This window comes from Pristis pectinata, chromosome 11, assembly GCF_009764475.1.
Source record: "Pristis pectinata isolate sPriPec2 chromosome 11, sPriPec2.1.pri, whole genome shotgun sequence".
Taxonomy (NCBI): domain Eukaryota; kingdom Metazoa; phylum Chordata; class Chondrichthyes; order Rhinopristiformes; family Pristidae; genus Pristis; species Pristis pectinata.
This window is the reverse complement of record NC_067415.1, coordinates 19,184,782-19,473,139: the sequence shown is the minus strand read 5'-3', so window position 1 is coordinate 19,473,139 and position 288,358 is coordinate 19,184,782. Positions and strand designations below refer to the sequence as shown.

The window sequence follows — 288,358 nt, the reverse complement described above, 5'->3', positions numbered from 1 at the left end:
ATGTGGATAACATGTAACTCACTGCAGCAGACTAATGTCACTTGGGACAAATGTTGAAGGCGTTGGCCTGGGAGGGGGCTCTGACATATCTTGGAGGATTTTGCAGAGAGAGTATTGGTGGTATCTTTCCAATGCCTTGAGGTTCCTGCTGTAGAAACATCTAGGAGAGCAGGGATCATTGCAGCTGGCAGGCTGAATTTTGTGCCAGGTTTAAGGTCTTGTTCTTCAAACAATCTCTCTTCAGTCAGATAAAGGCTGAATTTCATCATTAATGTCTGCCTTTGGTTAGAGATGGCTCTTGAGGGTCCACTTTTTTTTCAGTGGTATATAAAATGCAGAAGCATACAAAATATATAAAATACAAATGCAAAGTGGTAATGATGAATTTGTGCAAAATTTTGATTGGATCCTAGTCATACTGTTTCAAATTACAAAGATGGCTAAATTATAAACCATTACAATAATACTAGGGATGATTCTAAATTTATATTTCTGCTCCTATTTTTATCGTCTTGTTTTCATAACCTTGCCAAATGCTTGGGTCTAAGGATTTCCCAAAAGAGTGGGTGTGATGTGTTAATCAGTAACTAAGGCAACTAATGAATTGTTTATTGTCTTCAGCCTTCAGGGAAAGAGAAGCTTGTTAGTATTTATCACCTTTAACCTCAATGTTTTCTCCCACAGTTGTGTAAGCATACTTTGCTTGCAAATTTAGCGTTTAAACTGAGCACTTCTCCAAATCTCCTTTGTGTCAAGAAAGGATTCAAAAACATGAAACAATTGAAAATAAAATGGGAGACGTCACTAACACCAAAAGAAGAAAATTAAAACATAAGATTGAAAAAGTGAGGTGGAAAAGCTGAAGTAAAAATTATTACAGGGAAATGGGACCAGATTGGAAAGCTTTACTGGGGAGCCACAAAGGCACAGGAATGTTCCCCTTCTCATCCTTAAGCATTCCTGAACAAACCAAAATCCTGCTCAGCTCCAAACCAGAATTCTTGACTTTCTTAAATTAAAGCTGTCATCATAGCAAAGACAAAAAGTTCAAACCTTACATGATTTTATAATGTAGTTATTACCTAAGTGGCCTCTTGCAATTTCTGGGCAAAGTAACTGCCAATAGCAATGTTGCTGACCTGTTCTTGATCACAAGTGAAGCATCAAACTTGTTAGGACATCCCTTCAAGCTATTCTTAAGAGCATAACTGCTCAATTAGACATAAAAGTCTATGCTATGGTTAGAACAGATGACAAGCTGTTCAATGTCAGGTGATTTGGGGTGAACAGTAAGGCCTAACAAGCCCTTAAGATCCATCATCCTTACGCTGGCTGACCTATATTAACTCTAAATGACTCGGAATCATGAGCAAAAATCTACATTGTCTTGTTTTCTCTCTAATCTGTGTAAACAACTCCAGATCAATAACGCTCCCTCAACTCTGACCTAATGACGGCTTTGTCTTCAGCCTTTTTGGTCCCAAACTCTGGAATTCCCTTCCCAAATCTCTCTATCTCTTCACTGAGTAAGGACCACTTCTTTAATTGAACTATCGGTCACTTGTCCTACTGCTTTCTTCTTTTACCTCAGCGTCAACCTATTGCAAACTAATGCAAGGGTATTGCAAGGGTAAATGCAAACTATTGCAAGGGTAAAAGTAGTAAACTTCTTATTGTCAATTGCAGAAGTCTGATCCACCAGAACAAGATCTCCAGGTTGTCCCTTGCCACCTCTGTAAAATGATCTAGCCTGAAGTTTTTTATCAGCCACCTGTAACAGGTCCTGATGATGAAGGTATGGAGATGACACTGTGCACAACTTCAGAAGTCAGGAAATGAAACCAACCAAGAGTAACACCTTGTCTGCATTTAGTAAACTGAGGAAATGCACAATAACATGATAAAGAACAACATTTCTCCTGCTTTTGTGATTACTTTAGTTTTAGATAGATGTAGACAAATGGTTAAGCAACACAAACCTCTTGAAGCATCCTATGAATCAGTAGAGATGATCACTGATGAAGTTGGATTGGGAGTGGCAGCGTGGTGGTTACGTTACTGAGCTATTGAAAATTGAATTCAAAATATTTTAATAGAGGCATAGAGCTGTGGGGTGGTGGTGGCAATGAAATTTTGGTGTTGGTGTATACAAAGCACTAAAAGGCAATGCACAGCCAGAAAAAATAAGTGTAGCGGTTAGCGTAACGCTTTACAGCGCCAGTGACCCGGGTTCAATTCTGGCTGCCCTCTGTAAGGAGTTTGTACGTTTTCCCCGTGTCTGTGTGGGTTTCCTCCGGGTGCTCCAGTTTCCTCCCACATTCCAAAGACGTATAGGTTAGGAAGTTGTGGGCATGCTATGTTGGTGCCGGAAGCGTGGCGACACTTGTGGGCTGCCCAGAACACTCTACGCAAAAGATGCATTTCTCTGTGTGTTTCGATGAACATGTGACTAATAAAGATATTTTATCTTATCTCATCTTATCTTAATGGTTGTTGGCTTTAAACTCAGGGAATTGGAACTCAAACATGAGAAGCTGATGCTTTAGTTGTGCAGAGACTTCGTCAGAACAAATCTAGTGTAATGTGTTACTTCTTACACAGCCAATCTTAGAAAAATACATTGAGTTTGGAAGGGAACGGGCACAAGTAGATTGACCAGAATGATACCATGACTTAAAGGGTTAAATTGTGACAACATGCTGTATTAAGCGTGGTGTATTCCTTTTGATGTGGAAGATTTGGGGGTAATTCAATCCAGAGGGCTAAAAGTATGTAGAGTCCTGAAAGGCACAACAAATTTGTCCAGTGGGGCAATCCCAGACAAGGAAGCAATTTCTTAAAATTATAGCTAGAACACTCAGGATTGAAATCAGGAAATACTTCTTCATACAAAGTGTGTAGAAATCTGCAACTCTCCCAAAAGGCCTTGATCGCTGAGTCTATTGAAATATTCTATATTACTATTGGATAAAGGTATCAAGGAATATTGTTCAAAGGTGGTTAAATGCAGATCAGCCCTAATAGGCTCGAGGGTCTGACAGGCTGACTGAGTTAGTTAGAGTTATTGTACAAAATATTAAACATTTTTGTCAACCATTTAGTTTGTCACCAACTTCCTTTATCTGTTATGGCACATAAAGGGTGAAATAAAAAGCCCTTCAGCTTCACACACAGAATTCTTGTTCTAGCTTAACTCAGTGCAATGTTATGACTATTATTTGGTTGGTTGCCAGGTAGCTGCTTGAAGGATGAGTGACATCACTTCGTTCAAATATAAACATGCTGTGCAACTTGTTCAGATATTTGTTTGTTGCCAGTGTTTGGAATTCAAATTCAGCTTGATTCTGGTTATTGTTATGGGATGATTTATGTTCAAAGAGGGGTTATCTGCTTGGAACCTCAGAAGTGAACAAAATAAACCAGAAAACTTCCAAAATTGAGGGAGAAAAATGAAAAGAAAACTATGTTAAACTGGATTATTTTAAAAAACAATTTTGATTGAAAGTAGTTTACTATTTTCCACAATGTGAGGAACTAGCATATTCTATTACCTACCGTACATGCTTGGCTTATATTTCTGATAATAATAGTTTGTTTTGGTCAATGACTTTGGTGGGTAGTTCAAGTTGAACACAAATTTGGGTGCAGTATTGTTCTACCGCTTTTTAAATCAAGGAAGATGGAACAAGTAACTGAAGTCATCCATAATAAAACAATGCTCTGTTTGTCATCCTGGGTGCGTTGTGATAATTTACTTACACAAGTCTGAAAGTGGGTATGAGGAAATACCGAAAGTGTATTATGAAACCCCAAAACAAAAATATCTGGAGTGACTGAACTCAAAAGCATAGAAGCTGTCTGATCATCTGAAGTGAAATCAAATTCTCAGAGGATAACCAGCATTAATGAGCTGATAACCAATCTAAACATTTGCTTTGTCTTCGTTCAAACCTGGATAACATTGTGAAAGCTACAGTGTTATTGTGGTGTGTCTAGTTGAGGGATGGTTGTGGTATGAATTCTAATCCCATCATAGCAATTTGTGAAATTAAATTCAATTAATTTCACCATTCTTGTGTTAGAGTCAGAAAGAATCAATTGCTGGATTATTACAAACACCCAACTAGGTCATCAGAGTCCTTCAGGACAGACACCTGCCACTCCTTTATAGCCTGTTGCTTGTGACAGATGCCACACTGCATGGGTGAGAACAAATACCCTCTGAAGTGGCTGAGTAAGATATTTGTATCAAGGCAGCTAAGACATTGCCAGAGTCATTCACATCCAAAGGGCAAAGCAAAATCCTGCAATCTTACAGAAAAGAGAGAAAAAATAAAGCACAGATCTATTCCAAAGGCTAGCCTGATCAGGATCTGGTTAGAGTTACTTCGGGTGGAAACATTAAAGAATATGTAAAATAACCTCAAGTCCAGGTCCAACATAACTGACCAGTGGGATCGTTACTGGTCACAATAACTAGAACAAAAATGAAACATCAAACAATTAGGCATGCATTAATATAATATGCAAGACAAAAATCAGATGCTTCTTATGAAAGGTCTGTATTCGAAATGTTAACTCTGTTTCTCTTTCCACAGATACTGTTTGATCTGCTGAGTATTTCCAGCATTTTATGATTTTTTTCCCATGTTTAAGATGTTTACTAAATTTGATAAATAAATTTGTATTGCTTACTATTAATCTAAAACTTATTTTCCGGTTCATTTGAATATTGCTGCATTTAATTTGCATTCTCCTTGGGCTGCAAGAATGTAATGATTGCTCTTACCTGTAGAAATAAATCCACAAGGGTATTTGGCATCTGGTTGATCATAATTTTTAGCTATGAAAGGAACACATATTTTTATAATGTTAACAATGTTAGAGATCTCAGCAATGATTTCAACAATGAAAATATCTCATGGCACATCATGAAATGAGAGACAGGTGATGCCTTGTCAGGTAGGCAATATTTGGAGAGCTGATCACTGGCTTGGTTGGGGAAGTGAGTGAGGAGGGTTATGAAGTGCCTAGGTTTTTGAAGGCGTGGCTGCCAGTATTGGGGTGGGAGGGAAGGCCAGTGTATTCTGGGGATGGATTGGGTGTCGTTAGACTGGAAGAGGTTACAAAGTAGGGGAGAATCATGACGACAAAGGTGAGAATTTAAGATTGGAGGGGTTAGATGTCAGGGAATCAGTGTGGACTACTAAGAGCAAAAATCAAACTGCTGAAGGAACAGTGGGTCAGGCAGCACCTGTGGAGGGAAATGGACAGTCGACGTTTCGGATCAAGACCTTTCATCTGGACCGAAAGACAGAGGGGAGATTGCCAGTATAAAGAGGTGACGGGAAGAGCTGGAAAGTGATAGGTGGATCCACGTGAGGAGGGGTGATAGGCAGATGGAGGAGGGAAGAGTGGAAATCGTGACAGAGACTGGGAGGTGCTGGTGGAGGCAACAGATGATGGAATCTCATAGGAAAGGGAGATGAAGCACGGAACCAAATAAAGGGGGTGTGGGTGATGGGCTGATGGAGTGGGTGGAGGAGGGGAAAGAAACAGGGTAATAGGGGGCTGGGAAGGGGTGGGGCAGGTATAGAAAGAACTGGGTAAATCAGGAAGAGAGAGAAGAGGAGCAGGTTATGTGAAATTGGAAAGTGGACCTGTAGGGGGGCTGACTGGTGAGTGGGGCTTGGTTCAAGTTTATCTACATGTGTTAGAATTTTAGATGAAGTGACATTTCCAAAGATAGAGGATGGGGGCTGTCACAGAAAGCATTTGCGAAGTCAAGGATAGAGGTTTCTGGCAGGAAGTGGGCTTCAGGGTGTGAGATACAACATGATTAGAATTAGTTGGTCTTTCCAATAGAGAGAAAATAGGCCAAAGGCTTGGTTTGTCATCCAATAGGACATCAAGATTGGGACCAGTCTGGCTCAGCCTGAGACAATGTCATGAATGGGGGAGGAACGAGAGATGAAGTAGGTACAAAGTTAGAAAAGTTTGCAGAACTCTATTCTGGTAATACCATTGAGAATTAATGTGGTGGTGAATGGGAAGCTTGAACAGGTCAAGGAGAAAGTGAACAACGATTTGAACAGGACTTAGTATAGGATGAAATTCAGGCTGTGGAGTTTTGGTCAAATCAGGTATAAACTGACAAGGGTCGAGAAGTGACTAAAAACATTAGTGAGGAAGCTGAAAGAGAGGGTCTTTCTCAAATATGGGACTGTTCAAATATAGGTGTTGAAGCACAATAGATAGGTTCCAGAAATGGTTGCAATTGAAATACATGACTTTAAAAGATACAAAGCAAATAGTTAGCAAGAACACTGATGCAATTGTTCTATGAAATATACTGTTGGAATACAGGCCTAACAAATGGCCTGTAGTTTCGTAACCTTATCATACATGGCAAATGTCAACTCCAGATTACTATTACTTAATTGCAGGTACCTACACTTGCACTTCCAATACTAGGAGCCGAAGTACCATTTGTGATACTATTCTAGAAAATCCAGGAGTTAGTTAACTGCACACGTCAGGTGTTCCTGGATTGGAAGCTCCACCATTCCTCAAGGGAAAAGTAACATCTCTAAGGACACCTGAAGTCTGAGGTACAGCAGAAAAGTCCATGACCAAAAGAACGGGTGGAAATCCCACAGGAGGCCCAGTGATTTGCTGACATGTGCAGATTCCTGTAAGCTGCCCGAACAACGAAGGCGTCATCCTGTTGAAAGCCAAGAATGGAGGTGAACATATTGAGAACAGAAAGGCAGTCAACATCAGCTGGAAGGAACACACAAAAGACTCCTCAATTGGGAGTCTGTCCTTGATGTAACCATCCTCAATTCCGTCCCACAGCAGTCGTCTCAGGCCAGCCTTGGTGATACTCCTGACTAACCAGAAGTCAGAAAGGCCATATCCCAACTAAAAACTAACAAGACTTTGGGAGAAGATGTTACCCCTGCTGAGGTTCTAAAACTTGTCAGTAAGGAGCTTCGGTCACGAATCTACAAATTCATATCTGGGAAGTGGAGGATATACTATGGGAGGGGTGTGGGGAGCTTGGGAGATGACATAATCACGATAACCTCCAAGAAAGGAGGTAAATCCAGGAGTGAAAGCAACTTAATTTCCCATCCTTTCAGCATTAACCCTGTCAAGGTCCTGAAGAATCTTATATGTTTCAAAAAGCTCGTCTCTAATTCTCCTCAACTCCATTGAGTACAAACCCAACTTTTTCAACTTTTCCTCACAAGACAATTGCACCTTACCAGGATCATCCTGGTGAACCTTTACTTAGTGGTTAGCGTAACGCTTTACAGCGCCAGCGACCCAGGTTCAATTACCGCTGCAGTCTGTAAGAAGTTTGTATGTTCTCCTCGTGTCTGCATGGGTTTCCTCTGGGTGTTCCAGTTTCCTCCCACATTCCAAAAGACGTATGGTAGTTGTGGGCATGCTATGTTGGCACTGGAAGTGTGGCAACACTTACGGGCTGCCCCCAGAACACTACGCAAAAAAGATGCATTTCAGTGTGTGTTTCGATGTACATGTGACTAATAAAGAAATCTTAAAACCTCCCTATCATAATATATCTTTTCTTAAATAAAGGAAGTGAAGCTCTACCCAGTATTCTAGATATGCCCTCACTTGTGCCGTGTACAGTTAGAGTAAGACGTCCCCACTTTTAAATTCCAACCATTGAAATAAGAGTCACCATTGTGTTGGTCTTCCTGATAACTTGCTGCATCTGTTTGCTAGGTTTCTGCATTTCATGGACAAGCATCCTCAAATCCCATTGTGCTGCATCTTTCTGCAGTCTTTTATTTAAATAGTAATCTGTTTTATTGTTCTTTCTTCCAAAGTGAACAACTTCACATTTTACCACACACTACTCCCTTTGTTTACTCTTTGCCTCTTTGCCCGCTCACTTAACCCACCAATATCTCTCTGTAAGCTATCAGCATCTCCTGCACAGCTTGCCTTCTTTCCCAGTTTGGTATCATCTGTAAGTCTGGCCACAGCACATTTGCTGCCCTCTTCTGGATCATGAATAAACATTGGAACAGCCGAAGGTCCTAGTGCTTACCTGGTGGCACTGCCCCGATTACATGTTGTCAGCCTGAAAATGACGCCCTTATCCCTATTCACTACTTCCTCTATCTATGCTGATCTATTAACTCTAACACCATGAGCTTTCATCTTGCAAAGAAACCTTTAATGTGGCAACTTGTCAAAACCTCCACAACCCTCTTGGGTAATGAATTCCAAAGATTCTCTAATATGTGGATATTGTATATTTGCGCTGAATGGCTTTTGAAAATCTAAATATATTTTCCAAGCATAGGAGGCTAGGGGGTGACCTTATCGAGGTGTATAAAATCAAGATGGGCATAAATAGAATGAATGAACACAGTCTATTTCTCAGGGAAAGGGAATCAGAAACTTAAGGGCAATGGTTTAAGGGGCAAGATTTAAAAGGGACCCTAAGAGCAACTTCTTCAAGCAGAGGGTGGTGTGAAAGCTGCCAGAGGAAGTGGCTGAGGCAGGTACAATTACAACATTTGGACAGGCACATGGATAGAAAAGGTTAAGGGGGTATGGGCCAAACGCGGGCAAATGGGATTAGCTTAGGCGGGCATCTTGGGCGGCATGGAGGAGCTGGGCTGCAGGGCCTGTTTCCGTGCTGTATTACTCTATGACTCAATATTGCATTCATTGGGTCCTTTCCATTTACTCTGGCTGATACTTGCTCAAAGAACTCTAGTAAAATTATCAGACATGATTTCCCCTTCATGAAGCTACACTGACTTTGCTTGCTCAGGTGATGACTTTTAAATTGATTCTCACATTTTTTCAACAATGAACATTAGGCTAACTGGTCTATACGTACCACATTTTGCCTCCCAGCCCTTTTGAAAAGGATATCACATTGGCAGTTTCCTAATCCTTCGGTAAATCTGCAGAATCTAAGGATTTTTGGAAGATTGCGTCCCATGTGTGTGCAGATTACGTGGTGTTGTGATCAAAGTGTGAGGGTTGGGCAGGTGAATGTTTAGATATAAGTCCTGACGCATAGAGGTTGCTGGTAGGAGAGTAATGGGTGATGATCAACTGAATGGCACTTGAAACTAACTGTACAGTTAGCAGGATTTGGCATTTGAAGAAGAATTTGATGATTTTTGTCTACACCAGCAATATTGATCTAAGTAGCATTGCCTCCAGGCCCTGAGTCAATAGCACTGACCATCATAGTAGTCTGTTCCCACTGCCCTTTGATCATGAGAATGGGTAGCCTCCTGATTCCTGAATATTAAGGGCACCTCTCCTCTCCACCTCTTCCACCAAGATCTCCAGGATCTGAAAACTTAGGAGAATGTTCTCTTCCACAGTCAGACACTCTGCTTTGTTGCATAATGCCATTGAGAATGATGTCACCACACCCAGAAGCCACAACACACTCCTCTTTATGTTGCACAGATTACCTTTACGACTTTCTGGCTAGCTTTGAATTATGCAGTCTAGTGTTAAACCATGCTGGCTAGTTCTAAACTGTGCAGTTTAGGTTAGGCTGCCTTTATGAAGTGTGGACTAGATTTAAGCAATGCAGCTGGCTTTAAAACATAGAGGCTGGCTTTAAGCCACATTGCCTGGTTTTAAGTCATGCAGGCTGGCGTTAAGCTGTGCAGGCTGGCGTTAAGCTGTGCAGACTGGCATTAAACTGTGCAGACTGGCGTTAAGCTGTGCGGACTGGCGTTAAGCCATATAATCTACTTTTAAACCATACTGGCTGGCTTTAATAGTTTTATCAAGTTTGTGCATCCTGCTGCTGTGTGGAGCCAATCACCAGCACACAGGAATCATGAATATGACCTGCCACCACCAAGATACAACATGGCCCAGATCACATTGAATGGGCACAGTTTAATTATGCCTCATGCCCTTATTTCTGATCCTATCTACTTTTACTCTCGTAACGTCGTAGAAAGACTATAACAGGAACATTTAAAAATTAAATAATGGACGCAATGAGTAATGGATAAATATAAATAAATGAAGTAAAAAGGAGAGGAAAAAATACAGAAGATGAAGTGGCATAAACGTGAGGCATCATTGCTTAACTGGAAAGGGGTTTTCCCCCAGACCTCCACATGTATCCTTGTAGACAGGCAAGACATAGGATAGTGATACCTTCTTCATCCTCCAAGATATTCACTGCCTGGAGCTCACAAACACATCACAGCCAGCATCAGAGGAACTTGTCTGACCTCAGCTTCAGAGAGGTTTGAGTGCACTCAGTGCCTGTTTCTGTGCTGATGGCTAAACAAAATCCTTGAGAGCTAATTGCTGGATCTTGAGTAACAAACTAGCACCAGCTCAACCCAGGTCAGGCATGGAACATAGCATTTCACACCACTCACTACCCATTAGCGAAACCACAGGAGGCCTAGTATTTACCTTCATCCTTTGTTGCATCATATGACCAGTGTTGGTGGTTTCTAAGTGCCCGGTATATTACTTTTCCCAGTGCTAAAGAGCTAAAGGTAGGATTCTTTGAACAGATGGGAAGATCTCCTGCACTCATTATTTATGAGCCTCTCCCAGTGGTGAAAGGCTAATAATAGGACAGGGACTATGCTCTATCATTACTGTTCAAGTGGGAGAGCAGAAAAGCATACAATTTTTACTCTAACAGGACAAATCTAATGCAGACCACTGCTGACAGGAATTTTTATCTGTGTGTATTCAGCTATCACTCAGGAATAAAAGGAATGGGTGTAGACAGTTATCTTTTCGAATTGCTACTCACCATTCATTTTACAAAAACAGGTAATGATTGGTAGGAATGTTTACTTGTAAGGGTCTGATTTATCCTTCATTCTAATGCCGAAGCTTTTTTTTAAGAGGGGTATCGGGTGACAATCCATCACTATACTTCCATCACTATACTTGAATTTTCTCAACTTTCCGTGCAATTGGAGGTCTTGTCCACTGTTGAGAATGGCAGCCACCCAGTCACATGGATGCACAAGAAACAGAATGCTTCAATGGGTCAAGCAGCATTTGTGGAGACCCGGAATCAGGACTGGGAGGGAAGAGGAAAGATTGCAGGTATACAGCAGTGTGAGGGAGGGCTGACGCTGAGGCTGGCAGGTGATAGGTAGTACAAGATGAAGGGAGGTGGGGGGGACCGGGGGGGGGGTGCAGGGCTGAGGAATGATGAGCAGATGGAACCAGGTAGGGGAGGGGGAGGTGGGAGGGGATGGGAAAGTGAACCAAGGGGGATGAAACCTACGTGGGCAGGTGAGTGTGGGTGTGGGAGGAGAATGCTGGGGACGTGGATTATCTGAAATTGGCAAATTCAGCATTCACACCACTGGGTTGTAAGTTACCCAAGTGGAATATAAGATTTTGTTCTCCTAATTTGCATTTGGCCTCACCATATCAATGGAGAAGACTGAGGACAGACAGGCCAGTGTGAGAGAGCGAAGACGAAGGCTTGCCATCCGAGGCTTGAGATGGCCATTTTGGACAGAGTGCAGGTGCTCTGCAAAATAGCCACGTTGTGTATGCTTGGTCTCTCCATCGTAGAGAGGGCCTCACTGTGAACACTGAATACAATAGACCAGGTTGGAAGAGGTGCAGATAAACCTCTGCCTCACCTGGAAGGGCTGTTTAGGTCCCTGGATGGTGTGAGGGAGGAGGTGAAGGGACAGGTGTTGCTCCTTCTACCACTGCAGGGCAAAGTGTCAGAAGGCAGAGAGCAATGAGAGGACCAGGAAGTCATGAAGAAAGTGGTTTCCATGGAAGGCAGAAAATAGGGGGAGAGGGGAAGATAATGTTGGAGCTAGCGGAAATGTTGGAAGATGATATGTTGGATACGCAGGCTGGTCGAATGATAAGATAGATAAGATAAGATGATACCTTTATTAGTCACATGTACATCGAAACACACAGTGAAATGCATTTTTTGCGTAGAGTGTTCTGGGGGCAGCCCGCAAGTGACGCCATGCTTCTGGCGCCAACATAGCATGCCCACAACTTCCTAACTTGTACATCTTTGGAATGTGGGAGGAAACCGGAGCACCCAGAGGAAACCCACGCAGACAAGGGGAGAACGTATAAAGTCCCTACAGATAGCGGCCGGAATTGAACCCAGGTCGCTGGCACTGTAATAGTGTTACACTAACCATTACACTACCGTGAGGACCAAGGGAACTCCATTGCTGTTCTGTCTGGGGAGAAGGTGGTAAAAGCAGATGTAGGGGAAATGGAAGAAATGCATGTGAGGGCTCAATCAACTGCAGCAGAGGAAAAGTCAGGTTTCCAGAAAAGGGATGGCATTTCAGAAGTGCTAGAGAAGAAGACCTCATATGAGAATAGATGTGGTGGAGATGGAGAAATCGAGGAAAAGTGATAGTGTCCTTACAGGAGGTAGGGTGAGACGAGGTGTAGTTGAGGTAGCAATAGGAGTCAGTGGATTTATAGAAGATGTCAGTGGCAAGTCTGTCTCCTGAGATAGAGGCAGAGAGATGGTTATGGCTTCTGCATGCTCCCAACAAGGAGCCTTGAAGTTCTCAATGCCATTGCAGATCTATTTTTCAATTTTGATTAGGCACCGGCCAGGGATTCCCATGAGTTTGTAAGTATATTTCTTTTCCATATATTTAGTTATGACGTAGAAGACAGCCATTTCGGCCCATTGAGTCTACGTCAGCACATCAGAGAATCCATCTTGTACCCCAACTAATTTTCCTTATGACCTATTCTTCCGACATTCCTGTCAAACCCCCCCCCCCCCACTTTCTAACACTCAACACATTAGGGGCAATTTACAATGGCCAATTAACCTACCAACCTGCACTTATTTGGGGTGTGGAAGGAAGCCCATGTGGTGACAGGAAGAACGTGCAAACTCTACACAGGTAGCACCGGAGGTCAGGATTGAACCCCAACTCTATTGGCTGTGCCATTGCGTCGTCCATGCATCCATTGCTTTAAGGAGACTTTGATCTGTTCCACAAATCTTTTGCTGTGATGGAGCATGGAGAGCCTGTTTGGTGTTGGGCATGTGGATATGTGGCCCACCCATCAGAGTCAGCTGAGAATAATCAGAGCCTTGTTTGTACTCTTCTCAATAGCTGCAAAGTCCCTCTGCACTGTGGCCAGAACTGTACACAGTATTTGAAGTGGTATAACATCATTTACTCTTGAAGTGGTGATCTCAGCTCAGTGCTGACCCATTAATATTACAGCATCTGGTTTGCTTTATCCACTCACACTGAACATGGTGTGATGGCTTCCATTTATAGTCAAGCACAGCGGAGCACACCAGCACAAACCCTGGTCCCATTTAGTCAGTGATGGACAGGAGAATGCGTCTAAGTGTTTCAGACCCAGTATGTCCAAGCACAGCTTGGGACAATTGTAAAGGATGCCATTGTATTTTTATGCCTTTTAGTACTGCTGTTCCAGCTCACGTTTTCAGAAAAGTGAAGGACTTGTTATTGGCCAACACATCAGCTAGAGTGAGATTATTTGTCATTTGCTGGCAAAAGTGGTGGAGAATTTACTTGTATTCGCTGGTGCTGGTGAAATGATAAAAGAGTTGTTTTAAGAGTTAACTACCAGTAGTAATCAGATGCAACTTTCTTTCCATATCAAGGAAATTGCTAAAAAACATTGCAAACAAAAGGACAGAAAATATGTTCTCCCCACAAAGGCTGGCAGAATGGTGTTGCAGGTAGTATAGCTGTCTCACAGCTTCAGTGACCTGGGTTCAATTCTGACCTCCAGTGCCGAGCATGTGTGGCATTTGCAAGTTCTCCTGATTTCCCCTGGGGGCTCCTGTTTCCTCCCATATCGCACAGATAGTGAAGGAGGTGTATAGGATACTAGCCTTTATTAGCTGGGGCATAAAATACAACTGCAGGGAGGTTATGGAACAGCTTTATAAGACAATGAAGGCTACAACTGGAGGCCTTCATTCAGTCTAGATCTATTCTCTGCAAAGTGTTTGCATCTTCTGTGGGGATATAACTCAAGTATTCAAATTTCTCTGCCTTTTCTTAATCCCTCAATGTAATATCTCTTGTCTGTCTGTAAGACTAACATGTTAATCTTTTCTTTTTTACTTTTGACAGAAACGTTTACAGTCTATTTTCATGTTACTTGCCAACCCTCTCTGGTACTCTACTTGTTTAATCATTTTCTTTAGTCCTCTGCTGAATTCTGAAATTTTCCCAACCCTTATGCTTACTTCCTTTTTTTTGATAAATTTATGCCTTTTCCTATGATCTAATACTATCTTTAATTCTTGGAGACCATTTTTCCAATTGGTTCTTGTGCCCCATTAGATATATATATATTTCTTGTAAACGGCACGGTAGCGTAGCGGTTAGCGCGATGCTATTACAGCGCCAGTGATCGGGGTTTGATTCCCGTCGCTGTCTGTAAGGAGTTTGTACGTTCTCCTGTGTCTGCGCGGGTTTCCTCTGGGTGCTCCGGTTTCCTCCCACATTGCAAAGACATACGGGTAGGTTAATTTGGGTTTAAAATGGGCGGCGCTGACTCGTTGGGCCGGAAGGGCCTGTTACCACGCTGTAAATAAAATTTTTTTAAAAATTTAAATTTATATATTAATTTTTAAAATGTTAGCTATTGCTCATTACTATCATAACTTTCAATGTAGTTTCCTAATCTCTCATAGCCAATTTATGCCTTATTCCTACATAATTTAGGTTGAAAACTTTAATAGCAGGGCTGCCTCTCCTCTTTTTCCATATTGTCTATCTCTTCTCAAAGTTATCTATCCTGGAATATTTAATTCCCAACCTTGGTCACTTTGCAAGCATGACTTTGTAATGTCTATGGATTATTTCTATTTGTAGAATTACTTCAACTATCATTTCATGAACCCAATGTGTGTTCAGATAAAAAAACCTTCAATTCTGTCATTTGATAATTGTTTTCCCTGCTCTAATTCTAATTAGAGGTAAATTCTTATGTTGCATGCTCTCTCTCTTCCTGACAGACTGATTATCATTACTCATTTCACACCTTTTAATTACACCTTGCCTTTTCTCTTTAACTTCCTAAATTGAAGGTGCCAATTCTTGTTGGAGTATGGTTTTGTGTACTTTTGCACCTTACCTTCTTCTCTTCTGTGAAGCCAGGAATTTTATGTTCACAGTTTATTCAACTTGCAGACCTAGGCATCTGAGGAACAAAACATCCTTGTCCCTTATCCACATACAAACATGCAATGTGGTAATTGGGTTTAGAGAAAACCCGATCTGACTTTTTTCCTTGCTTCCTAGCGAAGCGTTGGCACGTTGGCCTTCATCGATCAGGGCGTTGAGTATAGGAATTGGGAAGTTAGGTTGCAGTTATATAAGACATTGGTGAAGCCTCACTTGGAGTTTGTGTACAGTTTTGGTCACCCTGTATAGGAAAGATGTTACTAGAAAGAGTGCAGACGAGATTTATCAGGATGTTGCCTCGACTTAGGGACCTGAGTTACAAGGAGAGGTTGCATAGACTAGGCCTTTATTCCATGGAATGTAGGAGATTAAGGGGTGACCTGATATATAAGATCATGAGGGACATACACTGGGTGAAAGCACATAGTTTTTTTCCCAGGGAGAAAGTGCTAAAAACAAGAGGAGATAGATTTAAGTTCAGAGGCGAGAGACTTAAATGGGATGTTAGCGAATCTTAGCAAACTGCTGCTGCAAAACAACACATTTCACAACATATACCAGTGATAATAAATCTGATTCTGATTCTGAGGGGCAGCTTCTTTCATGCAAAGGGTGCTGCGTATTTGGGATGAGCTGCCAGAAATAGTGGTTGAAGCAGGCACATCAGCAATGTTTAAAAGCCACCTAGGTAAGTACATGGATAGGAGAGGTTCAAGGGGATATGGACCAAACGCAGGCAAATGGGACGAGCTCGCTGGGCAACACAGTTGGCATGGATGAGTTGGGCCGAAGGGCCTGTTTCCATGCTGCAAGACTCTATGACTCTATGACAAAGCCATTTTAAAACCATAGAACTAACAACATGAGCATTGTGTGAATACTTTTGACAACATTAAAAAAATGGTTGAACTGGACCGCTATATTTTTTCACATATCCATCCACTGTTATATTTCATTAGAATATTCAAATCAAATTGCAGAATCATAGAACTTTGTGGCACAGAAGGGTTGTTTTTGGCCCATCATGACTGTGACAGACAAAATTGGATTTTATATTAATCCTGCTTCCCAGCTCTTGATCTAGCTTATGGTCCTTCAGGTACTCATCGAGGTACCTTTTAAACGTGCAAGGGTTTCAACATTCCCTACCATTTCAAGCAGTGAGTTCCAGATTCCTACCACTTATTGAGTGAGATAACTTGTCTCAGTTCCCTTATTATCTTCCTCCCAGTTATCTTAAACCTATGCCCACTAATTAATGGTGCTCTGCTGAGGAAAAAAGGTCCATACTGTTGACCCTATCGAGACTCTTCATAATTTTATACATCTCAATGAAATCTCCTTTCAGTCAACTTTTGTTTCAAAGTGAGCATTCCCAGCTGAGACAGTCTCTCCTCATAACTAGAATTTTCCAGCTTTTTTTTTGTTTCAAAAATAAACTTTATTCATAATAAAAAAAATATACAGAAGAATAAACAGTGCAAAACTTTTTACATTCATGGTCAATACATTCAGTAGTGTTAACTTATATTTTTAAAACCATAGCACTCATGTGACCCCTGAAGCGATATCCCATTTCAATGTTTGAGGGCCTTCCGCACTTGACTCAGCCCCTCCACGTGCAGTAGCAGAAGGAGCCTGGAATGTGGTCCTTCCCCACAGATCCTTTGCAATGGCTGCACCAAGTGCATCACACGGCACCTACTCCTGCAGACTGGAATGTGCCAGTCGGCAGCATTCCCTTACAGACATCTCGCCGTGCTGGAAGACCAACAAGTTTTGGGCAAACCAAAGAACGTTTTTCACTGAGTTGATGATCTTCTAGCAGCACTTGATGTCTGTCTCGGTGTGTGTCCCTGGGAACAGCCCATAGATACAGGCCCTTTGGCCCACAATGTGGTGCTGACATCTTACGCTGCTCTAAGATCGATCTAACCCTTCCCTCCCACATAGCTCCCCAAGTCTCTATCATCCATGTGTCTATCTAAGAGTCTCTTAAATGTCCCTAATGTATCTGATAGAACATAGAACAATAATAAGACTTTGTTTGGAAGAGCTCTTCCACAAAGGACAGGGAGTGCAGCAACATCTAGCTGACTGGGACATTGCACAGCAATGGGGCCAGACCTATCCTCCGCAACACCAGGGTCAGGTAGAACCTCAACATGTCGTGACACTTGGTGCCCATGTATTTTGGTTCCACACACAGCCTGATACCCCCACACACGAAGGTGGTCATCAGGATGAGGGCCACGCTGGGTACACTTTAGCCACCATTCTCTGCCCTCATAACTAGAATTTCCCAGCCATGACATCAGCTACATACATCTCCTTTGCTCTTCCGAGCGCTATCAAATCACTCCTCAGCCTGTAGGCCAGAGCTGTACACAATACACTCGTTGTGGCCTAACTTTATACAGTTTTAGCATGACCTCCCCAACCTTGTATGTTATGCCTTGGCCAATGAAGGCAAGTATTCACCTGCCCTACTCCCTTGAGAGGTTTAAATGGTATAGAAAATAAATTATATCAAATACTCTAATATTTTAAACTGTGTACTGAATTCTTTGTTGGTAATATAATCAAGTGATTTTCTCATTTTGATTTCAAAATGTGTTCCAGAGTATACCTGAAATTTTCTTTATCTTTGGTTATTCAAACTCAATAAGTAATTGTTTGCTTGGGTATTTGCTTACCAAGGCAATGCTTTCATTGAACCCAGGGCATTAAGGAGATTTTAAGGGGTTGGGAGTTGTGCTTGGAACAGATGCAGTCCTGATGTTGAAATGTAAACAAGTAAAACAGGTGCCCACCTCCCCTCTCCCCCCTCCTGGTTGGGTATGGGGGTTTGGGCGTGGAGGGTAGGAGGGGGACCCAGGGTTGAGCCACAGCGCTTTTGTTGAAGTCACTCCATTGGTAAGGTACTAACTTCTCACTAAGTTACTCACCTTGAGGGACTTGATGGCTGCCAGGAGACCATTGATACTGGGTCTGTGTTGGGATTCTCCAGAGCCATGTTTAATAGCACTACCTAGGTCTGATGGACACAGTGCACACGCACATTGCTTCTACTTTCTTGATCTGACACAGAGGCTGTGGGTGGGGTGGGATGCAGTTGGGGGCTGGAAAAATCACTTCTCTAAAACATTCCATTATAAAAACACATCAGTTAAATTGCAACTGCCTGGATCTGAGTTGTTAGGCTGTATAAGATTCTTCAATAGTTTTGCAGGTACACCACTGGACTTAAGGTTAAAGCCAGGCCCAAGCCAGTGGCCCCTACATAATGGCTAGGAAATTCCTCAAGGTCACCCCACCGCCGTTACTACACTGGATAATTGGTGGAAGCCCAATTAGTCCAGAAACAGGTTTGCCAAGTAATGTAATTTCTGACTATAGCTTTCAAACAAAAATAGCAACATATGCTGACTGACTCAGAGATTAATACACAGCAACTGGTAATGCCAAAAATATGAGATATATTTTCTGATTATGTATCAGCCATATTCAACATAACACAGACCTGGGTTTTGGGTTCTTCCCCTTTAGGTGTGGCTGTTGTTTGTATCCCTGGGCTTTCATTCATGGTTTGGCCAGCTGTAGAAAACTTGTTCCTGTTAAGAAAATAAATTTTTGGAGACAGGTTATTAAAATAAATTAACATCTAACAGCTGTTTATCTTTAATTGCATTCCTGGCTCATTGCAGGTGCCCACTCCAGGGGCGAGAGCAAGCAATCCAGTTTGGTATTTGTTGCCTCATAGTGTGAGATCGCTGCACTGCTAAAGCTCCTGTCAGGCAGATGCAAAGATTCCATGCCTTTATTTCTCAGGGCAATAAGTTATCTCTGAAGTCCTGACCAATATTTATGCCTCGTTCAACACCAGTCAAAAAAGATGACCCGGTCATTAGAACGTTGTTGGATTTTGACTCTGCTACAGATTAGCTCGCTGTTGCAGAGTCTGTAATTCATAAATTACTTCATTGGCTATAAAGAGCTGTGGGGTGTCCTTAGGTCAAAGCACCTGTTTAAATGCAAGTTCTTTCTGATAGGAAAATGGCTACCTTTCCTGTTTCAATTCACCATTATAACAGTAGCTGCTATATGAGCAACCACAGACTCAGATCCACCTCACCCATTACTCTGTGGGGCAGCATTTGGGGAAGCAGTTCTCAATGTGCCGTTCAGGATGTTGGCTCTGGTAACACAGAAACCTTCAAAAGAGTAGGAGTAGCAGAGTCAAGCTTTTTAGTGGTAATATTTTTAGCTGTCAAATTCTTCAGTGAATTCCTTATTGGGCTACATCTTGCAATGTAGTTGAATTTAACTATTTGCATGCAACCCTGTCAAATTGACAAAATAATCATTTCCAGCAGTTGTGTTTAACTGGGCCACATTGTAAAATGGAAACACTGCCATCTTGTGTTTATGTGAGGAGACAGTCTCTTCAAGTTAAAGACAGTTACTGTATCCTGTTTAGTCATCACCAAGTATTAAATAACAAATTAATTAATAAAGCCAACAAGATGGAGAGCAATGTTGCTAGATCAGTCGAGTGTAAGTTAGAGGATGTGTCGGTGAACTGGACAGTACTTTGGCCTGGTCTCGCTTTGTATTTGAGGTTAGTTCCCATGGTAATTATAAAATGAGCTAAGTGCAGAGAAACTGATTCTCTACTTCCAGAGTTAGAAGATCTCAAACTTTTCAGTATCACAGAAATAGACATGAAATGGAATATAGAAAGTTAATCCGTAGCATAAGTTTAAGGTAAAACATGGTCTTGGGATAAAGGGGCAGGCACGGTAGTGTAGCGGTTAGTGTAATGCAATTACAGTGCCAGCAACCTGGGTTCAATTCTGGCTGCTGTCTGTAAGGAGTTTGTATGTTCTCCCTGTGTGTCTGTGTGGGTTTCCTCTGGGTGCTCCGGTTTCTTCCCACATTCCAAAGACATACAGGTCAAGAAGTTGTGGGCATGCTACGTTGGTGCCAGAAGCGTGGCCCCAGAACACTACAGAAAAGATGCATTTCACTGTGTGTTTCGATGTACATGTGACTAATAAAGATATCTTATACATGGTGGGTACCGACAAGGGCTGCTTCACACAAGGAAGATTTGATACCTGGAATGGCCCCTGCACAAGGCAGCAAGAACAAATTTGGAGACGATTTCTGCAAGTACTTGAATACTGTGGTGGTGGAACCATTGATTACTACTGGAAGAATGAATTGAGGCAATAAGATCTAAAATATAAATTCCTAAACGGGATAGAGGAAGTGCTGAGGTTGTGATCAGCTGTTTTCAGTTGTTTTTCTAATTGTGCTCTGCACGGGATACCTCCTGTGGGCACGAGAGCAAGAAGATGCAGGAGTTGCAGCAACTCCCGGGGCCTTGTGAAAACTGCAGATGCTGGTTGAAGTAAAAGCAGTAAATGCTGGAAACACCCAGCAAGTCAGGCAGCATCTGTCGAAGGAGAAACACAGTTAATGTTTCAGATCAAAGACCCTTCATTAGAACTGGGAAAGAGAGAAACCAAGTGCAGATTGGGTGACCATTTTGATGAGCCCATGTGTTTAGTCCACAGGGCTCACCCTAAGCTTCCTGTTCCCTACCACTTTACTTCTCCATCCCACTCCAACTCTGACCTATCTGTCTGTGGCCTCCTGCACTGTTATAACAAGGTTCAATGCATACAAGGAAGAGCACTTCATCTTCCTCGTGGGCATGCTGAAGCCTTCTGGACTCAATACCAAATTCTGCAACTTCAGCTAAATGGTTTCTCATTTGTATCAGAACTGGCCAGTTCTGCTGTAAATCATCCAGCTGCAATATTTGCTCAGTTTTTCTCTCTCTTCTAGCATGGACTGACATGCTAGGCATTTCCTATAGCTCTGCATTTTGTAGCATTAACATTTCTTTGTGTTTTCTCTCTCTCTCGCCACCAATTCTTATGTTTCTTTGCACATGTTCTCTCCTCCTCTCACTGCTCTCATTAACCTACCACCCAGATGATGTCATCTACAGTTTGCCACCACAGTGACCCTAGCATCAACCCATCAGAGATATTCCCTTTGTCCTATCCATACCCCCCTCACCCCCGCACTTTCTGCAACATAAAACTAATTTGTTTTCTCTCTTTCCCAGTTCTGAGGAAGGACCTTTGACCTGAAACATTAACTTTGTTTCTCCTTCCATAGATGCTGCCTGACCTGCTGAGTATTTCCAGCATTTTCTGTTTCTATCCCCATCATTTTCGTTGGGGAACCCACACAAATGTCCCGTGCCAGATCAGACCTGACACAGGGACTGCTTCTCTATTGATTTCAATGGAAGAGATTGACAGCAAGGAATTAAGTTAACATTGGTTAACTTAGATACTTCAGAAACTTCTGAGAGCAGTTTTTTTAAATCTTTAATGTTCAGGTTGTTTAATTTTTAATTTTTAGATTGTTTCATCCTTAATATTTTAATAAAAGTTTTAATAATTTCTGTATGTCTCTGAATGGGTTTGGATGAATTATTCAAAGTATTAAGCACCTTTGACAGCCAGCTTAGCATAGCCAATGTTATTCGGTTCCTCTGCATGCAATGCCTGCTCTGCTCCCCATTTCCTGCCTCACAAAAAAGACTCCCCTCCCCTCTCTGATCCCATTGCATTGCATGAAGGTCAGTGCTTAGTGACTGAGGCAGCTCTGCACTATACATTCCCAGTGATGTCTACACCAAGTCTGCTCAGTGGTCCAGTGGTCAGTGCAAAGCACAGATGGTTGCAGTTTCTGCATTAATCAGTGCAGAATCAAAGAAGTTTTGCTGACAACCTCAATAAACTTTTGCTGTGGCCACAAGTGGAGTATTGTGTCCAATTCTGGGCCCTTATAGGCAGGATGTGAAAGCCTTAGAGAGGCTGCAGAAACATGCAGAATGGTTCCAGGGATGAGGGCTTTCAGTAACACAGATAGAGAAGTGAAACTGGAATTGTTCTCCTCAGAGTAGAGAAGGTTGAGAGGTGATTCGTTAAAACCATGAACCGTCTAGACAAAGTGAACAAAGAACAACTGTTCCATTGGCAACAGAATAGAGAATTAAAAGACACAAAGTTAAGATGTTCTTGCCAGTTCTGATGAAAAGTCACTGACCTGAAATGGTAGACACAAGAGACTGCAGATACTGGAATTTGAAGGAATGAACAATCTGCTGGAGGAACTCAGCAGTTCAAGCAGCATCTGTGGAAGGAAAAGGATTGTGGACATTCTTATCGAAACCCTGCATCAGGACTGGTTTTCATCCTGAAAATGTTAGCTCTGTTTCTCTTTCCACAGATGATGCCTGACTTGCTTGTGATCTCCAGCACCTTTTATTTTTACTTCAGATTTAAAAATAAATTTGAAATGTAGCTGTATGGCTAACAGCCAAACCTTTCTGAGCATGAAGTCAACTTTACACGGACTCTGAAACCAGAAGTCAACTTTACATGAACTCTCTGGCCTGGTACAAAGAAGAAGTGGAACCTGGCAGCTGCAGCCAATTGTAAGGGTTGTTCAACCCCAACCGGGGCCCAGGTTGCTAAAATTAAGGATGGAAAAGGGTACAGTGGCACAGTGTGTTGCTGCAATGGAACAGATATGGAATGAATGACCTCAAGAGTCATGAGGGTCCTGGGCAGGGGTACATCAACGGACCTTCGAGAAGACGAGTATGTTGATGGGTGGGTTAGTAAGTTTGCAGACGATACCAAGATTGGTGGAGTTGTGAATAGTGTAGAAGACTGGCGACGGATACAGCGTGATTTAGATCAGCTGCAGATTTGGGCAGAGAAATGGCAGATGGAGTTTAACCAGGATAAATATGAGGTGTTGCACCTTGATAGGACAAATGTCAGGAGGTAGTGCACTCTTAAGGGCAAGACCCTTAACAGTGTTGAAGAGCAGAGAGACCTTGGGGTGCAAATCCGTGACTCATTGAAAGTGGCTACACAGGTAGACAGGGTGGTTAAGAAGGCTTATGGAATGCTTGCATTTATTAATTGAGGTATTGAGTAGAGGAGTCAAGAAGTTATGATGCATCTCTATAGAACTCTGGTTAGGCCGCATTTAGAATATTGCGTGCAGTTCTGGTCACCTCACTATAGGAAGGATGTCGAGGTTTTAGAGAGGGTGCAGAGGAGGTTTACCAGGATGCTGCCTGGATTAGAGGGCATGTGCTATCAGGAGAGGCTGGACAAACTTGGTCTCTTCTCTCTGGAGCAGCAGAGGTTGAGGGTTGATGTGTTGGAAGTGTATAAAATTATGAGGGGCATAGATAAGGTGGACAAGCAATATCTTTTTCCCATTATTGAGAGATCCAATACCAGAGGGCACGCATTTAAGGTGAGAGGGGGTAGTTTCAGAACAGACATGAGGGGTAAGTTTTTTACTGAGAGAGTGGTGGACGCCTGGAATGCATTGCCTGATAGGGTGGTGGAGGCAAATTCATTGGGGGCTTTTAAGAGAGGCTTGGATGGGCACATGAATGAGAGGAAAATGGAGGGATATGGGCATTCTGTAGGTTGGAGGGAATAGATATGTCAGCATAACATTGTGGGCTGAAGGGCCTGTTCTGTACTCTACTGTTCTATGTTCTATATAAGACCAGAAGAAACCATATGAATGAGGGGCCATCAAGGACATCGGTAGTGACATCCCTTGGGAACAAACACCGCAGAAGGAAGAACCTGAGTTCAGAACTCAAGGAAGACCTCAACCCCATTGCAGTGAGCCTGGCCAGTTCATCTCACACAGGTAGTTTTTAAGTTCAAGCCATGAGTCTTGTGATATAGCGTAATGAGTGACAAATTAGAACAGCGAATCAATTGAAATGATTGAAAATGAACTGAATGCCGGCAGGTCTAAGTAATTTCAGCACTAATAAAACTAAGTTGTATTCAATCCTCTTTGGTTGACACTTCAGTTGATACCCTATAGAGGTAATAAGGGTCAACAGAAAAGATAAAAAAACCAGGAAGAAAAGTAAAGGTGACAGGAGAAAAAACATCTTTGGGCAATGAGGAATTACGATCTGGGACTGATTGCCTGAAAGAATGATGACAGGAGATTGAATGACGGCTTTCTGAAAGGAATTGGACAAGGATTGAAGAGAATGAAAACTGTACAGCTACAGGGATAAACATGGTGAAAGGAACCAAATGGATTGTTCATACAAAATGCCAGCACAGGGTTGTTGGGATGAATGGCCTCCTTCTGTGCCGTAATGATCCTATGTAGTAATGTCACTTGTGTGTAACGTCATTGGAGATTGTTCTCACCTGAGCTGCTGGTTGGGAATTTGACAGGATCAGACTGCCTGACCTTTCTACTTTCTCTCAAATCAGCTGTAGCCAAATCAACGTGCAGTAAAATCAAAATGAGAAAAATTGCAGATGCTGGAAATCTGAAATAAAAACATCAAATGCTCTCTGCAGGTTGCACTGCATTTGTGAAAATAGACACAAAGTTAATATTTCAGGTTTAAGACCCTACATCAGAAAAGAGTACAGTAAAATAAGGCCAGCTTTTGATCCCATCAAATTCCCTGATGATTGGATAAAATTAGAATGAGCTGAATTTGTGATGAAAATCTCGCTTAGCTTTTCTGGAACTGAGTAACTGGTATTCTCTTTCTAAATACAATTGATTCCTGATCTGGTGAAGAATGATTCTCCTCAGTTCCATGAGGTTCTGATGAATTCACGTGACTAAATTCCATGCAATAGCAGTCACTGCTGCCCCTCTACTAGCTAGCTCAGCTGGTAGGAGAGGGAGAAGAATGGAAGTTTCAGGCAACTTTGCATTGGACAGAGTGTGCACAGTGCATGGTCCACACTTTGGTATTTGCCATTGGGTGATCTTGTATAACAGTCCTTACAGGGCAGCTCCCAAACAAAATTTCACAGGTAAATTACAAAATTATGCTAATGGGATCATGTTAGTCTTTACTTACAGACACTGGCTTAGTTCAATGGAAGTGATACCAGATTTACTTCACCACCCTCCTCCAGATAGGACTAATTGTATTGGCCTTTAAAAGAGCAAGTACTGACAAGTGGCTGAATGGCTTTCTGTGCTGATTAGTACCAGCAACTTCATTATTAAATCTCAATGGGGCACAAAATTTTTGAGCCTATTTCTGAGTACATTAGACATCCACTGGCAGCCTGAGGGAATCAGTTCTACAGATGTCCATCCTAATATTGGTAGCAGGGTAAATCAGTGCAAAAAAAAATTCTATAGTTTCAGGGGAAGCAACAAGACTGGCATTACTTACTCGTTCACTTAGCCACTGAAATCGAATGGCAGGGCATGTCTAAACACTTGTAGCTTATTATTGCTGTCAGCAGGGGGCAGAACAGAGCAGAGTAAGAATGCTGTGAAACCATATTTGCCTGTCAGCACTAGCATGACCGATCATGATGAAATCATATTTATGAACTAGACTCTGTGCCATTTAATACAGCACAGGGAATATTTCAATCTTTGCTCAAGGTTACTTGAACAATGAGTTATAAGCTAAAAACACTATTTAACATTTTACTACAGAATGTGGGATTTTTCTTGCTGTTGCTTTTTATCTTGCCTTCAGGTGAATTATTCAGCAAATTTCTTGTTTTGCAATTCAATTTAAAAAAATAAAACATAAATGAGGTCTACAAAAATGCAAATAAATTCTACAGGCAATGCAGCCAGTTCACTGTGTACTTCTGTGTCCTCAGTTACAAAGATGTCTTCCAGTCACATCTGTGATTGGAATTGTATGGCACAGAGAGTGGTTATTTGACCCCTCCAGAGGTCAGAATTTCCTCAGAGTGATGACCTGGCTATGCTCACTGCTCATCTACCTGCTCTTACCTTCAGCACATCTTCTGGCGAAACCATCTTCACCAAAGCTGGCTCCAAAATGATCAGTGAGACTTGTAGGGTCTTCCCATTGTAAGTCCAATGGAAGGTTTTGACACGCCCCCAAAGTAGTCAAACAACTTGAACATTTCTGAACATCTCTGATCTTCACAATTAAGAATTAAGCATGCTATTAAATTATTTAAATTATTAAAGAAGTAAACGAAAACACTTATAAACAGCAGTCCCTTGATTATTATTCTCTAGCAATTTAGAAAGATCCATAATTACTATTGGCCCATGACAGCTAAAAGTAAAGAAGGAACATTGAGGATTGTATTAAGTCTATGTAATGGACTCATGCCTCCCCACAAACTACCCACCCCCCTGACCAATCAGGCACTTCCTGCCCCATCTGTGGAAGAGCCAATGGTCCCCACATTGGCCTCAACAGTCACCTTAATGCTCACAAAACCAAAGTGGAAGCAAGTCATCCTTAATCCTTAAGAAGGAGGATTTAGAAATAGCTCAGCACAGAATCACACAGGATATTCTGTGCAAAAGAAACTACACAGAAGCTGATTTCTAACTGAAAGCATGGAAGCAGGCAGGTCAATGTTTGGCAGAGAATTCATAGTGCCACAGTAACCTGAGGGAGAAGAAAGACTAAAACATTGGCTGGTACAAGAATTCAGGATCTACATCTCTCACAGTTCTCTGGATCTGCAAGCCTAGAATAATCATTGAATTTACATTTGCTGCACACTTGTTAAACAGCATTTAGCACAAAGAAGAAAGAGCAGAATACAAGGCCATAGCAGAAAGCTGCAAGCAGAGATGACCAACTGCTACAGAACTACTGGTAAAGAAAAAGACTGCCATGAAGAAGGTACAATAATTCCAGCAGATAGTTCCTTTAAGAATCCCCCCAATGTCTTTTCAACCACGTGTTGGGCTACTTCTTCTGGGAATGCTCTTACCTCCTTTGGCATGTGTCATAGTGAAGTTCTCCTTCCTCCTAAAGGACTTTTAACATAAATAATCATTTTCCTTTTAATCTATACCAGTCTGATGAAAGTCTTTGACTCTGACAGATGCTGCCTGACCTGTAAGTATTTTCAGAAATTTTTCTTTTTATTTTATATTATAAAGTAATGTTTCTCTCTTCTGGAGTTCATACTCTGAGGAGAGTTTTAGTTGAAGCCATTGTGGACTGCAACAATATCATTGTATTTAATTACCTTGCCTGAGCAAGAAGCTAATGAGATACTACACGAAGAGAAGGGGTTAGGGTTAGGGAAAGCAATTCTCACATTAAAACTGATTTGTTTAAATGAATGTTGGCTTCAGGATGTTTTCACAACCACAAAAATACAGAAGGTGAGGTATTCGACATGAGCATATTTGACTGGGTGTCAAACTGGGCCTACTGAGAATTCAAATGATAGTCAGCAACCTTGTTAGGAAAGGACAACTGCTCACACAGCATCAGAGCCATGGTAAGATACCACAAAGACTGCTGCCACAGGTTGTGGCAGTTTCCAATGGTACACATTGTGTCATTATCATAAGGAGCCTTTTTATATTGCAGGTAATGAGGAGTTAGAAGATAACCACTGTAGAAACATTACTCCATGGATATACCGAGCAATGAACCTTTGTACTTTGATATCCTAAGTAGGATTCAGCTCCTCTGCAGTGTTGCCTTATTAGCCTGGGTTTCCGGTTTTCCTCCTTTCTTCTCTCTCCTCCGATAAAGGAAGTATAAAGATGGGAATCATCATGCCAGAAAAATATTTGCACCCTTATCCCACTTCTGAGGAAATTTCTGAAACAAGACACTGTTTTGAAGGGAAACTTCCAAATGATACCAGAAGCCTACAAAGCAAAGAGCAAACTTTGATGAAAGATCTGTCCAAAATTAGATTGTGTCTCCATTCAACTGAAAGCGATTCACTGCTAAGATCCTAGCATCAGGTCCCCTTGTCTGCTGTTCTATGTACCTTTGTTTAATAGTGGTACTATCATAAGACTGGAACTTAGAACTTTATTACCTAAACCCCTCACTTACAAGCCAGCTGGGGTAAATGCTTCCCCCAACCACTCTCACCACCAATGGAGCAGAGATGGGCAAGAAAACCTAGCATTCCTCTCTCATTCCCAAATTCATATCTCCCATCAATTCATACCACCACCAGTTCAATCCCACCCAACAACTGCAAATTAATAAACTGGGTTTACGTCCTAACATATTATTAACATTTCAAAATCTTGGAATAGTATCAGTGCATTAGTTGGTCCTAAGCCTGATCTGTGGACACTGGATCAATTGAATTTTCAAAACTGAGTCTAATAGATTTTTGTTAGAAGAAAGTATTAAATGAAGGTTGAGCCACCCATCAGGGCCTGACTGAGTGCATCCTAGGACTTTGTGGGAGGCCCTTGTGGAGATGTTTGCTTCATTATTTGCCACTGGCAAAGTTCCTGAAGACTGGAAGGTGGTTAATGTTGTTCCATTGTTTAAGTAAGGTAGCAAGGACAAGCCAGGCCAGTCAGCCTGATGTCAGCAGTGGGGAAGTTACTGGAGCGAATTCTGAGGGACAGGATCTACCAGCATTTGGTCAGACAGAGTCTGATTAGGAGGAGTCAGCATGGCTTTGTGTGTGGAAAGTCATGTTTGATGAACCTTTTAGAGTTTTTTGAAGAGGTAACCAAGAAGGTAGATGAGGGTAGGGCAGTGGACTTTAGCAAGGCCTTTGACAAGGTCACGCATGGTAGGCTGGACTGAAAGTTTAGGTCCCATGGAATCCAGGGAGAGCTAGTTCGGTGGATTCAAAATTGGCTTGGAGGTAGGAAGCAGAGGGTAGTGGTTGAAGGTTGTTGCTCAGAATGGAGGCCGGTGACTAGTGGTGTGCTGCAGGGGTCGGTGTTGAGACCCTTGTTATTTGTTATTTGTATAAGTGATTTGGATGTGAATGCACGAGGCTTGATTAGTAAGTTTGCGGATGACATGAAATTAGGAGGAGTTGTTGATAGTGAAGAAGGTTATCGTAGATTACGGGGGATCTTGATCAATTAGGGAAGTGGGCTGAGGAGTGGCAAATGGATTTCAATACAGATAAGTGTGAGGTGATGCATTTTGGAAAGTCAAACCAACGTAGGACTTATGCTATGAATGGTAGGGCACTAGGGAGTGTAATGGAACAGAGCAACCACGAAGTACAAGTGCATAGTTCATTGAAAGCTGCGTCACAGGTAGACAGGGTGGTGAAAGAGGTGCTTAGCATGCTGGCCTTCATCAGTCAGGGCACTGAATATAAGAGTTGGGACATTATGTTGCAGTTGTATAAGATGTTGGTGAGGCTGCACTTGGAGTACTGTGTACAGTTTTGGTCACCCTGTTGTAGAAAAGACGTGGTTAAACTGGAAAGAGTGCAGAGAAGATTTACGAGGATGTTGCCAGGACTAGAGGGCCTGAGTTATAGGGAGAGGTTGGCCAGGCTAGGTCTTTATTCCTTGGAGCATAAGAGAATGAGGGGGTGATCTTACAGAGGTTAATAAAATCATGAGTGGCATAGACTAGAATAGGGGCATAGGTGGATGTTTTTACCAGGGTGGGGGAGTCCAAAAGTTGGGGGCATAGATTTAGGGTGAGAGGGGAAAGATTTAAAAGGGACTTGAGGGGCAACCTTTTCACGCAGAGTACATGGAACGAGCTTCCAGAGGAAGTGGGTGAGGCAGGTACAATAGTATCATTTAAGAAGCACTTGGATAGGTACATGCAGGGGCAGGGCTTAGAGGGATATGGGCCGAACACAGGAAATTGGGACTAGATAGGTGGGCACCATGGATGGCATGGACTCGTTGGGCCGAAGGGACTGTATCTGTGCTGTATTGCTCTATGACTTTACATATAATAAAATTAAATTGTAGAGTAAGTGAGAAGACCAGCTCTTATTGCAATATTCATGTGTGCCTCACACTGAAAGTTATGATGAAAGCAAGAGAAGATCTGTCTTCTTTTTCTATGACCTACAAGCTTACAAGGATAGTAAGTGGAGACATCAACAGAGTGACAAATATAATGGATAATAATAGAAGTTCCAATCAGTCATGAAAAGCATGTAATTGAAGCACAACTTCTGACACATTTTGCTTGTGTAATTGCTGGTGGAAGAGTAGCATCCTTGAGAGAGATAATTACCATTTCATTACAGCAGGTTATCTGCTGAGCACCTGCTGTTCTTTCTCATTGTTCAATTTTAAAATCTTATCACATTGAATCAATCGGGCTAAAATAATAACATCTGGACAGCATGGAAATTCAAAAGCCGCAGATTCAATGCAAATTTTAAGTCCTCATGATTGATACAAAAACTGCAATGTCCCCATGTCCATTGATTTCTGCACCGTATATGTAAACTTGGTTTGATTTATAAAATTATGAGAGGCATAGATAGGCTAGATAGTCAGAGGCCCTTTCCCAGGGTAGAAATGTCAAATACTAGAGGGCAAAGCTTTAAGGTGAGAGGGGGAAAGTTTAAGGGAGATGTGCAGGTCAAGTTATTTTTACACAGAGAGTGATAGGTGCTTGGAATGCACTGCCAGGGGTGGTGGTTGAAGCAGACACAATGGTGGCATTTAAGAGGCATTTAGACAGACTCGTGAACAAGAAGGGAATGGAAGGAAATGGATCATATGAAGGCAGATAGGATTAGTTTCATTTGGCAGCGTGGTCAGCACAGATATCATGGGCTGAAGGGCCTGTTCCTGTGCTGTGCTGTTCTATGTTATGTTCTACTTCAAAGAATTGATGAGATAAGATCAATAGGAGTGAATTTCAGAAGAAGAGTGTTCAGAGAATGGCAGATTGCTTAGCACCCAGTTCATGTAGTATCCCAAACCCAAGAGCTGTCACATCAATATTTGTTGTAAGGCATTATTACAGTACCTGTAAAATGATGAGAGGATAAAATACAGTACTTACCTCCTCTCAACACAACCCATGTCATCAACTGAGTGGCACAATGTTAGAATATATCAGTTATAACCCCAGCATGTAAGCTCTATGAGAGATCAAAAAATGTATTGCCCAGAAATTCATGGTCACTCCACTGCTGAAATTCCAGCATACTGTCCCCTGCTTCTGAAATCCATTCTTTCAAAGTCAATTAGCACATTAATTTGCAAATTTTAATGCTGTCTTAAATTAATCTGGAAATACAAAGATGGAAAGGGAACATGACGCTGATAGATTGACATAGAAATCTAACAGGGTCACTGAGAAGGAAGCTTACTGTCCTTATGTAGTTTGGTCTTTTTGTAACTCCTATTCCACATCCTTAACTGCCCTCAGAGGCCAAGTATATCATACAGATGTATAAACTGTTCCAAAGACTGACATTGTGGGAAAACCTCAGTGACACAAACTAGAATGGCTCAAATGCAAGGGCAAAAAAAATCTCAAAGGATGCCAATAAAGGTCAAGTGATGGCCATATCCTGGAAATGGATTAAAATAAATATCACTTTATAACATATATAAGTGTAAGCATATCTTTAAGAACTGAGTGTACCATGTGGTATGACTATGTGGTACCATAGAAGGCATCCTATCTGGATGCATCACGGCTTGGTATAGCAACTACTCTGCCTGTGACCTCAAGAAACTACAGAGAGTTGAGAACACAGCCCAGCACATCACAGAAACCAGCCTCCCCTCCATGGACTCTGTCTATACTTATTACTGCCTTGATAAAGCAGCCAGCATAATCAAAGACCCCACCCACTCCAGACATTGTCTCTTCCCTCTCCCATCGGGCAGAAGATACAAAAGCCTGAAAGCACGTACCACCAGGCTCAAGGACAGCTTCTATCCTGCTGCTATAAGACTATTGAATGGTTCTCCATTACGGTAAAATGGACTCTTGACCTCGCAATCTACCTCGTTATGAACTTGCACCTTATTGTCTACCTGCACTGCACTTTCTCTGTAGCTGTTACACCTTATTCTGCATTCTGTTGTTGTTTTACCTTGTACTATCTTGATGCACTGTGTAGTGAATTGATCTGTATGAACGGTATGCAAGACAAGTTTTTCACTGTACTTCAGTACATGTGACAATAATAAACCAATTCAAATTCCAATTCCAATTCTGATACGCTGGTGCACTAACATTGCTTTTAGTTTAAGAGTTTGCTGCCTACAACAAGGAATGTTCTGTTGATAGGTCTAACTCTGTTATTTGCCTTTGCAAGCAGCAACAGTTATGAGCCTACACGCACTAAACACAAGGCTTTCCTTACACTCCAAATAAATCAAGGTGTTTGGCCAAGCAGGATTTCCTCCTCTGAATCCATGTTGTCAACCTTTTGTCATCCAGATAATTCTCAGGATTCCATTTTTTTTTACATGGAATGCCGATTTAAAGGAAACATTGAATTCTCCAATTTCAGGTAAACTACTCACCCCTCTGTCCCTTTTCTCCCTCCTCCTGATCTACCCATTTCTCCCTACAGTCACCCCAGCCACCGTCACCCTGTTTCTTTCCCCTCCACCACCCACTCCATCTGCCTGTCACCCACAGACTCCTTCCACTGCTTCCCCTCCCCCACTGCTCCCATTCGCCCTCCCCATCTCCCTTACTTGACTCCATGCTCCACCTTCGTCTCCTATCAGATTCCATCATCTTCAGCCCTTTGTTGCCTCCATCTATCACCTCCCAGTTTCTTTTGCTATTTCCACTTTCCTTTCCTCCATCTGCCTGTCACCTTACTCACCTGGATCCACCTATTGCTTGGTAGCTCTTGCTCCATCCCTTCGCTTCGCCTTATTATACTGGTTACTGCCCCTCGATCCTTCAGTCCGGATGAAGGGTCCCGACCCAAAATGTCGACTGTCCATTTCCCTCCATAGATACTGCCTGACCTGTTGAGTTCCTCCTGCATCTTGTGTGTTGCTCCAGATTCCACCATTTGAAGTCTCTTGTGCCTCTGTCTAAGGCTACAGTCTGCTTTGGATCAGATGGAAAGTTGGGCAGAGTGGCAGATGGAATTTAATCCTGACAAGTGCGAAGTGATGCATTTCGGGAAGTCAAATATGGGTAGGACATACAGAGAAAACAGTAGGGTGCCCATGAATAATGGTGAACAGGAGGATCTTGGGGTTCAAGTCCATAGTTCCCTTAAAGTGGCAACACAGTTCGATAGGGTGGTGAAGAAGACAAATGGCAATCTTGCCTTGATAGGTTGGGGCATAGAGTCTAAAAGTTGGGACATTACGTTGCAACTTTAGAAAGTACTGGTAAGATCGAGTATTGTGTGCAGTTCTGGTCGTTGCACGGTAGGAAGGATGTGGCTGTGTTCGAGAGAGTGCAGAGGAGATTTATCAGGATATTTCCTAGACTGGAAGACTTTAGTTAAGAGATGAGATTGGATAGGCTGGGCTTATTTTCCCTGGAGCTGAGTGGTGACCTGAGAGAAGTGTGTAAAAATATAAGAGGCATAGATAGGGTAGAGAGTCAGAATCATTTTTCCCATGGTACGGGTAAAAAAGACACTGTGAGGTGATCTTATAGAGGTGTATACAATAATGAGGGGCATAGAGAGGATGAATACACTCAGTCTTTTGCCCAGGGTTTGGGAATCCAGAACTAGATGGCATAGGTTTAAGGTGAGAGGGGAAAGATTTAATAGGAACTTGAGGGGCAACCTTTTTACACAAATGGTGGTATGTGTGTGGAATGAGCTGCCAGTGAAGAAGTTGAGGCAGGTACAATAACAACTTTTAAAAGACAGTTGGACAGGTACGTGGATAGGAAAGGGTTTGAAGATTATGGGCCAAACGCTGGCAAATGGGGACACAAGGAAGACTACGGATGCTGGAAATCTGGACCAACACACAAGATGCTGGAAGAACTCAGTGGGTCAGGCAGCATCTATGGAGGGAAATGGACAGTCGACGTTTTGGGTTGAGACCCTTCACCAGGACATAGAGTCCTGATGAAGGGTCTCGAACTGAAATGTTGACTGTTCATTTCCCTCCGTAGATGCTGCCTGACCCATTGAGTTCCTGCAGCATCTTCTGTGTTGTGCCAGCAAATGGCACCAGCTTGGATGGGCATCTTGGTCGGCATGGAGCAGTTAGGCTGAAGGGCCAGTTTCCATGCTGTACGAGTCGATGACTCTATGACCCTATGAAGAGGCATAGGTTTAAGGTGAGGGGAAGGAGTTTTAGAGGGGATTTGAGGGGAAAATTTTTTATGCAGCGTGGTTGATATCTGGAACTCGCTACAATCACTATGTGTAAGAGATATTTAGATAGGCACTTGAATAGGCAAAGTATTGAAGGATACAGACTTAATGTGGGCAAATGGGGTTAGTGTAGATGGGCAAAAAGGTCAGCATGGACGTAGTAGGCTGAAGGGCCCTTTTCTGTGCTGTCCTGCTCCATAACTCTATGGTTTCGGTAGAGTTGGAGTGAACGAACTTTAAGAGACGGGTTGCATTAAGGAGGTAAAAAATCCCTTTATTCTCACAGTGATCCTGTTTCACTAAGTACAGCAAAAGGTGCAGTTAGTAGAGCTGATGCCTCACAGCACCAGAGACCCGGCTTCAATCCTGACCTCGGGCACTGTCTCCCTGTGACCATGTGGGTTTCCTCCGGGTGCTCCAGTTTCTTCACACATCCCAAAGACTGTGGATCGGTAGGTAATTTGCCACAGTAGATTGCCCTTAGTCTGTAGGTGAATGGGAGAATCTGGAATGCATTGATGAGAATGTGGGGAGAATGGAAGTAAAGGGACAAATGTAGGATTAGTGTGAATGGGTGGTTGATGGCTGGCATGGACTCAGTGAACCGAACGGCCTGTTTCTATGCCGTGTCTCTCCATATCTCTATATCTTTATCTTTATTTTTATATATATATATATATATATATATATCTGTTTCTATGTTTATATCTACTTCTATCTCTATATCTGTATCTCTATCTATGTCTGCCTATATCTATATCTATATCCATACTCACAAGGAACTTGTGAATGTTATATTTTTTGAATAATGATGTCATTGAAAAGCACTGGAAACATTAGCTTTCTTAGCCAGCAGAATGTGCAACCGCATGGCTTTTATGTATTCAGGTTAGTTTGCAAGATGTAGAATTTGATGCTAGGTGGTATTATGATAAGAAATTTTAACGTTGTTGCACAGTTGCAATATATTGCCATGAGAATTTGTTTGCCTGGTCTCTTGCTTTCCATAAATTACTTAAGATGCTCTCTGGATATTTTGTTTCAAACATAATGCCTAGAAACTGCATTAGAAAAAAAAGAATTAACCCCTGTATTTTTAAGTATAAATTGCATATAAAAAGCAATTTCTGCAGGTTTAAAAGTGAACCAGTTGAACTTCCACCCATTGGGAAATTGGGCTATTGTGATCAACCTTAGCCTGGGGGTTGTTTTCCCCATTGTATTTGGTGTATGTGATGGAATCATTAATTACTTACGAACAGAAATTGAATTAAATGATTATGACCTACAGCTTTCATTTATAACCTTCAATAAAACAGAGTACATCACGCTGAAGGTAGTGAGTCACGTGAGCATCCCCACTGGGATATTTCTTTTACATTTTATAAATCACCAAACTGTCATTTTAATGTATAAAAAACCTCTGTGCTGGCAGTTCTGAGCACAGATTGAAGCAGCTGAGCACCAACAGCGACAGGTCAGGGATACATTGAGCAGTGCAACTGCCCACATGTTGTGGACCACCCACTGCATGATTGGCCTGTTCTATGTGTTAAGGACATGTCTCCATTTGGAGATTTTTGTGCTATTAAACCCTTCTCTGCACTTCCTCTCCCCCCCTCCCCTTCCTTCTCCTGTGATTTTTCCAGCTGTGATTCCCACATTTTTCCTTCCATAAGTCAACACATGACTGACATGGCAGCTGTCAGGTTTGATGACATAGGTGCTTCTTAAAGGGAGGAAACTACAATAAAGGTTCCTTAAAGCAAAGATGTCCCAATATTGCAATTTCTTTTCAACTCCTATTGCTGTTAAAATTGAGCGAAGAGCCATTTCATGCACCAAAAATTGGGTGACTGATTTATTCAGTAACCGTTGAGGCCTGAGTAGGATCACATTGAATGGCAGCGCAGGCTTGAGGGGCCAGGTGGATTACTCCTGATCCTACTTTCTTCCGTTTTTGTATTTTGAAATGTGTAACATGATGAAGTTTACTTGCATATTCTGTGTCAGCTGTGCATGAAATGATGTCTTTCCCCATGCAGTACTCCTCTGTCTCCCAGGAAATTAGATCCAGTGGTCTGAAATGCACGCGTTTATCCCTCTCAGAATAGTAAGGCTCTATACTCCCCTCCCCTCCTACTCCTTCCCCCTCCACCCCCCCGCCCGAGGGGTTCTGGCCCAAGGATGGGAATCCCACTTCGACAGGTTTCCTAACAGACTTCTGCTAACCTTCAAACCCCCCTCCTTGCTGACAACCACTCACCCATCCCTGACTGGTTGATCAACACTCTCCCATCACCCCAATGGACCACACCCACATCCCCACAACTCCCCAGCTGACCATCCATCATCTCCTCAGCTCCTGACATGCGACCTGGAGGCCTCTGTGATCATCAGACTCAGCTCCACTCCTGGACTTATCCAGGACATGTCTTTCTATGTTAAGCAAGAAGTGCAATGGCCACTCCAGGAGCTTCTGAATCTTTGGGCTTTAGATTACTGAAGTTTGCTGTGATGACCAAATGATCATTGGTGTATCATGAAGCTATCCTTTAGCATTAATGGATTTCCAGCCTATTATATCAAATGCGCCATATAAATGCAAGATTTTGTTGTTGCAGTATTACCATGGCAGTTAAAGATTTGAAGACCTTATATAGCTTTACCTACGAACAGAACATATTTATTAAAAATGGGACTAATTAAAAAGTAGAATGTAACTCTTGGATCAAATGAATTAAACATTTTCCAAAAATTTCCTGCTTCCTGAACATTTTTGGTTCTATGTTAATGCAATACAACCCTTGGCTTCTGTTATATTTAGATATACACATGAATGGTTGTGTTAAATAGAAAATAAACAGCTTATGGTAACCTTTATACTTACTACTTCTGACATAATAACCTGTCACAGATGTATATGAATAGTAAGTAATTACCCTACTCCTGATTGCAAACTAATTAGTATTAGAGGTTCCCTAATTTCTGACATGCACCACTTTAAAATCAAAATAGACAGAATGTTTAGCAATGATAACAATCCCTCTTTTACTTATTCACTCACACTTACAAATGTTCTGATTATAATCTGAAATTTGCTCTAAAAGCATAAGATAAGATTTCTTTATTAGTCACATGTACATCGAAACACACAATAAAATGCATCCTTTTGTGTAGTGTTCTGGGGGCAGCCCGCAGGTGTTGCCACGCTTCCGGTGCCAATATAGCGTGCCCACAACTTCCTAACCCGTATGCCTTTGGAATGTGGGAGGAAAGTGGAGCACCCAGAGGAAACCCACGCAGACACAGGGAGAACGTACAAACTCCTTACAGACAGTGGCTGGAATTGAACCTGGGTTGCTGGCGCCGTAAAGTGTTACGCGAACTGCTACACTACAGTGCCTACCCCTGCTTCCAATAAGCTTCCAATAATGTTTCCAATAAAGTAGTGGAGAACAGAATCTACTATGAACACATTAAATGTTTGATTGATTTTTGTTATCAACATATTTCGAGAGATTAAGGGAAGTAAGGGATCTGAGGTTAGTACAGGAAAGTGGTGCTGAGGTAAAAGATCCAAGGCAAATACAAGGGGCCTATTTCTATTTCTATTTCTGTTCTTGTATGGTATCAGTAATTCCCAGGCTCATATGTTGTAATGAAAAAGGACAGGAAAACAATTATTTTAAACTAACTGATTTTTGTAAGTGCACCCAAATTAAATAAAAATAAAAACTTATTAGGGAAAGGAAGCTTTTAGAGACTGTAACACATTTCCTAATTAGCTGTATTCTTAAAATTATACATGAAGTTGTGAATTTTAACACAGAAACACCATTGGAGCCCCTGGAGCATTAACAAGGTATGGGAATGAAATTACCATTCTGGAAATGTACCAAGTTAACAGTTTTTACAAACATGAGCTATACCAAATAACATTAACCATTTCAATGATGTATCTTCCCTGCATTGTGCCTATTCTCCCTAGCATATTATTGTAAATTAAACAGTTTTACAATAATGTTAAAGGCATTGATCAGCAGCAACTGCTGTTATCCCTCTTGGAAGGACCACACCAGCACAGTAACATGCTCTGAATGCTCATGCTTTTCTTTACTTCCCTCCCACCCACAAAATAACTTATATATTCTGTAGAGAATGCTTCATGCAATATTTTTATATGGAGATATTAACCATACATTGGGGTGTTTGTGTAGAAACAACATAACAATTGCCATGGATTTCAGAAGTGCAGTGATAATAATCCCCTTTGAATGTTTCTCTCAAAGGTAACAGTGCAATGCCACAAGTGCTGAGAAAATATGGAGTAGGTTAATTAAAGACATAAATCATGTCTTTCCTTTGTATCATTAAAAGATCCCTGCATTAAGGACGCAGTTTTAGAATGTTGCAAGTCCAAATTGGTTCCTTGGCTGTGTATTGCATTTGACATCACATCAAAGCAGTCATTTTACATAGAATCAATTTAAGAAGATAGATAATAAATATACTGATGTTATTTCTGAACATTCCTTTTCACATCCTTCACCTCTGTAACTATATCTTCTTGAAATAAGGTATGATTATAAACTGCAAGACCCAGGTCCTTGAAGTAAGGATTAATACACACTGATATTAATAGAGTGCAATAAACCCAACCATATAATGAAATCAGACAAGCATTGATTCTCCTTTGCAATGGGAAACAGTAATAGGAATTGATCCAACATGACATGTAGCAAATAACTGATATTTCAAAGGTTTTCAGAAATAAGTGCTTGAAGAAATGTGGTCACATCAACATGTGCAACAGTGACTCCCTTTTTGTTACAAAGCTTGGTTAATTACATTCCTATTAATTTCCGTAACTATGAAACTCTCATTCATCCTTGCCTTTCCCAAAAATGTTGATTCATTCCCCATGATGACAATAATCATTTTGCTTTCTGTCATCTGTCATGTCCACCCTGGGGAAGCTGCTTTCCCAAAGGAGTGGCAATAATGGAAAATGCAGTAAGAAAGAAATGGTTCAGACAAATATCACCTCTGTTTACAGGTAAAGTGGATAAGTACATAATGGAGGGAAAAAATTAAAGGATATTTTGAAAGGGTTAAATAAAGAGGAATGCAGGAGAAGGGTATGAATCATAACTGGTGCCCACAGACCAGTTGGGCCAAGTGCCTTGTTTCTGCACCGTGCACTCGACGTTAACTGGCTGTGTGCATCAGCAGGGCATCCCATATCGTGAGTGCCACCAAGGAGTCCTCGTGATTAGTCAGCATTACTTAAAGCTCTTAAAGGGGAGGTTCAAATCAGTTGCTGGAAGTGTTGTGCTCATTGGGAACACTGTGTTCTGCAGTAAGCAACAACGACTGGCCGCTAAGATTTTCGGGAGCTGCCCTGGTTGTGTTGGTTGAAAGGGTGAAATGGTGGAGAGAAATCTGCTGCCCATTGGGTGGCAGGACGCACCCCAGGCACTTGGTCAGAAGGATTTGACGAGAGATAACCCATGGGTCACTGCTGGGGGCATACCTCCAAAAACATGGATGTGGGGGAGGAAGGTCTAAAACAAGGATTCAAAGGCAATGAATGTATCTTCCAGTGTGAGTCATATCCACTGCAATATTAGACACTGCTCAGTGTAGCACATACCCATCACTCACCTACCAACACTATCAATCAGAACTCATGCCTAATATACATATGCTTCATCCCGCCCTTAAAATAAAGCACTCTTAAAAGTCTCAAACCCATATGTTAGAACTTGTGTACACTTACAGCAAAGAAATCATGGCAGGTACATCACCCACTCATATTGTATGAGCCTTATGACACCATTCCCCCTGTCTTGTAGTAGAAGGTGATGCAGAACTGGACACAGCATTAGCTAACGGTTGTGGGGCTGTGGAATGCACCGGAATGTTCTAATCTCACTGAAGAGATGACGATGACTTCTGAAATCCTTCTAATTGCGCATAATTAATTGCTGTTTTTCCTTGAGTGATGTTCTTGGACCTAAATGTGAAAGAAGTCAAGCTATTAGTTGATTCTAGTCCATGTAAGGGTTTTATTTAACTTGAGCACAGAGTCCACATGCTTGCCTTGGGGCACACATAACTGTGAGACTGTGAATCACAAACACAAAGATACGGACGCATATTTTCTATTTATGTCTTTCTCCTGGATCAAACACCATACTTCTCACTGAATGATTCATTGGCAATGACTGGGCTAACAATCAAAACCTGTAACCACTTACAGAGGTAGCCCTTACGTGTGGGCCTGGAAATTCCATACAGCGCGATACAATGCAATTTTTATTAAGAATTGTTTGTTTTGGCAGATCGGAGAATTGTTGCCTTTTTTTTTGCAGATTTTGTTATTTTCCTTCAGGATCCTTCACGAGACTTGCATCCTAATGCACAGAGGCTCCCACTCTGAGGCTGGTGACTAACAGTGGACAATACATGCCTGGGCATGTGATTGTTGTCCTTGTTTGTGTGAATCCCAGATGACTTGGGGTGTATGTGAGCTGGAGCAGGCCTTCCCAGCACTTGTACAGTACATATTATCATCCGTTAGAGGGTTCATACTAAGGCCATAGAGTCTGTGCTGGGGAATTACCTCCCACACTCCCACAATGGCTCTCCTCTGCCCCTCCATCGTCACAACAATTAACACCCACACACCCTGCCCTGAACAATCAGCTGCTTATCATACCCTCCCCTAATGCCAAAGAGCCTGAGGTTAACATGACAGAAAAAGAAGAGTTTAACACCAGGGTCTTGTGCAGAGTTTGCAGCCTGTGTCTCGAAAAATGGTGGATACATCCAGTCACACACCCGTTGAACCACTTGTGGGTAATCATTGTTTCTGCTCCCATTGAAGCAACAATCTTCCACCCAACAATTACCCAACTGCCTTAGAAGCTCAAACACCCCCCCCACCCCTTCCCCAAGACACTGGAGATACGCAGCAGGTCAGGCAGCATCCGTGGAGAAAGAAAGAATTGTTGTTTCAGGTTGATGACCTTTCAACAGACATTTCCCACTCCACAGACAGTGCCTGAACTGCTAAATATTTCTGGCATTTTCTGTTTTTGTTTCAGATTTCCAGCAGCTGTGGTGATTTGCTTTGTCATGGAAGCTCAGACTTTGCTGCTTGGATGTCTGACAGATGCTATCATGGATCTACAGTGTGCAAACTGTTCTCCAATGAATCTGCTCCCGAAAGACACTCTGTGGATAGAGCCTGTTGCTGAGGGCACTGCTCCCCTCCTCTACTTCCCACTTTGAAACGTTTGCCCTGTACTACTTGACTTCTGCTCATTTTGTGGCAGTCCAGTGGCACAGTTAGTGGAGCTGTCGCCTCACAGCTCCAACAACCCGCTTTTCCCGGGTCCTTCACTTTCCTCCCATATCCCAAAGACACATGGATTGGTAGGTTAGTTGGCAGCTGTAAATTGCCTCGAGTGTGTAGACTAATGGAAGGATTTGGGGGCGGGGAGTTCAGTGGAAAAGTGGGGAAAATAAAAATGCAAATAGTGTAGGATGAGATTAAATAGGTGCTTGATAATTAGTGTGGTCTTGGTGAGCTGAAAATTCTGTTTCTGTGCTACGTGACTTCTATTTTCCCAGTCTTTGTCAATGCCGAGATGAAATCCTACTAGGCCTCCCACATCTATTATCACCTTCCTTACTTATTGGATTCCAGTACGTGAAGCCTTTGTGTCCCCGCTTATCACTCTCCAGCAGCTGTCTCCACCTTCACCGTCTCCTCCCCCCCCACCTGGCTTTATCTGCCTTTGTCTGCTTCCATCTATCACCCCATCTGCCTCTGTCTCCCAACCCCACCCCTCCTCTTCCCCAACCTGGGTCCTTCTGCCCATCATCCTTCACCCCTCCTCTGTCCACCTATCACCTATCGGACCCTGTCTCACCCATCCCCCTCTCCTCTTTAAACTGGCTATCTTTCCTCTCCACTCTCCGTCCTGGTGCAGGGATGCGACCCAAAATGTTGACACCCAGTGGACATGTTTAAGATAGCAAAATTCCCTTCTCCCATAGATGCTGCTTGACCTGCAGAGTTCCTCCTGCAGTCTGTTTTTTTTCCTGCCAATCTGGAAGCAACTGGTTTATGGAATAGCCTTTTAGGAGTACTTTGCCTTTAGCCTGACTCCTACCTGAGGACTATTGGAAGTTAACGTATGGCAATAAATGATGGAAAGCACTCAAAATCCATGCAATCGCTGCTACAACCAGAAGAAGTAATCAACCAATGAACCTGTTGGTAATTCTAAAAAGCTTGGGTGGTGGGGTACTAGTGGCCATCGTGCCACTGGTTAGTTCTAGGTGGTCAATAGAGGTTTAAGGTGGTGTGTACAGCTTTGAGATGTCACTGCTGGCATCGATCGGCATGTAACATAATACTGGCCTGTCCTGCATACTGCTGGCTACCGTTGGGAGCAGTGTACATCAGCACTTGCTGTGGATTCCAGAGCAGTTCACATAGGATGAGTGAGTACGCACAGTGGATGCCTTTCTTGGTCGCTTAAGAGTCCACGTATCAATCAAAAAATGGGTACTGCAGAGTTCAATTTCCTAAAAGTTCTTTGAATAAAATAAACTTCTTCAATGAGATCAGCTATGTTCTTGAGAGCGAACTAAATGCATTTAGTTGAAACACCACACCTGATAGATATTTATTTATTAGTCACATATACATCGAAACACACGGTGAAATGCGTCTTTTGGCACTACTGAGAATGTGCTGGGGGCAGCCCGCAAGTGTTTCCACTCTTCCGGCGCCAACATAGCATGCCCACAGTTCCTAACCCGTATGTCTTTGGAATGTGGTAGGAAACCGGAGCACCAGGAGGAAACCCATGCAGACACACATGGAGATCGTACAAACCCCTTACAGACAGTGGCAGGAATGAACCTGGGTTGCTGGTGCTGTAATAGTGTTACGCTAACCGCTACTGAACAGGGTCATGAACCTTGGACCCTCACATTAAAAGTCTGATGCTCTATTGACCGAGGATTTCCAGCATCTGCAGTTTTTTTGACTTTTCACTGTGTCGTTTTATGATTTTAAAAATGTCCACAGGGTGGCAGGATGGCAGGGTGGCAGGGTGTCAGGGCGGCAAAGCGACCCAGCTTCTATCCTGACATCTTGTACTGTCTGTGCAGAGTTTGCAAAGTTCTCCCCGTGAATGTGTGGGTGTCTCCTGAGTGCTCCGATTTCCTCCCATATCCCAAAAAGTATGCTGAGTTCTTTCAGCAGTTTGTGTTTTGCTCCAGATTCCAGCATCTGCAGTCTCTTGTGTCTCCTTCAGCATTGCCTCGTTGATTTTCTTTTAAACGTTACAAGCCTATTGATAAATCCAGTGTTCCATACAGAAAATATAATCAACGTTTTAATGTACCACTCAATAGCACAATATCCAGCACCATAAACATTAACACACTTCTCCTTCAATAAACCATGACTGCAGTGTGTGCCATCTGCAAAATGCACTGCAGTTTCTGACCTGGGTTTCTCCAGCAGCATCTCTCAAACCTGTGACATCTGCTGCAAGGAAGACGAGGACAAAGGCAAGGTCAACAGGCACATGGAGACACTGCCAGCTGTATGGTCCCCTCCAAGTAACACACCAGACTGATTTGGAAACACATCGCTGTTCCTTCATAGTCACTGTGTCTAAATCCTGGATCTCCAACCCAATAATATAGTGGAAGTATCTTCACCAGAAGGACAGTAGCAATTCAAGAAGGCAACTCGCTGGTATCTTCTCAAGGGGATTTAGGGAATGGTCAACAAATGCTGGTTTTACCAGAAATGCCAGATACTATAAATAAATAAGAAAGCTCCAATCAATAAAAATTTACATATCCATATCCTTTTTTATCTGCCAATTTATTTTAATTCCCCCAATATCTTACTATTTTATGTGTATTTCTACTGAATGTTTCCCGTTTATCCATGTTTAAACCCATAAATTTGCTCTGCGCCGCGATGCCCCATTTATGTTCTGCATAAGTCACATACTGTCCGTAAACGGGGGAAACAAAACGTTAGTACTCCGCTTAAAATACCTTTGAGGGTCCACAAATTGTCCTTGAGTTTACAAATAAAACCGGATTAAAATCACAACACTCACAGATCAAGGTTCAATTGAAACGATTAATACAAACTAGGAAGAAGGGAAAAAAAATGATGAGACAAGTTGAAAAGGTTTCAGTTTCTCTGTTAAGGAAGAATTTAAATGATTTGAATGAAGTTTGTATTCCATCCACAGAACACAACGTTCACCCAAGGTCGAAGCAGAATATTCAGATAGTTTCTTCTTTTCTCCAGGGCGCGGCGCCCTTTTCTGCTGCATTACTTTGTTTTAACCCAGTATCGAGCCAAACACCAGACTGCGGGATTTTTCAACTGAATTTGTTGGGAGGATTGTTGCTATTTTCAGCGTGTATCTCCATAACATCTTGCAGCGCATCCGGGTGAAAAAGAGACTTTCATTACCACGAGGGTCAGTTATCGCCAACTATGCTAATTAAATATGATTAATTCTGGTGTGTCATTCCGTAAATTGTTCTGCGGATCCAACCTTTAATCGGGAAAATACAGTCCTGGCTTGTGACTGTGAAATGCGTTCAGTTAACTAAAACCCCTTTTTGGAATCGGAGGTCAATTTTGATAACATTATTTCATCTGTGGATCTCGATATTTGAAATTGTAGGAACTTTCAGTCATTTGCTTCGTGTGTGTGTGTGAGTGAGAGAGAGAGAGAGAGAGTATGCGTATATGTCTAAGGGAAATGCATACCCGACAGTCTTCGTCTATCGCTTTGTTTTAAACTGGTGTTGAGAAATTAATTGATCCTGCCCTTCTTAGATCATTTAATTTCTGACAATGTCCACTTGTAATTTCCCTTATAATAACAGAACACGCAGAAATACTCAGCAGGCCTGACAGCATCTGCAGAGAGAGAAAAATGAGCCAGAAGATGAGCAGCTGTTCCTTAAACTTGCATTAGAGTTCATTGGAACTGTGTAAGTGGCCAAAGACAGATAGGTCAGAATGGAAATGCGCGGTGGGATTAAAGTGATAGGAAACTGGAAGTTCGTGGTCACCTCCACAAACTGAATTTCTTCAGTGCTTTGCTGTTCACTAACTTTCAAATGCGTGAACATGATAAAAGAGACTTTTTTTTTAGAAAGCAGCCACATCTTAGAGCACATTGGTGTCCGAGAACAGAAGTTAGCTATTAACACTTTGCCACAGTTCTAATTACTGACTGGTGGAGTCAGAATCAGAAGAGGGTTATTGTCGATGATTTATAGGTCATGAAATATGTTGTTTTGAGGCAGCAATATGGTGCAAAGACATGAAATTACTATAGATTACAAAATGAATAAATAAATAATGCAAAAATAAAGGAATAATGAAGTCGTGTTCATGGGTTCATGGGCCATTCAGAAATCTGATGATGGAGGGGAAGAAGCTGTTCCTGAAACATTGAGTGTGGGTCTTCAGGCTCCTGTACCTCCTTCCCAATGGTAGTAACGAGAAGAGGGCATGTCCTGGGTGGTGAGGGTCCTCAATGATGGATGCCACCTTCTTGAGGCACCGCCTCTTGATGATGTCCTCGATGGTGGGGAGAGTTGTGCCCATGATGGAGCTGGCTGAGTCTGTAAACCTCTGCAACGTCTTGCAGTCCTGTGCATTGGCCTCCCTACCGGGCTGTGAGGCAACCAGTCAAAATGCTCTCCACCATACATCTATGGAAATTTGCAAGAGTCTTTGGTGACGTACCAGATCTCCTCAAACTCCTAACAAAGTAGAGCTGCTTGCACCATCTCCTTGTTGCCATCTGAGATTCTTCCAACATCATCTAAACCAGGGATGGTGGTATTCTGTCAGATATGTATGTTTCCAACAATTCAATTATTATTAAAAGGGTTTCACACCAGTGGGCAGATTTTTAGTTGCAGTTTGTTTCATTTGGTACACTATCCACAGACAAAGCATTCTGGTTGGAAAGAGACCATTATTAGGAAGGCATGGTGGTCTGCCAACCTCCTGTTGAACTGAATGTTGAGCGAAATGGTTGGGCAATTTAATATCTCCTCAACCACCCCAAGATCAGGACCAATACCATTGTATTCAGTGGCACAGCAGTGGTATATTGAGATCAAGATGGGAGGGGGATGTCAGCAAACTACTTCAGGAGAGAATTGGTGGGGGTGGGTTGCAGTGTCCACGAGTTCTGCATGCTGATGCAATGGATGTGATGGTAGTGGGTGAGACCATTGCATGGGGATGTTGAAAAACAAGGACCAAGCTTTCTTCCTTGCTTCACACTCCAGGAAGATATCGCCTTTCTTAAATGCAGACAGCAGTTTGCTGGAAAAGTTGCCATGCGATGATACACTATAATTTGGAATTGTTTCATAAATTCAACACCTTGGTGTGGTTTATGAAGCTCACAGCAAGTGTGGAAGTTGTAATGTGCCCTTAATATTTTAAAACCATTTATTCTTCCAATTCTGGCCACTTCACCATCCTCACTTCCCTCCGCAGAGCTACCAATGTGCTGCTCAAAGCACTGGAATTCCTTCCTTAAATCATTCCCCCAGGTTCTTCTCCCTCAAGATACTCCTTCAAACCAACTATTCTGAACAAAAAATTGATCATCTTATGTGGCTCAGTACCAAATTTTATTTAACATTATCCTATGAACTACCTTCGGATATTTTTCTGTAATAAAAACATTATATAAATGCAAGTTGTTGTTATGTTACTTAAAACAAACTCATAATTTACTGATTGAATTAGTGAGCACTTCCATTGAAGTTTCAGCATGAAAGTAATACCTTCTGTTTTGTTTTTGATGTTAATGAAGTTATTCAGGTCACATGAAGATTTTTCAAGCAAATTTGTACTGCAGTAGGAAAAGGGAAGATGCTGTTTTAACTTACCAGTGTCACAAGAGCAGGATTTTTCATGTATGTTTGTTAATGTAGGTCAGGACAACAATATTTTAGCAAAAAATAAATTCTCAGTAGTGGAATAGTAATGCTTTTTTGTAAAATAAGAGCTCACTAATTACTTCTAATCTCCAATCTTCTTTCTCCTGCAGAGTCTGGGATAATGTTGTCTCTATCCGATTCATGCCCACCTCTCCTGCAACTAAGAATCGTGGAAATCATAGAAAATTTATGAGATGGGCCATTAGCTAGGCAACCTAATACCACTTTCCAGCACTAGATCCTTGGCCAGGCAGGTCATGGCTTTTCAAATACACATGCACATAGGGAATCATATCATGTCCCTCCACTACCTTTCCTCTTGCTTGTTTGGTGGGACTGTTTCATTTTAATTACTCTCATCTATTCAATTCTAGCCAAAATGTATGTGGCAAGACTTCTCCTCCTATGCCTAAACTTTTGAGTCTGATGCCCCATAAGATCTCTACTTGGGGTCTTCACTTCCTTATCTGAAGATTGTAATCAATTATAACTGCACTGTAGTCATCAACTTTGAAAGAGCAGAGGTCCTTCCACTTTTGTAGCATTGTCTGCCACTGGTTTTACATCAGCCTATTTAGATTTGAAACCCTTATCCATGTCTCTCAACTTGATTATTCCAATGGTCTTCTGCCCAGCCACACATCCTTTACCATCCTTTGCCCAACTTATCCATAATTTGCTGCTATTTTTGGATCCTGCTACAAACTCCGCTTGTTCTTATCATCCTATATTTCCTCTTGGTCCTCAATACATCAAACTGACACTTCTATGTAATCTCCACTCAATTCAACAACCCAATCCGGCCTTGCAATCACCTGCTCTCCCGAACTCTCACTTTCTCTGACACCTGGCTCTAGTCCTCCTGTTGTCTTGTTCCACCAGTGATGCCCGCGGCTTCAGCTGCCAAGAGACCACACTCTGAAATTCTTTCCTTAAACACCTCAGCCTCTTTATGTCTCCTCCTTTAAGAACTTTTCTTAACCTAACTCTGTGACCACGTTCCTGATCTTCCTCTCTTAATCTCTTCTCTTGCTTGGCATCTGTTTTTCCTTAAACCTTTTTGCGAAGCATCTTGAAGTGTTTTTCTACTTTAAATGCGATATATGGCTAAGTCGTTGTTTGTTGTTGTTACATTGAATTTATATATATAAAAGTGAAATTGAGACATATGGATTGGAAGTTCACTCTGACCTGTGAAGGAAAATGAGTAACACAATATTTATAAGTGTGCACAGGTCAGCTTTAGTTCTGTGTTTTCTATATTTTTTTTAGGTGAGATGACTCGGGGCACAATATGTTAAATGTTAGGGGGTGGGGGAAACAGAACAGAGATAAGACTGCAAAAATTGAAATTGGTTATAAGACATTTCACTTCAAATTGAGCCATCTGAGTCGAGTGTTTGCAGTTGCTGCTAGATTGAAGCATAAATTGGATTCATAGTTGTTTGGTCTGCTTTAAGAAATGAGAAGAAAACCCATCTGAAACCAGCAGAACAGTTGACAGGAAATTGAAGTGAAATGTGTATAAATGAAAATTAACAGATTAACTGCAGTGTTAGTGAGAAATTGAATCATCTTGAAAGAAATGCCAGACCAGAGATTTCATTAGAGAGAGGCTCAACACGATGTATTCATTGTATATTACCACATACTCAATTTTTTCTATCAGACAACGTATGGGACATTTAATCTTCTATTAAAGTTAGGTAAATGAGTTGCCTGCAGACCATTTATTAACTGTGTTGAGTGAATTCAGAGAATGTGGATAGGATGGGGGGTAAAATTGCTCTGGTCACCAGGTGATAACAAAATTATAAAGTTTTAAAATATGTTTAACATATTGCTGCAGATAGCTAACAAGGTAAGCTTAATGAGCTGCACTTAATTTCTCTTCTGTCAGGCTAGATATTCCAAATTCTAGATCAGCTATGGAGTTGAACCAATGGCAAAGTCCTGATCACTTAATGGGAGATTGTGTTCCACTCACAAATCCTATTCAGCTGATAATTGGCCACTATACCACTCAATGACATGCCCTGAAGTATTTGGCTTTTATCTCATGTGGGACCTATTCACCCCAAAGCTACATGAATTGTTTGTTGCGAGGTGGGCAGTAGGCTAATGAAATTCCAGGTTTAAATATAAAGAGAAGATGTGGCTGTGTACGTAAGTGCTATTTTCGTGTTGTTTGGGAAGACATGATTCAGTTTGGGTGACTGCTTTTCTGAAAACTGAGTCAGCCTCTGTGGGATAGCAGTATACTTCCTGGCTCCACCTCCTCTACACCTTGTCTCTCAAAATCACTTATTTATTCTCTGTAGCACTCCCTGGTTGCACTGTTGTCAATGGACTAATCCAACCCTTCCTGCTCAAGTCTCAACCTCTCTAATGCCCTCCTAGCCCCCATCTCTAGCCAAATTGGAATTAATTTGAAATGCCTGCATCTTCCCCGAGACAAAGTGTACTCCCAGTATCTCTGGCTTCTCCAAGTACTTATCTTCCTCGCTCCAATAAAACTGGGTTCAGAATTCTTGTTCTCACTTTAAAACTGGCTCATCGCTCTGCTCCACTCTGTTTTTATAACCTTAGTGCTCTGCCACATTGTCACAGGCGTCACCTTTCAGATAAGTTGGTTAACCTGATCAGGTGAATGTTAAAAACACCGCGTCAGCATTTCTAGCACAGTCAACTGTTCTTCCTGTGTTTCAACAACAAATAGTCCTCAGTGAATCGATCCAGAAACAGATTTACTCGTTGTTTAATAGACTGTTTGTAGTGTTATTTTATATCATTGTAATGCTTATGTTTGTACACTTCCTTTTTAAGAACACTATGTATTTCCTCTTTAAGTGTTTGTATACTCTGATCCTGCACAGTTTCCCAGTTGTGTAATAGAAACAGCTGAAATTGTTTACATTAGGCTCACTGTTGAAGTTTACACTGGTGACAAGGATGAAGGACCTGGGAATGCGGTTGCGATCAGTTTGAACATTTTGTATGTGTGAGCACCACCTGCTGTTGATCATTCGATCAAAATTCCAGTATGTGGGACTTCTTGCTGCTGTGTCTATGTCTGTCTTTTAGCCCCACAGTTGCTAAGCAGACGATAAATTTCTACACCTTATTCTGAATTTGTGCAAGTCGACCATAGTCAAAAACATGTGTTTACCCATGCAGCAATAATTTGTTCATTCGGTTCACTTATGCTGTATTTATATACTGTTAAGATGACGATGTCCATGTGTAACTCATATCATTCAACATATATGTTTAGCCATCCTCAGTCTTATCTGTAAAATGGTTTTATAGTTTTGAAGGAGCAATGAGGAGAGTTGGAATCTTGGATGAAGTTAGAAAACGAACACTGCTCTTACACTATGGTGGTGAAGAATTATAGGATATTTATAATCAATGGCCAGTCTCTACATTAGAGCTAAAACTCCATTGACTGGATATTTTACTCCACAGTAAATCTGGTGATGGGAGAATTATGTTCTGTTGCAGAGAGCACGAAACAAAAGAACAATTGTTCAAATACTTGTTAGGCTGTGCTTGGATTTTTGTCTGCAGTTCTGGTCGCCACACCACAGGAAGGATGTGATTGTGCTGGAGCGAAGGCAGAGAAGGTTCATCTGGATGTCACCTGGCTTAGAGGACTTTAGTTATGGGGAGAGATTGGATAGCCTGGAGCAAAGGATACTGATAGATGTATATAAAATAATGTGAGGGATATATAGCACAGACAGTCATTTTCTCATGGTAGGAGTATCAAAAACAAGAGGGCGTAGGTTTAAGGTGAAAGGAAGGTGTTTAAAAGGGGATCTGAGGGGTAAGATTTTGCACAATGAGTGGTTAATATCTGGAGCGTGCTGCTGGAGAAGATGGTGGAGTCAGTTACTATCACTACTTTTAAGAGGCATTTAGACAAGCACAAATAGGCAAGGCATGGAATGATATGGTCCTAATGAGGGCAAATGGGATTAGTGTAGATGGGTAAAATGGTCCGCATAGACGTGGTGGTCTGAAAGGTTCATTTCTGTGACTTTATGACTCTATGCATGTGTCTGAGAGAACGGCGTAAAATGTGAATTTTCTGATCCAGATCAAGATGTAAAAATGCAGATAATTAAAGGATGCATAGCATAATAACATTGGTGTAAAGTCCTTGAAAAGGATATCAAATATTCCTGGCTGCTTAATTTAGCAAAATTATTGTTACTATCAGAAAACAGAGTGTACAATGTAGAATGACCGCAAGGTACTGTTCGGGATGAAATCAGAGGAGGAAATAAACACCAGGGCAGAACTTCAGATTCAAAACAGTAAACAGAGAACAAACAACAGTATCAGCAAGATAAATAGAGCTCAAAACAGTGCCACTATTTTGGTGGCAGTTACTCCCATGAAGTAAAATGTCTTGCTTGCGGAGGGCAATATAAGTCAATTCAATCATTTTTTAAAACTGTCATTCAACAAACAGTGCATCAGAACTCATCTGTTCACGTAGCCTGGTGAAGGCAATGCTGAGATCACAAACACATCTGACGATTCTGCCTATGCTTTTGTTGTTCCCCACACCCATCAAGAGCACTCAGCCATGGATAGAAAATTTGTGACTCACATCAATGTACAGGTTGATGCAGGAGTATCTGTTACTGTGAATAAACATTCAACAATCTTCACTGTTGTCCTATTTGTAATGAAATAAAGATTAAAAAAAAGAATATGTTTTTTAATTGACTTGATGAGGGATGTAGCCTATTATGTGTTATGCTGTATTAGTACTTTTCCTTTTTAAAGGCACCAGGTACTTTTTCTCTTTAAGACAGTGTATAGTTTGAGCATTCCTGATAGCTCACGTGTGTGCAATAATAGGAGCAGCCGTTGTTTAGATGGTACTCAGCAGTGGTCTGGATAATTAATTATAGATACAAGGATCAAACAGCTGCAATTTACAATGCTGTCTGTAGGATCAACAGCGTGTGCCAGGCATATTGTATTGAACTTTTCTTTACTGGTCATCAGTGACAATAGATATTGTGTATAGTTTATGTACCTGAACGTAAAATTGTATTTTAAAATCACTCTATTTTGTACAAGATGGAAATTAACATTATATAATAATGTATAATTATAAGCATATAGTATATAATAAGCATTATATTAAACATTTAAATCTCTGCATACTGGCCAATCACCTGATAAACACTGCCTAAAAGCAACATGGTTGGAAGTTACTCAATGAATGTAATCACCAGTCTTCGAAAAGAAGTGTTAGCAAAAATAATCAAAAGTACAATAGGATGTTGGCCATTATCATAAGGGGATGGAAGCACAAAAATGAGGAAGTGATTCTTCCATTGTATGGATCTCAGGAAAGACTGCATTTAGATACGCTGTTAAGATGTGGGATTACCTTCAAGAATGCCTTAGAGGGGGTAAGGTGTATATCCACTAGAATCATATCAAGCCTTTAAGGATAAATTATAAGAACAAGTTACATAAATTTAGCTTGTATTCCCTTGAGTTTAAAGAGATAACTTAATCATGGTGTGTAAATCCATACAACAGAAGTCTGTCCCAAACCTGTTGGAAACAAGTATTATCTCCCCAACAGAGGTGGCACAGTTGCAACAAAGAAATTAGGAGAGATCGAAACCACTAGACTTACCTCTCAAACCCATCTCACATTTCCTCAGTAGATGTCTGGCCAGGGAACCCTCCAACCCCTTGTGTTTTGGGGCTGAGGATGAAGTGGTTGCTCTCAGTTCTTTGGCCTCATCAACCACCTCCAGAAGCACTGCCACAGGTGGAGCAGGAGGCATCAACAGGGCAGCTGGTTGGTGCATATGACACATGGTCTGTTCCTTCCACTGTTCTTGCTGGGTTTCTACATATTTCCAATGAAGAGACTCATGCTTCTGAAGTGCCATCATCAAGGCTCCTCCTCCATTTTCAGTGGTCAAGGCCCAGGATGAGTCACTGAGGATGTTACATCACTTCAAGGAACTTTGGGACCATCCTTGTAGCATTTCCTTTGTTCCTCTGGTAATCTCTTGCTGTCATGGAGCACAGAGTAGAATGTCTGTTTTGGACCATGTGAACAATATGACCCACCCATCAAGGCTTCCTGAGTGTAATTAGAGGCTCAGTGTTTGGGATATTAGCCTGGGAGACAACATTAATGTTGGTTTGCTTATCCGGCCTTGCTGATAAGACAATCAGATCTGACACACAACCCTCTTCTCTAAATCAGAATAAAATCGAGCTGGTTTGTCTCAACTATTCCAGCTCATTCACATTCCTTGCCTACTCCCAATAAACACTAAAATCATCCCTGTGAGAGGGTGTAGATGCTCACTCACATCCCCGCTAAGATGTTTTTCCAGTTAAAAATGCCCATCTTTGCTAATTTCCCCTTTCTCTGCTTGCCTGACCACATTTCCCTCCTGTTTACCTCTGTTCTCCATATCTCTTGCTTTCCCTTCTCTTTGTGTCCTGTCTCTGTCCCTCTCACCTCCTTTCACCTCTCTGCCCCTCCTGTATGCTTATTTTTCCTTCATCTTCCTTCTTGTCTGGCTCCAGGCGTAAGGACATTAAGCTAAAACGTCAATTCTGTATCCTTCTCCATACATGCAGCCTGTCTTGCTGTGTATTTCCAGCATTCTGTGTTTTTGTTCCATTAACTCACAAACCACTCGATTTGAATCTTGTTCATTGTCTCAGCTACCTGAGTGCAACACCATAGCTCAATGGTCACAAACTGAAGCAATGCTTTCATAGATGTAATTTCTAATGTTATGAACAATGAAATGCATAGATTATACGTAAAATACTAAATTCAATAGCACAATTTACCTGGTGCAATACTAAATACTATAGCTATTGGAAGCTCATGACCAGCTGGCTAACAGTTGCTTCTATAGGTTTTGTTTAACTGAGAATATTTAGTGAGTGTAATTGACTTAAGCACACAATGACAACAAATCCTTTTACTTGTCGGGCATGACAATCTGCCATCTGTGTACTTTCCATACATAGTTTAGTTATATCATTTATTCACAGTATTGTTGATGTTAGATTATATAGTTAAAATGCATATAATTTGTGCAGGCAGTGCAAAGCGTTGCTAGGAGTAAAATGCTGTTTAAGTACAACATAAGTTGCTGCAGGAAGGATTTGCTACCTGATTGCACTAATCTTTGCTGGAGATAGTGTGATTTACTTAACACAAACCAAGTCTTTCTATTCATAAAATTGGTAAATTGGTAAACTGGTTTATTATTGTCACATGTACTAAGGTACAGTGAAAAAGTTTAAATTGCATGCCATCCATACAGACCATTTCATTACAACAGTGCATTGAGGTAGTACAAGGGAAAACAATAACAGAATGCAGAATAAAGTGTTATAGCTATGGAGAAAGTACAGTGCAGGCAGACAATAAGGTTCAAGGCCATAGTGAGGCAGATTGTGAGGTCAAGAGTCATCTTGTAGTACTAGGGAACCATACAATAGTCTTATAACAGCAGTATCTTCTGCCCAATTTGGGGGGGGGGGGGCAGAGAAGAGAGGATGATGTTAAAGTGAGTTTCCTTTATAATTATTAAAAAAAAATGTGTATCTTGCTTGAAAAGCCAGCATTTGTTACCCAAACTGCCCTGGAGAAAGTAATAATGAGTTGTTGCCTTCAACCACTGTATCTGGTGAAGATACTTTAAATGGGCTGTTGGAAAGGGAGGTCCAGGATTCAGACCCAATGATGAGGAAAGAACAGCCATATATTTCTAAGTTAGGATGAATGGAAACCTACAGGAGGTGTTCCTGTGTACCTGCTGCCCTTGTTTAGATGGTGGTGGTCATTTATTTGAGAGGTGCTATCAAAGAACTCTTAGGAACCAGCTGCAGTCTTTTTTATTCAATGATACACACTGCAGTCACAGTGCAATGGAGATGGAAGAAGTAAATGTTCGAGGTGCTGGATGGTGTGTCAATCAAGAGGGCTGCTTTGTCCCGGACAGTGTTGAGCCATCCTCATCTAGACAAATGGAGAGTATTCCATCACACACTCTTGTGCCAGGCAGAATGGTGGATAGAGTTTAGGGAGTCAGGAAGTAACTCATTCGCCACAGGATACCCAGCCTCTGACTTGCTCTAGTGCCACAGTATTTATGTGACCAGCCTATTTAAATTTTTGGTTAATGATAATCCCCTGGATAATGATGATGGGGATGCAAGTGACTGTAATTCTGTTGAATGTAGGTGATAGACACTCCTTTTTGGAGACGGTCATTGCCTGGTATCTGGGTGGCCCAAATATTGCTTGGCACTTTTCAGTCCATCCTTGAATGTTGTCCATGTCTTGCTGCATGCAGACATGGGATGCAACATGTTCTGAAGAGTTACAAATGGAACACTGGGGAATCATCAGCGAACATTATCACTTCTGGACTAATGGAAAGAAGAGCATTGATGAAGCAGCTAGAGATGGATGAATTTAAGACACTGCCCTGAGGAACTCCAACAGTGACGCCTTCAGGCTGGGATGACTGACCTCCAACAACCATAGCCATCTTCCTATGACTCAGTAGATTGTCTTCCCATTCACTTCAGTTTAATGTGGGGTCTCTGACACTTGGTCAAATGCAGTCTTTATCTCAATATGCCTCTGGAATTCAGCCCTTTTGTCGATGACTTTGTGGACAGGACCCACCTGGGCTGTTTTCTACCAAGCTGTGTAGATGCTAATATTGTAGCTTGTTTTGAGGCCCAGCTTCAGGCGTCAGATGTTGTCTGATCCCATAATCTTTGCAGGTGCTCTCAGTTGTTTCTTGTTATTATTTAGAGTGACACAAATTGGCTGAAGACCGGCTTCTGTGATGCTGGGGCTCCATAGACCCATTTTGAATTGGAGTAATGAAGCTGTTATTGTGTCCTTGACAATACTTATCTCTCAATCATCAGCATGTAAGTGATTTGTCGGGTAATCATGTTGCAGTTGTCCAGTCCCTAAAAACACCCGCTGCAACCTCACCTGACTCTGTCCTCCCTTAGCTTTTCTGCTGCTGAAATGCTGATCCATGCCTTTATCACCAGCAGATTTACCTATTTTAGTGCATCTAGCCTCCCTATAATACTCCTCCGTACACTTCTTGTCCAAAACTGCTTCTCCCTTCCTGGCACAAACCAATCTGTCTTCACCCTTCACTCCTGTGTTTGCTGAACTACATTGGTCCCTGGTTAGGAGATGTCTCTATTTTACAATTCTCATCCCAGTATGGTCTCAATCCTTTTACCTCTGTTTCTTATACCTCTATTTTATCCTCTGAGACATTGAAGTTGTTGCTCATTTCTGAATCTAATTGCTCCACCATAGGTAGTAGTGCCTTCAGTTACAAAGGCCCTAAGGTCTGGAATTCACTACCAGATTTCCTCACCTCTCTATTTCCTTTTTCCTTCTTTAAGATGCTCCTTGATGGCTACCTCTTTAATTAACCTTTTGGTCATCTGTCCTAACAATGAAAAGAGGTCAAAAAGTGTTGGTGTTCATAGGGACCTGGGTGTTCTTGTACACAGTCACTGAAAGTTAAGATGCAAGTAGTACAGCAAATAATTAGAAAGGTTGTAATGAAAGAGAATAGGAGTACAAGAGTAGATATAGAATAACAGAATGGTTGTAGCATGGAAGAAAGCTATTTTGCCTGAGAAGTCGGTACTAGGTCTATGTAAGAGCAATCCAGCTAACACCAGTCCACTTCACTCTCCCCATAGCCCCACATATTCATTCCTTTCAGATACTTACCCAGCTCCCTTTTGAACAGTATAATTGAATCTTCCTCCACTACTATCTCCCATTATACATTCCAGCCCCTCATCACTTGCTGCACAAGGTATTTTTTCCTTATGTTACTTTTGGTTCTTTTGCTAGTCACCTTCATTCTATGTCCCTGGGCTTTCACTTTTCTGCCAATTGAAGCTGTTTCTCTCCATCTACTCTATCTCAACCCTTCTTGATTTTAACCAACTCTTTAAGATCGCCTTGTAACCTCTTCTGTTCCAAGGGAAATAACTCCAGCTTCTCCAGTCTATCCACATAACTAAAGCCCCTCACACCTGGAAACATTTGATAAAGCTCTTATGTATCTCCCAGAACTAGACACAGTTGTTGGTGAACCAGTATTTTTATAAAAGTTCATCATGACTTCCTTGTCCTTATACTCAATCTCTCAGGATCCCTTGTGCTTCTTAACTATTTTCTTAACCCATTCTGCCACTTCCAATGAACAGTGCACAAAACCCCTCTGAGCTATTGTGTTCTCCACTTGCTATTGTCTCTTCCTATTTTCCTAACAAAGTGTAGTTCTGGGCATTCCTTGATGTCGCCTTTTACCTGCCAGCTTTCCACCCATTCCACCAGCCTGTCTATGTCTCCTTGAGGTCTCTCTCTGTCCTCCTCACAGCTCACCATACCTGCAAGTTTTGTATCATCTGAAACCTGGTAACTATACCCTGTACAGCCATCCAGGTTATCAATATATATTAGAAAAAGCAATAGTCCCAGTAGTGATCCCTGGGGAATCCCGCTTCACACATCCCTCTAGTCTGAAAACAACCTTTCATTCCTGCTCTTTTTCCTGTTACTTAGCCAATGTTCTATCCATGCTTCTGCAACCCCTTTTATTCCACGGGCTTTAATCTTAATGACAAGCCTGTTTTCTGGCACTTCAACGAGCATCTTTTGGAAATCATAGAGTCATAGCATGGAAACAGGCCCTTCGGTCCAACTGGTCCATGCCGACTGTGTTGCCTAGCGAGCAAGTCCCATCTGCTTGCATTTGGCCCATAGCCCACTAAACCTCTCCTATCCATGTACTTATCTACATGGCTTTTAAATGTTGCTAATGTGCCCGCCTCAACCACTATTTCTGGCAGCTCATGGCAAGTCTGTATATACCACATCGATCCTCTCTGTCACTTCATCAAAAAACTTTTAACAAATTAGTTACACTTATCAATTTCATGGTGACCTTCTCTAATCAATCAACACTTGTTCAAGTAATTGGTAATTCGTTTCCTGATTATTGTTTCTGGAACTTTTCCCACCACCGAGGTTAAACTGACTGGTTTGTAATTAGTGTTTATTCCTATAACCATTTTGAACAAGTGTGTAGCAATTGCAATTTTCCAGTCTTCAGGCATTGCCCCTGAATCTATTGATGCTTGGAAGATTATGGCCAAGCCTCTGAAGTTTCGCCCCATAGTTCCCTCAGCAATTTGAACCAGCTGTTTTATCTACTTCAACCACCTCGTCTAGTCTGTCTAAATCTCAACTACATTTTCCTTTGCTCACACTACAGCAGCATCTTCTTTGTTTGAAAAGACTGATGTAAAGTATTCATTTAATATCTCATCTAGATCCTCTCCCAGTCTGAGTAGCTTTTCTTTTTGGTATCTGATCAGCTGCATCTTTCTAACAACCTTTTCCGATAGAATATTTTTGGACTCACCTTTATGTTTTCTGCAAGTCTTTTCTTATGATCTTTTGTTTAATTTCTCTATGAACTTTCTGTAATTGGCTTGGCTGTCACTTTTGTTAATATCTATCAACTGCCCTTTTAATTCTCTATTTTAATCATCCAGGGAACCTGGCTTTAACTTCCCTACCCATCTCCCTCATGGGACTGTACCTAAACTCTAGATGAAACTTCTCCACATTAAAGGCCTGCCATTGTTTTATTACAATTTACCCGGGCCAGATCAGTTCTCAACACTTTTGAACTTGTCCCTTCTCCAATTGTCTATTTTTACATTAAATTGTGCTCATTGTTTCCTTGATGCTCCCCCACTCATACTTGCTCCACTAGTCTTGGCTCATTTCCAAGAACCAGTCCAGCAAAGCAATCTGATCAAGAAAATTCTCCCAAAAAGCACTTCTGAAAATCCTCCTTGTCTTTGCTCCTTATGTTATTGTTATCCCAGTCTGTATTTGGATAGACAAAGCCCCCTTTTATAAGAACTCTATGGTTTTTGGAAATCTTTGTACTCTTCCTCCACATTTTCTTTTCAATATTATTCCCACTAGAGAATAGTCCAGTAATGTAATCATGCTGCCTTGTTTCTTGACTCTAACTAGAATACACATAGATCTATCTGGTGAACCTTCTGCTTGGGTTGGGAGACTAAACCGGTATACAATATTCCAGGTGCAGTCTCACTGGGGCTCTGTATAATGGCCATAAGACATCACCCTGCAGCTCATGACACTGCAGGCAGAGAGGCAATGGGTGACAGCTAGACAGGCAAAAACAACAGGCAAGTGGTTCTGGCGATTCTAAAGAGTACAATCTAAATAGAGTCTGTCTTTGTTCATCCCAGGGGATCCTCTCTCTAACTCTCTGGCACTGCAAAATTCTCCCCAATTAAAGTAAAAAAAAATTGCAGATACTGCAAACTGAAATAAAAATGGAAAATGCTGAAAATACTCAACAGGTCAGGCAGCACATCAACTCTGTTCTTTCTTTTTCCAGTTCTGACAAAGGATCTTCAAACTGAAACAGCAGAGTTAATGTTTCAGTTTGAGGATCCTTTGTCAGAACTGGAAAAAGAAAGAACAGAGTTAATGTTTCAGGAAACAACTTTTATGTTTATCCTTCTCCCTAATCAACACTGTCAGGAAACAACTTTTATGTTTATTCTTCTCCTTAATCAACACTGTCATTCCCTCTTGTTCCTTCCCCATCTTTTCTGTACACCATGTATCCAGAAATATTTAGAACTCATTCCTATCCCTTTTTTAACCAAACCTCTGTTATGGCCAAGACATCATGGTTAGTTGCTCCTGTAGTTCACTGACCTTGCTTAACATGTTTCTTGTGTTTACGTGCACTTTAGACCCGTCACAGACCTTCATGTTCTCTCCCTTGGTCTGAGTCTATCTAACAGACTTTCTGTTTCTGGTGATACTTATCTCTCCCAATCACTTTTTTTTACTCCTGTTCAACACAAGCTTCCCAAGACCATTTCTCGGTCACATTCGTTCATATCCAGTAAATATCCACATGAGGATATTGGTCCTGGTTCTATTGAGGTGCCATCCATCCAGCTTGTACAGGTCTCACCAACCCCTGCACTGGTTCCAATACCCCAGGAACTTAAACCCTCCCTCATACCAATTTATTCAACCCGACATTTATCTCTGCTATCCTTCTGTTTTATTTTCACAGTTTTTTGCACAGGGAGCAATCTGGAAATTACTACCTTTTGAGGTCTTGGTTCTTAATCTCTTCCTTAACTTCTTAAGAAGCCTTCATTGCTTTTCCTGTCTATGTCTTTGGGACTGATTTGGACCACAAACTCTAGTTGTTTACTCTCCCTGTCAGAATTTCCTGCACCTGCTCAGTGATATCCTTAACCATGACACCAGGCAGACAACATATCTTCCTGGAATTATTTCTGTAATCAGACAAACTGCACCCCTAACTATAGAATCCCCAAAACTATTGCTCTCTTGCTCTTTCTGTTCCATTCTTGAACAATGGTGGTCTTAGCTTTGGCTTCACTCTCCAGGGGACCCCTCTCCCTCACAAGTTCTCAGAAGTGAATACTGATAAGCCCCTAGAAGCCTCTTGAACAACCCATCTACGCTTTAGATGTGGTGTTTAGAACCAGGGGTCACAGTCTCAAAATAAGGGGTTGGCCATTCAGGACTGAGATGAGGAGAAATTTCTTCACTCATTAGGTGATGAATCTTTGGAATTCTCATAGAGTCATTGAGCCAAAGAGAGAGACTGCACTAAAACAGGTCCTTCAGCCCATCTAGTCCATTCTGATCATCAACCACCCATTTACACTAATCCTTAATCCCATTCTCATTAACTATCTTCAGATTCCACCATTTACCTACACATTAGGGGCAATTTACAGTGGTCAATTAAACACTAACCCACACGTCTTTGGCATGTGGAAGGAAATGGGAGCACCTGGAGGAGACCCACGTGGTCACAGGGAGGATGTACAAGCTCCACACATACAGCATCCATGCCTCTGTGAGGCAGCGGCTATACTTGCTGTGCCATTGTGCCATCCGTTCTCAACCCAGGAAGGGTGTGGAAGCTCACTCATGACATTCAAGAGAGATTCATATATTTTCAGATTTTAAGGAAATCAGGGAATATAGGATTTGTACAGGAATGTGGCACTGAAGTAAATGATCAGCCATTAATTGGTAATTGGTTTATTATTGTCACCTGTACCGAGATACAGTGAAAAGCTTTAGTTTGCATGCCATCCAGACAGATCATTCCATACATCAAGGCACACAAAAGTGAAAATAAAAACAGAATGCAGAATATAGTGTTAAGAATGCAGAATATAAATTCCTGGGGTATTGAAACCAGTGCAGGAGGTGGTGGGGGCCTGCACAAGCTGAATGGATGGCACCTCAACAGAGCTAGGACCAATATCCCCAAGCAGATGTTCGCTGGGTATAAACTAATTTGGCAAAGGGAAGCTTGTACTGAAAAGAAAAGGTGATTGGGAGAGATAATTATCACTAGAAGAAGAAACAGAAAGTTATTTTGGATAGGACCAGAGCAAAGGAAAGAACATGAAGATCTGTGATTGGCCTACAGTGCATGTAAACACAAGAAGCATGTTATCTTATGGAGAGGAAGCATTGAGATAAATGATCAGCCATTATCTTGTGGGGAAAGAGTTGACAGGTTGACCCCTGCTTCTATTCTTAACGTCTGTTTATGTGATAGAGGATCATTTGTGGTTTGATATCATTCTTGCAAAGCATCCTGGGTTGGCTTGTCACATTAAAGGCACCTTATAAATGAAAGTTTTTGTTGCAGGAACTTCCTGTGGAAATGTTGTCTGACTCATTGGATATTTTATCCTGATTCTTGCTGGCTGACATATTTTAACTGAAAAATATTGCCAAATTTTAATTGATGTTCCAGTTCAAGCTGGAACCATAATCTGTCTTGAAGCTTGATAACGTTCCAGGGATGTAATTTAAATTTTAGGACCTCCCCAGCTGGTAAGTAATGGTGGCACACTTAAAACTAGTGGACTTTTCCTTTCTCTTCTTCTCAATATTTTCTGCAGTGCATTCCTTTGGATTGAGAGAGTTAATGATGCTCATGGACTGTGCGTGTGTGTGGAGTTGCAGGGGGCCCTGTCATTCAGGCAGCATTGGGCCAATGGGAACGTGGTTCCGCCTCCGGGAGGCGGTGACAGGAGTTTTGACTCCAGCCTGAGAAAGAGCTGTGAGCCTGGAGACTGAGAACTGCTCGCGTTCAGGACGGGCTCGTCAACCAGCTGCTGAAACATCCAGCCGGAGTGTTGCCCTGGCATTAGATGGCTCGGTGCAGTGCACTGGCTACCCGTGTGGCACTGGCCCTGTGGATTACAGCCGGATGCAGCTGGGCTGGTCGCAAGCAAGAGGAATCGCTCGCCACCGACAGTATCTCCAAAGCTAGATGTACATCGCGTTGTCTGAGCCTGCACATCACTCGTCTCTCAGCTTTGTTCAAGAACTTTCAGGTAGATCAGACAACACGCCTCCTAACCCTCACAGACAGCCACACACACACACACACACACACACACACACACACACACACACACACACACACACACACACACAGCCATTGTTTTGGTTCTTGAGGCTTGAACAGAGCACGAAGTTCTGATGAGCTTTCGTTGTGAATGAGTAGAATTCATTTAGGTGCTGAAGACAGGTTCAGGTAAGATCGGAGATATCCTGCTGGATACAAACACTAACCTGTTGCTTAAAGTGGATTTGAGTGATGCCGTTTCATTTCACCTGCTCTGCTCACAAGAATTATAACTGAACCTAATGAATGGGAACCTTGCGCCGTTCATTTATAAAACACTATCATTACTTTTTGTGCTTGGGAGTTGTGTTACAGTTCGGCGTTCGAAAGGGATGAAAGTTGATGCTCGGTTCTACGTTGTGAGGCGCCTTTTTAAGTTAAATATCGAGTGAAATAGAATTTGTAAAAGAGGGGATTGAAGGTGTTTGTGTCAAACCACGTGAACGGACACAATGTCTGAGTTAGTTCGTTTTTACACATTTTCGAGTCAAATTCAGGGTTTTGAACACTTGTAACTAAGCTGGTGGATGTATTCTGGACATAACTGCTAGGAATTCCATCAAATCTCGTTACTGGATTTTCTTCAATAGAAAATCGTTTAAGTTATTAAAACCACACATCTCTGGAATTGGCACTTAAGTTTTATAATGCTCCGCCGTGATTTTATTTCGCGTCCCAGATCGGATTGGATTCGGAATGATTCCTGTTCCGACGCATGTTGTCCAGCCTTCCCTCGTCTCACCGTCGAGGTGAGTTCCGCTTTCTTGGACACGGCGCTACAGAAAGGACTGTAGGTAGTAGTTGAAGTTACCTGTTTCAGCGACGGAAGTCGCATCTGTCGCCTTGCAACTGCGGTTTAGTGAGAACAAAGTGGTAAACACAATACAGAGGGTGAGGGTGGTGCGCTTTTAACCTAGAATGGTTCCTGTAAGCTGCATCTCCCATAAACCTACAATGGAAATGGAAAAGAGAAACAAAATTGATGCCGGGAAGCATTCAGCAGGTCAGGCAGCATCTGCACAGCTGGGAAAGATTTCAGGTCAATCACCCTTTATAGCGAGGAAGATAATATTGGCCTACAAGGCAACCATTTCACACAATGATGTCACTAATCTACTGCAAAAAAAGAACTCATTTGTACCACTGCATTTGTGATCCCGGTTCTTAAAAGAAACTTCTGACGCAGAAGTTTGGTCATAGAAGGCAGCAAAAAGTAGTCAGTAACGAAAATGGAGCCAGACTTGGACTCTGGCAAGAAGTTAGCAAACTGTAAAGAATCTAGTTTAACATAACATGATCAATGAAAACACTCTGTTTCGTTGAAGGGGGATTCCTTGGAATACTTCCAGTCACGCTGCTGATATTGGGTCGGTCGATGGGGAAAATCACAATTGTAAATCCAGCCCACCAGTAAAACCAGCGTTGTAAATCCTGCCCCGTCCCAACACACACACACACACACACACACACACACACACACACACACACACGTCATGTAAAATCTATGCACAGAAATCTAGGACTAATGAACTGGGCGCCGAAAATCTACAGCAGTGTGCGCCCTGTGGGACCTAAACATTATTCATTCGGTTGTGATAAAGTGAGCATGCTTTGCATTACAGCCCCCAAATGATATTCCGTGGAATGCAGAACATTGCAAGGTAGAAGTGCACGCGCTTCTCCGTTTATAGTTTCACCGGGGAAGAGAGGCCGAAAAGAAGACTCGTCGCGGGCAATGTGCTGCCACCTCTGTGGCGAGCTGCATGGTAATTAACTAATTGCCTTGCTTTTCAAAGGAATAATTCCACAGCGTGGAGAGTGAGATATTCAACGATTCAACGATATACAGCGCAGAAAGGGGCCATGCGGCCCATCCTAACCACAGCTCCTATGTCTGTGCATCACCCTTCTCCTTATCGATGGCCCCCTTATTTATTAAACTTTTGGATTCTGTTGCAATAAAATCGGAAAATGTTGGAAGTACTCAGCAGGTCAGGCAGTGTCTGTGGAAATAGAAACGGAGACGGTGTTTCAGGTCGAAGACCCTTGGTCAGAACTGATGTACTGCGTACTGGTGTCAAATATCAACACTCATGTCCTAGGTACCGAGAGAGGCAAGAAACAGCGTGAGATACATACAAGAGAGGAGGGAGTGGATTTCTTGGGATTTTACTCGATCTTGACCAAGTACAGTGGGAAAAATAATTGGTGTGTTCAGAGGTTCTGACCAACAAAGGTTAAGTTCACCACTGAGCTGCATAGGTATTGATAAGGGCACCCCCAATAAAGTTGAACGTGGGCGCATCATCTCGCAGAGTTGTGTCCTGGTTTCAGACAACCTTCGCTGGGGCGTGATCAAATCAAACACCTTTAAGGCTCTGTGGACCCTGGACGGTTACTGTGGCTGTTCGTGGTTTAACACACTTCTGTTCCCCGCCAGCAGAAGTTTATCCCCCAGCCCACCAAACACCAGCTCGCTGACTGGGCGAACGCGTTCAGCCCACTGAATGCAGCCGCTCCGCTCAGCCATTCCGGGTTCTCCAGTGGAGGGGCCGTCTCCCACACGGAGAGACCGAGCACTTGTATCTCCGCCTTCTCCCCCACCCCCTCCCCTCACTTCCCCATCTACTCGCACCATCAAGCTCCTCGCCCCACTATTTCGCAATTCCTCACCCCATACCTCACCTTCTAATTTTTTTTTAAATCTATGCCATTTTGGACTGACGCTAAAACAGCGAGGGAAAGGTCTGAGAGATGTTCAGGGTTAATGTCATTTCACCTGTAGCATCTGTTCACCCGTACAAACAATACGGGTCTATACCACCGGTTTCTGGCGTAGTCTTATGAGTCGAATTTACCTTGAAAGAAGTATCCTTCCAGGTCAATATGCTGTGTGGGTTTGGACGAATATCAAACGGAGCGCAGGCTGGACGTGACCAGTGTTGCGAAGAGAAGGCATTGGTGGAGATTGAGGAAGGAAGTTCCAAACACCTGTGGAGATTCGGGCATGTGGATGAGTGAGAAGGGCGTCATTTTTGGAGGGATGTGTTGCAATATGCACAATCCAATCAAAAATTCCGGTGCATGCCCAATTTCCGGCCAATACCAGGCAAGGAAAGTGGTCATGATAATAACTGTACAGGGACAATTTGTTCTGTTAGTGAGGACAACCATAAAGGGTGCCCCAATTTATAAGTAATCTGATCTTAATTTAGGAGAGGTGTTTTGGCAGGGTGGCTGTGGAGAAGGTGTTTCCTTTTGTGGCAAAGTCCAGAACTAGGGTTCTCTGTTTGAAAATAAGGGGTCACCATTTAATATGGAGATGAGGTGATTTTTTTTTCCTCAGAGAGTCGTCAGTCTTTAAACTCTTTTCCACAAAGGGCAGTGTTAACAGACCTTTGAACATTTTTAAGGCAGAGCCAGATAGATACTTGACAAGCAAAGGGATGAAAGGTTCTTGGGGTAGATGAGAATACAGAGTTGAAGCTACATCAGATCAGCTATAATTGTAGGGAATGGCAGAGCTCGAGGGGCTGAGTGGCCTATTCCTGCACATAATCCATCCATTTGTACGGTGAACTTAGTCATTTTCATGCAAAGGAACTTCAAATTGAGTTATTAAAAATACAGATGGAGGGGTGAATATACAGCACACAACACACAGGGAATTCTTTTGCGTAGAATTCATCATACACATCTGTTGTGTTGATTACATGCCCTCATATGGTACTTACTGTATTGTACCTGCTGAGTCCAACAGTGGTGAGTCCAACAGTGGTTGGAGTGTATTTGCTTTCTGTGTTTTTTCCTGAAGAGGGAGCTAGACTGTGATTGTAAAGTTCAACAGCTTTTTTAAAAAAAAGACAGACCAACCATTGGATCCAGGATTCTCCCTCAGCTAGTAATTTACTCGTAAAGTTCATGTATAACAACAGCAGGAATGTACGTACGGTACATTGGTTTATTACCGAAAGTGATGGAAGGGAATTCAGTAGGCAAAGCACAGGTTTGTTGGGAACATCACTTATAATACTGGTCAACTGGGGAAAAAGTTATATTCAATTTCAGGATAAAATATATACTAGTTAATGTTATGTTTAAATAATACATTCTGATCTTATAAAAATATAATTTATACTCAAAAACATATACTTGCTTTTTTCCCTCAAATTTATCCTACCATAGTCATCAGACTGATACCACTCCTCAGTCAATGCATTTTACACTTTTATTAATACTCTTTTACTTTCATTTTTTCACGTCCTTTTTTAAGTCTACAATCTATTTCCGTGAGAGGTTGCACTGATAGCCATTTAGGTGCACAGAGAGTGCAGCACTGTCAGAGGTGCTGCTTTTAGATGAGATGACAAATTGAAGCCCTATTGCCCCCTAATTCCCCTTCCACTTTGTGGGTGGATGTAAAGGATCCCATGATGCAGCTTTGAAAAGTAGCGGAAGAGTTATCCCCGGTGTTCTGGGCAATATTTATCATTCAATTAACATTGTTAAAACAGATTAGACATTCGAACATTACTCTTTGTGGGATCTTGTTGCGTAAAAATTGTTTGGTGCATTTCCTCTGTTTACACAGGGACTTGATTTCAAAAAGCTTTTTATTAGTTGTAAATCTCTTTAGGGTGCACTGAAATCATACAAGATGCCACTTCAATGCATATTTTGCTTTTTTTTCCTCCAAAATTAACTAATAAAAAGTGTTCGGTTAAAGCATACCACATTACCATTTTGAACTAAGTGGAAGCTCATCGGGTAAAAGGGTCAGCAATATGAATGCAAAATTAGCTAAAGGGTAGAAAACTATTATATTCAGGTGTTTATGGACAAAAGGTATAACTGGAGATACCCAAGTTTAGATAGCAGGACTATTGTGGCTTTTCATAGACATTGGTCATGGGCAAATGGGCAGAACTTTCAGATGACATAAAACTTAGAACTATTAAGCAGTGAGAATGATAGTAATAGACACAGGCACGCTGAAAGAATGCCAGATACATGGCAGATGAAATTCAGAAAGAAGATTATAAAGTGGAAAGAATGAGGAAGCAAGCTAAATGGTATAATGTTAAATGGGATAGAAAAAAGATTTGGAGATGGTCTGAAGAAATCTTTGAAGGTGGAAGGTATGTTCACAAACCAATTGATAAAGTATTTAATATCATTGGCTTTACACATGGGGATATAGTGTAGCCAGAAAGTAATGATAAACTGAAATAAAATATCGACTGGGCAACACAACTTAGAAATAACATGAAGGCTTTAGATAGTGCTGAGGACTTACTGTATGTGGATAAATTGGAGAATCTTTATTTTTGGATCTGATAAGGTGAACAGGAAGTTTGAAAGAGGTTTAGGAAGAGCAAACAAGGGCTCTTGTGGCTTCCAATGGCTAAGGGTTTGATAGCCAAAGGGTGGAAGATGATTGGCAAAAGAACCAGAGGTGACATAAGGACAAACATCCTTATAGAATGAATTATTAGGATTTGGAATCCATTGGCAATAGGGTATTGGATACAGAGTAAATAGTAGTCTTCAGAGAGAATTGGGTAAATATTTGAAGGAAAATTAAAATGACAGGGATATGGGGAAAAAGAAAGGCAATGGGACTGACTGGATTTCTCCTAAAGAGCTGGTTCAGAATTAATGCACATCTGTCTTTACTTGTACTATTTTATGATTCTATTTCAAAGTCTTTTCCCTGGGCTGCATTAGCTGATGATCTGGCCATTAGTTGTCTCTCAAACAACATTATTCAATGTAATCTGGTCAATATCTCAATACTTCCCACTTCGTGTAATTTGTCTGCAGAGTTTCGTGCATTGCAAAAGTACCTACACTTTAAGAGTGCTTAATTGCCTGCAAAGTACTTTGGGATCCATGTACAAGGACAATTCTTTTGTGCCTAGCCAGATTGAGGCCAGGTGCAGAACATGTATCAGCGTCCCAGATAAAACCAGTTAATACCTCTTAGGTCAAGTCTGGCATCTTTCCAATCCATATACTGTAGTTGGGTTTCTAGCATAAAAGGGCCTAGGATCCATCAACTATTTGATCACTTTGCCTTTTTGCCTTACCAATGCATAATACCAGGGTGGCATAGTTGCATAGCTAGCAGAGCTGCTGCCTCACAGCTCTTGTGACCCAGGTTTGATCCTGACCTCCAGTGTAGGGAGTTTGCATGTCTTGCTGTGACCTCATGGGTTTCCTCCAGGTGGTCCAATTTCCTTCCATATCTCAATGGTGTGGGGGTTGGTAGGTTAAATGGCCACTGTAAAATTGCCCCTAGTGAGTGGTAGAATCTAGAGGGACTTGACAGGGATGTGGGAAAATAAAGTGGATTAGTGTAGGATCAGTGTAAATGGGTGCTTAATGGTCAGTGTGGACTCAGTGCGCAGAAGGCCCTGTTTTTGTATGCCTCAATGACTCTAATATGACTTTAAAATGACTCTCATTTTTGTAACTGTATTAAGATATTGAAATCTATAATGTGGATAACATAACAAAAAATGATTTTGTTATTTCTTCCTCTGAAAACTGAATAACTACATCACAATTGAACATATATTGCAGTGAACCAATGCATTATCATTTGAATTACAACATTGTGTGGTGTCAGTAATGAAGGTAGATCATAAGTGGGGGGCATCCCCATGTGTCAAAGATATGAACTGAACAACTTGTGTTGATTTACAGTGAAATGTTTTCTCATTAGTTCCATTGTTAATGTAACTGGAATATATAATAAAAATCATTTAAGATAAGATAAATAAGATAAGATATCTTTATTAGTCACACATACATCAAAACACACAGTGAAATGCATCTTTTTGTGTAGAGTGTTCTGGGGGGAGTCTGCAAGTGTCACCACACTTCCAGCGCCAACATAGCATGTCCACAACTTCCTAACCCATACGTCTTTGGAATGTGGGAGGAAACTGGAGCACCCGGAGGAAACCCACACAGACACGGGGAGAATGTACAAACTCCTTACAGACAGCGACTGGAATTGAGCCTGGGTCACTGGTGCTGTAAAGCGTTACACTAACCGCTACACTTAGTCATATATTTAATTTAACTTTCAAGAAAGCAATGGTTGTGTAATAATTTGGACTACGGCCCTTCTAGAGGGTGGTATTGATTTATTTTGATAGATGATCTGAACAATAGAATTTATCTTTGAGTGAATTATAGGGTCCTTACCATTCATCAAACAAAAGCCAATATCACACATGTGATGACCTACTGCCCTTCTGTTGTGGTAGGTTGTAATAAGTCTTTAGGTTTTAAGAGGCATTTTTAATTAGAATTTCTTAAGATTACCAATCCCCCTTAATGGCCATTGAACTTATTCACCTCCATTTTGAGAATTGAGTCTTGAGGTCCTCATGTACTGATCCTTAAAGGAATAGCTGTTAACTTACAAGATAGGATAAATAAAACTTGAATTGGAAGCAGTTAATTGAAGACATTTGAAATGTTTCCTAATTCTGTTATGTGTGATTTTCAATAAATAGAACATACCCCTCAACTCATATTGTCTTTTTTTCATGACCTCCAAAATATGTGTACTCCATTTGAATTACAGTATTGGTCTTTGCGCAGAGTGCTAGTTATGATCGCATGCAGCAGGCATATAAATTAATTATTTTATTGGAAAATAAGGATTGATTTTAATGAATAGCAATAGGGAAAGTGACTTGCTTCATTACTTCTGCAGAGAATTCTCCCTTATATTCACATTTTATTGGATCAGAAAGTAAAGAAATGCCTTTGATGCTTTCCTGATTTGTATACACACACACACACACACACACACACACACACACACACACACACACACACACATATATACACACACACACAGAGTGCATCCTTCCCTTTCAAGTTTTCCTCTTTTTTCATTTTCTTCTTCTGCCTTTGTATTTTTCTGTTTTAAAATTTGCTTTTATCTTCTCTTTCTTTCTGCTAGAACCAAGCCACATTTTGAAATTTCTGCCATCAGTTTAGCTTCTCGTGATGCAATTTGAATGCTGTTTCTGTGAGGGAGATCGTGCGCTGTTCCAGATCCTGCACCTACCAATACAAATTTGGGCATGTGACCGGTCTTTTAATGTGCTAAATAAAGTTGGAAGAAAACAACAATTAGAGATTGCAGTCCTTAGATTGGTGTGCATCTTTTCAATAGGAAGTCATTAATGGTAAAGTGGTATTTGTGGTAAGGTCTCTTCCAACTTGTGTGAAAATATTTGTGGTGTAGTGCTCCCTAATTACCAGGGCCCTTTGAGAGACTTTGAATAATGATTCACAGTTCCTTCATAAAATGTTCAGTGCATCCCTGATTTATGAATAATTCAGAACTCTGCTATGAAGCCCTTTTTGTTTAAAAGTGGTAGAGAAGTTGAACCAGGAGACTGTGTCAGCAGTGCTTGGGGCTGGAAGGTGCCATGTAAGCTGTTGTATTCATGCTGCTGCTCTTTAAGTAGTAGATCTGGTGGCTTAATGTAATCTTCTCCAAGGTTCTTCACATTTTATAACAAACGTTTCACCACAGTAAAAGCAACACTACTGAATCATATCTGAGAAATGATTCTATATAATAGTGTGGGAGCTAATTTGTGAATGAATGCCATATAAACACAGGGATGTAAAAAAAGACATGTCTAGTGATTGATAAATGGCTACTTAAATGAGATTACCACTAATTAAATTATGGTCATTTATGTAGCTCTTTCTTGAACATTGGAGTGCCAAGGGTATTCATGTCAATTAATTAATATTGGAAAATGAATTGCTAACACGAGGAGAATGGAACTGACAGCTCACAAAACCTGATGGATTAACAAGATAATCAGAAGATTGTTGGTTAGCTGTACTAAATTGCTTCTCAGATTCTTTTTCTGTTGCCATTCTTTATTTATACAATCTTGCACATTCTTTCACATCTTGGCAATCTCACTGTGTTGAAACCAAGCTGCTTCATACTATTTGTCAATGACCTGTTCTCTCTCAAGAAATTAATGCTGTGGGCCTTTTTCTTCAGATAATCTATTAGCGTATAAAGCCCAAGTTTAGCACCACATAAATTCTATATCTTGGTTCACTCTGTTCTTTTCTGTTGCTCTTTTCAGCTTTGCTGGCATCTAGGAGAATGGAACTCTGCCATAGAGTCATACAGTCTTAGAGTCGTACTGCACAGAAACACGATCTTCGGCCCACTACATCCATTCTGACCGAATCTCATTTGCCCATATTAGATCTGTATTCCTCTATACCTACTTGATGTTCTTTCAAAAGATACTTCTTCTTCCTTCCTTTTATTTTTTTCTCATACTTTTCTTTATGACAGAGACATAAAGGTGAGGCTGTTCAGCTCATCTAGTCTATCCTGGCTCTCAAAGTATACCCATTAGTCCAATTTCCCCACTTATGTCCCTGCAACCCATTTACTCTCACATGCCCATAAACTCCGTCTTGACTCTCCTGTCACCTTCTGAACTTGGAGCAAATCACAGTAGTCAACCAACCCACCAGCATGTTTCTGGGATGCGGGAGGAAACTGGAGCACCCACAGGAAACCCACCCGACCACGAAACATACAAAGTCCACACGGAGAGCGCCCGAGGTCAGGATCGATCTGCTGAAGCAGTGAGGCAGCAGCACCACCCACTGGACCACTGTGCCACCTTCTCCTTTTTCAGCAGACTTTTAGAATCAAGGAAGACTTGCTTCCACACTGGTTCTGTGGATTCTGAGCTGACTGATGAGACCAACACGAAAACCACAAATGGAGACACAGGAGAGTGCAGATGTTGGAATCTGGAGCAACACGTAATGCTGGAGGGACTCAGCGGTTCAGGCAACATCTGTGAAGGGAAATGGACGGTCAACATCAGATCAGATCCTTCATCAGAAAGGTCTTGAAATGGAATGTCGACAGTCCATTTCCCTCCATTGATGCTGCCTGAACTGCTGAGTTCCTTCAGCACCTGTGTGTTGCTTGGGAACCACAAACTTTACCACACAAAGGGCAGAGAAAACCTAACGGGATGGACGGGTGTGTAGCTTGTAAGATGGTGCACTCTTCCGCTGCTTACACTGGGCTTCAATTAGATTTCTCAACTAACCATTTACAAACATGTTTTACCTCTTGTTTTAATTTTAAAGCATGATTCTTTAATTGGTGATGCGTGGAAATGTAAACCTTGTGTTTTCCCTGTTGTGTGCAGTTGCGTTACATTAATGATCTGGTTTGATGAGCATCTGTACATGTGTAAAGTGGAATGTGTGAGCCTGTCATTTGGCACAACAGATTGGATTTCTGTTTTTAGCTAAGTATGCAACACTTTTCCTCCAAAATAGCAGCTCGTTGTCATTATCCCTAGTCACCTCAGGTATGTGTTATGTTTCTTATCTTCAGGAGAGAAGGCAAGGTGATGCCTTCTGTTGCATTCTTGCTCCTGTGGGAAACCTGGGTGTCCAAGTGCCTCATTCCACCCCTTTGAAAGCAGCAGGAAACCAACTGGCTTCTTCATAGTCAGCTGCACAAATACATTGAGCCTTTCAGCAGTAAATGAGATCCTGATGAGAAACCTGGTGTGTGCAGGGGTGAAGTTTATGCTCTGCAACCTATTCAAACTGCGTTCTTGTCATTTTCATGTTGGCAAGTCATGAGATATTCAGATAAAAGCAAATGCTTTTTAAAAATGGAATCACAATAAACATGAAAAAGTAATTCATATAGAATTGTGGTAATGCTACTTTCAATAATCATTTTAATAAAACATAATAAATCCTTACCTTGACATTACATTTTGTTTAAACAAAGAAAATTTGTTCATAATTGGCCAACTTTGTTAATTATGATGTGACCAGCTTAAGGTACAGATTTCAGATTGTTTCTTTACACTTGTGAGGATGATGAGATGCCTCCCAAAATAACAAAAAACTTTCATCACAGAATTGATTTATGACCTTTCTCCCAGATATCAGGGAAAGTCTGTGGGCATGGTAAAGCATTTCCATCCTTGCCACCATCTGTCCTATGACTTTGGGAAGCAAGATTGTCTAATTAACAACAACTTCTAATTTGTGCTTTAGAACAGTATCCATAGGGAATGTAATGAGAGTGTTACAACTAATTTCATTTGGTACCCTTAGGATTCACCCGAAAGAAAAGATGCTTGTCTTGTTTGCTGGATTGGATTTGAACCCAGGTCTCAGGAGGTGAAAAGTACAAGTTTCCTCAGTCCTTTTCATTTTTTTTCATGGGATTCTGCAGAGACACTCAAAGAATCATCTGTCGCCCTCATTGTATTGCTAATGTAGTTTTCACAATCTTCTCACTTTACTGAAGTATCAATTGTGGCAATATGCTTACAAGTATATTTGGAAAAAATACACAACTCTATTACAGTGCTATTGTTATTGATCCATAGATAATTAAAAATAAAAAACACAAAACAATTGCAAATTAACTATATATCAACATCCATTAAGCATTTGTATAATATAAATGATGTAGTTTCTACTAAAAGTCTTAGTTACTTAATACCAAAGATATTATATTGAACTGGAGAAAAAAACTTTTATTCAAGAAAGAGGTGCCAGAAGCCTTTGTGTCTAGAATTTTGATTTGATTTTCTCCTGGCATCAAGGAGGTTGGCATTGTTTAAGCAGTTTAAAATGCAGTAGAGGGGACTTGGTATGGGTATAGTAGACATGGCAAAATCTTGTGGAAATTATATTCACAAGTCTCCAAATTAATAAAGGATCTGTTGAATCCACTCAGTAGTGCACTGTTGTCTAGACAGCCACATATATAAAAAACGTTACTTCCCTAAAAGAATGGAAATTTGAGTCATTGACATGACTAAGGTTAAACAGGAGCTGAGTCATAAAATGTTGAATGCTATCTCTAGTGCTTCCCACTGTTGTGGTGATGCTAATGGAGACCCCATTTCTATTCAAAGCACCTTTTCTTTTCAACATGACAAATATTAGTTTGATGAGAACATCTACTCCAGTAGCTTTTTGTTCTCTGTCCACTCTACAGTGTTTACTAAATACACACGATCAGATAAAGAAGTATTTTGCTTGTTGGAGGATGTTCTAATTGAAAGCTATATGTGTATTTGAAGTAGGTTTACAATTATCTCTTTAAATTTGGCTGATTCATTGCTTAAAATAAAATTAGAATTGTATTAACATTAATTTTATGGAACTACAATTTTGACATTCACTTTTGTAGAGGAGTTTACTTACATGTCCAAGGATCTTGAAACTTACAATTGAAGAATCCTTTAGAAATATTACATTTGGTTTGGCATAGTTTAATTACAGCACTTAAAAAGTGTCATTTTTGAAAATTGCTGAGTCCTGAAGCAAGTAAAGTTTTTCCTGGCTATTAAAACACATTCTATAATTTTTGATTTGTAATGTTAACCTATTTTAAAAATCATTTTGCACAAACACAATTCAGTTTTTTATTGCTTGTTTGTTAACTTAATGAGGAGTTCAAGCCTTATTTGGATTAACAATAATATTAATAAGAATTTAATAGATTTAGTCAACTGAAATATTACTTCCCATATCTCCAATCTAAGAAGTATAGCTGTTCTAATTGTCTAATGTGGTGACGCTACAGAGAACCAAAGTGCTTTCTTCCTACTCTGCTGAATTATGTGACTGTAGCTGGATGTCACATTGATTTCAGTGCCCCTAGGCTAGACAAGGGAACAATTAGCTAGATTCTCACTCTTCTGATTCCCAACCAGTGACCCCTCCTTAAGAGTGTGTGTGAATGTGCATGTGAATGTGAGTGAGGACAAGATCGTGCTTGGCTATGATACTCTCCATAGGCAGCATCACTGCCTAACCTTCTGTGTGACATGTTAGATCCCTGGAACAGTTTCTCAGTAAAAGACAGTACTTTAAGGAGGGGAGAGGAATAATTTTAAAAATTAAATGAGACTATTAATTGTGTACTTTATGTCAACTATAGTCATTCTGCCATGCATTTGAAGGAGAATTGTTTTGTTTATATGCCATATAGGAACCAATATAGACTAGCAACATAATAAAATACTGTATGTAACTAAAGTATGTGTATGAAAATTCGGATATTTCACACTTCTGAACGTACCTTTAACATTGAGAGAACAGAAAATTTGCAATCATTTATAATTGCTAGTCATGATTTCATTGAAATCAATAGCATTCATCAGAAGAGCAGCGCCAATGATTTTGACTTAATATTTGTTACATCTTGAAATATGAATGTACATTTCTCCAACCTAAGTTTAAAGAAATGACATTTTGTTTGTGGGGTTGTCAGTATCAAGGTAATTAGCAATAAATGTCATATTGTATGGTAGGGTATTTAAATCAACATCTATAATGGTCAGAGCTAAATGGAGGTCACACATTGCTCTTGGAATTTACAGGTTGTGGGATGTGTGTGATCTTTCACTGGAAGGCATTCAAGTATGTTTTGAACATTTAAGTCTTTTTAGCTAATGACTTCTATGTAGTTATCTACCAATCTGCCAATAAATGGGTATCTATTGAAGCAAGTTTTCCAAAATAAATTGTAATAAAAAATTAATAATATGTGCCTTTTTCATGGCAAACATATCAAAATACTTCATATTCTAATTGCAGCATCTGTTGTTGTGAAGGAGAGTGAAGTTACCTTCTGCGCTCTTATCTCGGAAGCACTCCCCCTAAACTCCCCACCTCTGTCTTGCTTTAAGATGCTTCTTAAAACCTACCCATTTGTCTAAGGTTTTGGACACTTGCCCTTCTAAGGCTTGGTGTCAAAGTTTGTTTATTACTGCTCCTGTGAAGCCTCTTGAGGCATTTTGCCACATTAAAAAAAGCTGTAAAATGCAAATTGCTGTTTTGTAGCTAGCAGTGTGTTCCACCATCTCCAATAATGTGAATGGCCCATTAATTCATTTATTATTGTCCTAATTCATTGAAAGAGTAATGCTGTCCAAGGTTTTGGATGAAATGCTAGCTCTCCTTTTAGTACTATTGTAAAGCCTTCGGTGTTGATCCGAAGCATGAAACAAGAAGGTGGGATAATTTAAATGTCTCAACAAATATCAAGAATTTCTAAAGATGCAATATATATATCCTCAGCACTGCACTGGCTTTATCAGCATTGAACATTATTTGAAATCTTATATTCCTAGCAGTTAACTCTAATAGGCAGTTCATTTGGTCACTGTTCCACCTAACAACAACAGTGCTTGAAATAGTCAGTAAACGCTCCATCTATGCATCACATTTTGGCAGTCAGACACTTTACACTGCCAGCTGTCACTTGCTTGGGAGCCGCTACTTATGGCTTTTTAATAACTTTTGTCAAGTATTGGCTGCTAGTTCAGTGGAAGTAAAAGCACAAAACTGAACATTTCATCTCTCCACTTGTTTGGAATTATTATCATGTTTATTATTACAACATAAAAGGAGGCTGTTCTGCCCATTGGGTCTATGCCAGCCCTCAGATCATCCCATCGATCCTATTCCCCCATTTATATCCCTGTCACCAATTCTCTTTCACATACCCATCAACTCCACCCTAATTCTCCTGCTACCCTATGACATTAATGGATAATTTACAGTAGCCAACTAACCTACCAACCAGCACGTGTTGGGGATGTGGGAGGAATAGAGTCATAGATAGATATACCATCAAAATAGGCCCTTTGGCCCACTGAGTCCACAATGACCATCAAACATCTATTTTTACACTAGTCCTGCTCCAACCCATTTTATTCTCCCACATTCCCATCAGCTCCCCCTTGATCCTATCTTCCACATATACACCGGGGCCAATTAACCTAACAATCCACCTACTTTTGGGAGGTGGGAAGAAACCAGAGCACCCGTGGGAAGTTCAGCATTCATATGGAGAACATGTAGACTCTGCATAGATAACACTGGAGGTCAAGATTGAATCCAGGCCACTGGTGCTCTGAGGCAGCAACTCTAACTGTGTGTTAGTGTGTTGCTCCCAGCATAACATTACAGTTTGATCAAAGCGAAAATATCTAATTTACGAAGAACCTTCTTAGATACAGCTGGTGTAATTGCAGATGTAACATCTTCAACATTGTTAATTATGGCAGGGATCCCAATGACTCTCAGTTTACAGATGTTCTGTTTGTCCCAACTGCAGCAACAAAAGTTAGAAGTAAACTGCTTGTTGGAGATGGGTTTATTTACTATCTGGGATGGGACCTAATGATAAAGATTATTTATAGTTTCATGAATGGTTGGCCCTTTCTCATTTTTTGTTTATTATTTTTTAGCTTTTTGTGACAGTGCTTTCTGGACTTAATGCACAAGCCCATCAGCAAAGGCAGTGTGAACAATTAATGCAAATTTGTAATTTGCTTTAGTTAAAAACTTTTATTAGATTACATCATTTTCTCTAGATAATTACACATCCCCAAAGAGTGATCAGAGTTTATGCCAGCACTTAAGTAATGCTTCCTGACAAAATTGACTCTTTGCAGTGTAAAACAGCACATGTATGGAAGTAAAGAACCTCTAGAAAAAACCCAGCTAAGACCACACAAAGTACCTCATAAGAAAATATTCACCAGTCTTATGCCTTTTGCGATTTGACTATTATTAAAATGATCTATGGTATGGCTTGCAGAGAATGGAGAGAGTCATACTGTGTCAGAGCTATTGACATGTTGACTTTATCACTTTTGTATCCAAATGTAGGATGTTAATGAGTCTCTGTATTGACACAGTAAAACAAATTTCTGATATTTTAGCTGCGTTGTACATCCAAAGCAAAGTAATTAGAAGTAGAATTTATGTAAAAGATTTGCATCATGAAAACTCTGCATATTCAATGTGTTTTATCATTTAATTAGATAGTGAATAAGAAAATAAAATGTAATATACCATCTTGCAATCTTTTAAATCTTTTAATTTTCCTTCTGAAGGTTCTTTGTCAACTATCATTCCAAGGGTATCTGCAGATGCTTGGAGCCTGTGCATACTTATTTATTAGCTTAATTAGGATACATTCATAGGCTATTCAACACTTGGAGTCATCCAGCCAAGACCAATAGTGTTTTAATCTGATATCTATGTTTGTACACTCAGTCTCCTGAATCACTGAGCAGTAGTAAAGCCTGGTGACTTTTCTCTCTCCACACTGAATGTTGTTGCACTGTTTTTAGATAAACACAATTTTTCCTTCCCTGGTTTCACACAATTGTTCTTTCTGTGTTGGCTGATTTCACAGCTCCCTTCCGAGTTCAGAACTGTCGAGGTTAATTATGTCTCTCTCCCCCTCCCTGCTGCTGCTCTGGCTGAGCACACACAGGCTTCAAACCAGGGATTTTGCTGATCCCTATGTTTCAGTGAGAGCTGCAGGCGAACATTTGTTGAAAAATTACCCTGGACATACGTCATTGCTGAATGACATCAAAATTAAGGGTAACGTCTCACCTCTGTGCTCCTGATATGAAGCCTCACTCACCAGGATCACATAATAAAGCCATTGGAAGGGCACAGGTCTCGATTTACAAGTGACAAAATTATGGGTTCTGCCTGTTCAATGTTTTGATATGCCCTTGAGGCAAGAGCAACACGAGAGAGGAAAATTTACCCTGCAATGTCAATGTTATCTGCAGAACATTTAGCTAGTACCTCCAACCTGCCACTAGTATGCAGAACTGTTACAGGAATCATTACAAGAACTGTACTGAAACAATTGCTTGTCGTCCGTGTAGGACACTGTCAATCTTAGAAACAATTTTCTTGTTTTGCATACATTAAAATAATTACACAAGATATGTCATTGATTTGAGATACAAAGTTGTACAGGATTTAACAGCTTCTCCATTTTTTTTTGCAGAACAATGGATCTTTGAATTGGTGTCAAAATCACAAGCAATGCTCAAAAGTGAGTACACGAGAAACAAGAATTATAAAAGAATGTGTAGTGTAAATATTTTCCACATTAAACTTCACCTAGGTAAATACTAAAAGGAGCACAGCACACAAACTAGGCAGATGTACAGCTGAACCTAAATCGGCTCTCCTCCTCCGTTTCCTCCCCTCTCTTGCTGGACTTTCATCAGCCTTCGTTGGCAGTCAGCTCCTGGACAAACACTTAAGTGTATGAGCTATTGTAATGATTATTGGCAGACTATTTGATTCTAGTAGAAAAGTACAGTCAAGTCCACTGCTGATATCACCCAATGTTTAAGCTGCTGCAAACCAATACCAATACCAATACCAATACCAATACCAATACCAATACCAATTTCTCAGCAGAAGTCAATGGTTTATGTCCATGAGTGAGAACCATTGTGAATTGCAAACCCAGCTTTACAGCAAAATAAAACAAACTTCTGGAGGAACTCAGTGGGTCAGGCAGAATCTGTGTCCAGATTAAGGGTCTTAACCAGAGCTGCTGACTATCTGTTTCCCTCCACAGCTGCTGCCTGACCTGTTGAGTTCCTCCAGCAGTGTTTTTTGCTCCAGGTTCTAGCATCTGCCATCTTTTGTGTCTCCAGCTTTACAGCAAGTGAAGATAATGGTTGTTGGTCAGTCTGGGCAGCTAACAACATATCGACTCAACGGGTCAAGCAGCATCTGTGGAGGGAAATGCTGAAGGGTCGCGACCCAAAATGATGTGAAGAAGGGTCTCAACCGGAAACGTCGACTGTCTATTTCCCTTCATAGATGCCGCCCGACCTGCTGAGTTCCTCCAGCATTTTATGTGTGTTGTTCCAGATTTCCAGCATCTGCAGTCTCTCCTGTGTAGCAACATATTGATTTCAACATAATGTGAAACCTTGCAGGTCTGCATAATCTGCCGCCACATCCTCTTGACCCATAGCATTTTGGTATTATTTTAAACCAATGATATATGTTACAAGGTTACTCAATGGTATTTTCTGGAACTATAAGGTATTGGTGGAAAAAAGGGCTTTTCAAATCAAATGATTGGAATTGTTTTGCACAGCACAGCAGCAGAGACCGACATCAGTTATTCTGTGTCTGGCACTTCCTCAGTAAAGTGTTTACCACCTTTTGTCCCGATCCTTGCTGACTCTTTGACCCCAATAGATCACACAGTTACAAAGCACGTATCTTCCTGGTCAGGTTGTGTTCAAGACTCCTGGTGAGAAGGGACAATGTGCCGGCAGTGCCCAAGGTCAGAATAACACTAGCAACTGCAGGCCTGGATTGTTCCTTTCACACCAGCACAAAGGGGGAGCGATCACCCTTCTCCAGCACGAGAAGATTATTTCACTCAAAGCTATGAAGACTAAGTGAAGACAAGCTGTCAGCTTTGTCTTCATGTCAGTTGTGGAGCACAGTACATCAGTGACAACCATTGCAGGAGCAGTGATTGAATAATTCACCTCTTCACTTTGAGGAGTTCTGGTGCTCAGGTGTAAAGAATTTATTACTTCATTTAGCTTTCTGTCCTATATATTTGGATTATATCTTTAATGGATCTCTGCCTAGAAACTAGATCACGGAATGTTGTTAAGTTCAGCATTACATGACTGAATGTGGATGTGGAGCAGAGTGAAGTGTGACCGTAATTCAGTTTTGCATCACTCTGGTACATCAGGATGTGTGCCATACTTGTGGTGTTAGGGAAGCACTAAGTTTCCAGTGCAATGCTCCTTTTGGAGTACTGCTGGGAAATGACAGAACTTGCCTTGGGAGTACACTAGGGTGAGTCCCATACTTATTTACTATACATTGTGCCCTCATTCCCCCTGTACCAACTCCTTCCATCCCCCCAACCCCCATCCACTGCTTTCCCTCTTAATCCCCTGAGTTCCTGACCCAGATATTCCTAAGGTCTGAAGCCGTTGCTTTCCCTTGCCGAATCTCTAATCTTTCCCTTGACTCCTAGCGGCACTCCAGTCCCCCAAGACCCCATTTGGAGACCCCAGTCTCCAGCACCACCACTCCCATCTGGGCCACTTCTCTGAGTACCAACCCTACCCTGGGTCCATGGCGTTGGGCCTTGACTGGACCATAGTTTTGCCTGGTCTTGGTCCCAGGTGTCTCATTTTCATCCCCAGAAATGTGCAGTACTCATTCATAGCAAGGCCTTGGAGGCTCTTGAAGTTTGCATTGGTGGACCCCTGACTAAAAGAGCTGAAGGAGCTCTTCTGCTTCAACCATCTAATACACCCATTCAGGTGCAGTTAAATTTGTTCCTTTGAAAATTAACATTTCAAATATACATATATATAGTCTATGTACTATAATTTAATAATGTATGAATACCATAACAAACTGTGGGAATGAAGTTCAAAAACACTTAGAGGTAAATAGAGAAATAATTTGCTACCTGTCAGAAACTGAGCTTAACAGTTTGCCTATGTTATGATACAAACAGACAATTTGGAGCAATAGATACTTATTTCACTTTTTCAATGGGCGTTCTCCTGTTTAAATATTTTAATGTTTTTGTATGACACCCTCTTTAAGTATAACAGCGTGGAATTAAATTCCATTTGTTGAAAATTGTGCTGAAACTATTGAGAGAACAGAAGGGCACTCCGGCTTTGTGTTTTTGACAATCTTTTAGCGTAGTTTTTAATGAAAATATTTTAACTCCCTCATTCCTAATCTGTGATAATGATCACAGTAGAAAGTTAATTGTTGTAAGTTTATTCAGAAATAAGTGTGCGGTTTACTCATTTCTTATACATCTGAACAATTTATTTTATGCAGCACTTTGGGGTTTTGGTGTGTTTTCAAACATTTGGAATTTTATAGCTTGAATAAGTTCCCCTAATGGATTTTATTAAAAAATGATGTATATGTGAATTTATTTTCACAATGCTGTTTCGTGTTGAATCTGTACTTTAGCAAGAAGCTGAAGCAATCTGTCTATATCAGCTGCATCTCTGGAAACAACGTCTGTTCATCTATAGCAACCACTCTGCTCGTTGAGCACTGTGGGGCTTGGGCAACAGAGCAGTTCACAGCAAGCACCATATGTTCCTGAAGCGTGGATGAATTAAGGCTGGTGTGGGGTTTGAAGGCAGAGAAAAGGTGGCAAAGATCTGGCCTTGGGGCAGTGGCTGTAGAGATTTGAGTGGAAGAATACTAAAGCCACAAACTGTGCCCACAGGAGACTGAGCAATCCAATTTAAAAGAGTTGAAAGAAGACCTTATCTTGTAGAATGGCAGAGCAGACTCAAGGGTTTACATGCCTACTCCTGCTCTTCTTGGATTCTCTTGTTCTTAAGAAATAGGATTCTTTGTAGGTTCAGAGTATTAGAACTCCAGGAATCCCAGTTGTTGATTGAGATGATGTTGGTGTGCAATTTCCTCATTTATTTGTCATATTGATGGACACATTTATTTCATGCTTTGTCATACATGTAGTCAGAGAGGCGATTGAAAATGTAACATCTGAGGTAGTAGGTTATTGTTGAGGAAGGGGTCTGTTGTAGTGAAGAACATTATGATATATTTGAGATGTCTTTGATTAGGACTGTGTCCCGTATTATTACTCACACTATATTCAACCTAATAGTAAATTTTGATCCAAAACTAAAGATCAGAAGTCCTGAATTCAGAGATACATCTTAAAAAATCCCTGAAGTGGATCATTGTTCAGTCTTTGACTAAACTACAAACAATACCCTGACCTCAGTGGGTCAGAGGTTGGCCAGCCATTCTGAAATTATCATTTATAGATTGTTGTCAACGTAAACTGCAATTCTGGTAAAGCGGGGAAAAGAACAAAGGTTTAATTTTGATTAGCTGAATAATTCCACTGGAAGTGAGATTACATGGTTATTTACAGAGTGAAGTTTGATGTTATATTAAATATGGGATTGGATTCAAATATGACGAGTAAGGTAGATTCAAAAGATTGTTAGTCACATAAATCTATGTTTTGAAGGCAGATGTGTCACACAGTCTGTTCTTTATATTTCCTCAAGTCACCTGTTTTCTTTTGGCCACCAGTCGCTTTGCTGTGTTGATTTTTCTGGAATTCCTGATGAGAAAACTTCACTTTGATGTACAAAGACAGCTGAAAAGTGAAGTAGTTAAAATGTCAGTCATCAAAAAATGGGACAGCTCTCAAATTGTACTTGCCTCAGCATTTGTGGAGAGGTGTTTTCCAACTGTGGTGGCACTTTTAATAAAGGACTGACAAAGTACTCAGCAAGCAATTTAACACAGGGAACCTAGGACTGTTATCTATAACAACTAAATCATTGCATCATTTTAATAAGAGCTACAAATTGGATACGTTCTCTATCAAAAACGGATATGACATAATGTTTTTCACTTGTTTGTATTTCATTGTGATGAAATGATAGATATGCTTTAAGTATTTGCAGCCAGGAATGTGTTGATTGATATTTACTGAGCGTTGTACACAGAGAGTCATTATTTAATTCTGTAAACTGAGTACAGGTTGCCGAAGGATCACACAGTTAGACTGAACCTTATGGCTGAGATTTCCACATGAAGGGATCTTGTATTAAATACCTCCTGAGAGCATCTTGAAGCATCACTGACTCTTCTAATTAGTTGAAAACAAAATGATTAACCAGACATATAATGTGCTCTTGTATTTTTTTGAAAAATATTCTGGCATCAATATGTATTTTAATAATCTTCTGAACTAATTTATCACAGGTTATAATAATTATCTGCTCAGCTTCCCAGTCCAATTTCTGTATTGGGATCACACATTGCAGTTTAGTTGAGAAAACAGGATTTCAAAGCTTTAAGTCTTCAATTTTTTCATTCTTTTGGATATTGTTAACCAAATAATTTGACAATACTCACTTCTACTTTTCCAGCTTGACCAAATGGGTCTAAACTTATATGCAGGATATAGTTTCGCTTGCCCTGGCCATGAACTATGACTTTGACCCTCTGGTAATCACCACCACCCCTTCCCTAATCACCTTTAATCAAAACGCTTACCAATTTTAAGTGTTGCAGCTGCACTCAAAGAAAGACCCACAAGATTTTACAATATTTATTGTGTTTCGTTGATCATTATGTTTTAAACTTGTTTGAAGAGGGTGAGTTATGTCTCAGGATTATGTATTGTTCTTGCAGTTTATGAGAGGTATTAAATAGCCATCATTACAGCACTAATTTTTGAAATCCCACCAAATGCCTTGAGTCTTACATATTAGCAACAGCTGGTAGGGAGCAAATTATTGAAGCACCAACAATTCCTTTTATCTTTTATCAAGGCATTGGCATCACCTGCAAGTTAACTTGGTCCAGACAAGCTTTTCCATACATCAGACAAGTCATTTTTCTTTAAATATGCCTTAGAAACTTTACACTTTAACTGGGCAGATGGATCGTTATGCTGAGAAACTGTTGGTAGTGTGAAATAAACAAAAGTATATTTGGTAAAAGGGCTACTGTTAGTCAACTGCAAGGTCTCCAATTTGTTTGGAATACAGAGAAGCAAAAACACTGCCAAGCGAATCCATCAGTTATGGCTGTGAAAGTCTGTCAGTGTTAATCCAGTCAAGGGGAGAATTTTGAACGACAGCTGCCTGCTTGGAGTAACAAATGGGCAAATCACTGTCCATCTCTGTCTGTTATTTCTAGGGCAGAGGTGATTAACTGGCTTTCCATCACTGTCACATTCAAAAAATAATTCATTTTGCAGTGAGAATTTGTAATGCACAATCCATCTGCCCAGATTTATTGACTAGATGAAATGTTTCTTATTGTTATGTTAAACATACTGACACTGAATAATTTAGAATATTGTTAAAATGGAGAACGAATACAAGCAATTTGAAAATCATTGCTAGGCAACAACATGCAACATAAATTTTAGACGAATAACAGAGGATCATTGTTTATAATGATTAAGTGGTATTTTTGCAAAATAGTTTATATGCAGATGATATAAAGTTTAAATTTTGACAGTCATTGACATACATGTTTACTTATGCATATGTTTATGAATAAAAGATATGTTATACACATGCTGATTTCTGCTATTATGGCCAAGACAGCCTCTTGTCATTACATAGAATAATGATGGATGCTTTCACTCATTGACACAAAGGCACATTACCAGATAGAGAAAGTGTGGTTGGAATATCTGTGTCTTCTCTGTGTCCCTTAAATGAAGCTCGTTTTTATTTAATGATGACCTTTTAAGACTCTTAAAAACGTACACTGTTAAGTTTTTCACTTTTTGCATATTGGTCTTTTGTATATTTTCAGTGTCAAAGAGCTCAAATTGAATTATTTCCAAATCATACTACTTAACTTGATCTTCTACAGACTTTTAATTCCCTTCTTTAAATTTGCATACACGTTTCCTGGTCACATGCTTAGCCTGCTGACCTTGTCTAATCATCTGGGCTGATTCAATCATTACATTTTAAACCTTTGGGTTCAAAAACATAAGAAATATGAACAGAAATATCTATTTACTTTGCCATTCAATATAATCACAACATCCTCTAACTGAAGGCTGCTTTCCAACTTGATTCCCTATATTGCCTTGATTCCTTTATTGTCCAAAACTTTATTACTCTCATCCATAAACATACTGAGTGACTAATCACCAATGCCCTTCAGGGGCAGAGAATTATAAAGATTCACAACTCTCTGAGTAAAGAAATTTCTCTTCATCTCAGCCCTAAATGGCTGACCACTTTTCCCACGCAACTAGTCCCACATATTCCAGCCGGAGGAAACACCCTATCAACATTAGATCCATCAATCACTCTCATCCTTCAGTGCGATCATCTCTCATTTTTTCTAGACTCCAGTGACTGCAGACCCCACTCAAATTAATTTCTAATCAGAGGACAGCTCTGTCGTTTAAATCTAGTGAACATACACCAACTGAATTCAAAGGCAAGTGTGTGAGCCCTCAGACAGCATAACTGCACTCCACCTTCTTAGGTGGTCCCATGGGCTTGAGAATGACTTGCTGCCATTGTAGTTCCGAGATGACTAACATGCAATATTTCAGGCATGCTCTCACCAAAATTCTTACAATTTCAGTAACTTCATTCCAATTATATAAAGGCCAAGATATCTTTCTAATTGTTTCCTATAATGGTAGGTTATTTTCCTGTATTTTGTCCATCTGCCCTTACAGATTACACTGTTCACTCACCACTTAAATGAGACTCTATTTTTCTTTCCTTTCTACCAAAATTAATAACTTTGAATTTCTCCACAATAACCATCATCTTCTTGCTAATTACTTCACCTGTCTATACCCCTTTGCTGACATTTAACAACTTCCTTCCAGCAACCCTCCCACCAGGTTTGTATCATTCTACAACTTAGATGCAAATACTTGCAAATACTTGGGTGGCACGGTAGCGTAGCGGTTAGTGTAACGTTATTGCAGCGCCAGTGACCTGGGTTTAATTCCGGCCGCTGTCTGTAAGGAGTTTGTACGTTCTTCCTGTGTCTGCGTGGGTTTCCTCCGGGTGCTCCGGTTTCCTCCCATATTCCAAAGACGTATGGGTTAGGAAGTTGTCAGCATGCTACGTTGGTGCCGGAAGCGTGGTGACAATTGCGGGCTGCCCCCAGAACACTCTACGCAAAAGATGCATTTCACTGTGTGTTTTGACGTCCATGTGACGAATAAAGAAATCTTACAAACTAAAAAAAACAGAAGTATTCAACAGGTCAGGCCGCATCTGTGGGCAGAGAAACAGAGTTAATACTTCAGGTCAGAACAAATGTGGTTAACTGTTGAAAATAAGTTAACAACTTCAACTAGTTTGATTTGCCTAGTGCACATGGAGATTGCAGTCCCCATAATTATTGTGGGCAGATGGGATCAGGTGGGGGAGGGCATGGGGTGGAGTTGGGAGACAGCAGCTGGTGAATGATAGGTAGAGACAGAATAAGGAAAGAGAATAAAAGGGCAGATGGAGCCAATTGGGGGCGGCGGGGCGGGAGAAGGTAGAGATCGAGGCTGGTAGGTGATAAGTGGAGACAGAAGGGGCTGCAGATCTACCTCACTGCTTTTCCATTTGTATGTCTCCTCTAAATGTCAGGTGCCTTAAAATATTTAGTTCCCAGTCTTGGTCACCATGCAACCAGATTTATGTAATAACCAATACATTAAACCCATTTATGCATTATTTCATTTATCTCGTAACTTTTTGTGCTATCAGATACCGGACCTTTAATTTTAACATCTCATTTTTCTCTGAATTGACAATATTCATCCTTGCAATATTTCCATTAAACTTAACTGTTCCTTTTGCACATTGCTTTTCATTTTCCAAATTGCCATTTTGCTCCATGACTTTGACATTTTTCTGGAACAATTTTGTCTTTGTTAAGTCTGAAACATAGGCGCTTCACCAGGCCACTGATCCTAGCTTGGTTTAAATGAATTGATCCCAACAGAATAACACCTACTTGTCACAATACTGATGCCAGTGTCCCTTGAATTAAAAGCTCTGGCTCCCTCAGCACTTTTTAAACTCTCAACTCTCTTATCTCCATAACCTTCTGCAAATTTGAGTATGTCTATGGTAACAACTCAAAGACAATTACCCTTAAGGTACATTTAATTTTGACCCTGTCTTCATAAGAACATTAAAATTAGGAACCGGAGTAGGTCATTTGGCCTTTTGAACCTGCTCTGCTATTCATCGAGATCATGGCTGATCTTCCCTCTCAACACTTTTTCCTGCACTATCCTGATATCCCTTGATTCCCTTAATATTCAGAATTCTATTAATCTCTGTTATTAATGAACTCGGTGACTGAGTGTCCGGAGCCCCCTGAGAGAGAGAGCAATCCAGACATTTCACTATCCTCTGCATGAAGAAACTTCTCCTCACCTCAGTCCTAAAAGGTCTACCCTTCATTGTGTGACTGTGACCTCTGGTTCTAGACCCCTCAGTTAGCAGAAGCGTTCTTCCTGCATTGAGCCTGTTGAGCCCTGTAAGAATGAGACCTTGTCCTTTTCTTCTAATCTCTAGAGAATTCAGAATTAATCTACCCAATCTTTCCTCATATGGCAAACCCATCATCCCTGGAATCAGTCTAGTACATCTTCCCTGCACTTGGGGAAGGAAACAAAAACTATATAATACAACAGGGTGGTGACATTAAGGCCCTATATAATTGAAGTAAGACATCTTTACTCCTGTATTCAAATCCTCTTGTAACAAAGGCACTATACCAATTGCCTTTCTAATGACTTGCTGCTACCTGCACATTGGCTCTCTGTGACTTGTGTACCAAGGTCCCCCTCAACATCACCATTTAAAAAATATCTGTTTCCCTGGTTTGTGTACCACACAGTTAATTTCACATTTTCCACATCATATTGCATCTGTCATGTTCTTGCCCACACACTCAGCATGTACATATCCCTTGAACCCTCTTTACATCCTCCTTCCTACTCACACTCCCACTAGTTTTATATCATCAGCAAACTTAGAAATATTGCACCTTGCATAAATAAGAGAAGGCAAGTCTGTTTAATTGTCTGTTGAAATAACAGCAACTGTTGCTAAGCTGTAAGCAGAGGCACCTAATATTATATCTGAACTTTATTGTTCATGTAAAAACTAGGGCAAACACATTTGTTTTTTAATTGACTGATTATTGATATACCCTTTTAAAATTTTACACTAATTTTAAGGATTACTCCAAATACAATAAAGTGGAATCAAACCAAAACTGTTGTTTGTATAGCCTCCAAATATTTGCACAGAAGTTACTGATCGCATGGAATTCCTTGAGGAGGAAGGAAAGATCTAAGGGATTTAAAAAAATGAAATAGCAGTTATTAAAATATTTTTCCAGATATTATTATTTGGGGTCTCTGGCAGTATGTGCATGGAAGAGTTGGATTGATTGCAATGGGAACCATTCTGATTTTGAACTGCCTTGGTTCTTGATCTTGAGCTGTTTGACTCTGGAAAAGCAGATGATTTCCAGGCAATTCAAGGATCCAGTCATGATATCTCTCTGTCACTGGAGTGACCCAGATGCAAAGGGATTGAACATGATGAACCTGTATTGAGGTTCAAATGGATAGCAAGGACTGCATAGGATGAGTTCCTTGATGATCAGAAATTGAGGTCATTTTATTCTTTGTGGAGGAGTTGGTGATTCCTGACACAGTCTTCCAGACTGCTTTTGATAACTTTCCAGTTAGCATGGTACTTGGTGGTACCTGGAGGGGAAATCTCTTCCACCTGTCACTTGGTCTCAAGTAGCTGGAACCTAATGTAGTTCAGTTCTCTGCCCTTATGCCCAGTCCTGGATCACTGAGCTTATACGTGCTCTGTGCCTGCGATCTATGTGGTACTAATTTGATAAACTCCAGAAATAACACTATGAATAAGCAGGAGATCCCAACTATTGGTTCTTACGAATTTGCACATAAGTGGTCTGAATCTGGGCAAACTTCCCAAAGAAACAAGCAGCTGGATATTATTTGGGTCAATTTTTAAATAGTTTGGCTTGGGTAAATTGTGGTAAACATGGTACATTAGACAAAATTCATTAAGATCATTGGCCTGGAGGATCTTCTAAAAATGAACCTTTCTGACAGAGACTCTGGCGATTTATATTTTCTCTGCAGCTGACTGTTAAGCTTTGCATTTGGGGAGGCAAGCAACATGAACATGAACTTCAGCATTATAATGAGTTCCCCTTTTAAAAATGCCCATGTTTAGTTTCAAAGGCATCTTTTTTCAGATAGACAACCAAACCAAAGTTAATCCCTCCCAACTAGCCTTCCCCTTTAATTATTTTAAGTGTTTGCACATTTTCCATCCTGTTAGCATAAGAGAATGATTGCCCCGCAACATCAATAAAATCAGCGTGATTAGAATTGCCCATTGTCATCCTTTCATTGAGTTTAATATATTACCTCTAGTGGCCTCTAAAGGACTGCTACAATCAAGGTTTTTATTTAGATTAGACTGGAGAGTGATTCATTTAATCGCAGGTGGCCAAGTCAATGGCAAAGATTAAGGCTGTAGCACCATTAATGTCCTTTTAATATCTCTTCAGACATCACCTTAAACAGTCAAGGGATCTGTGAGCAAATTAGTTTACTGAGCAGCTGTTTCTGGATCACTTTGTGTTTACAGTCCTCCAGGGACGTATCTTTACCCTCTGACCTGAAAGGAAAGCAGAGAACTTGAGGCATCCATTAGTGAGTGCTTTGGCAAGAGTGTAGGTGGTGCTGGCTGATTTAAAATTCCCATTGATTCCCCAGGGATTAAGTACAGAAATTGGCATGACTTTTTATAATTGAACCTGCTAAATGTGAGTCCCTTTCCCCCAGTCAGTGTTGATCAAATTTGGATCTTTTGTTTCCCTTTTTTTTATGACCATTGCTGGAAAGGTGACCGTAGTATTTTAAGGGAGTAGTAGTCTCGGACATCTTTGGGAATGTTTGCACTTCATGTTTAGTGTTCATGTGATGCAGTTTTGATTTTGCACTGTCATGAAACTTACAAGATTCTGGTGTTGAACAACAAAGTAAAACTCCCTCCTCTGGGCTATCATTTGCTTTGGTGTCAGATCAAAAGCCCTGACATCAAATTCAAACTGCGCTTACATTCTGACTGCATCTTTGGCATGCTTTTGCTTCAGTTGTACTGTATATGTACCCTGGAAAATGCTATAGATTCAAAGCTAGCACTATGTTGGCAAGGGTTTGCTGCACTAGCAGTGAGCTCATGTTTTCAGCTCTTTCATTAGTGTTATTTAGATGTTTAAACCCTGAGCCAGAGAGTAATACCAGCATTGCAAATTGAAAATTAACCTAGCAGTTGAGGATAAGCTTCATGGGGAGAAATTTAGTATTTTTCCAACCACCCTTCAAATGTCTTGCAAAAAAATGACTATGGTCGAATTTAGTCCTGTGAAAAAAATTGCAAATCAGAGGGGCAGTTAACAATACTTGAGACGCTCCGATTTGTCCTCAACAGTTTGGTTTTAAAGTGAGTTGTGAGATCCCCTTTCCAGCCATTGGAGATAATAGTTGGTAACAAATGCAGCATTGAATCCCTTTTCTCTTATTTAAATAAAAGTTTGTTTATCTGTCTTGGAAGTATCCAGTGGAGGGGTATATTGCTGATGGTTCAGCCCCAGCATCTGTGAAACATTAGACAATTGTTCCCATTATCTCACATGATGGGTCTTTGGACTTCCTCTCCAACAGCCCTGACCAACTCATCTAGAAGAAGGAGGATGTCTTGCCTAACAGGTACCTTGGCAAGTTGGCTCATACACCCTTAGAAGCTGAGTAAGAATTGTTAATAACAATACCTTCTCATTTGAGTACATAACATGAATCAGTAGATAGAAGAACAGGAACAGTGTGATAATTTGGGACACAGAAGATGTCAAGGGAAATGAGCACGTTTAAGTAGAATGATCCAACACACAAAGAGTCTATTCAACCCATGGATATATATTCCTATTACTTCTTTAGGATATTTACTTCAGATGTTTTCTGTAATTTAGATCAAACAGTAATAGAAAGCTTGCCACAGTTTTTACAGCATTTATGTAGAGTTTCTCCCTATTAATCCATTTCTTATACTTTTGTTGTCATTACAATTTCATGTTTAAAATGGTCATTGTTTCTGTTTGTGCTGGATTTATTTTGAAACTGTTGGCAGAAATTATTCGCCTCTGCAATAACTCAAAGCAATTGGGAACATATGGCATAAGACTTGCAGTCAGTGGTCAGGATCACAGTATTTGTTGACACTAAGCATGGACAGTAATGTTGTGATAGTCTGCAGATAGCAATTAGAACCACTTCCCTTGCTGATTAAAAAGAAAGAGGGTGCGAAAGAAGAGATAAACAGGATTACAATGCCTTTAGCTCAGGAAATCTACACAGCATGGACTTGCTTTGGTGGTTGCACAGTAATGTGGTCAGTTTTCTGCAGTCCGTTTCACAAGTTGTTATATGCTGTGTGTTTTGCTAATCATTGGCACAAGTATAAATTTTCGACATTGTGCCATCTGTCATTTTGATGTGTAAGTGTTTCCACATTTGATGTGAAGTTTGAGCTGCACACCCACCGTGAATGGTGATAATGGTCTGACTTGCCTACACTTTGACAATCAATGGAGTAATTGTTAAGATGCTCTCATACTATGGGGCCTGTGTAAAGAAACGGCACATACTTGTTCTCTTCTGTGCAGTACCTTCTAGTCTTTTTTGTAAGGAAAAGTATTTTACTGTATTACTTTTATATTGTCCTGATATGCTGTTGGTTCCTGTTGAAGGTGAGCTTTGTTTACAGGTGTTTGGAAGTGGCTGTATTGTAATGAATTGGAATTGGAATTGGTTTATTATTGCCACATGTACTGAGATACAGTGAAAAACTTTTGCAGCCATCCATACAGATCATTTCAAAACATAAGTACATTGAGGTAGTAACAAGGGAAAAGCAATAACAGAACGCAGTGCTACAGTTACAGAGAAAGTGCAGTGCAGGTAGAAAATAAGTTACAAGGGCCATGATGAGGTGAGGTCAAGAGTTCATCATTAATGTACAAGGGGTACGTTCAAGAGTTTTATAACAGCAGGGTAGAGCTGTCCTTGAGCCTGATGGTGTGTGTTTTCAAGGTTTTGTATCTTTAGCCCAATGGACGAGCAGGGAAGAGAGAATGTCTGGGGTGGGAGGGGTCTTTGACTATCTTGACTGCTTTTCTGAGGCAGCGAGAAGTGTAGACAGAGTCCATGGAGAGGAGGCTGGTTTTCGTGATGGACTGAGCTGTGACACTGACTGACTCTCACTATGTCATCTGTTCCACTTCATAGTTGTGGAATCATAGTTATAGAATCACATAGTACAGAAACAGAGCCTTTGGCCAACTAAGTCTGTATCGACTATCAAGCAACAACTTTACACTAATCCTACACTAATCCCATTTTATTCTCCCCACATTCCCATCAACTCTCCCCAGATTCTACCACTCACCTACACACTAGGGTCAATTTGCTGTGGCCAATTAACCTTCCATCCCCAGACATGTTATGGGATAAAACCAGAGCATCCGGAGGAAACCCATGCACTCAAAGGGAGAACATGCAAACTCCACACAGACAGCATTGGAGGTCAAGATTGAAACCAAACTCTACATGGACAGCGTTGGAGGTCAGGTCACTGGAGCTGTACTTGTCAAGTATACTTGTGAACTTAAACAGCACCCAAGGAGCTGACAGGGCATGTTGCTGTATTTTCATTGAGTGGGTGAAATCAAGTTTGTATTCTTTCGTGAAGTTGGAACTGAATGTGGAGCTGTTTAGGAAACTTTTCTCTTAGGAGTAGCAGTAAGGCAACTTCCATTTTCACCAATGCTGAATAGGCAGTATCAATCTGGAACTGGGCTTTGGTGTGGAGTAAAATACAGTATATGTCTCTGGGTAATCTCACACAGCTTTGGCCTGACACCGGCCGCAAATCTTTAAAGAGCAGGGATTTTCCCCTCCTCACTTTACAAGCACTAAAATGTCAAACATTTGGTTGACGGCTCAGCCTGAGTATCAAAACTTCCTCTTCTAAATAAAATAGCTCAGGCTCCTGCCAGGTAAGATCCAGGTGATGCTATGCCCAAATTGCAGCAACTCTTCATAAGATTGGTGGCTGCAGGGAAGTTTTCCCAAGGTAATCACATAACACTTGACAAAATCTTTCGAGGGTGCCTTGCATCTTTCTGCACAGGGAAGTAAAGATAAACTTGCTTTTATATCACCCTTCCCATGTTCTTGGTATGTCCAAAACTGTTTACAATAAATTAATGATTTATTAGTCTACTTACTGTTGTAATATAAGAAGCACAGCAAGTAAACTACACAAAAAATCTCATAAACAAACTATTTTGATATTAATTAAGGGATTGAATTATGCTATTACAGCGCCAGCGACCTGGGTTCAATTCCAGCGTCCGTCCATAAGGAGTTTGTACATTCTCCCCGTGTCTGCGTGAGTTTCCTCTGGGTGCTCCGGTTTCCTCCCACATTCCAGAGACGTGCAGGTTAGGAAGCTGTGGGCATGCTATTGTTGGCGCTGGAAGAGTGGCGACACTTGTGGGCTGCCCCCAGAACACTCTACACAAAAAGATGCATTTCACTGTGCATTTCGATGTACATGTGACTAATAAAGATATCTTAAGATATTTTAAATAATACAATTCTTTTATGCATTCTTGATAAGGAACCTTGGTTTAGCATTTCCACACTTTCGGTAGTACAGCATTCACTCAATATTACACTGGAAAAGTCTTTGGAATGGAACAAGGACCCATAGACTTTGATTCAGAAGTATGAATACTTTCTCTAAACCATACAAACTCCAGCATAAATATCTCATAGTATTGCCATGAGATAGTTAGAAGACAATAGCTGTAATTGATGATGTAGCTTAGCTGTTAAAATGACATGTGTAATGAGGCTTTCTACGATGGATTAACATTATTGCATCACCTGGTACATATAGTTTGTTAAAATTTAGAAGTATTTGGATTTAAACCAGGTGAGCTCTTTCCAAAGTGCTTATGAAAGCTCAAACCTTCTGGCTTCAGATTCAAAGTGCAAACTATTTTTTAAAAATCTGGAGTTCATCAGCCATTAGCATGCAGCTGCCTTACATGGGCATGTTTCATTGAAACTATCACATCATAAATTAGCTGCACTAAGTAACCTATTAAAATGACACCGCCTTCATAACGTGCAAGCCGTGTATTTATATCAGAAAACTACTGTAACTGATTTAGTTGCAACTGAGTTATTGTGAGCACAGGTTTAAATGGGACTGTAAATCAACCTGAATACAGCTGGGATTGGACACAAATCTGAACAGTGCTTGGCCAGCAGCAGTTTATGTAGACATTAATGCACGTCTGAAGGCAAGTGACCAACTTGTTTCTCATTGTTAGAGGTTTGATGATCTCTCCTCTCTCACCACTTCCAGAATCACTTATTATAATTAATGAACTCCTGAATAGCTCCTTTTTCACCATGTTTTACTGATCCTAATTAAACTCATCCAAACATCTGGCAACTCTTTTGTAGCCTGTACCAAGTCCACCTACCCATCATTACTGTTGTCACAAACCTAAACTGGCACCTGGACCCTCAGATGCTTAAGGTTTAAAATACTTTTCCTTGCTCACTTGCTTTCTCTGTGATCTTTCCATGTCTTTACATTCCTTGTAATCATCTTTAAATCTTCCAGCTCTTCAGACTCAAGCTATTGGTATTGGTATTGGTTTATTATTGTCACTTGTACTGAGGTACAGTGGAAAACTTGTCTTGCATACCGATTGTACAGGTCAATTCATTACACAGTGCAGTTACATTGGGTTAGTACAGAGTGCATTGATGTAGTACGGGTAAAAACAATAACAGTACAGAGTAAAGTATCACAGCTACAGAGAAAGTGCAGTGCAATAAGGTGCAAGGTCACAACAAGGTAGATTGTGAGGTCAGAGTCCATCTCATCGTATAAGGGAACCATTCAATCTTATCACAGTGGGGTAGAAGCTGTCCTTAAGCCTGGTGATACATGCCATCAGGCTCCTGTATCTTCTACCCGATGGAAGAGGAGAGAAGAGAGAATGACCCGGGTGGGTGGGGTCTTTGATTATGCCGGCTGCTTCATCAAGACAGCGAGAGGTAAAGACAGAATCCAAGGAGGGGAGGTTGGTATCCATGATGCCTGTGTGTCCCATCTCTCAGTGGGCCATCTTTGGTTATTGTATCTTCAGCTATTGGTCCTCTACTCTAGAACTTACTGTGACACAGAAGGAGGCCACTTAGCCCATCAAGTCCACATCACCTCCCAGAAGAACAATCCCATCTGTCCCATTCCTCTCCCTTATTTCCTTATAGCCCTACAACTTATTCTTTCTCACATGCCTATCAATTCCCCTTTGATATTTTTGCCACTCTTTTAGATCAGGAGTAATTTAAATTAGCTAATTAACCTACCAGCAAGTCTTTGGGATGGGGAAGGAAACCAGAACACCAGAGGAAACCCACATAGCAACAGGGAGAACATACGAAATCCAGACAGAGAGAACCTGAGGTCAGGATTGAACCCTGTCCATTGGAGCTATGAGGTGGTAGCACTCTCTGCTGCACCACACTGCTGCCCCCTTACTCACCTTAACACTAACCCTACTGCTTCCACACTACCTTACAAATGCCTTTAAAGCTCATTTCTAGAGGCAGGCACAGTAGTGTAGTGGTTAGCATAACGCTTTACAGCGCCAGTGATCCAGGTTCAAATCCAGCCACTGTCTCAAAGGAGTTTGTATGTTCTCCCCGTGTCTGCGTGGGTTTCCTCTGAGTGCTCCGGTTTCCTCCCACATTCCAAAGACGTACAGGTTAGGAAGTTGTGGGAATGCTATGTTGGCGCCGGAAGCGTGGCGACACTTGCGGGCTGCCCCCAGAATACTATGCAAAAAGATGTATTTCACTGTGTGTTTCGATATACATGTGACTAATAAAGAAATCTTATCTTATCTAGTTTTAATCTGGTTGCGTTCTATGAAACTTCTGTAAGCAAGTTGGGATGTGCTTTAATATTAGAATACAATACATTAGCAAGTTGTTTTTACAAATTGCATTTCTCCTAATAAAACAAAAGTACTCTTCTCTGATGAAGCCAATTACAGAAAGAACCAGGGTTACATGATTTGACCAGCATCACCATTGCTTAAAACATTAAATCAACTGAGTTCCCTGCTTCAGATTTGATGTCAGCTTCATTCCTTCTGTGAAAGATTTATGTAGTTAAGGGGAGAGGATTTGTCATAAGAAGAATTAAGAGGTGTGGTGGGAGGTAAATGGGTTGTTTGCTTTTACATGCACTCACCTAAATGTGATGCTTGTTAAGACTGAATTTAAAATTTAAATTGAATCTCAGAATTTCTGCAGTAGTCAATATATCTGAACTGACTTCAAAGGGAGATATCAAATTATAAGGTCTATTAGTATGTTTGTTGATGGTACATCAACAACTTGAAAGGCTCTTTGGCACTTATTTTAAATTGAAAGCAGTGAGAGCTTTGCCTCTCATAACTTTAACCCTTTGACGATCTGGAGATCATCTCATTAATAATAAAAGAAAATACAATTTGTAAACCATGTGGGAAAGTAGTTTACTGAGACCTGTGCACTTGCCCATTGACAGAAGGTTCTGAAATCAGAGGGCAGATTTGAGGTAAATGAAAAAAAACAAATAATATAAGAGAAAGAAAAACAAACGCAGAATGCTGGAAATCAGAAATAGGAGGAGAAAACACTTGAAATACTCAGTGGGTCAGGCAGCACCACTGGAGAGGGAAACAATGTTAAGTGTTTCTGATCAAAGGTTGGTCAGTGAAAACAGATTCAGTTAAAAAAAACTTGCAAAAGGGAGTTGGGTAAGGGGAGAAATTTATGGGGCAATGAGGAAAGAGCAGAGAGTGCGACTCATTGGATGACTTTTTTAAAGTGTAGTCAAGAGCACAATGGCCTAAAGACCTCCTACTCTGTTCTGCAATTCTATAATTTGCAACTCCATGTGGGATAGAGCCTATGATATTGTCCAAATTTACAGTGTAGTGGAATTTGTTAGCAATATGTGACTACATTGCTCACATTCTTTGCAAGCAATAACCTGGATGTTATTTGATGGGCTAAACTTGTGAGGAGAAAATGTCAGCCATTGTCATACAAGCACAGGGAAGGTGCATTATTTTTATTATTTGTTCAAGGGATGTGAGCTTCACAGCCTTAGCCTATTTAATTGCTCATCCCTAATTGCCCTTGAGAAGGTGTTGATCTCCTTGAACCTCTTCAGTCCTTGAAATGCTGTTAGGGAGGAGTTCCAGGATTTTGACCCAGCAACAGTGAAGGAACAGCGATGTATTTCCAAGACAAGATGGAATGGCTTGAAGGGCAACTTCCAGGTGGTGGTGCTCCCATGCATTTGCTGTCTTTGTCCTTCTACCTGGTAGAGGTTGTGGGTTTGGAAGGCGCTGTCTAAGGAGCCTTGGTGAGTTGCTGCAGTGCATCCTGTAGATGGTAAAACTGTTGCTACGATGTGTTGGTGATGGAATAAATGAATGGTTGTAGACGAGGTGCCTATCAAGCAGGCTGCTATGTCCTATATAGTGTAGAACATTTTGAGTGTTATTGAATCTGTATTCATCCAGGCAAGTGGAGAGTATTCTGTCACAATATAATCTAATAATATAAACTTCAATATAATCTATAGCTTTTTGGTCATGGCTGGAATCATATTGTAAGTTGATTTGTTCAGGTAGGCATATCACCTAAGTATACTTGAAGACACTGAATGATCTAATTACTATCTGTGGGAGGTACAGATATTTCTCACATTGTTTAAGAAAACATGTCCTGAATGTTTTCCTTCTAAGTTGAGTTTATGACTTCTATATCTGATCTATCAACAGATCACTTTTTCTTTTGTTGTAACCACCCACCTCCACCCCTCTGTTAAAACCCTCCTCCACGCCTTTCTCACCTCCAGACTCGACGATGCCAGTGCTTCCCTGGCCAGTGTCTCAGCCCCTTGTTACATCAATATCAGACACTGCACCAATGTCCATCATCCCGGTCATCGCTGTCTTACATTGTCTGCTGGTTCTTAAACACCAGACATTTAACTTTGCATCCTTGTGTTTAAATCGGTTAATCATCTAGCCCTTCCCTGTCCCTGTAACCTTGTCCAGGTCTACAACTCTCCTGCACATTCTACATTTGTTGAAGTCCCAGCCTCTTATATATATATTCCTTGTAAAACATTCTCAAAACCTCCTTTGATCTTTGTTACAACTACGTTAATCCCATCACTGCTTAGTGTTTGGTTGTTTTACCATATTAAAATGCTATGCAAATACAAGATGTTACAACCTGGTTCGTTTACTCAAACTATACTTGTCCTCATTGCATAATCTCCTAAAATTCTGTCATCAGCTCATGTATTTGAATCACATCTCTTGGCAATTACACAGAGTCTCACTGGGGAATTAGAAACATGTCTGTCTGCCTTTAGTTTTAGTGAGTTTTCAGCATTGTTAATCCAACAGATCTCTTGGGGAGACTCGTCTGTGCAGTCGTGCAGGAGAACGTTCAAAGGCGCCCTTAAGACTAGCACATTGAGGCATTAATTGTTCCTTTAAATTCATTTTATCTGCATCAGTGAGTACAATGTGTGGAGTCAGGGAAATACATGGAGTAACTTTTTTATACAGCTCTTCCATTGACTTTTCATTTATCCAGTCAGAAGTCATTTCTTGAAAGCAGTCTATAATCATGGACCTGAGCAAGTTAATCGACTGTAAATTCTAGTCAAATGGCATAAAGCTGTTGATTAGCCAGTTCTGAAGTACCTGCCAAAACTTTTTATTTCTTTCTCCCTGTATTACCACCCAAGAGAAAGCATGACTGTGAGTCTTGACAAAGAAAGCTCATTTAATAGATACTTACAAAAATAATTATGATATGTCTTAAAGTTCCTTTTATATTCTTTTCAAAAGCTAGTCAAAGAAAGAAAACTCTTTTCTCCAGAATTATCAGAGACTTCAAGGTTAGTCTAAGCCGAAAATATTTGTACAATTAGTGATCACATTTTTCTGGAAACCATTGTTCTTACAATCTCACAACAAAGCAGAAGATTTCTTTCCCAGTTATCTCCACAAACACATCTTTCAACTAGAATGATGCCTGAGGGAGGGGGAAGGCCAAACATGGCATGAACACCCATGGCCTCAGAGAGCGACAAAGCATCAGCCAGGGTTTCTGCATCTTTCATTGTCTCCTGCTGGAAGAAGTATTAAAAATGAGGTCAAATTCAGCAATAAAATTGTCTGCCTAATATTCACTGTCTGCACTCATTTCTGCATGATGCTCCCTGTGCAAGGTATCAAAAGACTGTTGGCATGAATCAGGATTGGAGAGAAGAGAAATAAATATCTCACTTTGCCTTGTGAACATTTTGTTTTTATCATAAGCATCCCAAGGGTCATTTTGTCTCAGTGTGCTTTCGTTTCTTCCATCCAATTCTTATCTGGTAAATAGTTGACCTATTTTTCAATCCTTTAATTTTAAAAGGCGGCAGCAATTAAACAAAACAAATGAGAACGAGCATACCAGAGGGAAGGTTTACATAGAAATAATTGCTGCTGTAGGAATATTCTGAGACATTTGGAAAGTGGAATTGCAGCACCTTCTGGGTTGAAATGGTGCTGTCTAATATTAATAAAAAAGATTCATTTTTTAATGAAATTTCTTTGATGCTTTAATGAGAATTTTAAATGACTCAACTCCTGTTAAAATAACAGAAACGGAATTTCATATAAACATGTTAACATTTATGAAATTGGATTACATTTTGAACTCTGTAATCTTATTTATAATTGAAATAATGTCAGTCATGATTGCGCTACTATGTGAACTTTATTGAAAATGGCAGAATATTTTAAAGAATTCCTTATACCTCCCTGACTCACCTCTGCTTCTTTCTCAAAGCCTAATTCTTTGACAAATCATCCTGTTCACCCATTTTCGTTCAGCATCTTTTTCCTCATGTCTGTTTCGAAGCCTTGTAATGTTCCCCATGTTCAAGGCACTCTAAGAATAAAAAGTGATGCCATTGATTGTGTAGAGGATTTTTAAAATCCTTATATTTTCATTTATTCACAGGATGTGGGCATTGACCACACCTGTGTTGCCTTTGAGAAGGTGGAGGTGAGCTCAATTCTTGACCATTGCATTATGTAGTGAAGAACTCAGGAGTTTGATGAAAGAACTGTGATATGTTTCCTATCAGGAATGTAACATGATTTGGAAAGGAAATTGTAGGTGATGGTGTTTCCATATATCTACTGCTCCCCTCCTCCTAGGCTATAGGAATTTTGGGTTTCAAAGTTAAGAAGTACTGGCATTCCTCCATTCCCATCAACCAGGGACGCAAACAATCCTTCTTGGTGAAGCAATGAATCGCTTACACTTCTTCCAATCTAATGCACTGCATTCAGTTTTCACAATGGTGTTCAAGCAAAGATAGGGTAGATGGTAGGAAACTTCTCTCCAGAGCAGAGCTGTCTAAAACTAGAGGGCATAGGTTTAGGGTGATGGGCAAGAGGTTTAGAAGTGATCTGAGAAAGAACTATTTAATCCAGAGAGTGGTTGGAGTCTGGAACACACTTCCTGAGTGGATGGTGGAGACAGGTACTCTTACAATTGTTAAGAAGTATTGAGACAAGTATTTGAATTGCCAAAATGCAGAAGACAATAGACAAGGTGCTGGTAAATTGGGTAAGAATCAATGGGTACTTGATGGTCATCATGGACATGATGGGCAGAAGGGCTTATTTCTATACTGTATGATTGTGCTGTACATCTTATATTTGGTACACACTGCATTGTAGTGGAAGATTCAAGTGTTTAAGATGGTGCTTGATATTTTGATCAAGCAGGCTGCTTCATCCTCAATGGTGTTGAGTGTTGTTCGAAATGCCCTCATCCAGCAATGGATGATATATGTGTACCTGATGGTGTTTCTCAGTTGCCCATTTAATGTTTTACATCATGGATTTCAAAGGCAGGTGGTGAAGACATCTAACAAATATTAGGATGAGGGGGTGAGGGGCCTGTAGAAAAATTGGAATCAAAGGAATGCAGAGTTCAAGGGAGGCTGTAAGATTGAAGGAAGTTGCAGGGATGAAGAGTGAGGAGTTAATAGAAAGAGTTAGAGGCAAGGAAGAGAATTTAAAAGGACGGGGAAGAATGACATCCAGTATAGACTACGAATTGTGGAATTTTGGATGAGCTGGAGTTAATGAAGTTTGAGTTAGCAGCCTTCAAACATTAGAGTAATCACTGTTTGGAAATGAAGGATGGATGTAGAAGGGTTTCTGTGGTGAATGGACTGAGCTGGACAGCTGATGTTACAGAGGTGAAAGCAAGTTGATGAGGAGGACCTAGTGCCTGGAGCTCAACTTGTATAGAATACTCAAGTTGTAACCATGAAATGATGGCCAAGAATAAGATGAAATCAGCACCTTGGACACAGAGATAGTCACAGGGCCAAAGACAATGATTTGGACAACTCTTTCAATGAAATATTGCACTGATACATGCCTTGATGGTGTTGAGTGTTGTTTAGAATGCCCTCATCCAGGTAACGGTGATGTATATACACGAGCTGGGATTTTTCCTTTGATGGTTCTGGGCCGTTTGCTGGCTTTTACATTTATTTTCAGTGATCCAACCCTGAAGTGCTGTTCATAAGATTGAAATTCTGCATATAACAGCATCCAAGGAGTACTTGTTTAAGCTTAACCTGGTGTTGCTGATAAAAAGGTCAGCTGCTTTAACATGGAAGAATACTTAGAAAGGATGCTTGATAAGTTGGTGTTGATTATTGAAAGCTGTCTGAAATCAGGCTCACCTGAGAAACTAGACACAACCACTGTGTGTGAATGGGATTGAGGGGCAAAGAGTGATCACGGCTTTGGCCTCTAAAAGTCTAGAGAATCCAATATCTATCTGGGTTGCCACTAACAATCAGTGGTGCAGCTAGAAGATCCACTGTCTTATAGCATCAGAGACCTGTCTTCAGTCCTGACAATGGGTGCTGTCTGTGTGGAGTTTGCATCCTCTCCCTGTGACCATGTGGGTTTCCCCTGGGTATTTGGTTTCCTCCCACATTCCAAAGGTGTGCAGGTTAGTAAATTAATTGGCCGGTATAAATTAACCCTAGTATGTAAGTGAGTGGTAGAGACTGTGAGGAATGATGAGAAAAAAATGGGATTAATGTAAATGGTCGGCATGGACTTGGTGGGCTGAAGGGCCTGTTTCCGTGCTGCATGACTCTGTGGCCCTTTAATGGGAATGGAATGCGTTGAGCCTCTTTTTTCAATGTGTTGCCAAAAACTTGCAAAAAATGTTTGTAACTCCTCCCCCCACCTCAGCAACAAAAACTCCAAAAGATTCAAGAACATTAAGACCAGCAACATTAAGGTTGGTTTGGCATAGTAAATTAAAGGATTTATTTTAAAGGAGGCTACTGATAGGCGGTAATACTGCTGGTGGGTTAGGTGCCCGGAGGTGACTGTTGGAACCAGGAGAGGCAATTGGTTGGTGCCGGAAATGTGGTGACATTTGCGGGCTGCCCCCAGAACACTATACGCAAAAGGTGCATTTCACTGTGTGTTTAGGTGTACATGTGACTAATAAAGATCTTAATCTTAATCTTAATCTTAACTGAGATTGGATCACAAAGAATTGCTGCAGTTTTAAAAGGAAAGACACCCAAAATCACAGGCCTCTCTGCAGCAGTTATGAAAAGATTAAGTATTTTTATAAACACGTTTTAACATTTGTAAACAGATATTAGGAGTTTCCGTGCTTTAAAGGCAAGATTGGAGAATTTATGACAACAAACACCTCAGTGTTATCTTCACTCAGAGCGTGGCGAATCTTTGGAATTCTATGTCCAAGATGGTTGTCAAGGTGTAATCACAGAGATAAGTAGATTTTTAGATGTTAAGGGACTCAAGGAATGTGGGGTTAGTGCAGGAAAGTGGGACTGAGGTAAAAGACCAGCCATGTATGGTGGAGCAAGAATAGGGGGCTCATTCCTTCTCTTGTTTCTTCTGTAAACTGCAGAAGAGATTGCTTTTCTCTCTCAATTCAACGTATTTTTTTATAGAGATCAAGCATTCATAAATGTTAGATTTAGGAAAGTGATTGTTCTTATATAGGTTAGAAATGCCACTTGTATTATCCTCAGCGCTATTCCTGTTACTCCAGCTACCAGATATTGAGGTAGGGTCTCTTCATGATATTAATGAGACATGTGCTTAGAACCAAATATCCTTCTCTGGAACAAAATGACATGAAACAGCAACTTATTCAGAGATCTCAATAAAAAGGGGGAACGGACTCAGCCTGTGCTCCCTTCCAGAATGATGCACTGGTTCTGCTTCTGGGTGGTTTGAGTGCTGATCAGAGGCTGTGTGAATCCCAGCAGGAAGACCTGGATCTGGTTACGCTTGTTAATTTTCATTTGGTCTTGGGGTTTATTGCTGGCTGATATCTGTGAGACTCATTATTCACACTATGGGAGGTGGGCATGGATGTAAACTGTGTTGGAACCCTGAAGACTAGAATAGAAAGCACGACTACAGCTGGGAAGAATGCTCTGAGGGAAACAAAATAACCCGGAAATTAAAACAAAAATCCATGTGTTCTTCTGAATCTGGAGAGCTGACTTGTTCTTTAGGATGAAAATTAAATGTGAGTGGAATCAAACCTGCAGAGATGTTGTTCAGAAAAAAACAGAATTTTAGCATGCGAATGAATAAGGTAAAGTTTTACATAGTGGACTAGCTAAAACGGATCAGCAAGCCGCTCATTTGAAAGTCAGCTAGGTGTGACCTTGACAGCAATGGCAATGTTTGTGAACGAATAGAAAAACTCCTTTTTGAAGGAATTCTTGAATACACAAAAGTGACCAGAATTAATTTTGTGGCACCAATCTATCGCATAATCACAGGACCCTATCATTATTGTTTATGGATGAATACCTTTCTGTCACGAGTTCCGTTCTTGTGTTGCACACAATTAAACCACACGTTACATTGAACCAAAAGTGTTTTAATTTGCAGCTTCTGACAGAGAAAGACAAGTTAGTGCTGTCAGTGAACAGGTTCTGCTGAAAGGCCCAACCTTTTCTCTTTCAAATGCTGACTGGCTTTTGTATTTCAAACAGATTTTGTTTGGGCTTCTGTCTTCATGAGAAATGCCTGCAAATTAATTTACTTCAAGGGCCCAAAGAGCTACATGCAAGATTGTTAGTCTAAGAATGATCTCTGCGAGTAACATAGAGGCAAGTCAACGCCTCCAGTCTCAAGCATGTAGGTATTTGTACACAAACAAAATACAATGTTTTGTGAAGTGGGCATTTTTACCAGATAACATTAAATAACATGACAATAAAAACTTCTATTGCCCCACTTACAGTGGTACCCAATATAGCTGCAACATACATTCTTCCAGGTGGCATTGAGACATTGACTTGAGTTGACCCCTCACAGTGGGGTGGGATGAAAGTTTATGGTTCAAACTGAGCCAAGGGACAGATGCCTGGCAAATACCAGTGGGGTGATAACCAGAGTTTAAAGATGTCATTATGCACTGGTGCCTCAGCTGCCTGTTAACAGCAAGGGTTCTGATAACTCTATCAAAGCTATGTCACGAGCCTTGTTTATACTGCCTTATTTCCTACGTAAAACTGGCACTGTATCCATGATGGTGGTATGCTTCATTTACACTCTGGCAGAGTTTACTCTTGTAAATTTAGGTGTTCCAAACAGGGCTCAATGCTGGCCTTTCTTTATGGTGAGTTCCATAATACCCTCCATTCCAGCAAATTAAAGCTGCTTCCAGCTGCAAGAGATTTAAAGACCGAATGGTGCAATGAAATCTTTTAACACTTGTTAAACTCCTGAGTCAGAGTGGAATAAACACTGTCTGATTCAGTGGGAGAGTTGGGATCGGCTCAGAGTATCCAAGTTGCCTTGACCTTTTTACTCAGCTTTACATGCACTGAAATCCCTACTGTCAAATTACCCTGACCACATTATTCATGAGGCACACACTGAACATTATTCATCATGCTTCAATAACCATTGGCATGAAACGATAACTTCCTTTTATTCACTTAAAGCAAGGCCAGCATTCAAACAGTTTGAGATGGCTGAGGGGCTTGTCAGGCTATTTTTGAGTCAACTGCACCACCATGGGTCTGGATTCACAGATAGGACGGAACAGATAAAGGCATTTGCTTCCCTGAACATAAACTGGATGGACCTTCATGCCAGTCCATTGGATACATGGTCACTGTTACTAACACCTTTCTCACTCCTCACACCCTTGATATCCAGTGACGTTCTGCACCATCAATATCCTGGGGATTACAGTCAACTAGAAATTCAACAGGACTGGCTGCATAAACATGGAAGTTACCTGAACAGGTCTGAGGATGGGTTTCCTGTGGCAAGTGACTCACCTCTTGACACTCCAAAGTCTTTCCACCATCTAGATAAGATATCTTTATTAGTCACATGTACATTGAAACACACAGTGAAACACATCTTTTGCGCAGAGTGTTCTGGGGGCAGCCCACAAATGTCGCCATGCTTCCGGCGCCAACATAGCATCCCACAACTTCCTAACCTGTACATCTTTGGAATGTGGGAGGAAACCGGAGCACCCGGAGGAAACCCACGCAGACGTGGGGAGAACGTACAAACTCCTTACAGACGGCGGCCGGAATTGAACCTGGGTCGCTGGCACTGTAATAGCATTATGCTAAACGCTACACTACTGTGCTTTACGAGCTGTATGATGTAATTCACTCCATTTGCCTGGATGAATGCAGTTCAAACAACACTCAAGAAGGTCAATACCATGCAGGACAAAGTAGCTTATTTGATTAACACTTCAGCAATCACCTTAAACATTAATTTATTACCAGAGTGGAGGCATTGGTATCATCACCTACAACATGCACGGTATTAATTGCCTAGGCTTCTGTGACAGCACCTCCCAAACCCCTAACCTCTACCACCAAGAAGGACAAGGGCAGCAGGCACATGGAAACGACACTGTTTGTAGGTTTCCCTCCAAATCACTTTCCATCTTCAGATGATGGTTCTTTCATCATCACTGGGTCAGACGCTTGCATTTCCTACCCAACAGCACAGTGCGAGTACCTTCACCAGAAGGATTGTAGTGGTTTTTGAGGTCACCACCTTCTCAAAGGCTGTTAGGAATGGGGAATAAATGCAGGGCGACCTTGTCCCAAAAAATGAATAAATGGAAAAGCATAGTAGGCACAGATATATTTCAAAAAGCCCATGGGAATTCATTTTAAGATATTGTTAGATTGAAGCCCCTTTTGTACATTATCTGCTTTATTTGATACTGTTACTACCTGAAAATAGTCAATAATAGCCCAAATTTCTTTTAGTAATGTGCCGGTATCAAACAGATTACCTGGATTTACATAAAGTCTTTCATGATTCCAGGTTGCCTCTGAGTGTTACACTGCCAATAAAATGTAATCACTACTGTAACAACAGCTAGACTATACATGAGAAGACCCCACACCACAACAGCACAGCACGGTAGTGTAGGGCAGGCATGGTAGTGTAGTGGTTAGCGTAACGCTATTACAGCGCCAGGGTCCTGGGTTCAATTCCTGACACTGTCTGTAAGGAGTTTGTACGTTCTCCCTGTGTCTGCGTGGGTTTCCTCTGGGTGCTTCAGTTTCCTCCCACATTCCAAAGACGTACGGGTTAGGAAGTTGTGGGCATGCTATGTTGGCGCCGGGAGCATGGTGACACTTGCGGGCTGCCCCCAGAACATTCTACGCAAAAAATGCATTTCACTGTGTGTTTCGATGCACATGTAACTAATAAAGATATCTTAAAAAAGTGACAAAACATTTTGTTTAAGTGATGTTTGTTGAGAGAGAAGTGCCAGCAGGACACCTCTGCCCTTCTGGTAGTATTGTGGGGTAGGATTAAGATGGTTGATCCCTCACAGTGAATACACTCAGTGCACAATTTTTAAGTACATCGTGTATGCTCAGTCTAATATTGTTCAGTTCTACTCAACTTAGCATAGTAATGCATGTCAGAATTTTTTTTTGGCATTGGACATTTTTTAAGGCAGCTAGAATTAACGGGTGGAATAAATCTGAAAAACTTATTGATTTTCTTTTTGTCTGCTGTTGAAGATGGAGTATTGTGTTCAGTTGGAATATTGTGTTCAGTTCTGGTCACCTCATTATAGGAAGGATATGGAAGCTTTAGAGAGGGTGCAGAGGAGATTTACCAGGATCCTGCCTGGATTGGAGAGCATGAGGATAGGTTGAGTGGGCTAGGGCTTTTCTCTTTGGAGAGAAGGAGGATGAGAGGTGACTTGATAGAGGTGTACAAGATGGTAAGAGCCATAGATCGAGTAGACAGTCAGAGACTTTTTCCCAGGGTGATAATGGCTAACACGAGGGGGCATAATTTTAAGGTGATTGGAGGAAGATATAAGGGGGATGTCAGGGGTAAGTTTTTTACACAGAGAGTGATGGGTGCATGGAACGCACTGCCTGCAGAGGTTGTGGGGGCAGATACATTAGGGACATTTAAGAGACTCTTAGATAGATACCTGAATGAGAGAAATGGGGGGCTATGTGGGAGGGAAGGGTTAGATAGATCTTAGAGCAGGATAAAATGTCGACACAACAATGTGGGCCAAAGGGCCTGTACTGTGCTGTAGTGTTCTAATGTTCTAATGTAATGTTCTAAGATATGGAAGAGGTATGTGATCTGTGCAGTGTGTGTGCTTCTCTAGAGGCCATGAATGTCTTCCAATGCAATGGAGCAGATTGCCCCCCTCCCACATTTGTGCCCAGGTGTTGCCTTGTGCTGGGAGCCTGGATTGGTGTGGTCCAGTCTTAGAACAGGCAGCCTGCTTATTCAAAGGATGGCTTCAACAGTTGGCAGGATCCTGCCCCCCCCGGCTTACTGGTTGTGAAATGTCAACGTCATTCAATGTTTGTAAATGTTTTTGACATTCATAAACATTAAATAACATTTGGAATCCATTAAAAATAAAGAGCACTCTTAAAGATAAAAAATACTGAAAACATGTGCATACTAAAAAACAATGTGCAACAATTTCAAATTAACTTAAGGGCATGGGAATCATACAGAACACCCTGGCTCATGTTGAGAATCATATGTTTGGTGTACTCCATAACTTTACTTTTGCTGGAATTCCTGAAAGTAGAAGGCACTTGTGGACGCGAATGAAAAACCTCTGGACCTGAAAAGGTGAAGGGCAGCAAGAGATCATCATATCAGATTAACACAAGAGACTTTTTAAATTGATTTCCTCATTTGGCACTGCATCTTTCTTCTTCACTTTGCAGACATGTCCCCCTACTTGAACCAAGCAAGCACTTCTCTTTCCCACCTCCCTCAAGCAATGTTTTGTTTTGCATGACAGCCTGAATCATCAGGTCATAAGCACAACACCTAATTTTCTGCTGTCTTACTTTCAGTGAAGGAAGAGTGAATAGTGTATATATTGAGCAGTGTGCATTACTTTGTTTTGCACTTCTGTTGCAGTTGAATTTCAGCCCTGGTGGCTGTGCACACAAACTTGAAGTAAGCATAATCATACCTACTCAGAATCAATTCTGGACGTGTTCCTAATGATCTCAGGTGAATCTACTTGGTCTTGGAGTATTAAGTATGTACTCTTAATCCTAATTTTGCATTAGGTAGCTGAAGTTCATGAGGTGGGTGGGCACTGAATGGATCTCCTGTTACTAAGCCAGTCCATATCTCTTGGCAGCTGTTGGCTGAAATGAATCTGCTGATGGTACTATCCGACAGTCACTATCTCACACAAGAATAGGCATACGGCAATGTTAAATGTGACCCATTACCTTCTCTTCGAGAAAGTCTCAGTGGACAAAACTGGCGTGAAAGGTACCATTCTGCACAAAACTATCAGAATTGATGGACAAGGATGAAACTGTAACAAAAGCCCCACTCTGCACTCCCAGGGGAACATACAAGATCTAACAGGACTGTTTTAAGGAAGAGCAGGAAGTTTCCCCTTGATATTCTGGGCAATATTTGTCCCTCAGTCAACATTAATAATAATGATTTTCTAGTCATTATGACAATGCTGTTTGCGGGAGCCTGTTGTGTGCTGATTAGATGCAGTATTTCCTACATTAAACCAGAGGCTATACTTTGAAAGTACTTCATTGGTTTTCCTTAAAGGGAATGTGAAAGACACTGTGTAAATGGAAGTCTTTCTTTCAAGATGAAAGGAGTGAAACTTTAACAAAAACTGAATGTGAATTGCTACCAGTAGACCACTAAGCATGAGTAGCCAAGAGTGTAACCCCCCTACTGATTTCTGAGTGGATTTTCTTTTACTTTTCACGATCTGAATGGACACTCAGCATGAGATTACAACAACCATTCTGAATGAATTGAGTGCTCTTTCTTGGAAAGCAGATTGCCTGAATGCAATGGGAGTTCTCACCCCTCACATCTTTGCACTTTAAATTCTCGTAGTGTTTGCAGATATGGAACCAACACTATTGTAAGCACACTTGCAAGGATTTTGCAGTGCCTTAAGGTACCTGAGATTATGTGGAAGACCCAAGGGTGTTTTAAAATCTTTGACTCGTGATGATTTCACATGGGAAGTCCAGTCATAATTGAAAAAGATCCACTGCAAGAGTTCCCAGCAGGCCATGAAATGTGGCATTCTCTGGGTTCACATATCTGGGAATCACTGAGAATAATGAAATACTTGACCTAGATTGCAGTGCAAGCATCCATGTGTGGATTATGATTGTACAGCAGATTCCAAAATTATTTTACCGCGAGTGAAAACCCTTAAAAGTTTCATCAAAGTAGATTATGTGTTCCAAGGGGAAGGAGAAATAATTTTGGCAAAAGCTTTGAAGCAAACTTTACTGTTGGGAAGATAATGAAGATAAGCACATTTTATAAGATAAGATATCTTTATTAGTCACATGTACATCAAAACACACAGTGAAATGCATCTTTTTTTGCGTAGAGTGTTCTGAGGGCAGCCCACAAGTGTCGCCACACTTCCGGAGCCAACATAGTATGCCCATAGCTCCTAACCTGTACGTCTTTGGAATGTGGGAGGAAACCCACGCAGACACGGGGAGAACATATAAACTCCTTACAGACAGTGGCGGGAATTGAACCCGGGTCGCTGGCGCTGTAATAACGTTACATTAACCGCTACACTACTGTGAAGTCAAATAACAGGGACGTTCAAAAATAAACCAAAAAAGTGGAGAATGGGAAGCATGAGAAAATGGAGAAATATAAGGATACCGGAACACAGAACTCTTGGTTAAGCTTTTTATTTTTAGTGTCTACACTGGAAGCCCAGAAATGTGCAAAGTTTAAATTGTCATCAGCTAGGCATAAACTGGCACACCTGACTGAAGTTCTGCTGATAAGAAATTAATTCAAGGTGCTTTCTCCTGAGGTTTATTGCTCTTTTGTTGGCAAGACCACAAAATCTTTGATTCCACGTAATTGTGTAGTACAGCAGAACAACTGGAGTGTTGCAGTCACTTCTGACCACCACACTTTCAGAAGGACATTAAGGTCCAAGGAAAGCTGGTGCAGAAATGACTTACCAGAATGGTTGTTGAGATGAGGCATTCAGCTGCAAACGTAGACTGGAGAAGCTCAGCTTTTTCTCCTTGGGGCAAAGAAAGTTGAGAGAAGATGTGATGGAGGTGTATTAAATTCTGATGGGTCTGGATGTTTAAAGTGATGGGCAAAATATAGAAATATGAGGGAAAATAATTTTTTGATCTGTGTGTGGTTATGGTATGAAAGTGAATGGATATAGGCTGGTAAAAACAGAATCTATCAGGGCTCCCAAAAGGTAATTGGATAGGAACATGAGAGGAAATAGTTTGCCTGGATGCATGGAATAAGCCAAGAAATGGGTTTGACTGGATTTCACTACAAAGAACAAGCAGTGACTCAATGAGGTGAATGGTCTCCATCCATGCTGTAGCAATTCTATGATTCTATCTTTATTTAATTTCGTGTCGCTTTTTTGCACATCGATTACGGAGTCTAAATCTAATATTATTGTGATTGTTTAATACAGATAAGAAAGATGCAAATTAAAATTTTCAATATATTCTCAATAATTATTGTCCCTATTATGTTGAAGCATGCGTATGCATGGGCTATGTGAAATCTAATCAAGGTAACCTGATAGTCAATTAGCCTTAACATACTCAAGGCCTAACCTAAAGGTGAGGTATTTGAGACCTGTCTGTAACTACCTGTTCGCCTGCTTGAGTCAGTGTCTTCTGTCACCATAACTGAGATGGTAGCTCAGTTACTTTGAGACACATATCATGAGCTCAAAGATCTTTGCACAATGGGACTTCACAACCTGGGCTGACACTCGGGTGCTGTTTTGAAGGAATGTGTACTGTCAGATGTGCTGTCCTCTGGGTGAGATGTTAAGCAGATGCCTGTGAGGTTGATTTCTGAAGATACCATGGTATTAAAAGGAGTTCTCCCTGCATCCAGGCCAACATTCTTTTTTCGACCAACACCACCAGTATTGGATTAATTATTCATTCATCTTGTTCCTGCCTGTGTGCCAAAAAGTAACTTTTTGTGAAATAATTTTATATATCAAAGACATGGAAAGGCATTATATAAATGTAAAAATGTTATATAAATGTGTGCCCAAAAGTTGAGTTGGGTGGCATCATATTTTGTCTATTATGCAATCCAATTTCCATGAAAAGTCAAAGACACCTCATGGATAAGAAATCAGCGATTTTCATTCCAGGTCTTTCATGTGTCAGATTTGGTAAAGTACAGAGAAAAGGAGCAAACTTCCGCTCTTTGACTGACTACCAGCCACCCAGCCACAATCCTGGCAACCAAACCTTATACCCCTACTAACTTTCATGGATCACGATACTCACCGTCCAATCCCTAACCCTCCTCTTCAGCCCAGGACTCACTTTGATGCTCATCCTCAGACCCTTACTTCATGTGCAGGGGAAAGCTTTAGCTTGTGTTAGCTATACTTTGTACACAGGCCCTCACTCCATCATGTTTGCTGCACTTTTGCAGATGCCAAGGAAATCCTGGACTATAATCAGGGAAAAGGTTAAACACTGTAGGGAAAAAAAAAACAAAATTGGGAAAATCATTGATTTAATACTTTGTGCTTTATGTAGACTTTGAGTGATGTTAAAAGTTATTATTCGAAATCTCAATGTCTTATGCTCTGTCCAGGGTATTAGAGTCATAGTATTATTACACTGAAGAGGAAACTGAAGATGGAAAATAAAGTGGAAAATTGTGGTTGCTAACAATTGTCTGTTCGAAACCACTTTTCGGATCTTTATACAAATTCAAATGGAATTGTTAAATACTTACAATGTTCCGTGAAATATTTTATAATTTATGTATTGGTGACACTGACTGACAAAATTAGTAACTTAAGTGTCGGAGGGTCACATCACTCAGCAACTGCACTGCATAGACTGGTTCTCGAATCCCCTTCAACGTCGACTCAGATACTTTTTGTTAATTCAGTGAATTTGCTGGCTCAAATGATCATCCCGAAGGAATTAATTCCAGCAGTTAGTAGCAAATGATGGCAATAAATCACCACTGAAAATGTCTGGCATTGGACAAAGCAGTGAAATCCGAGCCAGGGTTTGTAAGATTTCCTGCAGAATCCAATAGGATACACAGAAAGTGGAATGAGATCATTTTATATGAAAATATTTGTTCATAAAATGATTGCATATATTTGAAGTGGTGATCTTACGTGGATGCACATATAAAAATAGGGCCAGGTGGTTGAGAAATATACCACGTTCACTAAGCAATCCTCTGAAATCACGACAGAAGTCTCTCTCTGATAGTTAAAAAAAAGGATTAAGTCCCAGTTAGGATAGATGAGAAAGGAATGTTTAACTAGTGTGTTATAAATTCCTATGATAATTTCAGGTAGCATAATTTTCAGATGTAAGAATATGTGGGATATGCAGCATTTTTGCCATTTACATTCAATATTCACAGAAGCTTTGGTTATGCGGAATCAGCAGTACTTCACTAGAAGAGAATGAAACGGCAGCTTAGAATTAGCATGATATTGATACCAAATCACTTAATTTGTGATGTTTATCTCCGAACTGAGTTATCAACTGTCAGATAGTATTCGTGAAATTCATCCCTGTTACATGCATTAAATGCCCAAACCAGTAGCAGCTGCAGATTATACTCCAGTTGGAATATTCAGTTCAGTTCACTTCAGTGGAACTAAATTTCAAAAGTGGAGTACAACCTGTAGCCAGTACATTACTGCATATTTACGCTTGCAACTGAGGACAATTGCCTTAAATTTTCCTTCTATAAACATATCCCAAAAGTCTGTTACCTGCAGCCTGTCCCACACTTGACCTTACTTCCACTGCCTTCCAGTAAGCTCAATTCAAACTCCTTTTCCTTCTTAATGTATTCTTGCAGTAGCTCACCATACTATAGCACTGCAATATTCACCAGCATATGTCCTGCTGTGCCTATTTGGTCCATTGACTTCAGGTACCTGTGCATTCCACTTTCCACTTATTCCTTTGTAAGTGGGAGCCTATAACTCTCTCTTAGAGAGCATAGAACTCTCTCTCTCTTTCAATTGCCTCTCATTCAACTTCCCTCCCCATCATTAAAAAATAACTTATTGAAAAATATTTAAAATTTACTTTGCCATCTTTTATGACAAATTCTTCAAGATATGTGATTGCTTTGTAACACTTTATTCTGCATTCTCTTGTATCTCAATGCACTGATGTGATGAAATGATCTGTATGGATGACATGCAAAACAAAGTTTTTCACTGTACCTTGGTACATGTGACAATAATAAACCAATTTACCAATTTTGAGAAGTAACTTAGATGCCCACCGGAAGTAAAGACCCATCATTTTGCCACAAAAGTTAATATTTATAATTCATCCACACTGGTACAATCTACTGTTCTCTGAAACTAAAATAGTGAAATGGAGCTTCAGTCAGCAGCTGGGGAAGATGGATTGGTTCATGTTATTGATGAGACCTTTCATCAACATTTGAGTTTCTGTTTTCATTTCAGATTTGATAACATACTTTTTGTTGCCACCCATTTTCCTATTGGCTTCTAAATCCTAGAGAGGCTGAGGCAATGAGCCAAATACACTGAGTCTCCTGAATTCTACACATTGAGTCTTGTTACCCTGCAGCCTGTGTTGCACATGTCAGCTTGCAAGAAAATATGGAGCTGGAGCACTTTTGAAGTATACATTGCATGTATGCAGTAATGTCACCTCATAATATGCTGCCCTTATTATATAAAATTTACAGCTATACTCGGTAATAGATAGTAATTTGGGAAATTAGGGATTTGAGTATGGAAAGGGGAATTAAAAAATCATTTGAGATTGAGTTACTTCAATTCATCAGCTTCCAATATTCCAGATATTTTGATGAGCTAATTTTAATCTTCTGTACAGAAGTACAACTAGTATTAAGCAATCACATTTTCAGTATGTTTCATCTCTTCAGTTGTGCTTCAGGTAAAATGAATTTTTTACGTAGTAATGAACAAGGGATGGTTAGATCAATAGTACTGGATAGTTAAACTGAATGAGCAGTCAAATCTCCCTTTTTCAGTCTGTCCTTTGCAGGTTGAAATTCACAGAATGACAAAACCTTTCAAACTTTATAGTGTGTGATCAGAAACAATGAGTTTTCTCGGCTCTAAGAATGATGTAAGCACATATTGCACCTGTCCAATATATACAGTATACTTCTCAGCACATATAGCGAACCCACGTTGATCCCTGACATCCAGGATGTTGATTCATAGCAATTATCTTCCTTCAACTCTGGTTCTATCTGCTTGTTAGCCTCCTTTCAAGTGAAACATGAAATTTCCATCTGGTCCATCACGAACAGATATTGTGTTGTAAATCAATCTACAGTTAAATATTAAAAGAAATCTTTTATGCTTGAGAAACCCTGGGAGCTAACAGAAAGCCTAGTATTCCATGCCATGTGTGGCCAATATTGTATTACACTCAGAAAACACATGGCTTTTTGTTCCTTCTACAACAGCAATGATAATACTTCTGTAATATGTATACCAGACATAGGAATTCCAGAAATCTAACAGTGGATTATTGAAGAATATCACTGAGATTGTCAAGAGTTTAATCATGTTTGATATTAACTTGGCATTGAGTTTCAGCCATGGATAATTTCTCAACGAAGCTCTAGTAATGTTTTTATGGCTGCTTATCCTGTGGTGCCCCATTATCATGTATCAAGGGGAGGAATTGAACCGACAGCTAGTTGGCATGCCTTCAGTTACCACAGGCACAAGAACTTCATAGAAATAGATGGACTGTTCCAAAATACAACAAAATATAATCCATGATGAGCAATAACAAATGTCAGCGAGGGATTTCATTACTCCAACCCCATATGAATGTTCAAAGAGTAGCTGGAAGCCACTGGAACAACTTAGCAAAGAGGCAGCAGACATTGCAGCTCAACACAACACCTCTTCTGGGCTTGCAGTGAAGCTGAGTGTCTCCAAGGGCGTACACAAACTTCTCACAATGAGCAATTATACTTGGTAGTCAGAATCACTAGAATTTTAGCTGTTGCTCTCTTTAGTGTGATACCAATGAGTAGTGTTGCTTTTACTGCAGAGAAAGTACACTTATTGTTGGGGGAAGGATGTGGAAGTTAAGATCGGTTGGTTGGGAGTGCGGGCATAATGGACATGGGTGGCAGGCACCAGTCACGGCTCGTTGAGGAGCCTGGAGGACCATTTCTGACAGGGACTATTGATTTGGCTTCAAGTAGACCAGGTGATTCTGAATCTAACAGTCTTGACTTATTTGCATTTTGGTTCCTAATACAGGCAGAAGGCTCCTTGAAGTACATACAAAGGGGATCAAACCCATGTCATAACTGTCAGTGAAGCCACGACTGTGCTGGATGTGTTTTTGATGGATACAATTAGTACCCTAAATTGAACCTTCCTTACACTGCTTTTTTTTATCTGTTAAGCCATTGCAAAGGAAGCAAGGGGTATGATGGGAGAGTAGTGCTGAGGCTGAGATTGGATCAGCCATGGTTGTGATAAATGGTGGAGCAGGGATTGATTCATGATTAATAGCATCCTCTGAAGCTTAACTATTTGTGACTACAGATAAATCTAGGAAAAAGAGTTGTTTATCTGTGATTATCAGAAAAAAAGTAACAAAATGATTGGTGGAACCACACCGATTTAGGGTTGGGCTCATGGGTAAGTGAAGCCAGGGGGTCTGAGGAGGGTTGGGGCTCAGAAGATTATTCATCAGGCCGGAATCAAAAAGTTAGGAGTTCAACTGGGAAACTGATGTAGGAGTAGAATCAAAGATTGGGAAAATGGTTGGACAGGGAGGTTGGTCAAGAAATTATCCCAGGGATCGGTAGAGAGTTTGGGCAGTGAGGTTGGCTGAAGGGTCGAGCCACAAATTGGGGTTGGGCCGGGGCTGGTAGAAGGATTGGGAAATGAGGTTGGAAGAGGATTTGTGCCAAGAATTGGTTGTGGGTTATGGCAGAGATATTAGCAAATGGCTTGAGCCAGGGATTTGGAGGCGGGTTGGGCAGGGAAGTTGGTAGAAGTGCTGAGATATATGTTATGTGCCGGGAAAGGTGACAAGGGGTGTAGCAGGTCAGATCGGCTGATTGATGGTCAGTGTTGGGAGATCGGTAGTTGGGGAGGGGTGGGGTCAGGTGAGGGTTGCAAGTTGAAGGATATAGCAGTCACTTCTGGGGAAGTGAGCTTCTGAGGGAGAGCCGGCTAGGTCCATTACTTAAAGGGGCCCTACCTGATGTGGGTTTCCATCTCTGGATTCCATGGGCTAGGAAATGTTAATATAATGATTAACATTAATAGAGTTGGCACAAAGATCAAAATTTGAAACTCTGAAAAAAGATTTATGGATAATTAAAGTAAATCTTACCATGATTTTAAATAATGTACAATGTACCTTGGTCAAAAGCCAAAAGGAAGTCTCTGTACAGGTATGAACAAAGTGCCCTGGTTGACATATTCTGTAGGACTGGTGTTCCAAGTTTCTCTTTGTTCCACTTTCAGTAAGGTTACTGATGTGGTTGGGGAGAGGAAGCATTTGGAAAATCAAGGTGGAATTACCATAAGCTCTTTCCATTACTCTGATCTCAATTATCCTGAGAGGAAATACATCACAGCATCAGTGTTAAAGGAGGAAACCACCAATAGTGATATCTGGCAGCTAAATTGCTTTGTAATGTGATGCCCCATCTATGCTCCTCCCCTGCAAAAATTAAATTGGTTTCAATTGACAGTGAGTCTACCAATGATCACCAGTAATAGTTTATTATTTCCATGGCCATTAATTCCACACTGTCAGAAACAATGGCCATAACAGGGTTTATAATAAGTGCTGCATATAGTCACTTTGGAATGCATTAAAAAGGGGAGTGATAATTACTGCATGAATGTAAACCCTCATTTCCTATCAATATCAGTATAGCACAGTTTAATAGAGCAGTGTGGTCTGTGTACATTCCTGTTATGAAATTGCCACTTCAATAATGTAAAAGTTTAATTTTTCATCATTATTATGTGAGATAATTTTACAAACTTAAAGGCCAAATTAATCTGAAATTTAACAGCAAACACTTCTAGACAACGTATGCTCTTGTTACAAGCCTTCCTCGACTAATTTCACTGGCTGTTTTTAAAATTAATTTAATCTTTAATGCTTGATATGTGGACTCCACTCTCCTTTGTAACTATACATGAAGGAAAGGTGGCTGTTGTGGAGGTAACCAAGCTATGAGGTTCTATTATATGATGTATTAGTCCAGACATTTTCTACCTTGGTGAACTTTCTTTGTTTCAAAATCAATATACATGTAAATATTGCCTCACAAACTTTACTCAGCAAACCAGCCACCTATTTCAGTCTTGAACTGCACTTATAATCTTTGTGACTTTAAATTGACTGTATAAAGGTGCCTCTGCTTTCTTGCTACATTTGAACTTTTATGGTCCTTATCATTCATCTCCATATGAGTTGTGAGCCAACAGTGGTTGCAGTTATTACTGTTCATGATGAACATACTGTGGTTGCAATCCACATTTTGGTGACTACAAAAGAAATGGCAAAAGCCGTGCAAGTCAAGTAGTGTGAAGCTTACGTTCTATTTCTTACAAGATTTAATTAGTGTAAAATCAATTGCAGCTTTTCTGAGATGAAGTGACTGCTTTGTGAGTAGAGATATAGAAGGAGCCCAGGGTCATATTGAGCAACAGCAGTTGTACACTGCCTTGTATTGTGGTATAGTGTTCATGGATAGATGATACTGGAGGACATCAAGTAGTAAGAAAATCTTTCATGAGTAATTAACTTATGCATTATAAACATCAAGACTATTATTGGAATATTTCCTATATTCCAGACTAATGAAGCAAAAATCCTGCTCAAAACCACACACACTTATTTGTTATTACATTCCTAAGTTTGTGCAGATGAATGTAGCTTTTTTTTTCAGTCGCTGGAGCAAGTCCAAAATCCATGGCATTATCAGAAATCAACTTCAAGATATTACAGACCATGAGCGATCTCTCCATAATAAGTTAGACCACACACAGATTAGAGGAGCGTATTTTCTGAATATGATATAGATATGAAAATATAGGAATGGCAGTAGGCCACTAGGCCCCTCAAGTCTGCTGTCATTCAGCTTCAACTTTATATTCCTGTTTCCCCCCCCCCCCCCCCCCCCGCCATGCTTATCAAGAATCTATCGAAGTCCTTCACCTCTGAAATATCTTCTTCCTAAACAGTGGCTTTCCCACTGCCAAAGTTGACAGGTGTCTCCTCTATTTTCTGCACTTCTGCACCATCTCTCCTCTCAGTCAGAGCAAGGATAGGATTCTCCTTAGCCTCACCTTTAACCCAGTCACTTCCATATTCAATTGATTTTGACCACCTTCAATGAGATTCCACCATAAGGTACATTCCATTCCAACATTCTTAAGGGTTCATTCACTGTTTGATTCCCCGGTTTGCTCTTCCACCTCTACCCACCACTCCCTTCCTCACAACACTTTCCCATGCATCCACAGGAGATGCAACACTTGCCCTGTTACCTTGTCCCTTCTCACCATTCAGGGACCCAAAGAGTCCTTCCAGGTGAAGCAATGAGTTGCTTACACTTCCAATCTAGTCTATTGCAATCAGTACTCACAATGTGTCTTCCATACGTTGGAGAAGGAAAACGCAAATTAGGTGACTGCTTCCCAGTACTCGTCTTTTAAGTCTACGTGGGAAATCCAGTTTCCAATTGCCTGTCATGTTAATTCTCTATCCTACACCTCTTGATATTTGGCTTCTACACAGTTTCAATGAAGCCTAACGTAACTTGAGCAGTACCTCATCTTCCACCCAGACGTTCTGCAGCCTTTGGTACTCAATACTGAGTCATAAAATCACAGAGTAATAGAGAGATACAGCATGGAAACAGGTCCTTCGGTCCACCGAGTCAAACTGACCATCAAGCACCCATTTGTACACTAATGCTACCCTAATGCATTTTATTCTCCCCATATTCCCATTAGTTCCCCCACCTCACCAACCCCCAACCCAGATTCTACAACTCATCTGCACACTAGAAGGAATTTTTCTGTGGCCAATTAACCTACCAACCTGCAACAGAGAAAACAATTTCAGGTAATCAACCTAGTCGTCCACTTCTAACATAAACTGAGTTTTTCTCTCTCTGCAGATGCTGCCTGACCTGATGGTTATTCCCAGCATTCTCTTTTGTTTCAGGTTTCTGGCAACTGCAGTGTTTTGCCTCCCACAGTACCGGCAGTTCTTTATGTTTTTTTTAAAATTCTCTCTCTAATTGCCCTCATTCATCTTTTACTTCTGAAAGCATTAGGTCATCTTGTTGACCTGGGACTCTTGCATAATCACAGACACCTTCTTTGTTCTCTCTACATTCTCCTCTTTGCAGTGTAGAGCTCAATTGTTTTATTAATTTTCCAGTTCTGCTGGAAAGTGATTGACCTGCTGGGTATTTCCAGAGCTTTCTGTTTTTATTCCAGGTATCAATCGACTAAATATTCCCTGAACTGCTTCCAATGCACTTCCATGCTTCCTTAAATAAGGATACCGATGCTGATGTGGTTCCACCATTGCCCTATATAACTGAAGCATAACCTCCCTACTTTTTTAATCTAATCCCCCACAAATAAACGATAACATTCTGTTAGCTTTCCTAATTATGAAGCTGCTGCAGGAACTCAGCAGGTCAGGCCGTACCTGTGGAGGGAAATGGATGGTTGACGTTTCGGGTCGGGACCCTTCATCTGGACTCTTCATCAGATGAAGGGTCTCGACCTGAAATGTTGACTGTCTATTTCCCTCCATAGATGCTGCCTGACCCACTGAGTTCCTGCAGCAGGTCGCTTTTTGCTCCAGATTCCAACATCAGCTATCTCTTGTATCTCCAGCTTTCCTAATTACTTGTTGTACCTGGATACAAGCCTTATGTGAATCATGCACGAGAACACCCAGATCCCTCTGCATCTCAGGGTTCTGAAGGCTCTCACTGTTTAAGTTATATGCTTCTTTTGGACGTTTCCTGCCAACATGGACAATTTCACATTTCCCCACATTTGTCATCTGCTTTTTAGACAATGTGACAAAGCCTCCATTTGGGGATATTTGCCCAATGTATGCCATCCTTTGAAACTCCTACTGTTAGCACAAATAATTTTTTAAAGGACATTATTGGCATGTTTTGGGGCTCTTAGTGCTATGAAACTGGCTTCAGTTGCTCCATTGCCAAAGGGTTTACTTTCAGCTGAAATGACATTATAATTAAACACTGAGTCAGTATGTACTTGTTAATGTCAACGTTAGCCTAACTGAACTTCCAAGGATAGCTTTTGAGGATGGTATGTCACTGGAATTCTCTGCCTTGGAGGGCTGTGAAGGTTAGATCACTAGCTATATTTAAAGTGGGTAAACATTTGAAAGTTTGGGGAACTGAGGACTGTGGGGAACTGCCGCAGAAGACGATATGAGGCTGGGGTCATGATCCAATTGAATGGCGTGGAAGGCTTAGGGGCCGGGGTGGCTCAATCCTGCTCATGTTGTTTTGTGTTCTTATGATAGCTGAGATGGTAAAACATTGGAAAACAAGAGATGGATAGAATGATAAGCAGCCAGAAAGAAAAGCAACAGAGACAGAGACAGCTTGACTAAGGTGTAGACAAATGATAGAATTCATGATCAAACTGAGTTACAGTCAAATGGAAACAGAGACGGTCGAAAGCTGGGGTTATTCTCAGCTCTGATGGAATAGTGTAGCGGTTAGCATAATGCTTTACAGCGCCAGTGACCCGGGTTCAATTCCGGCCACTGTCTGTAAAGAGTTTGTACGTTCTCCCTGTGTCTGCGTGGGTTTCCTCCGAGTGCTCTGGTTTCCTCCCACATTCCAAAGATGTACAGGTTAGGAAGTTGTGGGCATGCTATGTTGGTGCCAGAAGCGTGGCGACACTTGCAGACTGCCCCCAGAGCACTATGCAAAAGATGCATTTCACTGTGTGTTTCAATGTACATGTGACTAATAAAGAAATCTTATGTTATCTTATCTTATAATCATGGTGGTTTTAATAAGGATCAATAACCAGATGTGTACTGAATGAAATAAAGCAGAAAGCACAGGAAACACTCAGCAAGTCAAGCTATATCTTTGGAGGCAAAAAAAGTGGAAAAAAATTAGAGGTAAGAAGAGTTTTAAGATGCAGGAAGGTGGGAAGGGAGGAGAGAAGGTTTGTGAATGGATGGAGGACAGGAGACAATGAATGACAAAAGAGATGTTGGAGCCAAATGAAGGAGGACGGAATAGTTATTGGTGAAGACAAAAGGTAGGTCCGAGGAGGTGTAAATAGGAGAAGGTGAATAAATGTCTGGAATTGCCAGCAGTAAGGAGGAAAAATTGTGAATTCTGCAAATGTGAGATACAAGGACTGGTACTGTTGATTATCTGAAACTGTTGAACACAATGTTAAGTCTAGAAGGCTGACTAAGCACATGACAACCTTATTATTTCAGATCTCTAGCGACTGCACTATTCGCTGTAGGCACAGACGTAAAGAGACCAGCAAAAGAACTAAAGGGAGCAAGAGCAAAACCTTTTATGCAAGGATTTAGAATGCTTTGTTCTATTGGATGTTGAATGCAGATTTGAAATTAAATTTTGAAAGAGAATTGCATAAGCACTTGAAAGAGAAAATTTACAGGCTGTGGAAAGAGAATGTGGGCGTTGGACTAACTGAATTGCTCTTTGAATGAGCATGGACCCGTGGAGTTACACGGACTCCCACTGTGATAGTTTGTGATTCTTGCCTGTGGAACACCACACTTAAATTTGCTGCAGGGTTTTGAAGAGGCAGTACACTTTCTTATCCCAAACTTTGTTTTATCAACACAACTCCCTGTCAACTTAAAGACTGGCAACAGGTCTGGAAGCAGATAATATAGCCAGCATCTGCGGTTTTGTCAATCTTCATTTACTGTTGCTACCCCTCTTCCAGGAATGCCAGCCTTGAAGAAGTTCTTCTCTCTGTTGGGTCTTCCATCTGTTCCTTTAGTCCTGCCCCATACCTCCCCCACCCTTTCTGCTACTGAAAACTAACTTGTTTCTGTCTCCTTCCCAATTCTGGCAAAGGGTCCATTTCATGCGGACGAATGGAATGTCTGTGAGGCGAGTGTTGACAGCAGTTTACTGAGAACTCCCCTTAATTACTAGTAATGAGCAGATACCTTAAAGTAAATCTTGCACTGACCATTTTCACTGATTTGCTGCATTTTTCAAACAGAGTGGGTATTGACAATGATTATGTGATCACCTAGGCCCGTAGGCACAAAGAAGTGAAAAGAGTTCTTCAGCCAATCAGTGACCTTTAAATTTATATCACATGGAATCAGTGTGCCTTGCTACAAAGTAAGTGACTATTTCTCTCACAGATGGCAGTGAATCTCTGGAATTCTCTATCCCTGAGGGTTGTGGTGGATAGATCCTTGCAGTTATTTAAAGAGGAAGTAGGCCAGTTGATGAAAGGTTAGGGAATTGGGAGCTATGAGGAACTGGCACAGAAGAGGAGATGAGACCTGGGGCAGATCAACAGTGATTGTATTGAATGGTGGGGCAGACTTGAGGGGCCAAATGACCTTCTCCTGCTCTTGCTTTCTTATGTTCTTATATTCTCATTTGAGCCATTACACCCTTGCCCACTCTTTGAAAGAGCTATTCAAATTAGTCCCAAAACGTAGCTTTTGCTCCCCAATCCCCCAATGGTAGAATCTGGGGGGAAATTGATGAAAATGTGGGAAGAATAGGTTAGAGGAATACTTAGTAAGGATTGGAATTGTTCTGTGAGCTGGAACAGACTTGATGGGCTGAAATAGCATCCTTATATGTTGTAAGAAAAGAACTGATAAACTCTTTTCAAATACATGACCAATTGCATTTTGGAAGTACAAAGAGGAAAGTATTCCATCACCTTTGCAGATCTGAATAGCACCCCAGGTAAAAAGCTTTCTCGTCATCTTCCCTCCAGATTTTGCCAGTTACTTTAAATCTGCGACCTCTGCTTACCCATACATTTGTCAGAGAAAATAGTTTCTCCCTGAGAGAAAGCAGAAAAAAACCTGCAGTTGTTGGAAATCTGAAATTAATACAAAAAATGCCCAGCTGGTCAGGTAGCATCTGTGGAAAGAGAAATAGTAATGTGTCAGGTCAATGTAGTTTCTCCATGCTTGGTCTTTCAAAATCTCTACGTTTTGATTACCACTGTTAATGCTCCTCCTAATCTTCACTTTGATAAAGAAATGCATCTCCCCCTGTTACTGAAGTCCATCTGGTGGGCGGACTCCTTTGGCTTCATCTTCCAGTCCTTCAAATCTTTTCCAAAGTGTTGTCCCCAGGATTGAGCCTTAACCAGTGATTTGTGAAGGTTAAGCTTAAAGTCCTTGTTTCCTATGTAACCTGTCATTTTAGGATTTAAGCCTAGTTCTCTGGCAGTCTAGCTATCCTCTTGCACTTCTTTCCCCCCTTAGGTCCAGGTGAACACAAGAAGCAATAGAAGTGGGCTATTCTTTATTGGGGTGAAGACACATATGGGCCTAAGATACCAGACAGGGCTGTCGATTAGTTTGTATCCAGTAGAGAAATAGGGCCAATCTGACTCCATGCTCAGCAACTAAGAAGTTCATTTATGCTGAGAAATGGTTCAGGATTTGTAGGTTGTGGGATGGGGTTTCGAGAGAAGGAGAGATATAGTCCCTGCCAAAAACAAGGCAGGTAAAGAATAATAATGGTTAAGGCTGAGAGTTTGTAAAAAAAAATTGATTTGAGGCTAATGTATTTTAAAATGCAATTCCATCTCATGTCCTTGGCTCAAAGGTATCCTAGATTTTAGAATAGAAGTCAGAGTGATAGATTCTTAGAGTGATACAGCACAGAAACAGGCCCTTCAGCCCAGCGTGTCCATACCAACCATCAAATGTCCATTTATACTTGGCTCATAGTTTTCTAGGCCTCGGTGATTCAAATGATTAACGAATACTTGAAATATTTTGAAAGTACCTGCCTCCACCACTTTCAGATTGCAACCATTCTCTGTGTAAAAAAAATATCCTCAGGTTTCCTCTAAACCTCTTACTCCTCACCTGAAACCCATGCACTCTGGTTTTTGATGTCTCCATTAAGGGGAAAAGTTTATTGCTATTCACCTTATTAATGCGCCTTCTAATTTTGTATACCTGTATCCTGTCCCCTCTCAGCCTCATCTGCTCTTGAAAATACAAAGTTAGCCCATCTAGTCTTTTATTTACAGTTATTTTGCTGTGATTACTTCTGGCCTACAGCTGGACAATTACAAGCACAAGTTTACCTCAGTAAGAACTACTAACTTCAAATTAATGTCAGGATCTACTATTTACAGCAATTAAAGTTTAGTGGCCTTAGATGGGAAGGGCTCGTTAAACACTATTGCAGTTTAGCAACTGAACTATAGAGTGTGGATTACTTTATACCACAAACTGTGATTACACTCAAATAGCACAACATTCTCTGCACATAGGAACACACTATACCAAAATAATGCATTTAGCCCAATCTTTTTGATTCATGATACTTTGCTTTACGAAAAGTTTTCCAGTAATGCATCCCTTTTATCAATTGAGGAATGGCTGTATCTGATTTACTGTGATCAATGCCATACAAGGATTGCAAACCACAGAAAATGTAATGTGACTTTTAGTCTTTTACTCTCTCATCCTGAAAATCTCACAGTATGAACCAAAAGGCTAAGAGTTCAATTTTTTCTTGTGCAGAGCTTTTTGTTACCCTAGCCTCCAGTGTGGAACACAAAATATGTTTTCTTACTACCAGGCTAGCAGTCATGCATTCTAAATGAAGACAGATACCATTATTGGGTCCATAAATAATGTATCAGTTTTGACTTTTCACTGCTGTCAGCATCTAACAAGTTGATGAGTGACAGTGCAAATATTTTAACAAGTGTTTTGCATAAGGACCTAAGGAAAAAAGCATGCATTTTATTCGCTTTTGAGTAATTTTCAATACATATTTAATAGCTTCAGAAGTGAATTTTTTGTCACCATATTTGGCTTTGATGACCCAATCTTCAATCCATTTCACATTTGAAGTACTGAATGTACTTTAGTGGGTGCGTGCAAGGTGATTATTTTGTACCCTTGTGCAAACACAGGTGCTGAAAGTCATTAGGGATAATCAAAAGTCATTCTCTCCCTTGTCACCACTTATTGTAAGGATTCTCATTTCAAAGAAGGCAATTATTTTTAGAACAATACTCATCAGACTCACCGAGATTACATTTAGGTAACTATTCAGGGTCCTGCCCTAGTGGGTTTGTAGATGTCTGTGTCAGAAAAAATGTCCCTGAAACTTCTAGCCAATATTTTGATGTCACAGAGATTTAAAAAAACACAACAGCTTCCTGCTGAACTGTTTCATTCCTGATACTCTCTCTCTTTCTGATCCTCTTCCAGTCTCTTCTGTTTAGAGCATCTACACTGGATTCCATGATATCAGTTTTTTTCCACCTGCTTGCATAATTCCAAGCTCAGTCATCAAGCTGCAGTACATAGACAATGCTCGCGTGTGTGTGCACTTTCGGAGGACAATCTCCAAGTCACCGTTGACGCATTCACTGAAGCATATGAGAGGCTGAACATCCGTAAAATAAAGGTTCTCTACCACTCTACCTGTGCTGTGCATCACTGCCTTTCTACTACAATGAAATTTCATACAACATCCTGGAAAATTTGGATCATATTCCATATCTCAGGAGCCACCTCTCAGCAAAGTTAGACATTGATGATGAAATTCAGCATCACCTTTAGTGCGACAGTACAATCTTTGCTTTCTGAGGAAAAGAGTGAAGGTCAAGACCTCAAACCTGGCACAAAGCTCATGGTCTACCAGGTAGCAGAGATCGCATCCTCCCGTATGTTTCTAAGGCATAGACTACCTACAGCAGGCACCTCAAGGCACTGGAGACATACAAATCCTCCAAATCCACTGGCAGGATAGGTAGGATAATATCAGCATCCTCTCCTAAACCAACACTCTCAGCATTGAGGATCTAGTACACTCAGCTGGCTCTAAAGGAGGATGGGGGTGAATTGTTGGCATGCCCATCACCAGGCTCCTGAAACAGATTATTCCAAGCTCTGGCACAGCAAAAGGTTCCAGGAGGATAGAGGAAACAATTCAAGGATGTTTTCAAAGTTTTAGCAAAAATAAGTAATGTGCTATGGACATGTGGGTATTGCTGGCCCATGACCTCTCAAAATGGAGACGGAGTTTTCAGGGTGCCACTGAGAACCTCAAGGTCATTCGTAGGAAATGCATAGAAGCATAAATAGCAGAAGGAATACATCACCTCCCAAACCATACATCCATTGTCCAATCAAACACTTCTTGCTCTATCTGTGGAACAGTCTGTGGATCCCACATTGTCCTCATCAGCAACCTCTGAGCTCAGGGAACTGGAGTGGAAGCGAGTTATCCTTGGCCCTGAGGCACTGCCTGAGAGAAAGAGATCCCTCCTTAAGAAAGGAGAGCAAAACCAGAGGCAGATTTCCAGGTGTGGTCTCACCTCTGCCCTGTACAGCAAGACTTCTGTACCATTATATTCCATCTCTTTTACTATATTAAAAAAATCTGTTTGCCTTCCAAATTACCTGCTGTACCAGCATGTTAACTTTCCATGGTTTTTTGCATGAGAACACCCAAACTGTATTACCCCCATTCTCCCTATATCAAATTTTTGCCCACGTGCTAAACCTATCTATATTCCTTTGCAACGCTTATCATCCTCCTCACAACTTGATCATCTGTTTATCTTTGCATCATCAGCAAGTTTGCTTGGAATGCACTAAGTCTCCTGATCTAAGTCATTAATATGGATAGTAGTAGTTGAGACCCCAGCACTGATCTCTGTGGCACCCCACTAATTATAGTTTATCAACCTGAAAATGACACATTTATTCTTTTTGTTAGTTAGTCCTCTATTACCCCCAATGCATAAGCTCTTTCCAAGTGCAGTTACACTTTAAATGTCAATGTATTGAATGCCTTCTGAAAATCCCAATCCAGTAAAGCTTCTAGTTTGATTTATCCACTCTGCACAATCCATCTTCAAAGAATTTTAATAAACTCATCAAACATGATTTCCATTTCATAAATCCAGGTTGACTCTGCTTAATTGTATTGAGATATTTTAATTGTCCATCCGCTACTTCTTTAATAATGGATTGCAACAATTTCCTGATAACAGATAACTAGCTAACAGGCCTGTATTTTCCTGCTTGCCGTCTCCCTGATTTCTTGCATAAGGAAGTTATATCCGGTGCTCCTGATGTTCCCAGTGCAGCCTCCTGTTACATCACTGAGACCCGACGCAGATTGAGTGACTGCTTCATCAAGCACCCTCGCTCTGTCTGCTGCAACCGCCAGGACCTCCTGGTGACCATGCACTTCAATTCCACATTCCACTCCCATACTGACATGTCTATCCATGGCCTCCTGTACTGCCACGTTGATGCCAGATGCAGGTTGGAGGAACAACGCCTCATATTCCACCTTGGGAGTCTCTAACCTGGTGGCCTCAACATCGATTCCTCTAACTTCCAGTAACTCCACCCCTTTTTCTTCGCGCCCCCCCCCGACTCCTTTGTCTTCCTTTATTCCTCTGGATCCCTCCCCCGCCTTGATGACCTGCCCATCTCCTCTCCTCCCCTCCCCCATCCTTTATTCCATGGTCCACTGCCCTCTCCTATAGGATTCCTTTTTCTTCAGCCCTTTGCCTCTTCTACCCATCTGTTCTCAGCTTTTATTACATCTTTTCACCACCCCCCCCACCCAACCTACCTTCCCCTTCTTGCCTGCCACCTGAACTCACCTATCCCCTGCCTGCGTGTGCTTCTCCCCCTCACCCCACATTCTTATTCTGGCTTCTGCCCTCTTCCTTTCCAGTCCTGATGAAGGGTCTCGGCCCGAGTCATCGACTGTTTATTTCCCTCCATGGATACTGCCTGACCTGCTGAGTTCCTCCAGCATTTTTTGTGTCTTGCTCCAGATTCTGGCATCTGCAGAATTTATATTTGTGGTTTTCCAAATTGATGGGACCTATCTAGAATACAGAGAATTTTGGAAGATCACAAACCAATGCATCCATTGTCTCTGCAGCCAATTATTTTGAGATCTGAAGATGCAGGCTGTCATATCCAGGGGACTTGACAACCTTCAGTTCCATTAGTTTACCTAGTGCATTTTCCCCAGTGATAGTGATTGATTTAAATTCTTCCCTCCTTTAGCCCTCAGATTTTTTTTAAGTATTAGTGCAACGCTTTTAGTGGAATCTTGTTCATTGAATCCAATTCCATGAACAAGATTCAAAATATTTGTTCAAAATCTTAGCCATTTCCCAATTTCCCATGAAAAACTCTATGATGCTGGAGGAACTCAGCAGGCCAGGCAGCATCCGTGGAGAAAAGCAGGCGGTCAATGTTTCGGGACATTGTCATCAAACCAGCTGACAAAGATGGTACTGTGGTAATCTGGCGTACTGACCGCTATCCCGCAACCTAGGACTGCCTGCTTCTATCTCTTCCCCAAAATCTACAAGATGAACTGTCCTGGCAGACCTATCGTCTCTGCATGCTCTTACCCACACAGCTCATATCCTCATACCTGGATACGATCCTGTCCCCCTGGTCCAATCTCTTCCCACCTATGTCCGTGACACATCACACACTCTCCAACACTTCCATAGCTTTAAGTTTTACGGCTTACACAACCTCATCTTCACCATGGGCGTTCAGTTCCTATGTACCTCCATTCCTCATCATGACGACCTCACCGCCCTCCGCTTCTTTATTGACCAAAGACAGAACTAGTCCCCTTCCACTAACACTCTCCTCCACCTTGCTGAACTTGTCCTCACCCTAAACAACTTCACTTCCGATTCCTCTCACTTTCTACAGACCAAGGGCGTAGCTATGGGCATTCGCATGGGCCTCAACAATGCCTGCCTCTTCATTGGCTATGTTGAACAGTCTCTGTTCCAAGCCTACTCTGGCCCCATTGCTCAATGTTTTCTCCGCTATAATGACAACTGCATTGTTGCCACCTCTTGCACCCAAGCGGAACTTGGCAGTTTCATATATTTCACCACAAATTTTCACTCTGCTCTCCAGTTCATTTGGACTATCTCTTGACACCTCTCTCTCCTTCCTCGATCATTCCATCTCCATCTCAGGAGATTTCTTGTCCACAAACCTACTGATGCCCACAGCTACCTCGATTACAGCTCCTCCCACCCTGTGTCTTGCAAGGATGCTATCCCTTTTTCTCAATTTCTCCACCTCTGCTGGATCTGCTCCCATGATGAGGCTTTCCACTCCAGGACATCCGAGATGTCCAACTTTTTTACTAACCGTGGCTTCCCCCTACTGTGGTCGAGAGAGCTCTCTGCCATTTCCCACACCTCTGTTCTAACCCCCACCTCTCCCAGACCCAACAGGGATAGGGTCCCCCTTGTCCTCACATTTCATCCCACCAGCCTACGTATCTAACACATTATTCTCCACCACTTCCGCCATCTCCAACAGGACCCCACCACCAAGCATATCTTCCCCTCCCCACCCCTTTCTGCCTTTCGTAGGGACCGCTCTCTCTGTGACTCCCTAGTTCACTCCTCCCACCTCCCACCCAACCCGCTGCCACCCTGGGAACTTTCCACTGCCCCTGCCATATATGCAACACCTGCCCCTACACCGCCTCCATCACCTTCATCCAGGGACCCAAACAGTCCTTTCAGGTGAGACAGTGATTCACCTGCACCTCCCTTAATATCATCCACTACGTTCAGTGCTCCAAGTGTAGCCTCCTCTACATTGGCAGGACCAAACGCAGACTAGGTGACTGCTTCACAGAATACCTGCGCTTCATCCGTAACTGCGATCTTCACCTCCCCATTGCTAGTCACTTCAACCCCCACTCCATCACAGGTATGTCAGTCCTCGGCCTCCTCCACTGCCAGGAGAAGTCCAAGTGCAAACTGGAAGAACAGCACCTCATTTTCCGTCTTGGAACCTTGCAGCCTAATGGCATGAACATTGAACTCTCCCACTTTACATAATCCCCACACCCTCCCATCCACCCCCAACCATGCTTCTTTTCTTCCCTTTCCTAGCCTATTTCTCTTTTTTCTACCCCCTTTTTTCCTCCTTACCTTTGACCCACCCCCCAGTGGATCTGATCTCCCCTCCTCCCCCGCACCTGCCTATTACTGTCTCTTGCCTGCATCTACCTATCACCACCTTGTGCCCACCCCACCTCCCCTCTTTTGTCCACCTATCACTTCTCTACTTCTCCTTCCTGTATATTCTTTCCCTTTTCCTCTATTCAGTCCTGAAGAAGGGTCCTGACCCGACACGTTGACCGCCTGCTTTTCTCCACGGATGCTGCCTGGCCTGCTGAGTTCCTCCAGCATCATCGTGTTTTTCATCTAGATTCCAGCATCTGTCTTCCTTTATTTCTCCCAATTTCCCATTATTAGTTTCTGAGTCTTAGCCTCTAAGGGTCTAACAGTTACTTAGCTACTCTTTTCCTCTTTATATAGTTATGCAAGCTTTTGCTGTCTGTTTTTATATTTCTTACAAGCTTGCACTCATAATGTACTTTCTCCCTTTTTTTGTTTTAGTAGTTTTATATGTGTTATTCCCCAGGACACTATAAGCAAGCAGGAGAAAAATCAAAGGGCCGTGTATGCTTTATTTTCATTTCACCTTCTTTAAATAGTTTTTTGTTTATTATAAAGGTATTGGAGATGAGAGATGGGAAATTCAGTGCTTGACTAAACAGTCATCCAATCAGGTATTCCTGAGTCCCTGTTTGTTTTCCAATTGGTTGGAGAAAAATGATGCAACATGAGAATGGACCAATGGGAGGAGTGTGCAGGAAGTGGGAATAATTCTGAAGTTGCAGTGAATGCACTTTGTTGGAATACAGATGGGGAACATCTCATATTTGACTTGAAGGTGGACTAAAACACAACAGAATGCTCTGTTCTCCCCCTCAGTCTATGAGTAATTTTGGACATACGTTGGATGAAAAGGGTGACTATGAATCCATTGGCCTGGAAATACATCTTCTGTGGAGATCTGTCCTCTGTTGTGTGTGTTCAACATGTGATGTTACACTCTGTACACTTTGAACTCCATTTCTGAAATTCAGTTCTATTGACTTCAATTAGCAATTTGTGTGCTTAACCAAGTGCCATGGAGATCAAGTTGTTACCCCAAGGTCCCCAAATTCCTCCATCACTGGGCAATCATCACCCATTCCTAATTGCCCTTGCTTGTTAGGTCATTTCAGAGGGTGTTTAGTAGTCAACAACATTGGTGAATTTGGTGTCATATATAGACCAGAGTAGATTAGAAAGCAGATATTGGTGTCAATTCTGAGTTGGACTTAGAACAGATTCAAACATCAACAATCAGAATTGTAGAAGACAAACTCAATGGGCTTTGCCTTTTTTATTCAGTTATTCCCATATAAATGTTTGCAGTGATCGAGGGGAAAAAAAGCAATGATATCCAAATCTATATTTTTCAAAATCTGGCCATCGCTGACAAGTGCAGAATTATTGCCCATTCCTAATTGCCCTTGAACTGAGTAGTTTGTTATATAATTTCAAAGAGGGTGTAAGAATCAAACACATTGGTGGGTCTGGAGCCACATGTAGGCCAGAGTGGGTTAGGGCAGTAGATATCTTCCCCACAAGGTGATTATTGAATCAGTGTGGGTTTTACAAACATCCAGTAGCTTCGTGATCGTCATTAAAATGATTCATTAAAAAAAATCCAGATTATTACCTGAATTTAAAGTTCACAGTTGTTAAGATGAATTTGAACTCTAGATTGCTAGTCCAGGTATCTGAGTTATGTAACCTAACCATTACATCACCATCACACCACAACACAATTAAGTACAATTATGAGTGCTAAATTTGTAAAACTTATAAGATAAGGAAAGTTCAATATGTTTAACTTATGTTCTTTTTATTGAGGAAATTGGAGACATTGCTCTTTTAAAATATTTGTTTTAAATTTATTGATGGCAATCTGGGTGTGCTCCAATCATGTTTCTAATCATTTCTGGGGATGGTGGCATAGGTGGACTCTCAGATTCTGCTCCTTCATTGTTTCCTGATGTGGACATTGACAATGTCTCCTGTTAGTGGTTGGCCTCAAGGAAAGGGAGGTCTGACTCAAGGATCTAAGAGTCATCAGAATTCTCCATGTCTCTTCTGCAGAAAGGGAGATAACTTGCAACATAATGACTTTCTTAAATTTGCCTGTCATGAAATAGCTTTTGTGTTCCCTTCTTCAGCATTAATATTCAGTGCTGAGTGTACAATTCACAAAGTAAAGGCACAGAAGTATCCCTAAAGGCATTTTTGGTAATTAGGAAACTTTAATTGGACCAATTCAACCAAGAAGAAACATGAGAGATGCTCGTTAAATATATATTAAATAAACAGTATTCATTGAAACCCATTGTGGTGCTATGTTTACTTACCTTATTGCTTCTATCATCAAGACCATACTAGTGATCTTTATATCTTGCAGAGAATTACAATAGTTCCTTTTTAAATAGTTGAAGGAATGCTACTATTTTTGGATTCTAAAGCACTTATTGGCTTGGTGCTTTGTAAAGTCTTTGTTCCAAACAGTGAGCTTCAAGGAATATTGACCAGAGAGCCAGGAAATAATGGTACATTGAAGATCAATCATGAATGCAACCCACTGATCTAATTTGTTCCACAAGTTTTATAATACTGAAGAGATATAACCAATAACCCTGGGAATTACAGATGTCTTACTTCAGTGGTGGGCATATTACTGGAGAAGATTCTTAGAGACAGGATTTATGGGCATTTAGAGAAGCATAGGCTGATTAGGAACAGTCAGCATGGCTTTGTGAGGGGCAGGCCGTGCCTCACAAGCTTGATTGAATTCTTTGAGGATGTGACAAAGCGCATTGATGAAGGTAGAGCAGTGGATGTGGTGTACGTGGATTTTAGTAAGGCGTTTGATAAAGTTCCTCATGGAAGGCTCATTCAGAAAGTTAGGAGGCATGGGATCCAGGGAAACTTGGCTGTATGGATTCAGAATTGGCTCACCCATAGAAGACAGAGGGTGGTAGTAGATGGAGTGTATTCTGCCTGGAGGTTGATGACCAGTGGTGTTCCACAGGGATCTGTTCTGGGACTCCTGCTCTTTGTGATTTTTATAAATGACTTGGATGAGGATGTGGAAGGGTGAGTTAGTAAGTTTGCTGATACAAAGTTTGGTGGTGTTGTGGATAGTGTAGAAGGTTGAGTGTCACCACGCTTCCGGCACCAACATAGCATGCCCACAACTTCCTAATCCGTATGTCTTTGGAATGTGGGAGGAAACCGGAGCACCCAGAGGAAACCCACGCAGACACAGGGAGAACGTACAAACTCTTTACAGACAGTGGCCGGAATTGAACTAGATCACTGAATGCAGAGCTGGGCTGACAAGTGGCAGATGGAGTTCAACCCAGAAAAGTGTGAAGAAAAACACTTTGGGAGATTGAATTTGAAGGCAGAATACAAGGGTAATGCAGGACTCTTAGCAGTGTGGAGGAACAGAGGGATCTTGGGGTCCACATCCATAGATCCCTCAAGGTTGCTGCGCAGGTCTATAGGGTTGTTAAGAAGGCGTATGGAGTGTTGGCCTCCATTAGTCGGAGCATTGAGTTCAAGAGCCACCAGGTAATGTTGCAGCTCTATAGAACTCTGGTTAGACCACACTTGGAGTATTGTGTTCAGTTCTACTTGCCTCATTATAGGAAGGATATGGAAGCTTTAGAGAAGGTGCAGAGGAGATTTACCAGCATGCTGCCTGGATTGGAGAGCATGTCTTATGAGGATAGGTTGAGTGAGTTAGGGCTTTTCTCTTTGGAGAGAAGGAGGATGAGAGGTGACTTGATAGAGGTGTACAAGATGATAAGAGGCATAGATCGAGTGGACAGTCAAAGACTTTTTTCCAGGGCGACAATGGCTAACACAAGGGAGCATAATTGAAAGGTGATGGGAGGAAGATATAAGGGAGATGTCAGGGATAAGTTTTTTATACAGAGAGTGGTGAGTCTGTGGAATGCACTGCCGGCAGAGGTTGTGGGGGCAGATACATTGGGGACATTTAAGAGTTTCTTATGTAGACACATGAATGATAGAGAAATGGAGGGCTATGTGGGAGGGAAGGGTTAGATAGATCTTAGAGCAGGATAAAATGTCAGCACAACATCGTGGGCTGAAGGGCCTATACTGTGCTGTAATGTTCTATGTTCTAAAGAAAGTTTGCATAACAGAAACAGGCCACTCGCATTTACCAAGGTTTCTGCTGCAGATGAGCCTCCTATCTCTTTCTCACTGTCTCACTGAGTTATTAGAATGAGGCTTGTCTGCTCTTGCAGGTAGACATGGAAGATCCCATGGCATCAAAGACGACAAGCGAGTCATCCCCAGTTCCCTGGCAATATTTATCCCCCAGACAACATTTCTAAAACAGATTTTCTGGGTCACTTTTTCATTGCTGTTTGTGGGAGCTTTCAGTGCGCACATTGGCAGCTGTACTTCCCACATTACGACAGTGACTATATTTACAAAGTACTTAATTGGCTGAAACACGCTTCAGGATGTCCCAAAAAGGATATGAAAACTGCTGTGTAAATCTTTTCTTCCCGCTGACAATGTGCATTAAATGAACTGCAATTGTACATTAGATGCATCAGCTTTGAAACCTGGGCTCTTTGTTCTTAAAGTTCAGTCAAACTTCAGTAATGAGCTGCAGAAGGAAATTTTGGCTCATTATTTAATTACCATCAGAAATTAGAGACAATTACTGATGTAAGTTTTCTTGCTTGAATTCATTAACTTTATGTCAAGATATTGCAGTTTAAATACCAAAGTCAATAGATGTTAAATGTTATCATCATAATATTCTGTTATGATGATAACAGAATATCTTGCATTCTGTTATCATCATTTGCAATACATCACAATGCTGTTTTGGCCATTTATTAAGACAGCCCATTGAAAATAGCATGACAATAGCCCCTTGTGTTTATTAAAAAGTCAGTGGTACATTAGTATAAATGTAAAGGATGTTGGACTTGGGAAGAGTAATACCTTAAGCAGAGGAATGGCAATCAAATACAAGATCTTCACAGACTTAAATATTGCAATTATCAATTTCCTTCGATTTCTCAAGGACAGTAGCACACAAGAACAACTTGCATTCATTGTTTAACAGTGATCCACTGCAGCTCAGGGAGCACAGGAGGGCTAGGATGTAGTGCAAGCTGGGACACAAGCAATAGAGTTTTGCATGACCTCCTATTCACAGAGGATATAGCAATGGAGGATGACCAATAGGGAATTGTGATGCAACAAAGGTGTGGATGATGGTTTTAGCTGCAGAGGAGATCAGGTTATGTTACAGAGGTGGAAAAAAGTGATCCTAGTGATATAATCGATATGTGACTTGAATCTCATTTTGGGATCAAGTATGATATGAAACTTACAAGCAGATTGTAGGAGAGGGATGCACTCAGAAGCAATGGGACTGATTTTTAGCTGGGGTCTGCAGATAGTCAATTGTTGTTCCAGTATTTAATTGAAAAGAATTTCTGCTTCTTTACTATTAATATTGCACAAAGAATGTAAGAATTTCACAACTGTAATTGTGAGGTAGAGCTGTGGTCAATAATGATGCCATTTTGAGGGTACAGGTTTTCACTATTAGCATGTGGAAAAGAAGGGCTAAGCTTTTTGTTTAGTAGGCCAAGTGGTGCATAGTGGGCATTGCTGGCAAGTCCAACCCTAATTCCCATGTCTAACTGATCTTGAGAAGGTGGTTGTGGGTCTTTCTGTACCACTGCAGTCCTTATGGGGAAGATATTCCCAAGTGTTGTAGAGTTTAGATAAGATATCTTTATTAGTCACATGTACATCAAAACACACAGTGAAATGCATCTTTTGCATAGTGTTCTGGGGGCAGCCCGCAAGTGTCGCCATGCTTCCGGAGCCAAGATAGCATACCCACAATTTCCTCACCTGTACACCTTTTTTTTTGGAATGTGGGAGGAAACTGGAGCACCCAGAGGAAACCCATGCAGACACGGGGAGAACGTACAAACTCATTACAGACAGCCTAGAACATAGAACGCTACAGTACAGTACAGGCCCTTCGGCCCACAATGTTGTGCTGACATTTTATCCTGCTCTAAGATCTATCTAACCCTTCCCTCCCACATAGCCCCCTATTTTTCTATCATTCATGTGTCTATCCAAGAGTCTCTTAACTGTCCTTAATGTATCTGCCCCCATAACCTTTGCCAGCAGTGCATTCCACACACCCACCATGCTCTGTGTAAAAAACTTCCCCCTGACTTCCCCCTTATACCTTCCTCCAATCACCTCAACATTATGTCCCCTCGTGTTAGCCATTGTTGCCCTGGGAAAAAGTCTTTGACTGTCCACTCGATCTATGCCTCTTATCATCTTGTACACCTCTATCAAGTCACCTCTCATCCTCCTTCTCTCCAAAGAGAAAAGCTGTAGCTTGCTCAGCTTATCCTCATAAGACATGCTCTCCAATCCAGGCAACATCCTGGTAAATCTCCTCTGCACCGTCTCTAAAGCTTGCACATCCTTTCTATAATGAGCAGCTGGAATTGAACCCGGGTCGCTGGTACTGTAATAGTGTTACGCTAACCGCTGCACTACTGTGCCTGCCCACCAGCAATTATGAAAGAACCGTGACATATTTCCAAGTCACTAATGCAACAAGTCACCAAAGTGAGCCTCATGTTGATTTCCCCCAAAGCACTTCACTAAGTGCGCGATGTGGTAACCCCTGAGCCAGTGCTGCAAGGCAAGCACTTCCACATTAAATACAGACCCAGTGGACTGAAGACAAATACACAAGCAGCCCAGTGGATTGCTTCGTTGTGCTTTCAGTGCTGTCATTCAGCTTATTAAGGCAACGCCAGGAAGCCTGTGAGAAACTCTCTCCATCATGTCAGTATTTCTTCTTTATCAACTGCCTTGGGAAAAAACTTGCTGTCCATGCTGGCTTAGAATCTTAGGCCACCTAATAATGCCTGAGCTGTGCTTTTGGATCATGTAAAGCTGGCACTGGTGTTGATAAAACTGGCTCCCTTATATTGAGGGAAGTATCCAGTCAGGGTAACAGAGCTGATTTTTAGTAATGGAAATGCACAGACTTTAGTGCCTGTGACATGAATTGTGGGAGTGCTGATTGTTAAAATGCCCTTGGAGGAAAGAGAGAGCCTGTGGCTGCACAGCTGGGCACTTCATATTGGCATGGCCGAACCAGTATTCTGCTTTACTGCAAAGCTGCTGAAAATAATTCATCCAACATTCCCATGTGAAGCCACCCACCACTGCATTTTATTGGAGGCCCAGCGACTCTGCTGACTGACTCCTAAATACTTTAGAGGTCCCAACAGTCCTCAGTCAAATGAAACAGCAGATGCTGGGCAATACGTGGGATCCTTCCAAATGCACCTCATTTCCATTCACCATAGTTTCACTTGCTATGCTGTTCAGAATGGAAGGCACCGGTGTTACAGTTTCCAGATTTTCACTCGAGTGGCAGAATATAATTGCATCCCCATGGGAAGCGTACTTGGAGACAGCTGCTCCTTCCATGCCATTGGTATATGAAGAGGCACAGATGCCTGCTGCCATGATGTATCATTTAATCTGACCATCAAACTTAACTTATATAATGCACCATTCAGGTTCTTTTCAGTGAGGTCACCTCTGCATTTTGTTGCAGTGTGAAATCCAAAGTGAATAGCCTCCTTCAGTTCGTACTCCTTGCTAATACAGAATATATTGCTCTGGGGTAAAAGGAACAAATGGTGTGTTAATTGTGGACACATTGGCTTGTGTTCGGTGGCATGATAAAACATGAACTGCATCTGAGTGCATTCCAATTGAACTGTGCGGTAATAACAGACACAAGTGTCAGGGCAAACTATGTAAGCACTTGCTTTAGTCTAAAGGTGTAACTCTGCACAATGAAGGCACTGTTTTATGTTTAGCAGTCATCACAGTTGCTTCATATGTACTCTGCATGCAGAAAGTTTGAAGGGTCTACATGCTGCAAGACAGCAGTTTCATAAAGTACAGATGATATTACATGTTATCGTCATTTGAACTTTAAGATGTGTTATAAACATATTTACATTTTTTAAAAGAAGTTTAAAAAAAAGAGAGCAACATCCTTTGGAAATGTTGGGGCTTAAAGGTGCAGTTATCTCAAAGGTGCAGCTGTAGACCTGAAGAGTTAACCAAAAAAAGGCACAAATCTATAAAAACAACCGGAAAGAAATGTAGCTCTCTGGATCAATGTAGATACAGCAGCCAGTGAAATGATCAAAAAAGCAAAATACAGTCCAGAATCAAAAACAAACTGCTGGAAGGACTCAGCGGGTCGAGCAGCATCTGCGGAGGCAAAGAGATGGACAACGTTTTGGGTCAAGACCCTGTATCAGGACTGAGAGTATAAAGGGAAGATAACTGGTATAAAGACATCTGAGGGAGGGGTGAGACAGAGGCTGGTAGGTGATAGATGGAACCAGATAATGGAAGGATGATGGGCAGATGGAACCAGGTGGGGAGGGGTAGGAAAGGTGAACCAAGGGAGAAGACACCTAGGTACATACGTATGCGGGTGATGAGTGGTGGGAATGAGGTGGGGGACGGTGACAAGTCTTGATAATGAGGTGGGGAGGGATGGAAAAGGTGAACAAAGGGAGTGGGAGTGGCAAAGGAATAGAGCAGAAGTTGGTTACCTCAAACTGGAAAATTAAATGTTCATACTATTGGGCTGAAGGCTACCCAAGTGAAATAAAAGGTGTTGTTCTCCTAGTTTGCATTTGGCCTCACCAGAGCAGTGGACAGACCTGTTGGTGTGGGAATGGAGAGTTGAAGCGACATGTAATCGTAAACTCAGGATGGCTACTGTTGACAGAGCGCAATTGCTCTGCATAAACAGTCCTGTTCTGAGTGCTAAATCAAAGCACAGTGCTGGCCAGAATTGCAAAAGCTTTCAGGAGCTCACCACACTGGGTGATGGGTGTGGCGTAAAGAAGTGCCTCTTGCCCTGTTATTGTATAGTATTTACTTTATGAGGAAATTAAAGGAAACAAAATTGGTTGTAAGTTCCAGAAGTGAGGAAACATTTATTCGGGCATCAGTTACACTTACCAGAAGAATCAACCTGTCATGATGATGTAGCTTGTGATTCCTAATTATGATAGTTTGAATGCTTATTTGATTAAATGATACAGAGAAGCAGCAAAGCCTGAAATTTCCATTAAATTGATATCTCTCTCTCTTTCTGATATGCCCTTCACCTCTGCTGTTTTAACTTCAAGGGATACAGAGTGGACAGCTGGTTTAGCCATTCACTGTCCTCTAATGCATGGTCAGCTGCCAAAATTGCTCAGTATTCCAGGATCAACCTGGAGAGCATAGGTAAGTACAGCTTCTTTTCTCCACTGCAAATTATCATAAAGGCCTCCCCCCTCACTGTTCTACTTTCCCTTTACCAACAGGAAAAAGAAACTCATGGCTATCTTTCTTCCTACGAGTGTGATCAACCAATCAGCTGCTCTGCTCTTCCCCTCCCATCCCCAAACCAAATCAGCCTAACCTCCAAACCCTGTCCAAACCCCAACTTTGTATAGTTCTCAGATTTTCTCACCTATTTCTGATCTTGCCCTCTGAGAGAAAGATAAGAAATAGGTGAGAAAATCTGAGAACAATGCAATTATTCATGAGACCCACCTCCAGTCCCTCAGTCCTGTTCCCACCAATTTACTGACCTTCCTGCTATGTTCCCTCAGATACTTCATCTTCTCCTTCACTTCTGCCGACATATCCAGCTTCTCACAAAGGTAACCTGACTCCTCTGTCCATGCAAAACAGTCCCTTTAAACACCCCCCCCCCTTCACTGAAGTGGATGAAAAGATAAGCCTTGCGCTAACTGTTCAGAAGACATGTCTTCTACAAAGACTGACTTACCCTGCTGCATATCACCACCACCATCCCCAGCTCCCCCCACAAAGAATCAAGAGCCATGGCGAAATGCTGGCCAATGTGGATTACTTCTGATATCTTGGGAGCCACCTGTCATGAAGGCAGAGATTGATGATGAAAACCACATTGGTTTTAATACGTCAGCATTGTCTTCAGTTGCATGAAGACCAAGCTTGTGGTGTACCAACAGCAGTGATCTCAAACCCCCTCTATGTATCTGAGATATGGACAACTTACAGAAGGCACCTCAAAGCACTGGAGAAATTCTACCTAAGCTGCAAAATCATCCAAATCTACTGGGAGGACAGGTGAATCAATGTCAGTATCCCCTCCTAGGCCAACATTGAGGTTCTGATCACACTCAACTAACTCCAATGGATGAACGACTTCATTCACATACTCAACAACAAACTCCTGAAACAGGAACTGTCCACCGAACTCTGCATTAGACATTGTCAAAGCCTCCTTGAGAAAATATAATGTCCTTGTCAGCTCTTGGGAATCCCTGATCCAAGGCTGATCCAACTGGAGCAGAAGCTTTCAGGAAGGCATCAAACACCATAAGTATCTCTGGCAGGGATGCACGGAGGCCAAGCTCAAATGGTGGGAGGAGCATTTCAGAAACCGCCCATTCCATTAAACTGCACCTGCCCTGTGGCAGAGTTTGCCCACTCATCAGACACCTCAGAGCTCATACAGCTGGGCAGGAAGCAAATGATCCTGACCAAAAGGACTTGAGAAGATTTCCCTCTCAGTGACATCACCTGACTTTGCCCCTGCCTCAGCTCCTTTGATATTGAACCTTCATCCACAGCTTTTTTTACCTCCCTTGACTTGACTTTTATGTCCTATTCTTGGCCAGCTTCCCACAATCTACTGTATAAAAATCTGAGGTTACTCAAAACGCTGCTGCCCGTCCCCTAAAGCACATAAATATCTGTATGCCCATCGCCACTGTGCTTGGTAATCTTCTCTGCTTCCTGTTGAAGCAGAGCTTCAATTTTAAAATTCCCATCCTTTTCTTTAAATCCCTCTATAGCCCCACCTCTCATGAGAATTTCCAATTCTGGCCCTGAATTTAATCACTGTGCCATTGATGGCTATAATTGTCAAAGTACTAAACTCTCTGGACCTTGAACCTCTCTGCCTCTCCATTTCTCTTTCCTCCTTTCAGATGCACCTTAAACCTTTTCGACCAAGCTCTTGGCCATCTGCTGTAATATATGGCTTGGTGTCAAATCTTATTCACTACCTCTCCTGTGGGACATGTAATATTTTGTTATATTAATATAAGTGCAACAATAATACAAGTTGTTGCTACTGCCGATGCCATCAATCTGTAATAAGAGAATACTCAGATTTCCATTTTTTACTTGCTAGCTCTTATTTTCTTTTAAGTCATATACCTCAAACATTACAGTTTAGGAGTGTTTTGTAGGCAAGATACTGGAGTATCATCCACCACAGTGTAGTAAGGGCCACCATAGATATAGCACAGCAATGAAAGCAACAGTGGCTATTCTGCTCTTCTCTGTTAATGGAGAGAATTGTTACCAATACATTATTCTGCATTAATGAATGATCTTCCAGAGATGTTGGGCATCCTGGTTTTCTCATAGCATTGTGTTTACCCCCAATTTTATCCAACTTTTCTCCTGGAGTGATTTAATCTTTTTTGGAATATGGCACACAGACATTCTTGTTACCTGATTGCTGATACTAACCTTTGCTGCTCAGTTGTTGCCTCAACTGTGATTGACTAATGCAGAGTAGATTGAGAATCAAAACTGAATTTTTTGTCTTTGCTGCTCATTACTAAATTTTACCCACTAGATCACTGGGATGGTGAATTATGGTACTCTACTTCCTGCATGTTGATGGGTGTAAGATAGATGAGAAGTCAATCAATGAAGCAATCAGAGTCCCTGTGGCCTTTTCTCTGATAATTAGTCTTAGGCAGACTGTTAAAGTACATGATTAGCCTCTTAAGTATTTAAATTAGCGGCATTAATCCCCATCACAAATTAGTTACTTACTGGGGAAGGCTTTGCCCAAGATCCTTCACTGAATCCAATGGTTACCACAGAGAGCCTTAAAAAGAAATATTTAAAAAATATCCCATAGTGCCAGGAGGAGCAGGGATATGAAACAGGAGATGGCTTACAGGAGTCCAAGCTGACTTTAGGCTCCTTTCTTTCTGTTACTTCTGGTGTGGAAAGTTCCTTTACATCCCTTTATTTGGAAAAAAGTACAAAGTTAAACTCAAAGACTAGTCCAAAGTTTACAGCTGACTTTATTTTTCAAAGAGTCAGGTAAATAGAGTTAAAGTTGTGCGTGCGTGCATGCGTGCGTGCGTGTGTGCGCGTTTATGTGTATTTGCGTGCGCATGACATGTGTATTTGTGTGTGTGTCTACACGCATGAATGTGTGTTGATACGCACATGTTAGAGTGTATGGACAGTGATGATCCTCTATTGTGAGTGCTTCATTGCTCTTCTAACATGCACATTGCAAGGACATCCTCTTATTTTCTTCACATTTTCTTATAACAACAAGCCAACAAAAATAGCACTTATTAAAGTAACCCTTCTGCTTGCACAATAAGCAGGGTGGAGTTATTATTTACATAAAAATAGTCCCATAAGTGTATACATTGTACTTAAATATTGACACTGAAATTCGTGCAGAATTATATCTGTTCCACATCTGTGTAGGGTTAGTGCTTGAGTGTAATGGTTTTGGAACTGCAACTTGTACACTTGAAATTGTTTCTCAGAATAGGGGTATAGGGAATTTAGCCATCAGCAAAATATTATCATGAAATAAAACAAGAACTTCCAGGAATTAACTTGTCAAGATGGTAGTTGACAAAAAATCCAAACTGCCTCAGAGCAGTTGGGAGTCTGTCATTACAGATGACATACACATTAACATTAAAACTGACATGTTCAATTATGCTCTTATTAGTTGCTGTCAAAACAGTGGTGTCGTGGAATTGAATCCATTGGTTTTGTTTTGGACTAGAGGTGCTGTTTTCTGTGTACCATTTGAGTGCATACTCTGGCAAGTTTGTTCATATTAAATACAAAATGGTGCTAACAGGGCTCATTGCTATTTTTGAAATGTACAACATAGGGGAAATAACATTGTGGAGTGGATAATTGGATAAGTGCATATGAATAAAAAGATTTTCTAAATTGATATTGCAATTAGGGATGTAATAATCCAAGATCTTCTGCACTTCAAGATTTTGGATTACTGTTATGAATATTCTGAAGGGACAAGGTTTATTCACAATATCTAACTAATTTTGGGTAAAAAAGTAGAGTGTAGCCAAATAAAACTCAAATTAGAAGTTAAAAAATGCCACAAAAATTAAATTTAAAACAACAGCTGGGAAATAAAGAGCTAGTGAATTCTGTGAGATTTTGAAAGCCAGGGTGAATTGTGGGATTAACATTGCTTCTGTTCGGATACAGTTACAACATTGTCAATGACTAACTTGTACCTTTATCAAACATTTACTTAAATAATTTGGAAGTGATTATGCATAATCCTTTGGGTATGAAATCATTTTCTAAAGAGTGAAGTTAGTTCTGCAAGAGCTGGGGCTGCTGGGACTATGAAATCCAGTCCTTCCAGGCTATCAGGATGTCTCTGTTTTTGCAGCAGTTCCTAAAAGAGCAGACCATAGATTTTCTCAAAGATCAGTGAAGATCCATGGAAGCTACTGGTGGGAAAAATATTTCTCCAAAAGAATGATCTGTGCAGGCAATGCTAGTTGTGACATTTGCTTTCTCTGAAAGAGCAGTAAAGCACTCCCTCCTCAAGTACTCTTTGTTGCGACTGAACTCAGGACTGGTGTCGGTAATAAAACAGTGCTAATGATCGCAAGTGACAGAGGATAGCTCCCACATCTACTCATCCCTCCCTGATGCTACGCTTAGTTTGCTTCTTACATGATCCCAAGGTTTTATTGCTCCACAATTCTGTCCGAAAAACCAAACATTCTTCATACAAACAAGGATTATCTGATGCTCCTCCTGAAGTTAGCTTCTATTTGATCCCATGCTTCCTTGTCCTTATTTAAAGCTGTTGCATTGTGAAGAAATCCCAGGTTTTGCCAGCCTTTTGTCCACTCAGACACCTGACCTGAGAGATCAGCCTTGTGGGTGTTTTCTGCACCATGCCCAGTGTTTGCAAATATGAATGCTGGAGATCTGAATTAAATCCAAAAAAGACGCAACAGGTCAGGTAGCATCTGTGGACAGAGAAATGGAATTAAAGTTTCAGGTTAATGATCTTTAATCAGAGTTCTGATGGAGTGTCATCAGCCTGAAACGTGAACTCTATTTCTCTCTCCACAGCTGCTCTGTGACCTGCTGAGTATTTATAATATTTTCTGTTTTAATTCATATGTTTGTCTTGTTCATCATGATCGCAAGCAGACAAAATACTCAAGGACAATCTGGCCAGAAAACTGGACACTTGATCTATACTTCCTCTGACTCTTTACTTTGCTATTTCACTCTGCAATTTAATAATCCATTGGCTATTCTAATTGTTGGTGGTTTCACTGTGTGTTTCGATGTACATGTGACTAATAAAGATATTTTGTCTTGTTGTCTTGGTTGTACATATTGAATTTGAGTTTCTTGATGCTCATTAATTTACTGCAACATCTTTACCAACTCTAAGACCAGTTATGGTATACTACAGTCTCAATATTCTCCTCCCTCTAACTTTCCACCTTTCCACTAGCTGCTATTAAAAGAGACAGACAATCTAGGACATTGTTCTTCATTTTGTTTCTTGAAACCAGTCAGCATTTTTACACCCTGCGTGCAATACTTTATGCTTTATTATTCTACATTGCTATGTCTGCATTCAATGTCACCTGCTGTTTTGTGGCTCATTTTTATATTGTGTTTAGCTAATTCTGTAATTTTCATGTTGTCACCTGTAAATAGAGCTTCTGAATCCTAGTTATTGATGAAATGTAAATAAAGCAGTGGTCTCAACACTGAGTCTTGGGGCAACACGGTCAGTACTTTGCCCACATTATGTCCTCACGCAATCCCTGCTAACCACTTTTCTTCCCATTCTTTAACCAACCTCTTATCTACACTGTATCTGAGCTGAACTAGTGCCATTTGACATGGAACTTTGTCAATCCTTTTTTTGGTGGTTGTTCATTGTTCATGAATAGGAGATCCATAAAAACTTATTTCCAATCTACTGATACTTCATTAGTGACCATTTCCTCTCCAGTCAGTGCTTCATAAAACTTTTCACTAGGTTCTCTCTACATTCACTGAGAAAAATGCTATCTAATCTTAAGGATTTATTGGTTTTAAAATGTTTCAGAACATTACTAGGTTTTTCAGGAGAGTGATGCAATGTTATTCAAACCTTGTGAATAATTGGAGGACGTCGTATTTGTTATCCATTTATACTTACACTTATTTACACTTACCAGCACTTGGTCCATAGCCCTCTATGCCTTGGTAAGCTAAGCGCTTGTCTAGATACTTCTTAAAGATCGTGAGAGACCTTGCCTCCCACACCCCCTTACTACTCCTTAGCCAACCACTTACCCTGAACCTTTGCTCTCTAGTTGTAGGCACAGCTGCTTACTATCTACCCTACACGTGCCCTTCTTAACTTTGTCAAGTCCCCTCTCAGCCTCCTTCTCTGTACATGGATGTCCCTCTGTTCCACAATATTCCCAAGTGCCTACCCTTCATTGTGTATGTCCTATCCTTATTCATCCTCTGAAAGTGTATCATCTGACACTTATCAGGATTAAATTCCATCTGCCATTGCTCTACCAGATCAATATCATCCCACAGCCTAAGACTATCCTCATTATCAACAAGATTTTGATCTAGATTTACCTTTCTTAAATTATTTACTGCCTATTGTAGAGAAATAGCAATGACTTACATTGCAACATCAAAGAAAGTTCTTTGCGAGGATGGTTTTGCTTCATACCAGAATGCCGCTGTTTCTGGGCATGCTACTGTATCTGGCTGACATCACTGAATGAAGCTGTGCAGCTCAATGTTTTGGGAGAGACTGCCTTTTTCAGGGTTGCCCCAAGGCAAGTTTGTACATGATATAAATACCGTGTGTGCACTGAAGTAGAATGAAATAATGACCAAGGTCAAAGAAAAGAAATCCCATAGGCAGAGATAATAATCAAGAACCTTCATTAACATGCTTATAAATCAACGAAGTGTGTGGGGTAACTGCCACTTACTGAAGTTGTTAGACTACTGATCAAGTTACTACAGGAGCCAAAGTTTGCAAACTGGTATTCAAATTAATGGACTCTTTTTTTATCGTCGCATCTTTGGCAGACATGGGGTTGAAAATAACTTACTTCCACTACAGTTCTGTGGATCTGAGGTAATCGATGAGACCATTGTTGGACTTGCACTGTTACAGGTGGAGCAGGAGGTTCTTGACTGTGCTGGTGGGTATGTTAATATGAGAGGTGATGTGTTCTGTCCATTGTATTTGCTGGGTTTGCGCACTGCTGTCAAAGGGATAACTCAGTGCCATCCCAAATGTTCAAACTCCATTCTGAGCAGTCATGGGCTAGTAATTCCCATCCACTGGTGGGGACGTTAGACTTTTTTGAGGACTCTTTTGTGAACATCTTTGAGTCATTTCTGCCATTCACCACACAATCTTTTGTGATGGAATTCAGAGTAAAATGCCTGGTCTGGGAGTCTGGTGTCTGACTTGTGATGGAGGTGGCTTTGCCATTGTAGTTGGCCAAGTATAATTAAGGCCTTGATGCTGCTGATGTTGGCCTTGGGGAGGACACTGACATCTGTTGGCTTATCCTACGTCGTCTAGAAACTGCAGCTTGCTAATGAGTGTTGAGTGCCCTTGGTTCTGGAATAGAGTCAATATTGGTTGAACTGTTTTCCACTAACTTCACTCAGGGAGTTTATTGGGGGTAAGGTGGACCATTGTAGTGAGAAAAATATTGGATAATGATGCAGCCTTGCTTGACACCAGTCTGCACTGTGATTGTGTCTGATGTGGACTCAATGGTTAAGATCACAGCTTGCACACGATCATGTAGCAGAGATTGGTTGGAAATGAACTTTATTGGCAGCAAAGCTTGTTTGAAAGAGTCAAAACCTCAAGCTGTCATGAGGTCAAACAAAGGCCATATATGGTGGTTGATGCCACTCCCTGCTTATCTCTTGGATATGGCTTGGAGTTAAGGGGCTATCTTTTTAAGTGGTTGTAGCAACTAACTTACTGATGTTCAGTTTTGAGAAGCAGGCCATGATATCTGGTGTAAGTATTGGCCATATGCCCCAGAAACATTAGAAGAACAAACCTGTGTTCCATTGCCATCATAATTGGAACTTGATTGACTTTCCAGTGGTGTAAAAGATAGGCATGTCCTGGTCTAGTTGGTATCTGACTGAGTGCTGCCCAAGTACCTTTCCTGAAACCCATTCCATAGGATCTGTGTTTAGGACTTTGGACCACCTTTGTTCCTCAGTAGTGAACAAGGTGCATCACTGGAGTCAATAAAACACATTTTTTCCCAGCACCATAAAGATTCTGAAAATATTATATATAATAGAGGCAACGTATCAGACAATGCCAAAGATATTAATAGACATGGTCAGTTACTTTGTTTAAAATACAATGCCTGTAATTTAATTTGCAGATCATCCATAAGTTGAAATGTGTATCAGTAAATGAGGTGTAAATGCATGCATTTCTGAGTGATTAAAAGAAAATAATCTCAAGGGTTCTGATAGAATTATGAAGAGTGTGCAATGTTTGAATCTTACTTTTGATGTACACCTTTCAACTCCATCTTTGTCTTTTTATGTATAGGTTGTATAATTTTGAAAGAGTTATCAGGATATTATTGTCTTTTGTAAAGAAAAATCCACTGAGAATCACGGTGGATATCAAATGCAAGGTCATTGCATTCTATTCATGCACGATGATGTCTTCACTGAAGGATTACATAAGTGATGTTAACACTGCAGGAATAGTGGAACTCGATCAGGTGTGAATTAATGGGAAATAGCATGACACAGAGGCATAAATTTTATGATGTAGCACTTCAGGCGTAGTGCCTCAGATGACAGGTGTGTGTAATAGGAGCTCAGGCATAGAGGTCAGTGTGTCTCATGCATTGCCCACTGCTTTAAACCTAGAAATGGGAAGTGAATTTAATGCTGCCATTTTGTCATATAATGGTTTCTGATATAAACTAAAAGGAACATGAAATAAGAAAAGGCCATACAGTTGAATGCCATACAGCAAGAGAAATAATGTGGACCACCTGCTACATTATTAACTCCACCGACTGTTCTCATAAACTTTCCTTCTGCTCCCCAAGGGTAAATTGTGCAAACCTCCAGATGTCAGCCTGTCCATATATCCTGCAGTATAATTACTAAACCCAGTTGTCTTCCTTGGCATGACATTTCCATAGTCCCAGTAGCTCAGGTTCCAATACTTTCCATGCAGCTTTTAATCGTCCTTATAATCCTCAGTATTTAAAACTCTCAGGATTCATGAAGCTCTTTTTAGAATAATATTAATCAACCTAGGATTAGCTGTTTTAGTTGGGTGTCTCTGCCATATACCTATGACTCTAGGGGAAAAGAAAACCCTTCTAATCTCAGACCTTGCTTAATGCTTATTAATTTTATACTTGTGTCCTTTAGGTACTCTTATGTCCTCCAAATGAGTTTTATAAATGGCTTTTGTGGTTTACAATGTCATCTGAACCTCCCGATTAGATTACAGCATGTAACTTGCTCAGGGATCTAATATTTTCAATGCCTTTCGCATGATGATTTGCATTGGGGGGCCAAATATTTCTTGACTCTCGGATGTTCATACAAATAGTGATATCAGGCACTCTGTACCGAGAATTAAAGATGCTTAGCAACAGGTCAGAATCATGGCTAGAAATGGATAACAGTAACATTGAACTGTATTGGCCTACTGTAGTCAGACTGTGAACTGTTGTTCAGACTTTATGTATTAAGCTGAATATTCTTTCGATGATTTCTTTCATTTCTCTGAAGGCACCGATTTACGGTTCCACAAGTGCCAGCAATCTTAATCCTCACTCAGGTCTTCAATCTTCACATGTAAATCTACATAGTGGGCATTGCTGGGCTTTTTAACTATGATGGCCAATTCATTCACCCCTGTCCTATTTTCAGCTATTATTCATATATTTTCACTTTTAAATCCTACACTGTATGGATTCATATAAATCATAGAAATGTAGAATACAGATGGAAGCCATTTGGCTCAATGTGTCTGGTTAAAAAAGAGCTACCTGGTCGAATCCCACTTTCTAGCATTTGGTCTGTAGATCTAGAGATGGTGGCGCTTCAGGTACACATGAAGAGAGGGACCGATGTCCTTCTCCATTGTCCAATGTGACTAAGACCTCTTAGCATCCCAGTGGAGATCTGGAATCAAGTCTGACCTTCTTGCTCCTCTTTCTCCACATCTCTTTGCATCTAGTGCAGAGACGTGAAACTTGCGGAGATCGTGAAGCGGGGTTTTACTGTGCAACTCCTTTGCTTGGATTTGGTTTCCCTTGCGGACTGATATTCCCCAGTACCTAAGACTACGTTGTTTTTGCAGCTGTTTGATGAGAGGAAGTGATAAACAGAAAATGGTAGAACCATGATCAGTTATTTTTATCTTACCAGAATGTGAAATAAATCCAGACATCAGGAAGCAATAAATCATTGATTGACATTGTAAAGTAAGCTGCTTTGATAAAAATAATTTACTGCAAAATGAATCCAAGGTCACATGCTAGAAGTGTTTCCAGAGTCATATTATTGTCACTTTGCCTTAGTTCTTGGGTTATATGTCCATAGAAATCCTGAAAGGTTGCAGCTGCTTTCCTTCAAATGTTGATTGTAAGTAATATGTGGGAAGGAAAGGTGCACTCTGCCCTCTTCCTTTCCAGTCCTGATGAAGGGTCTCGATCCAAAATGTTGACTGTTTATTTCCCTCCAGAGATGCTGCCTGAGCTGCTGTGTTGCTCCAGACTGCAGAATCTCTTGTGTCAAAGGAAAGATGCAACGGACTTTGACAAGATCAGACTAAAGATTACCAAAAGGGCAAGTTACAGGGTCTATTTAGTGCCATTAGAAGTAAAACATGTAAGTGTATATTGAAGAGCAAGAAATGATGTGCCCATGCAGGAAAATGCCTCTTCCTCTACAGTGGTTTCAGCCGTAGAGGGCATATGTTTTGGTATTCCCGCCTTCAAAGAATCAGAGGATCATAGAAAGTGTGGAAGGAGGGCATATAGCCCAGTGAGTCCATGATGGCTGTATGTATTAGCTATAAAGCTGGTTCCACTAACTCACCTTCTCCTCAGAGCTCTAAAAGTTTTCTTTTGATTTTCAGGTACTTATTCAGCTCAACGACTAAATGTGTCCCCATTGTTCTTGGCAGTATTTTCCAGATTGTAATCACTCACTGAGTGTAAAAAAAAAGCTTTTCTTTGTGTAATTTTTGGTTCTTTTGCCAATCATCTTCATTCTATATCCTTGACCTTTCCATGGGAACAGTTTCTCTCCATTTACTCTGTCTCTACCCTTCATGATTTTAAATTCTGTAACCAGATTCCCCTCAACCTCCTCTTTTCAAAGGAGAACAACCTCAGCTACTGCAGTCTATCCATGGGATTAAAACCTGTTGTTTCTGGAATCAATCTTGTAAGAGAGTAAAAAACTACTCAAGGGACCTGAGAAAGAACAGCATTTACTAGTCAGTGCCTTGCATCGATTGGCATTAAATTCTGCAGTCAGTCTCCTGTTTCTAGCACTGCTATAGTTCATCCTTAAAGCTTGTGCCTCAACCTGTCAGCATCGATATTATCACTCTAATGTGTACCTCTGCTCATGTCTACTACAGGTAATGGTGGGAAAAATTAGTGCTGAAACACTTGGTGCTATCTGATACACTTTCCCATGCTCCTGGAAGATAATAGTTACGGTGCATTTACTTTCGCAGGCATTGTATTGTCCTGGTGTGTAACTGATAATATTGGGGATGAACTTGCATTATAATGATGGTGAAACTGTCAACCTTTGCCATGACCCCCTGATGGACCCTAGCCCTGACCCTCGAGACCCTGACTTCCCAAACACCCATGTAAAACTGACAGCAACCTCTGCTATCTGAACTTGCGGTCATGTGGAGACATCAGAAGTTGTTGTCAGTGACATCCCGACCACCCACAGGATCCATTTTTGCAGTCTTTGCTGAGGAAATGTACACCAAACTACTGAGTAGAACATCCTGATCAATATATTTAACATCAGTATGTTGGGTATGTTTATGCAATTTACAACACAAACCATTACATATGTTATTAACGTAGTTCAAATCAGAGGTTCCATCGATTTCTAAAATTTCAAACCCAAATAAGAACAAGAGGATTTGGAAGTACGCAGAAGGTTGGCCAATAACTGTAAAGAGAAAGGATAAGTTGTGAACATTATGGTAGGCGTCACCTTCATCAGAACTGAAAGATAAAGAAGCATTCAGTTAGATTGAAAGAGGGCAAGGGGAGGTTAGAGAATCAATCAAGACACAGAAAAGGTGCAATACATTAGCAGCCTGTTCACTCAATGGATTTTAAAAGATTAATGAGATGATACAGAAAGACAACTTTTATTCCGCTGATATGACAATTGAACAGTCATCTTGTACAATAAGGTGGACTCTTAACTCACAGTCTACCTCATCATGGCCTTGCACCTTATTGTCTGACTGCACTGCACTTTCTCTGTAACTGTAACACTATATTCTGCATTCTGTTATTGCTTTTCCCTTGTACTACCTCAATGTACTGATTTGATGAAATTATCTGTATGGATGGCATGCAAAACAAAGTTTTTAACTGTACGCATGACAATAATAAATCAATTTTCCAATTCACTAAAGGTTTGTAAGAATGATGATGAATACCACAGGTGTGTAGCAGGTAGCTGAAACAATTGTTAAGCACCTACTTAAATTGTGGGATTGCAGATATTGTGGATTCCACAGTATCAGTGGGTTGATGAGCAGTGGGTCAATTCACCAGCCCACTCCTGCTCGCAGAGCCTCTTGCTGTGTCCACAGCTTCTGACTTCTTGGCCATTCCTGGGGTTCCTGGTCTCCCTATTGGCAGCTTCCAAGGTTCTCCCATCTCTCTCTTGACTGCTCCCAGGGCTGGCCACCTGCCCACACAGAGCAGCAGGGGATGTGTATTGAAAAGAAACAACAAATGAGGTAAAACACCTCACACACAGGATTTAATACATTATTTAAATCTTTTAAAAAAGTATAATAAGTGTTTATACAGTTTAAGATGTTTCCCCTCCAAAAACAAACATGCCACTGACTTTTGCAAATTACCACAATTAATGAAAGTAAATAGTACTTTTCCTCTCTGTTTTATCCACAACTGAGTCACAATTTCAAATGAGATTTAGATATGGCTGAGCCCATTTTACATTATCTGCCAAATTTCTTCCAGGAGAATGTTTTTATTTAAGATTGAAGCTTTTTTTCTTCCCACTTGAAAGTTAATTTCCAGTGCCTTTGCTTCTGTTGTTCTCTAATGAACTTGCACACAGAAGTGTTCTCCATCCAACTGACCATCCATTTGTCTATATCCATTTAAAAATTTCCCAGGAATGCATTCTAGGCTCTGGAAACATGTTCAGATGAGGAAGAGATTTGAATACCTGCACCCTTTCAGTCAAGAACAGTCACTTGGAGTTCCTCACCCACAAACTATGAAATAACCTCAATCATGGATTGTCAAATGGGCTTTGGACACAGGACATTGAAACCAGTGGTCATAAACTCTCCGCTACTGTAGGTTGTTTCTTTAGGCCTTTCTGCAATGATTAGAACATAGAACATAGAATATTACAGCACAGTATAGGCCCTTCGGCCCACGATGTTATGCCGACATTTTATCCTGCTCTAAGATCTAACTAACCCTTCCCTCCCACATAGCCCTCCATTTTTCTATCATTCATGTGCCCATCTAAGAGTCTCTTAAATGTCCCTAATGTATCTGCATCCACCACCTCTGACGGCAGTGCGTTCCACACACCCACCACTCTCTGTGTAAAAATACTTACCTCTGACATCCCCCTATACTTACTGCCAATCACCTTAAATTTATATCCCCTTGTGTTAGCCATCTTCGCCCTGGGAAAAAGTCTCTGAATGTCTACTCAATCTATGCCTCTTATCATCTTGTAGACCTCTATCAAGTCACCTCTCATCCACCTTCGCTCCAAAGAGAAAAGCCCTAGCTCGCTCAACCTATCCTCATAAGACATGTTCTCCAATCCAGGCAGCATCCTGGTAAATCTCCTCTGCACCCTCTCTAAAGCTTCCACATCCTTCCTATAATGAGGCGGCCAGAACTGAACACAATACTCCAAGTGTGGTCTAACCAGAGTTTTATAGAGCTGCAACATCGCCTCGCGGCTCTTGAACTCAATACCCCGACTAATGAAGGCCAACACACCATACGCCTTCTTAACAACCCTATCAACCTGCGCGGCAACCTTGAGGGATCTGTGGACGTGGACCTGATGATCCCTCTGTTCCTCCACACTGCTAAGAGTCTTGCCATTAACCTTGTATTCCACCTTCAAATTTGGTCTTCCAAAGTGTATCACTTCACACTTCTCTGGGTTGAACTCCATCTGCCACTTCTCAGCCCAGCTCTGCATCCTATCAATGTCCTACTGTAACCTACAGCAACCTTCTACACAATCCACAACACCACCAACCTTCGCGTCATCTGCAAACTTACGAACTCACCCTTCCACATTCTCATCCAAGTCATTTATAGAAATCACAAAGAGCAAGGGTCCCAGAACAAATCCCTATGGAACACCACTGGTCACCAAGCTCCAGGCAGAATACTCTCCATCTACAACCACCCTCTGTCTTCTGAGTCCATGCAACCAATTTTCCCCCCATCCCATGCCTCCTGACTTTTTGACTGAGCCTTCCAACAGGAACCTTATCAAATGCCTTACTAAAATCCACGTACACCACATCCACTGCTCTAGCTTCATCAATGTGCTTTGTCATATCCTCAAAGAATTCAAACAAGCTCGCGAGGCATGACCTGCCCCTCACAAAGCCATGCTGACTGTACCTAATGCTTCTCCAAATACCCATAAATCCCGTCTCTAAGAATCTTCTCCAGCAATTTGCCCACCACTGAAGTAAGACTCACTGGCATATAATTCCCAGTATTATCCCTACTCCCTTTCTTGAACAAAGGAACAACATTTGCCACCCTCCAATCATCTGGCACTACTCCTATGGCGAGTGAGGACTCAAAGATCATTGCTAAAGGCGCAGCAATCTCTTCCCTCGCTCCCTGTAATAATCTTGGATATATCCCGTCCGGCCCTGGTGACTTATCTATCCTAATGTTTTTCAAAAGTTCCAGCACATCCTCTTTCCTCACATCGACCTGCCCTAGCGTATCAGCCTGTTGTACGCCATCCTCACAAACGTCAAGGTCTCTCTCACTGGTAAATACTGAAGCAAAGTATTCATTAAGGACCTCCCCTACCTCTTCCAACTCCAGGCACCTGTTTCCTCTTTTAGCCCTGATCAGTCCTACCCTCGCTCTGGTCATCCTCCTATTTTTCACGTATGTGTAGAATGCCGTGGGGTTTTCCCTAATCCTACTCACCAAGGCCTTCTCGTGCCCCCTTCTTGCTCTCCTAAGTCCATTATTAAGCTCCCTCCTGGTTACCTTTTAACTCTCCAGAGCCCTGTATGATCCTTGCTTTCTAGACCTTAGGTAAGCTTCTTTCTTCCTCTTGACAAGATATTCTACGTCTCTTGTCAACCATGGTTCCTTCACTCTACCATCCTTACCCTGCCTCAATGGGACAAACCTATCCAGAACCCCATGCAAGTACTCCCTAAACAACCTCCACGTTTCCGTTGTGCACTTCCCCAAGAACATCTGTTCCCAACTTACACTCTGAAGTTCCTGCCTAATAGCATCATAATTCCCCCTCCCCCATTTAAATACTTTCCCATATCATTTGCTCCTATCCGTCTCCAAGGCTATGGTAAAGGTTAAGGAGTTATGGTCACTGTCTCCAAAATGCTCTCGCACCGAGAGATCTGAAACCTGATCAGGCTCATTGCCTAGTACCAGGTCCAGTATGACCTCTCCTCAAATCGGCCTGTCCACATACTGTGTCAGGAATCCTTCCTGGACACACCTAACAAACTCTACCCCATCTGTCCCCTTTACACTAAGGAGGTGCCAATCAATATTAGGGAAGTTGAAATCACCCATGACAACAACCCTGTTATTTTTGCACCTTCCAAAAACCTGCCTCCCGATCTGCTCCTCAGTGCCTCTGCTGCTATTAGGGGGTCTGTAGAATACTCCCAATAGAGTGATCACTCCCTTCCTGTTTCTGACTTCCACCCACACTGACACAGTAGACTATCCCTCCAGGACATCCTCCCTTTCTACAGCTGTGATACCGTCCCTGATCAGCAAAGCCACTCCCCCACCTCTTTTACCTCCATCCCTATCCCTTTTGAAACATATAAAGCCCGGAATATCCAGCAGCCATTCCTGCCCTTGTGAGAGCCAAGTCTCTGTAATGGCCACAACATCGTAGTTCCAGGTACTGACCCGTGCTCTAAGTTCATCAGCTTTGTTCCTGATACTTCTTGCATTAAAGTAGACACACTTCAGCCCATCCAACTGACTGCAGTTTTGCCCTTTCAACTGCCTATCCTTCCTCACAGTCTTTCTACACTCTGCATCTACTTGTACACTAAATGCACCAACCTCTGACCTATCACTCAGGTTCCCATTCCCCTGCCAAACTAGTTTAAACCCTTCCCAAAGGCTCTAGCAAACCTGCCCACAAGAATATTGGTCCCCCTCCAGTTCAGGTGTAAACCGTCCCTTTTGTACAGGTCGTACCTTCCCCAGAAGAGATCCCAATGATCAACATATCTGAAACCCTGCACCAATTTCTCAGCCACACATTCATCTGCCAAATCAACCTATTCTTACCCTCACTGGCACGTGGCACAGGCAGCAATCCAGAGATTACTACCCTTGAGGTCCTGCTTTTCAGCTTCCTACCTAACTCCCTATATTCCTTCCTAAGGACCTCTTCTCTTTTCCTACCTATGTCATTGGTCCCAATATGTACCATGACTTCTGGCTGTTCGCCATCCCCCTTCAGAATGCTGTGGACCCAATCCGAGATGTCCCTGACCCTGGCACCCAGGAGGCAACATACCATCCGGGAGTCTCTTTCACATCCACAGAATCTCCTGTCTGCCCCCCTTACTATTGAATCTCCTATCACTACTGCTCTCCTCTTCCCTTCTGCACCACATGACCAGGCTCAGTACCAGAGACCTGGTCACCGTGGCCTTACCCCGGTAGATTCCACCGCCCCCCCACCCCCACCACCAACAGTATCCAAACCTGTTATTCAGGGGGATGGCCACACGGGTACTCTGCAGTACCTGCCCCTATTCTCCTTTCGTCTCCTGACAGTCATTCAGCTACCTGCCTCCTGCAGCTTAGGAGTGACTGCCTCCCTGTAGCTCTTACCTATGAACTCCTCATTCTCCTGTAGGAGTCGAAGGTCACCCTTTGTCTTTTAGTCAACTACATCTACCACTTTCTAATTTTTGTCTTTGATTTGTCTAAAACAGATGGCATTTGGATGACATTTTAAATTTGTTGGGAGGTTTGTTAGTTGGAAAGTCAGTAAAGTTCTTCTATCTAAATGTCATGCCTGCAGGATAGTTCTGGGACTGTTTAGTATGAATGGAACACATTTAGGGTTGGAGAATAATATAATACCTGTTTACCATGATCTTCTAGTTAAAGTAAGGATTATATTTAAAAAGCAGTAACTCTTTGGGTGGCCAAGAAATTTCCAACAATTTGAAAAACCAAACAAGGATATAAAAATTTATTTCTTCAAATTGCAATAGCTGCAATTTGATTTTAAAATTGTACATTTTGTTTGAGGAGGTTTTAATTATTGTGCTTAAAATATTATAGTTATTTCACTGAAAATATCTACGTTGGAGAAAACACCACAGTATCTGCAACCATATTGGATTAAATTTGATATTTGAAATGTTCAAATATACAGTAATTGGTGCGACTCTCCAACGTATTTGAAGATGCCATTTATGTTGTTGGCTGTTTCGTTGTGTGAGAGTGAGCCAGAGGCATGGCTAGACATGGACTTTAATGCATCATGTTCCTTTGATGTGGCTTTTGACACTAACAGACACTTTGTTCTGCTTTACAGTGCCTAGAGCCCTGCAAAGAATCCTGGGACATACAGGAGACTCACTGTCAAAGCAAGTGTGAGGTAAGATCTGCCCTTGAGCTATTTATTTTAGTTTTTACCATCTTTGAAGATAATCAAATGGTGCTTCAATTTGTAGGATTTGTGAACTTAATGTATTAGTGACAGCAAGAAGGATATGAAACCACAGTCTAAAATGGAAGATGGTATGGCAGGTTTAGTCACTTGAGACCAATGTTTTTATGTGGCTGCAGATGTTCAACAAAGCAAGTGCTTATAGTAGAATTTCTCCAGCCATGGAATTTACTACATAAAGTTTTAGGTAGTTTGATGAATCTTCCAGCAATTGTTTGAGAACTTTATGTGCAAATGAAATAATTCAGTTGTTTTAATTTTATTCCAGTTTCTTTTCCCAAAGAAACACTATGAGTGCCTGACTAGCTGCGAGTTCCTCAAGTCAATCCAGTCAGCAAAGCAGGGGGATTGTCCCGCTCCGGAGAAAGCCAGTGGATTTGCTGCTGCCTGTGTTGAAAGTTGTGAGGCAGACAATGAGTGCTCAGGACTGAAGAAATGCTGTTCCAATGGCTGCGGTCATACTTGTCAAATACCACGCAACCTGTTCAGGGGTAAGCACTTGTTTAGCACATTGAAAAATGTTTGTGCTGCACGACAGATGTTATCCAGGGCGTGATGTAAGCAGTTATGGTGCACAGTGTCAGCTGCAGTCATGGAGTCCTGGAGACACACAACACAGAAACAGGCCTCTCAGCCCACCAAACCAGCGCTGACCATCAACCACCCACTCACACTTATCCTGCCTTACTCCCGTTTTTTATTCTCTCCACATTCTCATCAACTCCCCCTAGATTTTATCACTCATTTACACTATAGGACAATGACTGTTGGCCAATTAACCTAACAACCTGCACGTCTTTGGGATATGGGAGGAAACGCAGAGGAAACCCACTCAGTCCCAGGGAAAACGTACAAATTCTGCACAGACAGCACCTGAGGTCAGGATTGAACCTGGGCCACTGGAGCTTTGAAGCAGCAGCCCTGTGGTACTGTGCCACAATGTTTTCCTTCAACATACGGTGCCAGCAACTTGCATTTAAGATGAGATAAGATATCTTTATTTGTCACATGTACATCGAAACACACAGTGAAATACATCTTTTGCATAGAGTGTTCTGGGGGGCAGCCCGCAAGTGTCGCCACGCTTCCAGTGCCAACATAGCATGCCCACAACTTCCTAACCCGTACGTCTTTGGAATGTGGGAGGAAACTGGAGCACCCAAAGGAAACCCACGCAGACACAGGGAGAACGTACAAACTCCTTACAGACAGTGGCCTGAATTGAACCCGGGTCACTGTCGCTGTAATAGCGTTATGCTAACCGCTACACTACCGTGGCACCAATAATATCCCAAGCTGTTTCACAGAATTTGATATTAACAAAATTGACATAAGGAATTATCTAAAACAATGATTTTACTATTTAAGTGAATATACATTGCAACTGTTGAAAGGCCAAAGTCAAAGTCAGTCAAAGTTGAGTTTATTGTCATAAGCACAAGTACATGTATGCACAGGTGCAATGAAAAACTTGCTTGCAGTAGCATCACAGGCACATAGCATCAGATACACAGCATTCGCAAGAAAATAACATGAATTAAGCATTAATTATACAAATAGAACAAAAAAAAAGTCCGTTGTGGTGAAAAGTGACCACTAAGTGAAAAGTTGTTATACTGAGGTAGTGATTAGGGTTGTGCAGGTTGGTTCAAGAACCATATTTTGGAAGGGAAGTAACTTTTCTTGAACCTGGTGGTGTGGGACTTCAGGCTTCCAGACCTCCTGCCCGGTGGTAGCTGCAAGAAGATGGCATGGCCTGGATGGAGGGGATCTTTGATGATAGATGTTAGATGATGATAGTCCATTCCCCCAGATCTTTTCCCTTCCTCCCTTCACTCATTCCTTCCCTTCTTTATACCCTCCTACACTGTGAATGTTTTCGTTTACGGGACAGGAAGTATCGAGCCTTTGATTTTATCCTTCTGCTGATTATCTGGAGCGGTTTGAGTTGATTCCTTTTTTTCTACAAGGGAGTAGTCTTCGACTCCTCTCAGTACTTTTTCACTGAGGAAGGATGAAAAGCAACAACTCCTACTCTGTAGTATTATAGATCACAAACACTTAATCTGTTGTTCCAAACTATATGGCAAGTTCATCAGCCTACCAGGCAGAATAGATTTAAAGCAATTTTTAGAAGGATTGGAGGTAAGATGAGACATCTTTTTCACCTGAAGGTGGTTGGGGTCTGGAATCAGACTTAAACGATGGTCCTGCCGTCACAGTTAAAGATGACTTGGTTGCATACTTGAAAAGTCATGTCCTGTAGGACAAAGTCCAAGTGCTGGAAGATAGGATCAGGCTGGAGAGTTCTTTTATAACCAGCACAAACATGCTGGATGAAATGGCCTATGATTCGAGTGTGATATCAGCCAAGTGTTTGTTTAAGGATCTTCACCAGGTGTTAACCAAGAGAAATCTTGAACTCAATTTTTATTTGCTGTGTTGAATAAGTATAAATTAATAACAAAGAAACTAAAGTAATGATTCAGGTAGTTCTGCTATCGAGCATGTTTCGACAATGCAAATTGATTGTAATGCAACTGATGGATGATGAAACTATTTGCATTACACGGGCCACATTGGTCATAGTGCAATGGCAATCGGGAAAACCTGTTTAAATCAGTGGTTTGAAGGCAACTACAGCCTATTCTGTTATAATGTGACTTTCTATAACATGAGGTTTCTTAGGAACATAACTATCATGTTATAGCATGTTATACCTGTACTTTTGACTCATGTCTAAAATCTTGGACAAGAATCTATGTCGACACTCCAGTGCAGTGCTAAGGAAATCAGAATCAGAATCAGGTTTATTATCACCGACACGTGTCATGAAATTTGTTGTTTTGTGGCAGCAATATAGTGCAAGACACAAAGATGTAAAAATTACTACAAGTTACAGAAATAAATAAATAGTGCAAAAGAAGAATAATGAGGTAGTGTTCATGGGTTCATGGACTGTTCAGAAATCTGATGGCGGAGGGGAAGAAGCTGTTCCTGAAAAACTGAGTGTGGGACTTCAGGCTCCTGTACCTTCTCCCAGGTGGTAGTAATGTGAAGAGGGCATGTCCCAGGTGGTGAGGGTCCTTAATGATGGATGCTGCCTTCTTGATAGCAGGGAGGGTTGTGCCCATGATGGAGCTGGCTGAGTCTACAACCCTCTGCAGCCTCTTAAGATCCTGCACATTGGAGCCAGACGGTGATGCAACCAGTCAGTACGCTCTCCACTGTACATCTGTAGAAATTTGCAAGCATCTTTGGTGATATACCAAATCTCCTCAAACTCCTGAAATTGTGCGTTATTGGAGATGCTGCTTCTCTGAAGAGATACTAAAGATCTTCTGCTCTCTCAGGTTGTGGTGAAAGATCCCATGATACTAATTTTTGGAAGGGCAGAGTGTACTGGCCAATATTTAATTTGTAATCACGGCAACTATAATAGATTATCTGGTTAATATCGCATTGCTATTGGAGGGAACTTGTGGTCTGCAAAGTGGCTGCTGTTCTTCCTTCATTCATAATAGTGTCTGTATTTCAAAAGTTTCTCCTAAGACTTTTTGGGGTAATCTAAAATGAGCATGACAGAGACTATATAAATGCAAAACCATTTCATAAGTGCTCATGGCATTTCACAGAAGATTAATTCTGTAAGATTGAACTACCATGAGGAAAGGAACAGAGATTGTAGAGAAGGCAGCAACATTGTAGGGCTGAATCTCTGATCCCATGCTATCTAGCGGGAGTATGTAATCTCAGATTTAGACCATGATTGCTTATGGAACTGTACATTTCAACATGTGATATTGCTGGTCATTTTTAGTCCTTTACAAAGCCATCTAGTTGTCAGTACACATTTTAATAATGTAAAACAATAGAGAGGTTAGGAATGGAATATGAAGGTTAGAAATTTAGTAAAATACCAGAGAATTAGGTAGCAATGACTCAGTCTCCACTTGAAACTGTGGTCAGATAAACTATTGGCATCCCGAGTTAGACACCTGTCCAGGTGAACAGTAGGAGTGGGACAGTGGTTGACATCAGAGCCAATCATCACCTTTATTTATTATTTCCTCCTAGAAGTTCATGGGCATAATCAAAAGAGGGGGCACTCAATAATACGGGAAGGATAAAAACATATACCATTTGTAACCTTTCCTGTTTACAGTAATTTGAAGGCTATCAAATTTATTAAAAATCATATTTTTATAATATTTGAAAGAGCTAATTTTAGGAAATAATTAAGGTATTGCAAGGGCATTTAGTATGATTGAGAGCTGTGTAAAAATGATGGATTAGAATAACTGTTTACATTTCATGGCTGGATTGAAACAGAATCATTTATCAATCTGCAACAGTTATTGGTGCTTCTTGTAGATGTAAATTTATTCACTAAATCATTTTAAAAACCGTGTGAGCTAAAATATTTTGGGAACTGTTCCATGTTGATATAATTAACTCTGAATGAGAAATTTCTTCCACATTCATCATAAGAGAATGGGAGAATGTGGAAAAACATACAGTGGTTGGAGCTTGATTCTGAGACTCCTGCAGTATTATCTTCTCATTATGACTCATTTTTGTCACAAGCATCAATCACTTTAGGTGAAATCAGAGTTGTAGCGTGTCTAATTACTTCTGTTCCTCATCCAGCAGACCAGATCTTCTTTCTTCAAGATCTAACTATTGTAATGAATAAAAGTGTAATCAGTCAAAGATTGACACAGAACTGAAGGGAAAAGAGATGACTAAAGCTTGATCACAGGCATTTGGTTAATGTTTCATTGATCTTTGTGGGAATGTGCTGTGCTATAGGTTGCCACATTTTCCTACCAAATAACAGTGACCACACTTCAACAGTACTTTGGGCACCCGAGAGTCAAGCAAGCCACTAAAGAAAGGTCCTATGCCTAAGATAAGCTTGGAGAGGGTTATGGGACCTTTATATAAGATATGGGAGAGGAAAGATATCCGAGAAAGGGCTTAGGGCAAATGGGAACCTTGGGAAGGGTTGGCTTTGAGGCCAAATGGAAGTGGGGATGTGGAGAAGGCAGTTAAATAACTGGTCTCAATCTTAAAAGTCCACAACTTTAATATAACAGAAGTAATGTAGAGGCATATTGCATTTCAGAATGTTGGCAAGGCACAATGGGCTGTGTGGTTGTCTTCTGTGCTATTACTAACTATGATTCTATGATGCTAACTTTGAATTGCATTCCATGTCACTACAAAGGTGAATTAAGCAGCCTTCTTTGTACACACAAGCAGCTAATGATGGATGATCTGTTACTCTTTTTGGTGATTTTGAATGAGGGAACACCATTGGTTAGAACACAGGGTTCATCTGCATTTTCTGTTTCCTGGCATGAGATCTTTAGCACAGAGCTGAAGAGGTGGATAGAGCATGGCAGGCAATGATATTTTTATGTCTAGCCACACTGCATTTTTAAGCAGTGATGCAATAATTTTATCTGTAAAATGATTCTAAGAATATGGCCAAGCTTCTGAAAAGTGACGGGCTCTGAGAACGACAAGTATTTGCTTCCTGATGAGTAACTTTCTAGATGGCATCTCGTCACGGCTGTTAACGTTTGCGTAATACAAAGTGCAGCCGTGTTACCCTTATCCACCACATCTGGGGTTTGCCAAGGTCAAAGCATTTGCTTCATTTCAGTGCATAGCAGTTAGATATCCATAAAAAAATCCATCAGGGCATTTTTTGCTTGGGATTGTGAGAAATTAACTTTGTACTGTTTTATTGTGTACTCTTTTAGGCAGTGATGGGAACAAAGAAAGGCCTGACATAACTGCACAGTTATGTAGATAATGTAAAAAAAAGATATAATCTGAACCTATTATTAGGATTTCCCCCAGTTTATGCCATCAATGCCCACGTCTTTGATTACAAACAACTGAACATAAGAAATAGGAGTAGGAGTAGGAGTAGGCCATAAAGCATCTCAAGCCTGTTCTGCCATTCAATAAAGTCATGGACAGTGTTGTGTCATATTTACCTAATCCCCAAATTACAGAATCATAATGGCACAGAAGGAGCAGCTCCCTGTGGAGCAATCCATACAGTCTCCCAAACTTCTGCTTTTTCTCCATAACCTTGCAAATTATTTTCCTTCATGACCCTGATTGACTTTGCTCCCACCATCCTTATGCCTTTTCTGAAATGAAGATCATAATCATTGTCTGCATATAAAGACCTTCCTCACATCACCCATTTGTCTTATGCACATCACTTGAACCTGTGTTCCTTTGTCCTCAAACCATCTGCTAATGGGAGAGCATTTTCACTCTATTTACCTTGCATAAAACCATTATGATTTCGTATAATTATTTTACTCCAGTGAGGGCAAACCCAACTTCTCCTGTTTAACCTTCCAGATGAAAACTGTGGAACCTTTCCAGCATATTTCCTCTGCACTTTCTCTAGGTCCTTCACATTCTTCTTTCTGTATGCCCACCAGAATTGGATGCAATATTTCCAGTTATGGCCCAATAAATGTCTTACATTGGTCTTACTTGTTCTCTCAACTAAGGTTCTCTTAGTAGCCAAAAATATATCGATCTTGATTTGAATACTTTCAGTGACTGAGCGTCAACAGCCCTTTAAGGTAGAGAATTCCAAAGATATACAATCCTTGGCACAAGGGCATTTCTCCTCTTAGTTTTAAATGACCAACCCCTTGTCTTGATACATTTCCCCTGGGTTCCAGACTCTCTAGCTAGAGGACTGAACCCCTTCATACCTGTCTTGCCAAGCCCTCTCTGAGATTGCTTCTCATTGAGATTACTTCTCATTTTTCTAAACCCCAATATAAGATTTTTACATGTATTTTTAAAATATCTTAAGTCACATGGAAGTTATTTTCTCCAGCTACTGTATGTTTGCCAATTACATTCATTCTAATTGTCATGGAAATTGGTATCGGTCTCTGCCCGAAACATCGACTGTTCATTTCCCTCCATAGATGGTGCCTGACCTGCTGAGTTCCTCCGGCATTTTGTGTTCATTGATATCTAAAGTGGGTTGCACTGCAGCGAGGAAATGTTTGTACCTTGTGGGAAATTGGAAGTAGCCTTTATAACCAGGCAAGTAAGATCAGGATAGAGATACTCAGCAGGTCAGGTAGCATCTGTGGGGAAGGAAACAGTGTCATCTATTATCAGGACCTCCCTCTGGACATTGACCCCATCACCGAGTATCAGGTTGCTATCTCCTGGATAATCAAAGAACATTTTCTCTGATGATCTACAAATAAATATTGGCAGTTACCAGCAATGAAAAAAATCAAAACAAGTTCAAATAAAACCATGCTGTACTTTCACACGAAAATTACAGTTTCATTGCACATTGCAATTAAAGTTGTTTTCTGAAGCTACCGTTCTGGTTGACAGGAAGGCTAGCATAATAAGGATCACCTTCAGGCAGTTAAGTTTCTTGAAGTACATTTTGTAATTAGAAGTGAACCAAAGTCAGTCAAAAATAAATAAAAGAATCTGTTGAGCTAGAATATCAAACCGTATCAGCTGCTTTTATGAACTTGTTCAGCCTTGTATGCATTAATAACGAGCAGTTAGCTGCTTATTTATTTGATGTTTACCGTGGAGAGAGTGTACTAGTATGTTCCTGATGCAGAGTTCTCATGGTAGAGTACAAGTCATACCTTCAAAGATGACTTTATTTTCTCTTTAAGGGTGTGTCATTACAATATATGGAATGAAATTATTCTGCTTATTCGTGATCAAAAGTCAAAAAAGTCAAAAGTCGAGTTTATTGTCATATGCACAAGTACATGTATGCACAGGCACTATGAAAATCTTGATAATGCTGATAATGAAATACTTGAAAAAAATGACAATATTTTGCTAAAGCAAATATTTCAAATTATTGTATGTGCATGAATTCATGTGCAATAATTTAAAATATTCAGATTAGCAAAATCTTAAAGCATTGTTGCTAAAATTTCCCACTGAACACAATGAACTCAATTCATTTCTTAGGTTAATGTATTGTTTTGCTTGTTGACGGGGCTCTTTAAATTCCAACTGAAGGCAAACCTGTTAAATGCTCCTTTATTTAGCTTTAAGCTTACATCATATCAATGGTGAAAGAAAATCAAAACTCTGAAATAAAAACAGAAAAAGCTGGAAACACTCAACAGGTCAGGCAGCAGAGAAACAGAGTTAACGCTTTGGGTTTAAGTTCTTACATAGACCCTTCATTATGTCAATGATCTCCACACGAAGGCAAGAAGACAGAAGAAAGAGTGAACAGGGGAACAGAATAGGAAATTCATTGATCAGTTGTTGTCCAGTATTATAAATGGAATATCACACGTTGGTGTACTTATTCCAGAAGCAAGAGAAAGATTAGTAGCGATTAATAGCTGGGAAGGTCTGAAGAAATCCACCAACATGTAGAGTGATAGAATCATAGAGTTATAGAGTCATGGAGTCAAACGACATGGAAATAGGCCACTCGACCCACTGAGTCAAGCACCCTTTTATACTAATTCTATACCAATGTCATTTTATTCTCCCCACATTCCCATCAACTCCTGCCAGATTTGACCATTCACCTACACGAGGCCTTTTAATGTACCAATCTGTAGATCTTTGAGATACAGGAAGAAAATGGGCAACCGGGGAAAACCCACACAGTCACAGGGAGAACATGCAATGTCACCATGCGGGGAGTTCTCCTCCAGTAATGGAGATACCTGAACATATTCAAGCACCAATGTGCGAATAAAATCAAGACACAGCAGAGAAAACACGGATGAACTCATGTATCTCTTCCAACCCCAGCTGCTGCTGCTGCAAAGCAATATCAATATTGTGATATGAGTAGAATGTTTGCAAATATATTAATGCCACCTAATATTCGGCAGTGACGGGAGAGAGTAATTGTCCTATTGACTGCAAACTTGTTAACCTGCCTTCTTGTTTAATTTGATTTGATTTGATATCTTTATTAGTCACATGCACATTGAAACACACAGTGAAATGCATCTTTTGCGTCGAGTGTTCTGGGGGCAGCCCACAAGTGTCGCCACGCTTCCGGCACCAACATAGCGTGCCCACAACTTCCTAACCTGTACATCTTTGGAATGTGGGAGGAAACTGGAGCACCCGGAGGAAACCCATGCAGACACAGGGAGAACGTACAAACTCCTTACAGACAGTGGCTGGAATTGAACCTAGGTCACTGGCGCTGTAATAGTGTTACGCTAACCGCTACACTACCGTGCTGATTCATGGCAATCTTCACTTGAAACCAGGTTTTATGCAGCTATCCCTACATCATTAATGGATTCAACAAATGAAAGCAGGGCTATCAGTCATCCAAGACTTCCTTTCTACACCTCTCTATCTTGTCCCAATCCTGAAAAGGCTTCCTCAGTACTAACCTCTGAATGTGCTGTTCACAAATTCTTCTACTGCTTGGATGAATGCACATTTGCTATGTCAAAGGCGCAATGAAAATACCTTCTGTCATGCTGTTTAAGTGTTCCAGCAGTATTATTCCAGATATTTTTCAACTAATCACTCAGTACGGCTTTTATTGTGCATCTCAACTTAACTGCCTGTTTTAAGGTACTGTTGTGCATTCCTGCAGGTGTCTTTAATAAAGATGTACATTCTTGCAGGTGTTTGTTTAAATAACTGAACCTTGAGATGTTTTACTCCTGAGGAGAGTTGTATGATATGCTCAGCCATGTACTAACAAAATGGAGTTCATACCATCCCGATTTCGATTGTTACATTTTAAAATTTTGGTTGAGTTGTTATTATCAAGTGTTTCTCTCTATATGTACCTGATTTATTTGCATCACTATGTGTAATTTTTAACTGCTCTAATGATGTTGAACCCTTTTATATAGGTGTCCCTCTGAAGCCTAGAAAGGAGTTAAGTTTTACTGAGCTACAGACCGGGAATCTGGAGATCAAATGGTCATCGAAATTCAATATCTCTGTTGAACCAGTTATTTATGTGGTGCAGCGAAGGTGGAACTATGGCATCCATCCAAGTGAAGATGATGCTTCTAACTGGCAAACAGTTGCACAGGTCAGCAGTAAGAAGATATTTTTCAAATATCTGCCTGAAAAATTCAGCTGGTCCATCAGCCACAGCCTTTAGAGGAATTAAGCTCCAGATTTGTCTGAAGAAGTACTTCCTAATTTCACTCCTAGATGGTATTGTTAAAGCAAAATGCTTTGTGTGGTGGAAATCTGAAAAGAAAAGGAACTGCGGGAAATATCCACCAGATCAGATAGCCCCCATGGAGAGTGGAACAGAGGTTAATGTTTCAGGTTGATGATAGGTCATTGACCTGAAACACTAGCTCTTTGTCTCTTTTAACAATTGGTGCCTGACCTGCTGAATGTTTTCAGTGCTTTCTGTTTTCATTTCACTCCTTAAAGGCCTTGGTCTAATTCTGAGGTTAAGCTCTCTTGTTCTGACACTTCACCAGTGAAGGAAGTTTCTCCAAATCTACCTTTTCTAGTTTTTTAATCACTTTATATACTTAGATTAAATCACCCTTCTAAACTCAATAGATCGTCCCTTTATACTCAAGGAAAACAGGCCAGGTTGATGCAATCTGACCTCATGAATTCCAGCGAATCGATGTTCGACCTCTTCCATGGCCTATGGCTTTTATCCCGAGATTGTGCAAGAGCAAAATTGTTCAGATGTGAGTCAACAAAGACAATATACAACAGAAGGATCAATTCAGAATTAATCAATTTTGATTTTCAACCCTCTTGAGCAACACTCTTCCAGTCCCTTAGAGTACTTTTGTACCAGTTCACAAGCTCAAAGTACATTTGAATAAAATAATGTAATGTTCATTTAAAGTTATGTAGTGCTCCTCTGCTTTAAACTAGCTGAAGCAGGCACAAAACTCTTAATTGTCTAGCTGAAAAATTTCACAGTGTTGAACTGGATTTTAACATAGGCAGGGCAGAGAAATGACAGCTTGCCAAGCTTCCGCTGGCCTCTGTTTCTGCCTGTGTTCAAGTGAGAGAAATACAGACAGTTGTGTGTGAGAATTGGCTCTTCTTTCACTTCTAGCCACTAAGGATGAGGCCGGTTAATTTACAGTGCCAATAGGCACCTTCATTGAATCTGGCCTTTCATAGCTTGCCAGTCTGATATGATACTTAGACCCGACAATATAACTCCCAGTCTGTTATACTGATGACTGATGAAGTGCTACCAATGTTATTTCATCCACATTTGGAGCACGGCCCTGAAGTATCAAGAGTTGCGTTTTCTGTGTGTTTGAATTGCAGGCACACTGTTGAGTAATTGCCAGATTATTCCTCTTACAGTCAATCTGTGATAACGATCGAGTAGACAAGTTAAATTTGGGGGTGAATTAGGACAAGCAAAGGGAGACAAAGTTGGCTGGATATGTCAGATATGCTACTTAGTTCATTTGAAATCATTGCAACTAAACAAAAGTTCAGTGTGCAACAGGCAAAAATTCCACAACTGCTTTGAGTTTCATTCGAGGTCTAGTTTCATGCTGGCTGTGTTTTATGTTCATGGTTTACTGGTTTGTAACTGCAGTGTTATTTTGGCTAAAACTGTGATACAAAGGCAGTAACAGTAAATATCTATTCAGTTGACTGTAGAGTGGAATATTTTTTCAGAAGTTTTGGGAGAATCAGAAAAATAATCTGTGTTAATCAAAAGGTTTGTGGAAAATGGTGCTGATTAATCATCAGCTAATTAGAGGCTCTTCTGATAACCTTAATGTGCAGCTCAATGACAGTAATCAGGTTACTAATTGCAAATATTTTCAGAAGGATTGGAAGTAATTTTTATTCTGAAATGCAAAGTACCATTCTCGACTAAGTGGCAACACTTTACCATCAATGTGTGCGGGGGCACCTTCCTGGAGCTTCCTTCTAGTGAAGTAGTACTGGGAGCTGGGGAGCTTGTGAGTTTAAGAAAATAAAGTATTCCTGCAGTGGTTGACACTTAATGACATCTCGTCTTTCATAACTTGCCAGAATAAAATGATATTTAAAAGAAATCACAAGAGTTCTTCCATGGTTAAATACACTGCCTGGTGGCCTGACAGCCTCAGTCTTGTATCTGCTCTTTATGGAGAACAAATTGTACCAACTCTGTTCTCTAGCTACTGACTCCCTTCCTCTTTCTGATAACCATCTGAGGCAACTCAGTGTCATATCTGACCCTGAGATAGGTACCCGTATCATTGCTAAAGTCACCTAGTCCCACCTCTACAAATACCTTTCTGTTGCTGAAAACATCAGCCCAGCCTTTGTCAGCTGTAGTCTCAATTGTCCCAAGCCATCCTGGCTGATGTCCACATTTTACCATCCACAAACCTGAGAACATTCAAATCTCTGCTGCCCATGTTCCAGCTCAAACCAAGTCCAATTTTGCCTTCATCCCTTTGCTTACTGACCATTTGATTTTTAAAATTTTCATCTTTGCTTTCAATTCTCTCCATTCCTACCCTTCACTATTTCCATCTCTACAACCCTCCCAATATTTGCACTACCTTAATTCTGGCTATTAAACATCCTCCACTGTTGTGCCTTCTACTGTCTAGGCTCTGGAATTCCTTTCGTGATCATCTTTGCCCCTTTAACTTTCCATCTTTCTTTTCTCCTTAAAATTTATATCATTATCCAGTGGTTTCTCATGGAATCATATTAAAGTTGCTCTATGATTGTCAGTGTGAATTATTGATGTCCCTAGAGCTAGAGATTCATGGACTCATACAGCACAGAAACAGGTCCTTTGGCCCACCACGGCCATGCTAACCATTGGCCCTACCTACACCAATTGCATTACCACATTAAGTCTGTGGCCTTCTATTCCTTGGAGATTCAAGTACTTGTGCAGATGCAACTGAAATGTTGTGAGAATATCTGCCTCCACCACCTCTTCAGGTACCGTGTTCCAGGTTCCCTTCACCCCCTGTGTGAAAAAGTTCCTCTCAGATCCCCTCCAAACTTTCTACCTCTCACCTTAAACCATGCCCTGTTGTCTTAGGCACCCCCACCATGGGTAAAAGAAACTTAGAAACCCTATCTCTCTTCCCCCATGGTTTTAGATATCTCTATCAGATCACTCCTCAGCCTCTTCCACTACAGGGAAAACAAACTCAGCCTATGCAGTCCCTAGTTATAACTGAAATGCTCCAATCTAGGGCAACATCCTGGTGAATCTTCTCTTGTTGAGACTGCTTATCTCAGTGATGGCACTGGCTTTGGTTCACCTTCCCTAAACCAGGCGGGGAAAGACGGGGCAAGTTTTTTACCTCTAGTTACACTAGACAGAGTCAGCATATTGAGAGGGTGTAAGATCGGGATTAGATGCAAGAACCTGAACTGTCAGGTAGACTGCTGCTCCTCAGTACCCAGTTGGACAAATGACAAAAGGGGTTTCAGAGAAGTTCTCAACAATCGTAGGATCATACAACAGTGGAAATTATTTACATGGTGGAATAATACATGTCACACTGTGTCAGTATCAGGGACATTGCTGAAAGTCTGTTATTTACTGAACTCTGTTAATATTTGTAACAAAGCTTAGAAGTGGTACCATATGGATAGATTGATGTGTTTTTTGTTGGAAAACATTTGGTTCAGATTGATAGTTCTTAAAACTGTTTCTCACAAAAATCATTTTTGTGTCACCAGACCACAGAGGAGCGAGTCCCACTGGCTGACATTCGTCCCAATAGGTGGTATCAGTTTCGAGTGGCTGCCATTAATGTTCATGGAACACGAGGATTCACTGCTCCCAGCAAACATTTCCGCTCCTCAAAAGGTTTGTATTACTTCTTACCTCCATCAGCAGCCCAGGGTTTGGCTAAGGATAAAAGCTGCCTTCATCTCTTTGCTGAGACAAAGTCTCAAAGCAGGTGGAATTTCCCAGATTTAGCCAAGTACCTGAAATATCTGTGGTTTCTGTGGTGCATATAGTTTATAGTCTAGCCAGAATGGGGCATTCTTTCTAACTGTGCTCATAATCCTCAGTAAATCTACAACATACAATGAAAACCATGTGGTCCCATTATTGTCTTCATGAATTGCATGTTAAACATTAACCTTTAGAGTACCAATGAGTCCAGGAAAATTTGAGATTCCCTGGTCCAACCATTTTAAAAAGATTTCAATTCATAAACTTTGAAACTGAAATAATGATATTACAGTAATGAAACGATTGAATTTCGACCCCTTAAAGTTAACACAAACTATTTAAAAATTAAGTACAATTGACACACTTGATCAGTCTGCGATTGAAAACAGGTAATGCAGGTGGAAAAACATCCTTTGTCTAGCAACAATATTCCTGCCATTATGAACAATCTTTACTCTGAATAAAGGATTGCTATAAATTCAATGCATTATAATGAAATAAAGCTCAAGAGTTGAAATTTTTGTCAGATATTCTTTGATGTGCTGCACATCAAAGAAGTCAGTCTACATAGGAAATCTGTAATGTTTTGTTTTATAATAGATACATTGACTTTATTTTTACAGACTTGTAGTGCTCATGAATGAGTACAGCAAATCTAATATTAGCATGAAAACATAAGGATATAGAAATAAGAACAGGAGTAAACCATTTGGCCCTTGAACATCCTCTGATATTCATCGCTATTTTCTTGTCCTATTCTCAAGTTCCTTGATTCTTCTAATATCCAAAAATACATAATCAAAATTTTAATAAAATCGACATCTGACTCTCCACAGCCCTCTAGGGTAGAGAACTCCAAATTTTACCAGCCTTTGAGGGAAGAAATTTCTCATTATTTCCAACTCATTATTTTGAGACAGCAGCCTCTTCTCCATGAATGCTCAGTCAGGAGAAACATGTTTTGAGAAACACCCTTTTGAGCTCTCAATGAATTTTGTATGTTTTAATGAGGTCTCATTTTCCTCAACTCTAAAGAATAGAGAACTATCCAACTCTCTCCTCATATGACAGGCCTGCCCATTGCTGCAGACCCATTCATAATACTGGGTTTCTTCTGTTTAACTCAGAAATCTGCAGAGGACCTCTGTGCTCAGACACATGGCAGAAATGATAGGAAAATTTTGAAATAAAAGGGATATGTTAGCATAAAACTCCGCTTCTGGGTGTCCTTAATAGCTTGATGGAAACACTTAAAAGAAATTCTCGAGATGGTGTTTCTGAAGCCTTGTAGCATTTTAAGTTATGCACAATGTTTCTTTTTGTAACTAAGACTAAAAACTCCCAACTAGTTGAAAGCCTTTAATGATTACTTTTGTGCCAACTTTTTTTGCAGTATATGTAATATGTTATATATCATTTAAGAACATACTATGCTATGTGTGCATTACTGTGCTCATACACAACCTGTGAAGAATTGTTGAATAAACCGCACACACTTTGTTTGAACTCTGCATGTATCACTGTACTTGCTGCAATGGATTTCAGTGGAGGCTAAGAATCACAGCATACTTTACCTTACCCTCTGCTTTCCTATTTTTGCTTAAAAAAATTGAGCTAATATATTCACAAATTTTACAAATTAACTGTGTCACTTTTGCACTCTCTGTGATCTTCACTGAGGTACTGATTCACCTTCTGTTGTTCGAGTATCATTCAGCTTTGGACTCAGTGACTTTTGTCTTATGTGTTGTCTCTTTTTGATCAATGTGTGATTCACTTCAGGAACATTTTTAATCACAGTCTTCTTGTTCTTCCAGTTGTCATGTGGTTGGAGCACATGGTCTGTGTGCACTTTTCTGAAACTCTCACCAATTCTTATGGAATAGTTTTTAGAACTTCTCTGTTCCGCTGATATCCCATCTTCTCATCTCTGACCTGCAGGACATTTCAGGACCCAAGCTCTCAACTAAATCTCTTCTCTATGGGGCTAGGGTTGTGTGCTTACACTCTTTTAACTGCCCTTCCTCCAGTTTACCTTCCAATTTGGGCTGAACGAGACTCAGTCATATTCCATGTCTCCTATGCATCAACATTAATGCTGGAGTATGTCCTGTTGTGTATTCTAATGTTGTTCTACAGCTTAGAAGAAATGATACAAGTCGATGTTTCGTGTTTGCTTAACCTTCCATAACCTCTCACTGACCTTTCTGCATCCCCATTTAAAGTTAAGTGCTAAGGAGAAGGAAAACCGTCTAATTCTCTTGTTCTTCATTACTAAATTATCTAAGCTGTGGACCATTATCTAGACAGCTTCTTCTGGAAGACAGTCAGTGGTAAAAGTAGATCTTAGTTCCTCTGTTGTGTGTTCCATGCTGGTGGTGCACCTGATTTATTCTAGCCACTTTGAATGGATGTTGATTAATACTAAAAATTTACTGGCACTGAATTCACAATAATCTATTTGCTCTTGCTGGTCCAGCCTTGTGGTGCTTTAGGAAGTTGTGTTCTGAAATCCTGATGTTTTGTACATTTACTTGCTGGTCTTCTATACTTCTGTCTAAACCAAGTCAATGGACATATCTTGGAGTCATTGCCTTTATATTCACTGTACCCAAGTTTTCTGCATGAGTTCCATAATATTGAGGTGCAGTTCCTTCATTACCACTATACTGTGTGTCTTAGACAGTCTTGGTTGGTACCTTAATGCTGCCACCATGTGAACAGCAGAACTTAATCTTAGAACGGTTAACAAAGACGTGGGGTCTGTGACAAGTGTGGTATTCCCAGCATGAACAGGTGAACCCTTGTAACTCCTTCCATAATCACCAATACCTCTTTCCCTCTCTGAGCATAGTGTTTATTTCACTTTTGGTCAGGATGCATGATACATTCAGATGAAGGGTCTCAACCCAAAGTGTCGACTGTCCATTTCCCTCCGCAGATGGTGCCTGGCTCGCTGAGTTCCTCCAGCAGTTTTTCTCGTACGATACGTACGTAAGCTGTGGAGACTGTGCTGTCTTCATGGTTAGAAACATGGTAGGCAGGTTTTAGCACATGGATAGCGTTGTAATATTTGATAAAGGATGCACTGTTGAAATATTCCTTGCACAGGTTATACACCTTTGCTAAGCTTTCCCCCACTGCTGTGGTTCATTTTTCTTGAACAGTTGATGAAATGGAGTCAATCAATGCTTTGGCAAGGTCAGGTAGAAAGCTGGTGCAGTATTTGATCATACCTCAGAGTACCAGAATTCAGTAATACTTTTGGGTTTTCTCACCCTATGATGGCTTCAATCTTCCCTTTAATTTGCTGTTGCCCGTTTGCAGACACTCACAGACCGAAATAAATCACTTCCTTATGCACAATGTTTTTCAGCTTGACATCAGCATTGATGATGCCTTCTGAGCACTTTCTCGAGTATCCCAAGGAGGTGAACACTACCTGACAATTAACACCTACATGGTCCTCCTCTGTGGCAGTTATAATTAGAAGATAATCCTGATTGCACTGACAGTGCTGGACCCCTGCAGCATTTTACCCAAGGTGCCTGAATATTTTAGTGGTGATTTTAATCATCCTCTTGTTCATTATAAAAGTACTACACCTTGTGGGTGTTAATTGTCAAATAGTGTTAACTTCTTCCATCTACATTAAACTGGGCACAGGCATGAGGCAAATCTAATCTAGTAAAGTCCTTAAACCCTGCCAATGTGGCCCACATTCTTGAGATTATCTGTGGCTCTACTGGTATCTTTATACATTTTGCTCATAGATTTTCTTGCAAAATATGAGACCATTCGATCCCTTGGATCTATGCTGCCCTAAGAACGTTCTATTACCCCATTTATTTCCCTGTAACCTATTCTCCCTTCAACCTTCCTGGATTTACCTGCCACTCACCAACACTGGAGGGAATTTATAATAGCCAATTAACCTATCAGTACATCTTTCAGTATGGGAGAAAACCAGAGCACCTGGAGGAAACAAACCAAGATGGCACAGGGAGAATGTGCAGACTCCACACACTGCACCTGAGGTTAGAATCGAACCTGGGTCTCTGCAAGCTGTGTGGTCTTGTCTATCTAGTTACCATCATGAAAGGCATATCTCAATCATTCTGTATCACTTTTACCAAAAACCCCATGTTGCTCCAGTTTAGCTTTACTTCTATCTGAGCATTCAGCACATAAGTTTCTGAGTGTGTAACAGCTCAGTTTGGCATTGGGTTTAATATGAATGTGAGCTGGGTGCACTTTCATGCCCATGTATGAATCCTTCAACATACCATCATAATGTTTGAGAAGCTTCTTTAAACATGATTATGATATATTTATATTAAATACATTTTTTCAATTCAACCACATTGTTATAGGCCTATCCCTCCCCTGTAAATTTGGTCTATGACATAATCAGCCACTATAATCAGCAACCTTGCCTTTTTCCCATTATGGAGGATAATTTCCCATTCGTCCTAATGTTTCGAAGAGTCTTGCCAGGACATGTTCTCAACTTTAATGTGCTTCTCGCTAAATGCAACTTCCTAAACATCTGGTCACATTTATCCCATCCCATAATGGAGCAGTCAGCAGTAATGTCAATATTCATATAATTGTTTTGATTATTAATCTTTATCATTTTGAAATCACTTTTTTTAATATATCACCTGTGCATTATTTAAAATTCACTCATGTTGGCTTTATGTTTTGCAAACCTCAATTCTGACCAGAACTTAATGATGGTGCTCTTACCGTTGCTTCTGCCGTTGGTCTGTATTTCAAATCTTCATTAATTTTCAGTTCCTGTTGAAATTCCTTCCGATTTTTAGAAGTCACTTTCATTGGTGAAACTTGTATGCCCTTTTAAAAGTTAATCAAATGTATTTAGTAATTTTGACTGAATATGGTCATTAGTTAGTCCACACACAAACTTAACTCATTGTGGGTGATCACAGAATGCAGCATAATTGCTATGCCTTAGTAAATGTTCTAGAATAATTGTATAATCACTCATTATCTCTCTCGACTTCCGATACCGGATTCCAAACTTGTAACTTGCTGCATTTTCCAGCACAGGGTTGAAATAGTTTTGCAGACTTTCTATGACTTCTTTAAATCAGGCGATGATAATTTTATGTGCCACAGATACACTTGGCAACATTGCATCAGTACCTGGCTCTAGTTCTACTGAATAGACTGTCTTCACACATATGGCCTTATTCCAATCCTTTTTACCCATAACCTCAATTTGGACAATGTTATTTCCCCCGTAAACATTTCCATCTGTTCAATGTACTGTTGGATTGGTTCCTGTGCTTCAAACTACCAAGATTTCTAATCTATCTGGTCTCGGATAGTTATGCGATTATGTTATTAGAACAGAAAATGCTGGAAAAATTCAGCAGGTCAGGCAGCATCTGAGGAAAGAAAACCATGCTCAGTGTTTCATGTTGAAGGTTCTATTAACTCTGTTTCCCTTTCCACAGATGCTGCCTGACCTGCACAGTATTTCCAGCATTTTCTGTTTTTTTGTTTCAGGGTTTCAGCATCTGCAGTTTTATTTTGATTTTCATGCTATCTTGTACTGTTTTTCACTTCAACAGCTACTAGGCTTGTCTTATTATTTGTCAGAGCTACATTTTGTCATCCTCAAATCTGTACCTGCTACTTGTCGTGATTAATTGTGAACTTCTCAGGTTCATGCTACCATGCCTTCATGTAGTCACTCAATGTCCTCAATGACGCCTTTACTTTTGCTGGTTGTGATTTTTCACTGTCCTGTCCTTGTCGTCAGTACAAGCTATGTGTACTCCATGAGATGTTAACTTTTAGCAATGCCCTTTGTAAGGTGTCTAGACCAATATGTCTGAGACATAAAGAGCTGAAATGAAGTGTGTGTTATTACAGGGTTTTTCCCAGAAACATATCTATATATTACAGTTATGTAAATAGTTTTTGTTGCTTCAACACTAAGGGCAGTCAGATCCCTCTGCATCTCAGAGTTCTGCAATCTCTCACCCTTTGGGTAATATGATTAATTAACATTTTTTCTGCCAATTTCACATTTTCCCACATTATACTTCATTTGGCCCACTCACTTAACCTATCTAATATCTCTTTGTAGCCTCCTTACCTCCTTCTCATAACTTACTCTCTTATACTTCTTTGGGCCATCATCAAATTTAGCAACCAAATCTTTAGTCCCTTCATCCAAGTCATTTACATAAAATGATACAAAGTTGAGGCTCCAGCATTTTCCAGTGAGAAAAAGACCCATTTATACCTTCTCCCCATTTCCTGTGAGCCAGCCAGTCTTCTATCCTTGCCGGTGCTGAATGTAAAATAATAAACATTAAAAAAAAACAAATCTATTTACAACATCAGCCCTCTATTACAGAAAGCAGAGCATCCATCAGAGCAGCCCATTGAAACCATCTCTGAGGCTTGAGAAGTACATAGAAGGGAAACGATAATAAATGACCAGGGAAGGGCACTATGCAAATACAGCATATTTAATTGGGCTGTAAAGACAGAGGCCTCCTGGATTGAGCTTATTACTTGGCAGACCTCTTATTACCAGAATGAAGTATGTCCTGGCAGTAGGCCATATTCGCATTAGCCTAAAACCATTTAAAGTCTTATTTTCATCTGCACTTCTTTTTTTTAAACCCTTCTTTTTGTCCTCTATAAAATCATACTGTTATTGTTGAAAGAAACAACTTTCCCAGCCTGATTCTGAAGTCTTGAAAACTTTGTGGAAGTGTTAGATGAGACGACTCCATGGGATTGTTGTCAGTCTAGATCGAAGGGAAATATCCTTAACCATTTGTGATAAAATCAGAGTAAAGGAAGAACTGATAGTTTCACTCAATCAATATGTGTTTATAGTTGTCAACGTTAGTTGATTCAGGTTTTATTCTGAGTAAGGAACATGGATTTTGGGTGAAAGAGGATAATTTAAATATTTATTTCTTCCTCTTCTGATAAGTTTTAAATTGTCATGAATTACTTTCCCATTGACATCTTGAAGTCTTTAAAATGGAACGCCTTACAATTGTCACTTATGGTGTGTAATTCAAGACTATCATAAGTGATAATGGATTATTTTTTGTTTTGAAATATCCAGCTCAGATGTTCATCAAAGCTTTTATTCACTGAAGTTCCAGAAGATGTATTTATCAAACTTTCAAATCCGTTAATGTCATGGAACATGGAAAGAATCTTTGTTAAGGGAACAATGAATACAGATAAAGTAGATTTTAATTAAATCAGACTGGCAAAGGTGCTTTTGAACAGCACAAAACCTGTGTGAAACAAAAGATATGTTTTCCAACCAAGATTCGGAAAAAACAGCACTTCAGAATTTTTGTTGAGAATAGCCACTCTTCAAAGGAAGATGGTATACCAAAAGAAAACAGAAGTCTTGTTTGCCTTGGTGCCCTCAAGTTGAGTCAAAGCTTGAATCAGTAATACAATCAGGTAGTCTTTCAGAATTAAGTATAACATCAACTAAGGAGTTGTTCCCTTTAAAGGCAAACCATTAAATAATGAGGCTTACTTTAACACATTCCTGCATTCAATTACTTGAGGCGAAATTCATGATAAGATTAAGTTAATCCTCTTATTTTTCTCTGCACTGAATGGATTACCAAACTCCTGAGAGCTCAAGTCCAACATGATTGATGGCTTGGAGGTTTTCCCATATATGCAATAAGGATCTAAACCTTGAACGTTTTCAGGAATTCTGCCAGTTTCCCACCATAATTCCAGCAGGGCAATGGGGGAGACATGGCTGTGCAATTTCTAGGAATAGCATGGTTACTTTATGTTATGACAGGAGAGGTCTGGGGATGGGGGTGGAGGTTGATGAAGGGAAGCAGTACCAGAGGCAGAAACTCCCTCAACAGAGAGTTTCCAAGGGCTGGAAGCAGTCCCTACATTTCCACTCTCCAAGCCAGCTAATGTGCCGATTGGTTTATATTTGGCAAAACTTTGGGATCAAGACCAAAAGTTCAGCCTTTATCTCAGCTAGGTTAACCTCCTTGCTCTTGGGATTGTGGGGAATAGGACCTGTGTTTTGGAGGAGGTGTTGGGGGGTGTGGGGAGGTGTGCAGTGGGTGGTGAATGGAAGCAGGGCCTAGTCAAGCCATCTTCCCTTGGGGGAGATTAATATTTACTTAGCACCAGTCAGTGGATATCAGAGATGCTGCCAAAGGAACCTTCGTGCTTTCACATGAGACACATGCTCAGTGAACCCCACAGGTCCTGGGATGGTCAACAAGGGGATTATGTACCATAGATTCTCACTCCTTATAACATAACAAGTCTCACTCCACTGACTAATGGGTGCAGATCCTCAAAACTCCAGTCATCAGTTGGAGAAGCCACAGGATAGTCAGTGTGGAGATCCGCATGTGGCTGTATGACAACTCACTCTGCAGCTAAGCTCTCTGTCTGGAGTGTTTGAAGTTGATTGAGGGAAAATGTTCCACTCCCTTGGCTTGGGAGAGGACAGAAACAGAGCAAAAAAAAAAGTAGTTCCTGCTTTTCAGACAAGAAATAAGAAAGAAAAGGAGGATTTTAACTTTGAGTCCAGATGCAAGGAGATATTGAAAATCCTGGTGTAAGCTCTGCACAAAACACAGTGGCTGCCAACTTTATCATACCTTGTGCATTACAGACATCACCACATTAAGCTCATATATTGGGTGATAGAACATTCAACCACAATAGGGAAAGGTATTAATTGCCCTCAGTAAGATAAGTAAGACTATAATTATATTTTGATCTCAGTATGCTCTTTGGGAATCAATGGACGTTTACTGGAGATTACTGAGGCAGAGCACATGTTAAATGCTGCCAGCTTGATTTTTTTTAAAGTCATGTTTCTGCGTGTTTTCTGACTTCTATAGGCTGACAAACACACTGTGCCGTTGAATCATTAGCTCCCACTGATACACTGTCTTCCTGCTTTCAGATCCTTCTGCCCCACCTGCACCATCAAATGTGAGAGTCAGCAACTTTACAGCAAACAGCGATGGCACCATTACCACAAGGATCCTCTGGGATGTGCTGGAAGAACCTGATATTCCAGTTCACCACTATAAGGTTTTCTGGAGCTGGACAGTCAACACAAAGTCAATGGTGCCAGCCAAAAAGAAAAGAAGGAAAACTATAAATGGAGTGAGTGATTGAACTGTTTAAGCTCCAAATGCTTTGTCTGGAAAACCAGTTCCTATGTAGTGAAACACTTCATATAACAAACCTCTAGATATTTGTTATAAATCCATCTATCACTGGATTATCTCTTATCTCATTTTTTGTCTTTTCCTGTCTTCATATGAGCTCTACTGCACATGGAGATGTCATTTCACTGTGCTAACTAGTTGGGAACATGATAAATTATAACTTCTGTTTCTCACTCATCACTGTCACACTTTGCTTGGAGTTTGAAAGTTCCATTTGATTTTAGTTTAAGAGATGAAGGATGAACTTATTGGGCAAAGTGCAGGCATTCTTTTTTTCAAATGCCATAATTGAATTTACTCTATGAATTCCAAGCTGGAAACAGATCTTGGAGGTTTGTGATATGACCAAATATTGAACACATATCAATGGTCTTTCCTACTCCTTACAGTCTCAAAACTACGTGGTCCTGGAGGGACTCCAGCCTAACAACAGCTACATGGTCGACCTGCAAGCTGTAGCATACTGGAGCCAAGTACGTCTAAAAAGTGCCAAAGTCTCTCTGTATTTTGGCACCCCTCGAATTCCCAGCATGAGTAAGGAATAATTTTTTTCTGACTATTGTAGCGTTAAGAGGCACTTAGACAAGTACATCAACAGGCAGGGGATGGAGGGATACAGAACATGTGCAGGCAGATGTGCAGTTTAAATTGGCATCATGGTTGTTGTACTGTTCTGTGTTCTATGTTAACGTAGAACACTACAGCACAGGAACAGGCCCTTCGACCCACAATGATCAATGCTAATGTTAACATAAGATCTACGTTCTATGTTAATAGCTGCAGTGAAAATAAATGAAGACGTTTGCAATGTAATACACTATGTGCTAATTCCTTCAACATTTTCTTTAACTTTGTAATAACCTGAGCCTTGACTCAGTGAGCTAAAGCTCCATATAGTCTTTTCAAATTCCTTTCTCTGCTATTTTAGCAGAGACATCATCCTGTTTAAAATGAATGGAGTAAAATAGCTGAAAGAGCAATTCCATACAAGCCTGTCAAATGTTTTGCATAATTTCTAATCTAGTTCTCATTTTCTAAAAGTGTGAAATGTATCAGAAACAATTGTATGTTTGTATGTTCTCATACTGGAGTGATGGACCATCTCAGCTTATCTTCCTTTCCTCATAGGATGATAAGGATAAGACTTCTTTATTTGTCACATGTACATGGAAACACACAGTGAAATCCATCTTTGTGTAGAATGTTCTGGGGCAGCCCGCAAATGTCACCACGTTTCCGGCGCCAACATAGCATGCCCACAACTTCCTAACCCATACATCTTTGGAATGTGGGAGGAAACCGGCGCGCCCAGAGGAAACCCACACAGTCAAGGGGAGAACGTACAAACTCCTTACAGGCAGTGGCGGGAACTGAACCCGGGTCAATGGCGCTGTAATAGCGTTACGCTAAATGCTACACTACCGTGCCTGTCCTACTGCCCATAGGAGCCTGCAAGCAGGGATGTCATTTCATTTGGGAAAGTAGAAAATCATAACTTATGTTTCTCTCTCACCTCTGTGACAACTAGCTCAGGGTTTGAAGGGAGCAATCTTCTTTGAAACCACCATGCACCGCTCCCCCATATTTATTGCATACATAATTGCGCAGGACCAAGTAATTACTGACCTCTATATTTTGGAGTGGAGCTCACATTTTATGAATACCCCCTGCAGTTGAGAACCTTGTAGCTTTTTTTACAGTTTATACTCAGCCTGCTTGATTCATTGGCATTTGTAGTTCGGGAATATTTGAAGCAGATGGATGCAATAGAGGAGAGGGAAGTTTTAGGTGGGAGTGTATGTGGGGGTAAGAAGAGATCACAGAGTAGGTGAGCAGGGACCCAGAGGCAGTGGGACCTGGACTGCAAGGTGGGGTAAGATGAGATCAGAGCAGATTGCAAGGAGAAACATTTGCCAAATCAGTTTCTTTAGCTTCTTGGATAAACTCCTGTGTCTCCTAGACCACAACCAGTGCTGTAAATGCACTGGCCTCAAGGACCCAGTCCTCTTCCCCTCCTTACACATGGTGAGAATCCAAAGTCCCAGGAAACCCAGCTGATGTTAAATATAAATGAAAAGGCACATTAACATGGAGGCACACAACCTCCTTCGAAGCTGTTACTGCCCAGGCTGCCTCTGAGTGCTTATTTACTACCTGCTTCCCCATCGATCTAAATCTTAAATCTGGAAGAAGTGGGTGTGATTCTTACCGGAGTCAGGCTTGGAATTCTTCAATTTTAATCTCATCTGACCCAAACCCATCGAATTTACTGATAAAAATCAACCTGCTGCCTTCTTCCTCTGCTCCTCCCTATAATATTTACAGCACAGCGAGGCACTGTTAGACCCAGCAGGTTTATGCTTCACACATGCTGGGTCCCACCTTACTTTATTACATCCTGTCAACGTATTGTTCTGTCCCTTTCCTCTTCACACATTTGTCCAGCTTCCCCTCTATGCTGCTCTCCTCTTCGTTCTTATCTGGCAACTATTGCCGCCTGTGGGAGCCTGGAAAAATAAATTAGTCTGAGATTATTAAGCATATCAAAACCAAATGCATCTTGCCAGACCCAGGGAAACGTGGGTGTGTGATCGCGGAGGGTTTTTGAAGGATGGTATTTGGACTGTGCTGAGGGACAATGAGATCCATACATCTCTTAGAGAAACAAAGGACTGCAGATGCTGGAATCTAGATGAAAAACACGATGATGCTGGAGGAACTCTGCAGGCCAGGCAGCATCATGGAGAAAAGCAGGTGGTCCACAGATGCTGCCTGGCCTACTGAGTTCCTCCATCATCACTGTGCTTTTCATCCATGCATCTCTTGGTGCCTCACAGTTTCCTCCTCTACTTCTCTGGTTACCTTTGTTGTTGCACTTGATTGGCTTTGTTACCCCCTTTCTGTTGGTTATAGAGTCATAGAGTGATAGAGCATGGAAACAGGCCTCTGGCCCAACTCATCCATGCCAACCATGGTGCCCACCAAGCTAGTCCCATTTGCCTGTGTTTGGCCCATATCCCTCTCAAACCCTTCTCTCCGTGTACTTATCCAAATGTCTTTTGAATGTTGTTATTGTACCTGCCTCAAAAACTTTCTCTGGCAGCTCAGTCCATATACTCACCACCCTCTGTGTTTCTTTCACCTCTCACCTTAAACCTATGCCCTCTAGTTTTTAGTTCCCTATCCCTGGGAAAAACGACTGTGTCAATTCACCTTATCTATGCCCTTCATGATTTTATGCACCTCTATAAGGTCACGTCTCAGTCTCCTACACTCAAAGGAATAAAGTCCTGGCCTCAAAGGAATAAAGTCCTAGCCTGCCCAACCTTTCCCTATAACTCAGGCCCTCGAGTCCTGGCAGCATCCTTGTAAATCTTCTCTGCAGTCTTTCCAGTTTAATGATGTCTTTCCAATAACAGGGCAACCAGGACTGTACATAATACTCCAAGTGTGGTTTCACCCATGTCTTATGGAACTGCAACATAATGTTCCTCTTTGTATAATCAATGCCCTGACTTATATCTTTCCACTTTTGGACTTCCCCTTCCCTTTAACTCTTCTGTTTATGTTCTGCTTGGGTTTATTGTGGCCTCTGCAGAAGGGATGGAGGAAGAACCAATGTTGGGACTGAGTTGGTTGGCAGTGAGAATTACCCTCCTGGTCAGTGCAGGCAGACGCTAGAGAGGCACAGAGGGACATTGCATCAGCTTGCACTTGCACCAGAGACGCTATGCAGGCAAAGTCTTTTATATTTGGTCTCACATATACCAAGAAAAACATTTTGTTTTCATGAAGCCATTCAGGATAAGAAAACACAGAATAATATAATAAAATTTGCTTCATGTTTGGTGATTAATTGAAAATGGTAAGGATTTTACTTTAACGGAAGCAAATGCACGAACCAATTTAATTCTTTTGTGTTAGAAGGTAAATTGGTTAAGTGCAAAATGAGTTTCTGTTCTATTAAACAGGCATTGATTGACAGCATTATCTTCAGCAAGTGAAAGTTGGGGTCAATGATGGCAGAGTTACAAAGATGTGACCTTTTACCCCTACAAACAATGCATTCTCTTGTCCTTTGAACTCTTCAGTGTCTCACTATGGTGACTGGCTTCCTACAGTTCTTGTGATCTATGCTACCCCATCCTACACCATTCAGGGAGGATACTTCCAGGAATTTTTGTTCCTTTTGGATGTAAATAGTAGGCTTGGTGTTCTGGAAGCCTGAACTTCATCATTTTTTCAATGCAGACCATTGACTAGCTGGGAGGTGCTACATTCTCCATGATACCCCATCAGAAGATATCCGGGCTGCAAACACAACCTAAGAAAGTCCCTTGGTGTTGAGTGTAATGTGCTTCACTGCAGCACTGTGGGTTCTGTGGTGGTTGATGAGGCCAATGTGGGACCTGCAGACTGCCCCAGATGGGGCAGGAGGTGCTGATGGGCAAGGTAGGTGGGTAGATGAGAAGTGGTGTGCTCCCTCTGTCATTTATCCTCTTTTGTGTTCCTGATGGAGGAACCTGAGGTTCTCAGGGTCATCCTGAATACTCCTTGTCCACTTTGACTGGTCACAAGCCAAGGATTCCCACAAGTTTGTGGGAATGTTACGCTTTTTTGAGGAGGTTTTGGTATATCCTTTAATTATTTTCTCTGTCCACCTTGTAATCTCACTCAGTGACAGAGCTCAGTGGAGTGAGTTTGTTTCAGGAGTCTGTTGTTAGGCAAGCAACAGTTGGAGCTGACTGTGTGTAATTGTGGCCACAATGCTGTGGCTCAGGGAGATGTTCCTGACATTATTTTGCTTATTCTGCCGGAGGATTTGGAAGATTCTGCTGAGGCAATATTGGTGGTATCTCTCCAGTGCTTTAAGATGCCTGTCTCTGAAGTGGCATGCATCACTGTTGCCCTATAGACCATGAGCTTTTGTACGATATTTAAGGTCTTGAAATTCAAGTAATCCTTTCCCCTGATGGCCACAGTCTATGCTGTCACACTGAAGGCGATGGTGATTTTCATCATTAATGTGTCTTTGTTGAAAGGTGGCTCTCAGGATATAGGAAGCAGTCCATGTCTTTTAGAGTCTCATTGTGGACATTTATTTATTGAGGCTAGTGTTGTGCAGCAGGGGCAGGTTGGCAGTGATCCTTTATTTTTCAAATATTAATTGCAAGGCCCATTCTCACATATATTTCAGTGAACAAGCGGACGCAGCCAGACCTCAGCCTCTGATCAGGGACTGTACCTTGATGATTGAGGTTGGAGTAGCTTCAGAGTCATAGATTCATAGAGTTGTCCAACACAGAAATGGAATTGGTTTATTATTATAAGATAAGATAAGACAAAAAATATCTTTATTAGTCACATGTACATCGAAACACACAGTGAAATACGTCTTTTGCGGAGAGTGTTCTGGGGGCAGCCCGCAAGTGTCGCCACGCTTCCGGCACCAACAGTGAAAAACTTGTCTTGCATACCGTTCTTACAGATCAATTCATTGCACAGTTTTCAAGGTAGTACAAGGTAAAACAATAACAGAATGCAGAATAATGTGTTACAGTTACAGAGAAAGTAGACAATAAGGTACAATGTCATAACGAGGTAGATTGTGAGGTCAAGAGTCCATTTTAATTGGCCCTTTAGCCTACCACATCCATGCTGACTTTTTTGCCCACCGACACTAATCCCATTTGCCTGAATTGAGTCTGTATCCTTTGATGTCTTGCCTTCCAGAATGATCTTGGTCTGGGGTGCAGGCTGAACAGTTTCCTGTTTATCACGTGATTAGCTTCACACTAGTAGGAAGCTGTTTGGAAATGAGGTGTCACATGATGGGGATAACTATGAAGCAACTTTTCCTGTGAACCACTTGGTTAAAATCACAGCTTACATGTTATCATGTAACAGATGCAAGTTGGAGATGAATTTCTGTGGGAACCCTAATTTGAGAAGGATGCTCCACAGTCCCTCCCAATTGATGGACTGGTGTATTGCAAATGTGAATGTAATCACATTTCAATACAGACAATTGACTGGCTGGGAAGTGCTGTATTCTTTAGGATGCACTGCCCGAAGCTAGTATAATAGCAAACACAACAGAGTGACCTTTCCCTCATTGTCCCATGGTAACGCTGATGACTGTCAAATGCTCTGCCTGACTTCATGTGGGTAATGAGCTAATAGTGAACAGAGCCAAAAAAGTATACATAACTAAAAGAAGTACTGACTTCATTGGCTGCAAGCACTCAAGCACTGTTGTATTTTTAAAAACAATTGGCTGAAGGTATGTTAATATACCTTAAGTCAGCATTCTGATCCTTAAGACAATATTATAACCTTTGAATTTAGTCAGCATTTGTGTGATTTAACAAAAAATTGCCACGCATTTACATCCCAGATTATCGTCAAATCCATTTGCACCTAATTGCTATTATGCACAAATTTGAGACGTATGGAACAAACAGACAGAATTACTCCTGTGCAACACTGTACTTTTATATTGGCCTTTCAGGTTAAACCAATTTGGACAGAAGATTGGACTTACACAATAATAGACCTCTGTAGGTGGTGAGCTGCCCAAGATCACCACTGACATGTGTTCCTAGTACTGGCATTGCTTTTTCAGATTTTCCTGTCCCAACCAACTGCCTAAAGTCATTCTGATTCAAGTTGACAAGGCCTTGAGTGGTGGCAGGGCCTTGATGTACAGATAATGCCTGCCGCCTTACATGTCAAATCTCTGCACTGTGTCATCATTCATTGTGCGTAATATACTTTGCTGACTCTGTGAGTTACAGTAGGATGTTTTGGTCAGACTTCTGGTAAACAGAACCGGTGCTGTAGTATTTATCCTGAAGGCTTGTGGAGGCTAGGTTATTGGAGGTATTTAAAGAGGAGGTAGCTACATTTTTGGAAGGTCGGAGGATTCAGGACTATGTGGAACAGCCACAAGAAGAGGTGTTGAGGCTTAAGGCAGATCAGCCGTGATCATATTGAGTAGCAGGGGGGGGGGGGGGGGGGGCTTGAGGGACTGTGTGGCCTACCTATTTTCTACTACTACCTATTTTCTTCTGTTCTTACTTGCCACGCATTTACATCCCAGATTATCGTTAAATCCATTTGCACCTAATTGCTATTATGCACAAATAACTTGAAGTCTATTTCAAAACCAGAAGAAGAGTGCAGGTGTATTGCACATGCCACCAGAATGGCAGTCAAATAGCATTGTCCCTATAGATATCTTTTTCTTCCTTTTCCAAAGGAGTTTTATTCAGTGAGTATAACATCACATCACTGCAATACTACATCATTCTGGTTAGCGTAACGCTATTACAGCACCAGCAACCCGGGTTCAGTTTCAGCCACTGTCTGTGAGGAGTTTATACGTTCTCCACGTGACTGCGTGGGTTTCCTCCAGGTGCTCTGGTTTCCTCCCACACCCCAAAGAGGTATGGGTTAGGAAGTTGTCGGCATGCTATATTGGCACCGGAAATGTGACGACCCCAGAACAGTCTATGCAAAAGATGTATTCCACTGTGTGTTTTGATGTACATGTGACTAATAAAGAAATCTTATATCTTATATCTTATCCAAAAGAGTTTTATTCAGTGAGTATAGCATCACATCACTGCAATACTACATCATTCCAGTTAGCGTAATGCTATTACCGCGCCAGCGACCCGGGTTCAATTCCTGCCACTGTCTGTAAGGACTTCATTATAGCACAGTCATCTTTAGCCAGAACACACTCGAGCCCCTGTGGCACCCACCGGTCCTGGAAAACCTCCATCGTACCTGTGGATACTGCACGCTCCTTCTCTAGGGACACACAGGCACGGGCATAACCCTGGAAGGGGACCAGGCAATCAGCTCAGTCAGAACCCTCAGCTGCCCGCCACCTGGGCCCATGAATGGCCACCTTGGCCAGGTTCAGGAGCAAACCGACCAAGAGGTGCCCCAAATGACCGAACCCCACCCCCACCCCCGCCCCGGCAGCCGAATCCTGAGGAGCAGCCCCTTCAGATATTCAAATGAGGGGTGCAACCTCTCACTCCAGATATACTGTGATACACTGAATCCTCCTGGCCACAGAAATGACAGGCAGCTGGGGAGTCTGTAAACTGACTTAAGGATCTGTTACACAGTACTGCTCTGTGCAACACTTTCCACCCTAGGCCCCTATAGATATTGGGGTTAAAAGTCATTTGAGGTGGTTCAAGAGGCTCTGGAGAGATGGCATGGCCTGTGTTGGTCTAATAAAATTAGGCTGGTTGGAGTCGATGCCACATTATTTTAAAGCACTGTTGCTCAGGTGACAACAGCAATGTAATACAGCTGGCTTAATGGCTTAATAACAATAAGTAGGTCATTATTCAGAACTACCCTTCTGTAGTGGATTTGGGGACATTCTAACCAGTCTAAGAAAATGAACAGGATGGTGTAATCCATCAGTTACTCAAGAGTTGACGCATTATTTTAGGGCAGTCGTTTTAACGTTGACATTATTTCTTCAAAGGAGACCTTTCAGCTTCCACAACAAAATCCAGACATGGTGTTGTCAATGCCCTCCCATCATCTCATGGGAAAAGAACTATGCGTCTCATTGATGTCGGGGCCCCTTTCTATCAGGACAATCAGCTTCAGGTTAAAGTTTACTGGAAGAAAATGGAAGGTATGTGTTACTTACTCTATGATCCATATCTTCAAACTGAAGTACTGTAAAACTGGTGTGCAAGTTTACTTTCAGGGTATATTTGAAGGGGCAAGAGAAACTTTGTACATCTGTGACTTAGGCGTCAATATATTTGTCTAATAAAATTGAGCTGGTGGAACTTGATCTTCAAGTACTTCAGAATCAGAATAAGAATCAGATTTATTATCACTGTCTTATGACATGAAATTTGTTGTTTTGCTGCAGCAGTACAGTGCAAAGACATAAATTTGCTATTAATTACAAAATAAATAGTGCAAAAAAAGGAATAATGGGGTAGTATTTATGAGTTCATGGACTGATAATGAGTATATTTTTATTTTTCTTCCTATTTTGCTAATCTTGAAACAACGTATGTGTGCACTAATGGAACAGATAGGGTTTCAAAACGATATTTTTTTCCTTTTATTGATAAAGTTTATGAGGGAAAGCTGAATACTTGTACTTATGGCTAACACGAGGGGGCATAATTTTCAGGTGATTGGAGAAAGGCATAAGGGGTTGTCAGAGGTAAGTTTTTTTACACAGAGAGTGGTGAGAGCAGAGATGCAAAAGAGGAGGTGGCAGAGCAATATTGATTAAGGAGTATATTACAGCGGTAATGTGGCAGGATATCATGGAAGGCTGTTCAAATGAGGCCATATGGGTGGGACTCAGGAACAAAAAGGAGGCAATTACTTTGCTGGGGGTACACTACAGGTCTTGCAACAGTTAGCAGGAGATAGAGGAGCAGATATTGTAGACAAATCACAGGGTAATAGAGTTGTAGAAGTGGGGATATCAAATTATTAAATGGGATTGCTTCACTGTGAAAGGCATAGGGGGCAGTTTTTAAAGTGCGCCCTGGGAGTTTTTTGTCCGACAAGAGAAGGGGTGATATTAGATCTAATCTTTGGGAATGATGCCAACTCAATGGAGGGAGTGTCAATGGGTGAACATTTTGGAGACTATAGCTCTTTAGGTTTTAAGGTTGTTATTGGAGAAGGACAAAGATGGATCGGAGATTAAGGTCCAGAACTGGGGGAAAACTCATTATATGACATGACCTGTCAAAAGTAGACTGAGAGCAGCTACTTACAGGTGAGTTTACGGGCAGCCAGTGGGAGACATTCAGAATTGAAGTATATAAGACTGTGAGAGGCATAGATGGATAGTCAAAGTCATCTTCCCATGGTAGGGGTATCAAAAATAAGAGGGCATTGGTTTAAGGTGAGAGAAAAACATTTTAAGGAGTATCTGAGGGGTAAGTTTTTTTACACAGAGAGTGATTGATGTCTGGAACGCGCTGATAGAGGAGGTAATGGAATCAGATACCATCACTATGTTTAAGAGGCATTTAGATGGACACTTAAAAGGGCAAGGCATTGAAGAATATGGTCCTAATGCAGACATATGGGATTAGTGTAGATGGGCAAAAAGGTCGGCATGAATATGGTGGTCCAAAGGGCCCAGTACTGTGTTGTATGACTTTGACTCTTGTGGAACACTTCTGTACTGTACAACTCTGTGACTCTGTGAAATAGTGTGGGTTCAGAGTCAACGTGTTAATGTAGTGATGAAGGGTAAGGTCAGCGAGTCTAAGGGACCATAGCTGTCAAGGGATGTTGAGAGTTAGATAAAGAATAAGGGTGGATAAATGGTTAAGAAGGCATATGGGATACTTGCCAGCATAGAATATAAGAGAAGACAGGTCATGTACAACTCTATAAACTTTAGTTAGGCCACAGCTGTAGTACTGAGTACAGTTCTGGTTGCCACACCATAGGAATGACATGACTGGAGTGGCTACAGAGATTCATTCAAATGTTGCCTGGGAGGGAGTGTTTCACTTATGAAGAGAAACTGGATAGGCTGGATTTGTTTTCTTTGGAGTGGAGAAGGCTGAGGTGGGACCTGATAGTGGTGTTCAAAATTATGAGGGGCATAGATAGAGTAGGTAATGAGAAACATTTGCTGTGAGTATAGATTTAAGTTAAGGAGTAGGAAATTTAGAGAGGATTTGTGGAAAGAGTTTTTCGCACAGAAGATGGTGGAAACCTTGAACTCACTGCTTGAGTGGATGTTAGTAGCAGGTGAACTCACAATATTTAAGAAGTATTTAACTGAAATTAGAAGGCTATGGGTCAACTGCTGGGAAATGGGATTAATGTAGATAGCTACTTGATGGCTGGCATGGATAGGATGGGCTGAAGGGTCTGTTTCCATGTTGTATGACTCAATGGCTGATGTGAGCCAAGGGAAAAAACAAGTCTCTGATGCAGGGCATAAAACAATACTGTCTGCACTTTACTTGCCATTGTACTTGACTGAACAGTTTGAACAGCTGATATATGTTCTTTTTATAGGTTATATAATCTTGAATAAATGTCATTGGAAACCTAGGTGGGAAAGTATTCTATGAAATGCTTATTCAGAGCCCTCACTGTTGTGACACCTGTATTAGTGCCCCAGCTCGTTCAGACTAATCTGATATTCTGATAGCTCCTTAGTTTGTTATCCTTCATCTCAATCATTATTCACTTTCTTTCATACCTTTGATTACATCTTAGTAACTTGGAGAACCGTGCAGAGTACACAGATAATGGAGGGTTTTCGATCTATTTTGAGAGCAAGTTCTTTGTTATACTTGTACTTATGGCTAACACGAGGGGGCATAATTTTCAGGCGATTGGAGGAAGGTATAAGGAGTTGTCAGAGTTAAGTTTTTTTACACAGAGAGTGGTGGGTGCAGGCAATGCACTGCCGGCAGAGGTTGTGGGGGCAGACACAGTAGGGACATTTAAGAGACTCTTAGATAGGCACATGAATGATAGAGAAATGGAGGGCTGTATGGGAGGGAAAGGTTAGATAGACATTAGAGCAGGATAAAATGTCGGCACAACATCGTGGGCTGAAGGGCCTGTACTGTGCTGTAATGTTCTATGTTCTATGAGATAGAAGGACAAGACTTTAGAATACAACTTAAAGGGAAAGTAAGAAACTCCAAAGAGCTACATAAGATTATAATACATTTCAAGTTAGATATACTGCAGGTCTTAAGGAAAAACAAACCTACGTTGCAAGACTTCAAGCAACACCATCTGTGATTTTCTTACCATTGAATTAAGTACACACTGTGTCTGTTGTTATATCGTTTATTGTTAGTCTGCCATGTAGTTAGCTACATTTTCAATCATCTTCTGTGACAGGTGCAGATCGTAACTTTCTATTGTGTAGTCACAAATACAATGATCTATGTCAGAATATCCAATAAACAGTTATATGAGCACAGGTCAAATAATTGTCCATCTGTCATAACAAGAAATGGTATGTAATTAACTAGAACATCTCACCACTTCAGTAACTGACCAGTTTATATCATATGAGCCCTCTATATTTCCAACATTATAGTATTCAATACTTAGTCCTGTTTTGGTATGCTGCCATAGTATTCCATTGTTTACCTTTGATGAATGGCTGCATTTATTACGTGGAGATTTTATTGCCATTAATGATATCTCCTCCCAGACATGCTGTAGATGTTGAATCAGTTATGTAAAGCCTTTTAGAAGTCAAAGCAATAATACATTCTCAAGGCAGCCTAAAATTAAAATAAACTGCAAATATAAACAAAAAATAACAGCAGGAATACTCAGCAGGTCAGATAGCGTCTGTGGAGAGAAAAAGTTGTTTCAGGTTGATGAACTTTCATCAGAACCTCTCCCAGAAACTACTTTGGACTTTCATGCCAAAGAAAGCAGGCGGCTTTCCCCTTTGTTTAAAGCTGAAAGGTATACTTACTGCTTAAAGCCTATTCCCAAAAAATGTTCAAGTCAAGACTTGCTCCTCTTGTCCTCCCAACTCCAAATAGTTAGGTAAATGTGTTTGTGTAGTTGGTACTGTGCCAGGGATTTCAGCTCAGTCTGTGGTGTGTGCAAGCAGAGCTTTGATCAGGTTTCAATTTCTCTGGGCTGGAGTACCCTCTGGTGATCTTCACCCAGTTTGGATTGATAACTGGTCGCGGAGGAAAACAGATTCCTTGGTCAAGACTGTCTTAGGCTGCAGACATCAAGATCAAACCACCCTTAGAAAGAAATCATCTGGGAATGTTACAAATCATTTACCCACATTTTGAATCGCAGTCCCATCAACAATAATTATAACATGGAAACGTTCATTAATAAATGATTTAGCACATCAAAAGGTTGTTTGTAACTTTAGGATAAAAGCAATTATTTGATGAGAGGGAGTTTTCTTTTATGCAGGAATTGGCACAAACAATATTCTGCAGCAAGAGACTCACCTCCTGACTCCCAAAGCCTTTCCACCACCTGCAAAGCACAAGTCAGGAGTGTGATGAACTATTCCCTCCTTGTCTGGGTGAGTGCAGCTCCAACAACATTGAACAGGCTGGAATTCCATCCAGGACAAAGCAGCCTGCTTGACCGGCATTCCATCCACAAATCCGTATGTTCACTGGCTCCACTGCCAGCACACCCTGTAGTGTGTGCCATCTACATTGCACAAGAGCACTAATGCTTCTTCAACAGCACCTCCCTGACACGGTGCCCCTAATACATGAGGATGGGGTGTAACTTAAAGAGAAACCAGTGGTGTTCCAATGTGCCTGGTGCTCTTGTCCTTTTTGGTGGTAGAGACCATGGGATTGGGGAGCATGGAAGAAGTCCTGGCAAGTCACTGCAATGCATCTTAGAGGCTGTGCACACTGTAACCATGATGCACCAGAGTGAATGATTAGGGGGATGGATAGCATGTTGAGTTTTACCTTGCATGGCTTGGTCCTAGCTGGTGTTGATTAGCTACAAAAGCACTTCAGCACTGTGATAGAAATCGAGTTTTACCTTGCATGCCTTGGTCCTGGATGGTGCTGAGCTTCTCACATGTTGAAGCTGCACTCAGCACTCATCCTGGCAAGTAAATTGTATTCCATCTGACTCTTGCATTGTACCTTGTAAACAGTGCAAAACCGTTGGAGTGTAAGAGTGGTTATTTGCTACTGGATACCAAAAACTCTAACTTATGTTGTCAAATTCCTTGGTACTGTATTCAGAAAGCACGTGGTCCCTATCCTTTGAAATATTATCGTTAACGATTTTGAACCACCATGGTATTTAAGAGTCAGTTGTTTGAAGATTGTAACAAAATAATGGAGTACTGAATATTGTTCACTGAATCCAGTTGACAAACTGGCAAGAATTTATTAGTGAGACACAAGAGACTTCAGATGCTCGGTAATCTGGAGCAAAAAAAGCTGTTGGAGGAACTTAGCAGGTCAGGCAGCATCCGTGGAGGGGAATGGACAACTAGAGTTTCGGGTCGAGACCCTTTAACTAAACTGTAAAAGTAGATGGCAGAAAGGTGGCAGAAAGAAGGGTGATTGGCAGATGGAGTCAGGTGGGGGATGGAAGGGTGGAAATAGACACAGAGGCTGGGAGGTGATAGGTAGAGGCAACAAAGGGCTGCAGATGATGGAATCTGATAGTAAAGGGAGGCAGAGCATGGAATCAAATAAGGGAGGTAGGGAGGGCTGATGGGAATAGTGGGGGCAGGGGATCTAGTGGGAGGAGTGTGTGGGTAATGGGGAGATGGAGTAGGTGGATCAATTTGTTGAGTCCATTTATTCAATATTTTCACATGATGTAGGTCCCCTTTCAATAACTTTCCAACCTAGAGGAACGGAGTTGACGACATAACATTGCTCTGTTTCTACTGAGAAATTTTAGCCCCTTTTTTTTCTTTTGTTTTTTTTTTGAAATTTTTCTGTTTAGTTTATATTGTTTATAATTTTTCTTATTGACTTGGGTTTTTTCCTTTCATTTTTTAATGTATATAATAAATCTTTTTCTTTCTTTTATATTATATTCATTTACTAAGAGATCGTTGGATCTACAGTTTTTTTTATATTTTATTGTTCTTTATGATTATCTTTGCCATGATTGTTATCCTGATCTCTTTGTATTACATGTATAAATATTGGTGCTATATATCAATCTGTATTAATTTGAAAACTGGTAAAAAGATTGAAAAAGAAAGGATCAATTTGTTATTAATACAAAGAGAAAATACCGGAAGTACTCAGTAGGTCGGGCAGTGTCTGTGGAGAGAGAGACAAATTTAGTATTTTGAATTGATAACCTTTCACAGGAATATCTGGGCTAGTGTGCACTTGGTAGTTGTTTCATTGTCCATAGTAGAATCCAAAAAAAACTTAGTCAGTTGTGTCTTTTTCTTCAAAATCTATTTCCTTTGATTATGTGCTGTTGTATTATACGTAGTTGGCTATAGTTTTAATGTTATTTCATTTCTAAATGGTCGGAGGAAGGGGCTGGGATGGAAAACAGCATTAATCCTGAGCAAGAGTGGTAACAGCCAATTTGTTACAAGTCCAATTTGACCACTACTAATAACTGTAGAAGACTGTAGAAGACTGTAGAAGAACTAAGACTGTGCACAGACTGTCAGCAGTTCCTCTGTCAGGCGATCTCGTGTCTCTGGAGTACAACTAAGAAAGAAAAAAAAATTAGCGACCAAAGCACCTCAGCACTCTGATAGCAATTGAGTTTTACCTTGCCTCAAATCATGATAATTTTGATTTCATTTCCTTACCCTTTCAGCCCAACATGGAACTGGAATTAACAGGAAAAAGAAAAGCAATTGGAATTAAACATAAATACCACTTTAAAATTGTGACAGAAGCATTTGTCAATCTTGTTCCAAACTGAAAACACTTCACCTGAATCTTAATTCCAACAATATTGCAGTGATGAAGGATAGGGAGTTGGAGTTTGGTTTGTGCCTAGAGGTTAAAAATACAAAATATCTGAAATGGGAATTTACTTCAACCCCGTCTTTTCTACCTGTTATCGACCCACGCTGCAGAATGGGCAACCAGTCAGTGGTCATTTAAATATTTCAACGAGGCTGTCAATCTTCAGTTCAACAGTTCCACTTTTAACTCATTCCTACCTGACCTGCCAAGCCTCAGGAAACTGGGCAGTTGCAAAGAGGTGAGGAGGGATGATCTGCCCACAGATCAGGAGAAGCAGGAATAATTCCTTCAGACCCAACCAGTAAATACATTCACTCTTCCACCACTGACCAGCAGGTAGACCACTACCACGATTAGATAGCCCTCCAACCTCCACCTGACCTCTACCACAATATGATAGCTCCCCTTAAAGCCCAGCAATGTCCATATGTTCTGCAATGTATAGTTGCCCCACCTCCATCTGACCTCTACCCTCATCAGGTAACTCCCCCACTTCCATAAGACTTGTACCATCATCAGATTGCCTCTATCTGCTGCCATCATCAATAACACCCTCTCATCTTCATCTGACCTCTACCACCATTAGATAGCTCCACCCTTAATCACCATCCATGCAATAAGTGCCCCCAACCCCATCTGCACCTTCACCCTGACCACCATAGGGACCAACTCTGAGACTGAGAACTCCCAACCAACATTCACCCCATGGTCCAATTCCTACTACAAGTGAACAGTCCTCATTCCCTCCCCACCACCCCAACATCTTCTGGATACAGAACACTCCTGCAATTCTCCACCCCTCCCCCTATACCCCATCCCCCTGCCCCTTTCCCCAAGCCCAGGATCTCTTAATCTCACTCACTCCTTCCACACACCTACCTGATTTCCTAGACGTCCTATCTGAGAAGCCTATAGCCTTTCAAGCAGGCTGCATGTGTCAGGGAACCTGATGGAAAATGAAGTTAAACGATCCCTGAAAGATAATTGGGATATTTGTTCCAACACGCCCAGTCCTAGCTCTGGATGTCTCCTATACACACCTCTTTCTTCTTTTAGAACACCCTTCTTCAACAAGTCATCCACTGTAGAATCTCCACATGTGGCTCAGTGTCAAATTCTATTTGATAACATTCTTATGAAGTGCCTTAGGATGTTTTTCCATGTTATTGGTGCTGTATGCTGTATATTTTTTTTGTCATCCAAAGTTGTTTTCCACTTTTTGCAAAGGCACAATGAACAGACTTCAAAACCTCAAATGCAAATTATCTTAATAATAGCGTAAATGGTTGGTGCATTCCTCCCCATGGTATAGTTTCCTGTGCACTGCCATCCAATTTTCTGGCACCATGTCCCCTGCAAAAATTCCAGCTAAAGCATCCAACATATTGTTAAATTGTATATAACCATTAATCTAAATCATTGGGCAGACAGAGTCTAATGTGATGTTTGAGCACATTGAGGTTATTATTAGTAACCTTCTTCCCGCTGTATGCCAATAATGTGTCCAAATGAACACAGGTGAAAGATTCAGATGCAAATCTGCATTCTTATCTTCATATTTCTAGTGTTCTGTGTTGGAAATAAATTGATTAGGCAATGGAAAATCAGATTGAATATTCATTGCTAACCTATGAACAAAATATCAATATTCACCGGTTAAAGTATGTTGAAATTTTAATTAAAAACTGTAATGCATGAAGTTTGGATATTGTGTTTCTCACAATGACCTTGAGGAATATCCTGACTTCCAAAAAACGATTATGATGAACTGATCTTGAGGGAGAGGAACAGATTTGTATGCAGTTGTCCTTCCAATCAAAGAGAATTATCCAAATATTTGGCAATACCAGAGCAAATATATCATTGAACTTTCCTGTCACATCTGATTAACATATGCTTGGCATCACTCTTTAGTTGCAATGTGAATTCTGTTGAGAGTACTGACTGATGATAATATGTGAATTACATTGTCCCTAGATCCTGGTGGCATCGCGGAGCGATACCTCGTCCAATGGATGCCAGAGTCTTGCATGCACAATGAGACGAAGATTTCCAGAAAAGTCATTGCCCATGTAGGTTCCAATATTTCAGCTTTCCATTTTTTTGTAATTTGATCCTGTGAGGTTATTTCATGAGTTTCTGTGATAGTATCGTCAGCAATGAGAGTTTAGCTGCTTATTCTGTCCTCCGTTTCTTTAATTTTTCTCACTTTCGCTGCTAAAAGCATCGACTCACTGACAGGTACCCGGAGTCCTCCATGAGTTCATCACACTTATCATACAGTCACCTGGGTATAAAGCAGGGATGGGGAGGGAATCCAATTTCATCCCTTGGCCTATTTTAGGCATGGTAACATAACAGAAGGGCAACAGTTCCTTAAAAGCAGATGGTTTACTCACAGTTTATAAATATTGCAATAAAGTATAAGTGATTTAAAAATAAAATGATTGACGATACTTGAATCACAGAAAGTAATAAAAATTATTAAAAAGGCAGGCTGATACTATATGGATTTTATTTGCAGTTATGAAAATAAATAAAACTGGATTTCTTTTTACTGTTAACATAAGCCTTCATGATTCAATTACAGCCTATCTCACAGAAATAATTACAAGGCAAATTCAATATGTTAAATTTCATGTTATCTTTTTTCATAGGAAAATTACGTAATTCTCCCAGGACTGATTTTCTCTTGCAAATATAAAGTTATGGTCCAACCAATAATGGCCAGGGGCCAGGGGAAAGCAGAAGCCGTGATCTTCACAACTCCATCATGCTCATCTCCTCGAGGAAAAGGTCTAAAACATGGCAGCTGTCCCAGTGATGGGGGTGAGTACAGCCACAGGAGTGGATCATAGTCTTGCAATAAGCACGCTATTCTATTTGCAAGCATGTTTCAATGACAAGCATGTATGACAAGTATACATAGGTCATCCCAAAGACTGAGGCAGTATGAAACTTAGTCTTCAACCAGAAAGTTTTGAATTTGAATGCCTATGTGAATAATTGGCAAGATTCTTAGATAATAATAGAGCCATTCCTAGTTGGCATAAATTCCTGAATTTCTCAAATTCCTAAACTCTTTAACTTCCTATCTTTCCAGGGAATTTCTGTTCCCTTACCCTAGTTTATATGAAATAGTTTGGTTGAGTACGGTTGACAGAGAAATTAGGCTAGCAAATTAGCCTTAGCAAAATTTGAGGAAAACTAAATTGGCAGCAGTGTCTTACTTTTTAATTGACATCAACACAACAGAGCATTGTTAAGATTAGGATTTATAGAACCTGACACACTTCAAGCAATTTCTAGCTGATATATGCAGTAGTGTCACAGGGATAAAAGTGTCTGAGAGAGCAGGCTCACGGGAAAATAACATGTGATAATGGCAATATATCCAGGTTTCATATGGAGAATCAAGTGCTTTAATGAAGCACTGTTGTCTCTTGAGTCAGAGCATTGATTTAAGCTCCACTCTAGAAATTGGAGCACACAATACTGAGGGAGCAGTGCAGTGTTGGTGATGGTGCCTTTCAGATAAAGCATTTAACATGAATCCCATCTTTTCTCTCACTGGACACGAGAGATCCCAAAATACTATTTGGAGAGTCATTCCTGACGTAGTGAACGATATTTATCATTCAGATAACACAATAAAATTTAATAAAATAATTTACATCATTGGTATTTACAGATTGATAGTCACATGGTCACAACAGTAGCTGCATACAAAAATAAGTTATGGAATCATACAACATAGAATCAGGCCCTTCAACCCACCATGTCCATGCTGACCATTAAGAATCCCACCCACACCAATCCTATTTGCCAGCACTTGGCCCACAGCCTTCCGTGCCTTTGTGATTCAAGTCGATACTTCTTAACTTGAGGGGGTGGGTAGGGAGAGGGGCACATGGCATGAATTAGTCAAGGAGTGAGGATGGGTTAGAGGCTTTAAAACATTTCCTTAAAATAGATAAGAACTATTAAACTTTGCAAAACTGGTCTGAACTTTAAAAATGAAACTTGGTCCAACAAGAAATGAAATTGATAAATAACATTTCTCCCCAAGGATATTTTTTTTCTTCTACAAATACCATCTGTAACAATTTTTGCTTAATTTGTATACAATGGCACACAAGGTTACATGGGGGTTGGTAACATATCACTTAGATGGCCCATGTATGACTCAGGCCTCATTAAGGCCTAGTAATATTTTGATGCCTCTCTATGCATGTCATCTGGAACTAGCAGGAAATGTATTTTGGGTGGCTATTTTCAGACTCAGTGAAAACTGGGATTTAAAATTGCAAATGCAGTAGAAATAATCAACTGCTAAAACCCTGATACATACAGTTTTCTATGCCGATCTTATTGCAACATATTCTTGCTAAACCTTGTTCATAATGGATGATGCTCTTGGTTTGTTGGGACCTTTCCTCTGCATACTGCAGTTTTTCATCTTGTAATCTATATATACGTAACTGATAATAAATAAAAGGATGTTTGTTATCGCAGTAAATCTATCTAAGAGCATGACTAAGGATAGTATTGACACTCTTTGTCATTCTGAGGCACTGGCATGGTTGCGGGAGAAATTGTTTCAAAAATAATGTTGAAGGTGTATTATGTAATGTCATTATTCATCTTGTACTGACAGGCATCCTGTCTATACTGGCTGTTTGAAAACTATATAATTTGACCCATTTTCCTTTCCCCTACTGAGGGAATGTTAATATTTAATCTGCTTTCATCACCTTTTCAAAAGGTTCATTCCAGACCATAGCAAATTGCTGCACAAATATTTATTTCTGAATCTTCCACTCATGGAATTTCTACCAATTATCTTACCTCTGGTTATTGACCCTCATTCTAGTAGAAACAGTTCCCATTTCAAAGCCCCATTTAATTTTGAACAGCTCCATCAGATCTCTGCTCAACATTCACTGATTCAGTGAGAATAATCATGGTCTCTCATACAACAGAAGTCTTTCATCTGTTCCTGTTACTTTTCTGTTCTGCATCTCATTCAAGGCCTTGACAACCTTCTAACAGTGTGGTACCTAGAAATGGACATGAGCTGAGGCTTAACCAGTAATTTATTTACTCTAATATTGAATTCCATGCCTTTATTATTAAAGCTGGGGGTTGCATACTCCTTTTATTACAGTGTGTAAATTTATATTCAATACAGCCTCTCTCAATGTTGTAGGATTTCTTAGCTCCTGATTGTTTGCCAACTTTACGACTAGATTTCAGTTTTAGATGCAATATTATTAGCTAGTGGAACTAGCTGCTCCCCTAACATTGATGGCAATATTGTGTCTCCACTGATGGCAATATTCTTCATTTCAAAACCCCCAGTCAATTTGTAGCCACAGAAACAATTCAACATGTCCAATTTACATATTTTTCCAATGAAAATGATCCAGAAAAAACATACAATAACAATTGGAGAACTTGTTCTAAAATGGACTGTCTGGTGAATATGGATATCTGCCAATCCTAATTGTGGGTAATATTAAGTAGCATACAAGACACACAAAATGGGCTCTGTTTCCTATATGTTCGGTTTCAGAAATAAAATCTGCTAAAACATAGACGATTTGTTTAGGTGCCTTCATTTCTTACTTTATTTGTACTACATCCCAGGTTTGAAATTTGAAATAAGATTATGTATTGTTCTTCAGGTTAAAAAAAAATAGCAGTACTACGTTACTGTGCTTGAATAGTAATACAAGAAGCCCAATTAGGATTTATCAGAGCTTGCAAAACATTGTCAGCAATCAGATATTTTATTGTAAGTGACATAGACATCATTTTGAAAGGAACTATTAAAGATATGAGCACTAAAGTTTGACATTTTGTGAACTATGTTCCTCTTTTGCAGTAACAACCATTCCCAAAGTGCTTGTCAAACCAGAGAACCTGTCAGCATCATTCATAATTCATGCAGGGAATATTACAGGACACTTCCACTGGAGGATATCTAAAATACAGCTTCATCAGCCTGTAACAGGATTTCAGGTTACTTGGGCAGAGATGACAACAGAAAGCCGACAAAACAGCTTACCAAACAGCATTATATCCCAGTCTCAAATATTGCCACCGGTAAGTCAGAGATTGCAACTTACTTACATGCACTCAACTATGTTCTAAGCTCAGAGCTGGGCCAACTTGATGCAAGCTGACATTTAGGACTTCTAAGCACTATGACTCTGTGTGTGTGTGTGTGTGTGTGTGTGTGTGTGTGTGTGTGTGTGTGTGTGTGTGTGTGTGTGTGTGTGTGTGTGTGTGAGAGAGAGAGAGAGACGGATGAACAGAGCAGATTGGGGCTAGGGGAACACATGTCACATGGAGATATACCAGACAAAAGCAGGCTATGGTCTGGCATAAACACAGGCAACATGGTGCAAAGGGAAGGTCCTTGTAGCTGTACTGCCCTAGAGGACTCAGATGAGGACTAGAGTTGGGATGCTTTCATATGCAGGCTGGCGTGGATGCACACTGAGATTGTGGGTACATAGTCCAGCCTGCCTGACTAACTGTCGTAGATAACAAGGAGCATGAGGGAGTCCACTTTCATGCTCTGAGCAGCCTGGAGACCATGACCTGGAAGATGTAAAGGCTTTGAAAGGACTCAGTGGCAATCTCATTGCATACAGCCCACTGGTGTGGCTGATAGCTGCTGTGGAGACACACAAAGGCCATGAGAAGTCTCTAAAGCTCTTGTTTCCGCCACATGGGAGCAACCAGAGGTTCCTCAGGACAATTACACCAGGAAGCAGCCTGATGTCCTTATTGAGCCATTTAAGAGTGGGTTGCTGTTCCCAGTGGAACACGAGCAGCTTGCAGTTCTCCAGGAACAAAGTAATACTGCACATCGTTCCAGACTGCCCCTTCATTTGGCTAGGCCAGCAGGCTGGAGCCAGCCCATCTAGGGGAAATATGTATTGTGGGCATTAAGACATCTGTGCAGACTCAGAAGTGAAATGGTGCAGCCAGATTGTCAGGCTGCCAGAAGTGTCAATATGAATCTAGGACATGGAAACTCTTCTACAAGGTTGTAAATCTGTGTCTTTAATGGAAGATCATAACGTTTGATGCATCTTTGTAACAAATTATTCTCAAGATATTATCATAAGTTAAATGCAGTCTCATTTTAGGTAGATCTTGTAATTTTGCAGAGGTAAGTCATACTGATGTCATACATTTCCCCTTAAAATGTCATTGGTTCACTACAGTGGGTCATGTGATTGTGAAATAATTAGACTTACGGCACAGTTGCCATGTTATTCTGGCATTGATTGCACCTGACCCATACTGCGAAGTTGATTACCATCTCACAAATTTGTCCTCTGTTTGTTCTGCTGTTAAAATATTTGTTATGTCCACCCCTAAGGGCCTCCAAAGGGAGGTAGAGAAACAAGAAGATGATCACAAGAAGAAAAGCATGACACTACATTGATCTGATCTGAGTGAAATGTGGTGTTTTAATCACTGATACCTAATCAGCTGTGCAGCATTTGTGTATTCCAAAATGGTCAATTGGTGCAATGGTTGAAAATGAACCCCAGTTGGAATCTCACAAGGGATTTCTTACTGTTGAATGCTTGTGTGCTTCATTGGCTTAAAATGATAGTCCCTCAGTGCATCTCACTGATCAATATGATGTCATATGTGTTCTTTGCTGTTCTGGTTACAACACTGACTGGGCAAGATTGATGTTGAGAAGCAGTCCCAAGGGCTCAAGATCTCAATGTTTAGACTTGCAGATTGTGCAGGGGTCAATTAGTTAAGGTGACACTCATTAGGAAAAAGGGATTTGGTAACAAGCCACTTACGTTGCAGGGTAAGGGAATCATTCAGTGGTGTGTTATATTGCCTGGAGATGGACTTGCACAGCAGGATGTGAAGGGATTTTATGCATCTCCTGGGATTCCCCTAAGCTGATTTTTTAGTGTATTCTGCTGCTATTGAAGATTGTAGGGCAGAGAGGATCACTTTGTTTGCATTGGGAAATCTTGTTTATCAGGTTCCTAATGCAAAATGTTATGTCTATTATATGCCATGTGGCCAGTACCTGCCTCCTCCATTCACCTGGGAGATGAAGCTGTGGATGCTGAACAGCGATGTCCCCCTTGTAGCCACCTTATTCTGCTGCTGCTCTTGCTCCTGCTCTTCTCGATACTCTGCCTCACGGTCCCCAGGCAGTGGGTTTCCTTGCTCCTCGTCCTCCAACACTGGCTGCTGCTTTGATTGACAAGGTTGTGCAGCATGCAGTGGACAACATCTATGGATGCGCTTCGTTTGTACTGCAAGACTTTGCTGCACTAATGCAGCCAAAATACCTTATCTTTGAGAGGCCTATAATGTTTTATACTATGGTCTAGATACAGAGGTGGCTCCTGATATATCTGCATTCAAATTGTTGGAAGCTACACAGATGTGTGGAGCCAGGAAATAGAAGGTGGACTTCTTCCTCAGGACCCATCCCTACAGGCAGTGGTAGACACTGAAGATGTCTGACAGAGGAGCCCCTCAGGATGGAGAGTCATGAGTGCATCCCTGAAAAATGGCATTCACTGTGTGAGGACATTCTTCTTCCGGTGCATAATGACTTGCACATTTATGAAGTGGAAGCTATTCCTGTACTATAAAGGTCTGGGTTATGAATGGGATCTCTTCTGGATGCATGAATGCAGTCAATGGTTACCTGCATTTATGGCAAACCAGCAATCCCTGCAAATCCCAGGGCCCACGATACCACCGGTTCCTCACTGAAACTAAAGTAAATGAAGTCAGTTCTTTGGGAACACGGTGCCTGAGTCTGACACAGCCATCAACAGCAAATTGGGAGACGCAGCAGAAGACTATTGCAGCAACTTGGAAAGATCCTGTCGGTGTCTTAAGTGAACATGACCTTGACCTCGACAGAGAGATCAGTCCGGGCATGGGGGCATGGCTGTCTGCTGCAACAGCCAGGACCTCCCGATGGCCACCCACTTCAATTCCACATCCCATTCCCATACTGACATGTCTATCCGTGGCCTCCTCTATTGCCACGTTAAGGCCAGGTGCAGGTTGGAGGAACAACACCTCATATTCCACCTTGGGAGTCTCCAACCTGATGGCCTCAACATTGATTTCTCTAACTTCCAATAACTCCACCCCTTCTTTTTCTTTCCCCCCCCCCCCACTCCTTTGTCTTATTCCTATGGCTCCCTTCCCTCGCCTTGATCCCCTCCCCCATCCCTTATTTCATGGTCCACTGCCCCCTCCTACCAGATACCTTCTTCTTCAGCCCTTTGCCTCTTCTACCTATCACCTCTCAGCTTATTATATCTTCTCCCCCTCCCCCACTCATCTACCATCCCCCTCTCACCTGGACTCGCCTATCACCTGAACTCACCTATCCCCTGCCTGCGTGTGCTCCTCCCCCTCACCCGACCTTCTTATTCCGGCTTCTGCCCTCTTCCTTTCCAGTCCTGATGAAGGGTCTCGGCCCGAAACGTCGACTGTTTATTTCCCTCCATGGATGCTGCCTGACCTGCTGAGTTCCTCCAGCACCTTTTGTGTATTGCTTCAGATTTCAGCTTCTGCAGAACCTTTCTCGTCGCAGGTCTTCTAACATCTTTTGTTGAAAAAATGGTCATCATATGATTTTTAGTCAATCCACACTGTCAATCTGTCCTTATTTCTAAAGGAGACCAGCACCTACCTTTAGAAAATAGGAGAACTTTGACTTTATATAATGATACTGGAATAGAACTGAGCTAGTGATGCAGAGCTATGAGTTCAGATCCCAGCAGGAAAATTCATATTCAGGGAATGAAATTAATGTTGAATTAAAGGCTGTCAGTAATAGTGACCAGACTGCAGTACAGGTCTATTGGATCAAAAATGTCCTTTAGGGAAATTTGTAGTTCTTGCTTATCCAGCCTAACCACTCAGTGACTCCAGCTTCAGAGTCATGGTATTGAAGTTTAATTCCTCTCTGAATGGCCAAGCAACTCTCTCAGTTCTAGGGCATTTTAGGATGAGATATCACTGTTGGCCTGCCAGTAATGCCCAGATTTCTTGGATGAAAAAAATGATCAAAATATTGAAATATTGTGTTTTTCTTTCTCAGGACCACCATTCGCTGATTGTACCCAATCTGAGGCCATCAACATGTTATAGGTTGGAAGTACAACTACTGACTACAGCTGGAGAGGGACCAGCAACTGTCAAAACATTCCAGACACCTAGCTTATCTTCATCCCTCTCACACAGTAAGCTTCAGTATCTCCACCACCCTAGCTGTAGTACAGTTCCACGTCGCGTATTTCAATCTGGTCAAAACTTGGAACACAAAAGGAAACTAATGCTTAAATTGTAAGATGCAGGATTTATCTTAATAACAATAATATTTATTGTTAAATTACTTTGCGCTTATTGCTGTCTGGCCACTTTGTTTCTCAAATCTTTGCTTATTGATCTTGATACTTGTCACTGGTAAAGTGATAAAGTGGCTATAGTGCCATTTCTGTACCATGCTTGTTTATGGATGCCCATCTCTTATCTGCTTTACTTTAGGCTCCAGGCTGAAACATCATCAGCAACAGAAGCCAGTATCAGTAAAACACTGAAACAATTATAATTACATTATGGAGGTTGTTTAAGGACTGTTGATGTGAAAACAATTAAAAAAAGACTCATCTCCCTGTCTGAGTAAAGAAAAGAGCAGAAGAATGTCTCCCTCCAACGCATCTTTTAAAATTTGATTATAAAACCAGTGCCATAAAAATTATATAGTTGAATGTTATCATCACTGTATTGTGTCTTCAGAGGATGGCTTTGAAATTGTGCTATTTATTAACCTGTTTTGTTGAATGTGCTGATCCTGATATATGCAATATTTACATTTTTCCTGTGGATACCTGTACTTGGCAGACTGCCAGGAAAATATGTCTAAAACCTGCATATTTTGACTGGGAGTGAGAATTATGTCAGTTTATTAATCTATTGCATGTAATAAAGTTATTAAATTATAATGTAAATGAATCTTATCAGATGTTGGCAAAGTACGGTTGCATGGTAGACCTGTCAGTGTTCCATATAGGCATGATTCGTATGTCTATGTTACCTCCACTGAATATATTAACATGATACAGTTTACAGAATAATTAACAAAGTCTATATGTACAAATTATTTACTTTTTAATATTGGAATGATAATGTAGTCTGGAAATATCAGTACTGTTTCGTCTGTTGCTAAATTGGCTGTAGAAATCACGTTCCGCATTGCAGTCATTTTTAGATCAATATTTATTACTGTATACACCATTTTGTTTGGTCTGTTTTGTGCAACTTTGTCATATTTGGGATAACAAACCTCTTGTAAAGACATTTTGTAAAAATGGAAATTGTAAATAGAGTTTGTTGTAAGTTACATTACCCAATATTTTCATGTTAGACTTTGTACATATTGTCGACGTATTAAAGAGCTCCCCTAAACATGTACATGGACAAAATGTCCGCAGATGGAATTCTTTCTTTCTTTTTAAACTTTCCAATGTGTAGTTACATATCAGATTAATTCAATTATAATTCCCTTCAGAGTGCTTTGTACATTGATATCTTACAGATGTGTTTTGAGCTTCTTGGCAAGATTACTGTGCCTGTTAATGAGAGGATGGAACAGAGTTTTGCCTGGGCTTTACAGGAAGGTGAATGATTATGGGATGATGAGAGTGGTAGCAGAGGCGTTAAATTATTGGACTAACCCAAAAGCCTGGACTGGTGAGCTAGAATTCCTAAATTCAAATCCCATCATGACACAAAGGAATTTATATGCAGTGAATGAAATAATCAGTAGCTTTGCAAAGCAAGAAAAGGTGACAATGAATCTACACAGGTGATCTTCAGAGAAGGAAATAATGCTCTCTTACTTGATCTTCCTAGTTGTGACTTCAGCAACATATCAAGGTGGTTACCTTTTAATTATCTTCTGACATTCATGATCTAACAATGATGAGCAATAAATGCTGACTTTTCCAGCAAAGAACACTTCCTAAGTAACTAACAACAAAACCCTCGTCTGGACAACTTCCACTGGAGCAACTAGAGGCAAGGTTCTTTGTAACGTTCTTTGTATCCAGGATTTGGTTCTTTTCAATGCAGAATAGCTATGGCCAATTTCTTTAATCTGTGCTGTGAAGACTTCATGAATTCTGCAAGCATTGGTTAAGGGGAAGAGAGCCCTCAGTTCATCTAAGCACACAAGGTATCAATTATTACCTAAAATAGAAGCACAAAATGCTGGAAACACTCAGCGGACAAGGTAACATCCATCAAGAGGGAAACAGAGTTGAGATTTATACCTGATGACCTTTCATCAGCTCTTCTCATCATATGGAGGTATGGTTACACAATTGCTCTCAGGCCCAGAAGGCCCGAGCCTGGGTATTGAGCATTCAACAAAGAGTTTAACGCTGTCCTCACCTAAAGTCCACACACATAAACCTTCTTTCAAGAGTTGTTGGATAGTGAATTACTTTTACTTTCCTCACCCAAGGATCTGGAGGGTCAGTCTCACTGCCTGATATTAGCTAACTCAACACTCAGTACTTTCCGACACTATATGGTTGAGTGTTATAGAACATGAAGCGCTTTCAGTGAATGGTATTGGTATTGGTTCCTTCTTAGTGATAATTATGTTACAGTTCTGTTTGCAATTTGCCTACATATATGTCATAAAATCGTAGTTCTTTCCTACTCTTTCAGAAGAATGATGAATAGGTTATTTTAAAAGATGAAGAGAGGAGCAGGAGAATGATGAGAAAAACAGAATTAAAGTAACATCAGAGACTGAGTGCTTTTTTTCAGGCAACGTTAGGAGAAATGAAACATTTTTTAAAAAAACACATCCAACTATTATAATAACTCCTTTAAAACTGTGATTGAAAGAGACGTGCAGAGAACTGCAGAGAATTACATACAAGATATGACATAGACATTATGTATTTGGCTTAATGCTCCACTCAAATTTAAATTTCATCTAAATTTAACGATAGGTAATTAATACTCTGAGTAAAAAATGAGTTGTTTGAATTTTGGAAGTGCCATCCGATAAGTGCAACTGGGTCGAATAATGTAGATAAAAATGCTAGGTTGGTATCACTCAGTTACCTTAAGATAAATACCTCTGTTCTTACATCTCTAACTAAGATGAAATAGACAGGAGGGAGTTCCCTCTGTTTAAAAATTGTACATGACTTTAGTTGAACTATTATGACATGAAGCTATCTTACTGTAAGTGAATTAGGATTCTTCCTGGAATTTAGTGACCAATCAGAATTCATCATGGTATTTCTGGTTCAGATAATTAACTGCATGGTATCATTTTATTAACTTTTGTTGAATTCTACTTGCTAGTTTAAGGCACAGTTTGACTCAGTGATAGGGACAGCATTTACTTGAATGACTGTATGTAGTCTCACAGCTAAGGATTAAAAATTTTGAGGTAGTATTGCCATGGGATCAGCTGAGCAGGAACAGCATCCATCAATGTTTATTCAAAATGTCCTCAGTAAACATTTTAAGATTTTGGACTGGTAAGAAGTATCCAAGAAATAAGCAGGCAATGTTTAAGGAACAAGTATCAAATTAAAATGAATACATCCTTTTTGTGACAGTAGATATTGGTATTGGTATTGGTTTATTATTGTCACTTGTAAAGAGGTACAGTGAAAAGCTTGCCTTACAAACCGATCGTCCAGGTCAATTCATTACACAGTGCAGTTACATTGAGTCAGTACAGAGTGCATTGATGTAGTACAGGTAAAAACAATAACAGTACAGAGTAAAGTGTCACAGCTACAGAAAAAGTGCAGTGCAATAAGGTGCAAGGTCACAACAAGGTAGATCATGAGGTCATAGTCCATTTCATTGTATAAGGGAACTGTTCAATAGTCTTATCACAGTGGGGTAGAAGCTGTCCTTAAGTCTGGTGGTACGTGCCTTCAGGCTCCTGTATCTTCTACCTGATGGAAGAAGAGAGAAGAGAGAATATTTGTGTGAAATACACAAAAAAAAGTAATGATACCTTTTGTTGGCCTCAATCTTCCGCAGAAAAGCCTGAACTCCACATGGAAGGGGCAGCATTTACCTTCATAACTGGTAGAACAGGAACATTCACATGATGTAGAGTCATAGAGTCATACAGTACAGAAAAAGGCCGTTTGGTCTACTGAGTCCATGCCAACCATCAAGCACCTATTTGCATTAATCCTGTATTAATCCAATTTTATATTTTCCCCACTACTCTTCCCAAATTCTACCATGCACCTACACATTTGGGTCCATTTGCAGTGGCCAATTAACTTACCAACCCACACATCTTTGGGATGTAGGAGGAAACCAGAGCTTCCGGAGGAAACCCACGCAGTCATAGGACGAATGTGCAAACTCCACACAGACAACATCAGAGTTGAGGATTGAACCCAGGTTGCTGGAGCTGTGAGGTAGCAGCTCTTCAAGCTGTGCCACTATGCACCCTTACTGCTCAGCACTTATTCTTGGAATCATACTGTTTGAGGTAATGTTGCAGTCTCTATTACTGTTTATTTCGCTACATGATTTTTCTGTTTCATGAAAACAACCATAATAACAACACACATTGAATTGTAATCTAAGAACCATGTTGTCACTTCCAAGTCATGGGTCTATTATTAAGGTCAACATGAAATGTGATGTAGTTGGATTGTCCTATATAGAACATAGAACATAGAACAATTACAGCACAATTCAGGCCCTTTGGCCCACAAAGCTGTGCCGAACATGTCCCTACCCTAGAAATTACTAGGCTTACCCATAGCCCTCTATTTTACTCAGCTCCATATACTGATCTAACAGTCTCTTGAAAGACCCTAACGTATCAGCCTCCGCCACAATTTCTGGCAGCCCATTCCATGCAATCACCACTCTCTGAGTAAAAAACTTACCCCTGACATCTCCTCTATATCTACTCCCCAGCACCTTAAACCTATGTTCTCTTGTGGCCATCAATTCAGCCCTGGGGCTAAACCTCTGACTATCTACCCTATCAATACCTCTCATCATCTTATACACCTCTATCAGGTCCCCCCTCATCCTCCGTCTCTCCAAGGAGAAAAGGCCGAGTTCCCTCAACCTGCTTTCATAAGGCATGCTCCGCATCCCAGGCAGCATCCTTGTAAATCTCCTCTGCACCCTCTCTATGGCTTCCACATCTTTCCTGCAGTGAGGCGACCAGAACTGAGCACAATATTATGATACGTAACATGCTTTAAGTTAATCAGACTCATATCTCAGTAACTGGCTTATCACATGATTTTAGCCAACTTTTCCACTATTTTAATATTATATCTAATTTCTCCAATTGCTTTAGTAATACCCAAACTAGACTTAATGACCTAGATGGTACCTATGAAAATATCTTTGAACAACTGAGGTCTATTAATTAGTAGAACTGCACCTAAGAACTGGAGGATAGTGACAATTATCCTAATATTCATGGAAGGTACACGGCAGGAATGCTGCAGTTATAGACCAGTCAAGCCAACAGTTATAGAGGGGAGCATTTTACAGGACCCTGTCAATGTTCATCTAATGTGTTAGTGGCCATAAGGAGCAGTTAGAATAGTTTCCAAAGCTATAAGTCATGCTTCATGAATTTACTGGAATTCCTTGAAGAGGTAACAGAACTGCAAAGAAAAGCCAGTTAGTAGCTAGATTTACTTGAATTACAGAAGGAATTTGATCAAAAACATTGTATGTACCTTTTGCAGCTAATGAATGATAACACATTAATTTGATATATTGAAAATTGATTTAGTGGTAGAAAGCGTATTGTATTAATTGACAAACATACTTTGATGATTTGTGGAGTGCTTCAGCGATCTGAGTTCCCTCGTAGGTGATGGAGATTATTGTCCAGTTAGTCTTATCTCAGCTGTGCCTAAATCTCTGAGCATAGACGTACCGGAGGCTACTCCCATAATTTGGATGGACGATTGATATAAATGGCCCTTTATGTAGTTTCACTGGGATTTCTGTTAGGAGATCTACTGAATGTAAAAGTGGTTAACACCAAGAGTGATACTAAGTAATCAAGGAAAGTTTAGAGAAATTTGCTAAGGGCTGAATATACTTAACTCTGGATTTTTTTAAAGGCAACCAGAAGTGCATTGATCAGGCAATGCGGTGAAAATGCAAATATATTTTCACAAGACTTATTCAGAAGATGTGTGCAACAGGCCCTGGCAATAAAACAATAACCCACATAATATTACAGATTATGTAGCTATGGAGAAAGAGGGAAGACCAAGGCACTAGTTGAAATGAATGGGGAGCAGAGTAAGTGAATGGGAACATATTGATGAGATTCTGCCAAGAGTGGTTTTAAATCATAAAGAGGAAGGGAAGACAAGTAATGCTCATTTTTTTGTCTTTATACTAAGAGAGGAAGCAGGAGAGTTAAATGTGTCCATGAATCTATGTCAAAATGACTAGGAAATATGACCCAGCTACACTATCAGCGAATATTTATAGACAAGAAGCCATGAAAAGAGTTACCTATCAGTATAACACATTAAAGTGCTTTATAAATTATTAATAAATATTTTCGGATTGGCTTTATTTCCTTCCCCCTCAGCAACTGACTCTCACTGGGATTTGATTCCACAGTCTGGGTAATTGTTCCTTATTACATCATGTGAGCAATCAGACAGTCAGCCAAACACAATTATTGGCCTCCACAGCAAAGACCAGAGAAAGAATCTGGGATGTTCCCCATCCATCTTCTATTTACTGTTATGAATAAGTATTTACATTTCTCCAAAGTAGGAACCAAGGAGTTAAATTTGGATGCAATTGAAAAGTCATAGAAAGCAAAGAAAGATTAGCTGAATTGGCCCTAAACCATCTTTAGGGAACTGTAGCAGAACAAGAGAGGTTGATCAAGGTGAACACTTGATACATTCCAGCAGAACCAATCTTCAAAATGTGCTTGTAACTTTCATCTTGGTTATAAAATCTTACTCATGTGTGGACTCAGCTGGGTCCAACCTGTTACCCAGCGTGAGTCCAATATATATCATAAATTTGATTCAGGCTTTAACCTGAGGCTATTCTTTTGTTTATTTTTGCCTATTTTAAAATACAAAGTTAAATAATTGAAAACATGACCAAAATAATTACTGTTACATGTTAAACTCATATCCAGGAATGTAGGAAAGTGAAGACAGCTGCAAAAGGAGAAATGTTGGAGAATTGTACAACAAGAAGAGCAAAGTGGGCAAAAACACAGATTTTCAGTGTATGAAGGTAAAATGATAATTTATAAAATGATTGCAGTACTTGCTCATTCCTAGATATTTCCATTATCCATGTAGAGTTAACTGATAGTATATATGGAAGTGATACACTTTGGAAGATCGAATTTGAAGGTAGAATACAAGGTTAATGGCGGGACTCTTAGCAATGTGGAGGAACAGGGGGATCTTGGGGTCCACTTCCATAGATCCCTCAAGGTTGCTACACAGCTTGATAGGGTTAAGAAGGCATATAGTGTGTTGGCCTTCATTAGTCGGGGTATTGAGTTTAAGAGCCACGAGGTAATGTTGCAACTCTATAAAACTCTGGTCAGACCACACTTGGAGTATTGTGTTCAATTCTGGTCACCTCATTATAAGAAGGATGTGGAAGCTTTAGAGAGGGTGCAGAGGAGATTTACCAGGATGGTACCTGGATTGAAGAACATGTCTTATGAGAATAGGTTGAATGAACAAGGGCTTTTCACTTTGGAGCAAAGGAGGATGAGAGGTGACTTGATAGAGGTGTGCAAGATGATAAGAAGCTTAGATCGAGTGGACAGTCAAAGAGACTTTTTCCCAGGATGAAAGTGGCTAACACGAGGGGGCATAATTTTAAGGTGATTGGAGGAAGGTAGGGGGAGTGGTGGGTGTGTGGAACGCTCTGCCGGCAGAGCTGGTGGGGGCAGTTACATTAGGGACATATAAGATTCTCTTAGATAGACACATGAATGATAGAGAAATGGGGAGCTATGTGGGAGGGAAGGGTTAGATAGATCTTAGAGCAGGATAAAATGTCAGCACAACATCATGGGCCAAAGGGCTTGTACTGTGCTGTAACGTACTATGTTCTATGGAGCACCTTTTCCTAATCTTTCTTAAATGGAACATTTTGGAGGGGCTAATTTAAATTTGTATCTCTATTTCTATAAATCTTTTTTTGAAAGACAGACAATCAGCTGATATCACAAGGTTTGTTTAATTAGTATCTTTTCTCACACTGTGGTTAGTGGTAGCTTAACAGAATTGATGTCAGTACCTGCAAAGGTCAACAATTTTTAGAACTGTGTGCTCCCACTATATTAAAAGCTCCCTTAGTAGCTGCCTGCCTCCAAATGAAATGAAATGCACGAAAGCTTTGCATCAGGGTCAGAAGAGATAAATCACAAAAATAAGTTGTATAAATCGGCGTTATATTCCTTAGGCATCAGCGCTTGGTATGACAACTGCTCTGCCCAGGACTGCAAGAAACTGCAAAGAGTTGTGGACACAGCCCAGCACATCACAAAAACTAGCTTCCCCTCCATGGACTCTTGTCTATACATCTCACTGCCTTGGAGAAGCAGCAGGCATAATCAAAGACCCCACCCACCCAATTCATTCTCTCTTCTCCCCTCTCCCATCAGGCAGAAGATGAAGGAGCCAGGCTCAAGGACAGTTTCTACCCCACAATGATAAGACTATTGAACGGCTCCCTTATGAGATGGACTCTTGACCTCACAATCCACCTTGTTTGACCTTGCATCTTATTATCTACCTGCAATGCACTGCCCTGTAGCTCTGACACTTTACTCTGTATTCTGTTATTGTTTTTACCCTGTACTACCTCAATGCACTCTGTACTACCTCATTGCACTGTGTAATGAATTGATCTGTACGAACAGTATGCAAGACAAGTTTTTCATTGTACCTCGGTACAAGTGACAATAATAACCCAATACCAATAGCAATAAACTATAGAAGATTAAGATGTTTAAGATCATTAATGACATTGAAGGGATAGATTGAGAAAATATTTTTCCAAGCGGGGGATTACAGAACAAAGGGACATATTTATGAAGTCAGACTATTCGCAGTGACACGAGGGATCAGTTTTTCACACAATGGGAGACCCACAACTTGCTCCCGCAAATAGCTGTAGAGGATAGGTCAATTTGGAATTTCAAAACTGAGACTAATAGATCTTTATTGGGCAAGGATGTTAGTTATGGAACTCCAATCAGCCTACTCTATTTGAATGATGGTACAAGACTGAGAGGCAGAATTGCCTAGAGGGGCATAACAGACTGCAAATGCTGGAACCTAGAGCAACAAATAATCTGCGGGAGAACTCAACCAGGTTGAGCAGCATCTGTGGGGAGGAAAGGAATTGTCGACATTTCAACCCAAAATGTCGATAATTCCTTTACTCTCACAGATGTTGCTTAACCTGTTGAATTCCTCCAGCAGATTGTTAGTTGCAGGCTGAGTTGTCTAGCCCTCTTCCAATGTTCTTATGCACTTACATGTACACAGCAGATCAAGTATTTGCCATAGGTATGGGAAAGCTTATGAGCTGCCAGTAGTTACTAGAAAACTGTCACATAGTGCATGAGGCATTTGAATTGTTTTCAAGGGAGAAGCTCAAGTCACCAGCATGCACTTGGACTGTATATACCTTCTTAATGTGGATCCTGAAATTCATGCATGTTGGGTATTGCTGGCAAGGCCAGCATTTATTGCCCATTCTAAAATGTCCCCTTGCCATGCCACTACAAAAGGCAGTTTTATCTCAAAAGTATGGGTTTGCTAAGAATAACATAAACTGAACATGGAAAATTAGTAAATTTACAGTGCTTGGCTTGCAAATTCAGTTGTGCAACAAATGTTATTTTAGGTGCTACATGACTGAACTAAAATCAATCATTGAATGTGATCAGCACTTCCAAACACACTGAGCATGAAACATGAAACTGAATCATTGGTATCATGTGTATAATAAATATATGCACAGAAACCATTAAGCCCACAGCAGTGATGTCTATCGGAGCAAGTATCACTATTGCAACATTGAAGCCTCCACACACACTGAAGGAATAGTGCAGACCTTGACAGGAAAAACAAGCTGGAATGGGAGGATGAACGACTTCTTGAGCCTGAGTTAAAGGGGCAGACTTTCTCTGAGTCAATGGTGGGGACTGCAGAACTGAAGAAGTCAATGGGTCAGATGTCTCTGGATGTTACAGCTGAAGCCTTTGCTGGCTATAGGAGATGGGGAAAACTAGGTTAGAGTCATTGAGTCATTGAATTATACAGAAACAGGCCCTTTGACCCAAATGGTCCATGCCGACCAAGATTCCCATCCAAGCTGGTCCCATTTGTCCGCATTTGGCCCATATCCCTCTAAATATTTCCTATCCATGTACCAAGTACCTGTTGTTAATGTACCTGCTTCAACCACTTCCTCTGGAAGCTCATTCTGTTTACTGACCACTCCCTGGGTGAAAAAGTTGCCCCCCGCCCCCCCCCCCAGGTTCCTGCTAAATTTCTTCCCTCTCACCTTAAACCTATGCCCTCTAGTTCTTGATACCCCAACCCTAGAGAAAAAGAGATAAAATAGATATCTCTATTAGTCACATAGGTTCTCTGGTGCTTTTTCAGGAACCTCTCTCCAGAGTCAGGATGTCAGATCATCTGTTGAATAATGAATTGTCTGTTCGTATGGCCAGTCTAGTTAGGCCAGCAGATTCAGCTCAAGACTTGAAGCCACGGTTCTCACTAGGAACTGCCAAATTAAGAGCTCTCTACCGAGTATGAATGCACTGAAGTCATCTACAGGACTTCTTGCACATGCTTTGTGACCCCAGAAGAACTGAGCAAGTCACATGCATTGTGGCAATATGTTAAAGCTTTCCTTGCACTTTCCAGTTTCTAGTCCCATGTCTGTAAATGAACCAGTCTGATCTTCGTTAGTTAAGTAAAAGGAATAAAAATCACACATCTTCCTTTTCAGATACTTGCTCTGACCCCATTCACTTTCCAGACATTCACTATGCACATGCAATTCATGAAAATCTTTGCTTATATTTATCTTTGTTGTTTTCCTGTCTTTGTTTCCATGTAGTGGGAATAACATCCCACTTCCATATTTAAGGAAGTCCCAGTAGTTCTATCAAACACACAGAATGCCTCTTTCCCAAGAATATGTTCTAGCAGTCAACTCTATGTCGTTTCCTAATGCATAGAAGGCTACGAACTAATTGCTTGTAAATGGATTGATATCATAGTTAAAGTTGAGTTAATTGTCATATTCACAAGTACATGGATTTGCGGGTTCAATGAAAAACTTACTTGCAGCAGCATCACAGGCACATAGCATCAGATACACAACATTCATAAGAAAAACATAAATTAACAACATAGATTATACAAAATTATACGAAGAAAGAACACAATAAGAACAAAAAAAAACAAAGTCCAATTTAGTGCAAAGTGGTCATAGTGTTGCTATAGTGAGGATTGTGAGGTTGGTTCAAGAACTAAATGGTAGAAGGGAAGTAGCTGTTTCTGAACTGGGTGTTATGAGGATTCAAGCTTCTGTACCTCCAGCCCAATGGTAGCTGTGAGAAGATGGTATGGCCCAAATGGTGGGTATCTTTGATGATGGATGTTGCCTTCTTGAGGCAGTGCCTCATATAGATACCACTGATGGTGGGGAGGGATGTGCCAATGTTGTATTGGGCTGGGTCCACTATTCTCTGCAGCTTCTTACGATGGTTACTTGATGGTTAGTATGGACACGGTGGGCTGAAGCTCTGTTTCAGTGCTGTTTGACTCTATGGCTCAATGAGACTGCCTGATCAGGAAAACTCAGCGGGAGCCTGATAATAGAAATACTAAGAGCCAAGCATAAATTTCTGTGGCACTTCGATACATTTTACTCTCCTTTGGGGCCAAATTAGTTCCTTGTACAAAGAGGGCAAAAGGAATCCTTGTTGCTGTGTGTTTTCAAGATTAACCATGAGAAGGTGTGAACAACTTCCAGACTCTTAGGGTGCAAGTCCATAGCTCCCTGAAAGTGGAAACATAAGTGCAAAGAAGGCATATGACATGCTTGCTTTCATCCTTTGGGGCACTGAGTATAAAAGTTTGGGAAGTAATGTTGCAGCTGTATAAATCTTTGGTTGGGCCACAGTTGGAGAATTATGTGCAGTTCTGGTCCACACACTATAGGAAGGATGTGGAGGCCTTGAAGAGGGTGCAGAGGAGGTTCACCAGGATGTTTCCTGGGTTGGAGTGCATTAGCTGTAAGGAGAGGTTGGACAAACTCGGATTGTTTTCTCTGGAGCATCAGAGGTTGAGGGGCTATAACACTATGAGAAGAATAGATAGTGTGGATGGTCAGTCTTTTTCCCAAGGTGCCAACTACTAGAGGTTGTGGTAGAAGCAGATACGATAGCAGCACAGAAAGAAGTTACAATATGAAAGCAAACTGTTCCACCCATCAAGTCTATGCAAGAGCAATCCAGCTAGTCCCAGGACCTTACCCTTTCCCCTTAGCTCTGCAAATCCTTTCCTTTCAAGGATTTAACCAGCTCCTTTTCAATTGACACCACTAATTTTGCCTCTACTTCTACCCTGGCAGTGGTTTCTAAATTCTAACCACTAATTCTGTAAAAAAATCTCTTCCCATCACTTTTGGATCTTTGGGATAAAGAAGAAACATACTTTTTTTGTGTTCTGTAGGTTGAAGGAGAAGTTTGGCTATATTATAATAATTTTAATGCATGAAGACAATAGGAGAAACACTGAAAGGTTACAATCCAGAAACAAACAAATTACCACATCAAACTGGTGCCGGGATGTCTTTTCCCTTTTGAGCTATTTCATATAACCTCACTCTTTGACATCTTATCCTCTTATTCTTCAGCTTTTAAGATAACTATCTAATTTGATTTCTTGAGTTTCACTCCAACAACCTATACTTAATTTTAACTCCCCTGGAGGATTTGGGAGGTGCTGCTAAGTTGGAGTGATGAACTCACCCACTGCTCTTCAGGCTGAATGAACCTTTTAATTGCAGTGGCAAGGACACCAGCCCCAAGCTGACAGGGTCCTTGTCAAAAATACAGCTTAAATTCTGATTTTCTTATTATAAGGAGGGCAGGGACAAAAAGGAAAATCTGATCCCTCCGCTTAATCAAACAGGAATTGGAGGACAAGTGGGAGCGGGACTTGGAATGAGAGGCGGGAGTTTTCAAAAAGAGGTGAGTCTCTGTGCTTGGTGTTCTTTTTCAGTGAGCTGGACCCTTATGGAAACAGGACGCATATTGTTAGTAATAGTTGGCTAATTAGCTAATCGGCAGCAGCCTATAAAAAAGAAGCTAGGTTAAGCAGAGTGGCTATTGTGTGAGTGGTTCAGTGTTAGAGTGGGGAACTGAGGCTTTGGCTCAAGAGGCTTCAGCGAGAAGAGACTGAGTAAGTGACCCAGGTGAGGGGAGTGCAAGCAACTCTCTTAAAATAAAAAGTTTCAGTACAAAGGCACAGGTAAGAACAGGTAAGATCTTTATTTTATTGTCTGTAAATCATTAGTCCTTGATTCAGAGTAGGCAGGATGACAGTTAGGGCAGTGGAATGCTCCTCCTGCAAGATGTGGGATGTCAGGGAACCTGACAGTCTCCCTGATGACTACATCAGCAGGAAGTGCACTCAGCTGCAGCTCCTGACTAACCAGATCAAGGAAATGGAGCTGGAGTTGGATGTACTCAGGACCATCCAGGAAGCTGAAAACCTCATAGATGAGACTTTTACAGAGGTGGTCACACCCAGGGTACAGGCTTCAGATGGATGGGTGACCACCAGGAGAAGTAAGGGGAGTAAGCAGTCAGTGCAGGGATCCCCTGTGGCCATTCCCCTCAGCGACGGGTATACCCCTGCTGGGCACAGCAGCAGCAGCCAGGTCAGTGGTACTGTGGCCAGCTCTGCGGCTCAACAGGGAAGGGTAAAGTCAGGCAGAGCAATAGTGATAGGAGACTTGATAGTGAGGGGGACAGGCAGGAGATTTTGTGGCTGCAAAAGAGACACCAGGATGGTGTGTTGCTTCCCAGGTGCTAGGGTCGAGGATGTCTCAGAGGAGCTGCAGAATATTCTCAAGGGGGAGGGTGAGAAGCCAGAGGTCGTGGTGCACATTGGCATCAACGACATGGGTAGAAAAGGGGAAGAGATCCTGCACAGTGAATATAGGGAGTTAGGAAAGAGGCTGAAGAGCAAGACCTCCAAGGTAGTTATGTCTGGATTACTCCTGGTGCCACATGCCAGTCAGGGCAGGAATAGGATGATAGAACAGATTAATGAGTGGCTGAGGTACTGGTGCAGGGGGCAGAGTTTCAGATTCTTGAATCACTGGAACCTCTTCTGGGGCAGGCGTGACCTGTACAAGAGGGACGAGTTGCACCTCAACTGGAGGAGAACCAATATCCTGGCGGGGAGGTTTGGTAGTGTGACTCAGGAGGGTTTAAACTAGTTTGGCGGGGGAATGGGAACCAGAGCACAGGGTCAGAAAGTGGAGGGATTGAGAGGAAGGTAGACGTCAGGGCCAGTAAAAACAGGCAGGAACAAAGTAATAGACAGGATGGGATGGACAGTTTGAAGTGTGTGTATTTGAATGCTAGGAGCGTTATGGGTAAAGGTGATAAACTTAGAGCATGGATCAGTACACGGAACTATGACGCTGTGGCTATAACAGAGACTTGGTTGAGAGAGGGACAGGAATGGGGTGGTTAATGTTCCAGGGTTTTGATGTTTTAGAAAAGATAGAGAGGGAGGTAAAAGTTGAGGGGGGGGGAGTTGCACTACTAATCAGGGACAATACCACAGCTGCTATCAGAGGGGACATAATGGAGGGCTAGTGCACTGAATCTATACGGGTACACTCTGATGGGATCATACTATAGACCCCCTGATAGCCACTGGGACATTAAAGAACAGAAATGCAGGCATATTAGGGAAAGGTGTAAAACTAATTGCATTGATGCGGGGGACTTCAACTTCCCTAATATAAACTGGGACCTCCTTAGTGTAAGAGGTTTAGATGGGGCAGAATTTGTTAGGTGCATCCAGGAGGGTTTCTTAAATCAATATGTAGATAGTCCAACGAGAGAAGGGGCCGTACTGGACCTTGTGTTGGGTAATGAGCCTGGCCAGGTGACCGACCTTTCAGTGGGAGAACAGTCAGGGAACAGTGACCACAACTCCTTGAGTTTTAAGATAGCTATAGGATAAGTGTGGACCTTGCAGGAGAGTATTAAATTGGAACAGGACAAATTACAGGAGCATTCGGCAGGAACTAGGGAGAATTAATTGGGAACAGCTGTTTTTGGGCAAGTCCACGTCTGACATGTGGAAGGTGTTTAAAGATCAACTGCACAAAGTACAGGACAGGTATGTTCCAGTAAGAAGGAAGGACAAGGATGGCAAGGTAAGAGAACCTTGAATGTCGAGAGAAGTGGTGAATTTAGTCAAGAAGATAAAGGAAAAGTATATAAAGCTGAGGAAACTAGGATCAAACAGAGCACTTGAGGACTATAAAGAAGCCAGAAAGGAACTCAAGAAGGTAATTAGGAAAGCCAGGAGGGGCCATGGGAAGTCCTTGGCAAGTAGAATTAAAGAGAATCCCAAGGCATTCTATACATACATCAAGAGCAAGAGGATAACTAAGGAGAGAGTAGGACCACTCCAGGATAAAGGAGGGAACATGTGCTTGGAAGCGGAGGATATGGGTGAGGTCCTTAATGAGTACTTTGCATCAGTATTTACCAAGGAGAAGAATGTGGAGGATAGGGAGATCAGTGTGGAGCACGCTAATATGCTAGGGCATTTCGAGATAAAGGAGGAGGTAGTGTCGGGTCTCTTAAAGAGCATTAGGGTGGATGTCCCCAGGGCCTGATGGGATATGCCCCAGGTTATTGAGAGAGGCAAGAGATGAGGTTGCTGGTGCCTTGACCAATATCTTTGTGTCCTCTCTAGCCACAGGTGAGGTTCCGGAGGACTGGTGAGTAGCTAATATTGTTCCATTATTCAAGAAGGGAAACAGGGATACTCCTGGCAACTATAGACCGGTGAGTCTCACGTCAGTGGTAGGGAAGTTACTGGAGAAGAGTCTTAGGGATTGGATTTATGAGCATTTGGAAAATCATAGCCTAATTAGGGACAGTCAGCATGGCTTTGTGCAGGGCAAGTTGTGCCTTACTAACTTGACTGAGTTTGTTGATGAGGTGATGAGGGTGATTGATGAAGGTAGAGCTGTGGATGTTGTTGACATGGATTTTAGTAAGGCGTTTGACAAGGCCCCTCATGGGTGGCTCACCCAGAAGATTAAGATGCATGGGATCCACGGTGAATTGGCAGTTTGGATTCAGAACTGGCTTGCCCTTAGAAGACAGAGAGTAGTGGTCGATGGGACTTATTCTAGCTGGAGATCTGTGACTAGTGGCGTTCCTCAGGGATCTGTACTGGGACCTCTGCTGTTTGTGATGTATATAAATGACCTGGATTGAAATGTACATGGGTGGGTTAGTAAACTTGCAGATGATATGAAGATTGGTGGTGTTGTGAATAGCGTAGGAGACTGGTAAAGGGTACAGCAGGATATAGATCAGTTGCAAATATGGGTGGAGAAATGGCAGATGGAGTTCGACCCGGCCAAATGTGGTGTTGCACTTTCGGAGATCAAATGTAACGAGAGAGTACACTGTTAATAGCAAGACCCTTAACAGTGTTGTTGAGCAGAGGGATCTTGGGGTCCAAGTTCATAGCTCCCTGAAAGTGACTACATGGGTTGATAGGGTGATAAAGGAGGCATATGGCATGCTTGCCTTCATTCGTTGAGGCACTGAGTTCAAGAGTCAGGAAGTTATGCTGGAGCTTTATAAAACTTTAGTTAGGCCGCATCTGCAGTATTGTATTCCGTTCTGGTCACCCTATTATAGGAAGGATGTTGAGGCTCTGGAGAGGGTGCTTGGATTAGAGGGCATGTACCATGAGAATAGGTTGGACAAATTTGGGTTGTTCTCTCTGGAGCGGCGGAGGTTGAGGGGAGATCTGATAGACGTTTATAAGATTATGAGAGGCATAGATAGAATAGACAGCCAGTATCTTCTCCCCAGGGTTGAAATATCTAATACCAGAGGGCATGTATTTAAGGTGAGAGGGGGAAAGTTCAAAGGAGATGTGTGGGGCAAGGTTTTTACACAGAGAGTGGTGGGTGCCTGGAATGTGCTGCCTGGGGTGGAGGCGGAGGCAAATACGATAGAGGGCGGGGTTCAAGAGGCTCTTAGGTAGGTACCTGAATGTGAGGGAAATGGTAGGATATGGACATTGTGTAGGCAGAAGGGATTAGATTAGTTGGGTATTTTATTACTAATGTAATTGTTTTGGCACAACATTATGGGCTGAAGGGCTTGTTCCTGTGCTGTACTGTTCTATGTTCTATGTTAAAATTTCATCAGTTGTCAGACAGAGCAATGGGAAGGGGCACACCAGAGGCAGGAAGTGCACAATTGGGCCTATAGTAACCGTTATTTGATGGCCAATTTTTTTTCTCCCCTTCTTATGAACTCACTCAAAATGAAAGAGGTGGCATTTTTATTACTGGGGTGAAATCACAGATGTACAGAGATAATTTAAAAAGTGCTCAAGGGCTAAATACAGTAATAAATGTTTTCATTCCGACACAGCGATTGGAAGCAGTCCCAGGTCAAACACATAGCCTGAAGAATCAAAAAACGTGGTATATATTTTCATTTATGAAGCTTTGAACCAATATCAGGAATGCAATATTTTCTCGCTCAGCTGAGTGCTCACTGTAAGTGAACTCGAACCTGGTGCCTCCTCCACTTTCTCAAACTGTCAGTCAGCAGTGCTCAATCAATGGGCTTATGAAATAGTAAAGCTCCTAACGTAGTAAAACATTGTCATGGCAAATAATAATTCATTGTTCAAGAATTTCAAATAAATTCCACCTACTCTTAGATGTGAAAGTTAGTGTTTTACAGAATGTCTTATATGTCTGTAGAAAAGATGACAATCCTTCAGTACCTTACCACAGCCAATTTTAATCATTGCCAGAAAACTGTTTGTATTCCATTACCATCAGTGTCATTTTTCACCTTGATAAGTCCAAAATCACAGCAGGTAAGAGAATTATGGAGACTGTTTTTGCTATTTTAATATGCAGTTGGTGTAGACTGGCAAAATGATTCTGCCACGCATCAGGGTTTAACCTTTGATTTCAGACCTTCTGAAATTTATTACACTGTTTGATTAATGGCTTTATTTAAAGTTTCATTATTCATTAAAATTTTAAATACACAGATGTCACTGATGTGATCCTGCAGTTGCAGCTGTGGATTTGCTGAAAGTGCTGTTATTGGTAAATAAGTTACTTACAATTTTTCCCTCGCCAGTGGAAAAAAATATTCCCAACTACATCAAATTTTTCCTGTAATTTTCTTACTTTATGTCTTCCTTCCTGAGGATAGTAACTTCCACAGCAATATGACTCTATAACTCTTAAGAGCCCTTTCCTAACTGACTTAAGTGACCATTTCTATGCAAATGTGCTATGATTCAGAATTTAATGTTGCATTCTTTAATTTCAGTGGTTTTACAGAGATCTCAAAAGTAGCCTTTGTCCCCTTAGAATCTGGATATTTTATTATATTTGTGCTTTTTAGTTTATGTGTCCAGGTTCTATCAATAACATCAACCACAATATTCTGTACATGGGAATTTATACATGCTGCCTTAGATTCATAATATATTTTTAATCTTTACATAATGATGGAGTATCAAGGATTAAAACATTACATTGTTGAAAGAAAATTAAGAATTTAGTGCATCATTCTGAATCAGAGATGTGCACAAAGCAACAAACAACCTACTGGAGAAATTCCACAGATCGAGCAGTATCTGTGGAGGGGGTGGGGGGGGGGGGGGGAAGGGGGGAAGGAATTGGCAATGTTTCAAGTCCAAAATCCTGCATCAGGATAATTCTCTTCCCATTGAGTTCCCCTAGCAGATTGTTTGTTGCTCTATATTCTAGCATCTGCTGTCTCTTGTGTTCTCATTTGTACAAAGCAGATGAGATTAGTAGATGGGGGTTGTTAGGCACATTAGTTATTAATTATATCCAACAGAAAATGCTGCAGATGCTGAAAATCTGAAATATAGAATGACAGAAAATGCAGGCAGCACTCAGCAGGCCAGGTAGTGAATGTGGGAGGAGCACCAGAGCTAATGTTTTAGGTCGATGAATTTTCAGCAGAACTGTGAAATTATATATGAAACAAATTAAAAGTGGCAGAGAATTGGAGAAGGAGCAAATGGAATGTTTGTGATAGGATGGAGATCAGGAGGGGGCTGAAGGATTTGGGTGGTGGTGGTACTGGGTGGAAGAGGGTGATAAGGTCTAGTGAATAACAATATAGCAATAGCTAAGCCTGGAAGATGAGTAAATCGGAGGAGATGAATAAAATCTGAAATTAAAGAAGGAGAGCGAAAGTGGAAAACAAACTGAGGTCTGTAAATGTGAGATACAAGCCTTGAATGGCCGATTATCTGAAATTGTTCTATTCCATTTGAGTTCCTGTAGGCTGCAATGTTTCAACTCTGTAGATGAGGTCTTCTTCCTTGAGCTCCATTAGAACAATGTAGGAAGCCAAAGAGACGGAGAGGAAAGTGGGATCATTAAACAGAGTAACATTGAGTACATTATTGATTTGCATATATGTAGAATGTGTGATTTTAACATACGCCAAATAAATCAAACCTGCGCACTTCCCTATTGCTAACCTATTGAAACATTTCAATACATTTAAGATGGAAACATTTCAAAACATTTAGGATGGAAACATTTCGGACAACCTTTTTTAAGCACAAATACCAAAATCAATCCCCTTCACTTCACCACCATTTTGTTTGTTAAAATGTGAAAACTGGAAAATGTCAGGTATAGATGAGAGACCAGGTAAAAGCATATCTTAAAGTTGATTTACTGATCCCTCAGTTATTTCTTTCATAATGGTTGTGACTTTTTCGATATACCATACTGTAGTTTAAGTGACAGCGGAGAGTCCAGACCCACCAATGTGGTTGACTCTTAACTGCTTCCTCAGTTCAAGGACAATTAGTGATCGACGTTATATGCTGGCCTTGTTAGCTATGTTTACATCCCAAGAACAAATAAAAAATGGCATTACCTTCAGATAACTGGTAACATTCTTGTTTCTGGGGCAGAAGCTTGCAGAGATGTATGCATGGTTCCCAAGGAGTGCTGCACTGTTGGAGGGACTGCCCTATAGATGAGAAATTAAACTGCAGTTAAACTCTTCTGCCTTCTCAGGTTGATGGGTTTCAGTGCTTTTTGAAGAACAGTTGAGTCATTGTCCTAAGCAAAGCACAATTCCTAATCAATATTGACAAAAAACAAATCTAGTCTTCATTTATTTCCTCCTGTTGGTAGGACTTCAGTAATACCATACTGATGATGAGAGGTGACTTGATAAAGGTGTACAAGATGATAAAAGGCATAGATTGAGTAGACATTCAGAGACTTTTTCCCAGGGCGACAATAGCTAACACGAGGGGGTATAAATTTAAGGTGATTGGAGGAAAGTATAGGCTGGATGTCAAAGGTAAGTATTTTTACACAGAGAGTGATGGGTGTGTGGAATGCACTGCCGGCAGAGGTTGTGAGGGCAGATACATTAGGGACATTCAAGAGACTCTTAGATAGACACATGAATAATAGAGAAATGGGGGGTGATGTGGGAGGGAAGGGTTAGATAAATCTTAGAGCAGGAAAAAAATGTCAGCACCACATTGTGGGCCAAAGGGCCTGTACTGTGCTATAATGTTCTATGTTCTAAACTGTAGCACATTGAATATGAAATTCTTTGACATATCCTGAGGATGCAAACACATTGAAATTGTGTGCACTTTCCATATTACTTGATAATGTGTAGTCCTGTACCTTTTTGCAAAGTTCTTAATTTTATTGGGTGGCATAATAGTCCAGTAGATAGCACTGTTCCTCATGCAGCTGAGACCGTTCATTCCTGGGCTGCACAATGACAGAGCTAGCAGGGCTACTACCTCTCAGCTCCAGTGACCTGGGCTCAATCCTAACCTCCGATGCGCTAGAGTTTGCATATTGTTCCTGCGACCACGTGGGATTCCTCCCATACCCAAAAGACTTGTGGGTTGGAAGGTTAATTGGCTACTGTAACTTGCCCCTAGTTGATGATGATGTGTGAGACGAGAAAATGGGATTCATGTAGGGTTAGTATAAATGGGTGGTTGATAGTTAGTTTGACTTAGTGGTCTAAAGGGCCTGTGTCTGTGCTGTATTTCTCTATGACTCTATGCCAGAACTCCAATGACCTAGGTTTGATCCTGACTTTGGGTGCTGTCTGTGTGGAGCTTGCATGTTCTCCCAGTGACTGCCTGTATTTCCCCAGATGCTCTGGTTTCTCCTCACTTCCCAAAGTCATGCTAGTTGGTAGGGGAGTTGGTCATTATGAACTACCCTTAGTGTAAGTCAGTGGCAGGAGAACTGGGAACAGTTGATGCACATGAGGGAGAGAATGGCCGAGAGGAAATAAGTGGGGGAATGGGACTGATAGGAATGCCAACATAGACTTGATGGGCCAAATGGCCCCTTTCTATGTCATAAGATATGAGATATTATTCACCTTCAACTGAGGGAAGGGTTAATTGTTTATTCTATTCTCATACTTCAAATATTTAATAGATGCTCAAACATCTGTTGATGCTTTGCAGCTATTTTTTCTTATGATAATTAGATACTGATGCTACCAAGATTTTGTTCCTCTCAATTTGATGCCAATGTAATCTTGCCGCCTCTGTGGTTTTGCCAGTATATCTGCCACAGGCACTTGATTCACACTGAAGCAAACATTGTGCAATTCAGCAAAGTTTCGCACTTGTGGAAATGCATCTTCATGAAATGCCACATTGCAAGCCAGAAAGCATAACGGATTACAGCCTGCTGTTTTCTACACTGAGAATGACTGATAGCAGTTAGAAAGAGTCCAAGAAAATGATTCCAATTAATCCATTTCAACTGCATCAAATCAGCTTCCCTTTTCCCTGTAATACACAGGCTTTCATAGATTGAAGTTTGGCACCACTTAAGCTCTGCTGCTTTATTTATCTTGTCCTCTTTCCTGTTCTCTTTCAGCCTGGACTTCTTACCTTGCCATATGGACTACAAACCTATATTTCTTGATAATAGGAGTTTGACAGTTTATGAACACTTTTGACCATGCTGTAACATCTTTGAGATGGCAAACTTCCCACGAAAAGAAACATTCGCTTGAAGGGAAAGGAGAATCCTGAGCTGAAACTGGATTGACTGCTTAGCAATGGGAATTTTAAGTGATAATGGATGAGCTAATAATTTGAAAAATATTATGTGAGAACCAAACAACAAAATTGATCAGATTTGTTAATCAGATTTGGTTGGTGGGATATGGGAATATCACTGTGGCAAACATTCCAATGGATTTTAATTACACACCATGGCAAACAGTAAATGCATCTTCTGGAACAAAGCTATTTTATTAAAGATGTATTTACACTTATCACACGCATAATTGTAAAGCCAATTCTGAAATGCCATCAACAAACTAAAATTACAAAGGCTATTTTATCACAAGGCTACATCTGTCACACCTAAGACCCAGGCTTTTGGCATTTAAAACTCAGATTAGAGGTGTAATTGCCCATATGGCGGTATTTCTAAATCTCCTATAAACATGCTGCTATTTTGCTTTTTCCTCACTCAGTTTAAGTAACAGCATCCTGAGGCTAGAGCTCTGGATACTAATCCTTTTAAAGTTATTGTTCATGGTTTTGTTCCTGTCCACTCATCAGTCACTAGGCAACATCTCAACTTCTGGCTTCAGCCTGGTTTCAGGTGGAAAATCGTTTGTATCAAAGGGTGAAAAAAGAGCTAATTCCTGACAATTACAAGGTATGCAAAGGACAAAATAATAGAACAAGATTGCTTTGCTTTTTAATGGGAAAATCTTCCATGTGAATGAAATGGTCCAAATGGAAGATCAAATGATCCAAGAAGAGGTTAAAGTACTTTGCTAAATTCTTTTCCAAACCTGTTCTTCTGCCAAGTTTAGACTGACCCTGTACTATTTGACCTCCTTATTTATGTTTTAGGCAAATGTAGAAAGAGTATTTGTCTTAACATAAGAGGCTTCACATTGATCCTCTGAAGAGGATCTACACAACTTGTGTGGCATAAATCAATATCTTACTCTCAGTGTCTTTTCAGTCCTGCAGGTCTCAGTACACTTTTATCCCTCTTAACCACTCGGAGCTTGGAATTATGACTCGACATAGTTATTTCACTGGCAACTGACAGCCCATTCCACAAATGGCCACCATTTACACACAAGTTAAGCCAGTGAGGGGATTAAAAACTGGAGCAGAATAAGAACAGAGTGTTCTTACTCAGGCACAGTTTGTACGACAAGCCTAACTGCACCTCTGAAGATGATAGATAGACAGATATCTCTATTAGTCACGTGTACATCGAAACACACAGTGAAATGCATCTATTGTGGAGAGTGTTCTGGGGGCAGCCTGCAAGTGTTATCCAGTGAATACATGCTGGTTCTTCTCCACAAATCTTATCTCAAATCCTTGCATGGTTTAGCCCCTACCTGTTCTCCTGCTATTTTCCCCAGTCCAGCGTAGGACCTCTTTTGCCTCAGCCTGACTTTATTGATGTAGAGCCATATATCCCCTTCTCATTTGACACTTCTCTCTCTGTCTCCAGAAAAATCTTTGGGCAGCACAGTGGCACAGCTAGCATAGCTGCTGCCTCACAGGGCCAGAGACCCGGGTTCAATCCCAACCTCTGGTGCTGTCTGTGTGGAGTTTACACGCTCTCCCTGTGACCACATGGGTTTCTTTCAGATACTTTGGTTTCTTCCTACATCCCAAAGATACGTGGGTTGGTGTGTTAATTAGCCACTGTAAATTTTCCCTAGTGTGTAGGTGAGTGGTAGAATCTTGAGGAGCTGATGGGAATGTGGGGAGAATAAAAGTGGGATCAGTATCAGATTAGTGTAAGTGGGTAGTTGATGGCCAGTATGGACTCAGTGAGCCTGTTTCCATGCTGAATCTCCCTAAAACTCTACGACTTCACAACCATTCATCTATATTAAGTTCTCCTCCACTGCTCAGTACCTGCTCTGTCCTTTGTGAAATACCTTTGGAGGTTATACAGTCATAGAGTCATAGACTTATACAGCATGGAAACAGGCCCTTCAGCCCAACTGGGCCATGCCGAACCAGATTCCCATCTAAGCCAGTTCCATTTTCCCTTGTTTGGCTTGTATCCTTCTAAACCTTGTACTTGTCCAAGTACCTTTTAAATGTTATTAATGTACCTGCCTGAACCACTTCCTTTGGCAGCTCATTCCATATACTGACCACCCTCTGGGTGAAAAGGTTTCCCCTCAAATTCCTGTTAAATCTCTCTTCTCTCATCTTAAACCTATGCTCTCTAGCACTTGATTCCCCAACCTTGAGAAAAAGACTGTGTGTGTTCACGCTATGCCTGTTATGATTTTATACACAGGTGGTGGAGAGGGAGGTGGTTATACATAAAAGGTGAAATACATGTGTAGCCACATCTGCTGTCTACACCCATACACTGTCCTTCTTTTCAAACTGTAACCAACAATGTCCTCTTCATTATCTGAATCACCATGGATACCCATTTTGTTTTAGTGCTACCTTATTCAGTGAAGGTGTAACATGTTCAATGAAGTCATACCTTCACAGTGGTCTGCATTTGTATGTATTGTTACCCAGCGGAGACTAGGTTTGTCCAAATATTAATATTGAAAAGATTAAGCTAAGAACAAGTTTGTTCAAGGATTCTGGTAACCACAGTAGTCGAGCATTGAAGCACATTTGTAGTTTTAAATTGCTCATTATTTCCCCAGTGAAATCTTGATGGAAATATTTCCCATTGTTGACAGTGCAATCTTGCACAGATTCTACTTTAAAAATGTTTAACTATACCTTAATCAGTTAAATTGGCCTTTCATCCATTAATGCTATACATTTTACCTTTCTGTGAAAGGTAGGATAACTGAAGCAGCACTAAACAAGAATAATTCTCTTTTCATTCTGACATTCCATTACTTTTCACTGATCATATTTTTCCAGCAAAATTAGAAAACACAAAATTGTTGGAACATTAGTTTCCATGATTGCATGCAACCTGCAATCTGTCAGATAATCCTTGCCAAGAAAGCAAGCTTATTAAGCTAACAGAACAGCATCTGTATGAGGACCATTACTATGAACTCAAATATCAGGGAACCAGTTGGGGGAAAAAGCAGGGGAATAAATGTCTTGATGCTCCGTGTTCCAAAATTTCTTGCATGATATATGGAGCAGAACTTTTGTTTTATGCTTTGCCCTTAATGAGAGCCAGCCCCACCTCTGATAGCCCTGGGGCCTGTGAGATCAATGAGAAACCTTTAACTGCATGCAACAAAGAAAATGTGAGGCTATTGTTGGATTCCCAATGAACGGTTGCTTGCTCCCTATTTAGGAGGAGGAGACTGAGGAGCAGTACAGAATGGAGGGAAGGAAGAAGAGATAAGTTTGGTGTAGGAAAATGGTGCTGAGCTAAAAGATCAGCCGTGATCTTATTGAATGGTGCAGCAGACATAGGGGCTGAGAGATCTTTTTCTCAGCTTCTTATGCCATTAATCTCTGCTCCTGACCACCACCCATCCAGTCAGTGTAGCCCGCTGTCAGACAAGACACATCAATGACTTACTTGAAAGAGGTTCTGTTATTGAGGCTGTGCCCCCATCACCCCCATATGCCTGTCTTACTCCTCCCTGAATCGTCCCTGCCTCCCTATCAATGTCGGAGCTGTTGAAGTATGCAATCATTACTTCTGTCTCCTTTGAATCGCCTGTTGCCTTATCAGGGCTTTTTTTTGTCCATTTCAACTGCTAACTCTGCTAATTATGATTATTATGGAAGATAGAATAGACAAAACAGGAACAGGCCCTATGGCCCACCACTTCTGCACCAACCATGATGCCATTCCAACCAATCCCATCTGCCTGCACATGGTCCATATTCCGCTATTCCCAACTTGTTCACGTGTCTATCTAAGTGCTTCTTAAATGTTGCTATGGTATTTGCTTCTACCACTTCTCCTGCCAGCACGCTCTAGGCACCTACCACTCTCTGTGTAAACAATAACTTGTCTTGCAAATCTCCTTTAAACTTTCCACCCTCACCTTAAAGCTACGCCCTCTAATATTTGATATTTCTATCCTAGTAGAAAGACTCTGACCATCTACCCTATCCACGCCTCTCATTATTTTATACACTTTGATCAGTTCACCCCTCAGCCTCCAGTGCTCCATAGGAAACAATCCAACCTCTCCTTTGGCCTCTCCTCCTCTCTATCTGATATTATATTGCAGTGGATTAACCACTAACTTTCTTCGTACTTATTACAACACAGATGGAGGCCATTTGGTCTATCAGATCCATGCCAGTTTCCAGCATGAGTCCTACTCCCCTCTCCTTGTTTCCAAATAGACCTACAATACATTCTCTCTCACATGCCTATCAGAACATCTTTGATGCTTTTGCCACTTACTTACTACAGGGGTAATTAACCTACCAGGACCTCTTTGAGATGTGGGAGGAGCCAGAGCATTGGAGGGAAACCCAGGCGTTCATCAGGAGAATGAACAAACTTCACACAGACAGCACGCGAAGCCAGGATTGAATGTGGGTCGTTAAAGCTGTGAAGCAGTTTTATCTATTGCCTGCTGTTTTATCCTCATGCTGTTATCTGTGTTACACAGATATATTCAAGAAGGCCAAAACCATTTGAACGAAAGCAGCCTGCTTGATTAACATCCCATTTACCTCCCGAAACTTTTACTCCCTCTACTCAGGAGGACCTTAGTTCTTGGGTTCCCCTTCCACTTGCCGAGGTCCCCGCATGCCCTTCCCGTGCTGTCTTAAACTCAGCTGGTTCTAATGGCTATGCTCCCTTGAAACTTATCTGGTTCTGTTTCCCATGCTCCCTTTTTATCAGGGCCTTGTTATCCATACTCCCTTTGAAATTAGGGTTCACTGTAAAATTTATTATTTTACTGTTGGCATTGGTATTGGTTTATTATTGTCACTTGTACCGAGGTACAGTAAAAAAAAACTTGTCTTGCATACCATTCGTACAGATCAATTCATTACACAGTGCATTGAGGTAGTGCAGAGTGCACTGAGGTAGTACAGAGTACATTGAGGTAGTACAGGGTAAAAACAGTGGCAGAATGCAGAGTAAAGTGTCACAGCTACAGGGAAGTGCATTGCAGGTAGACAATAAGGTCAAGCAAGGTAGATTGTGAGGTCCATCTCATCATATAAGGGAACCGTTCAATAGTCTTATCACCGTACTGTGTAACATATAAAGAAAAATTGAATTAACTATGTGATGGGGCATTAATGAAATAACATCTGATAGTTTGGAAAATCTGCTGGTCTGGCAGCACCAAAGTCCTGAATGTCGCAGATTAAAGGAATTTTACATTAATAGAGGCTGTGGATTTGGGAGAGGCACTTGAAGAAGCCTTGCCAAGTTTCTGCTATGCTTTTTGTAAATGGTATACAATGTAGCCACTGTTTCCCAGTGCTGGTGTATGCCTAAGGAAAGTTCTTATGGATTTATAGGTGGAGAGTTAGTTACTGAAAGTATAAACCTGGAATGTCTCTGCTTTTGTCCTGATCTTTTCTGCAACTTCAGTGCAAGATCAGCAAAAATGCATACCAGGAGAAGTAATCTAAGCTCCTGCTTTTAGGCACTTATGTCATTTCCTTAGGATTTCTGCAAACCTTCTGTCAAAGTTACAGCAGTTGAACAGGAGAAATCCACTGAGGTTTTCTTGCAAGCTTCATGCATAAGATTTTTGTGTATTAAGATAACAGGTTCATTATCTGCATGACAACTCACTCTCAAAACACCTGGGAAGCTGTAGTTATCTGCACCTTCCAATAATTTATGCCAACCTCTACCTACCTCTTCCCACAGATCCTTACCTCGCAAACCCTTTGATATCCTGACACTCCTGCTCATCTTTTCTAGAACCTCTCATCTCCAGTTTACCAACAGTCTCTGCCTTTAACCCAACCATCCTCCAGCATCCTGGCCTCTGACCTCCCACTCTTCTTGGCTTGTAATCTCCTGACCAGCCCCCTCCTGCCCTCCCACCTCCCAGTCCCCATTTCTACCTGCCTTCACTCTGACCTTTCTGATCTTTGACCCCCTGACCCTCAGTAACGCCCTCCCCCCAACTTCCAATCCCCCACATCTCACAGCCTGATGGAAATGGTGTCTGAGGTACATAATTTCTGTCTTGCTATGATTTTCCTTGTGGCTGTTAGAACAATAAAAAAAATAAAATAGACATAAAGATTCCAAAACCATAGAACCATAGAACCATACAGCACAAAAACAGGCCCTTCAGCCCACCATGTTGTGCCGTCCATCAAACCACCCTCACACTATCTAACCTTTCCTCCCGCATATCCCTCTGTCTCACATTCCTCCATATGCCTATCCAACAAACTCTTGAACCTGTCCAGTGTATCTGCCTCCACCACCACCCCAGGCAGTGCATTCCATGCACCAACCACTCTCTGGGTGAAAAACCTCCCCCTGACATCTCCCCTGAACATCCCCTGAAAATATAGATATTAGTTCACAGAAAGCCAATACATCCAGCCTTGCCCATTTATTTAGTCATATACAGCATGGAAACTGGCCCTTCAGCCCAACTTGTCCCTGCCGACAAACATGCCAACCAGAGCTAGTCCCATTTGCCAGCATTTGGCCCATATCCATCTCAATCTTTCCTATCCATCTACCAGTCCAAATATATTTTAAACATTGTAATTGTACCCGTACTTACCCCTTCCTCTAGCAGCTCGTTCCTCATACCCACCACCTTCTGCATGAAGAAGTTTCCCTTCAAGTCCCCTTTAAGTCTTTCCCCTCTGACCTTAAACCTCTGCCCTCTCGTTTTGGACTCCCCTGTCCTGGGGTAATGGCTTTGGCTATTCACCTTATCTATCTCGTTCATGATATTATAAACTTCTATAAGGTCACCTCTCAGCCTCCTGTGCTCCAGGGACTATGTGATATCCTTTCTTTGTATTAGGAATGGTAGAAGAAGTTTCTTCAAATAGGATTCTTTTAAGTAACAATTTGAAAAATACCATGTCCAGATGTTTGTATCTTGTTATAACCCCTCAACAAGGGCAAGTTTGTCACTCGAATGATACTCTTATCTTCATTTTTTGCCAAGTGCTTCATCGTGAAATGTTTAGATATATAGATATTTATTTAGATATTTATTTATTAGTCACATGTATATCAAAACACACAGTGAAATGCATCTTTTTGTGTAGAGTGTTCTTGGGGCAGCCCGCAAGTGTCGCCACTCTTCCTGTGCCAACATAACATGCCCACAACTCCTAACTTGTACAGCTTTAGAAGGTGGGAGGAAACTGGAGCACCTGGAGGAAGCCCATGCAGACATGGGGAGAACGTACAAGATCCTTACGGACAGTGGCGGGAATTGAACCCGGGTTGCTGGCACTGTAATAGTGTTACGCTAACCGCTACACCACCGTGTGTCACAGCTGGTTCGTCAGGAGCCAGAGAAAGCCAGCGCAAAACCATGTGCCACACAGGCACTCTTGCCCTGATTTTGTACCAGATTCATAGCCAAGGACAATATAACCTCCCACTCAGAGAATCATACTGATTGAGGCGCGACACATTTTTGGATGTGCAGTTGGATGCCAGTGAGGAGTTCATGGACTGGCTCTGCAGTCTCAGCTTTTAACTAGTCTTGGCATGGCAGGAATGATAAGTGGGAAGACTGGAGGAATCCTTTCACTACCCTGTTCCTGCTGTGAACTCTGCTGTCATGACCCAACCGATGGGTGAGAATCACATTAACCTGAAACTGGCCTGTACGTGTTAAAAATATTCATGTTGTTTGATGTCACTGGAACATCATTGTTACTTTACCTGAAAGTTTTTGGTCTTCCAGCACAGCGAGATGGCTGTAAGGGAATGCTGCTGACTGGCACAGTCCACTATGCAGGAGTACATGCTGAGGGACGCACTGAAGCTCGGTTCAGCCAATGCAAAGGCTCCATGGGAAAGGACCACAGTCTGGGCTCCTTCTGCTACCGCACATGAAGGGGCTGAGTTGGGTGGGGAAGCCCCTCAAACAATGCAATGGTGTGTCACCCCAGGCAGTCACATAAGTGGCAATGGTGCTATGGCTTTTAAAAAAATAAGTTTACACCACTGAATGTAATGACCATGAATGTAAAACATTTTGCACTGTTTTTTCTTTTGTATATATTTTTTATTATGAATAAAGTTTATTGACAAAATATAAAAAGAATATTTTATCTGGATATACCAGAAATGTTGCCAAGAAATCAACCCATTCTGTAAAACCTCAGAATGGCCTCAAAATCAGACAGACACGTCTGGCATGATACGTAAAAGAACAGTCTCCCGTAATCATTTGGATTAAATTATCTCTGTGTATTTCTGATTATTGTATTACCAAGACAATTTAAGGCTTTGTGATTGGTTCTTTTTAAAATACCATCCCGCTTTTGATCTCCCAACACCACTACTCTCTGGCCCCAACAACTTCTGCCCCTTCCAGGCCTCTGATGTCCCAAACATCTAGGATTGTGATCTCCCAATCAATTCCATGCTCTTCCACATCCCATCCCCCCACTTCCACCCTATCATCTCTTGAACCTTTGGTCTTCTGAATCTTAGACCTCTGCCCCAGTTCCTGCCTCCTGCACCTCCCAACTGTGATTTGGGACTCCAAAAATTTGTGGCAATAAATTTCTACCTCTCATGACTACTCAGTTCCTGCTCAATGAGATTGGTTGCTTTTGTCTCTGGGTGGTTGAGAAGATGGAGCATCTGCGTCTGAGTAACCAAGACTAATAGCAGGTAGGCTGGTTAAGGCACAGTAGAGGTTAGAATCAATCATGGAAGGTCATGCACATATTGGGTCTATAAGGAGAATTACTTTTCTGGACAGTTCAGAACGAGAGTTCTGCAGAGAATCGCGCCTCACTAAGCAAGAGTGGGTTGCGATTAACCAGCAGTTGTCGAAGTCCACCACTGTTCTCAATGTTCATGCCCCAGCTTGTATCGTGGAGCAGGTCATGGACATCCTCTTAACCAGAGAGTGTATTACATTCCCAATGAGGGAGCCCTTGGATTTAAAGCAATGACTGGCTTGTATGGTGCCCAGATTAAAAATGAGTGTGTGATGATCAACATGGACTTGGTGGGTTGAAGGGCCTATTTCTGTGCTGTGTCTCCCTGTGACTCTGACTCTGTGACACTATGATGCTACAATCATTGGTTGCTTTAATGGACAAACAGAAGGCCCCAAGACCTTTTGTCAGTTGTTGTGTGACCACCTCTGAAGGTTCGAGGAAGACAGGCCCAGTTTGGCTGGCTGCTGTCACGATGCTTTCTTCTGAGACACACCCATCCATCATCATTTCAGGAGGATGTAAAGGATGAAGATATCACATATTCCTGGCTTCCAAATCCCTGCACCTCCCATGTTTCAGCTGTGCAAGTACAGTATGGAAACCTAGGAATATCAGAAGCTTTGCTCCATTCCTTGAGGCCCTCATTCAAGAAAAATCTACCTATTTCAATCTTGAAGGATCCAATTGTTCTAGGATTCACAGTCTATTGTGGAGCGAGTCAGGGGGGTCATCAGGACGTCATGGATCACGTAGTAAACTGCAGATTTACTAAACAGAAAAGGTGGGTCATTCAGTCCATACTGGCTCTGTAAGAGCAGTACAACTGGATCTGGTCCCCTACTCTCTTCCCATGGACCTGCATATTCTTTCCTTTAAGATACTTAGTGACTGATAAACCTACTCCAGTTTATCTACACAGTTAAAGTCCCTCATCCCTGGAGTATTATTAGTAAAACTTTTCTGCAGTCTTTCCATCTTTCTTCAAGTGGGGCAACCACACAATACTCTGTTTATAGCCAAACCTTAAACTGAGATTCTAGTGTCCTGGTTCGATTAGGGACCTTTCTGCAATCTCCCTCAGGGTAAATGGATTAGAGTCTGTGTTCTGCACCATAAGGATGTGCAACAAAGCTCTGAGAAACAGCTGAAGGCATCATTCAACCAAAAAAAATTGCGTGGTCATGAGGCAGAAATTGCATTTGAACAGCACAAAACCCAACATCTGAATAACACACTGAATTCATTCATCTGAAAATGTCTGATTCTATAACTATGATTACTTCTGCATCATTGGATGTTTGATACATATTCAGAATTTATTTCCAAATTATTAATACAAAAATGTACCTCCATTAAATATTCACCTGTAAAATCAGAAACCTTTGTGCTAAATAAATAGAGTAAACCAAACCACAGCAGTCATTCAGGGATTTTATTGGAAAGGTAGTTGGTATTACTGTATACAAAATTAAATGAGGGAGGAATTGATTCAACACTTATTTACATAGAAGAGCTTTTACATTTTCTCACACAGCACTTCAAAAATAATTGTGTAAAGCATTTTGATGTCTTTGACCACGTGATAAAACACTTCATAAAATTTCAGTTTATTTATGTTGGCAGACCATCTGATACACATAACTTTGAACTTTCCTCTAGTCTTCACTTGAAATATTAACTATCCATTGGGCACTTGGCATGTGCCTCAATGAATAGGTTACCAAATTCAACAACATCTGTTCATATGAGTTTCCAATCTTGCTGCTCATATTCTTCCCTCTGAGTATGTTGTAAACTGCTGATGTGCGTCTGTTACTTCCCTACATTCCCACTAGTTTGTCTTCAGACGTCCTGTGGATTTTTTGAATGAAAAGCAATGGGCTGGATTGAATAACTCCCTGCCTGCTACTCAACCTTACCTCCTGTGGTGCCAATCCACTTGCACTAACCAGATTTGGAAATGGAAGTCTGCCTGAGCTGCCACTCGAGCTTGGCTACCCAATCCATACCCGACAAAACTCAGTCATGCGTTCCAGGTTCATGTCGATCAAATATTAAATAATCTGCAAGCCTTCAAACTTAGTTTGGATTGGGCCCAGCAAGCCCTTTACAAAGAAATGCTGTAAGGTTCAGTGCTGTGGGACACATAAGGCGGAGTGCAGACAGTACAGGAAGGGACACCTATTTCCCAGTGTGCAGCTTTATTGTAGAGCCTGGTGACTCACCCCAAACCTGGCGGGATCTGACAGGGTCAGCTTTGGATTTTTATACCTGAGCAAACCTCCAATCTAGCCGTCCCTGTTACATTTCACAGCTAGCCCTTCTCTTCAGCACCAATGAATCCAGTGGTGGTATAGGCCAGATGTTTCAGCATCTGTCTTCCAACTTGTCGCTGAATTCTGAGTTTCAATGAATAGATGCAGATAAGCTGAATGACAAATTTCAATGTGACTGCAGTACTCCCTGGATTGTCAGCTAAATTAAATTAACGACCTGGCTAATTAAATTTTTTGCAGCAACTGTTTGTTTCATAAATAAAAAACGGTGATACATGCAGATGTAAAATAAAATAAGGATGTGGAGACTGTGGAGAGGGTGCAGAAGAGGTTTACCAGGATGCTGCCTGGATTAGAGGGTATGAGCTATTAGGAAAACTTGGACAAACTTGGGCTGTTCCCCCTACAGCATCAGAGACTGAAGGGAGACTTGATAGAGGATTTTAAAATGATGAGAGGCATAGATAGAGTTGACAGAATCTTTTCCCCAGGATAGAAATGTCAAACACCAGAGGACATGCTTTCAAGGTTGGGGGGAGGGGGGCGAAGTTTAAAGGCAATGTGAGGGGCAATTTTTGTTACGCAGAGTGTGGGAGGTGTCTGGAATGGGTTACCAGGCGAAGCAGGCAGTTTGGTGGAGTTTAAGAGGCTTTTGGATAGACACATGAATATGAAGGGAACAGAAGGAAGTGGATGATACACAGGAAGAGGACATTTGGTATAAATTGGCATCATGACTGGCACAACATCATGGGGTCAATGGCCTGTCCAGTGCTGTACTGTTCTATGTTCTATAAAACAATCTTGATTTTAAAGACAGATTCAACAGCACTAAAGCTATTGGATTCAACCAAAAATAGCTTATTAACTTCACTACACATATTTAGCTAGGCCTTGCTGGCCAAATCTCCTTCATCCCAGATCCCACTGGTTATCTCCCCACTCCTGTTTTTTCCTGGTCTGGGTGCAGAGGGCTTATTTGCTGTTTCTCTGAATCCCAGATTCCAGACCGAGAGGTGGAAATGAAAGCTTCAGCAGCTGGGAAAGCCCGGCCCCCAACTTAGCCCACTGTAAAAGCCAAAAGGGTTGTTTCTATATTTCCTTACAACATAGAAGGAGACCATTTGGCACATCATATCTGTATTGGCTCACAGAACAATCCCAATCCCACACTAATTTTCCCTACATTCCCATTAACTTCCCTCAAATTCTACCACCCACTTACACTTGGGGCAATTTACAGTGGTCAATTAATGTAACAGTGCTCATGACTTTGAGCACCACCCAATCACAGGGAGAATGTACAAACTCCACACAAACAGCACCAGAGGTCAGAATTGGGCTCTGCTGATGGAGTTGTGAGGTAGCAGCTCTACTAGGTGTGCCACTGTGCCACCCCAAATTAATGGGGCAAATCTTCCTGACAAGTGCGAGGTTAAACAGAACCCATTTCATGGTTCCCCTGCACTGCACGGTTGGACTTGCTATGAAGCCTTCTGCAGCCATGCTAACTGTAGAGGTGGGAAATACGCATGCTGAGCTTCTGCTGGGTTAAACTGGCACAAGTAAGCAGTGCCATGGAGAAAAAAGGGCAGCTGGAGGAATGGCAAGAAGAACTTTTCATTTTATTTAATTCAGCTGCTTCAAATTTACTTTGTTGTTTCAAGGGGAGTGTGAGTGTTTTTGGTGTTTCATTACATTCTGAAAAATATCCTTTAATGTTTGATACATATAATTTTTGAACACCCAATGCTTTTGAATGTTTGTGAAAATCATAGATTCACAAACATTGAACTTCATTAACAGCTTTGATGGCTGATGCATCTGGCGGTGGGGCCTCATTAGCTGTCAAAGCCATTAATTCAGTGACAGCACACAAGATGTTGAAGGAACTCAGGGGGTCAGGCAGCATCCATGGAGGAAAGTGGACAGTCGAGAGTTCGGGTCCTTCATCTGGACAATAGCCACATACTGGGGTAGGTCTTGTGCTACTTTAGGCCCTGCTGATGGACTGAGAGCCTGCCTCACTGTGAATGATTGCGCCTGGGATCACACTAGAAGAAACAGTAGGATCGAAGAGCAGGCATCCAGTGATCTTGGAGACATTGGAAGATCAGCTCCTCTAGCCTTTAAATGCATCCAGTGACTGGGGGTGAAAAGATGCAAGGCTTGGAGTGGATACATTTTAAAGTGTGTATAGAACAGTCTCCAGGCATTTCATGTGAAATTTTATAAAACTGTAACAGTGTGTTTAGCCACCTTTGTAATTAGTAGACATTTTGGATAGAAAGCATTCTTGGTTGGTATTAATGGCTTCTTTAGTGAGGTTAACAAAGTTTTGAAGCAACAAACAATCTACTGGAGGAGCTCAGCAGGTCAAGCAACATCTATGGGGAGAAAAGAGTTGTCGACATTTCGGAGTTTCGACTCGAATCGCTGACAATCCCTTTCCCCCCATAGATGCTGCTCGATCTGCTGAGTTCCTCCAGCAGATTGTTTGTTGCAGCAGTCTCTTGTGACTCCATTGAAGCTTCGATGCTGCCTAACCAACTAGCAGTAGGGCTGTACTCACATCCCTGGCAATCACTTACCAGTGCCCTGAGCAGTCCTATATTGCTGGGTGCTCTCACCCTCCTTTGACGGTAAGTACAGCAGTATTTCCATTTCTTCATCATATGATATGGAAGCACTCCCAGAGCAGACAGCTATTGGCAACCTTAGACCTTTTCCTAACACAAATATTAATGATGATGTCTGGACCTTTAAATTGTTGCAATCATTTAAGTCTTTCAGGGCCACAAGGTTTTCTGCCCCAGCCAGTGAACTCCCAATCAAATCCATTTCTAATGTCTGGAGCTTTCCCAAAGTGCAGTAATATTGCTAACCATGGTAATTATGTGGGGTTAATAGTGATTTGGTCTCGCAAGTTGAATTGTTATTTCTTATGGTGAGACCTAAATGGAAAATCTGAGTAATGATTTATATAGACTTATAAGGGAGTTTATTGCATGAATGTTGTCTGTATTAGTATTTGCTGATGCAAGCAGCAACAGTAAAAATTTGACCTGTTCTTGTCCCTTTACCAGCAAAAGGTTTTCAAATAACTTGTTATGGAATTACACTTAATGTTGAAACTTGTCACAGGCAAGGCAGATGCTAACAAGATCATCCAATGTTAATTTTGAATCCATCAGACACAAATGAAACATGGATCATTGGAACTTATTGTCATATGTGTTTGCTTCACTTTTATGAGCAGGTAGAATTGTTCAAATTCAAGATGATTAATCTGAGCTGAAAAAAAGCATACAAACTTTGGGTAGCTCAGATTTAAAGTAAATTAAATTGGTAAATCAGTTTATTATTGTCACGTGTACCGAGGTACAGTGAAAAACTTTGTTTTTCATGCCATCCATACAGATCATTTCATCACATCAGTACATCGAGGTAGTACAAGGGAAAAGCAGTAACAGAATGCATAATATTGTGTTATAGTTACAGGGAAAGTGCAGTGCAGGCAGACAATAATGTGCAAGGCCATGACGAGGTGGATTGTGAGGTTAAGAGTCCATGTTATCGTACAAGAGGTCTGTTCAATAATCTTATAACAGTGGGATAGAAGCTGTCCTTGAACCTGGTGGTACGTGCTTTCAGGCTTTTGTGTCTTCTGCCTGATGGGAGGGGTACCCATAACTGATCAGAGTCTGGTGTCTTCATTTGTGGACAACTGGAGTTCGATACCATTAGGAGTAGAACGTCAAAACCCAGCAAGTCTAGCAATGAACAATTGAAGTAGATTTCTACAGATGTAAATGCTCTGAAATAATTTTCTCTATCACTAGACTACTGAATGTTTTACACGATAGTGAGTTCAAACCTATATGCAAAGTTTACTAATTCAAGCGGTTTATGTCTTTTTCACGGATGTGGTTAAAGGTAGTAAAAATCAAACAAGGCAAAATTATTGCTTGATACAAACAATTCTTGCTTTTGAAGCATCGGCAGATATAAAATGGGGACAAATCTCAGCTGTCCAATGTTTAAAACCTTCAATTTAATGAACACAAAAATGAAAATGAATAATTAGACATACAAAAAGGATCTGCTTATTTACTTAGGATGTGTCTTCTGATATGTTAAAAAAATGAAGTACTTTAGATTTATTTAATCAAAAACAGATTATTTTTCTTTCAACTTTCTCAGATGTTACTGACAATTTGATTGAGAAAAGCAGTGGTTTTGGTCCCAATTCTCTGATTGAATTTAAAACAAAAACAAAAAGTAAAGGACAATGGTTTGAATTCTGCAATATGCATAAGACATGAAGTTTGTTGATAAAATTTTGTCAGCATTGCTGCACACACCAGCCCTATAAAAGATTTCACACATTTAAAATAACAATCGTCCTCCATAATCAATGCTGTTATTCAATGCAGTCTTAAGTATTGTTGAAATTAATCAGAACCAGCAGGTCATTTTCCCCTATGACTTCCATTGGGAAGCTGGACATGTTTAAAATACCAACTGTGGTGTTGTTATTTTAGATGAAGCATTTAGGTCAGTAGCAGCTGTTTAGTATTAACAGTTATACTAATGTTTCACAGATGTATATTCTTTGAAATTCATATTCAGAACATTTTTTTCAAACAATATCCAATTATTAACTTTGCTTTTCCTTAATCCTTCCAGTTTCCCCACCAACAACACTTAATATTTTTCTCTCTGTCCTTATCTCGTCCTGAACATGGTAACTCAGTCTGGCCAACTAATCCATGAGCCTTGACAATATCCCAGTGGTTCCAAAGTAACAATATTTTTAATACCCAGCAGAGAGTGCTGCCAGTTTTGGGGAGGGAAGGGATGGGTGTGGTTTGGGAAATGATAATTTTGGCATAATCTCACCTTCATACTCTGCAGCCTCCTTCCAACACAAACCAGTGGTCCACAGCAACTGAGTAAGTTTTCTCTTTGTTCCAAACCAAAGGATGTTCCAGCAGTTTATAGGATCCAGATTTGATACTCTACAAGCAACATAGATAAGAGGTTGAATCTGAGTTCTTTGCTCGTTGTACCACACACAAAGGGGAGCACTTCTTTTTTCAATCATTATAACTTCTGCAACTCTACAGTGTATACAGATACTTCAAATTATGCTAGGCATCATATGGGTTTCCCATTACGTTTTCTTAAATCCTTCAGGTGGGTTAAATAATTGGTGGAGATTTGGTTTCGTGTGCAGGTTTAAAGCAGGTGACATCAAATTGGCGGCTCGATTTATATCCTTCACAACTTGCATTCCCACTGAGGTAAATGGAAATAAAACTTGTGGGAGATGCAACACAGGTTGCCAGTTTGCTGTCACGTGTTTCACATTACTGCATAAAGTCAAAATCAACCCTATTGTGTTGATATAATGAACAATTTCTTTTAATAAAAATGGCCTAGCTGCTCTAATTTATTGAAGCCTTTGGAGTCTTTTTGAAGCAGTTCTTTCAACCCTAGTCTGACATTTGCAGTGCACCTTCTTAGCAAGATGTACGACAGTGTAAATGCTACACTCTTGTGGTGACTAAATATCATCTGCTTTTAATATGGAGGCCGCACCATGCAGCTGCACTCAAGGTTGTCCACTGCAGTACATAAATCTCGTCGGCTCCAAACGTTTTTAAAAATTATTTTAATTTCCTCAACAAAAAACAGCTGAAGGCAACCTGTGGTGAGTCGATACCACTTTCCAATAAAACTTGACCTGCTTTAACTGTGGTGCAGCTGCGACCTCCTTTTATTTTTAACCATCACACCCCACTTCAGAAAAATATAATTCTCAGATCAAGACGAGCACCTGTTAGACATTCACCCACATCTGCAATGCAAGAGTTCATTAAAAACCAATTAAACATTCCCATGGTCTATTGCAAGATCTGCTGGTCAAATAGGAAACATTTGGAAATTATTGACATTAAAAAAAGAGAGAAAAACACACATCTGAGGAGTAACCAGAATAATTAGTGGTGACTTCATGTCAGAATGATTGTGGTGACGTGATGGATGGCCACTTTTTTCATGTGATTGTCTTCTGGATAGGACTGCTGCAATTGTTTAGAGCAATTTGTACGCTGCTCCATCATCATGTTCTTTGGACACTGCTCTCAATAATGTATCATTGGAGTTTTGCCCATTATTTTCTGGAAACCATTTGGATAATGTGCTTAAAGAACATGGCCCCCACTGCTGATGGATAAATATGTGTGCACTCAATCTACAAACACAAATCATCATCTTGTATTTTGTTTGTTCTGGAAATCATCAGACCTGCAGATTGAGAAAATTGGTCACAGTTTGAAAACACTGACACAAATGGGCCAGTTGCATAAACAAGAAGGACTCCCTCTTTCCCTGGCTGTAAACACTGATCGTTATCACACAGACATACCATAGGGAAGGGGTGTTGGGTTGATGGGGGGGTGGCTGGTGGTGGGAGAGGGTGACACGTTCAGTTTACTACAGCTATCAAGACACAATGAGGCCTAGGAGGGAGCACAAGAAGAAAACAATATTTATCCTCCACCTTAAACATTTGTATAAGAATCTCCAAATTTAAAGAGAAAGTTGAGCCTTGGATAAACAAATGGGCTAGTGGAAGTGTTGGAGGGATTACTGAGGGAGTTTGCGGCATGCCACTAGAAGATGTGGCCTGGCAGCTACAGCATAAAGATTTTGGACTTGTGTCTTGGAGACACAAATTGGGATTCCAGATTTGAAAGACATTTCACACTGCAGTGAGCTCACCATTCTCATTTGGTCACATTGGGAGAAGGAAGGGAATGAAAGTCCAGAGTTATATTTCAATAACATATTACTGCATCTTTCAGAGATGACTCCTAGCATGTATGGAATGACATAGAATGTAAAGCAAAGAAACATGCTGGCATTTATGCTCCATATGAGCCTACTTCTACCACTCTTCATTTAACCCCCTCAGCAGAGCGATCTATTTCCTGTCTCCTAATCTTCTGCTCCAACCATCCTAAGTGGTAGGACATTTTATATTCTAGTCCCTCTTTTGGTAGTAAGTTCCTTCTAGATTCATTGTTGATGTATACTAATTACCCTTAATTTTGAAACTTCACTACAGTTTAGCAACACTATGACCACATTGATCATCTTGCACAGAAATGGACGTTGTTTCTTTTTGTTCTCATTGTGTTCTTTCTTGTAAAATTGTGTACAATTAATGTTTGATTTATGTTTTTCTTGTGAATGCTGCTTATACGATACTATGTGTCTGTGATGCTGCTGCAAGCTCTTCGTTGCACCTGTGCATAAATGTAGTTGTGCATATGGCAATAAACTCATCTTTGACTTTGGGTGCCACAGTAACACAGCTGGTGGAGCAGATGCCTTACGGTGCCAGAGACCTGGGTTCAATGCTGAATGTGGGTGCTGTCTGTATGGAATTTTCACATTCATCCTGTAACTGAGTGGGTTTCCTCTGAGTGCTTCAGCTTCCTCCCACATCCCAAAGATGTGCAGGTTGATTGGTTAATTGGTCACTGTAAATTGCCTCTAGTATGTAGGTGACTGGTAGAATCTGGGGGAGAGTTGAAAGAATGTGGGGAGTATAAAAATGGGATTAATGTAGGATTAGTGTAGGTGGGTGGTTGAGGGTTGGTACAGGCTTGTTGGGCTGAATAACCTCTTTCCATGCTATATCTCTTCATGATTTTCTGACTCTGTCTTCCTGACATCCACCCATCAAACACTTTCACTATCTTAATGACCTTTATCCTATCACAACTCAACTTTTCCTTTCTGTAAAGAACCCCACCTGTTCAATGATTTCTAACAGGTTTAAATTCTCATGTCAGAATTATAATCAGGTTTATTATCACTTATATATGTCATGAAGTTTGTTGTTTTGTGGCAGCAGTACAGTGCAAGACATAAAAATTACTATAAGTTAAAAAAATAAATAAATAGTGCAAAAGAGGAATAATGAGGTAGTGTTCATGGGTTCATGGACTGTTCAGAAACCTGATGGCAGAGGGGAAGAAGCTGTTCCTGAAACATTGAGTGTGGGTCTTCAGGTACCTCCTCCCTGATGGTAGTAACGAGAGGAGGGCATGTCCCGGGTGGTGAGGATCCTTAATGATATATGCCTCTATGGCGGGGAGGGTTGTGCCCATGATAGAGCTAATATCATCCTTGCAAATCTTTTTTTGCATGTTCTCTGAATATTTTTGCAATGAGGAGACCAGAGCTATGCACTGAATTCCAATTAAAGTTCAAACACAAGTTTAACATAACGCTTCATATATCATTTAGAAGGGAGTGGAAAGGAGATACTTCCACAACAATAAGTAACAATCTTCATTCTCAAAATACATTTGTGCAGTAAAACATCCCAAGGCAATTCACAGAAGTGTTATCAAACAACATTTGACTCTAAGCCATGTAAAGAAACATTAAGGGACAGGACCAAAAGGTTTGACAAAAATTTAGGTTTTAAGAAATGTTTTTAAAGAGGAAGTACAAGTTGGGAAGCCAAGGGAAGGAATTCCAAAGGTTAAGGCCCTGGCAGCTGAAAGAATGGCTACCAGTGGAATAACTAACATAAGGGATCAGCAAGAGGTCAGAATTGGAGGAGCAGAGAAATTCTTGATTTCACAATCCATGTTAAAAGATGAACTCCCAAAATGAGTGAAAGTATCTAATCTTGCTACAATTAATCTTTTTGGAGCAAATATTGTTATTGCTAAATCTATAATGGCAAAGCCAGTTATGACTGTTTTATTCTGTAGAGTCAAGTATGGGCGATACCACTCCTCATGTTTGATTTATGACTTTGAAGCATGCAACAGTCCTGTGCTTTCTGACCTGCATTTGATTTCATTCTGTCAAACTCTCAGTATTAAAATATTTCCAGGACCTCAGCAACCCACATTCCCATCAGCTTTCTCCAAACTGCCCACCCCTTATCTCTATAAGACCCACCAAACTTATAACCTGCCAAATATAACCTGCCAAAATTCTGCCCTACTCTATTGCTGTTACATTTGCATATCTTCCACTTTATCACTCCACCTTTACAAACCATATGTTCAGCTGTCTGGAATCTAATTCTGGAATTTTCTTCCTTAGCTCTGCAGTCTATCTACCTCTCTTCTCTCTCAAGTCACTCTTCAAAACTTAACTTTTGGACCAGACATCATCTTATGCAGCTTGGAATCAAATTTTATTTCATAATGGTCTCATAAGGGGACGTTCCTACTTCCAAAGGTGCAAAGTAAATTCAAGTTGTTGTTGGTTAGGGCAGTTTTGATCCTGTGGTGGAGTGAACCCACAGTGAAGTGATTCAACAAGGAAGTTGCAAGAGAGATCACATGGATTTTAAATGCAACAACACCTTCAAAGACTTTGGAGAAGAAGGGAGAGTGGAAACTGGGTAGGGGTTTGCAAGGATGGAGGCTCTTCATTGACAATGAAAATGATGCCTGGTTTTGAAGGCCTTAAGGAACAATGTTGGCTAGAATGGTGATCCAGAAGGAAGTTTGGTCATGAGCAAACTGGGATTAGGGTCAAAAGAGAAGATAAGCCCAGCGAGGGCACGAAGAGCAACAGATGGAAAACCTGAGAAGGATAAGGGTAAGGGCTTGGGTAGGATGGAAGCTTAGGGATGGTTGGCTGGGTGGCCACAGAAGAAATGGGAGGTGGCAAAACAGCAGAAGCAGTTGAATAAAGATCTCATTAGGAAATAATTTTGTGACTAACCATCAAATTGAAAGCAACTTTCAGAGGAAATGTATAATCAGTAAAACACAACCATTGGGGTGAAGGGAAATCAAAAACCTGCGGATATTGGAAATATGAAATTAAAACAAAGTGCTGGAAGCTCTCTGAAGGTCAGGAAATACCTGTGGACATTGAAACGGTTAAGGTTTCAGGTCTGGGAACCTTCATCAGAATTGGGAAAGATAGAAACAAGTAAGGTTTCAGTAGCAGAGAAAGTGGGGCAGAGGTAGGATAAAGAATGAGAATAACTCTGTGAGACTGGGACCAAATGGGCCAATGTGGCAGTCAGAGGCCCATTTTGGTTGTGATTGTTTCCTTATGGCTGAGATCTTCCCCGGAATCTCAGTTTCACTATCTATTCAGACACTGATTCATTAAAGGGCTTCCTGAAGCCCAGTATTGGAAAGCATCCTAAGGCATCTCTTCATAAGGCCTTCCAACCTATGTGAATTTCCCAGCAATGGTGAGTATCAACTTCTATACTCTTTGAGCATCTTAATCTATCAAGGGAGAAAGCAAGTTAAGTATAAGAAGGAGGAGGTGCAGGTCGTGTGACATCTTGAATCCATTTGGCCAATCGTAATCAAGGCTCATCTTCCATCTTAAAATTAATTTTCCTGCCCCATCCACTTATTCATTGACTCCCCTGGATGCCAGAAGTCTCCTGATCTAAATGACTAAGCATCCTCATCTCCTTAGGTACAGAGAATTCAGGGGAATTTAGCTTGGAGTTTTCTTGCAAGACCTATGTATACAAGCATAAGATTAGACCTTTAAATTGCAGAACTGCTCAATCAGACGAAAGTTTCATAAAGCTGTTGTGAGGTTAAAGTGTTACAGGATACAACTAGCCATGCTGGATTACTACTGCTTCAGCAGAAAGCTGATTAGAATCATACTGGTGAATTTATCCAAATTCATTTGAAGTTGGCCCAGGATATGGCAAGGCAGCAAAATTATCTTTCTTGTCTTAAGGCAATGCAAGGAAACTATCAGATAATGTTGTTCTTTGCACAGTTTCAATGGATATGATCAGAGGAAATTTATTCAAAATGAACTCAAAAGCCCCCATAAATTGATTTACAATCTTATAGCATGTAGCATTTAGGAAGAATCAACACCTATAATGACAAAATAAAAACAGAAATTGCTGGTAACACTCTCCAGATGAGGCAGCGTATTGAGTTTTTCCAGCATTCCATCTATCTATCTATCTATCTATCTATCTATCTATCTATCTATCTATCTATCTATCTATCTATCTATCTATCTATCTATCTATCTATCTATCTATCTATCTATCTATCTATCTATCTATCTATCTATCTATCTATCTATCTATCTATCTATCTATCTATTCTTCCCACTGTCTGCAGTTTTTTGATTTTCATTTCCTATTCTGACAATCTTGGCCATGCTACGTAATTGTACCTTATAACTATATATTTGCTTCATTATTTAACAAGTATAAACTATTGGCTTTATTCTTTCATTTCTCATAGAGTAAACAATTTTTTAAAGGAATTAGTAATAGTCATCAGGTCCAAATGAATCAATTCCTTTTCCAAGGATCTGACCCATACGCCATCTTCCCACCATTTTCAGCAATCATTTCTCTCTGTAGAAACTGACTTTATTACTTCCCAAAAGAATCTGACCTTAACTATCCTATCTCAACCTTCTTTTCTGTTCCATTTCTTTCCATAGATTTCTCTCCACGCCAATACCAGCCCTCTTTTCTCTGCTGCTGTTGCTTGATTCCACTTTTGGCCAATGACTTATGGTAAGAGGAACTCCAGCAATAGCTGCTCTTCCCACTTCTAGATCGTTGTCTTTGGAATCCCCCCAGATCCATTTTACTGACTGGAAACTCCAACTGTTATAGTGCTTGTATACGTAATTAATTATAGACCTGATGTAAGCACAATATAAACAATGGTTGTTTGCTTCACTGGGCACTCAGTATTCTTAGGTCTATAGTGCCCTTAAAGAGGGAGTACACACAATGATCTGAATAAAGAAATGTACCAACAGTATAACAATAACATAACATCACATATCTCTCCTTGTTAATTAAAAGAAATGTGATGATTTTCTTTATTTTTCTATTTTTCTTTAAATCTTACATCATAAAGTTATTCAGATACAAGGGGGTTTGGGCTTGCATGGATAATACCTAGTGACTTTTAAGTTTGAGAACATTGGCTCTTAGATCATCAGTATTTTCTCTAATCTTGACATCATCCATTTCAGATTCAGTGACAGGTTGGATTGGAGAGAATTGAAGAGTAATGCATTCTGTGTGATGTTTTGTGAGCCTGATGAAGCTGTGATACATGGTGATCGCTTCAAATGGCTGTATGTCATATGGAGTTGCTTGCTTGCCGGTATGGTTATCATCTTTCCGATAAACTGTATCCCCAGGCATGGTTCTAAATTTCATGTGTTTCTCTATGATTGTTTTCATACTGTTTTCTTTGGCTTCGTGCAAGGGAATATCATTGTCTCATGAAGCAGATTCTGCTATAGAATAAAATGTGCAGTTAGTGCATTTTTTCCCTATGGTTTCATCAGTTGCTGTGATAATGTTTCATAACAGCTCTGCATTCTTCCCCAGCATTGTGTAATAGGACTTCTTGTTTACATAATCTTTGATTCCAAGCTTGTCATTGCCCCTTCAAACCAATGAAATCACTTTTCCCAGTGGGATTTGATGGAGGATAATGGAAATGCATGTCAAATGACATGGCGATCTCAAAAGTACACAGATGCAGTGTAGGTAAGTGGGATATAGCTACACTTATATTCTAAACATTAGTTGGGTTGCACAGATTTAGATTAATTAGATTAGGTATGAGAATTTATTGGTTCCTCAGAAGTTCCAGGATTAAGTAGCAGTGTGACTGAATTTTGAAATGTAGCATACAATGGTGCTGCAAGAAGTCCCACACAGTTGTTTAAAAAATGGATGATATTCACACACACAAAATGTTCAAACCAGACAGCAACTGCACTTTAGCTCATTTAACCTTCTTGCCAGTGTAAACTCTGGCAATTTTAGCCCTTATATTTGTGACTATTTACATAGGCTCACTACTGAGCATATCATGAACGATGATTGCTCCATTAACACAATACTCAAGATACTGAGGACACTCAGAACAATACTCAGGAATCTTAAGAAGGAAACGCACTTGATGTTCTTAAAAGAGAAATGTATTAACACAACCTAACAATAACATAGCATAACAACTAAACAACACAGTACTAATATCAGCAACAGATGTAAAGACAGCCCTGGATGAGATCAGTTACCTTTGGGAGTACACAAGCCATCATCTTAGCACAAACTCTGTATCCTTGTTGCTGAGTCCCTCTCCTTCCAAGCCAGAACATGCACGGTAATGTAGCAGTTAGCATAATGTTACTACAGTGCCAGTGACCCGGGTTCAATTCTGGCCGCTGTCTGTAAGGAGTGTGTACATTCTCCCTGTGTCTGCCTGGATTTTATCTGGATGCTCTGGTTTCCTCTCACATTCCAAAGACGTATGGGTTAGGAAGTTGTGGGCATGCTATGTTGGCATCGGAAGCATGGCGACACTTGTGGGCTGCCCCCAGAACACGCTACACAAAAGATGCATTTCACTGTGTGTTTCGATATACATGTGACTAATAAAGACATCTTGTCTAACTTTGGTATACGATTTGATCCTGAGCTGAACTTCTGACCTCACAATCTCCCCATCATGAAAAAAAGCAGATTTCTACATTCATAACATCATTAGCTTTGTGGTCTTGTGGTTTATGGGACATAACGTTTACATAATATTCTACATTATGCCAGTGACTACATTCAGAAGTACTTCATTGGCTGCAAAGCATTTTGTAATATCCTGAGTTCATAAAAGGCATTTTATTAATGCAAGCATTCACTATTATAATTGACATTGTTCATCAAGCATACAAATTCATGTGCATTATCAAATGTATCTATTGCAAGATCTTGTTTGTAAAAATGTATTGATAAAAGGTGTTTTGCTTCATCTTATTACTGCTTCATACTACTTTATTATTCCTCGTTTTTGTGAAACCTCCATTGACTCTGCATCTGCAAATAACTGCTTAAAATAGCTTGCATATTGTTAAGTAACAGTAAGGCTTAAGAAGCATTTCTTGCTGTAGATAATGGGAAGGCAATTCTTGGCTACTTGATGTGTGAAGGTTTGAATGAATGAAGATTTGCAATTACGTGAAACAAGAGTATGAAAACAACAGCTGGAATTAACTTCTGCGTTGGCTGAGGTTTGAATATACTGGAATAGATGGGCAACGTGAAACAAGATTGAGTGATTGAAGTGATAGACTCTGAAGAGAGAGGATTAGAATCTGAAACTATATTTAAAAACCTACACAATGGCAAAATTCATCAATGATGTCTCAGCTTTTGTCATTCATTTTATTCCATCCCTGGGGAAAATCATGTCGGTTCTATTCTTCTAAAGTTAATCAAAGCTCCAAAATATCAATGCACTTTCTTCATGCCCTGCTGTCAATGACTTCCATGGCAGAATCCCTCCAAGATCACAATACCTCAAAAGCATTGTTGTATCAAATATCCTTATCTATCCTTGCCCACAGAAACTAGAATTTCATTCCTTTTCAAATGTCTATCAAAACAGTTTTATAAAAATAATCAATGCAATATTGACTGCTTTTGCTGGAGGTGTCTACTGGGAGGAAGAAAGAAACAACAGGAAAATGAATTCAGTACAGAGGATGAAATAGGAATAGAAAGAGAAGAAACTATAACCAGAAGGAAAATGAGGACATGCATTTAAATTGGGCTTTATAATCAAAATGCTAAAGAATCTTGCTGGTGTTTGTCCTGAGTCCTGTTGTGATGCCTTTGCTGGGCTGTTGGTTATTACATATTCTACACTAGATATTCCCTCAGTTTCAGTTTCATGTAGGCATACCATGCAGTTCTTACTATCAGTGCTTTAATGTCATTACTCATTATCAAGTCACATGAAAGCACAAAATTTCCTTGCTATGTAAAGCACATGTCATCCATACATGCCCTATAGGCATTTTCATTATCATCCACAAGACAAACTGATGAACGCTCCAAGTCAAATTTGTACAACCAGGGATTTTTCTTATTTTTTACAAAATACATGACAGAGCAGAATCCTACCCTTCTTACAAAGCCTGAATTTGATGGAAAAACAGAAACATTGTCATACAGCAAATCCCCCTTGTCAACACTTCTTTGAACACAAAGAAACATCCAAGGAGTCAAAGATAAATGTAATTGTCTTCTTACCTTAAGAAAGGGCATTATATCAATGACAACCTATGTTTGGTTCTGTCTTATGTCAATCAACACAAGATCCTTTAGAAAAAAATTCACTCAACAGAATAGGCTTGTCCAAAGGAAGTTAGGTTGTTTTCATGTAAGGAAATATTGCATCGAACTGACACAAATTCAATGCAGTCACTAAGAGAGTAACAACTAACAATCGCCCTTCTTGTATTTGTCATTGATTTCAATAAACCAATTACATATATTGACTTGTTTCACCATGAACCACTCCGGCATTTGTCAAAAGCTGGTGCAGGTAGTTGGGCTACTCTATTACAACTCAAACAGATTAGTCTTTGTGAATGACTACCTCACAACAGAGTCTCAAATTATAAATGATGTGCTTCAGGAAGATCCTTTGCTCCCATTAATCAGCACTCTAGTTGATTACATCATGTGTAATTTGGACCAGCACTGACTTTACGTCAACCTGTGCAAATAAAAAAACCACACATGAAGCAAACAATGCCCCTTAAGAATCTTTTAAACCTATATTTCACAGGAAGTGTAATTCTGGTATAACTAGAAACATGTTCTAAGCTGTAGGAAAGAGTTTTAGCAATTTCTTGGACTTAAGCTCCCTATTCTTTCATAATTTGTTTCAAATTGCCAATTTATATCATCAAATATGTATCTACATAACAATAAGATGTCACTTCTCAATACTGTACAGTACCTGCAAAATAAATAGACCACTGATGGTGCTGAATATTACATCTGTAATGGTTCAGTCTCTCCTTAATGTCAGGATAGTAGTCAGATAGAAATGATGCAGTTTTTTTTCAAATTAGTGAATGCAATCATTCTCAACCCACTGTGAATAGCACTCTGTTCAAATTACCACTTGCTTCCAATAAGTTTGAAAAGCTAGGCAATGGGCCAGCCCAAGTTATAGATTCTTTCTTGGTGCAGAGCGCTTGAAAAACTTAACTAAAGGATCTCATCTGTTTTTGGTTAGCTCCTACTTGACCACTGCTTTATAAGAGTGACGGAACACCTGGAGCAGAATGAAATTTTTTACGGTAATGTGTTATCAGCCTGATTTCCACAGCAGCAAAGTAACATCATTGACTATACATCAACTTCATTGATGTCATCTAGAGAATTTCATCCATATGATAAGAATGGCCCATGGAGTGAAGACTGGTTCATGGAGTTTTATCTGTGACTTTGATGATTCTTTAGCAATATGATATTAAAAGAAAAGAGAACTCTTTGCTAATAGACATGACAGTGTCAATTTATTCTCTGGATTTACTCCTGTGAATCCATTTGATAGTTGCTTCATGCATTCGACAGGTTTTAAAATGATCACAGTTGGGTGTGAAGGGCAGGGGGTAATATGGTGTGGAAGATTGTGGGGGAGGGAGTGGTTCCGAAATAGAGCTTGGCTATTAACTTGTTCTGCAGACATCTTCTGTTTCTTGCTTCTGAATCCTTGCCCACTGGATTCTCGCTGTGATTACTAATGTAAAGCAGCCATGATCCACAGAAATATTTTCTGTTTTGCACAAGACAGCAGTTGCTGGTATAATCTGACACATGCAGGTAGAATTAGGCACAGAAGTATTGCAAATCAGCTTTGTCAGGATTGCTTGGACTCAGCAAGCCCCAGTCATGAGTTTCTTTTGTTTCACACAACAAATCCCCAAATGTAATTCTTTGCAAACTGTTCAGTGAATTGGCAGTAACCAGCACAGTACGTTGAATTCCAACCCATTACATTTTTGCGGAAACTTCCATCATATTAGGAAATACAATACTAAAGAACTGTATAAGCTGTTTGATTGAAATAATATTTAACCCATATGCAGACAAACCAAATACAAAAGGAGCCTGTGGGAACTGTAATGGATTTGGACAGCTAAAATAAGTTAGCTAATCTGACCTGAGCGATATTAAAAGGTGGTGTACTGACCTCAATGGGCATTTAAAAAACTTCAAGAAGGATGTCTTTAGCCACAAATTAAAAGTTCAGAAAATTACTTCAGCCAAGTAAACTCAGTTACTTTTCTGTTGATTAATTAGTTCAGCTAAGCTCTACTGCTTTGCATAAGTGGGCATGCTTCAATTTAAACCCTGTTTACCCATCAGAAACCAAGTTAGGGTTGTTTTATTCACTTTTTGGCATTTGGGTATAACTGTCAGGATATCAGTTATTACTAATCCTTAATTGCCTTTGAAAAGGTGTTGGTAAGCCATCTTCTGAACTGCTGTGATCTTCCTGATGAAGATGCTTCTATAATACAGCTGGATAAGGAGTTTCAAGTTTAGACCCAGTGACGATGAAGGAAGGTTGATAAATTTTGAAGTCCAGATGGTGTGTGACTTGGAAGTGAACCTGCAGGTGGTGGTGTTCCCAAGTGCTCACTCCCCTTGTCCTTCTTGGTGGGAGAGTCATGGATAGGGAGGTGCTGTTGGAGTACCCTAGGCGAGTAACTGTGCTGCATATTGTAGACACTGCAGATGTATTGTGTATCTAGTAGAGGGAATGAATATTTAGAGTAATGGATGGAGTGCCAATCACCAAGATGCAATTGGGCCTAGGGGAGGCACAATAAAGGCGGTGGAACACTTTGTGGAGCACCTGCACTCAATGAGCAAGGGCAACCCTACCTTCCCGTTGCCTGTTACTTTAATTCTCCATTCCACTCCCCCTCTGACCTGTGAATCATGTTATGTCAAGGCCCAATGCCTTGAGGAATAGCACCTCTCATGTCATCGGATCTCACTGGATAGGAAAGGTTAGAGGGATATGGGTCAAACGCAGGCAAATTGGAGTAGCTTAGATGGGCATATTGGTTGGCATGGACACGATGGGCTGAAGGGCCTGTTTCTGTGCTGTATGATGCTATGACTCTGTCTGGGCACACTGCAGGCTTCCGGATTCAATATTGAATTCTCGAACTTCAGATAATGCACTTTCTCTGTTAGCACCAGAACAAACCAATTTTAGCTGTGAGTCATCTGTCTATCGTTTTGGCTCTGCTTTCTCCCTTCTCCATTTGCACACCCTGACATGCTGTTTGCAATACATCACACTTCTTTGACACCCTTTAATTGCTCCCATCAGTAACTCATCCTCACAACAATCCTGTCCTCACCCTATCACAGGTATTATTCAACCCTCCCCAGACTTTCTGTGCAACTTAAAACTAACCTTCCTTTTCTTTCCCATATTTGAAGAAGAGTCTTCAACTTGAGACATTAACTCTGTTTCCTTTTCCACAGATGCTGTCTGACCTTCTGAGTGTTTCCAGCAACTTTTTTTTCAGATTTCCGGTACCTGCAGTTTTCTTGGTTTTCACTTAGAGTTTAGAATTGCGTTAATAGTCTTGAGGTTTTCAAGAGATGCAAATATGTCTGTCTGAGCCCACAGCATCTGCATTCCAAACAGTCACAAACTTAGTCATAGAGTCAGAGAGCATGGAAGCAAGTCCTTCAGCCCACCGAGTTTGCACCGTCCATCAAGCAGCCATTTAAATAATCCTGTGTTAATCCCATCATATTCTCCCTACAAAAACTCCAGATTTTCCTACTCACCTACATATTATGAGTAATTCACAGTGGCCAATTAACTTACCAACCTGCACATCTTTAGGATGTTGAGGAAGCTAGAACACTCATAGGAAACCCAAGTGGTCACTTGGAGAACATGCAAACTCCACAAGGAGAGCACCCGTAGGTCATGATTGAACTGGGTCACTGGAGCTGTGAGGAAGCAGCATCACTGGCTGCTGCCACTCCGCCCTCCTCGTCATGTCACCCTTCCTTGCCACATCTCCCCACCTGCCCCGTCCCCTGCCCACCTATTCCCCCTCGGCCAAATTTGTCCCCTCCTACTGCAAGATGGTCTGCTGGCCAATCCAAATACATACCTTCTGTTGATTGGCGTTCTCCAAGTCATCCAAAATTCCACTGACTTTGTCCAACTAATCATCAAATACAGATGGGGAATTAAAGGAGATCTGGGAGTTAAAGGCCTCATTTCTGGAACAGTGTGTGAATTTTAAATTCCCACTGTTGGCCCCTCATTGATATCCTGTGGTTATAATCAAGTCGTCAGCAATAGATGATGAAGCAGAATTTAGGCTTAGGAATGTAAATTAATTTTATGCTTTGAAAGGTAAAAAAAATAACAATTTTATGCCCCATGGTCGGTATGCTAAAACATCTCACAAAATACATTGTAAACATAATAGGTTGCATTGATACAGTTGGTGAGGGAGATGATATCATTGCAGTTAGCAAGTCTGGCAGCTTTATTGTTGTCAGATAAGTTAAAGGAAATCAAACACACTCCGACATGCTCGGCATTTTGCAGCAAGTTGAACTTCATAACCACGAAGAGAGTTATTTACAGAAGAGAGTGCTAAAACCAAGATATTGAAATCATTCCAAGCACTGCAGTCTGAAATCTGTTCTTAAAGACTTAAACAAGCAAACCAATCAGAAGAGAATGAGAGGAAAATTTTGCAAAATTTGACATAAGGCAGATGCTTCTTGGAGAGATAATAGCTTGATTCCTTTGCAAACTGATGTATTATGATGTAAAAACAGAAAATGCTGGAAATACTGAGTAGGTTAGGCAGCATCTGTGGAGAGAGAAAAAGTGTTCACATTTCAGATCAATGAACTTTCATCAGAGCTAGGAAAAGTTAGAAAAAAAGTATGTTTAAAGTTGCAGAGAAAGGGGAGGGAGGAGGTTAAAAGAAGAGGATGTCTGTGATAGGGCGGAGACAGAGAGAGAGTGAATAATGCAAACGTGTCATGATTCTCGTAAGATGTTGGTAAATGTATATCCCTGAGTCTAAACACTTGAGGGTGGCACAGTGGTGTAACTAGTGGATCTGCTGCCTCACTGCTCCAGCATCCTGGGTTCAGTCCTGACCTCTGGTGTTGTCTATGTGGAGTTTGCACAATCTCCCTGTGACTGTTTGTGTTTTGTCTGGATGCTCCGGCTTCCTCCCACATCCCAAAGGTGTGCAGTAGATTAGATGGCTACTGTAAGTTGCCCTGATAGAATCTGGGAATGATTGACAAGACTGTGTGGATAATAAAATGGTATTTTTGTCGGGTTAGTGCAGCTGGCTGCTTGATGATCGGTGCTGACTCAGTGGGCTGAAGGGCCTGTGACTGCTCTATAACTCTGACTCCAGGAGTCCATTTGTTTTCACCATGCCCATTTTGGGGAGAGGAAACACTTAGCCAGTCATCGAAAATGGTGAGCCAGAAGAGCATTCTCATCCCAAGCTGAAGTTATTTTACAAATTATGTACAAAATTCCCTCACCTGCTGTCTTCTAACAGGTTGCTTGTTCTGGTTGCTCATGAGTCTGCAGGAGCTTATCTTCCTCCTCTTTTTGCAACTCATCTATCCAAACGTACACAGTTAGTATTGCACATATGCCAAGAAGTAAATGCTCAGCAAAAGTAAATAGAGGAAATAAAAGTCATAAAGCTGAGACAAGACATTGCTCACAATGGCACACAGATCCCAATAGTTTGAATGCCTGCAGATGTGGGCCTTTGAATTTTACTGATGATGTTAAGCATTACTCAGAGCACTTGCATGGAGCAGGATCTCCAACCTGCCACAAGCATATTAAGGTCCAAACCCCTATATTAAATTAGCTGTGAGCACATGCCTGTTTCTGTTGGGGTGCATTTCTGAGTTGTGTCAGTTCTGGAGCATAAAAATGATAGTTAGCAGCTTTCTGATAGACATAACATTAACTGTAGCTCAATTTTTGTAATTTTAACCAGTTGCACACTTTATCCCTGCTGGTCAGGTTGAGTTAAAGTTAGTGCCAACGTCTTAGCATGGGAGTGCAACTTCCTTCATAGTAACAATGGTGTACAATCCTTCTTCCTTTAAAAACAGGAACATCATTTAGCCAGAAAGTAATGACTCTTTTTTCAGATGTGCTCCTTTGGATTTCCATCCATATTTTAAGACACTTGGCTGCTTTCTGGTCAGATTCATATCTCAGTACCTAATTGGTCAAGTAGATTTATGTCATCGTTTGTCTTTGTGGAGTTCAGTAGATCAATTGAGTCATACTGTGCCCAGCAATGCTGGAGAGAGAATTGATATACTTTGGTTGTTATTTTAGAAAGGAACTTCATTTAATATTTGCATAGCATGCAGTCATATGTTCTTAAACTGTTCATTTTTTCTGAAACACAGTTAATCTGCATAGTTTTTGGTTTTCCTTTGAGTTTCTGCCCTACTCTGACAGTTACATTATCCATCACCTATGTGTGATGGTTCACTGAGACATTCCTCAGTCAGCCTATTGGAAAAGGGTGACTAGTTACAAGTTTACTTGGAATATATAGAATATTTATTCCAGGCTGCTATAGGACAATCAAGTGAAAGATATCACTGTGAATTGTCCTCTGATTCTGAATTGCAGAATGATATTATATGTGGAGCAAGCAATCTTATACATTTTAATCTTTCAGTCTTCCTGTAGCTAAGCAACCCTGGAATCAGAAATGATGAGACAAACTTACAGCCTCACCTTCCTTCAGCATTGGAGGACACAGAAAGAAAAAAAAGACTCACAGAAGGAAAACACGGACTTACATGTCTTTGTCCTCACAGTTTTACATCATGAGTTTCCTCTGTAAACACCACAGAAGAAATAGGCCCGACAAGAATTGGTTAGGTTTAGTCAGTAAACAACTTCCCAACAGCTGCAGAAAACTGCAGGAGCACCAGAAACAGTTGTAAATGATTAACAATTGATAACAAATCATCGTGGGAATGCAATTTAAATCCAGATGGGGCCAATGAGGCAGTGACAACTCCAAATAAATAAAATTGCAATTATTCTTTGAGAGGGTTAGTTTGGTAACCCATCTGCTTCCTTGCATTTTCTCAGCACAGCAACTTTTTTCCTATGAACTCTATTTATTTTTTGTTGTGTTATTATTGTTTTCTTTTGGTTTAAACTTTGGTTTGCCTCACTTTTCTGCATTGACAACAGTGTTTGTGGTTGAGCAGGCATAACCTTTTGCACTTTTTACATTTTCAACTATTTTAATTATAGGGTGTGCTTTAGAGTAGTGAATATGGGTAAAAAAAACACAAAGCTATTACATATAGCTTGCTCCACTTCACTCTGCTCACTATAACAGAAGTTTTACCTCAATGTGCTAGCCTATGTGAGCACACCCCTGTCGCTGCTCTACCAGTCTCAGCAAGGAGCTACTGAGATAATCAGCTGTTAAGGAGGAAAATATTTAAAGATTTATAACTTTGCTTTGCACTAGTTGAAATGCAGTCGTTAGCTTAAACTGAATCTGAACAGAACCTGCTGCAGGCATTCCCTATTCTCAATGGCACAGTGGGTGAAGCTTCACACCAGCTGGATCATTAGAACGAGCACTCAGCCATCAGCTTGTGGGAGGCTCGGCCAGTATACACATCCTGCTGTCCAGGAACTGGCCAAAAGAACAGAGCTGGAAGGAACAAGCTCACCAGCTCCAAAGGAAACTCCACAATGTATCAATAAAAAACACTTGCTGTAGATAGGTGAAGTACAGAAGCATCAGAAAGTTGCAGAGCAAAATGTAAGTAAACAGGCCATATCTTCTATAGCAGATCAATATTGGAGTCATAGAACCATAGAGTCATACAGCACAGAAACAGGCCCTTCGGCCCAACTGGTCCATGCCAACCAAGATTCCTATCTAAGCTAGCCCCATTTGCCTGTGTTTGGCACATATCTTTCTAAACCTTTTAAATATTGTTAATATATCTGCCTCAACCAATTCCTCTGGCAGCTCATTCCATATACTAACCACCTTCTGGGTGAACCCGATTAAAAATAATAAAGATTCTATTCAATTAGGTAGCAAAGTACCAAAATTATCTTATCATCAAAATAACTTTTCACAAATAAGCAAATTGTGTTTCAAGGCAAAATATGTTGTTTTTATACATTACTTGGAATTCATGCGTTTATGTGTGTGTCATGCGTGAAGTTGCATATTGCCAAATGATGCATTTGGTGTCTATCCCCCAAAATCAAAATCACTGGGATTCAGGTTGAGCACTTAGACTATCTGTAACTCTATTGGAAACAAATATTTATCAATGGAACGATAGGGAAAGTGTGCAGGATTTCATGCTCATTCTAAACAAATGACTGCAAATCTCATCATAACAAATTTTATAATTTGTTGCCTGCACTTTGCATCATAGAATGGTACAACACAGAAGCAGATTATTTAAGTCAATGCATTTGGTCCTTGAGAGAATTATCTCCTTTGCTCCATTTCCCAGCTGTTCCTCCATGTCCTGATAAAACTTTATTTTCCATATGCATTCATGTTCCTTTCAAAAGCTGTTATGGAGTTTGCTCCCACCTCTGTTTTTGGAAAAAAGAATCCATTTATGTATATCCCTTTGGAAAATAAAATTATTGCCTCTCACTTTCACCTTAAGTCCTTGTATTCTAGTTACTACTCACTGATCAGAGGAAATATGTTTTCCCAATTTACCCAATCAAAACCTTCCAGAACTCTGAGCAAGTCTATCAAATAACTTCTATGTTCTAGTGATCAAAGCCCAGTTTTTCTAGTCTCTCCTCATAAATAAAGGTTCCTGTATTTATATAAAGTTACCATGCACTAAGATCCTATCATTCTAATAAATTTTGCCTACACAGTCTCCATCACCTTTACATCATTTTTAAAGTGAGGCCATGCATTATTGAACAGTGTGTTCCAGCTGCAACATAATCAACAAGATGAATGAAAGAGTCTTGTATTTTCAATGTGGTTTTCACAACTTCAGGACATCCCAAGGCACTTTACAACCAATTAAATATTTCCAAAGAGGACTCACTGCAGCAATGTAAGAAATGCAGCAAATAATTTGACACCACAAAACAGGTAAGTTGTTGAAAGAGGGATAAATAATTGCTGGAACTCCATTAGTTTTCTTTGAATAGTGACATGGAATCTTTCTTCATCCAAAAGGGCATATGGTTTGATGTCACAGCATTTTCCCAGTTGTTCACAGAAGTGCCAGCCTAGATTTTTGTGCTCGAGTCTCTGGAGTGGGGTTTAAACATATAAATGGATTCAGGGAAGTGTACTACCTAGTTAGCCCCAGATGATTTATCACTTTATTAATTTGAACATCGACACCTTGCTTTACTTTTCTATGCCCTCTTGCAAATACGAGTCTGCCAAGGTCGCTCCTTGGATTCAGTAGCATTGATCACTTCCATGAATGATCTGCATATTTTACCTGTGCCGAAGTTGGTTTATTATAATATTACCTGAGATTATAAAATAATATAATAGTCACCCTTGGAAACTATCTATCACAAATGAGCTGGTTTAATCTCTGAAAATGAATATTGAGGGAGTGAAGCTTCATACAAATTGATACCTATTTTATTTAATCATGTGGTGGACATCCAGAGCAGCAGCAGTATCTGGGCTCATGGTTTAAACAAAACTCAGATATTTGCAGAAAATAAAGAACATGCCATCTTCTCTGTTACAGCGGGCTATTGCATTAACAAGATGATTGCTAACTATTCCAACAACAGCTAGCACCTTTAACACAATAAAACATGCCAAATAGCTTCACAGGAGTGGTAGCAACTAAAACTGAATACAAAGATATATAGGATCATAAGATATAGGAGCAGAATTAGGCCATTCAGCCCATCGATTCTGCTCTGCCGTTCAATCATGGCTGATCTTTTTCAACCCCACACTCCTGCCTTCTCCCCGTAACCCTTAACCATTTTACCAGCTAAGAACCTATTAATCTTTGCCTGAAATACACCCAATGACTTGGCCTCCACAGGCCTCTGTGGCAATTAATTCCACAGATTCACCACCCTGCGGCTGAAGAACTTCCTCCTCATTTCAGTTTTAAAGGGATGTCCCTTTATGTTGAGGCTGTGCCCTCAGATCCTAGATTCTTCTACTAATAGAAACATACACTGCACATCCACTCTATCCAGCTCTTTCAGTACACAAGGAGAGATTAAGATTAAAAGAAGTCTTTAAGGAATGTCTTAAAGAAGGGGAGTTAATGTAGTGGAGGGATTAGGGCAAGAATCCCAGAGGCTGGGGCCTAGGCAGCTGAAAGCACCATTGCCAATAGTGGAACACTTAAAGTGAGCATAGAAGCTACAACAGGAGGAACATTGAATCTTCAGAGGTCTGTATGGTTGGGAAGGTGTTCCAGAAATAGGCACGGTGAAGGCCATGGATAGATTAGATAGCAAAGATGAGAAATTTCACTACAAGTTATTGCTGTACTAGGTGATGATGTATGAAACTTAGTGTGGGTTGGGACGTGGATCCTAGAGTATAGGATAAGCTCAAGTTTAATGCCAGTGCAGAAATGATGGTGAGCAAGGAGCAGTTAGAATAGTCAGGTCAAGAATTGGAAAGCATATGAAAAATAATGCTTTGGTAGAATAGTACATTTCATCCTAACATTTTTTTAGTGTCTGAGAATGCAGTGGGGTTAGTTTTGACTTTCATTCAGCTGTACATGGTGATCTGGCCCAGGTGGGCTTATTTACTTATTAATATGACACAGAAGGAGGCCATTCAACCCATAGGGATAATACTGGCTCATAGCAGAGCAATCCCATCAGCTTCATTCCCTTTGTCTTATTTCCTTTAGCCTTTAAACTTACTCCCTCTCATATACCCATCAATTTCTCCTTTGATACTTTTACGACTTACCCAGTGAAGAGTAATTTACAGTAGCCAATTAACCCACCAGCTTACCTTTGGGATGTGGGAGGAAGCCCACATGGTTAGAGGGAGAACATGAAAACTCCACAGATGGTACCTGAACTCAGGATGGAACCTGGGTATCTGGAGCTTTGAGTCAGCAGCACTAACTGCTGTATCACTATGCTGCCTGACTTAAACCTGGTAGGTGAGCTGGTTTGAAAAAGCAACTCACAAGTTGGAAATTGGAAGTTGTGACTGCCAAGGACAGGGAGCCTGATGCAGCAGCGGCACAGTTTATTTTTGTTGGCCCTGGGGAACTCATCAGGAACCACAAGAGAAAATCAAGACCCTTTTCTAGAGGAGTACTTCTATCTCACCACCCATAGAACTGGTCAAAGCCCCCAGAGACAAAAGAACCCAACCATTTCCTACCTAAAACAGCAATGAGGGTCCAATTTATGTCAAAGGACAATATCCAACTATAAACTATGAATAGTTATAAAAACAGAAAATGATGCAAAAACTCTGCAGGTTAGGCAAAGAAAAATGGTAACATTTCAGCTCTATGACCCTTCATCTCTTTCCACAGACACTGCTTTTTACAACATTTTATTTTATGTTTTTATTTAGACTTCTTTTGCAGTTTTTTTGACTGTCTTCAACATGGGCGTTTGGCTCTGTTAAAAATGCCTGCAATGATAATTCTAATGGGCAACCAAGCCCATTTTGAGGTATTAACAATTCTGTTGATGTCAGATGAGAATATTTAAAATTGATACCCATGCTTTTACAAATCTACTTGTCCAAAATGGTCAAAAGTCTTGAAATGTGACCTCCATATTTACAAAGCATGGGACTGCATTTATCTTTTCATCTACTTTACCTAGCTACTTCTAAGATATTAACAATGGAACCAATGAATCCTAAGCTCCTCTAACCATGTACAGAGTTTGCCTTACAGTAATAGCTTTCCGTTTTGACTCTAAATTGGGTTTGCTTGAATACTTCTTTGAAGCAAATGCAACTTCAGTTCTCCTAACATACAAAAAAAGAACCTCCTCTAACAAATTGCATCAATTTGCTTCTTGTGACTGTTTAATTTTAAAGATTTAATACATGATGCTGTTGTTGTTGCTATTTTCTAGAGGGGCAAAGGTAACTGCTTCGTTTACCACTGCTCCCTCGATTCTATTACACATGGAAAATGTATGCATCATGCCTGAGTTATTTTTGATTAATACTCAGTACACAGAAATCTGTTATCTGTTGAATTGTGGGAATGGGAACAATTCAAAAGAGACAAATTGGGAACATACATTCAGAGTGCAATGACTCATAACGCTGAAAGTGACAGAAGAATGCCACCAGATTTGTTTTCATTTACAAGAAAGCTCTTCAGATACAATTTCCTAGCAACACCCAAATGGAACTTTTACTCCAAGTGCCAAGCAAATCATTAGGAAGTCTCCAAAATGCTTCTACAATAAGTGCATGACATGATGACATGACTAGGGTAACTGAACTTATACACAATACAGCCTGGCGAAGGGATACCTAATGTCAAAGCTACACTTTAAAATAATCAAAACATGTGGATTTCCTTCAGTGCTGCGCCAAGCATAATGATTACCTTTTTTTGAAGAAAAAGCCAACTGACTTTCCTGCGAGATTAATTTAAAGATTTCACCCCAAGTCAGAGGAAGAGTTTTACTGGGTTTGGTTGTCTCCTGTGTCGGCTGCTCAGTGGAGCGTTGTGTTGAAGAGGAATAGGGTGCTCTCCTTGTGCAGAATAGCAGCAGGAAGAAAAGGCTGACATTGCCAGCCTTCCTTTACTTGATTTTCAATCTGTGATGGACGATAATGAACCAACATTCATTGCAGTTAGAGGGAAGCATGTCGTCGAGACTATTCACTCTTCCGCAAGGAAGATTGGAGGCAGCGAGTATTCTGGAGGGCACTTTTCTGCAGGAAACATAGAACATAGAACAGTAAAGGACAGGAACAGGCCCTTCAGCCAATGATGTCTGTACCGACCATGATGCAAAACTAAACTAGACTAAGCTAAACTAAACCTATCTGCCTGCACATGATCCATATCCCTCCATTGCCTACATGTTCATGCGCCTATTTAAGTGCCTCTTAAACACCACTATAGACAAAAAAAAGCATAACATGGCAACACGGTGAAGCAGCTACAGCCACTGCCTCAGAATGCCAGATACCTGGGTTCAGTCCTGACCTCTGGTGCTGTCTGTGTGGAGCTTGCAAGTTCTCCCTGTGACCACATGGATTTCCTCCGGATGCTCTGATTTCCTCACACATTCCAAAGATATGCAGGTCGGTAGGTTAATTGGCCACTGTAAATTGCCCCTTGTGTGCGGGTGAGTGGCAGAGCCTGAGGGAGTTGACAAGAATGTGGGGAGAATAAAAAAATGGGATTAATTCAGGGTTAATATAAATGAGTGGTTGATGGTCAGTCAAGGTCAGAGGGCCAGAGGGCCTGTTTCCATGTTGTATCTCCCTGTGATTTGAAAACTTTATTTCCTGTCCAGTCAAACAGTCATACATCTCCCCAGAAAAATAAAAGCACAGATTGCAGTCCGATAAAGTGAGACCTTGCATTATGTGCAAGCAATGAGCCATCAACCAAAGACATTTGGGTAATAATGCTCATAATGTTGTGGGATCCTTTGTTTCCTCTGCCCATTTTAGTAAAATAAATGGAGAGCAAAACTAATAGAGAGTCACTGAATAATGGCAGAGATCTTGCACCCAAAATATAGATGCCAGGAATCTGAAATAAAAGTAGAAAATGCTGGAAATATTCAGGCGGGTCAGGCAGCATCTGTGGAGAGAGAAATAGACAACATTTCAGGTCCATGACCTTTGATTGGAAAAGTTCATTGGCAGTGTAGAAAGCCTTGGATAGAGAGGTCAAAGTGGGAAATGGATGAATAATTAAGCAGATAGTTGAATGGACACTCTGACTGAGTGGAGGTGTTTCCTAACATGGTCGCTAAGTCTACAGTCAGTCTCTTCATTTTGGAGGCGACCATATCATGAGCATTGTAAACAATACAGTACGTTGAAAGAAATATGAGTAAATCATAGCTTCAACTGGAAGGAATATATTGGGTTTCGGATGACATAAGGCAAGGAGGTAAAAGTTCGGGTAAAAGAGCCATGTTTTCCCCTCTACTCCCCTTTTACCATTCCTTAGGGATCATTCACTCCGCATGCTCCAGTTCTATCCTCCACCTCTTTTGCAACCACTAGAGATGCAACACTTACCCTTTTACCTCCTTCCAATGCAGAACTCCACACTCTTCCATATTTAGTTCGTTTCCATCTTTTGGCATCGTTCAATGTATTCTAACATCAAATATAAACAACACTGAAGAGTCAGCAGTTTAAGTGGGGCTCTGTATAAAGAACCATTTTTGTTTCTGATAAATCATCCACTAGAGAGTATTGACAACAGCATCACAACCCATCCATCCATCCACCCCAGGGTATTAAAGTCTAACCTGGTTTTTGTCATTTTCCACATTGATAAAAAGACGTTTAAGAAATCAGGCTGCCTGTCTATGGATCAGCAGTCTAAAGTGTTTCACATGTCCTTTTCTGCATCTATGACAAACATGTGATTTAAGTGAATCAGCTATTAATTTCCGAACGGGTTTAAACCAATATATCCTCGACCCCCAACATGAAATGTATGCTTTAGAACTGGCCACCCTTGTTATTCCCCTCCTGATCATCAATTCCACTGAAGTCAATGCAACTGAATATCAGGGGTATAGAACAATAGGCAAACGCACACATACAGACGTGTACAACAGACAATTAGTACGAGTGCCAGAGATGAAAACAATAACACATAGAGCAGGTTTTAATTGTGTTAATGTGTAAGTCTGGCTGTCTGAGAGAGATTTCAGAGATATTTGAATTATTCTAACATCTTCTGGGTAACTACTTCTGAGTGTTTCCAAGTGAATGCAGAAAATCTCAAATGCTCTAAGGGTTTTAGCTCTTCTCAAAATGTTCGTTTTAGTGTATGACCCCATGGAATAAGTTGTATTTAATTTCCTTTGATCATTCTGCCATGGTTTAAAGCACAATATAAGAGGAAAACCAATTTCATCACTTCTCAAGCAGTCCCAGAAGACGATGATCCTGCAGGTATCTTCTAAATGCCTCATTAGTTTTGTCCTTGGCCTCTCAACAAGGTGCCTGCCTGTGGTGTAACAGTGCACTGCAGTCTTTTAAACAAATGGCAGTGCAGTGCAGAGGTCTGCAGGGGACAGGAGATAAACATGAAGATGTATGTGACTTTCACCTGCAGTTATTGCTGCTTATAGCCACCCAAGGAGCATAAAAACAGCCCTTGACCTGCTAAATCACATCACTTTCTCTATCGCAGTAGATTATGATTTATCTCAGTTGTTTTTATTGGTATCCTTTTGAAAACTGGTTTGTGCCTCTGGATATGATTTCTTGTTGTTGTTTTGAATACAATAGAAGCCTCGCTATAAAATTTCAATGCTTGCCAACACAAAGCTGATAGTGACCATCTCCCATTTCAAAGGATGAGTTATGTGAAGTTATTAAAGTCAATTTACTGCTGCTCGAAATACAGTTTTTGATTTGCTCCCTTTGCATTTCTCTTTTATATAGCTTTTGAATCATAAAGTATAGAAACATGCCCTTCGGCACATCATATTTGTTTATTTGGGACTTTTTCTACCTGAACCTTTAGATTTTTCCTCATTAAGCTCCAATTTTCTATCAGTTCCAAACTTGTTCTGAAAAATGCACGTATAATGTACAAGAAAGTTATCCTTGCTGAAAATCACTGGGCAAAAATATGGGGATTCTATGCAAGTTTGATCAGTGCTATTGAGGGAGTGATTTTCGTGCATATGCTTTCTGTTAACCGTAGCGCATGTACATACTGTGAATTACTGGTCTTTTGTTTTGCCACACACTTTAAATATGTGTAATTTTCCGAGCTGAGTGTGAACCGCAAACTTTCCTGAGCTAATTGCTATTATGTTGGAGCACTTATAATGGCACATTGTAAGGTAAGAGGGGAAATATATAAAAGGGACCTGAGGAGCAATTCTTTCACACAGAGGGTGGTGGGTATATGGAACAAGCTGCCAGAGGAAGGGGTAGAGGTGGGTACAATTACAATGTTTAAAAGACATTTGTATAGGTACATGAATAGGAAAGGTTTAGAGGGATATAAGTCAAATGCAGGCAAATGGGACTAGCTCAGATAGACATCTTGGTTGGCATGGACAAGATGGGCCGAATGCCCTGTTTCTGTGCTGTATGACTTTATGACTCTGTGAATCTAATGACAGTGCTCACACAACTGGAAATAATGGAATAGTTTAAGTAAACTGGTGTTGGATGTCCCAGGCCAAACATGGGAGTGGGCACCCCTCTTGCTCAACACTGAATTGGAGATTTCATTGGCAGAGGTGGGCACCCTGGTGTGAATTGGGGTGCTCGGGGCTCCCCCACCCAAAAAGCATATGGAAGCTCTCACCTAATTTACAATTATAAATCTGACCTATCATTCTATTTGGACTGAATCCATTCATGTGTAACTTTTCCCAAAAAGTTACACATGAATGGATTCCTTTAGGGAGACCTCAAAAGAGCCTGGAGTCACAAGGGGCTGCAGGTACTGGAATCTGGATCAGCAAAACAATCTGCTGGAGGAAATCAGCGTGTCAAGCAGCATCTGTGAAGGGAAAGGAATTGTTGACATTTCAGGTTGAGACCCTGATTGCAGGGTCTTGACCCGAAACATTGACAATTCCTTTCTCCTCACAGATGCTGCTCGACCTGCTGAGCCCCTCCAGCAGATTGTTTTGTGTTTCACAACAAAGCCTGTTTTCTTTCGTTAGGTCCTATTCTGTTGTTGATGACCATTGTGGTTTCTTCGTCATGTATCTATGGTCCAATATTGCAGCAGGATCATCGAATGTGCTTGACATTTGGGATTGATATCACTACTGCAAGCCCAAAGTCTTTGAGTGTGAGGGTTCCATGCACAGAGAAGGTGATGGAGGATTGCTTTATATGCTGAGCATGGCTCAAAGTCCTAATTTCATTCAGCAATTCATTTTACACCTCAATTCAATCATGTAGAACATAACAATCATGCATCACTTGATTGAATTTCCAGCTAATATATTAAAATAGTGCAAGACCTTGAGCTCCACAATCAGTTCAATTGGATTAATTCTCACATGTTAAGGAATATTTTCCTAATTGTGTCATCATCCACATTTGTTAACAATATTCAGACATCATTAAATAATTAAGGATATTAAAACCTACAGTTTGTAAAGGAAGGAAGGAAAAGTATCAGTCCATTTCAAGCACTAATTGAACATAATCATGGCCTTCATCAGGTCAATGTATAAAGAGAAATGAATGATCTTTTCAGAGCAAAGATTGTAAAAAATTCAGAGAAAATGGGACTGAAATATTAAGAATTATTGATGGACCTACAAAAAAGGAGCTTGGATGATCCTGTTAAACACTTTATGGCAAACACGTGAACCTTCAGTTTGGAGCACAGCAGAGAAGTCTACCTCTGATACTACTTGTTGTTTATAATGTGCTGGTGAATATCCCATGTGCTACTTATGGTAAGGTATGCTATCATAATAATAAAAGTGCCTGTGTAACTTTAACTCCCTAAAGGAGGTCTGCTTGGGTGAGGTGGGACGTAAAACCTCAAACCCCAACTGACGTGAACCTTCTCAGAAGATTCTGAGGGGACCTGAGAGGCAGATGCTGAGAGGATGTTACTCCTCGTGAGGGAATCCAAAACTACTTTTAGAATAAAGAATTTTCCATTTAAGATGGAGATGAGGAGGAATTTCTTCTCTTATACGACTGTGAATAGTCGTAGAGTCACACAGCACGGAAACAGGCTGTTCAGTCCAACTCGTCTATGCCGACCAAGATGCTTATCTAAGCTAGTCCCGTTTTGGAATGGGAAATTTTGGGAGCTAGTCCCATTAAATTTGTGGAATTTCCTACCCTAAAAAGCGGAATATTTTTAAAGGCTGACTTTTGGACAAATCAAGAGTTATGGGGAAGAGGTAGCAGAGTAGAGTTGAGGCCATGATCAGATCAGCTTTGACCCTATTAAGGGTGGAGTGGGCTCGAGGGACTGCATGCCCTACTGCCACTCCTGCTGCTTATGTTCTTATCCTAACAGAGACTGGATGGGCACTTGCAAGTAGAGACAGTTGGCTCACTGAAATATTTTAATGAGGCTGCATAAGCCAGATTCCATCTCTCTTTCAGCTTTAGCACTAGCCTTAACCTTGGGACGCTCAGCAGCTAAAGGGAGGGGACGGTAGCTCTGTGGAAAGAGTAACTTTTCGGCACTGTTTATGGGCCATGATGGGGGTGGGAAGTAGGACTGCATTCCCAAGCCCTACTGCTAAGCTGCTTCCCTTCCTGCAATTGATTTACCCAAACCCACAATCTCCAACATTCCTGTCATGAATCAGTAAACATATCCTCCAACCCCCTTGCACAACCCCTACCACGTTCAACCTCTGACACTCTAGGCTTATGCGCTCCTCGACTGAGAACTGCAGGGTTCCCATAAGCAGCTAAGTTTGTCCATCAAACTGGTTTCTGGGAAGAGAATCCACTATTAAATAAACTCCCAACATTTACCGTGTAGTCAAATCTTCATAATGCTCGGTGACTTGTGGCTTGCTAATACCCTGACTAAAATTCCTTCCATCCTATTAAATATCAGGCCATTATCTCACACAACGTATAAAATATTAGTCTGCTGCTTAGGTTGGACTGTGTTAGTGTTTTTAGAAGCTTACATTTCCTTAGGCTATGACTTCATACAGAATACATTCCACAATGCGTGTGAGTGCCACACATTGTTATGCAACTTGATACATAATATACAAGGTGGGTCACACATAGTTATACAGTACCTTTTAAAACAAGCCTTCAAATATTGGACTGCCTAACTTTTTCATATTATATCACATGCCTACACTGAATCCATTTCTTCTCAGCTGTATCTTTTAGCAATTGATCTGCATGAACTAAAGAAGTGGTTCAGAAAACTGCTCGTACTTGGAGCTGCATGTGTTAATATTCTGAAGTCAGAGAGCTTCAATATGCCCATTTTTATTGCTATCACTCCCCCTCATAAAAAGAAAAACACTAAACATATGTTTACTGCAGTTTGGCTAATTACTATCGGAGCTGTAGACCTAGTCAGACTCTTTGGAAATCTGGTTGATGTGTTGTCAGGGTGATGGAGAAGAGAACAGACAGATGTTGATTTTTAAGGGTTGTTCACTCCATCTTTATGAACACCATCAAAGGCTACACTGATTCACAGCAGTAGGTTTTCTGAAAATTGAAGTCAGTCACATACTGGTCTTCATGCTCACAGAATTCAGTTGCAGACTGTGATTAATGCATCCTCCTTAAAGCTTGGCCTTCTTGAAGTTCCAATACTTCCGATACTCTGGTAGATATTTCTGTACCAACAATTTTGGGAATTGGACATTCATCAGTGAAGAGTAGGTTTAGGTGAAGCATTATCTCCACTATTGCAAGTCTTCAAACTTGACCTGAAAGTCATCAAACAGTCCTTGTGTACTTTTGCATTCTTTGTGATCTTCTACTTGGTTTCTGGTAATGTGTTTACCCTACTCTTGAATGGGGAAAGTGAAATCTCATTACACAATATCTATTTGCTGAAATTTTAATTTATTCAGGAAACTGAAGACTGAACACATATATTTTTATATTCAAATTTTATCACAATATAGGCCAATGAACCACTCACCTTTCTAATTGCTTGGTGTAGTCCCAAGTTAATCTTCAGTGACTGATGTACAAGGATAGTCAGATCCCTATGAACACAAACACCTTTCCATCTCTCATCATTTAAAAACACTCATCTGAGTGTAGCGGTGCGGTGGCATAGCAGTTAGCATAACGCTATTACAGTGCCAGCAATCCGGGTTCAATTCCCACTGCTTTCTGTAAGGAGTTTGTACGTTCTCCCGTGACTGCATGTGTTTCCTCTGGATGCTCCGGTTTCCTCCACATTCCAAAGACCTATGTGTTAGTAGGTTAACATGGGTGTAATTAGGCGGCGCGGGCACGTTGGGCCGGAAGGGCCTGTTATATGAATAAAGTTTATAAAGTTTAAGATATTTCTATCCTCCTATCTTTACTTAGTCTTTTTTTTCACTTCATGTCCAGGTTATTCGTTACCTCTTTTAAGTTCTCAATCACCAATATATTTAACGACTTCTTATTTTCTTTGCTATGTACATCTCTCTAATATCCCTTTACACTGACCTCTCAACCGCCAACCACATCTTTCCTGGAGTAATATCCATTTGCCACTGATGAAACGATCTAACTTCCTCACTAATCCAACTTATTTCCTTTGGCCATGTACTTCCTGCTGCTGGCCAGAGAAACTATTTTCTTAGTTACACTTCAATATCATTCTTCACACCAAATCACACACTCCCTTCTCTCATGCCAGCCATTCCCTTAGTACAATCTTCACTTTCATTTCTTGAAGTCCAGTGCTCACAAATTCAATAACATTCAGCACGTGCTGCTAGTTTTGGATCAGCTACGCCCGCCCTGTCTCACTCTCCCCAGTCAAACCACCCCTACCACTTTAGAATCATCCTGACAGGCAAAAAACACCCAATCCCCTTCTTAACTCTCTCTACCATGTCCTCCCAACCTCACCCTCCCACTAGCAATGCCTCATCTCTTCACTATCTTCAATATCAAGCAAGAGGGCTTAAACATTTCTTTATCCTGCTCCTGCTGCAACACCCCTTTCCTTACCTACAACATTCTACAAGCTGCCAATAACATAACACAAGCCACTGTTACACCAAGACTGCAATTCCTCAATGTTCTTTGTGTTGGCTGCCTGGCTTCTTTCTTCCATAAATTACAAATTTTCAATAGCTCATGTTATCCACACAAAAAATAAATTTCGACATCAAGAGAGTAGTGGCTCCAACACACATGTGAATCCCACACTGGACATTACGTTGCTAAGCATCCCCTATTTATAGCAGCACCAGAGCTTCAATTATTAAATTTAAAATTAAATTAAATTTTATTTACAGCATGGCAACAGAGCCTTTCGGCCCAATGTGTCCGCGCCGCCCATTTTAAACCCCAAATTAACCTACCCATACGTCTTTAGAATGTGGGAGGAAACCAGAGCACCCAGAGGAAACCCACGCAGACACAGGAGAACGTACAAACTCCTTACAGACAGTGACGGGAATCGAACCCCGATCACTGGCGCTGTAATAGCGTTGCGCTAACCGCTACACTACCGTGCCGCTCAAAATTCTGTGCTCAAAATTGGTTGCCACATTTATCCATATAACAACAGAAGCTACATTTTAACAATCAGTACTCTGAGTGGAAGGTTGAGGCATTACATAAACATTAGCTCCTTCTTTTGAGTTTCTAATACAGTTGCAGGAGGGCCACAAAGCAAGGGTTTAATGTGAGGCCACATTTTCATAGTAAAAATGTTTACAAATCTTTTCTACTTTTTATTGGAATTCTCCTTACTATGTGCCAGCAGGTGATAAATCTAACTCCTATCTTTGACATTTCCACTGCTCCTGATGAACATGTAATTTAATAGTTTTCATGCCTTTGCTACTTGTTTCCATTTGCACTGCATCAATAAACAGTTGCAAGATTCATTATACAGGAACTGGTAGGTGCTTGGAGACAAAATCTTTTGGTCTTCCCATTAAATGAAAATCAATTGATTTGTTCCAAATGGAAAGATGTCAAAACAACTTTTACACATTATCTGCCATATTCTCTGCACTTAAGTGAAATCCTGTTCATTAACATAAGTTAATAGGAACTATCATTTCACTATTAATTTATGATATTTCCCTTTAGCATGGTGTTACATCCTTGTACATATGGTGCATTTGGCTCACATCATTTGTAATCGTTACTTTGCTTTAAATTGTTGAATTTAAACATAGTGATCTTCATCGAACGTAGGAACATACTAGCAGGAATAGGCCATTTAGCCCTCAAACCTGGTCTGCTTTTAAGCAAGGGCATGGCTGATCTGTGTCTTTTCCCTCTAATCATTAACAAGAAGTTATCAATTTCACATAACAATTAGCTGTTGACCAAGCATCGATTACTGTCTGAAGAACAGAGTTCCAAATTTGTGCTAACATCTGCCATTGCCCAACTACAATCCTGAAAGGCTTGCCTCTAATCTTTATGCCAGGAGTACTAGTATTGTTTTTACCTGTACTACCTCAATGCACACTGTACTAATTCAATGTAACTGCACTGTGTAATGAATTGATCTGTATGATCAGTATGCAAGACAAGTTTTTCACTGTATAAGTGACAATAATTACCAATACCAATAGTCCCAGATTTCCCAATCTTACTCTACCCTTTCAACTCCTCTTAATGCATTTGAAAATGTAAATAGATCAAGCCCTAGTCTTCTAAATTCTAGGTGATTTAACCCATGGAGCCCAGCTATTATTCTGGTAAATTCACATCCCATTCACTCTAAGGCCAATATGTTCATCCTCGGGTGTGGAGTCCAGAACTGCTCTTGATGTTAAAACACGAAACTAGGCACCACAATTACCACAAAACTATTACCAAGGTTTTCCTCTTTGGGGATAATTGATAATCCAGATACATACTGTGCTCAAATTTGTGTTAGCTTCTACAATTTTTTTTTTCTCTCAAGTCTCTGTTTAAATACATTTGACTATCGCTGAATATAAAACCTTCCATGAACCACTGGGCAGCATTCTGGAATACAATAACAAAATCTGCATTAAAAATTCCTTGATATATTTAAGAAAGATTGCTTCATGCAATTTTATAAAAAAATTGAGAATATGTTTATTGCAAAAGATAAATAGTTTTAGAGTCATAGTGTACAACAGCACAGAAACAGGCCCTTCGGCCCATCTAGTCCATGCTGACCTGATCTTCTGCCTAGTCCCAGCTACCTGCACCCGGACCATATCTCTCCAAATCCCTCCCATCCATGTACCTACCCAAACTTCTCTTAAATGTTACAGTTGTACCCACATCTACCACTTCCACTGGCAGCTCATTTCCACACACGCGCCACCATCTAAGTGAAGAAGTTTCCCCCCAGATTCTCCTTAAATATTTCACTTTTCACCTAATTGAAAGGTGAAAGCTAATTGGAAATTTCACCTAATTGATAATATTCAGTAGCAAAAGGAATTCAGTTAGAAACAACTGAAAATAATGATTATTTATCTGATAATACCCTTATTGCTCTGATCTTAGGGGTTCAGAAAGGAGATTATTACCTGAGAAGTACATTAGATATTCTCTTGGGAGTAATGTTAAATGCAAGTCCAGATGAAGATGTAGATACTGTGTCGGCCTGATTAAGAACTTACCTTTACTTCTCAATGTGTGTCGTTATTTACTGACCCTGTGCAGGAGAAATTCAAGCATATGAAGCAAGCCATTGGTTCCTTTGCTTCTGTTCAGACCAAGATATCAGACCTGATTAGAATGCAATATTGTCTCATGTTCATCAGATTGAACGTTTATATTTGCAAGTGTGTAACAAACTTGTCTTGGTTCTTGCTTGTTTCTGTAGCAAAGGTGTTTTCACATAGAAAGGTCATCATTCTGAATCTACCAAGAGCACCTGGGGCAGCCTTTCAGCTGACAACTACCTTCCTCGTTTAGGTAATCACACCAGGAATTATACACACCCCAGTCTTTCTCTCAGGCTCATAGAATCATTTAATCTTTAATACCGCATCATAGTACTATCAAATTGTACAGTGATATGGTCTGTGCTAATAATGATACTCAGTTGTTAAATGGACTACATATCATTATCATATCCACCTTTCCATTTTCTGTATAGATGACAAATTCACACTGAATGGAGGCAAAGTGAAAACATGCTGCAAAATAGTTTATGTGGTAATTGATAAGAGAACCAATGAGGAAGCCATCCTTAAAATTTGAAGCGCAGACCGTCTTCTTTCTCAGAACAGAAAAATTAATATTTTAAACTTAGAATCTATGTCCAGACTGGAAGGGTATTTAGCTTCATTAGTGATAGCAGCATTGTTCAGATAGTGGTGGGGATCTATCCTGTCCATACCCCAATCAACTGGAGAATGCATGGGATTAAGCCAATTTGCTTGCAGGAGAAAAGATTTCAAGTCTAATCCCACATCCTGAGAGGTAGTTGTTGTTTGAGAGGGAAAGAAATCTGATAGAGCAGCCAGTTTTGGTGGGTAGCAGCAGGAGAGATGCAAGGCTGAAAGAGAGAGGAGTAAGCATGCAGAGTGAAATGGTGCAGCAGGTTTCAGCACAAAGGAAATGTTTACATCACACACGACAGCCATGGAATAATTGAAAGCTTTAAACCTCAAAACCCACTGGAGACTGCAAAGAAATTATTGACAGACCTGGCTCCAGCTTTCCCTGATTCCAGAATCCCTAACAGCAGTGACGGCAAATTAACCTAACTCTGAAATATCGATGCAGGTCAGAAATGTAGCTGTGGGGCTGGAACGAGTTTTACCCTCTCAGATTTATACCTGCAATGGATCATCCCACTGGAAACAAAAATGGAAGCAGAATCCAGGATTAAAAGGAAAATGTATAAGTATTATCCTGCAGTCTACTCAAAGCACCTCGCTGCCAGCATTTGCTGCTTGACTACACATTAATCTTACTTTTTCCTTGCGTGGATACTCTAGCAAGATTGTTTCAATGTAACCCAACCAGCTAGGTGAGATCTGGGGAACTGTTTGTTTATACCTCCATGCTTCTGGAAACTATAGGGGGCTCATCCATGTATATGATGCACCTACACATGGAAACCACTGACTGTGTACAGTGGTAACAAACAGCATGTAATGGTATTGGTATTGGTTTATTATTGTCACTTGTACTGAGGTACAGTGAAAAACTTGTCTTGCATACCGATCGTACAGGTCAATTCATTACACAGTGCAGTTACATTGAGTTAGTACAGAGTGCATTGAGGTAGTAGAGGTGAAAACAATAACAGTACAGAGTAAAGTGTCACAGCTACAGAGAAAGTGCAATGCAATAGAGTGCAAGGTCACAACAAAGGAGATTGTGAGGTAAAAAGTCCATCTCATCATATAAGGGAACTGTTCAATAGTCCTATCACAGTCGGAAAGAAGCTGTCCTTGAGCCAGGTGTTACGTGCCCTCAGGCTCCTGTATCTCCTGCCTGATGGAAGAGGAGAGAAGAAAGAATGATCTGGGTGGGTGGGGTCTTTGATTATGCTGGCTGCTTCACCAAGGCAGTGAGAGGTAAAGACAGAGTCCAAGGAGGGGAGGCTGGTTTCCGTGACATGCTGGGCTGTGTCCACAACTCTCTGTAGTTTCTTGCCGTCCTGGATTGTTGTCACTGTCAAGAGGTTCACCTACATGTGGGTGGTTAATGAAGAGTGCGGTCCTCAAACACTGGAGCAGGCCCTCACTGATAGCTTGTGTTACTTAAAGTGTCTGTCCTTCCTTGGCCCAAGGTCCTTGAAACATCTGTTGCAGGAATGTCCAATTCAATCTATACTCAAGATAGAGATCAATAGATTTTCGGATATTAAGAGAGTAAGTACAGGAAAGTGGTACTAAGGTAAAATCGGGCACAATCTGACACAGTCATAGAGCTCAGGGTGAGAAGGAAAAGATTTAAAAGTGACCTGAGGGGCAACTTTTCCACCCAGAGGGTGGTGAGTATATGGAATGAGCTGCTAGGGGAAGTGGTTGAGGCCGGTACGATAGTATCATTTAGGAGCACTTGGATAGGTACATGGAGGGGTAGGGCTTGGAGGGATATGGGCTAAACACAGGAGATTGGGACTAGCTACATGGGCACTGTGGTCAGTACGGACTCATAAGCCAAAGGGCCTGTATCCATCCTATATTGCTCTATGACTCTGTGACATAACATCTCCTCCTCACTGACGATCAACACAGGCACACCTCAAGGATGCGCGCTTAGCCCATTGCTCGCTATACTCATGACTGTGTGGCTAGCCACAGCTCAGACACCATCTATAAATTCATTGATGACACCACTGTTGTTGGTAGAATCTCAGATGGCAACAAGGAGGTGTACAGGAGTGAGATGGATCGGCTGGTTGAATGGTGTTGCAACGAACCTCACACTCAACATCAGCAAGACCAAGGAATTGATTGTGGGAAGGGGAAGGAAAGGGGAATTGATTCAGGAAGGGCAAGTTGGGAGAACATACACCAGTCATCACCAACTGGTATGGAGGCTCCAATGTGCAGGATCGAAAGAGGCTGCAGAGGGTTATAGACTCAGCCAGCTCCATCATGGGCACAACCCTCCCCGCCATCACGGACATCTTCAAGACGTGGTGTTTCAAGAAGGTGGAATTCATCATTAAGGACCCTCACCATCCGGGACATGGCCTCTTCTTGTTACTACCATAGGGGAGGAGGTACAGGAGCCTGAAGACCCACACTCAACATATCAGGAGCAGCTTCTTCCCCTCGGCCATCAGATTTCTGAACGGTCCATGAATCCATGAACACTACCTCGTTATTCCTCCTTTGCACTATTTAATTTTTTTTGGTAACTTATAGTGATTTTTATCTTGCACTGTACTGCTGCCGCAAAACAAGTTTCACAACATATGACAGTGATGATAAACCTGATTTCTGATTCTGATTCTCTAGTAACACAGCATGGAAACAGGCCCTTTGGCCTAACTCGTCCATGCCGACCAAGATACCCTACTAAGCTAGTCCCATTTGCGTGCTTTTGGCCCAGATCCCTCTAAACCTTTCCTGTCCAAATGTCTTTTGAATGTTGTTATTGTACCTGCCTCAACCACTTCCTCTGGCAGCTCGTTCCATATAGGCACCACCCTTTGCATAAAGCTATTCCCTTTTAAAGGTCCCTCAGGTCCCTTTTAAATCTTTCCCCTCTCACCTTAAACCTATGCCCTCTAGTTTTTGATTCCCTTTCCCTGGGAAAAAAAGACATTGTGCATCATCCTATCTATGCCCCTCATGATTTTATATATCTCTATAAGGTCTCCCCTCAGTCTCGTATACTCCAAGGAATAAAATCCTAGCCTCCCCAACCTCTCCCTATAACTCAGGCCCTCGAGTCCTGGCAACATTCTCGTAAATCTTCTTTCCATTCTTTTCAGCTGACTTGCATCTTTCTTGTAACAGGGCAGCCAAAATGGTACATAATCTTCCTGAATGTTAGAGCAGGCATGAAGGGAATGGTAGGTTCCTTCTTTATGTTCTTATGTTTTCAACCAACCTGGATTTTCCCTGAGACCAACCAGCATGAACTTGTCTATGGAATGCTTTGGCTAAGGGTGCCCCAGCTCCCTGCTGGCATACCCACTCCAATGGAGCAATGCCTATTCTTTCACTGAGATAAAAATAGCAAATATTAAAAATAATCAGGCAGCAGCTATAGACTATGGAACCCAGTTAATAGTTCAGGTTAACAATCTTCGATCAAAACAGAAATGATAAAAATAAGACAAGCTGTAAGTTGTGTAGAAATGAGGGAGGGTGGAGAGCACAAATGGGGGTGTCTTTGATCAAAAACAAAAAAAAACTGCAGATGCTGGAAATCTGAAAATAAAAAGAAGAAATGTTGGAAACACTCAGCAGGTCAGGCAGCATCTGTGGAAAGAGAAACAGAGTTAAAGTTTCAAGTCAAAGGCTATTCATCACGATAGGGTGGAGACCAGAAGATATTGAGAGATGCAATTGGTGGTGGTGCTGGCTGAAAAAGGATGGTACCGACTAACAAATGATGAATGGTATGTCTGGGGTAGGTGTAACTGGAAGGAGAATAATAAAATCTGAACTTAACAGAAGAGGAGAGAGGAAGAAAATAAATGCTGAAAATGTGAGATACTATGGATGATTAATTGAAATGTTTGAATTACACTCCTGAAGGCTGCAATGTGCTTTGCCAGAAGATAAGGTCCTCAAGCTTACACTGAACTTTGTTGGAACAACATAGGAGGCCAAAGGCACAGAGGTCAGATGGAGAGGTCAAACAGATGAATAAATTACATTACTGAGATGCTACAAAGTGGCACAACTGGTTGAAGTGGTAGTTCACTACGCAGTGAAGATCACACTTTGCAGGTTAACCAGACATTATGTGTGATTGGCCACTTAAGGTTCAGTATTTGTAATTCCACTATGCACATGTGAGCAAAAGTGCATCAGTTAGTCGTGGTCTTGGATCGAAACTAGTTCAGGTTCCTCACACTGTTAACTCATATTCTTATGAGAAAGAAATTCTAGCCCATGGTGTTTCCACTGATTCATATGATTGGTTTTAAGGAATGGAGTGATATTTTGAAAAGCCTTTCTTCAGGAGATTGACTATGTAGATTGAATTAATGGTAGGTAGGTTTGAGGGAACTGTCTCCATACGGTCAAATGCCCTTTACTTTCTTTTGTTCTCTTTTTACTAAACAGCTGCTCAGATAAAAGTTGAATGAGTTTAATGTAAAACAAAATATTTGATTGTTTATGTAATAGTGAAACCGTGATAAGAGATGAGAGATTTTTATCAAATAGAAGAAATTGGGAAAGTACCAAATGTGGACAAGTAGCATAGATTTCTTCTGTGGCTCTGAAAATGGTTCATTGGCTTGGAGATAACATTTCCCTTCAAGCGAATCTTTATGAAGTAAAACAATGCAGCACGCTAGACGATTAAAACAAATAACATCAGCTCTCAATTTAAATTTGGAACATTTTCACGAACTCTGGGTAACTACTGCCATTTCTCTGACTGATCCTGGCCAAGCACACTCTCAAGGAATTTTTCAATTCCCTACAGCTTCATGGTCATCACCTTTGAAGAAACCAACTTTAATCCATTTTAGACAACAAACTATGGTTTATCCCAATATGATTCTCTGCTAATCTCACTATCTTCTCTATCTCTGCTCAACCAGTACACTAGTTCTCTTTTTGGTCAGAGTTGCACATTGATAAGATGGAAGATTTACATGAAGAGGTCTGTGAAGGTTGAAATTTTACTTCAACTTAAATCTATAAAAAAGCTACAAGGTTTCAGGTTGATATCGGCTTTTGCAGAATGATTCTCATTGGAGAGACATCTGATTCCATCCCATGAAAAGTAAGCAATTTGCAGCAGGTTAGTGAATACACTGTGCCAGCACTCATTGTTAATCACTAGAACCAAGTGAGTGATTTGCAAGAGATTGAGTCAGATTTATCCCTCAGAGTGTTCTTAACCTTAGACTGGAGTTATTATTGAACACTACCTTGAAATGTGCTTCTTTTTCTGATCTTAAGAGTTATCTTTTGGCAATTATCCCTTTCATGTCCTATCAAATGGTGTCTTCCAGCATAAATCTCATGTTAACTCATCAATACTTATTCACAAATGGAGCTGTACCTAATCCTTCTGAGTGTTGTCCCCACCTGCTAAGGTTAAAATCAATTCTATTGGGTCCGATTTAGGGCTGTACATTAGGAAGAAAATATAAAGTCACGGCAAGAGTTTTGAAGAGATTCACTAGGATGATAACTGTGATAAATGGCTTTAGTTCTGATGACATCCTGGGACCTTTCTACTGGTCCTCTCCACTTGCCTGGACAAGTGTAGCTCCAACAACACTCAAGAAACTCAAAACCATCTAAAACAAAGCAAACCATTCTACCTTAAACATTCACTCCCTCTACTACTGATACATGGTGACTACAGTGTGTGCCGTTTATAAAATATGATGCAGGTACTCACCAAGGCTCTTTTAACAGCACCTCCCAACTCTGCAATCTCTAACACCATGTCTACTATTGCAATTTGCAGGCTCTTAGTCATACATTATTCTGACTTGGAAGCAGTTTGTAACTCCTTCATTGATGGGGCAAAATCGCAGAACTCCCTACTCAACCACAGAGTGGGAGTACATCACAGACAGACCAAAATAGTTAAAGAAAGTGGGTCATAACCACCTTCTCTGGATCATTTAGGGATGGGCAATAAATACTGACCTTAACAGCAATACCTGTATGATGCAAATAGGTAAATTTAAAAAAAATCACAAGCATATAGAAAATGGTGAGAGGTTTTGAGAAGTTAACTGGTAAAAAGACTTACTCCAGTGGTCAGGAAGTTGGTATCCACAAGGGATAATTTCATATCATCAAAAGACTTGAGGAAAGGCTTGGGAGTGTATTCATGGAGAGGTCTCTTAATAGAACATAGAACAGTATAGTATAGGAATAGGCCTTTCATCCCACGATATTCTGCTGAACTAATTAAACTAATGATGACTAATTAAACTAATCCCTTTTGTCTGCATGTGGTCCATATCCCTCCATTCTCTGCATATTCATGTGCCTATCTAAGAGTCTCTTAAATGCCTCTATCACATCTGCCTCCACCATCACCCTTAGCAGCACATTCCAGGCACCTACCACTCTCTGTGTAAAAAAAACCTGCCCTGAACTTCTCCTTTGAACTGTCCCCCTCTCACCTTAAATGCATGCCCTCTAGTATTAGACATTTTGACCCTGGGAAAAAGATACTGGCTGTCTACTTTATCTGTGCCTCTCTTAATTTTACAAACTTCTATTAGGTCTCTGCTCAGCCTCCGCTGCTCCAGAGAAAACAGCCCTAGTTCGTCCAACCTCTCCTTATAGCACAGGCCCTCTAATCCAGGCTGCATCCTGGTAAACCTCTTCTGCACCCTATCCAAAACCTCCACAACCTTCCTATAATGGGGTGACCAGAACTGAATGCAATACTCCAGATGCGACTTAACCAGATTCATAAAGCTGCAACATAACTTCCTGACTCTTGAACTCAATGCCTTGACTAATGCCATATGCCTTCTTTACCACCCTGTCAAATTGTGCAGCCACTTTCAGGGAGCAATGGGCTTGAGCCTCAAGATCCCTCTGTATTTCAACACTATCAAGGGCTCTTGTCACATCCTCTGGCTCCAAGCACATGTTTCCTCCTTTACCATCTCCCTAGTTATCCTCTTGCTATATGTACAGTGATGTCTTAAAGCATACAGATCCCTATCAATGA

The 288,358-nt window shown here is 40.8% G+C and overlaps 1 protein-coding gene across 2 annotated transcripts; it reads left to right on the top strand.

Annotated features, from left to right (window-relative positions):
* Positions 1-62,633: 62,633 nt before the first annotated feature.
* LOC127575966 (anosmin-1) lies at positions 62,634-210,196 on the top strand. Of its 2 annotated transcripts, none has more exons than XM_052026259.1 (14): positions 62,634-62,908; positions 79,886-79,933; positions 159,917-159,979; positions 160,320-160,542; positions 169,945-170,129; positions 173,750-173,879; positions 182,947-183,152; positions 183,607-183,751; positions 191,733-191,888; positions 200,674-200,768; positions 201,354-201,525; positions 204,584-204,804; positions 208,826-208,967; positions 209,272-210,196. In XM_052026259.1, the coding sequence occupies exons 1-14, from the start codon at positions 62,723-62,725 to the stop codon at positions 209,322-209,324; spliced, it is 2,025 nt and encodes a 674-aa protein (XP_051882219.1). In that variant the 5' UTR covers positions 62,634-62,722; the 3' UTR covers positions 209,325-210,196. The 2 variants fall into 2 exon arrangements, with proteins under 2 accessions (XP_051882219.1, XP_051882218.1); XM_052026258.1 differs by having other exon boundaries at positions 62,645-62,908; positions 208,826-209,070; positions 209,272-210,174.
* Positions 210,197-288,358: the final 78,162 nt, after the last annotated feature.

Bases quoted from the DNA above. Each gene is read 5' to 3' on its own strand.
- LOC127575966 (XM_052026258.1), top strand. From the start codon at position 62,723: ATGGCTCGGTGCAGTGCACTGGCTACCCGTGTGGCACTGGCCCTGTGG. The intron at 62,909-79,885 runs GTAGATCAGACA...TTTTTTTTGCAG, and splicing joins CTTTGTTCAAGAACTTTCAG to AACAATGGATCTTTGAATTG. The intron at 191,889-200,673 runs GTATGTGTTACT...CATTGTCCCTAG, and splicing joins TTACTGGAAGAAAATGGAAG to ATCCTGGTGGCATCGCGGAG.